The sequence below is a fragment of the Falco punctatus genome (genome assembly GCF_963210335.1).
Source record: "Falco punctatus genome assembly, chromosome: 7".
NCBI classification, from domain to species: domain Eukaryota; kingdom Metazoa; phylum Chordata; class Aves; order Falconiformes; family Falconidae; genus Falco; species Falco punctatus.
This window is the reverse complement of record NC_137587.1, coordinates 32996257-33284614: the sequence shown is the minus strand read 5'-3', so window position 1 is coordinate 33284614 and position 288358 is coordinate 32996257. Positions and strand designations below refer to the sequence as shown.

General features: G+C 38.7%; 6 protein-coding genes across 19 annotated transcripts; 1 reads left to right on the top strand and 5 right to left on the bottom strand.

The window, feature by feature from the left end:
* Positions 1-66584: 66584 nt before the first annotated feature.
* PAPOLA (poly(A) polymerase alpha) lies at positions 66585-111259 on the bottom strand. Of its 4 annotated transcripts, none has more exons than XM_080397742.1 (22): positions 110869-111254; positions 102109-102279; positions 101445-101511; positions 99962-100043; positions 99295-99404; positions 97258-97311; positions 94131-94242; positions 92832-92921; positions 92603-92741; positions 90841-90913; positions 89290-89410; positions 88308-88392; positions 83624-83677; positions 82740-82859; positions 80917-81026; positions 78131-78252; positions 76349-76491; positions 74868-74965; positions 73062-73282; positions 72591-72656; positions 70877-70951; positions 66585-68758 (listed from the first exon to the last, which is right to left on the bottom strand). In XM_080397742.1, the coding sequence occupies exons 1-22, from the start codon at positions 110874-110876 to the stop codon at positions 68663-68665; spliced, it is 2217 nt and encodes a 738-aa protein (XP_080253868.1). In that variant the 5' UTR covers positions 110877-111254; the 3' UTR covers positions 66585-68662. The 4 variants fall into 4 exon arrangements, with proteins under 4 accessions (XP_080253868.1, XP_080253867.1, XP_080253869.1 ...); XM_080397741.1 differs by having other exon boundaries at positions 74868-74968; positions 110869-111249; XM_080397743.1 differs by lacking the exons at positions 66585-68758; positions 70877-70951; positions 72591-72656; ... (5 more) ...; positions 82740-82859; positions 83624-83677 and adding an exon at positions 87533-87911 and having other exon boundaries at positions 110869-111259.
* Positions 111260-114596: 3337 nt separating this feature from the next.
* Positions 114597-140738, bottom strand: AK7 (adenylate kinase 7). Its single transcript, XM_080397745.1, has 15 exons — positions 139848-140738; positions 139098-139280; positions 137885-137993; positions 136813-136907; positions 135955-136065; positions 131455-131543; positions 130829-130919; positions 128059-128136; positions 127196-127345; positions 125571-125699; positions 125124-125265; positions 123485-123613; positions 122404-122472; positions 120316-120513; positions 114597-116988 (listed from the first exon to the last, which is right to left on the bottom strand). Exons 1-15 carry the CDS (start codon positions 139923-139925, stop codon positions 116759-116761), a joined length of 1881 nt encoding a protein of 626 aa, XP_080253871.1. The 5' UTR covers positions 139926-140738; the 3' UTR covers positions 114597-116758.
* Positions 140739-140826: 88 nt separating this feature from the next.
* GSKIP (GSK3B interacting protein) lies at positions 140827-144902 on the bottom strand. Of its 3 annotated transcripts, none has more exons than XM_080397754.1 (3): positions 144549-144902; positions 143368-143626; positions 140827-142731 (listed from the first exon to the last, which is right to left on the bottom strand). In XM_080397754.1, exons 2-3 carry the CDS (start codon positions 143623-143625, stop codon positions 142570-142572), a joined length of 420 nt encoding a protein of 139 aa, XP_080253880.1. In that variant the 5' UTR covers position 143626; positions 144549-144902; the 3' UTR covers positions 140827-142569. The 3 variants fall into 3 exon arrangements, with proteins under 3 accessions (XP_080253880.1, XP_080253881.1, XP_080253879.1); XM_080397755.1 differs by having other exon boundaries at positions 144665-144899; XM_080397753.1 differs by having other exon boundaries at positions 144460-144673.
* A 335-nt stretch (positions 144903-145237) lies between these two features.
* ATG2B (autophagy related 2B) lies at positions 145238-193423 on the top strand. 4 transcript variants are annotated; one of them, XM_080397738.1, is made up of 42 exons: positions 145238-145616; positions 149200-149362; positions 151187-151339; positions 152326-152428; positions 153430-153592; positions 154080-154259; positions 156686-156782; positions 157855-158037; positions 158712-158866; positions 159606-159717; positions 159872-160133; positions 161002-161152; positions 161656-161748; positions 161919-162107; positions 163404-163677; positions 164289-164391; positions 165419-165611; positions 165761-165903; positions 167057-167214; positions 167458-167630; positions 167930-168077; positions 168929-169128; positions 170024-170104; positions 171801-171907; positions 172168-172260; positions 173065-173135; positions 174143-174219; positions 174464-174634; positions 175093-175234; positions 176223-176425; positions 177401-177627; positions 178332-178440; positions 180223-180408; positions 180996-181097; positions 182804-182882; positions 183760-183964; positions 184940-185009; positions 185988-186070; positions 186552-186673; positions 186866-187020; positions 188024-188173; positions 188983-193423. In XM_080397738.1, the coding sequence occupies exons 1-42, from the start codon at positions 145455-145457 to the stop codon at positions 189211-189213; spliced, it is 6222 nt and encodes a 2073-aa protein (XP_080253864.1). In that variant the 5' UTR covers positions 145238-145454; the 3' UTR covers positions 189214-193423. The 4 variants fall into 4 exon arrangements, with proteins under 4 accessions (XP_080253864.1, XP_080253865.1, XP_080253863.1 ...); XM_080397739.1 differs by having other exon boundaries at positions 167927-168077; positions 178335-178440; XM_080397737.1 differs by having other exon boundaries at positions 167927-168077.
* A 27943-nt stretch (positions 193424-221366) lies between these two features.
* BDKRB1 (bradykinin receptor B1) lies at positions 221367-228552 on the bottom strand. Of its 4 annotated transcripts, none has more exons than XM_080397751.1 (3): positions 225983-228552; positions 223798-224866; positions 221367-223347 (listed from the first exon to the last, which is right to left on the bottom strand). In XM_080397751.1, exon 3 carries the CDS (start codon positions 223289-223291, stop codon positions 222206-222208), a length of 1086 nt encoding a protein of 361 aa, XP_080253877.1. In that variant the 5' UTR covers positions 223292-223347; positions 223798-224866; positions 225983-228552; the 3' UTR covers positions 221367-222205. The 4 variants fall into 4 exon arrangements, with proteins under 4 accessions (XP_080253877.1, XP_080253876.1, XP_080253875.1 ...); XM_080397750.1 differs by having other exon boundaries at positions 224739-224866; XM_080397749.1 differs by having other exon boundaries at positions 221367-224866.
* Positions 228553-228592: 40 nt separating this feature from the next.
* BDKRB2 (bradykinin receptor B2) lies at positions 228593-261371 on the bottom strand. Of its 3 annotated transcripts, none has more exons than XM_080396272.1 (2): positions 233318-261371; positions 228593-233028 (listed from the first exon to the last, which is right to left on the bottom strand). In XM_080396272.1, exon 2 carries the CDS (start codon positions 233024-233026, stop codon positions 231881-231883), a length of 1146 nt encoding a protein of 381 aa, XP_080252398.1. In that variant the 5' UTR covers positions 233027-233028; positions 233318-261371; the 3' UTR covers positions 228593-231880. The 3 variants fall into 3 exon arrangements, with proteins under 3 accessions (XP_080252398.1, XP_080252397.1, XP_080252399.1); XM_080396271.1 differs by having other exon boundaries at positions 228593-233521; positions 256303-261371; XM_080396273.1 differs by having other exon boundaries at positions 256303-261371.
* Between the last annotated feature and the right edge of the window lie 26987 nt (positions 261372-288358).

Here is a 288358-nt window from a genome sequence, read left to right as displayed (position 1 = left end):
CTGGAGTTTTCACTGTCTTTCATCTTCAGCTACCGAATGAACTGATCCGAGTTGAAAACACTGTTTTCAATCAACTACAGCTGAGGAGGTGGTTCATGGGAGGTGGGGTGGGGTGGGGCGTTGTGGACCAAGCAGCTGGAAGCACACACCTGCTAGTGCAGGAGGGGGTTTGCTGAGTCATGGTCACACTATGGCAAGCATGTGGGCTCTGTTCCCAGGAGGAATTGTGGTATAGAATTATAAAGTGGTTTGGGTTGGAAATGACTTTTAAAGGTCATCTAGTCCACTCCTCCTGCTATGGGTAGGGACATCTTTCATTAGATCATGTTGCTCAAAGCCCCATCCAATCCAATCTTGGACATTTCCAATGATGGGGCATCCATGACTTCTCTGGGCAACCTGTTCCTGTGTCTCGCCATCCTTATTGACAAAAATTTCTTCCTTATATGCAGTCTAAATCTTCCCTCTTTCAGTTTAAAACCATTGTCCCTCATCCCTTACAGGTACTGGTAAAAAGCCTTTCTCTCTCTCTTGTAAGCCCTCTTCAAGTCCTGAAAGGTCACAATAAGTTCGCCATAGAGCCTTCTCTTCACCAGGCTGAACAACTCCAACTCTCTCAGCCTTTCTTCACAGAAGAGGTGTTCCAGGCCCTCTGACAATTTTTGTAGCCCTCCTCTGGACCTGCTTTGACAGGTCTATGTCTGTCTTGTACTGGCAACCCCAGAGCTGGCTGCAATACTCTAGGTGGGGGTCTTCCATGAATGGAGTAGAGGGGGAGAATCACCTCCTTCAACGTGCAGGCCATGCTTCTTTACATGCAGCCCAGGATACATTGGCTTTCTGGGCTGCAAACGCACATTGCCAGATCATGCGTGTACCCTAAGTCCTTTTCTGCAGGACTGCTCACATTCCATTCATCTCCCAGTCTGTATCGATATCGGGAATTACCACGAGCGAGGTGCAGGACCTTGCACTTGGCCTTGTTGAACTTCGTGAGGTCCAATCACATGGGCCCACTTCTTAAGTTTCCTTTGGATGGCATCCATTCTCTCAAGCAAATCAGCTGCACCACTCAGCTTGGTGTCATCCATAAATCTGCTGAGGGTACACTCAATCCCACTGTCTATGTCATTGATGAAGATATAAAATAGTAATTGTCACAGTATGGACCCTTGAAGGACACCACTTGTTATTGTTTTCCATTTGGACATTGAGCTACTGACTATAACTCTTTGGATTCTGCCATCCAGCCAATTTCTCATCCATCTAATCATCCATTCATCAAATCTGTATCTCTCAAATTTAGAGGCAAGGATATTGTGGGGGACCATATCAAAGGCCCTGCAGAAGCCCAAGTAGATGGCGCCAGTAGCTCCTCCCTTGCTCACTGATGCAGTCACTTCATTCCTATGCAAGGCAGAGGAAGAATGAACTCCAACACACCCCAAGTTCTTCATCTTTGTGAACATTTGTATTTACAGAGATGTGGGGGAAGTTTTATATCTTGTTCAGGGTTTCTTGGACACTCTTACTGAGTTTGAGGGATTTTTTTTCCATTTATCCAAAAATTCCCATGGGCAGGCCAGAGATATACTTGCCAGATGTGCACTAAAAAAGTACACCACCTCTCAGAAACATTAGACTTAATGATGTGGCATGGGCACTTTTTTGTTCCTAAGAAACTTTTGATGTAAATAAGGAGGCCTTAGCACATGCATGTTTCTAGAAGCAATCATCATGTTTTTTCCAGGTAACCGAGCAGTTCAAAGTGACAGTCTAAGCCTCTTCCCCAGTGACCCAATTAGCACACAGGACCACAGTAATCCTACAACTAAATACAGGCACCACTTGTATACACAAGTTTTAATCCTCTCAAAATTAGCAATAATAATACCTGGCTCCTAGGCAGCACATTTCATCAGATCTCTGAACGCTTTACAAAGGATCAGCATCCATCTCACAGCTTTATGGATGGCGAAACAGAGGCACCACAGGGCAAGATGACTTGCCCCAGTTCACCCTCAAGGCCAGCAGCAGAGCTGGGAACAATTCAAGTCTTTCTGGTGCTAAATTTCCCACCTTCTCAAATAAACCAAATGACCTCATTGTCATTTGTGATGAATAACCCATTTATCGTAAACAATGAATGAAGCATTATAACAGCACAAATCCGTCATTTTCATCTGTAGTAGATTCTTCTTAGGCTGTCATGAAGAGTCCCTTGAAAATGTCCTTTTTTTATCCAAATGTGTACCCAGGGTTAAAATTCTGTGTATGCAGATGTTTATTTTTAGATATCATCTCTATTGGTTGTTAGTGAATGCTTAACTTTCACAGAGGGTCAGAAAAGGTCATCACTATAGAAAAGCTTTATCGCTATAGAAAAGCTTTGTATAAACTAACAACTCCACCTTGGTCTCTTATTTAAAGGGAATAATATATTGCATGGGAAAAAAAATGCCTCAAGTGTTCTATTGCAAAAAGAGATGACAAATCTATTTTTATTCAAGCCTGAAGCATGCCATAAAAATTTTATTTTTTGAATATGCTGAATGACATACACCCATAGACATATCAGATAATTTACACAGTATGTAATGGGAGTGATAATGATCTTACATCCTCAGAAAAAAAAGCTTTGTTAAAGCAAAGTTAAGCTCATGCATATATCACAATTAAACTAAAAAAAACCCACTTTGGTTCTAAAAAGAAAACATTGGCATGCATGGAAAGTCCCTGTTAATGCTGAATTCAAATTTTTAAAATATGAGGGTCAGGAAGTTCATTCTTTAGGTTCTGCAGTCAATGACAATCCCTTCCTATCCAGCATCAATCTCCACCCGCCATTTAGCTCACAGCAGACAAAGGACATAACTTGGATTTGCAGATCTAGGGTATCACAATGTTGTGGTTTAACCCCGGCAAGCACCACGCAGCTGCTCACTCACTCCCCTCCCAGTGGGGTGTGGGGGAGATGATTGGAAGGGTAAAAGTGAGAAAACTTGTGGGCTGAGATAAAGACAGTTTAATAGGTGGTAAAGCAAAAGCTGCACACACAAGCAAAGCAAAACAAGGCATTCATTCACCACTTCCCATGGACAGGCAGGTGTTCGGCCATCTCCAGGGAAGCAGGGCTCCATCACACATAACGGTTACTTGGGAAGACAAACACCGTAACACTGAATGTCTCCCCCTTCCTTCTTCTTCCCCCGGCTTATATACTCAACGTGATGATCTATGCCATGGAATATCTCTTTGCCTAGTTTAGGTCAGCTGTCCGGGCTGTGTCCCCTCCCAGTTTCCCATGTCCCTCCAACCCTCTGGCTGGCAGGGCCTGAGAATCTGAAAAGTCCTTGACCCAGTACAAACATCACCCAGCAACAACTGAAAACATCAGTGTGCTATCAACATTGTTCTCACACCAAATCCAAAACACAGCACTGCACCAGCCACTAAGAAGAAAATTAACTCTATCCCAGCTGAAACCAGGACACACAATCATGCAAGAACTTGATTCCCAGTATCTGCCTACTTGTTTTGTGTTATCTGATACTCCTAGAATCCCACCAAGAGGGTGTCTTAAACTGCTGGTGGCATGGAAAGCTATTTTTTAGCATATCCTCTTCCAACACATTTGAAGAAGGTGTTTTTAACTACCTTTAGAAGAGAGGTGGAAATGCCATTTGTGAATCAAGCTCGTTTGCTTCTGTCACGAAAGCAACTAAGATATGAATACACTTATTTGGTGCCCATGTAATGTGAAGCAGAAGAGAATCTGGCTCTGTGATATGTATGAGGATTGTTTGGAGTAAGTGGAAAAAAAATGTGCTGGTTCAGGATTAGGCAATCCCAGGAGTTCAGAGTCTTTATATTCACAGGTTTAATACTGTTTTGCTTGTCCGATGCATTGCTTTTGAAGAGGCTTGAATGATTAACAACTTCAGCTTATGAGACATTTGACTGAGCAGCACTACGTCAGCTTGGAAAGAGTGGGGACAAAGGCACTGAAAGTCAAACCAAGGAGGGTATTTGGCATAGGGTGTTATTTGCATTAGTTACTTGGAGAGAAGGAACTTCTGGAGTTATATCCAGTCCTATTCTAGTCCCTCAGATTTCCCCACTGAAGAGTGTTTGGTACTGCTGCAGCTGTGTGCTTTTCAGAGTAATCAGACAATTCTGGATATGGTTGGACCAAGTCATTTTCTGTTTTTTCTGTTTCTGCGCTGGAGTGTATGAAGTGTATATGATTTAGAAGAAAGCGTGTTGTACAGAGTTACCTTGGGGGGGAGGCAGGGTGGGAGAAGAAAAGAACAAACAAACCTTGTCAGTGCCAAGGATTTTGAAACAGATTTAATTGACAAGAAAGAAGTTATTTTTAAATATTGCCTTTTGTAAAATCTCTAGTTTTCCTTCAAGCTGCATCAAGTGGCATAATAAAGTTGCCACAGACATGAGAGGTTGTAGCAATTTCCCCCAGCTTTTCTTTTCCTTTGTATAGCAGCCCTGGGCACTGTTAGTTGTGCTCATTTTGTAGCAAAGCTTCTTGCAGTGGGAGGGAAATGGTGGGAGAGCACTTGTGGAACGAGAAAATTAAAATAACAATGGAGTCCTGTCGTGAAGTGCAACCTTCTGCCACTGACTCAGCCTCAGCGTGTTCATGTACATGTGGGCGATGGTCCGTATGACTTATACTGACCTAGCTGACTCAATCAAAGAATCTGAAATAAAATGTTACTACCAACTTTGGGACTTCAAGGGGTATCCAAAGTCTTTACAAAGATCTTGTGCACATTGAGCTGGAAAAGGAAGGAAATAAATGTAGAAGCAGGATGTGAAAGAGAGATTCAAGAGAGAATTGCGGAATAATCAGGAATGCTGTTTAGTGTTTCTAATTTAATATACAGGCACATTTGTTCTAGACAAAACTGGATAGAACTCATAATTTTAGCATAGTTCAGTGTGTGAAATTTTTCACCAAAGAGTAAGTTCTTCAGTTGCCTTAAACTTTAACAGAAAACACAATACCTCTTGTTCATATCAATTAGCAGCAGAAAAAATTGGGGGGGGGGGGGGAGGCAGTATCTGGGATGCTGGGACGCTCAAGAGGGGACACAGTATTTACAAAAGACAATGAGATGAGTACATGGTATAAGAAAAATCCTCTGACAGTTTGAACACACGTTGAAGGAAAGCAGCAGGAGACTAGGGCTTTTGGGGAGTCTTCTGAACCTGCCTCCCTTAGCATCCTTGTTTTGTCCCTTTCAGATCCTGTCTCACTCTTCTCTGCCTCTTTCTGTTCTTCCTACATCAGTGCACTATGCTGGGTCTGACCTTAGCAGGAAGCACCAAGAAGTGAGGAAGGGAGTTTGTCCTGTTCTCTGAAACCAGACATCCATCTGTCCCCTGCAGTCTAGGGAAACCCGCAGCCCAATGCACTACAACAAACCTAAGCTGGGTTGGGAAAAAAGATGGAAATAACGCTGTCCCAAGTGTCCCAAAATAACTGTGGGCTAGCCTGGCCATGCCTCATAATGCTGACAGGGCGGTGCTCACCCACTCTGCCATATGTGCATGTTTGGAGCAGTGAGATAGAGGGAAGAAGGCAGGAGGAGGGGGCATAGCAAGAACTGCAGGCTTTCCATCAACTCTTGCTCCTATACAGCCATACCCGTGGTGGGCAGGAAGGCCGGGCCATAGCTGGAGGCATGCAGGTAACTAGGCACTTCAGCTCTGCTGAGTGCTGCCACACCGAGACCGGTCCTTCACAGCCTCTGCTAGCAGCCTGCTTCCCTTCCTCACCTTCATGAGCATTGGCCAGCCAAGTCCTGCCGGGTGATGGCACACCAGTGGGGGAGCACAGAAAAATTGTCTGTAGAAGCATTCATAGAATATACCTGCCTGTCTCCTTGTTCAGAGAGGGTGTGTCAGGGATGTGTGGGAAAGGGGAAGGAAAAGAAAAACATCAATATGACTTTATCAGCATGAGTTTAAAGGGAACAAATACAAAAGTGTTTCTGGCAAGGGAGAAATGAACATTTCATCGAACTTGGACTCTTTAGCTGCACTTAGACTCAGTTCTGAGCTTTGGCTTGGACACCTGAAAGCATAGAGAGATAGGTTTGTACTGAGTTGTATTTGTAAGGTTTTTATTGCAGCTACCAGGATTAGATGTTTTTGTTGTTGTTGTTGTTGTTTTAAAGGAAAAGAGAAACATTGTGGAAATTACTAGGCTTCTAGGAAGTGCAGCTAGTGGAGTACAGTTATCAGCAGATTGCATGCTTTGATTTGGTCTGAATATGTTGGGTGCATGAAAAAATTAAAAAACAACATTGCGATTTACAGATTTCTCGACAGTTTGCCCGTTTTATAAGGTTGACTCATGCACAGCAGATTAGATTGGTATGGAATAATCACCCTGGAAAGAACATGTTGCATCTTTAAATGGTCTCCCTTTGAAGCAACACTGTACAATGCATAAGTTGGAGCTGAACTAACTGTTTGTTCTGAGTATGTCTTGATTCAAGTGTATCCTTCAGTTCTGTTGATGAATTTCTCTTCATACTAATTATTGTTAAGCTTTCCCTTTTCTGCAAGTATATTTCAGTCTTGATTTTGCTTCACTGAGATGAGTGCTGTGAGGGAGCATTTCATATTTACCACTCTAAACTGGGCTATCAGAAGCTCAGGCTATTGTTTTTTTTCTCTGAGTCTGAAACAACACATTTAAAATTGACCTAGTATTCTGTAACTTTCATAACCTTTTCTCTTCTGCTTCCCTGTATAAAAGGATTATTACTACATACATGTACTTCAGACTTTTAAATATCCTGTGATCCTTTTCCTGGCTTCCATTCTCACCTAGATTTTTCCCCTCTATGTTGGGCAGCCAAACAATTGCATTTCTTTTCCAATTTTCCTGTTGCAATGTCTGATTCCTGAACAGACACCCCAGAGACTAAACAGAGCCCTCCAGGACTAAATGAACTGGTTTAGCATACGGCTGAGAGCTCAAACCTTGCCAGTTACCATCCCTACAGATATCAGCAGGGCTTTCAAGTCACCAGCAAGTTCTGTTCTTTCTCATCCCACTTTTAATAATGTTATTCTTGGAGATACCTTCATTGACTCTGAAAACGCACATGAAGCCTTCCACCAGGTATCCTCTGTACTTGTGTGGTGGGTTGGCCCTGGCAGGATGCCAGGTGCCCACCAAAACTGCTTTATCACTCCCCTCCTTAGCTGGACAGGGGAGAGAAAATATAACAGAAGGCTTGTGGGTCAAGATAAGGACAGGGAGAGATCACTTACCAGTTACTGTCACTGGCAAAACAGACCTAACTTGGGGAAATTAGTTTAATTTATTACCAATCAAATCAGAGTAGGATAATGACAAAATAAAAACTAAATTTCAAAACCACTTTCCCCCCCACCCCTCCCTTCTTGCCAGGCTTACCTTCAGTCCCAATTTTCTTTACCTACCTACAAGGGTATGGGAAATAGGGGTTGCAGTTAGCTCATCACACGTTGTTTCTGCTGCTCCTTCCTCCTCAGAGCTTCTCACACTCTTCCACTGCTCCAGCATGGGGTCCCTACCACTAGAGACAGTCTTCCATGAACTTCTCCAACATGAACCCTTCCTACAGACTGAAGTTCTTCAGGAACTGCTCCAGTGTGGGTCCCTTCCATGGGATACAGTCCTTCAGGAACAGCACAGGTCCCCAACAAGGTCACAAGTCCTGCCAGAAAGCCCGCTCCAGCCTGGATTTCTCTCTGCACAGGGCCACAGGTCCTGCCAGGAGCCTGCTGCAGTGTGGGCTTCCCACAAGGGTCACAGCCTCCTTCAGGTATATCCATCTGCTCTAGCATAGGGTCTTCCAGAGGCTTCCAATAGATATCTGCTCCACCATTAACCTCCACGAGCTGAAAGGGGATAGCCTGCCTTACCATGATCTTCACCACAGTTTGCAGAGGAATCTCTGCTCTGGCACCTGGAGCATCTCCTCCCTGCCTTCCTCACTGACCCTAGTATCTATACAGTTGTTGCTCTCACATAGTCTTACTCCTCTCTCTGGCTGCATTTGTAGTTGTGCAGCAGCTTATTTTCCCTCTTAACTATGTTATCCCAGAGGTGCTACCACCATCACTGGTGGGTGCGACCTTAGCTGGTAGTGGGTCCAGCTTGGGGATGGCTGGCATTGACTGCATTGGACATGCGGGAAGCTTCTAGCAACATCTCACAGAAGCCACCCCTGTAGCCCCCACCACTACTAAAACCTTGCCATGATAACCCAATACAATTTGGCATTACAGAAATGTAAAGAGGCATTTGGGGCTTGAATTTGGCAGAACAGTTAACGAGGTTTTTTCCCCCATTGTATATCATAGAAAAAAATACATCCCTCTTACTGCTGCATACAAACTGGCTTTCCATTAAAATCAGAGACACGCTGACTCGAGAAGACCAAGGAATTCAGAGAAGAGCAGTTGTATTGAGACAGTCTTAAAAGAGAGAAAGAATACTGCTTGGAATCCAAAACATTTGGCAAAGTTAGGGCCTGGAGGTGGAAGCAGCACATGCTTACAGTCTAAATCCCGAGTATGACAGAGTCATAGTGACAAATTCAAATCCTCCATTCAAGGGATTTCTCAGAAAACAGGGCAAACTTGCCTGGACCGGATAACGTTTGCCCCCTACACCATGGTGACTTTTAATCTAAATATTCAAGGAGACCCATAATAACACCAGCCTAAAATCTTAAAAATCTACGGGGCCAGATGGGATTCACCCAGGAGTACTGAGGGAGCTGGTGGAAGTGCTCACCAAGCCACTTTCCGTCATTTATCAGCAGCCCTGGTAACCGGTGACATCCCAGAAGACTAGAAATTAGGAAACATGATGCCCATCTACAAGAAGGGCCAGAAGGACAACCTGGGGAACTACAGGCCTGTCACCCTGACCTCAATGCCAGGGAAGGTTATAGAGCAGATCATCCTGAGTGCCATCGCATGGCCTGTACAGGACAACCAGGTGATCAGGCCCAGTCACTATGGGTTTACGAAAGGCAGGTCCTGCTTGATGAACCTGATCTTCTTTGATGACATCGTGACCTGCTTAGTGGATGAGGGAAAGGCTGTGGATGTTGTCTACCTGGACCTTAGCCAAGCCTTTGATGCTGTTTCTCACAGCATTCTTCTGGAGAAAGAGGCTGCTCAAGGCTTGGACAGGTCTACTCTTCAGTGGGTAAAAAAACTGGCTGGACAGCTGAGCCCAAAGGGATGTGGTGAATGGAGTTAAACCCAGTTGGCAGCCACTCACAAGTGGTGTTCCTCTGGGCTCAGTACCGGGGCCAGTCCTGTTCAATATCTTTATCAATGATCTGGATGTAGGGGATCTTGTGCACCCTCAGGAATTTTACAGATGACACCAAGCTGGGCAGGAGTGTTGATCTGCTGGAGGGCAGGCAGGCTCTGCAAGGGGATCTGGACAGGCTGGACCCATGGGCCAAGGCCAGTTGTATGAAGTTCAACAAGGCTCCGTGCCGGGTCCTGTATGTGGGCCACAACAGCTCCACACAGTGCTACAGGCTGGGGCAGAGTGTCTGGAGAGCTGCCTGGTGGGAAAGGGACCTGGGGGTGCTGGTTGACAGCCGGCTGAACATGAACCAGCAGTGTGCCCAGGTGGCCAAGGCAGCCAACAGCATCCGGGCTTGTACCCAAAACAGCGTGGCCAGCAGGACCAGGGCAGTGATCGTCCCCCTGTACTGGGCACTGGTGAGGCCGCACCTCGAGTCCTGTGTCCAGTTTGGGCCCCTCACTACAAGAGGGATGCAGAGGTGCTGGAGCGTGTCCAGGGAAGGGCAATGAAGACGGTGAAGGGTCTGGAGCACAAGTCTTACGAGGAGGGAGGTTGAGGGAACTGGGGTTGTTTAGCCTGAGGAAGAGGAGGCTCAGGGGAGACCTTATCGCTCTCTACAACTACCTGGAAGGAGGTTGCAGCGACGTGGGTGTTGGTCTCTTTTCCCAAGTAACAAGTGCTAGGACAAGAGGAAATGGCCTCAAGCTGTGCCAGGGCAGGTTTAGATTGAATATTAGGAAAACTTCCTTCACTGAAAGGGTGTTCAAGCACTGGAGCAGGCTGTCCAGGGAAGTGGTTGAGTCACCATTCCCGTAGGTATTTAAAAGAAATGTAGATGTGGCACTTAGGGGCATGGTTTAGTGGTGGACTTGGCAGTGCTAGGTTAATGGTTGGACTTGGTGATCTTAAAGGTCTTTTCCAATCTAAATGATTCTGTGATTCTATTCTATTCGTTGATTGTATGATATCCTGATTGTCTCTTAAAGGAAGAAACTGATGAGACATTTTTCTACAAGAAGACTCACCCTTTGTGCCAGAAGGTGAGAGCTGACCTCTGGATGCTAGAAACTTCGCCCGCAGATAACATGCATATTGTATTTGCCCACAAACAGGTTTTCCCTATTTGGAAAAAAAAATATCTTTTCTGTCTCAGTATTTTCTGCATTTATAAAGTTCTTTTGTTAATGAAAAATCTTCAGCAGGGGTTCACATACTCTTAGAGTAAACACTCAGTGCAAGTGAGGACCAGAGGTGTACGCTTCTATGAAGCTGCCCTCTTCAGTTTTCACTTTATCAAATAAATTAAAGGTGCTTCATCTATACTTATAAGTACATCATTACTTCTAAGTGCTATATTATTATTATCGAAGTGTTCTTACACTGTCACAGAAAGACCTTGACATGCTGTAAATAACTTTGCCTCTCGCTTTGATATTACATAGACTCCTGCAATTGTGTTTATTGTCTGGATGCCTAATATGAAAGAACTGGAGAGCTCACACTCAAAATGAATGGATATACATTCTTTTTCTATTTAAGCCGAATCTCTACCTCAGGGAATATTTGATACATCATCTTGGGCTTTGGGACTGAACAGGCTGAAAGGGAAAGAAAAAAAAACCCCATACACTGACTCTTTCAGAGATTATTTTTCTTCACCACCCTTCGGTAATTGAAGGAGAGATAAAGCATTATGGAGGTAGCCGTGGCTGAACTTCAACAGCTTCTTAGGTACAGGGTGGATGCTTAATTGTCAGCTCATGTGAAATCTTCTCATCACTAATCTTGTACTAAACATTCATATGATTCCTGGTAACTGCTGTCTGGAGCTGTCCAAGGTAGCCTGCAAAAAGAACTTGAAATATCACAGTAATTTAGTATTTCAATATCCAGTTCCAGAGGGAACCACAAACAAACAAACACCACATAAATGACCCAACAGTGGGTCAAACTGCCAAGATACATTAAAGACCAAATTTTAACCCATGAATTGAGTGTCTATAACTCTAGCAAGATAAAGTCTGTAACAGCAGAAGGGAGAATGCTCATAAGCATGAATATCTAGCTTGGGAACAAAATAAAGAGCAGACAAATCCATAACCTCATCATCTTTCAGAAAGAATTGAAAATTTTACTTGGCCAAAGAGCCTTTTCCAAACACTGAAACTTTCATCTGTTCACAGACCAGCAGCCAGAGACTTTTCGGAGACTGTAAGAGCCTTTATTGTATTGCATGTTGTTTGCAAATCATTCAGGTATGGGGGAGAACAATGACATAAAATCCTTACAAAGAGAGTTCGTGTTATTTCCAGCAACAAGAAAAGTTTTTACAAGACATTCTATAATAATCTGTAAATACAATGGAACCACTTTCCATCTATTGAAAAATCAGACTTATCTACAAGGTGACAAAAAATTCTTGCATCTCTTTCTTTCACCAAATTCTGTATCTATCTTTTCCTAGTAATGGCTGATTTTCAGTAACTATCCCCATGTCTGTAGCTTCATATAGTCCAGCCACTGACAAAGAAAAAAGACTGAAAATATCAACAGCATTAGATGTAAAAGAAATATCCGTCCTGGCTTTATATATAAAGCCATCTTCCTTGTTATATCAAAAAAAAAATAATCTAGATTTACAGCTGCAAAGATGAAAAAACCCCACACCAAATATATATAGAGAGAATATGAACGAAATTGCTTATAGTGACTTCTAGCTACCAGCTCTAGAATAACTTTCCAGTATAAGAATCATGGGCAAAACCTCCAGGCAATTAGTTTTCTAATGAAGCTTGATACATACAAGAAGAGGATTATACAGCTTCACTGCTTGTGACTGGGGGCCTGCTGATGACCTGCAGGGTCCCTTCCAGTGCTGTATCTTAATTTGCAACTAGGTTTGTTTCTGCTCAGATAGCAGAGCCAACCCAGGGCTCGAAAAGTTGGCTGGTTCAGATCTGCTTTCCTTTATCAAACAGTGGTTGCAGTATCTTTGTTATTGCTGAGATGTAAGCCAGAAATAAATCCCCTTAGGAAGAAGAAAAAGGCTACTGTGCTTTCACTTCTGTTTTACTTACTGTCTCTGTGGGTCAGAGCTACTCCTAGATTCCCCGCTATTGAAATATATTGATTTATTAGATTATGTATGGGACTGAAATGTAACTAACATAATTAATTTAATCCCTGTGTATCTGTCTTTAAATGCTGTGCCCATCACAAGGGAATGTGCACACTTTGGTAGCTGAGTTGCAAGCTAGAAACAAAAATGCTGACTTTCAACTGTCACTTCAAAAGGTGCCAGCAGTTTATTAGGATGTTTGCCAGAAAAATCTGAGTGACATCATTAGAACTTGGTGGCTTTTCTAGTGATTAATGTAGAGAACAAAATTGTATTTTCATGTGAATAGGAAACCATTTGCTTTCAAAAGTAAATACGCCTGAGTTGCACTGAGAGTAGCCGGAGTTTACAGTTACATCAGAGGGAAAAAATTTATTTTACTCAAAAGCATATTGATCACATTAAGTAAATATCTAAAATACTGCCTTTTTCAGAGCCAGAAGTTTAATTCTGTACATTAATGAAGTACAAATCCATGTTCCAGAAGACTGTAATAGCTTCCTACGTAATGCCTGCTAGGGTTGTGGGTTTTTTCAAGGGACTGCATGGGGTAGAGCGCAACCCTTTGCATGGCCTTCATAGGGTTATAGAAAATAACTTTAAATTTCAATGGCAATGCGTGTTATATGATCACCACCACCTAGGCAATGACATTAGTTGCCATAGTAACCTCAGGTTGCATCATTATGAATTTTAAATGTTGACAGTTGGGAAGCATAGCTTGAAACTCTGGGAGAAGAGCAGGAAAGAGGCAGGCTTGAGAGAAGTGTAGAAAGCAATCAGAGGGCTGAGTGCTGTCTGTTGTGCCAAGACTGGCTGGGGGAACAATGGAAGAAACCGATGGCATGGATATATCAAGCAGCTTTTCTGTTTTTCTCCTGGATCATTGAAATAGAGGGGAGGGAAACTTCTTCAGCTTTCTTATTCCTCCTTTTTTACAATCAAAAAGAAAGGCAACATGTCATTTGAAACTGGTTACTGATGATCTCCTTTTGCATTTTAGACAAACCAGAAGTGCATGTGGCTGGCTGGGGAACCGTGTCTGGCTTCTCTGGAAATGGTGGTGTTTCTAGGAACGTGGTTATTCTGAGTTCCAGTTTGTTTGCACTGCTGTTGCTGTGCTGGTACTGATTACTAATGCATTATACCCTATGTTAACCAGGACATTTACACCACTGTCTTTGCCACAGCATAAGGTGTCCTTGTAAGTGTCAAGAATATCCATCATTTGTAATAGGCCTTGTCTTCATCAAATCCCTCTTTAGCCACTGAACTGAATATTCACATGGGCAACACAGCTTTTAGAAGTACTTTCCATCTAAATTAAAAATAAATAAACCCAAATTTTATCCCACGAATGAGTGATTTCTATTCAGATATATTCCTGCTTGATCCCCCCTTCTGTAACCCTGCTTTTCCCAGTGGATTTGTGGTGAAAATAATGGAAGGCTGAGGTGAGAGCCAGAGGGACCTGAATGAGGTGCTTCGGTTGCAGTGTTCAGACCTTTATGCCACCTAGTCTCTCCTGGCTTTTTTGCCTTAAAACTCAGTAGCTGTTGCTAACAGGCTGGCTTTGGAAAAGGATGCTGGAATTTGAGTATTTGTCTGGGAAACTACTCTGGAAAATCTTGAAGGAAGTCAAGTGTGGCAGGGAAGTTGTTTTCAGTGTTCGGTTATTTTACAAACTTGAATGCAGTTATATTTGAATGCTATAAACACATGAAGGAAAATTCAGTTTCCAAACACAATTTCTGGATGAAGTATGAACAGTTCTCAGAGTTTCCCAGGGCATGTCATGCAGGACCTACTTTCATTCTTCCTTTCTTCTTTTTTTTTTTTTTTTTTTTTTTTTTTGGGGGGGGGGGGGGGGGAGGGCGCTGTTTCTGCATCTTTCTTTCTATCCATGTTCCAAATATCTGGCTATAGTGCATTCTTAGGAGTAGGAACCTCTCACCTAACCAACCTCTAAAAATTTCCAGGCAACAAGAAAAGGACAGCAAGGTAAATAAGTTAAAAAACCTAGGCTCCACAACTGCATTGGCTATAATTAAATATCTAGAACCCAAAATGTATCAAGACAGACCCTCTCCTGAGATGTCAGCACAGGTGTTTCCTGTAACCAGCACTAGTCATTTCTAGTCATACACAGCTGAAGTCACACTTTATTTTGATGCTTTAGGAATATAAAATACAAATTTCCACCCATGATTTATCACTAATTTGGGATATAAGAATCTAAACGGGACATTAGACAAGCATATTAGTGCAAAGCCTAGCTGCTATGAAATGGCTATTAGGGATTACCTTTAAAAATATATTTTACAGCAGATATGCTCATCTTGTGGTTGAATAATCAATGGCTGCACCTCTGTGTTAAATTTATTAGCATATCTACAAGGTGCAAGTGCATTTTCATTATAGAAAAATGTACTGGATGGCTATTTTCAAATTAAGAATAAACACATGGTGAGATATATTAAGCAAAATGGAACTGATAGCAGCACTGATGTGTCACACACACTGCTATTGGGTTTTGCATTAGAAAGTATATTTCTTTGCTGTCGTTTTTTTTTTAAACACACTAAATTGTCTCACAAGCATATACATTTCTGAGTCCTAATAGAAGAAAAAAAAGTCTTCCCTAGTCAGAAGTAATTCTTGGCTTTGGGGTGTTTGTAAATAAACTAAACACAATTGAATCAGAAAATTGGGAATTTCATGCTATTCCTACCAGACAAACATGTATTGTGACTAAGTCAACATGTTCTACCATAGGCACAAATGTACAAGTTCACTTTAATAATTGAAGACTTAGATGAAATTGTTCAGATTAAAGGCTAAAGAATGAAACAATCCTATCAATTGCCTGTTGTTGAAATTTACCATGGAAATGTAACACACTGAATGAAGATGTGTTTCTCCTCATATTCTGCTTCAAAATTCTGGTAGTGAAGTGGCTATGAAGAATGGCCACATCAGCTTGTCTCATGTCCCTCTCCAGCAACCCCCTACTCTATGCACAGCATCTCTCTGTGACATCTCCAAGCCTCTCATGTCCAGGAAATGGACAGCGTGATTCACATGCTGGCACCATAAAATGATTATCACAACATTTTTTACAGTGGTGTCAAGCTGATCTTTTAGGTACCATGAAAAATTCTTGAGCCAGCTGGGAGCATTCAAAGGACACCATGAGGGAGCTGAGAATGCAACTAACTCCTTGTGGACGCTGTGGTTACTGAGATAATGCTGGGTTTCAGTAGGAGGCAAGCACTACTGGCAATGTTTATTTGTACAAATACAAATACAAATACAAATACAAAACATGTAGTTTGTCAGGCCCATGGATGTCAGTGTCACCGAGTGGGAGAAGAGTAAGCCCATATTTCAAGGAACAGAGACACTGCAGAAGACAGAATTCTCATGCTCACACATCTACCATTGGCTGACATGAGTGCCAGGACCCTGGGGAGTGACAAGTGAGAGCAAGGAGTGTGAGTCGTGGCCCATGCGCTTAGGCTGAAACCCAGGAAGCTCTTGTAGGGGAGAATCGTGTGAAGCTGTGCCCCATCAGTGCTGTGGCAGAGGAGGCATCATTGGACACAATGTTCTGAAATCTGAGATAATATTTGGTGTCATGTGAATGATGCAGGAGAATGATGGCCTCCCAGATCTTTTTTGCCAGTGCCAAACTGATAGTGTGGATGTTCTTGCAAGAGGCGATCATTAGGAGTGATCTAACAGAGAAGTATAGAGATGCCAGTAACAACTGACTCCTCTAAACAGACTCAGTGTTGGGCCCTGACACGACAGCTGGAGAACTGGTTCAGCGTTTTATTGCAGGGGGCAGGAGAAAAACGGCGGCTGGTGGGAGACTAGATGCCATCTGAGGTGTATGGTTGACCCTGTTAGATACAGACATTCCTGAAACCATCTCAAGCTGTTCCAGGCAGGAGAGCTCTTGTACTTGGCTCTTCCTTGGGAAGACAGTTCAGTTCTCACACTATTTTTTTTTAGTCCGTTAATGAAAGTGCTTTCCTAGGGTGCAAAAAGTACAAGGCAACAGGACATAATAACATGTATTAGCAGTCTCTGGTATTAATAGTACAGATTGTCACATGATATGACAGTGATTAAAGTGGGCATGGGTGGAGGTCTCCCTTTCTCCTGGGAGGCACTGTTCCCCTTTGCAAACAGAAAATAAACACAGCCCTTCCAGAGCATAAATGCCAATAACAGTGAAATTTTGATTAAATAATAGATATGTGTTCAGAAGCACTTTTTATAGTATGTGATTAAGAAAGATAACTAGACATCCTTACAGCTATAATGATAATAATTACCACAACACATAAAGTGTAGAATATGACACTGGAAAGGCCACTATTAACCTTTCCAAGAGTTATTTTATGGTGTGTTTTTGACACTACGGACAGCAGTGTTCAGAGAACTAAATAAAACTATGGCTGTGACAGTTCTTTCCAGCCATTCTCTGCTATATTAAAGAGGAGTTGCAAAGGGGAGTGAAATATTTTCTATTCAAAACAGATGTTTGTTTAATATCAAACATCTGGGTAGTCTTAGAAAGACTGTTTTGCTAAGATTTCTGCAACTCTCGGTAATTCAGGAAACAGACAACAGTGCTTCCCTGTTTAAATTAGGCAATAAATATCAGCTCCATGCCCCAGACCAAAGGCTTTTTTACTGCTAGCAAGCAAATTTCATGTCTCTAAAGTGTGATGCCACGTTGTCCGGCAGATCACATACATTATCAGATAACTCTAATCTGTGAATTCCACGTTATGACATCTCTGTGCCTTGCAGCTCTAGTGGAGAATTACAGGCCATACACGATTGATCATAAATACTGAACCGCTATTTTAGATCTTACCAGAATTACTTGGTGTAGAAGGTCTGGGTAATTAGGTTGGGGAAGGCAGAAAGGATTGGCTGTGATGGCATCAGCTTTCCTAGTAAAAGAAGCAAGAATGGGTAAATTCCAGGAGTCTAAACATGAGACAAAGCAGAACATGTGAGTACAGTGAATAGATAATATTGGTACAAATCACCTTAAAGGTTCCTGTGACTGAAAAAAGGAGAGCTGGCTCTGGAGCTTTGTAATCCACCTGTAATAGAGGCTGGCTTCTGTAAATCAGTCAAGCTTGCAAACATGCCACTGACGTTCAGTTCTGCTTTTTATATGATAAAAACGTCCCTATTAGTCAGAGTCTTCACAGCTGCAAAAATGATTTTGTATGAAGGCGAGAAGATGCCATTATTTTAAATGATGGCGTTGCAATGTAATAGATGGTGTGAAAGAAGGCTGTAAATTCTGGGTCAGTCCTCTCTGCAGTGTCCTGCAAATAGCACAAGCAATCCAGTAGTCCAAGCTTCTCAGGATGGAGTTTTTTAAACACATTAATTAAAACAAATTGAAGTAAATGCAGCTAAGCCAAGATTTCTTCAACACTTTATTATTGAAAACACAATTAGCTTGAGGCATTTGGAGGAGTTTTGTGAAATCAAAGGCTGTACTGCAACTGAGAGTTAAGTTTTCAAGCCGTCAACTCATTAATAGCAGAAAATGGATGTGCTGCTGCAAGGCACCAGATCAGAAGTAAAAATATGGAACTTGTTACTGTGAGTTCAAGAACAAATTCTAAATAGACTATTTCCAAGCTGCTGTCACCAATGCCCTAACTTCATTCTTTAAGTTGAAACTCAGACCATTTACACCCAAAACTGCCAGTCTTTGGGCAGATCAAGCAGCTAATGGGTACAGCTATTGGGTTCAAACCTCTTTTGACAAGAGTTTTCCTGATTTTTCACTGTTTTCCCAACTCTTATTTCTCCCAGTTTCACTATCATATCTCAAGTTACTCACTTTCTGCATTGCATACAGAGATGCATCAAAAATAACTGTTCCTGGAATAAGGGCCTGTTAGCCAAACGCAGGGCATAAGAAAGAAACCTGCTGCTTTCATCCGTGCCACCCTGGGAACCATGTACTTTGGCATCACAACTTCTCTGTGAAAGGAGCTGAGAGTTCAGTCCACAATAGCTGCTGAAAGGAGCAAATAGCAGAGGCAGCAAAATGTTCTTTAACTAGCAGAGCAGGGCCTGACACTCTCTGCAGGAGAGAGTAGCTGCGTAGGCACAAAGGAAAAGCAATTTTGCATTAAGTGTCTGCGGGTAGAGAGGACTGAAACCACCATTCCCATGTTCAGTTTGTAAGAGTGCCCCAAATATCCATGGTCCCATAAAACTTTTGTCCTAATAGGAAGAAAATTTAAACCCAGCTGACACATTAGTATCTGAACCTCACTGTGCAGAAGCATAGCAGGAGTCCATCCCTGTCAGCCTCAAGATTCATATTAATGTACTTCACGTGTTTCACTGACTTGATGTCAAAAGCCATTTGAAGTGAATGCTGTCACAAGCTTGAAGCAGATTTCACCTGGATGTTCAGAACTGTCTTAGGGGTAAAGAATCGTCTTCCTTCAGCTCATAAACAATCCCTGTTGATGTGGGCTGTTTGTAAACTGAAAGTAAAAGTTCACTTTGTGTTCTGTCTGCAGAAAAAGCTGCCTTTCCATTAAATTTTGGTTCACACATCTGAGTTTGTTCAAAGAGAGGACTTAGGATCCTCTGATTCAGCCAGAAGCATGTAGACAGGCTAGACTTCATCCTTCCCAGTCCAAGCTGTCAAATATAAGCCAAAGTCCACATGGACCAAATAGTGTGTATGACACAGTGTCCAGACTAGTAAACTCACCTGAGCATTAAGCTGACAGGAACAGCTTATTTTTCCCTTGAGCATGCTGACTTAGGAAGAGAGCTATGCAATTTCTGAACCATAGGGGGTTTTACATCCATAGAGCTGAGAATGCAAAGCAAAGCTCCTTTGTGTAGACATGAATCCTACTTCATTTAAAGTTATGAATTGTCCTCCATGCTGCATCCTCTTCTGTATTACATTGAAAGCAAAGGTATCAGGATTAAGGAATTTTGCCTTCCTACCCTCAGATGCATTTAAATGAATCAATGCAGAAGAGAAAATGTTCATTGCTTTGTTTTTAATTCCTACTGACTTCCACTGTTCCTTGCTTTCGGAGTAGATTTAGAAAAGCTATTGTAATTCAAGGAAATTGCGTGACTGCCTCTAATGACTTTGAGTAGGAAGTACTAGAAATCTCAGGCAGGCCCTGATAAGGCTACATTTATTTTGTGATATTTTTTTTTTTTTTTTTTTTTTGATGCACTAAGTTCTTAAACCCCAGTTTAGCTCCAGCTCTGGGGTCACAGCATTGCAGGTTTTATCTTAGTCTGATTTGCCAAGGAAATTAGAGTTGTGGTGTTCTCCAAATTTGTGCGTGTGTGCTCATTTCTCTTTGTAACGCTGGAACTCAGTGCCCAGTTTCAAGCAAAATTACCTAAGAGATCCTACCAAATATACTAACTTTTGGTCAGTTTTGTGGAAGTAGTTGATCAGATGGAGGAGTGAAACTCACATTAGTGTCCTGCTATGGAAAGGGATGCAAACTGATCTCACCAGCATCATTTGACACAAGAAAAAACAAATTGGTTAGCAACATTTCAAATGTCATTGGAAGAGAAGCTACAATCAAAGCTTATTTCTCATCAGCTTGGGACAACCCAAGTTGAAGACACAGGGCCAGGGCAGCAGCATTCAACTTCTGCTGCTCTCTGGACTGCTCGGCATTTGTCAACCAGAAGTTTCTAGGTTTCTTGAGTTTAGAAGGAAATTTTCAGAATTATAAGTAGTCATTAGAGGTGGCTGGCAACTGCTGAGGTTCAACACTTAAAGTTGGACACACTCTGCTTGTAAAGCACCACAGCCATGCAAAGAAATTGTGTGAATTTTCTGGGTATCCTCTTTTTTTTACAGATTTAAGTTAAAGATGCATATACCTTAAGGCACAGAGGGAAACTCAGGTAAAAACAATCTTGACTTATGAAAACAGGGCTATAGCCTACCTTTTAAAAAACTGAAACAGAGGAAAACATGGGGAAAACAAAAAATGAAAAAATGGCACAAGATTTGGCAACCAGTGTTTGTGGTGAAAAGTTAAGGAATTTGACCTTGCTTAGAGAGTGGAAGGGAGATAGAAGAGCAGTTTCTAGACATGAGAAGAGATAGTGAAAAGACCAGTAATCCATGAAGTCACAACAAAATATAACCAAGTACAAGCAAATGATACCTTGCTTTGAACACAATGTAATCATACCTTGCACAAATCCCTTTGTGTCATGCTTCACTGGCAACTCTGAAAACAGTAAAAACAAACAAAACAAAACAACAACAACAACAAAAATGATGAAGCTTTTGTCCCAAGCTTACTTCTCCAGCCTAGTCCCTTGCTTACTTGCCCAACAGCCACAGTCCAGCCCCATATATATCCCAATAGGACACAATAGTATACTCGTCCCACCAAAGGACAGATAATTTCTACTGCCGTGTACTTTTGAGTTCCCCTCACTGGTTTGGGTTACTCCATGGTGCCATGTGGGAGTCTCTAACACACTCAATTCTCAGGTTAGGTGAGTGGTCTCATTAAATCAGCTCGCTGCTACTGCCCAGGGCCTTAGACACTTCCCTGTAATTTATACATGAAATGAGGATGAAGCAGGTAAAAATAGCAAGATCTGAAAATGCAGAGATGACTATAGATTGGAACAGTCATTTGGATGAGTGGGTTAGTAAATCATTAAATTAATGCTATTACAATGCAGGGGAGAGGACTATATTAACCTTTAAAGGTCCCGCAGAAACAAGGGGTGCTATAGGATTCATCATGGTTGAGGAAAATGATGAATAACATAGTTTATCAAACACACATACATATAATTTTTTTTTCAAATACACAATGATGGTGAGGATCATATTATGTACTTATGAACTGCCCCTCACCAAATCATTACTGCCTGTTTCCAGAGGTGTTTCACACATAGCTTTCAGACAATACAAATTGCATTCAGGAGCCAACTGAAGTAAGCTGAGCAAACTGGATATATGGCAAGGATTAATTACAGAGCTTTTCTGAATTTCACTGCTCATGCACCCATGAGATGTCTGACAAAGCATTTTTTCATATTTGACAAAGAACACATTGCTTTTCACTGATACCATAAGCACACAGAAGCTGCTTTGATCTCCAAGAGTGAAACATCCAATATGCAGTTAAGAAACTTCTAAGAGCACGTATAGAAACTTTAGGCAGCTGCATAAAAAGCAAAGCCTGAGCAACAAAGAGTAGAAATTAGTCTGGAATTATTTTCATGTTCTCACTGGTCTGAATTCTGACCCCCTGGAAGCTGCTAGAAATACTGTCACTGCCGGTACTGAAACATGAGAAGACCTCAAGCTGCTCTTGAAATATTACCACTGATTTCCTGATGTGAACTCCCTGACTTCACAGATATGGATGGAATTTGGCCATGTGTGTTTAAGCTGCTTTTTGAAATTTCTAAATCTGAGACATATTTGAAAAACGATACATATACATGTAGATATGGGTATATATCTCAATTAGTAATGTAAAATTTTGCTTTTTTGGCACAGGTTCAACATGGTGAGACTTTTCTGTCTCCGTCCTCAAATGCTAAAATGTCCATATAAAATATATCAGTTTATGTCAGGATGTGGCATTTCCAAGAAAATGTAGAGGTGTTTTCCCTGGGCAGGAAATGGAATGGAACAGCAGCCTTCCCTATTCTTCGCTACCCCTCAGGTCGAATTTCAACCCCTAAAAGTATGTGGCGTGGACATTATTCTTGGAAAGACAGCTGTAACGTAGGATTTCCACTCTTAGTGGAAAAGTTTTGTGTTGTTCAATGCCAAAAGTTTAATACCTGGAGATTCAAATAACCACATGGGCACTTTTATTTTTGAAGCATGTACCTGACACATAAAATAATTTGGGCAGTATTTTCTTGCTAGCAAAGTGTCATGGTGTAACTCCAGCCAGCAGCTATGCACCACCCAGCCACTCGCTCACTCCCCCCCACACCAGGATGGGGAAGAGAACTGGAAGGTTAAAAGTAAGAAAGTTTGTGGGTTGAGATAAGAATAGTTGAATAATCTGAATAATAGTAATAATAATAATAATAATAGTAGTAGTAGTATTAGTAACGGTAATAATAGTAATGTAATTGAATTAAAATAACGAAGAGGAGAAATAAAACCCAAGAAAGACAAATGATGCAAGTGAAAACTATTGCTCACCACCAACCCACTGATGCCCCGAGAGACCTCAAGCAGCTGCCCTCCTGCCAGCTTTCCCCTAGTTTTATTGCTAAGCATGACATCATATGATATGGAATGTCCCTTTGGTCAGCTGGGGTCAGCTGTCCCAGCTCTGTCCCCTCCCAACATCTTGTGCACCCCCAGCCTGCTCACTGCTGGGGTGCTGTGAGAAGCAGAAAAGGCCTTGGCTCTGGGTAAGCACTGCTCAGTGGTAACAAAAACATCCCTGCCACTATGAAGAAAATTAATGCTACCGCAGACAAAGCCAGCACAAAAAGCAAGCCTAATTTTTACAACTTCCTTCTGTGAACTCCAACGAATTTTTTAAAAAAATTGTACTGTTGCAAAAACCAGTATAATTGCTCATGACTGTTGAGCTTGCCAACGTTAAGGCCAGACGTCACTGCTAAGACAACTGACCTCCAGCCCAGCAGAAATCCCGACACCCCAGGCTGCACAGCTGTTCCAGTGCCCATAACCTGTTTTCACACCCAACACACTCTTAACAGGACACCTTGGACATGTGTTCAGCAGTCAGATGTTGTGATATTAGACAGGATTTTGCAAATCTATATAGGAGATATATTTGCTAATATATAGTGGAGAGTATAAATGCTCTCCTTTATGTTAACGATTTGCATTTCTGATAACAGCCTATAAGTACTGCCTGGGTCATTTGAGGTAGCTTTCTAACAAAGCTAGAGCTGAAAGCCTTCTGACCTGAATTACAGTTTTGGAGAAACCATGGGGTTAGTCAGGATAGACAGACTCCCAAGGGACTTGCGTATTTGCTAACAGTCCTGGACACTTAACTGTGTGAGATTCCAAAAATATCATGTAGCATCAAACTGACTTAAAATTTCCATTGGGTACCTACTGCTCCCTTGGCTAAGATATTTGTAACAAAACAACATCATCAACAACAACAAAACCCTACCCAAAAAAAGTCCTGCAGGGATGACTAAGTTGCATCAGTTCTCCCAGAGGTATAACGTATACAAATCAAATCAAAATATAAATCATTCCACCCTGTTGTGGGGTTTATACACAGTTTCTTTTAATAAAATATGCAAATATTTTGCAGTAAATTGATTTCCCAGTTTCAGTTCTCTTATCTCCATATTTATTATTCATGATTCTTCTACTCCCCCACTTGAGTGATGAAAAAAAAAGAGGGAAAAAAGCTGTGTAGAGTTCACTTGCTTTTAGGAACTAGCTTTATTATTGTTATTATTAGCACAATTTTATACTCCTAGGAGTGAAAGATAAATGTAGATATTACTTCTAATCTCAACCAAAGCTAAGAGGTAATACAATGACACTCTCTTTAATGCAAATCACTGCAATAAATGACTACATAGCCCAAGTGCTCTACTGCATTACAAATTGTAATGAAAGTTTGAATTGCTGAGCAAAATGACTGTTGTTTAACCTGTGACCAAGCTGGATGGTATCAGTTGTGTTGTTAAAGGTGTACACACTATGACTGCACAGGAAATAAACCCAAATGTTTCAGATATCTAAAACTGTTGGTAATAGGGTTTCTGGTTAAAAGGGAAAAAATATATAAATATTTTTCTTTTTTTTCCTACGGGAAAGCAAGCAGCTAAAATTGTTGGCCAGTTTTACGTTGCATTAGCCAATGTATGTAATTACTTTTTTTCTGTCACTATGTGGTTAATAAATTCTGCAGCAGAGAATCAAGACTGATCACACCTGGGTGCACTGTTCTGGTTGCTGTTGCTGGAGATCTCTGTTGGAATAAAAGACAGAAAAATGAGGGAGATGCAACATCAGGGCAGCAGAGCAGGCACAGGTCATCACATGGCAGGAGAAGGTCAAAGACAAAGAAAAGGCAAGGGAGAATAAGATTCTGAAAAGAATTAAATGTTAGGTTTCAGTCCTATATAGAGAAGACTCTAGCACACCACAGGTAGTTTAAATATAACTTATTACAAGCATATGCTCCAAATAAGCTCCATTTTTGCCAGCTTTACACAAATGGAGCTACTTTCAATTTAATTAGGCATAATGATTTCTTCCCATTAAGAACCTCAGTGGATTACAGGTCTTGTTTTTAAAAATGTGTCTGTGATTTAGCAATTCAATTGCCTTTTGAAGGATTCAAAAGTTTTATTCCTTTACGAATAAAGAGCTAGGCCTGCAAATATTCCAATAGGAATACCAGTTGAGTAACAAACCCTAGAGGAAAAGAAGGATTTTTACAGATATTCTAGGTTTGTTGGACTGGCTCAAGGGTTAAACTACATTTTCTTCTGATAGTGAACTGCCTTATAGGAGAGCAGGTGACTGTAACCATGAATTTTGATCTTTGCAGAAACAACATTTTCATCTAAAAGTTCCTCTGAAGAAAAATTCCCAACAAGACCCTAAGGTGGGCTATTTGTGAGAAGAGGGCCTCTGCAAGGTTTGGCCCAAAGCGCTGAAGATCAAATTCTCTCTCAAGTCAAAGAAATTGCATCAGCATAGAATCTGGCCTTAGGTATCAGTGGTGAAAAGAGACTGCATGGCAACCACATTGGCATTGCAAATCAGGTGGGGAAAGAAGGAAAACTCCACAGAAAGACCTTAGATTTCTTTCTGATCATTTCATGTCTTCTCTGCCAAGAAACTGATTGGGTTTGTCTCTGCACTCCAGCATCAGCTTTCACCCAGCATAAATCCCCTCCTTTAAACGGAATGGCATCATTAAATTAACAGGATGACGTAGAAAGTCACACTTTTCTCTCTGGAAAAGACTGGCACGTTTATTCAACAGTAGAATAATCCTCTCTGTAGCCTGACAAGTTATTTACCGTAGGCAGGGTTTTTTTTAATGTTTATTGTTCTGACACACAAATAAGATAGGTTTTCATCAGAGAACCTGACACGTTACTAGAAATTATGACTGGCCATCTGCTTTTCTCTACGATCTTACTCAAAGAGCTGTTAAGGTTTACCTTCTCTGCAGTGGTGCACACTGGGTCCTAAAGCAAAGGTCAGGCATGGCAGTGGGTCAGGGAGGAATAGGTTCCAGACTGCTGGATTTCTTACTGCAGTCAGATATTGCTCACTGATGCTTGGCTATATCCAGTACAGAACTTTTATTATTATTATTTTATTAAGATGTAAATTAAATTTAAAAAACTCTGTGAAAGAAAAGTCTGCTTGAAAAAGTTTGTTCTTGTTGCAGAGTATTATCTGTAAGTCCTCCAGCTAGGCTAAAAGCCTATCCCACTGCTCCTTGGGATTTCTAGTGAATTAATAATGTCACTGATGAATATTCAAAAGTAGGCAGCTATTGTGCCTCCAAGCACATAATTAATTATTCATTACACATTTTTATTCACTGAATTAAAAAACACAGGGTGCTCTGGGAAATGAAGTGTAGTTCACTGCAGGGGCATGAAATTCTACACTGCCCCTTTAAGGATTATTACTCTGTATTTATAGTTGCCAGGGCAACATAAATGCTGGGCAATTAGATCATGGGTTGTCCCTGAAGACTGATGGGATAATAAGCAGTAGTCAAGTATTAAGTTGACCCAGTAAATGTCCCACATGAATAAACCTGGGCTAGGACCACAGCTGGCATCTTTCAAATAAAACTTTTACATTAATATAGTTTAAAAGGTGCATTTATCCGGGAATTGAGCATGCATCCACAGTGGGAAGGCTGCGGAAAGGGCTAATACCACTTCCCGGTGGTGGTCCTCAGGCTTTGTTCCTCAGGCTGGGCTTTGTGCAAAGTTAGGAGCATATTGAGCCTCTAAAAAGCTGAGAAGAAGCAGGGGGAGCCCCACGTTTCCCTCCAATGTTCTGTGTCAGTGGAATGTTTTTTTTTTTTCTCCTAATTATTCTGGAAAACTCACCAGCAGGGGAGAAAATCAGTTCTGTTCTGAGTTTAAAGAAAACAGGTATTAACATTTGTAAAAAAAGATAACTATTTAACTGGGTATGCTTGTGCTTTAAAATCCGTTTAACAGAAAAACAGCACTAAAAGAACCCCTGCAAATTATTACCTGTGAAAGAGTTGTGTTACTGAGGGCATTTTTCCAGACAGTGAAGAGTCATCTAAAAATATGAAATGAAAAGGACCAGAGAGATTCCCCTAAACGACTTTTTTTTTTTTCAGTTTTGTTGCAGTATCAACTTCAAATTGTTGCCAACTACTGACCATCCCTTTTTCCATTGAATTAATTTTCTGCAAATCCTTCCACATAATTTCAGAAATTTATCTTTCTCTCAAAACTATTTTCAAGTTTAAAAAAAAAACATGGAGAACCCCCCCACAAACACATTATTCAATTTTTTTCCCCATTAATACTTGTTATATTATTATTGTGTTAACTTAATGCTTTCCACCATCCGCACTGGTGACACAAGGTGATGGTTTTATTGTGCTTTTAGATCACTAATTTTGTAGAGGAAAATGGGAAATCATAGCTTATCTCTGCCTGCAGACACTTGGCTATGCCAGAGCATGAAACAGTTCTCAGTTAGAGATACAGTAATGCTTTCCATAGTTTTGTAATACAGGGGAAGAAATACAATTCCCAGGAAGTATTATACATCCCTCAGTGTAAGAGAAAAGACACATTTTATCAGTGAGTGTGTGTGCACACAGATTTATCCAAACATATAGATACACATCACATTGCCCCAGACAGTTGAATGCATCTGCTCATTCATTAAAATTATGTTTATATATAATGAAATGACTAGCTTTGTAGTGAAAATATTTTCAGGAAGAAAGCAAGTGCTTAGACACAATTTTTCTGTGATAGTATTATTTGTCAAGATGTCCCTAGCTTTCAATAGACTACAGTTTTAATCCTTTGGGGCATAATTCTAGCTGGCAAGCAGAGAGATGTACTTTTCTCCTAAGGGAGAAAAGGAGGGGCACCGTAAATTACTGAGGGGGCAAGCTTGCCCAGACCACTTGGTCAGACACTGGGCAATGTGGCTTTGAAACAATGACTTATGTGCTTACAGTTAAACGTGTTTTAATTATTTTTTACAGAATCAGATCCTGAGAGCTGAACAGCTTGTCAGACTGAATTCTAAGTCTAGTTATGGGATTTGGGTCATGTTTGCCGTGTAGGATGGGAACAGCATCCTCACGTGCTCACACAGGAATTTGGTCAGGAAACGGAGCAGGAATACCCCTTAGTGTAGGCAAAAACCCTGAGCTGCAATATTCAAGGACATTCAGCCTGTCAGGGCTCTTTTCCACCACATAACGAATCTGCGGGGATAGCAAACCTTAGGATATCACCTCTGATGCTTTTATTACTTACTGTTGGGTCCTGTGTGTATTTCCCAATGACAAGCCAAGAGGTACATGGGAATATTTCTAGGTACAAAATATATTCATTTTCATACTTATAAATATGGATGTGGTTATATTTTATATATGTGTATACAGACACTAAAATGGAAAATGTCTAGAGCAAATTAATTTGGTTGCATTTGTGGATTTGAAATATCAGCAAAATACCATTTCTAGCAATTATTTTTAGCTACAGGTAAATGATAGAGGACTGACTGCTTCAGCAGCTTGTATCTATTTATTAATTACAAGAATGCAAAAATTTGACAAAGACAATTGAGATTTCTTTCATGGCATTGTGAATCTCAGGACAATCTCCTGCAGAATTGGCCATTAATTCTCCACTTGGACATAGTCCACAAGAAACCCGACAAAAATCAGCTGCAATGGATGCATCTGCAGCGTTCTGTTCTGGTTTGTCATTGCAGGAAGACACAAAATAACAGGCTGATGGGGAATCTCTGTCTTGCTTAATGGTTAGAAAAATCAGGAACTGTCCTACTCTGCAAGGCCTAGCAAGAAAAATTGCCTGATGAAATAGAGCTGTTGATTTTGCTGGAAGAAGCGCGCGATCCAAAGTTCAAAGTTGGCTTATATGGAGATAATCAGTTGCTGTACTCAGAGCAATACTGAAGAGATGGGATTTACCAGGCTATAGCTTTGGCCAGAGAAGTTATATCCAGTGATTTCCCAAAAGTTACACCTTAGCTTCATGACATGGTAGCTCTCACTCCAAAGTCCCAACAAGTTCAGCCCAAGGCAAGGAGCCATTTTCACCAGTATTTCTAGGTCTCCTTGAAGAAAGGATGGGCTTTGGTGGTAATACACTACCCTTGGACTGTACAGATGGGCACTGAGTTCCCTTATTGACATTCAGCTCAAGACAGGTTAGAGTCTACACAGCATATGAGAGGACTTGAGGGGAACTGGGAGTATCAGAATATTGATATGTGGGAGAGTAAATGCTAACTAAGGGGTCACCCAAGCATGGCATCAGCAAGGTCCATCTTGGCAGTTTCCCAGACAAGGCAGCAAAAAAATCTCATGCTATTATCCAAGTTTTAAATTAAGAGAAAGACACACACAGCCGTTATGGTGACTTCAGCATGCATTTTACTAGGTCCACGGCAGTGAGATTTTTGGGATTGGTGGTTGTTTTTTTTTCTTGATTTAACCATTACTGAACACCCAAAATAGAAGCCTTGCATTTGTAGAACAGGAAGACCTCCAACATTCCATAGGAGCTGAAGTACCTGCCTTTAGCAGGTAATTGCTAAAGCTCAAACAAAATAATTGTCTGTGCTGGGAAAGTCACTGAAAGAAAACGTGAGTGGTTTTGCTTTCATTAGAAACGTGGAACTGGTCCCCACAATAGGAAGCTCTGCCTCAAGGGCCAGAGCACAGTGACAAAGACATTTGGACAACAACTTGTGTTGCTAAAAACTGCTTTAAAATTCCTTTTACAATTAATTACACTGCATTGAACCTTCTGTAGGAAAGGCAGAAGGTGGAGGTTGGTGGAAGTGCAAGGTGCACAGACTGCATCTGAAGGAAATTTTCTGCTGCAGGATGGCAAGTCATGGTGTCAGGCATGATACATCATGCATCCATGATTTCATCTCTCTTTGGCAAGTAATAGTAAAGCCAGGCACCCAGCTTCCTGCATTTAGGGTCCGGTTAAAGAGTTGTTCAAATACATATAAAACTAACTATTTTTGTAGGCTCAGTTTCAGTCTTTATTTTTAACTGCTTGGAACCAGCAAAGCCTCCACATCACAAGTTCTCACTGCCTGGGCATTACTGCAGTGACTGACAACTATGCAGAGGCACTGCTGTCACATTTATCCAGCCCGTCCTTTACAAATTCATTTCTTTCACCACTTCTTCTCCCATTCATGCCCATTCCTTGACATTCACACATTCTGCATCAGAAAGAAAATCCTCTTCCAAGGCTCATATGTCCTGTCTGCTGTCCTCCTCCCACAGCAGTATGACAAAGTAAATGTTAGTAAACCTAAAAATGTGGCAAACTTATTGAGGAAACAAGAAGCCTTGTTTGTTTTAAGTCTCTGGCCTGTCTGGTGTTTTGTTACTAAGTGTTGTCAGCTCTTTGACACCTATAACAAAAGCTCCTTAGGACAGCCAGGTTGTCTTTGGTGTGTCTAGGAAGTGCTGGGCACACACGAAGAGTCTGTTTCAGGGCTAAAAGGACAGCAACAACACTCCAATGAACACAGTATTTAAATATCTAGCACTCACTTTTTTTCCTAGAAGAGGACAATTATTTTTGTATATATATAATGTACTGAAAGTCCAAAGTCCACACTAAGTGGAAGTGTCTGTGTCTAAAACATCAGGTCTTAAAAGCAGCGAAGTGACAGGCTTTTTAGCCACAAATGGCATAAGAAACCCATCGTACTTTTTTTACACTGACAGCGGTCACAGTGGAGATGTACCTACACCAGTTGTGACTCTTGCTCACTCAGTGATCAGAAGCTACACATCGATGGCATCAGCACCTGAACTAATTAGCTCTCAGTGGCACAGTGCTGATAGACCTAGACTTTTGCAAGGCACTGCACTTCATAAAGTAGATACAGGAGCATGCCTGGAGATACCAGCACCATGTGCCATTGCACAGCATTAAAATGACTCAAAGGATTAATCCAAGGTCATGGAGGATAAAAGTGACAAAGCCAGGATGGGAGACATAGATTTCCTAAATTCTCATCCTGTGTTTAATCCCTCTGTCCCTCCAAGGAGTTCAAGAATTTAATGGGACAGGTTAATGTGGGGTGATGTTCATGCAGATTTGCTCCATTGAAGTCATTCTTGATTTACAAAGGAGGAGCTAACACTGAGAAGATCACATCCCACAGCCACTGTGTTATAAGGGTTAAAGGAAGAGAGTTTTTGAAGGGGCACATTTGCTTTCCAGGGCATCCACAGTGCAGCAACAGGGAGGAGAGGACAGAAAGAACAGAAGGAAAGACTGGAGTTAGAGAAGAAGGGTAAATTGTACTCTATTAAACAGCATTACTAAAATTATCATGAAGGAATATCTACATCCCAGGCAACCCAGGCCAGTCAACCTAAATCTTATAGCTGATCAGGAGCATATGATGAAATCTTCTGTTGAATGAGTCTGTTACATGACTTAACAGATCCAGTTATGTATAATCTTATGGCTGAATATGTAGAGATATATGTGTGCATGTACATCTTTATGTATATTGGGAGAATAACAAAAGACATTTTTAACTGCCTATTTCAAGCAGTGCACTTTAACTAGACACTAAAATGAAGGGGAGAGAGAAAAAGAATGGGAAAAGGAATTTGTCTCTCCTGCAACTCCCAATTCTTAATTACAATACACAAATAAATAAGGAGACAGGCAGACAGGTAGGCAGAAGGGCACAGATAAAAGGGCATGTATGTTCAAAGAAAACATAATTACCTGCTATTCCCTTGCTCTATGGAAAAAAGTTCAGACTTTCAATACTGACAGAAGCTAAAAATTGATCCATAGAAAAATGTTCACTTCACTAGAGGCTGCAAAAGAGCCTCAGCAACTGACACAGAGGAAAGTTGTTCTGAATTCCTTCAGGCAGGTTGGAAGGCAGCTCTGACTTGAATAACGCAAGAGGCCTTTGAGGCATACAGATGCCCTCCTTTCTAAAAAGTTTTTCTTGGAAAGCAAACTTCCTCCTCTCAGCTCATGCTTGGCAGAGGGGATTGCAGTCCAGGCTTGCTGTGCAAATTATTTCAATCCAGTATCAGTGGACACAGCTCAACAAAAGTTAATAGCCTCTTTCCTGCTTACAGTTTTCTATATCAAACACAAACAAACACCCAACCTACCCCTTCCCTCTTTCCTCTTCCCTACCCATCCTAGCTAAGTTCTGCTTCTCCCCTCTGCTTTCAGACAAACCCAGCCTGGGGAAATGCAATATTTGGTCCTTTCCAAGCCCTGTGCCCTTGTAAACATAAAGGATTCAAGCACATCTGGAGGTGAACAGATTACAGACTTTCATCTCTCCAGTGTAACACGTGGTATTAATCCCCCTGCCCACCTTCCCCCAGATCTCTCCATGGGCCAGGGAATAGCTCTTTTGCCATGTTTCAACAACACCCAGCAAGGTGAAATCCTGACTGAGCCTTTGGACGTATGCATACTTAGCAGTAACACTGATTTTGAAAACTTCGTTGGCTGGACTGGAGTATCTGAGGCTGAGACTGAGCGTGCAGCCAGCAGGGCTCTGCTGGCCCTGCATGCGCCCCTGCTGCTCCTCCTCTGCTCCAGCTCAGCACCAAGCTTCTCCTACTACTTTTATATGAACAAGGACAACTTCTGTAAGGCAGTATTAGAGGTTCTTCTCTGCCATCATCTTCAGTCATGTCCATATTTTCTTTAGAGCAATAATTAAAACAACATATTCACCAGCTGGGTTATTTTTTTCCCTAGATTTAATCTGTTCAGGCTCTGATTTACATATTAAAAGCACTAATTAGCCCCTCTGAGTGTCTGAGCACGGATAGTGCAATAACTGGTCATGTAGTCACTGGAGACCACTCCCTAGTGCTTTTGGTAAGATCTCATGTATACAGCCTCAGTCTCTGGATGGCAGGAATGGCCATGTGTAGAGGGTTGTCTGCTTTGTTTCATAGCATTGAGGGACTGTAGTGCCGGATTGCTTCATTCTTGCATTTTTTCTTCTCTTTGAAGTGTTGTGTTTGATCTGTCTGCTTGTCTGTCAGGTTTTTCCCCCTCCCCCATTCCCCATTGCGTCACGTGTGAGAGCCTGCGAGAGGATGGACTGACTGCCTTTGGCCAATGCTGGTGCAGAAAATTCCAATCCAATCAAAGACACAATGGCCTTTTCTCTCAGCTTTGATGCAGCATTCAAATAAACAAGAACTGTGCACTCAAAAAGAAAAAAAAATTCAATAACCCTCTAAGCTGTTCTTCTGGCTAAGGATATTCAAAGGAATTGTTTAATTTTCTTTGCATGTTTAGAAGTCACCTACAAAATGGCTCATTGGTCTGGAAGCAATGTTGCATAGCCCCAGGTGAGAGGCCTGAGTCTGAATCCTGATTGAGCTTGTTTCCAAAGCTGCCAGGAGCTGTGAAACCTCCAGGGTGGGAAGAAACACTCTCTAAGCCCAACTAGCAGGGGTTTGATACTCAGCTGCTTCCTGGAAATATGTAAAAGCAAGACAAGCACCCCTTCCCCAGCAATCACTGTGAATACTCCCTGATTTTAGAAGACGCAGAAGGTCCAGGCTTGGAAAAGGTACAGGGCTTGTTTCCTCACATGCAATGCTGCCACATGAACATGACACTTTTTGCTTGGGCAATGGGAGCTGGTATCACCACATGGGATTGAGCTGCATTGCCTCGTGGCACCAGCCCCCTTGGAGGGATATTTGCACCATATTTCATCAGTATGTTCCTTTGGAAAACACAACAGAGCAACTGGGCACCAGGCAGCAACACTTCCCCCTCTTCTGAAGAAGCTGTGCCATGAGGCAAAGGAGGTTTTTAAGGGGTTTTGAGCCAAAGCTAGGGAGAAAGCAAGAACAAACCATCAAAATTAGTGCCAAGGGCCTCAAGAGCAAATAAAGTTCTCCCCATCGCTCCACTCATGCATCTTAAATAATCTTGCGTGAATATCCTAACTCTATCACCTGCCAGGCAAATGGTTTTCAGAGTGGGAACTTGTCTTGAACATCAGTTTGAGTAAGTCCTAACACTAGGAAAATGATTACTGAGTAGTATTCTCCTTGCTCTAATTGCTACCTGGCCAAGGAAAACTACCCTTAATGTTGTGATTAACCCCTAAAACAGTGTATGACTGGGACTCCTGGGCACCAAAGTAATGCAAGTACTCAGCACAGCAATATTACAAGCCAGGGAAACGTGGCATTTAGGTAGATAAAAACAAGCCTGGGTAAAAGAGAGAAGGAAAAATGAGTATTTCTTGAAGTTGTTGAGCTGAGTGAAACGTAGCATTTTGATTTAAATAACGATTTTTGGTGCAATTATGTTTCTTTGCCTAGAGGAGCCCTAAAGCCTATGAGGAGTTGCAATACCATAGAGGAAAGAGCAGATGGCACCTACGTAAGCACCAGAGGGTTTGGCCAAAAACCAAGGGGAAATTGTCTTGGCTGTGCCACCATCTTTGCTTGCTATTTTCTTCATAACAGCACTATACTTTTCCAAGAGTCCCATTTCAGAATAGGTTTTTTTTAAAAAGCTTGGATTCCGGTGTTACCAGGAGCCAAAGCTGCAAGACAGCCCAAGAGACTGTATAAACCATAGCTTCTAAAACTGTTGACTTCTCTTCAAGTGAAAGTGAGGAAATCATATAGTGGGATGTAGGACTGGTGACACAACTGTGTAAACCACCCTCTGCTTCCAACAGAGGCAGATACCTCTGACATATTTAAAAACTTCACGCAAAGAAAATATGTCAACAAAATCCATTTGATTTAAACTATAGGCTCCCTGAGGCTATCAGAACAGACCCTCTGTCTACCGAGGGAGCTGTTTGACTAATGCCAGCTCTTGTGAGATGCCTCTCCAACCTTTAAATGGGTCGGGAATGCTCAACAGACATATTATTCTGACTGGTGCCTTTGAAGTTGCAGCTGAGGCTTGACTACGCAAACACCATCATCCACAGTGTGTGTGTCAGTGATTTCAGTAAGAAAGTCCCAGCATCGCTAGCCAGATCCCACAAAAAGGAAGAGAATGACTGTATTTAGGAACTCCTCCTTCAAGACAGGGCAAAACTTGTCTTGAATTGATGAAAGCTGATGAAGATTTTCCAAGAAAAACCTACAGTTTTTCTGTCAATTTTTTGTAAAGCATTATCTCAGAGACCTCCAGAGGAGAGAAGACCTTCAGTTCTCAAATAAAGGGCATCATTTCCTATACAAATTTCCTTTTAAAGAGTGTGTCTCAAGACTTGTTTGTCAAATCCTGTGATAATCCAGGTAGCTAATTTCCCCCAAAATTCCCAATAACCAAAACCATATGTTTTGTTTTGATACAGGTTCTATTGAATTAAAAGATTTGGGAGGAAACATAATTGTAGCCAGTATTTACTACTAAATAAAGAATAGCAAAAAGTTAAGAGTTTTTAATACGAGCTTTTGGTTTGGGATGACCTACTAGAGAAGTAGGTTGGAGGGCTCCATATAACCGATGTTATTAGCTGGTGCAAAACCTCCAGGAAACAAAACACCTTTGTGCTTGCCGACGTGCCTGCCTTAGAAGCACATGGCTTCATGCTTCTTCCTTCCTCTCTTCCTCTTTGTGCCTTATCACCTTCAGATGTCAAATTAGGGATCTCCTCTATTCTTACCCACTCAAATAACTTCTCCCCTTCCTTTCTGCTCTTTAAATCTTTCTGCTGTCACTCTACCAATGTCTTCTCTTCTTCTCTCTCATTTCCCAGATAGAATATATCTGGACATCCTCTTGTTCCTGTATTTCAGGGCTCTGCAACCTCAGTGCTATTTTCAGTGTCCAGTCACCTTAGTGATACGCAGCAGTTTAGGCCCAGCCTTTTATCGCAATCATCATAAAAGCTGAAATTTAGGAGATGATAGACTAAGAGCTTAACAGAAAAGCATGTTCTATTTCCCACTACCAATGTGTCACAGCAAGCTCTCCTTGCATGCTGGGGCAGCAAGTCATCATACTCAGTACTGTTGTCTGTAAGCACATTTGGAGTGTGTAACTTTGAGAGGGGCACGGGACAAACGCTTATTAAAAGCTTCCGTGATGCCCAGTGCAGAAGTAGCAGTCATCAAGTTTCATTTTATAGCCATCCCTTCAGTCTCCTTAAAATGGCAAAGCAAAACTCAGTTGCCACCAGCAAAGCCACACAATAATGCAAATTCTCAGTTGACTCACGAACTGTACCGATCAGTCTCACTGCAAATTGTCTACATCAGCCACCACTGCCTTGGCAGAGCTGGCATGACTGTGAAGTTTGTGGTCAAATAAGACAAGCCGAGCAGCCTGTGATGCGAGCTATGCTGGGAATATTTCCCCAACAAATCAGCTCTACGGTCTCACATCCTGCTTTAGAACTATTTCTCCCTGAAACTTTCTCTTTACTGTATGAATGGCAGTCCATGTGCATCCACAGTTAGGGTAACTAAGACATTAACTCCCATCACCTGTTTGCATTCTCATCCTGAAGAATCCAAGGCTTTCCTTCAACTGCCTACTGCACGTTACACCCAGCATACGTGTGACCAGCCTAAAAAAACCCTCAGGCTTAACCACTGCAGCTGCTAATTGCTGGTTAAGACAAAGCCTTGTGCTGATGACCAGGCTATCCTTTTCTCCATGCTGTGCAGGCTCATTTTGAGGTCTGCAGTCTGGATTGTGCTCATCAGTGAGCTAGCAGGGTAGCTCTTACCAAGCAGGCCAAAGTCCACAGTGCCACATTTTGGTAACAGAAAGACGTTGCTGAAAATAATTGGGCCTGGCAGCACTCGGTTGGTTTCCAAAACCAGTCCATTAGTTCCAAGGCTCACTGAGTGTTTGGTTGCTCTGTAAACCAGCCACATGCCTAGATATTGTGCCCAGTTAATCTGGAATGAGTTTGATTTAATAATGTAGATTTGCAACAAGCTGCTTCTGTTAAAAAAAAAAAAAAAAAGAAAGAAAACAGGGGGAAAAATTCTTTGTCTTATCCCAGTTATACCTTTTTCCCTTTCATCAGCTGTGTGGCTGCCAGTGCCCACAGGTATTCCTCAGGGATGTGGTAGGAGACAACAGAACAACTGGCTTCTTGACAAGGGAGGGGTGGCCTGCCAACTGCTACCCATTGACTGGAGTGTGTGCTTGGCTCTGGGAGGCAAACACTGCTGCAATATGCTCTCCCTTGAGAAATCCATCCTCAGAAATCATGACTAGTGCTGAAATGTTCCCAGATCTCACTGCACTTTTAAAGCATGGAAGTTGCACATCAGGGAAACCAGTTGAAAAATATGCATTTAACTTGCTGGAAATAGTAACGCTGTGCTTCCTCCCAACACCATTTCTGCAGTTTTTTGAGTTGTTTTTCACTGCATCGACTCCCCATCAGCAGTAACCACACAGACAAGGTGGAACCAGGCTCCAGAGGAATGCTATCTCCTGTCTGGGTTTAAGACACACTCTCCTTGGAGGAATGAAGATTCTCCATTCAAACAAGTTTGCAGACATGCAGCAATGCAACCGTTTTACTGTTGCTTTGCTGGATACTTCCCTCCCCTGCGTTGACACCTATAAACCAGTTCTGTCAGCATTACACGGACTCATAACGTGCAAGAATGCCCATCCTCTCTAGCTTGGAAAATAGAATTTATATTGTTAGAGGTGTATGATTTAGTCTAGTGACCACAGTCACTAAACTGTGGGTAACACAGTTACCCTGATGCAACTCCACAGAAAGCAGAGAAATCAAGCTAGTTACTAACTTCAGTGATATTTCAAAGAGCAGCATACGGTTACAATGATTTCTAATAGTCTCCAACGTTGGAAGAGACAGAATTTACCTACGTGAATGGCATTGGAGAATACCTGAACACGAACACTGGGAAGCATTCTTCCACCTCAAGCATACTACGTTTCAGCAGCAGGGATGCTCAGGTTTCAGTGATGGCCTCTATGACATTGAGAACATAATAGAAGAAACTAGATTTAGCTTCTTACTCAAGAGGACCCTAAATTCAGCTTCCATTTTTCCCCAGCCTACTTCACCTTGCACTATTAGATACAAGCATTAGTCTGAAAATGCAAAAATCTCACATTAGTGATAGAGCCTAAAAGAATTAAATTACTTAATGCATTATGCCCATTGGGATATCAGCAACTTTTAATCAGTCCGTGAAATACTTCTTCGCACTAGCTAACCAGTCTGGGAGGAAGGAAGCTGGATTTAAATACAACTGCCCAAGTTCAGTCAGCCCAGCCTCAACTTCTGAGCAGTGTTATCCACCCTCCCATTCAATGCTCAAAGAGTTTTGTTAGATTGTCTACTTCCAAATCCTACATCCTACGGCCCCCCACTTTCCTTCCAGCAGACAAAGCCTGGAGTGGGGAGTTAGTTTCCATCTTTTGGCTTACACGGTAGCCAAAAGAGACAGTACAGAGCACATACCACCTCTGGGCACCAGAAGTCCCTGTCCCTACGCAGCATAGGACTGGAGCAGGAAGGCACTGGCTTTTGCATGATTTCCAGACCAAATTTTCCTTGTGAGGGAGGGGGGCAACAGTGCTGGCACAGGTTTATCCTCTTGGAGCATTTTACCCTTTCGCAAAGCCCTCCCCAAGCTGTGCATGATCCAGCCCTCCAGGACAGCTCACATTTCTGACCAGATTGTGTACGAGGTTCCAGCAGCCGCCTGGAAAGTCACTCCAGCAATTAAGTGTTGGTAGATTTTTTTTATTTTTTTTTTAAATACGAAGGATATGGCCCACTGTGCAGGGTATTGCAGCCACCCTCCCTGTCAGGCCGTTTCACAGTAGTATTGTGGCGCCATGGAGAGGAGCTAATTGGATTTGTTGTCACCTCCCGAAGCTGCCAGGAGCTCACGTCTGCTCTGGTTACAGATGAAGACATCACGGTGACAGGCTTAGAGATGGCTCAGCTGGCATCCTAGGGCCACTAATAGAGCCATGTTGATTTAATGTCCGAGTGGAGAGGTGCAGACAAGCTGTTCAAGTTTTCTATTCCAAACAAAGCAGAGATCTGTTATCAGTTGTCTGTGGATCAGTAAATAAACTTCCATGTGGCTCTCACAGCACCTAACCATCACTACAGAAGAATGACAAAGTATTTTAACATTGAGATGGTACTTTTAAATGAGAGCACTGTCTCTATGGTTTATATTGCCCTCAGGGAAATCAGTTAATTCTTTCATACATAAATTTTACTTAACTATGTAATTATGGATGAATCCTATTAGTCTTTAAATTGCTCACTAGTTAAAAGGTGTGTGTGTGTTTTCTACATCTCTTTTTTGTGGAATGAACAGATCATCTGCACTTATGAAGATTAAAAGCCTATTTGGGGATTTTTGTCTGTTTGTTTGTTTTTTCCGCTTTTCTTTTAAGTGAAAGCATAGAATTTATTTGAAGAATACAGAATGATTTTTTTGCCTTTCCTGTATAGTACTGTTTACTCAGAGCACAAAATTGGGCTTAGGCTGCATCTCCCTTATCCTCAACACTCTTGACATCTCTGTCAGCACTACCCTGGCCCCTGGCTGCATTCACGTGGTATCACCCACCTCTCCCTTGTGCTGCATGTTAAATGATCACTCATGCCAGCATCATGGGCGTGTGAAAGACAGCTCAGACAGGACAGTGTCCTTTGATACCCATTTTCACAGCTCTGAGCCAAAGCTGAAGTACAGCTCTGAGTCACATTTTTGAGGTCTCGGCACCCAATACCACATCAGACTTCCCTTCAGCAGCGCTCAGGTCCAACTCACACACTTCAGGCTGTGGTTTCTGAGAGCACCGCAACCATGTTTGCAGCCAGAGTTTCAAAGAAGCTCAGTGACTCCCATCGTAGTGTCAAAACGAGAACTTTCCTGGGTGATTCAAGGCAAGTGGAGTGCTTTGAAGAATCCAGTCATGCCTAAATCTACAGGCATTTATGAAACAGTCCTGTGGTTGTTAACATCTCCAGTACTTCCACTGGTCCTGTTCTTTAGGAAACCCCAAATTCAGTCACATCTTGAATCTCTGAAAGGCAAGAGCACAGCCAGGACAGCAAGGTGCTTCCACAGTGCCACCAAGAAACACACTGAGGCCTTGCCAGCTGCCACCACCATCACTTCCAGCCAAGGAAAGCAGCGACTCACCAGTTTGCCTGATGCCTTTGGCTTAGAGGATAAGTCAAGCTGGCAGAGGGACCTCAGGAGGGCTATAGCTCAAGCCCGTCCTCAAAGCAAGGTCAGTCTTGAGCCCAGACCAGGTTGCTCAGGGCTTTCTCCAGCTGGAAACTTCCAAGGTAGGGCTGTGGCTGTCCATTGCCTGTCCTGAGGCATGCCTGGTGGCAGGGCAGCCTAACCCCTGAAACGCTCAGGCAGGGAAGTCACAGGGAAGTAATCTGGTGTGCTCCACAGACCCCAGGTGGATTGCAGAGCCAGTGGGTGGTGGTGGGACTAGAGCAGCTCTGAGAAGCAAACACTGGGGAGCTAAATGGTCACCAGAGGAGGGCATGCGCCTGCTGGCAGTGAGGTTCTGCTCTGCAGAGACAGCCAGGCCATTACTTCTCTCATAGACATGTGGAGGTAATGGAGGAAGAGGCCCACTGTAAGGCCATTCTGAAAATCTACAGCTGAACTTAAAACATGTTGTCCTCTGAGGTGTGGATGGAGCCTTCACACAGCACAATGAAAACAAAGAAAAGCCTCTGACAAACTGCATGCAAGTCCAAGCCAGAAGCCATTTTAAGAATGGTCCAGGGACATGAGCAACAGTGGATTTTGGTGGCTTCCAAAACTCAGTTGCTGTCCTTTTCTCAGGAATGCAGGTCAGGATTTTCTGTGGTACTGTACGGAAGAACACTAAATGGTTGGGCAATGAGGACAGGACAAGCTTAGACCAAGTCCTCCTCACCCAGTGGTGCAACTACTGTCTGAAATCCTATGGAAAGTCACCCCCTCATACAAGCTGACCTCTCACACCTCCAAACTGCCTTTTTCAAGAGTCATTAGGGGCACCTTTTTCTTGCCAAGCGATAAATTTTCATCTTTAACACATCATTTTTCTGGCACAGCAGGAACTGTACTTGGAAGAATGGCCCAAAGAAGGGACACCACTTCTCAACCCTTCTTTTCCAAAAGGAAACCTCCTATCTGGTTACCATTGTCAGTAATCTCCACTGACAGTTATAGTCTGGAGAACTTGGACAGATTTCCCCTCTCTTCTCTCCAGGCTGCAGTTCTAGCTCCTTTCAATACTCTTCCTCAAAGCTGTTAGGACAAATGATTCCAGCTTCATCTACATTCCCTCGTATTAAATGAGCTAATTTGTGTGTTGTAGAGTCAACTGAGTAGATTAAACAAAGCCACCCAGCTGGAGATACAGTCCAGTACTCCAGATCTTTCAGGGTAAACATTTCTTCTGAAAAATAATTCAAAAGGATATGGATTGAGATCTGGATTAACTGAATTAAGATAATTCTGTCTCCCAGAGGCTGGCTGGGACTTTTCCTTTTCTCTTCAGGTATAAGAAAAAGAGTGTGTTAGAAATAAGATGTAAGAAAATTATGACCCCAGATATAGTACACAGAGGGAAAAGCAACACAGGGCAGGCAAGAGGAGTATTTTAGCTTCTACCTGCTGGTCTTTACACCAACTTCATACTTAGCTGGGAGTACAGTTAGCAGCATAAACCTTGGCTAAGGGAGTGATACACTCCACAGTGCTCAGTAAGTAGCAGATTTCAAATTCCACCTTTCTAATGGTCAGGAGCAGCAATGACCCTTTCCAGGGCTGCAGTACACATCCCAGGTCTGTTTGTTTGCTGTAACTCTTTCCTGGGGCTGACCCCATACTTCCAGTGTTACCTCACTAATTCACCTGGCTGTGTCCAACCATTCTCTGTCTTGGCCAAATGACCAGCACAGTCCCTCACTACAGAGCACATGTTGCTCTTCTTTCACTTGTGTTCACAGAGCCCCGCAAATCTTAACAGGGAGGAATTAGTATCTAGGTAGTAGCTGCTTGTAAGTGTGTCAGCACCGGCTGCCCTGGCTGTGTTTGGAATTTGGTTTAAAGTCAGGTAACCAGAAGCAGACTTCATCAGTAAGAACGCAGGACATGAGGAACAGTATCTGAACAAAATTCTAAGTTGCTAAGGCAATTGAACCCAGCTCATTTTCAGCTTCCTACCTTTCATTCCATTAATAAAGTCGTGAAACAGAAGACCATGTGGCCTTCTTTCTCAGCTACACTGACTATTTCATGCTTTTCTAGAGGAATTTGTTTAATTCGGTTTGATTTTATTTCCACTGATGGCTGGTTCCAGAGCTCAGCTACATAATGCTGCACTCTCAGCTCTCCCTCTCATCTGGGGCTTTATCACTTAGGGCTCTAGATTTCTGTTTCCTACAATCACAAAGGCTAGGCATCCTTCACCAAGACTAGGACAAGTCTAAAAAGAGACCATTTCTTTTCTACACAGGTAGTTCAAACAAGTGGATTTAATCACAGCAGTAAACAAGTATATTTATGTATTTATACTGCAAGTTTACTCTAGAGCCAGAAGCAACAAAGCAGCTCCTTCCCATCAATAAAAATGAATTCATTTTCACCTCTGCCAAATGCTTTTTTCTCAGATTCAGCAATTAATTCCATGTTCACTTGGACAAGGTCCCAGCTGATCCAGTAGCCACTGGCTCATCACTATCAAGCTGCCTCTTCAGACAAGTCATACCTATCTGCAAGTAAGCATAAATGTAGCAACCAAAAGCTTGCTATAGCAGCCAGCATTCACAGTGTGCAAGAAGCAGGCTAGGGCAGCTGATCAAAGTACATCACTAGCAAAAGTGATCATATCCTGAAGTCTTGAATGACAATGACTAGTAATGTGAGCATCATGGGAAAGGAATCCAAGCAGGATCTAAAAGAAACGTCAGAATGCAGCGTTGTGCTACTTGCCCCATTATGTTTTCCAAGTGTATGTGGGGTTTTTTACAGTAACAGATGACATAAAAATTGCACCTTTAGCCACAGATCCCAAACCATGTTTAGTAAACTGATGTTTAATTTTAAATATCTATGATTCACCCATCACTGAAATGGAGTGAAATGCCATCAAAGATCCGCAACAAAGAAAGCAAATTAACATGATATAGCAACATACCACAGAAGACAAGGAATACGACATGCAGTTAGGAAAATAGGACACTTTTTAAGATATGCTGAACGCAATTATCTAAATTGGTGGTTAGTAGGAGAACACAACAAATGCCCTCATTCTTACAAGTAATACCATAAGAGGTCAGTGCTAAAGACACTGAAGCCAGCCAAAGAATCTGTTCTGTGATGGGGGAGAATTAGCAGTTCTGGATGGGAAGAATGCCTTTGTTAAGCACCAAAACCAGTGTGTGTTTTCTCTGGGAGCCTCCTTCTGTCTGGCTATAGGGATGTGACCAGGTCACAGCCTGAGGCAGTGTTATGGCACCAGACAATTCCAGCTCAGATTTTCTGTGCTACAAATGCTCTACTCTGCCTTCGTTGATTATAATCTTTGTATCATGGATGAAGTATGCATACATTCTTCATATTTGGAGGCATTAATTCTAAAATAAGTCATCAAATACCTTATGGGCAAAAGGAAAATGTTCAGAGCCAGCAACCCAGAAGGTGTAAAAGAAACCCCAATGCTACTCTTGTTATGATTTATTTTTAGAGACTACTTTTGAGTAAAGTTCACTCATGACATTTCATAGCCTAGACCTCTTTGCCAGCATTCACACTCCTGCCCCAAGCCAGAAGGTCCTAGATTCATCTTGCATCAGATGTCGGCTCACACCCAGCACTGACACTGCAGTAAAATATTAGAGAAAAGCTGTACTCACCTTCACAGGGACAACCTGAGGGCACACTAAACCTCCCCCAAACATCAGAAACAATGACTTTTTCTCTGCAGGAAAGGACACCTAACTCCAAGTCCTGCTGCTCTGAGGGCACCTTAATAACTTTGGGTAGAACAGAGCAAGGCTCTTTGTGGCTAGTAGAGATCCAGGTATAGCAGCTCCAGATAAGTTAATTTTTTTCCTTCATCACTGCCCACTTAGTGGAGGAGAACAGCACTGGGGAAAGGCAACAATAAGCCTGGCTTTCCCTCCCTGCTGACCAGCTGCTCACATGGGGACCCGTGCCTGAAGGCCAGCTAGCTCCCTTCCCTTGAAGCCCAGCTCCCAGTGAGGCAGAGCAGCACCTGGGGCCTTTTATCTCCCAAGCTTCATGGTGACCAGCACAGACCTGCCCTGGGCCCTGGTGCTTCCCACCCAGCCTGTGCACTGCTGGGAGAAGCAGGACAGGTGCCCACATGCCTTTGGCTGTGCCAAGGACACAGAAGCACCAGCACAGACCTCAGCACACCTCCTTCCCTCCTCACTTTGGTGAAGCTTGCAGAGACTCGAAGGATATCACAATTAAACTCTGTTTCCCAGTCAAAAGGTGAATTTCATCTCTCTGCCTCACAACCTCTCCCCCTTCACCCAACTATCCTGCACCTCTAGAATGCGTAACTAACGTACCCTAACACAAGCTAAGTTAAATTGATAAGGAGACCCTAAGGAACTGCTCGAATCAGTCCTGGCCAGTGTGAGGCTGTTCTTGACATGCAGGCTTTAACTCAAAGTCCTTTTATTCGACGTGTGTCCTAAGTCTCCACTTAAATGTGACTACGACAGTGTTATTTCCATGATGTCAGTGCCCTGAGCCTTCTGATAGTTATTCTTCAGAAAGTGCCTTCTTATACTCTTGCAAATATATATATATATATGTATACATATAATATGTCCATTTTGTCCCATCACAAAACAGAAACTTTTGAAACACAGCTGAAGTGACACGACCATACAAGGCACAAAAGAAATCAGACCCTGGATTCACACACTAACATTTGTATCTGACACTACAGCCACCTAGAAGTGACAACCCACCCACCCAGTACCATGCTGGTTTTTCATGTCAGTAAAGGCTCCCAGTAACCTCATTTACATTGTGTTTTCTTTTACTACCCCTCTCAACCCTCCTCAGTATCCACATGTGACCTTGCACCATGCTATTCAGATGCACTCATTTCCCTCCCATAACGTTGTGCCATCTAGAGCAATCGCTAGAAACCTTTAAGTTGTGCAAACAAAAAGAAGTCCACTGCAGAAAGCTTTCTTGTGCCTTTACTCTTCAGTGGGTTTCCCTTAGCTCAAGAAAGTGAGTTTGCAGTAGTACATATATTCCTGGCAAAGCTCTGTTTTCTGTGCTTTGCTGAACTCCTGAACACAGATGTCCCATTTGTGTTTCATTAGTACATCAGCCTCTCTGAGGCTTTCGACCTCTGCACTAGGCAATAATTACCTGGCGCAGACCCATTCCCTCGCCAGCTGGCCTGGGAGCTGCTCTGCTCAGACCAGGGCTCTCTCTGCTGTCAGCCCTTTCCAGTCAACTGGACAGCTCAATCAGCAGAAAATATCAAATATGGTTGTTGTTTAGCTCAGCCAGCATTATTTCTGCTTGATCTGACAACACCTCTCCAAAGAAAGATTATGCTTCCTAGGATCTAGACATGAGACAGAAGAGTTAAGATGTATGACAGGGTTTGTTGAATTTAGAAGCTCTTTTGCAAGCAGTTTGGGCTGATCATGTTCTTCCCTTACAGCAAGCAGTGTTGCAGACACTGCCCTCTCTCAGGCCCAATGAATGTTTAATTATTTGTACAAAGTGTAACGACTCTGAGGAGTGAGAGGGTGGCCAAGACTGACCACGGTCCTGGGCTGAGGATGCTCGCCCAGGATCTAAGTAGACAGTTTACCTCTGATCCTTCCAAATTTGTGTCCTCTCCCACATGTGCATTCAGGGTGGTGGGAATTATTTTGCTTCTACAGATACTGAGACACACACAGATTTGCCTCAACACAGAAATTAAAATCTTGGAGTTGCTCCTGAACAATCCTTGTCTGGTGCACCAGAAACCACACACCGCAGCAAAGGGAAACCCTGTGCCCGAACCAGAGCATCTCTGGCCTCCCTGCCACGTTTACAGTAGGGCAGCCCTCCCTTTAGGTGTTCTATACCAAGGGAAGCTGTAGGAATCAAGGCTGAAGATCATTTTTTATGCAACAGTCCTCATGTTTTCTGAAACAGAATAGTGTAAACAGAGACAGGAACAGATTAAAAGATGGACTAAGTGACACAGAGTCCCAGGCAGATCTACATTCCCGAGATATCTTTTCAGTAGGTTTTAGAGAACAGGAGACTGAGCAGCATCCAAAGACAGAATATGAACCATGGGTGAAAGGGGAAAAGATAAACAAGGAAAAAAGCAGTGATGCTGACTGATGACTCAGCTCAAAGAGTACAGTCAGGCACATCTCCAGTTTGGTTGAAAGAAGTAACAAGGCATGGTACTTCCAAATTTCACTACAGCAGCACTGCACAAAGAGTTTCTGGATGAGTTGGAGAGTTCTGGGGAATTCCAACTTCTTGTTTTACTCAGCAGATCCACTGCAATCCATAGGAGCAAAGGAAGGTTTCACAAACTCAAAGATAACTGCTAAAAGAAGGCAAAAAAAAATACAGTTCACAATGATAATCCAACAGGAGAGAGGTATTGGAGACCAGTTGGTTATATGATTTCCTACAGACTTTCTTCTGGGGATACTGTTTTCAGTAGATAAAGCAACAGACTTTAAACGATATTTTACTTCAGGTAAAGGAGCAGGACTTTAGTCAGAGTCCACTGCGGACTCTAATTTTTAATATGAAAAAAAAGATGGGAACATTCTGAAACAAAAGGTGAATCTTTTATTTACAGGAACATATGATCATTATGTGTCTATTCTCAAAAGCACAAAGGTAGAAATAAACCAGAGGAGCAAGAAGGTAGAGAGGGTGATGGATAATGTGATCTAGTGGGCCTAATTGAAAAATGGTAGGGTGAGATTTATAATTGAAATACTGATATTGATGAGTTCAATCTATACAGGATAAGAATAACAATAATATTTAGCAATGATGCAGCACTTTTCATCTTTAGAGCTCATTAACTAATTAATCTTCACAACACCCCTGAGAGGCAGGTAAGTATTATTATTATTAGCCCATAAGAAAGATAAATCCACAATAGAAGCAGAGGAAGGTGTAATTAAGAGCCAGAAGTGACTTTATAATAGGGATGAGGGTGGAAAATAACTCCCTTGTCCAGTCACAGCAAGGGGCAATTCCTTTACCAGAGGAAGATGCCCTGGCACAGGAAATATTCTTATAGGATATCCATCCTTTCTTCCACACCAGAGTAAAAAGCACAAAAGATGAGACAGGAACTCAGTCAGTGGAGTAAAATCCATAAAAGGAAAATAAGGTGAGTCAAAAGGCAGCAGAATGAATTAATGCAAGCCAAGAATGGCAAAGGGCAACAAGATAATGAAACTTTGAAACCTAATGTCAAAGCAGTGCTTTTTCATGCTAGAACTGAACTGTTGGACTGCATTTGAGTAGGAAAAGTAATAATAAGGACTGTGTTTGTAGACGGTAAAGAATTAGCAAAGGCCTTGTTGATAAAGCTAGCAATAAAACACAGGAACTTGGCTATGCTGATGGTAGACTGGCAGCAAGCTGAAATCACAGAAATCCCACCTATTTAAATGAGATAATTCTTGACATTTAATTCTCTTATTCTCTTACATGTGGGAGAAAACAGAAATATTGAAGGGGAAAATATAGGAAGCAGGCATAACAGTAATCTTCCAAAGAAGGTAGAAACTCATGTGAGCAAGACTGGGAGGAAGAGCCGTAGATCAAACTGCTTGAGAGCTGGCTTGATTTCTGTGTATTGCACGGAGGGTCTTGTATTTTAGAAGTCAGAGCATGCACAGATTTAGCTGGCATAATGACACTGTGCAACACACAGAAATTTTGCCTGAGATCTGTCTAAATTTAGCAGTTAAAAAAGAAGTCACAAAATTGTTGAGTCAATTTGAAGAGGTTGTCCATCTTATTTTCTGCACTTCCCCATCTCCAGTAAAGTGGAGATAGTTCCAATTTTAACATGAAATTTAACTTTATGTGTAACTACAGTGTTACTGTATGCCTGCAAAATTGCCAGTCATGTTATTTTTTTTTAAATACAGAGATTCTCAAACTTACAAATGAGCGTTTGCCAGGATTTCTATTATGAATAACAAACCAGAGGGCTTAAAGATTGACAGATGACCATAAGGATGAGAGGAAATCTAAAGAGATAGTAACTGCCCTCTGCAAAGCTTGGCAGTGTTTAGTCTGTAAGTCAAAAGAAACTATGTTATTCCTGAAGTTTTTCTACCAATGCAGGAAAAAAGACTGGCCATGGTGAGGAAAGCTGGGAGGGTCACTTTCTGCCCCACACAGACATCAGGACTTGACTTTTCTACATCCTTTTGATGTGTTTCCCATTTTAAACCTAGCTAAAGCCTTATATTTGCTTTTGTGAGAGCATGGTTGAAACAAGAAAAAAAAATCCTTTCTTTTTCCCCCCAAGAAAATCTTCTGCAAATGTAATTGGCATTCAAAAATTATTTCTCACCACACTTCTTCCTGCACACAGACCTGACCTAAGAATTAGGGAGAAAGCAAACCCCTCCCTGGTATCCCAGAGCAAAAGGCCAGTTTCGGACCAAAGGCACATACAGCCAACCAGCAGTCTGCTGCTAAAGGGAAGGAAGCCCAGTGATTTTTTCCTTTAGATCTTAGACTTCAGCTCTTGCACTCCTTTAGCTTCTCCTAATTTTATGAACAGAAAAAAAAGAAAGATACTGTTTTGTTTGGAAATGGCAGGTGAGAAACTTTCTTCCCTTCATCCTTGTACATGAGAAGTACCACAGCTAGGGCCTAAAATTAGAGGCTTGCACGAAAGCTGGAGCTTTTGGCACCTTGAAGATGTGCCACCAAGATGCACACAGCGTTTTCTCCAATCCACATATTTTCATGGCTGTATCAGAGATGCTACAAACTTTGACACATGCCTTATGCAGTGACACCACAACTTCACACTGAGTCTGGTCATCCAGGGTGAGAAGCAGCACTTCTGCCCTAGAAATTGTGCTGTTTTAAAGGTTTATGAAGCACTCACCACTGGCTGCTTCCCCTGGGGTGGGCCACAGTTCTGCCCTTGTTTCTTTGAAAAAAGAAAAAAGTTTAAAATAACTTTTGTATTGTTCCTTGTACGAGCTGAACTCGGGAAATGAATCCATCACGAAGGCTGATCCCAGGAGTGTGCACAGTTGTCTCTTTGGTCACACACTGTATCGTGACACCTGCATAGCATCTGGAATGGGTTACTGATACAGAAACTACCCACACAGGAGTAGTACATGCAGAATATGTAATTTCCACAAAACACACTTTTAAGGCTGGGCGGCGGGGGGAGGAAGGCAAAATACACTATCCTGTATGCATTAGGTATTGGCCCTCAGTGGGGTGTAGTTCGTTCATTCCTGTACCAAGGATGGGAAAAAAAAAAATCTTTCTGCCTTATTCTAGAATTTCCATGGTGCTTACTCATTATGAGAAAGACTTTTGATTTAATAAGCTATTTCCCCTCTGCAGAAGAAATCACTCTTTCTCCTAAAGAAGGAGGAGTGGGGGGGAGGCATTTTCTGTGCTTTTTATTGAGTGAGCCACATGTAGGAAGATCTGAATAATCTTTGGAGAAAAAAAAAACAACCACCAAGACATGAAATTCAGAGCATGTGCTTTTGTGTTATTCAATAGGACTGATAGGGAAGGATAAGGTTGAAGTTCAAGGCAAGTATGGAAGTGTAATTTCTCTCTGCACAGTCACAAATAAAATGAGTCTCAGCTCTACAGGATTAAATTAATTAAAGATGGATCTTGTGCTTGATGCTAGTTTGATAGAACTAGAGTTTGTAGTGGTTGTATCATGAACATAAGTGGATATCTCTAGTGGCTAGCTAGTATTTTCTTTATACTCATGAGTGTTTGCTATGGCACACAAATGCTAACCGGTTTTATCACATAGTCATTATCATATCTTCTTCTCTTTCTCTCTACTATTCAGGTGTTGCTGCTACAAAATGATTTCATATCAATTAGGAATTCCATTTCCTTCAAGGGGCTACTGAAGGAACAGCCACCTGTAATGCATGCTGTTAAACTTCAGCTGCTCTGTGTCTTCACAACAAGATCAGGGTTTTTTTAAAATCCACGTCCAAAATTGCAAGCTTTACCTAGGTATTTTTTCCTATTAAAAATAATAATAAGAAGAAATCTACACTGTACCTGGTTGCATTCTGGAAAATTTAGTTCTTATGACACACAATGTATGTTGTGAGAAAAATCTTCCAAAGGTGACTTTAAAGATAAAAATAAAAGTTGAAAATATATCAGATTTTTCAGCCAGCTTAAAAGTCAAACAATAGCAAACAAATACTGCAAAGTTTCTGTGTTGCTGTTGAAAGCAAATGCATTTCATTAAGCACTCTCTAAAGATGCCAACTTCTTATCTAAGGGACAGCAATAAGAAACTCAACAGACAACTTTTAATGTTTTTTTAGAGAGGGAGCTCTAGTTTCTGTGGAATTTTATGGAAGAAAATATATTCTTTTTTCTTACATACAAGAAATAATCCATTTGAGAACAAGAGTTCCACTCGTACCTTCACACTGGTTTGTAAGTAACATTAAGGGGAACTGTCTGGCATTTGGAAGGTTAATTTTCTTATCAAAACTATACAAAATCCTAATTTTGCAGAGTAGCAATTTGGAAAAAAAAACAGCAATGGGAAAATGTTGGTTATGCTGCACTAGACATTCAGTACTCAGGGGATCAATTATAAAAACACTCATTCAGCTATTTCTATTCAAATGAACACCTGAAGAGGAGGTCTCAATGGTTTTAAAAGTGTGTGGATATTACTGGATAAATGTTAGTCCAATAAAAGAGATCATCATCTGCTATTTGTGTGCATTTAAGTTGACACTAAAAAGATCTTTGTGGAATATTGCTGCTTCTTTTTCTTTTTGTGTGTGTGCATCTTTTATCTCATATTCCCTTAACACTTTGTGAACTGAAGAAAATAGACCAAATGAGCTGTTCTTTAAGATTAAAGGGGCAGCATTTAGTTGAACACACCTGAATGTGGAAGGAGTGTATTTTCCTCACACTTATGAATATGTAATGATGTGCTTGGAGGCACAGTCACGAACCCCTAATAAGAATTCACGAGTCTGTGTTTGAAAACAGACATTTGCATTTGCCCTCTGGTCACAGTACATGGGTCATTCTTATTCAAAAATTTATTTGCTTTATTTTTCTATTCCCCCTCCCTTTCCTGCCCACCTCAAAATATTTTCTCATTTCTAGGTTTTGTTTTGAGAAAAATTAAAAAGGGAGGGCTAAATCCCTCCAGAACGTTCAGGATTCAATTAGAGTGAGCTTATTCTGGGATATATACATTTATTTGTGCAAGTGAAAAACTCCATTGTCTGATTTGAGGAAAGTATTTTTCGATCTCACAAACACACTTGCTCTACCAAAAGCATTTGGCAGGATTTGAGAAGAAACAAAAAAAAATCCTATATAGATGCATAACACAACATTTTAAACAGTGAAAATTGAGAATAACGTAATAGAAATAATATGCTCTAGATTAGGGATATACTTCATAGAATTGCATGAATACTTAGGAAAAGATACCGCCAAGAAAAAAAACAACAAAGCCTCATAAACATTAATATAGTGAGCTAATCGGTGTCATGTGTCAGACTACCAGCTTTGAAGGCATGGTATCCAGGTGGGGAAGAACAGGCAGTGGAAATTGATACTTACTGAAAATATTGCATATCCCTTAAAATTTCTTGTTTAAAAAGCTGTTGGGGAGCTACTCCAAAATATACTCAGAATCATACTTTTGTTCGTTTTCTAAACAGGATGTTTTAGTTTCAAATTAGGCACAGGGGAAGATTTTGCTGAGATTTTTTAAATCCCCTTTTTAAAGTTCTTTCTCATTCCCTTTTTTTCTTCAAAAAAGAGCAAAGGCGGGGGGAGGGGGGGGGAAGAAAGAGGAAAGAAAAAAGTGAAAGAGAGAGTAAACTTGCAGCGCTTTATTCATTATCTGAATAATAAGCATGGAAGAATCAAGCCTATTTACCCAAAAAGCCAGAGACTATTTAAAACAAACAAACAAACCAAAAAAAAAAATAACCACAAATAAATGCAAGCAAATTCATTTGCAGATAACAGAATTACTGAGCTACTGCAAATCACCGTAAACAATTTCAGATGCCCGCTAACAAATCCATGTGTTAACAGTGACACATCGTACAGCTGTATTCAAGATTTCATCATCCCTTTGCTAAGGGTCAGCGGAAGTTAACTTACCCATCCCAAAGCACGGGAGGATTTCAAAACACTCAGACTAAAAGTTGTAAGTCTAATTTGTAGAGATGTTTAGGCTTACTGTAAAGATGCTGAGATAGCTCTTGGTGGGCTGCATATGTGCACAGATATACACCTAAAGTATAGGTATGCCCCCAGTACACATACAAGCGCATGTATGCACAAAGACACACTCACACAGAGCTTGAATAGATTACGGTTTACTACACGTTTTCTAGATTTTACATTGCTATTATCACAAGTGTGACTTTGGTAGGAAAAGAAGAGTCTATTGTGACAGCAGGAGTCGAAGAGGAAACCATTATTCCAGATCTAACAGTGACACCTGCAGTTGAGCCCTGCACACTCACACGCAAACATCTCATTTAGAAAAATATATCCATATTTTTGATTCGTACATATCTCCTGCTTAATTATCCTCGTGTACCTCAAATTTGCCTCTCCCGTTGGCAGCAGAACCAGCTTCCACACCAGCATGAATCAGCTTTTCCTCTTATAAAGCAAACAGCCTTCCATAAAGTATATAAATAGCCCAGAAAAGCTTCCTTGAGCTGCTTGGTGGGAGTAGAGCTGCCCATGCATATACATACACACAGATCTCTCCTCCACAAGCAGGCATTTCAGAAGAACCACCTGCATGTCTGAAAGGCTCATCTCCATGTTTCAAAGATTTAATCACATTTCTGTTAATTGCGATATAAAGTGTTACATTTGGCATGAATAAAGAGTAGATAACCTGATGAATCCCCTCCGTTGTCACTGCTCCCTTTTTGGTTTTGGTTACCAGCTGGGGAGTGTCAGTAACGTGGTCATTTTGTTCCCCTTCTCTCCCAGATGGTCCAGGAGTTTTCACTGGTTCCTCATTATTTAAAGCGCTCAGGTTTTTAGGTTTGGTTGTGTGGGTTTTGCTGGTTGTTTAGTTTTTTTAAAATAAAAAACCAATGCTGTGCTTTGATTACTGCTCTGAAGGCTACTTCAGAGAGGCCTGACTTTCCAATTAAAGCAAATAATATGTGAAAGTCTGTATTTCATTTTTTGTACCTTACTGTTCATTCAGCTTCGTCCCATATACCAGAAAACAAGCTTCTCTTTCCCTCTTCAAAGCAGAAACTGAAACAAAAATGTAAATCTTACTTTGCTGTAAGGTGATTTTTTTTATCACCAATTCTTTTGACCCATTTCAACTGCAACAGTTTCTAACCGAGATCGGTTCTTGTATTTCAACCAAGAATCTGGATTTAATTTACAGCTCTTGGAGCTACTTCTTTCTTCATGTAAGCATCTAGAGCCTCACATATAAACGTGTGTTCACATGAACAAAAAGATTTCTTTATAACTTTTGTCAATATTCTACTGATTGCTAGTTCAGTAGCAGATGTGCTATGCTTAATGGTGCATATACAAGAAGCATTCTCTAATCCCTAAATGAACTTCTTATCTCTAAATATATACAGGATAAGCTATCTAAACTCAATTTAGCAACTATGCTATTAAATCTACCAGAACCAGTGAAAGAATATTGTTAAAGCCAAGCACCTGTTAGCAAAAACCAAAGAATCCTACTAAAACAAAACACTGCTAACCACAGATCAAAATAAATCAGATAATAGTTCTACACAGATTAATTTCTATTATCAGTGCATCTTGAACCCCCACGTCTTCATTTCACAAGCACATACACGCAGTTTTAAACTCCTCTGGTTTTGTTAGTGCCACACTCTGTCAGTCACAATTCGCCACAGAAAAATGAGTTGTCATCAGATCAGACTTTTTAACTGCATATAAATGCAGATGGATCCATTATGAGATTTAAGAGAAGTGCAAAAAAAAAAAAAAAAAAAGAAGGTAGTGTCATCTGCTGGTTGGATTACAGAACCTGGAAGCACACCTTGTGGTGCGGAGGTTCCTGCTGCATCACCAGTTCCTTTGTGACCCCAGCATGCAGTTTGATGCAGCACCTGGATACCTTCATCTATGAGATGAGAGCACTCTCACCTTCATCCACAGCCAGAGCCTCAAGCCTGGCCCGTCAGCTCCTCAGCAATGATCCCTCCTGTCCCTGGACCATGCAGAGGAGAAGGCAGAGGATGCTTGGGGCAATCCAGAGGCAGGCCTCGCCATCCCTCAGCTGTCCCCGGTGCAGGTCCCTGAGAGAGTCTCAGCTGCAGGCCACTGCCTTCCCATCCGCCCCCCTGGACTGGAGCAGTCTGCCAGGTGAATCCTTTGAGCTAGATTAGATGCAAGATTTTGCAGTCCTGAAACTGTAACTCCCACAGCAGGGCTGGGCAGCAGAGACCCAAATTTGCTCTACAAATGACCTCTGGCATTTTAATCTATGGGTTTAATCTATAGGCAAACTCCTACAGCCTAGGGAGTAGATTTCCTTCCCCATATTCCTCCTTTCACCTTTTTTCACGTGCACCGGAGCAGAGTGCCACAGGGCCAGAGCAATGAGAAGCTGATTTCATTTTTTCTTTGGAAAAAGCACTGAAATTTGGTGCAAGGAAAAGCTTGGAACATCTCACAACCACACATCACCTACAACTACTAGAAAATAAACATTGGCTTCACTGCAGCCACCAGATGCATCTTGCATTTAATAATTACCTGATCAAAAAAACCTGGATGCATCTTTTTTATTTCCACACAGGTATTTCTTAAAATAGTGGACTATCTGTGAAGGCAGTAAAAGCAAGTATACAAGGATCAAGACGAGGCAAGTTACAGGCTCACAAAACCAGTGACTCCTCATGTTATCTGCATGGTGGATGTTACCTGCTGTGGTGGATAACTCCACTGTAGCCCAGAGGGTTCTCTTCTACTTTCCCTGCACTCCCCTGCCCCCTCTTATTTCTCTTCCCCTCAGCATGAAGAAGATCACATAGTGCAAGATGAATACCAGAGACCCTAAAAATCCATTTTTTTCAGCCTCTAGGATTTAAAAGTAGCATTAAAAAACTTTTAGCTTTGCAGAGTTTGGTCTAAAGTATAACAAAATCCCAAGCAAAATCGTTGACCGCCTTCTCAGAAACAGTTGCATATGGAAGAAGAGAATCCCAGCTCAATACAAGAGGAGGGCTCCAGTCTGGGACCCAGAGAAGAGGATGGAAAGTTGCCACAGAGGTGCATTTTCAAAATGCATTTTGTGGCATCTGCCTATGTTTTCCTCAGCCTGTGCTTGTGTTATTGTCTTATTACCTTGGGAGAAGTGTTGTAAAATCACCACATTTAAAAAAAAAAAAAAAGAAAAAAGAGAAAAGAAAAAATAAAAAACCCAAGGAAAAATATAATTTTAAAAGAAAAGGCTATGCATATGCAAAGTTGATTCAAATGCGTTCAGATTGCGCCATAGAAAAGCTGTGGCCTAGTTTTTGAAATACATATTTCACTTTATTTTGCACACAGCTGGGTTTATATTGGCACTCACACTAATATGCAAAATGCAGTATCTTATATTCATGAATGACTCTTTATAAAATGCCAGGAGGGCACCTGCTTTCTTTTCTTTAAGTCTATATCATGACAAAGAAGCAGCCTGTATTAATGGCCAACTTCCAGCTCTGACCACAGCCTGGAGGGATTTATGCCAGCTGTACACAGGTTTGGAAGTAAACAACATGCCCTGGTCAAAAGGAGTTTCTTACACTCCACAGAAAGAGACTGCTAATGAGATGCAACGTACTGAAGGAGGGAGTGCACATCAGCACTAACTGCACGGAGCTGTTACAACGTACGTGTGCTCTCAGATGCACTGCAGACATCCTGGTACCATCTAGTAAGTAAGTCCAGTATATTATGTACATCTTCCAGTCCTCCTAGCATTGCTATAGACACAATAGCCAAACATCTTCCCACTGCTGGTGGTTCTCCGGGCTCAGGATCAGCAGCTGCCAGGGCACTGGGTAAACTAATTAAAGGTACCCTGGGCAGTTGTAGGTGGTGTGATTTCTTTTTTTTTTTTTTTTTTAAAAAAAAAAAAAAAAAAAAAGAAAAAAGGATGCATTGTATCTCAGTGGTTTAGAAGGCAAGCTACTGAAACGGTTCCTCATCTTGAGAAGCTGCTTTGTCTACCATTCAAATGTGACAGGATCTGTGCCCGTTGAACTTCAGATCATGATGCAAGACTCATCTCTCTCTCACGATTTCCCCCCCAAAGATCAGAACAACATACATGAAACAGCTTGAAAGAGAAAGATTTTTCTTTAACATAGAGTTGATTAAACATGTACTTAAGAAAAAACTGTTTCTAAATGAGATATGGACAACAAACATCAGATTAATTTCATGGACATTTGTGCAGATGCTTGGAACTTCAAATAGAAATTTTTAAAACTCGACTGATGTATACTTATTATGTGGGCATGTGGACATTCAGGTCTAGCCTATGAACTGGAGTTGATAAAAAATGTATTACTATCTTCCTATACTAAATTTATTCAACTTTTCTACACTCTGCAAGACTGTTCCTGCAACGTGCTTTCCAGTTCTGATTTGGATTAATTCTTTTCCCTGACTAAACAAGTGTGCAATTCTGAAGTAAGCAAGGTACTGTAAGGTCAGATCAGCCTGAGTTTGATCAGAAAGTTACTGAGCTGGTAGCTTTCTATCATTACAGCACTGCATTTCATGTGCCGTTTGCTTGCCAGACTAGAAATGGCTGTATTTCAGTGGTTATCAACCTACATATTTTGCCAAATGTAAAAAGAATGTCCAGTAATGGACGTGACATAGAAATAATAGAACAAGCATATGCACAATGTTACATCAAATCCCCTAACCAAACCTTCAAGAAAGTTAAAATACATGGAAACAGAATTTTATTTGTGATCAGTTCTTCAAAAAGCAATAATCTTTCTTCCATTTCCCAACTCCAGACTTAAGCGAAGTCCTTATTCCTGCATCAGGAATAGGCAGAACCAAAAAAACAAGAGAACCATCAACTGGAAAACAAAACAGTTGTTAAACTAAACTGTGTTCATGCATTTACCTTTGTTTCCCAACTCCCTGCAGCAGCTTACAAGATGCTTACCACCAAATGCTTTGCCACTTCCATCAAGTACCAGAAAAATTAGAGGTGTTAATTCCTGGACAAATATACTGCATATAAAGTATATGTCTTCCTGCAGGAGTTAATTTGTAACTTCTTGGAGATGTCCCACTGAAAGATGCAGTTTGCACTGCAAGATTCAAGTTTAGCAACACAGCACCTGCAGCAGTCTGAAGCTCAGAAACACAGCAGGAGATTAAGTAGTTCTTAGCTTAATAAAGACATTTGATGCAAAAAGCAAAAATTTATTTATTGATTGATTGATTATCATTGAACTAACTTGCAGCATCAACTATTTTACTAGTAGCAAGAAGAATCAACACCAGGGGCAATGGGTTTCACACAGTCACAGCCTAAAAGCCCTCCAAAAATTTTTCATGGCCTAAAAGAACTCAGAAATGAAGTCACCCTGCTTAAGGCAAGACCAATGTCCTACATGAAGGTAAAGCTCTCACATGATGTACCATTTTTCACATACACACTTTTCACATACCGTAAGCAGGAAGCCAGATTTCTCCATTTTTCAACCTAACAGCAGGAGTAGGTATGTGCCTTCTGTATTCAGGTGACAGGATAGATCCAATAAAGTTCTAACGAGAAACAAAATCCTATCATGAATACTAAGCTTAAGGTGCTCGGACATCTATCTCCACTCTTCTTTACCCCCTCATCCTTAGTCCCATTAATCCCATTCCTCATACGCAATATTTTTAAAATACTGGATAGCCTCTTCTTGGATGCAGGTAAGTAAACCATGAAGAAACATGGTTCACACATCTTAAATATTAAACAGAACTACAGGTTTGAGTCATTACTTTTTTTTTTTTTTTTTTTAATTATTTCTTTCACTGGGCCGGTTGCATGAAGCAGATAATTATTTTTGCAAAGACAATTCAGGAATGTAGAAAAGCTCTGGTCATTGTCAGAACACAAACTGCAATTATTTGCTGTATCCATCTTTCACAGCATTAAAAGTTTCGTTGTCATCTGTAGTTATCTGGGAGAATCCGATTTAAACCTAGCGATTAGAACAGGGAGTCAGGCAGCTAGTTTTCTACCTGTTAGCTCCACTGCTGAATTACTAGGTGACCTTGGGCAAGACAACTACTCTGTATCTTCATTCACCCATCTAAACTGCTCCTATTGTATTTCTTTAGCTCACAGGGGCATCAAGAGGCTTAATTAATGTTTGCAAAAAGCTTTGAGATCATCAGATGAAAAGTGCTTATGTAAGTCCAAAATAATATAAAGTCAATGAGGAAAAAATGGATAGGTGCCAAGAGAGTCAATCGGACAAATGGCTTCTCCTATCAGTATTGCCCAGATTTCAGTTTCTAGTTTATTAGTGGAAATATACACGGCTGTTTAAATAAAGTCTCATGTGTCTTCCACTGTGTACAGAACCAGTCACCACAGTTTGTAGATCTGAAAACAGAAAGATGTAAAAGAACTCTTAGGAAGACACATAATCTGACTTCAACACAAAACAAGTCTTCTCCAGAGTGATTCTATACTCTATAGAAAAATTCCCAGTAGCAGTTAGCAGCACATACACGGAATTTGATTCAACTTTTTTATATACTGGAAGTTTTTGATCAATGGACACCAGGAAGCATCTTCACATCTTCCCTCGACTGTTTTATGAGGAAGAGCTTGAATTTAGTATTTGCAAGTGCACAACCACTGCCTAAATAAAAAGATTCCCCACGTCCCAGGGATCCCAATACTATAGCATCTAGGTCACCGCTATTAAACTCTTCCTTAAGGAATTAGAAATAACTCCAAGATCCCAAGGAAACTCCTATTCCTTGGCTGACTGAATCCCCATCATCAGAAAGCACCATTTTCATAATTTTCCTCATAACCTGTGATAAGTAGTCTTGGCTTAAAATTGCTCACAGAAGTGATCTAAGATACTGCAACACTGTCCTACCTCAGGCAGGACCAGGCCAGCCGAAGATGGATTTGCTTGGTCCCATGGCACAGCCCCTCCACCCACCCCAAAGTCTAGATCAGGGGTCCTCAAACTACGGCCTGCAGGCCGGACACGGCCCCCCAGGGTCCTCAATCCGGCCCCCGGTATTTACAGACTCCCCCTGCCCACCCCCGCCGGGGTTGGGGGGGAAACCAAGCAGCCGCAGAGGGCTGCCTGCCACTGCATCCGCGCGCCGGCCCCCTGGTTACAAAGTCTGAGGACCCCCGGCCTAGATAATCCACACCTTTTTGATTCACGGTTTTTAATTGCAACCTGTCTCCCAAAAACAAAGGGTTTAAACATGCTTGTGTGGGAAGGGAAAGCGCTGCATTGATCTCTCCAACAAAAGTACACCTAAAGCAACAGACATGAAGACACTTTAGATACTTTGAGAGGCCTTTGATAGAGACAGGCTCAGGTAACGGGATAAGACGTGGATAGCAAGCAAAGCATTATCAGTAAGCGTTCAGCGTAGCAGACTTTAACATAACTCCCAAATAGGTTTAGGTTTTGCTGCCTCAGTTCAGTCCTCCAGGTAGAATGAAGTAGGAGGAGTTATTTCAAAATACTAGGACTACTTAGACTACTGGAAGTAAACAACAAAAAAATTGGAAGGTGTTGAGAAGATCTGAGGGAAAAGGGGATCACCATGGGGCACGTCCTATTCCCCAGAACAGGGGTGCAGACACTTGCTTTTTGAATTAAGTCTGCCAGCCTGGTAGCAGTTGTCAAAATGACCATTACACAGTCCATGTTACTTCCAGTTTTTATTCTGCAGTGTTGCACAGGCTGGTCCTCAAAAGGTGGCGAACTTGAACTGCCACTGTGTGCTAAAACTGACTTCTACATAAGCCAAGGCAGTGCTGCTGTGCAATGCCATGTGCACCGGAGTAACAATGCTTTGTAAAACCATCGCGCTTTTCTTTCGTCTAGACCTGTCAGACATACTACATTAAAAAGGACTTTAAAAAAAAAAAAATCACTAGAAAAAGAAGCAGTAGGGTTTTTTTGCATTTACTATGTAAATTGTACTTCAAAAATAAATTTAAAAATTAAAACCCTTAAAATTAAACCTTAAAATTAAACCCTAAAATTAAACCCCTCCACACTTACCATTCTGAAGAACCTAAATGCAACCCATGAGCAGACTCGTACAAAAGTGTCTTCCCCCATTTTCAGATAAGCTTCCATATGAAAGCAACTGGAGCCTGGACAACTAGAAAATGTCATAAATTGTAAACAGAGGAAAAGCCAGTCTTCCAACAAGGTCCTCAGCACCTCCATTGTTTTTGTTTACAGGGTGAGAGAGACCGCAGATCTACATCATTCATTTGTACTGTCAGAAGCTGAAGAGTGGTGTAGCCAAATTTTATTTTCACGTTATACGTAATAGACATTGTAGCAATGTATTAGTGAGCTACAAAGCCTGCAGACTACACACAAGCAAACAGAAAGAAGACAGGATTAAACAGCTGAAGATCAGAATAGCAAACAGGTATACAGCTTTCAGGACCTAAACCCCTCTGTATTTTTCCTGGGGAAAAACTACCACACGCAGGTCTGTGTGTTTATATAAAAATATTTTTTTTTAAAAAAAGGCAAAATAGGACAGCAAATAAAAAGTACCAAGTTGGCCAATTTTGTAGTTTTCCTCTACCAGAAGACTGTCTTAATAACATGTTCAGCAACCTTTCCTTTTTCCATGTGATGCCCTTAGAACTAATTTACAGCAGGATATAAAGATGATGTATCTGATATAAAACAAAACACAGACTGGAAAACTAGTGTATGAGTTTCAAGTGGAGTATGATTCATGTTTACAGTAGAATCCAATGGAATAATTTTAAAGCATCTTCTATATGAAAATTCCAAGACAGTATTTGTGAAATATTTGATAACCACTAATCTCATTTCATATACGAGGCTGAAGCAAAGAGTCAATAGCCCTGTCAAGGTCACATGTACACAAGTCAGGAATGGAATGCAGGTTTGGCTTTGCTGTGAGCCAGTCTTTCTAACAAACTGCTTCATATGATAGTGATGAGTTATAGCTGGGGTTTGTTTGTTTACTTACACATTATATATTATTTCTCCTCTTATAGCCACATAAAAGCACCTTTGAAATAATACGACTATGACGCCTTTCATTTTGAAGAAACTAAAACACTAGAATTCTAACAGGAAAGATCCTACAACACCAAAACGAGCTGTTACAGCTGAAGGCGGCACTGATGATATGTGACTGTGGAATGCAGAGGAATGGACAATTCATTCCCACAATTCTTTGAAAACTTTTGTCTGTTGTCAGGTAAGGCATGCTGCGTTCAGTTTGATTCATAACAGCGGGGGCTGGAAATAAAAACTAATAATTTGAGGTAATAAATAATTTAACATACTAGAACATTAAATAGTGATAAGTAATAAAAAGCAAAAATCTCTCTATTTTAAACAAAACTAGAAACCTACTTCTGTAACGGATGTTCAGATTATCCTTGAAAAACTAATGGGCCAGAAAGGAAAAATCAACACTGTGGTGATTGCAACAACTCAAAAGCGTGACTTCCATGCATTTTTAAAAATACAGCATATAGTAAATGAAATGTAGAAGTATTCCTTAAGCTAAAAAAAGAGTCCTAATGGTACTAGATCAAACTTGCCATTTTTATCTGCCAAGACAGAACATCTGGCGTACTTCTGGCTCAGACAGGTCCTATTCAGAGCAACACTAGTGAGGCTATGAACCAATGCCCACACCTTCAAAACAAGTAGTGAGTTAGCTTATATCCCTACATTTAAAAAAGAAAAAAAAAATCTTCTTAGGTTACTGTACTCACAAGTCAAGTAATTGACAGACTTGAGATTCTCCAGAATTAAACCTACATTTTTATAAAACAAAGTTTGAATGTTTTAAGCCAGTCAAGATGCAAAATTTAAAAACTGAAAAGAAATGCCTTCCACCTGTATCAACTACTGGAAAAATGTTTCTACAATTCAACATTTATTTTTTTTTTTTTATTCACAGCAACTACTACAAAACAAGATTTCCTCCCTATCCAGGTCAAAGGCACATAGAACAGAAGACCGTTTTGTAGTATTTTACTGTTTTTTTAAGTATATGTAAAAATGCATTAATATATTGGTGAACTACTACATATTTCAATCCAATTAAGAAACACCTAAGAAACCATGTCCTGTGGGAAATAACGCAGGAAAAAGTCTATACTAGCATTTGTACAATTTGTCTACAGAAAATGATCTACCACTACTTACTGTGATGAGACCAAAAAGACTGATCTTCCTCGTGTAAATATATTCAAAAGCAAAACACTGAAGCGTGAGCTATTGAAACTGCTTTTTAAGTCACTGGTCTCAATTGTGGTTGCACGGATCTTTTTTATCTCTCTACCTATGAGGACTAGATGCAACAAGAGAAAAAAAAAAACAAACCAAACCTTCTCCTAGAGGAGATACTGCATTTAGTGGTCACTGATCCTTAGTGTATAGAAAATCCACACACTGTTCTGGATGAAAATAAGAAACAGTAGGAATAATCACTGATAATTCTAATATGCTGCTTGAGCAGATGGCCTAAACTATCAAATGTTTTATCAGTCTTACTGTTTTTTACATCGTGATGGGTAAAAATTATACATGATAAGCCATGGCTGAGACAAAGAATACTTCCATCCATCATTTTGGGCTTCTCTTATTCCAACGATGTGACTGAGTTGAATCAAGTTTATGACATCTTGGCAGGGAAATTCCTACAGAAGCTAATATCTCGACTGAGTACATGAATAATGCATTTATTCCCCATAAAAGCAAAAAATGTTAATTTTAAGAACAAGGGATCTCTATTTCATTTCATTGAGCCAGACCACAATAAAATGCTTTAAAAGTCCTAGCATAGCGTTCACAAAGATTTCAGAATGTATCTACGGTAGCCTCTACATTGCTGCTGAAACTGCATTTGTATTCAAGAGGCCATAAAGTTTTTCAGAAATTTTATGACAATCCTAAATAAAGGATATCTCACTTTAAGAACACAAGCTAAAAATCTAACAGAAATCCTTCCTATAAGCTGCAGACTCCTCTCCCCACGCACTGAACAGTCTTGGCACAGCGTCCAGGCATGGCCAGCTCTCTGCTGGGGGCAACGTTCTTGGCTGTGAAGGCAGAGCATGCCCTCTGTCACTCATGGCGAGCAGTCCTGTCCAACTGTCTCTTTTCAACAACTTTATCATCAATCTCTTTATTAACAGCTCCACTGCAGACTGAGAACGCAAACAAGGACAGTGCGCATGCCAGATTTCTGGAAACACACAGCCTCAGACACCGTCCAGGGCAAGGCTTCCGTAAAGCTGAAGCAGAAGCTGCAGCACAAAAATCTTACATGCCCTTTTAAGAACTATCATGTTTATTATGTTTACTTAGAATCAAACTTCTACCTGGGGAGAGGCAGGGGAGGGGGAAGAGGAGTCGTTTCTCAAATATCCCCCCTGCCTCTAGTTTTATTTTAACATTTGAAATGCCTGATCAATAAAGGATATGTGACCTAGCACTCCATTCACTTCTAATAATTTTATCTGCTTTAGGTTAACGTATTTCCCTAACTGAAGCAAACACCACAGAAATAATCGTAGATTAACTGAAAAGTTTGAACCGATACGTAGATATTAAGCATGCAAAACATTCACTTAAGAAGCCTTATTGAGGAAATCTACTTCTAAAAATACAAACATAAAATGCGTCCATAAAGGAGATGTGCTAGGTTGCAAATAAGATGGACAAAAAGACATTTACACTTGTAAGCTGTCCGGTATCTGTGCGGGCCACAGTTATTATGGGGCAGTTTAAATGCATTGGCTATTTTCTTAAGTTAAATAAATAAAGGCAGCTTTCCCTACCCAACAAGTTGTAGTTTTTATCACCTTACATCAATAGTAATTTTCCTCTTTATCCTTTCCTATTACTTGCCTGGGTTCTGGCTCTCACTTAGAGACTAATTTACTACCAAAAAAATCAAGCTTGGTAATATCTGCATATACCATTAAGTAGGTTTTTTTCCAACTATTAGTATGCTGTTAAATTTGACTTTTTCTAAATTCAGTATCTTTGGAGTTAATAAGGTAAAAATTTAATAAAGTCTGTACGACATTGTCATTCTTTATTTTAAACATTCTACTAGAATACAGAGGTCATAAAAATACTTAGGTCATTAAAAAAACAGACATGCTGAATAGGAAGTGTGATTTGGTTAATGCATTAAGCATAGGAGGAAGAAAAAAAGTTACCTAAAGATAGCATTCAAGAATTTAGTCAGAACAATACAAATATGCCTAAACTTTATTAAAAAACCATTATATCCAAAAAGCAGATGGGACATCCAGCAGTGGTTCATCATATTATCTTTTTCATAATAAAACATGCCCTCTGAAGTTTGATATCAAAGTTTGCATTCTTTTGGTGATAATAGCAGCAGATGTCTGATGTTTGTAGATATTTCAAATTATTAGTTTGAACTTTGTAGGCGTATCAAACTGCATCTGCCTCTATCAACAAATCCAAGATGGTTTGTTTCTATGGAACAGATCCTTAATTTTACCAAGATTATTAAAGTAAATTAAAAATGGTTTACTGCTGCTGTTTTCCTAATACAAACACTGGATCTTTGAAAAAGTGACTCTACCCAGTACTTGGCTAATCTACGTGCATACAGATATTTGTGAGTGCACTATTAAGACCTGTGCATTTTTAAGCGACAAAATTTTGGTAAGTATGGCTCAGCCACAACTATGTCAAAGAGAGACTAAGCATAGCAAAGCTATGTAACTGGTGTGTTTATAGTTACATAAATGATGCACTTCAAAACGTCAAATGCCTTCTGTACAAATGCACCCAACTTCCAAAAAAATATGTAATATGAGAAAATAAACACATTTACTTCCTCAGTAACTACCACAGCATTCATTTCAGTACAGATCCTGGCTCAGTAATATCTAGTGTGTTCTTGGTATACTGAATTATTTTTTGCTATTCTACAAACTGAAGAACTGAGTTTAACTTTTATTGTTCGATTAAAATCAGTTGTTTAAGGTAAATTTACTATCAACTGGTATTTGTTGCTACCTACTACTACTTGTAGCTACAAGTGTAAAGATTCTGCAGTTAAGAAAAAAGAAAGAAACCAAGAAATGGCATGTACACATACTACCTACAGCAAGGAAGCACAACTTTAGCGAGAAGTCATCAACTCAAATGTCTGATTCAAATCAGTACATCTAAAGCCATCTGTTAGAACCATGGCTTATTAGTGTTAATTATTTTGGCTACAACAGTAATTTTCAGCTTCTTGTTTGCAGATCCTTTTGAGTCCATGAACTTACTTCTGGAGGTTCATGACTGGTAACTTGGAAAAACAAGCCTATTGCCAGTAGATTGAGAAGCACTGAACAGAAATTTGTGTATCTACTAGCAGATTTTTATTGGTCAGCGAAAATAAAAGAGGAATTAAAGCCATAAATAACATCAGCTGTGATGAAAGGGAGACGGGTTGGGCAAGATATAAAGATGATGAATCTTTTCTAGACAAGACATGCAATTGCATGCTGTGAAAAATATATACAACACAAAGGTTTATTGTTTTAGGCAGGGTAATTATAATATGAAGACCGTAATCATCAGTGGTTTTAGCAGTTAAAGAAATTTTAGTCAAAAGGAGACTACTTATTAAAGTTACTCACATCAAGCATTTGGAGGATTGGGTTCATGCTGATAAAAAGTAAAAATTACAAGTAACTGTGCATCATTGATCTTTGTATTTCAGGGCAAGCTTAAACTATGACAAGAAGAGAAATAGTGCCATCTGCTGACATAAGAAATAGTCCCTTGCAAGAAAAGCAAGTGCAAGATGCCAAAACTGTTACAGCTGAAAGTTTTCAAAAAATGGAATTCCAACTTTCAAGAAACTAGTACAGCCCCAAATTGTTTATGCACACATTTCTTCTAGTTTTATCAGCTTTTAAGAATTCAAGACTTTGAGACAGACTCCTGATCAGGAAACAAGGAATGGATGCTCTTAAAATGGATTTGGTTTTTTTCTGGCAATACACTCTGCCCCTGCCAAGTCACTGCACAATCCACAACCTTTCCCTTTAACAGACTAGAACTCAACATCCTCCCTGAATGCTACTTCCACTTCCTATATCCACCATGATGCTTATGTAGAGAACATTCACGTCTTTTAGGCCACATCATATTTTGTCTTCGCAGAAAATTTAAGAGCCAAGCATGAATTAAGAGAGTAAAATCCATTTTATGCATTCAGAAAAATCAGACAACTATGGGATTGTGCTGTTTTTTATTGTGTTTTCAATGGAGAAATACATCATCTGTTTACAAAATAGCTCTTGAAAAATACAAGGAGTACAGATACTATAAAACAAAGCAAACTCCAGTCATGAGACACTACGTACATCATGCGAAAGCAACAGTCTGATCTCCAGGTTATGAAAACTAGAATTAAAAAGTCACTATACAGAAAAGTTCCAAGTTTCCAGCTTGGCAAAACTTGGGTGCAGTTACATGAAACGTTTAATAAAATGAAAAAGATTTTCTGATGTGTAAACAAAATGACAAGACTAAATTTGTGCCTGGCAATTTCGATCTAAACTCCATAGCTACACAAAATACACAGACACCTTGTACACTTCAACTGTTAATATAACCTTCTTTGGGGGTGGACGACAGCAGGCTGCACAGGGCAAGGAAAAGAAATATTGTATACTAGACATCTTAGACAAATGGCAAAAAAAAACCCCTTCAGTTACTGCACAGCCTAAGTAAAAGATAAGCTACACTCTGACTTTGGAGAATTAATTTAGAAGGATAAGGGGAAGAGTGTAAGTAATTTAATTTTAACATGAAAGATGCACGTGTAATAGGATGGAGCACAACGGGAGAAGGGAGTTCATAAAACATGCTAATCAAAGTATGGGAAGTATGATTTGACATCCCACATATTTCAGACTTAAGTAATAGTAACATGAAGTTTCTTATCTACATCTGGTATTACTGTTGGTATTCCTCATGTTCCTCAAATACTGATGTCCTTTGCCACAAGAGATTCAGTTCTTTCAAAAGAAAAAGTTGTTACTTTTTTGATAGGACTACAAGAACAAAAAATAAGAGAGCTTACTAGATGTCAAGTGCTTACTAGAAATATGATTTTTAAAAATTCAGTGTTGTTCAGTATGTAAAACTATTTCTGATGAGCCATCTAAAAATAAAAAGGTTAAAATACTTAGGGAAAAATCTTTTTGCCTTTATTTAAAATTTGAAGCTTTTAAATGCATACAGGACTTTTATGGAGTGTACAAAAATCATCTCATATTTAGCAATTCAAAGGCCATCAAGACAGGTGTTTTATTTCACAGGCACGCAATATTTACTTAAACACTTTAGTCATGGGACAAAATTCTGAATTTGTGCCTACAGGCCAGAAGGTATTACAATTAGGTAAGTGGCAGGGGGAAATCCAAATGAGTACATAGCTTGTTCTTATTTTGTATAAATAACTATTGTCCTATATGGTGCATACAAGCTGGAAAAAAACACCAAAAAAAAACCCCCCACCAACCCCCCCACCAACATAAAATGCAAAGCCTTTCCCAAGAAGTAAAGGGATCAAAAAGGGAATAAGGAGTTTCATTAGCTCAAAGGAAAGTTTATTTGCTGTTTGACTGCTGATCTGTATGCACCTTAAAACAATCCTATAAATAAAAAGTAGACCACATCTTAATCATGTCCCATCAACACCAAAACTTCCCAATTACTTCCTCAAACTTGTCTTATAACCTCAAGATCTGACATTTCACTTTAAATTTTACTGCTGCTTGATGGCAGTTGAACTAGATATGCTATACACTTTGGTTTCAATGTATAGTACATCATAGAACATCACCCAATTTGCAGATTACTACTATTGAAGAGATCCTTCAATAAAACGAAAATGTATCAGCTGACAATCTAAAATTAGTCATACTCCAATAAAAAAGTACATAAAAGTGCATTTAAGGGATTCTTATGCCAGTTTTATCTCAATTTTGAAACAATGCAAAGAAATTCAATCAGAATGTCAAATATGGCTACAAATAGTGTTCATGTTTTTAAAGGCAGTAATCCTTCGAAATATTTAATGCAACTGTTGCTAACACATTAATTGTACTCCTGGCTTCACATACTAACCTGGACTTCCAATCAAGTGGTGATTTTAGCCCAGAAAGGGAAGTGCACAAAATATACCTAAATCCATTTGCAATTATGTTCTAGTCTTGCACCCTCCGTTCTCCTTTTTTTTTCTAGCATTAGAAGACAACAGGTTGAGTTGGCAGATACTGTTTATGGACCCCTGAGGTTGTTTTTACCGGTTCAATCTCAATTTTATTGAATTCTTGATAACAGGAATAGGATTTGCAGGGAGAGCAGGGATATCTGAAAGGTCTGTACTGGGTGTTTTCTGAAAAGAAAAGAAGAAGTTTGGTTGTATTTTAACTTTGTAAATATCAGAAGAAAAATATTATAGTAACTGGCACTAACTTTCAAAACCAAGATCTTTAGAAGAGTTTTTAGGAATACACCAAGATAAGGATAATTATAAATATAGAAGCAGGTATTTCCTTTGCCTACACAGTCATTAAGAAAAATCTGTACAAGAGTCTTTCATGATGTACATTTCCTTTTTCAACAACTGAAAGAAATTAGGAAGATAAATCTGCAGATAAAGCTGAGCCTACTAGTAACCTGTAATACAATAAAACATAATATTCATATAATAAGGGTGCTTGATCAGTGACATCTACTACCTGACCTAGATGCTTAGTATTTAGAAATTCCTTTGAACAGTTCAGTGTTAAGCCTCAGCCCCTTACAGATGAATGATGATAAACTGTCCCCAGTGCAAAGTATGTGTCTTCACACATTCACATTTCAGACTGTTTAAAAGCTCTGTACAGACAAATTTTCAACTTTTGATATTGGTTTAGATTTATATGGAAAAGGTAAGACAAACTCTGAAACAGTGCCCACTTAAAAGACTTAAATCCTATTCAGTAAAATTGTATCTGAAGCCAAATAAAGGAAAACACAGAAAAGGAATACTCAAGATTCAGTGCGATTCATTAATTTCTCACAGGCTTAACAAGCCTTTATTGTTGGGTTGAGTTGGTTTTTGGCGGGGGGGTGGGTGCATGTGCGTTTTAAACTTCGAAGGGTTTCTTTTCTCCTGCACCAGATTATTTGCTATCCCAGTAACCCAGTTATTATGCATTACTTCCCATGATTTATCATCAAATGTTTTCTTGTGTTATAAACATTCAAAATTAATATAAGGTACATTTGATACATGGGAAAAGCTGCATTAAAATGACTGCTCTTAATTGTTGTTTTATTAAAAAGTCAATTGAGTTAGCACTGACTGACAGTAGCAAAGCACAGTGCAAGAAGGACTCAGGGCACAAAAGCTCTGCCTGCCTGCCTCCCCCCTGCCCCCAGCAGCCCCCTCTGCTTGGTGCTGACCTGCCATTTAGCATGTTTCTATTTTCTACAACACAAGCAGTGTTTTAAACAAAGCCTGCCAGAATACTGAAAAATGACAGAAGAGGCCCACCATTCTTCTGCAGTTTCCAGATTACTTTTCCTAAAGTAACAACTACATAATTTTGTAAAAGCTACAAAGCTTCATATAATCCTCCCTCAACAAAAGGTAAAATAAACTTAGTGTACTAAATGATCTAAAATTTTCCCTGAAGCAGTTTAGAGTGCCCAATTAACATCTGGAGTTTTGGCCAAACAATTTTGGTACCTTTATTCATACTGCTCATATAGCTCAAAAAGTCTGATAACAAATACTATTAATACTATTGTAATATATCTCCATTTTCAATCAATACATTTACTACACATTTAATGAGTGAAGTGTGCATAAAATACTTTGTGATAGTGAAACTTTAATCAGTAGAGCATGAAGAGTAACTTAAAAATGCTAGTAAGGACAAAGACGTGTTCTCTACAAGTTGTTACAGTATTAGGAACAAAAATTTGAGTGAATGCCAGAAAATTCTTAACTTTGTCTATTTTTCCAATGCTCCTCACACTTCTAGTACCTTCAGGGAAGCAACACAGCTGGCTAAGAAATTATAAGATTACAATTTATCTCTCTGTCACACCAAACAGCAGAATCTGGTTACATTTCAGACATTCTCAACCTCTACCAGGGTATCTTTGAGCAGCAGCTATTTAAAGCATTTGTTTCCTTGTTAGAAAGGATTATTCTGTGATGTGCAAAGCACAAAGGAATAAACTGAGCCCCTTACTTTGAAGGCACAATTCAGAAGAGCGAATCCAGCTTCGGTCAGTTTGTATGGCAAGCCATACATGTTTAGCTACAATGCACATTCAATAAGATCAATGACCATCTAAAACACAAAAATTGCAACAGTAACAACAAGCAGCTTTCCACACAATGGATTTATATTAAAAAAATACACATTTATTTTTAACGTCTGGACTCATTTTAATGTCAGTGTTTTCACCACAGATTAGCACACACGCATGGAGGTGTTCTTAAAAACAGTACCTGAGGAGCTTGCAGAGAAGTTGTCTGAAGAGTTTCTGTTTGAGAATTAACATTCACTTCTGTCTCAAGTTGCTCCTAAAGACACAAAAACATCGACACAGTTATACCACTTCCAATTATAAAAGCAATATCAAACTCCATTAAACCGAATGCCTTTAAGTTAAGCATATACAGCAAAAGAAAAGAGGCAAATATTGGTACTTGCTGCATTGATACCCATCCTTTTGTTCTCTAGTGTGGGATTTCTGTATTATGTTTTGCTGATTAGAAATCTGACATCAATACAAGCTAAATCACTTATCAACTGTCACTTGTTTAACCACTTAACACCTTTTATACAGAATCCTATATGAAAACATTACATGTCATTCAACTCACGAAAGACAAAAAGTATAGTATCAAGAAAGACCATGTGAAAAGCTATTGAATTTGTTGCAAATTCAACTGCTTTTCCACTGCTTTCACCATTCCAGCAGAAAAAGTTTTCCTACTACTTCAATAGGTTGTTGAATCAGCTTTGTGGATGAACAGATTTAACATCAAAGCCAGTTTTTCAGGTACAACAGTGGGACTGCACAGCTAAAGCAGGGTAGTAGCACATTCATTTTAATGAAGACAGCCTGTTAGTTAAAACTATCACTTAGTAAACCATACCCTAACAAAAAGGCATTCATTTCAATGGAAAAATGCTTATGTTTATGTTAAAGCTCATTCCACCATTTCCTTCTGTGCCTATTAAGGATATAAGATTTAGAGGAGACTAACAATAAAAGCTAACAGGAGTACCTTTGTCTTTTACAATGATCTGCACCCAGAGGATCTATTTTCAACATTAGAATTAAATGCTTACTTGCATTTCTGACTTCACCTGTCTTGAATTCAAAGAGATTTCAATGTGACTACATAACAAGATACAATTCCTCACTTACGGGTGTGTAAACTATAAACCAAAGCACTTAAAGCATTTTATTAGCTATTTTAATTTCTTGATATGTTTTCCAGAGATTCCAAAGACAACAGAACATGCCCTACAAAAACTGTATGGACCCAAGTGGAGAGCTGCTATCATATGGCTTAAGATAGACTGTCACCCTTTCTGGCCAATCAGTAAGCAGAAAAATTGTCTGCTAAATTACAAGATACAGGAGAGGCGTGCTTGAATCTTTGGAAGTCCCCAAAAGGTATGCTGCAACTTCTTAGAATAATTTCACTATCAGAAAGGATTTATTTACCATCATTTGAAACTTTTTTTTATCTCAACAGTGAACAAGGTAGCACCTGGCTTCAGGATTCTCAGCCCAACATGAAAAAATCCCAAAGGAATACATAGGACAACTGTTCTTTAAGTAATATACATCAAGTTTGGCATGCCAGCAAAGCAAGGCATATAGACACATGCCTGATCTGATGCAATATAAATATTATCATTAATTTTTTTCGCCATGCATAACACTGTGAATGACCAGCAAAGAAATCGCTGTCCTATGCGACCATGGACTCAGGCTCAGCTTAGCCTGGCAACAGATAATGTACTGCAATTCATTAATCTTGACATATACATTGATAAAATAATGTATCATTTTGCTATCTTTACTGGAGAGTCTATATTGTATCTATGAACACTCTCAGTCATTCCTAGAGGCAAACACAGTAATTTTCACAAGGAAGAGTCCTGATTAATATACACAAAATTCTATGGTGTAGGCATAGATACCTTAGTTTCCATTTTTTCATGCTCATTCAAATCTATACAGCTAGTATCGTCACTTATTTCATCCTGCTGAAAATGAAAACAAACCCAGAAACTATTAATAATCATAAAAACATTTTTTAAAAAATCAACAAGAAAATAAGGTCATAAAGCGGTTTTGAAAACAGAATTACTTCTGAGACTTAACATGTTGTACTCAAACAAAAAAACGTGCTTTTAAGACAAGAATTTAGAATCTAAGCATTTCTGAGAATTCTCAGAAATGCAGCACGTGTCATGTGACAAACATCAGCCTAAGAAAAAAAAACACTAACACCTAAGCAAGCTGAATACATAAAGCAGCAATGCAATCAGAATAGGAAATATACACCCCGTTTAACAAAATATTTGAAACACAAGAATCAGCACTCTGCAGCTGAAATTAATATTCAAAGTTTCAGACATTGCTATGTATGACCCCAAAATCCAAAATACCTCCTCGATTTTCATTTTCTTGGGAGACTCTTCTTTATGGGGAGAAGATGTCCTTTTCACTGCTGTGACAGGGCTAGGCATTTTTGTTGCAACATTTCCTGAAGTTCTTGGTGATGGATTTAATAGATATGCTGAGGAAACAATTCTAGAGATGGTAGGCTTTGGTGGTGGAGAAATGGCTGGTTGTGTGGCAGTTTGAGGAATGCTTTCATTTGAAGTACCTATGGATAAATAAAAAAAAAAAAAAGCTTCAACAAGATGAGATGACACCACCATTTCAGTTCACTCACTGGTATTTTTGGTCTCTACTCAAACCCACAGAAACCAAGCAGGCACGACAGCAGTGGTACAGTTAGTGTTATAAGCATCATGTTTGGAATGACACAGCACAGTTTAGTTTCAGGCTCGTTCCAAGAGAGAATTCCTGTACCAGATAGAGGGTAGCCATGTCAGTGACACTGCCTGGTCTAAATAACCCTGCTTAACAGCTAGGTACACTAACCCAGACAACTCTGTGCTAATACAGCTATTATTTTTGGTACCCAAAAGAAGTTTTACTGTTTCTGTACTCAGCCATATAAATGCATTGCCAAAGACTGCCTGAAATAAAATTCAAGACCAATTTGATACCACCTTTGTCACTCAAACATGAAATTTACCACTTCTCAGGCTCAGAGTACACAATGACAGATATGAAGTCATCACAGAGCATCAAAAAAAGATCTGACATTCCAAACGTCTTTTTGAAAAATGCTCCATTTGAAAAAGCTCTACCTCATCAATTGCCTACCTCAAACCAACAAGCGCACACAGGGAGATGCTCCAGGATAAGAAAAATTACATTGAGGAAATTTTTCATTAATAACTATCAGGTGACTGCTTTTTGATTAACTAAAATACAAGAACAAACAACTTCTGATATGTCTACAAATCCAAAAACCAGTCATTCCATTTAAGCTCCATTTAGTGCTCATGGACTAACTCACTCACATTGATGCACCTGTGACTCACAATAAAAATCAGAGAACAGTTAAGACTCCACCGTGCCACATGTGAAGGAGTGAAATAATAGAGCTCTCATCTTGAAAGGCTAACCAGTTGGTCCCCTTTTCAATCTATTTCTGACTTGCTCCTTGTATATAGCAAAAGTGCCATCAAAAAGAGCAGCAGCTGACGCTGCCAAGTGAATATTTTCACCAGGTGCTTTTGTTCTTGCACTAAAAAGTCAATTTTTCTTAAGTATTAAGTGAAGCGTAGTTTTTATTGTAGAAAATATGGAGGGTAACGTCAGCACACACAGTAGGACATATCTGAAAAGATGTAAGCAGAACACATGCTCCTTATTGACACCTGAGTCTTTTTCATTATTAGAAACAATTTCATGAACGACAGGAACAGTAACATGGAAGCACAGATTACAGACAGTACAGAATCATCTCTTGGGTTTAACTACAAAATGGATTAGGAATAAATACAAAAATTGCTCTTCCATCTTTAGATAGTTTTTCCTTATTTGATCAACTGAACTACAGACCTACATAAAGCCACTGGAAAACTATGGCTGTTGTGAATGTAAAATATAAATCTCTAAGAGTAAAAGAATAAACAAACATCACGGCACAAAGTATTCTGCCATGGTTTCTTGAGTCCTAAAGAAATTAGTTAAATCTGTACATCAAGGAGAACATGTTAGAGCATGTGTTAAGTAAAGACCTCAAACTGGAAGAAAAACTGTTTCACAGACATCACAAACAACAAACAAACAAAAAAATCAATAGAAACGATATACTGTGCCACTTTCCTTACCCCCTGAGCTTTCACTGGAATTTATTTGTGGCACAGTGACTTCAGAAGCCTGTATGTTGGTCACAGATGCTGCTGTTACAGCTGGCGCAGGACTGCTTCTGCTAAAAGGGAAAAATGACGAAATGCTGAACATTAGTAAAGCTATGGTGCTGTATGTCCCGCCTTTCATCACATCACATGCATGGCCAGTAACCATAGATGATAGATTTTACCTACATTACAGAGCAGAACTTACAATACTATGTCACAGCAGCAAGACAGAAATGAGCATTGGTGATCTACTGTCAAACTTGAGCAATGGAAGCTATTTCAAATATTTAATCTGAATCACTTCAGAGACAGTTTTTTAGACCAGTAAGGAGTTGCATTAAAAAAGGGCAACAATTGAAGCAATATCTGCCCAAATAAGGTGCAGGGGAAAATGCAGCAACTACTTCCCTGAAGAACGGAACAAAACCAGTACAGAAGGACCAAAATAGAATAGAAAGTTTGTTTTCCATTTACACACACCGTTATGACTATGCCCAAAAATCATAATGGGGCAATTTCCACTACAAGTGTGACTTCCTAGATATCATAGACTTGTTTTAATATCACGGTTAGCGGCATCAACTATTGGAAATCATTTACCACAGAAGACCAACTTAAAGAATACTTGTCAAAAGGAGTAAGTTTAGTGAACTTAAGTATTTTATCCTATACAACATCCTGTAATATACATCTAATCCTGCACAACTGTAGGTAAGTGATGTTAACTTCTCTCTGCATCAAACAGACAAACACGGGACTCTTGAAAGAAGAAAGAACAGAATCCCATCTACTTGGGCAAACTGAAATTTAGATAGGCCAGGTCAGATGTGGCTTTGAGCAACCAGGTCTGGTGGAAGGTGTCCCTGCCCATGGCAGGGGTTGGAACTTGGTGATCTTTAAGGTCATTTCCAACCCAAACCATTCTGTGATTCTATGAAAAGACAATACAGAAAGACAGGCTTAAGATAAACATTAATATGTACACTTTGAAAATACAATAGAAAATTATGTTCATAAACTTAATTTGCATGGATATCATCAGTAATAGCAGTAGCACTACTGATTTCCCAGACAGAAAGCCTAAACTCCTGTACTGTCTCTCATTTTGACCAAAACTCACACAACCCTTATTCTCACACCTCAATTTCCTGCTTACGACCTCTCACAGCCTCCTACTGCAGTGTCCCCAAGTTTTTACATCACCTTGTTGTTCTAAGGATTTCTACCCAACTTTATAATTCCTTATCTGAAGTCCAATGCCATGCTCCCTATCCCCCAAATTTAGCCCTGCTCTAGTGCTCAAACTGGAAATAAAGAGTGTCTGCAAGTTCCAGTTTGGAACAGTCACACCTTGATAACCGTAGTATCTCATGGATGCAGTATCTGCTATGCTTTTAAATGCAAGTAATTCATGAACAGAGAGCAGCCACAAGACTGAAAGTCTTCATTACCCCTGAGAACTTCCAGAACTGTTCAATGGACTCGTCTTCATAGCACTAGTAGGCGAAGGCACAGACGTGCTGTTATCACTGTCCATAGACAAGTCTAGGCTGCTGTCATTCAGAGCTGTCAACCGGATTCCTTCTGTTGAATGCTGCAATCCACAAGACAAAAAGACAATTATATTAGTCTTAAAGGCTTAAAAATCAATGAAGATTCAAATGATGTAATATTTCAGTTATGCAAAATGTTAGCTGTTACATTTGTGAAGAAAAAACAAGAGATGATTTAACAGCAATGAGCTTCCACCACAAACGAAGCAAGTATGCATGCCTTAAATGCAGGTAAATTTAAGCATGTTTTCAGAAAAAAACAACCTGGAAGTAGAAGCATTTAAAAATGCAAAACATTAATGGACGATTAATCCTTTTACATGTAAATAAACCACTATTCTGTCACTACAAGCATTTACATTTTCACATTCGCAATTCAGGTACAGATTTGTCTGAACCAACGATGTTCAAAAACATAAGATAAAGATGAAAATACAATCGCTAAATATAGTAACAGTTTATTTGAAATGTCTTTGATTTTGTGGGCTTATAGATACTGCTTTCATTAACTTCCAAGTAATACCAATGTACACCAAACCCACAATTAATACAAAGAATTTAGAGACTGATTAGAATTTAAAACAGTCAGTGGAGAAGAAACACCCTCCTCTGACACATTACTACTTAGGAGATGCATCACTTAATATTTACATTGTCGTCTGAAATGTATTACAAACAGATTTACACTTAGTATCAATACAAGATTTCCTGTTCATTAAAAAAGCAGTTAACATAAAACAGCTATAGTAACAAAGCATGTTATTTAGATATACCTGAGTATATAACAGTGGTGTAGTTATTCACAAATACAAGCAAACTCGTATTGCTCTCAGATTAAGCTAACACAAAGAAACAGGAATTTTGAAATACAGCCTAAATTGTTAAATTCCATGTTCCACTTCCTTTGTTTTGCCTCCACTGAAAGTAAATCACATCCAACACAATTAAAAGTGTTACCATTCTCATGTATGGCCACACATGTAAACTATACACTGAGGGAGAAAATACCTACCCTGGCTAGGCAATGGGCAACTTTCTGGTGTCAAAACTGTCATTTAAATCTTTTCATTAAGAACATACAATATCAAAAGCTGCCAAGTTGCAGGCTGAATAATACTTCCCTGAAAAGTATCCTCAAAGTATTCAATCTCAGTTACAGCAACTGACTACCATTAGATACAAAAAACCAGCAACAAGTTCAACATTCTACTCTCCTTCTATGTGAAGAGTTGCAATTTTATGTTTAGGTGACTTACAGGAAAGTCTAAGTAATAACAACTTTAAGAGGGAAAAGCTGGCAGTAGCAAGAATTGCTTGACTGATTGTTTTATTGGTATTGTTAATGATGCTTCCTTTAAGTGACCTGCACATTAGAGTACTAAGAGAGCTTTAAAATCTTAGATTACGCTTTTTTAAATCTGTTTAGTTTAGGAAGGCCAAAACAACGTGGTATTTCAGCCAGACCCAAAGATACTATTCCTGTTCTTGATGTTCAGAGAATCTAGAATTGTATTTCATGCATGTAGTAATACTGCTAGTGTCAGATGAGATCACATTGTTTATACAGGTAAAACTAAGCATTCAAAATGTGATTCTATTTCTTTGATTACTAAATCTAAAAACCTGAGGTATCATTTCTCAATAGCATTTTTATTGCTCTCAAATATTAGTCCAGTTTACCTTTTTCTTTTTCTGAAGCACATGATTAGGTAGCAGTTGGTGAAGTTGCTTACGTTTCACATGCCTTGCAGCAATCTTCATATCCATCTCAAACATCTTGCTATTTATTGCTTGCCTATAAACTACACAATTAGAATAACATTAAGATACACTGAAGTATTTTGCAAAGTCCACTTACTTGCCCAGGCAGAAACAATTTGCATTTCAGAACATTTATTACCCTCAAGAACAAATACAGTATTCCCTTTTCTGGAGGAAGAAAGTAAACCGCCGACTATGCCAGCACTGACAGTACAAACACTAAAATGTTACTTTGGTAGGGGACCTGTTGTCCAAGAACAATATCTTGCAAGCATGCAGTTCTCTAAACTATATTGCTTACAAGTTTTAATAGTAACAGCACTAAAGTGAATTCTTCATTCAGCTCAAATGAACTAAAGATAGAAATAAGATTTCCTACATAAGAATTACAGTATTTACATAAAACTATTCTCTTCAATTGATCCAGCTTTTATTTATGCAGCTCCTACAAACAGGTTCTAATTCTGGAGTTTAATGCTTGTGTGTCAGCTATTATATTACAAATCATTCTGGCAACACCAGATACCACCACATTTTTATACAGAAGTGGTTAGTGTTTGGTTTTTTTCTGCTATGTTTTGGGGGTTTTTTTGTTGGTTTGCTTTGGGCTTTTTTTGTTGTTGGCTTTGTTTCTTTTTGTAATTATGTCTACTATAATGAGCTGTTTCTCTTCACCTCAGAACATTTACTTCTGGTGATTCAACACAGTTAGTGCTAGTAAAGGAACTACACCGCAACCCAACATCTTGGGTTCAAGTAAAGCCAGATAAAAATGAAAAATCTGTTGTTCTTTCACATCAGCTTTCTATAAAATGTTGAATAAAGCTGTGGCAGACGAATGAATAAAAAAATCGTTCTGTAGATCTTAAATACAAAACTTAGGAGGTATCTCCCTTATTCACTGTCTATTCTCATTGAATAGGCTGTGAACATGTAATAAAAAAAAGCTGTTAAGAGACAGACACACAAAAAGCTCAATGACTACTGCATATTAAAGTGCCTACTAGACTAATTCTTGGTATTGAAGAAGCTCATAAAACCTCTGTGTGAGGCTTATACAAGTTATAGTTAAGGTAGGGTAGGGGCATGCTCAAGAAAGCTAGACATGGTTAAAGCATTCCATATTCCTGACATTAGGTGTTACCAAAGTCTCAATGGAAAATTTTGAAGGAAAACCTAGGCCACTCTTAATGGCTCTCCTCCTCCCCCTGCTCCTACTATAAAGCAAGCTATTCCCTAATTTCATTCTTGAAAATACTTCAGTAGTTTCAATAAAATCTTAGGATCTATTCCAAAATATAGGGCAAACAGAGGTTTTCGGGATGGATTAAAAATGATGGAGACAGACTCACATTGATTTGAGATGACAAAAACTCACAAACGAAACAAATTTTTGTTAGTTGACTACCTTGGAAAGTGTATTTAGAAACTGAACAGAAAACTGCGCATCACAGTCTCTAAATTTTGATTAAATGCTACTTCATTTAAAGGTCCACGTATTTAGCCAAATTTCAGATTTGAATGTAGTGCAAGTACACCAGATTCAAAATCCTATGTGCAACTTTTAGTATTTTCATATAGAAAAAAACCTGATAAGTACACTATTGAAATTCATTTTTTATAAACAACAAAAGACCTAAGACACTAATTCATTAATTCCTTCACTCCTTCAAAGCAGCAACCAAGGTTTTCCAAGTTCTCAAAAATTAGAATGATGCGTCTATAGTTTCACCTTCACCACTTATTATCAAAGGGAATGATACCCCTCTCAAGAAAACAGAAATCCCTTCGACTGACACAGACACACACACAGAGACCCCTCACCGCAGCTATAAATGACAATAAAGAACTTTCAAGCCTTGGCATAATTTACTTATAAATATACATTATTATTTTATTATATTCACTCATACGTCCACACCAGGGGGTGGAGGTGTACTATTTCCTCGCTTCCAGTCTTACCGAGTCTTAGAAATCCAAAGACCAGCATTGCATTAACTAGCATTTGAACCTATTCCTTTAACTCTGTAAACATGTAATACTTGAGCCTTAACTGTCATTTGTTTAAAACAAGAACAGCAATTTTTTTAGTTAATCTTCTCAAAGGTATTGTTCCTTTCTTAGGCTTAGACTAAAGAGTCACACTCTGCAGCTGTTATCAATTCTTTCCTTAAAATTTCTCATTCATGAATCAAAAAAGAGAACATTGGAAAGTCAAACAGGTTTCTTGCATCAAGTGTTGGACATGAAAGTAAAAGTTACTGAATCAACTAGCTACTACGTAACACCATGGAATAAAAAGCATTTTGTTCTAGAGTCTACTATATAATCCGCTTTAATCCAACGATGAATTCAGTTTCACAAGTAATAAGAATATTTAAACTATACACATATTGTCAAAAAGAGGTTAGGTTGCATCATGGTTACATGATAACCAATTTTCTTCAGTAAAGATCACAATGTAATGTACCATTTTTAGTGACATTAAAAGATGTGTGCATCATTTCATTCAGTTTTAATGAAAACAAACTGAAAACGTCTGAAGCGTCTAGAAGCATTAAAACTCATTAAAACTGTATTTCATTAAACACCCTAACTCCTTAGCCTAAGTCTAGATTCTACTACTGAAACAGACTACCTAATGAACAGAAACAGTAACTTCAACAAGTTCATAAATACCAGAACATCTGGAAAGCAACACTCACCTGTGTCTGTAAAAGACTGAATGTCGTAGGTAAGATCAACACTTAAATTTTCAGAATTTTCTGTTTTCTTAAACACCAACCCAATCACCCACATTGTACGGTATTCTTCCCTGGAAAAATTTGCATAAAAGAGTCATATAATACTGACAGAAGAACTGAATAATTTACTAAGTTATCTGCTGCAATAGACAACAGTTGAACATTTTAGTGGAGCTAGCCATACAAAGACCAAAACCAAAGCTGACTTAATGACATTCCCTTTGCACCCACAATACCAAAAAAAAAAAAAAAAAAAAAAGTGTCACGAAACACTGACCCATCTACCTCCAGCAAACTTCATGAACTAAGATCATGAGTAGATTAATTCATTCACCTGTGCTTCTATATATGATTGTCTCATTTTTAGGAGTTATAACTAGCCATCACAACTGTAAAGGACAGATTTGAAAGGAGATGACAGATTTTCAGCACCTGATGCTTGAAGTAGTTAGAATCTACTCCTTGATTAGACAGCTTCCATTTTGCTAAACGTCTTCCAACTCTCAAATTTCTTAGCTGTAACTGACCTCAAAGGGCAGTTTTCAGGTAAGATGAGCCTCCCCTTTGACAGCTCACCTTCACATAATATACATGAAAGAGGAACTATTATAGTCTAGCACAGAATATAGCGTAACACTTCTACAGCAGCTCAAGAAATTTAATGTTTTAATTCAAATGTCTTTTCCCTGCAAGACTATTTCAGAAAAACACTGCTTTCCAATCAATCAATGAAAAAAAATTGGGCAGGCAGGTGAAAGAACACACATAGTTTACATTGGGAAAATAACCTTGCCTAGAAAAGTTGCCCACATCAAGTCCTCTGAAATAAGAACTAATGAGAGCCTGTGATTATGCAGGCAGTTGTAGCTGTATTTACCCACTTAAATGGTGCTGAAGAGGTACTGCCTGCTTTTGTCCAATTTCACCTGGAACATGCACGTAATTTGCATATATAAGTTTTTAAAAAGGGAGCACCATACTGTCACTTGAAGCACTTAAGTCTGGAAAAGGCTGGGTGGAAGGTAAACAAGGCTTTTCATATACTCCCAGTGAAAACCACAGTTTCTTCCCCATTTTCACACTTCATTCACTTTTTCGCTTCACAAAAAAAATAAGATTCCTTACAAATTAATCACAACACTGCCTAGAAATAAAGTCTTAAAAAGCGTTTTGAGCCTACACACTTGCAATCATTTTTTGAGTGGCAGAGGAAAGGGTGGAAGGAGCTGAAAAATCGATAATCCTAAACAATTTGAAGTGCTTGGTATTTTCTCCACTGTTGCCACATATTGAGGAATTCTAACATCAGCCATCACCAAGTTTAAATGACATGCATCTCAACTGCTAAATTTAATAACTTTAATGTACTTAATTACTCAAGATTTTGGTTCTACTGTGCCTGATGTTCTACCCAATGCTCATGATGCTTCATAATTAAAACTGTCTGACCAAGTGATGCTAGATGCTCAAACAACAGCAGCAGCTAAGGAGCAGTAGCTGACACGGATTAGTGGCAAGAAATTATGCAATTAATATAGTTATTAGCAAAAATATATTATTTCCTTGAAGTTATTTTCTGGCTCAGAAACATTCTTATACAGAATAAAGAATATCTAGTTTTACAAATAGTACTTGAGAAGAGCTTAAAACTGTTTGCCTTTAGATGCTGTCATTAAAAATTAAGCCATTTAAGACTCTATAAAAATGCTAGTTTATTTGTTAATGAACCGGTATTTTAGCTAAGTTAGTTCCTGACTATCACATGAAAGAACACTTTTGCTTACTTGTCAGGATTCTCCTTGGGTGCTGGGAATGACTGTGGATTCACATGAGCCAGTGTAATGAATTCATTCTTCTCCAGGTTTCCAACTAGAATACGGATTTTTGATTCCACCAAGCCCACCCTGCATAAATGTCATTTATTAACAAGTTCTCATTAATATGAAATAACAGAATTATCTATCATCACATACCAGGACAAAATCCTCAACATTCTCCTTATACTAATACTTGACACTACAGATGTAACTAGTGCACTATACATGACATTAATTTAGATCAATGAACCAAGTGAATGCGTTGCAAAAACTAATGCAAGGGAAGCGTAAGAATGCCCTGAAGCTCTCATTATAACCCAATTTTACAAATGGAATTAAATAGCAAGACATTACACATCAATTAAAAGGCAGTCAGCAAGAAACTAGTACGTATTTCTCCAATATGCTTCTGGCTTCAGATGATGAATTTTAAAAATTGAAGAAAAACCCAATATCTGACAATCTTAAAACTTCTCTAACAAAAGAGAGCAAAAACAAGGGAGAGGCATTTTTCTTTTGAGAATTTCAAGAGATTGAAAACATACCTCCTCACACTGCTTATTAGAAAAGCACAAAAGGCTTAAAAAAATAAATTTGTAAAGTTAACCTCAAAGTGTTGTAAAGTAGCAAAATTCAAGCAACAGTCTTCACTCCCTGGTTCTTCATTTTTACTGGTTTTTTTTTTCAGAAGTGTAACATCTTCATCCATTTATTTTTGAAACACTGAAACTCTATTTCATTAAAGAGATACTATACATATCAGATATTCCCTTGTGTCCAAGGTTGTAAGGTTTTTGGTTTTGTTGTTTGGTGATTTTTGTTTTTCTTTAAATACCAAGCATTATACTCACCATTCTAGTCGCTGTTTTTCTGTCGGTGCGCTTGCTAGAAGTACAATATAATGCCTTTGGAGATAAAGACAATATGCTATTCTATTTATACTTCTAAAACTAGACATTCAAACCTTAATATTAAAACTTTGCAGTAAATTCCACATTGCAACTACAGATTATTAGCTTAAGTATATACCCTATAATAAAATTAAGTATTGTTCATTAGACAAAGGGGATATGTTCCCCAAGCATGTGACTAATGGACTTATCAAAACATTTTGGATTTTAGGGACATTTGCAACTATACTTCCATACCAGTAACCTTAATAAAAGGCTAGGAACATAGCACTAGTTCAAAAACAGTACAGGTATTTCAATACCTAATAAGATGAAGGATTTAACTGACTACTAAATATTCCTTGCAAGTAAAACCAGTTGTTCACAACCATCTATAAATTTGTCAGTTGTGTCACATTATTTCTGACTAGTTAAGTGGTTATCACATATATGTTTGTTCAAAGTCAAAAATAACACCATCAAGTGTGGTTTAAAAAAAAAAATTGTATCTGCATTTTAGAATTGTCTGAAGACACTTATCTGAAACTTCACAAGGAATGTTTCCTCTGATGATAATTCTTAAGCTCTCAATTATATTCCAGGATAATCAGTGTATACCCACTGTAAGTAAATTTCAAAGAAACAGTATACAAAGCAAAGATGTATTTTAAACAAGCCCAAAGACAGTGGAACAGGAGAAGATTACTTTCAACTTGAGTTCATAAAGGTGGTAGGGGAACCTGACATGTCTACCATCAGGTTTTTCAGAATTTTAGCTGGGAAGTCTACTTTAACATCCCAAGTCGTTCAACTTGGCATTACTTTATACTGATATGGTATTCTTGGGTATCTTCAGAGCAGGATTTAAACAACAGTAATAACATGAAGGATTAGACCCTAGTACATGTACCTCATAGAAAGCAATGCAAGGTCAATGATGGTGGAAAAACTATGGCGTAAAAAAAAAAAAAAAGTCCTCTGATGCTATAAGGCCTTCAAATCACAAACTTAAACCAAAAGAAACAGATTAAATCGGTAACTTCATGTCTCTACTTATCTTTAGGTGACAGAGGGGAAAAAAAATAGGTAAATACTAGAATCTTCTGAATTCAGTCAGAGAACGTCAATGAAGTGAGAAAACTAGAACAGATATTTGGAAAAAATTCTTCCCCCTTCTGAACAGGGCATTTACTTATTTTTTGCATTTTGGCAGTAATAACTGCTTCGTACAAAATATAATGGTGTTTTTCCTGTGATCTTATTGAAATACTCGTTTTAGATACTTGCAGGATACCATGACTCAATCGTTTATATTACAAAAAAAAAAAAAAAAAAAAAAAAAAAAAAAAAAGGGTTCTTTACTCAAATTCTGCATGCGAAGTTACCAATTTCGGATATGAACTTCTACCAGGGAGCACCATTGCCCTTAATACCCCTACATCATACATATCACACACACTTGCAGAATGGTTCATTTAGTAGGGAAGACAATTCAAGCTTTTTGTTGTTTTTAACCGTATAAAACTGAAAGAGACAAATCTCAAATCTGGAAGTATTTGGAGAAATGAATTTTCCAGCTACTTATTAAAAACAGCTCTTTGAAACAAGCTTCTAAAGAACAACTGAAAAAGATAATTAATTTGGTTATGTCTAGAAGTCTCAACTAGCTGGTGGGCACACAGAAGAAAACCCTAAGCCTTATTTATGAAAATAAGTATAATGATTAGCTATTTTTGCTCAGATAGCACTAGCTGAAAGAAAAGGGAAAGGTGCAATTTCTCCCACCACCCCCAACTGTTAAACAGTGTGGAGAGGGAATTAATCACTGGAAATCTGTTATTGCCATGTTCAGTAAAAATTTTTAACAGCTTGTGCTATTTTAAGACATTAACTTAGAGTCTAAGGTCTCGCTGCTAAATTTTACAAAGATTTGTTATCAGTTCTTCATTCATAATTCTACCACAAAGAACACAACTAATTCAGAAGTATCCATTACTTCATGATAAAAAAAAAAAATCTGAAGTTAAGCTTCTATTTCTCAATGGTGATTTTTTGATGCAGGGTGTTTGGGGGTTTTTTGTTTTGGTTTGGTTTTTTTTGGGGGGGGAGGGGGGTGGTTCAGTTTTTGGTGGTTTGGTTTTTTTTCTTTTAGAAACTGGTGCTGTTTCTCTCCCACTGTCTCCCTGTCTGTCATCACTACGTTTTTCATAAAAATAACCTAATGTAGATATTATGGAATTGTCTTACACCATCAACATCTTTACCTACAAAAAACCTAATTATTTTTAAGAGTCATACTAATTTCTGAAAAAACTGAGAACACCTGAACATGTGCCTTTCAGGTTTTCTCTATTAAGTTGTCCAGGATTTACACTTCAAATTGTCCAGTGATTTCGATAAAGAACTACCAAAGCCAAGAGTTCAAAGTACCTTTTTAAAAAGGTATGTTTAAATTCTACTTATTTAGCAGGATATTTATAACAGAGAACCAAAATCCTAAAAAGTCATTAAATGAGTGTTATTTCCCGCATCACCATACTTCTCCTTTGGTTTTAAGCTCTAGTAATTTCATTCTCATCTAACAATTCATATTCATGTTATATCCATTTGAAATTATTCTTGTCATTTCCCTGTAAAACGCCATATCCAGCAAGTGTATGTTCTTTGTTGCTGTTTTCCCCCAATCTGAAAAAATTAAACCTATATGAAGGGCAGGTAACACAACTCCCTAACTCCAAGTAATTGTTGACATTGTAAAAATAACGAAAATAAATAAAAAGATTTCTCCATTCTCCCAATTTCTAACCTACTCCTGCCACGCAGGAATGCAGTAGTCTCAAGATTTCCTTAGTCACACATCACTAAAGTTTATTTTAAACATTGCTTACAAGTCAAAAGTGTTTACAATCAACACAGATGTTTAGAAACTAATTGCCACTGAGAGCAATACAGATTACCAAAAGCTATGCTTTCAGAAAAGAAAACTTTTTAAAAGTATGTCTCATAGCCAGGATTAGATCTTCTCTTAACCGGCAGAGAACTACACATTGCTTTGATTTTCAGCAGGAACAAGTCAAGGCATCTACAATTTAAAGGACAGTGCAGGGAGGGGGGGGGAATCCAAAACATCTAGCTTTCAGATGATCTGACCAAGAGGCACATTTATTGCATACTGATGACTGCAATACAATGATTTTATTTTGTAGAGGTTACTAACCAAAGCTTTAAATTAACTTACTAACCTAAAACATAGAAAACCTTGGGTAATTTAAAGCAGGCTCCATAATATTATACCATAGTTTTAAAAAAATAATTCAAGCAAAGACATTTTGTGCAAAACATACAAAATCTGGATATTTAATGTTGGCAAGAGAAGCTTTTATTATTAAAACTGATAAAATGGCTAAAGCTGATAACACAAAAGGCTGTATTAAAATGGAGATTATTTCAAATGACATTTAGTGTTTCCTATATTTTCCTAGTTTTTAAAGAAACAAAGGAAATGTACTAGGGAACTTATTAGCAACCTCTTGAGCAGAAACTGATTTGTCTGCCACCCATTTTTAACTTCAAAAAACCATAACTTTACAGTGCTCTTACGTGTTTTCAAACTTAACCTCCAAGGTACAACATAAAAGCCATCCAAATGTTTTAAAGCTTTTATCATGCAAAAGGTATAGAAACAAAACACAGACACATTATGAAGGTCATCAGTCTCTTTTAATGGGGGAACTGTATATTTCAGTCTTGTTTAGATTAGTACATAACCAACCAACCACCCAACACAGAAACAAGTGTAAAATATATTTGATCTTGATTCAAGAAAAATGGGTCTCCAATTTCAACTGAGGGCAAAGAAGATGTAGTCCGTATTTTAATAATCCATATTTATTGTAAAAATACAACTTTCAGCAAGTTCATATACATTTAACAAGCTTCTGCCCCACAAGCATATTACTAGAAACCCTAAATATGTGAAGTGTGAACTTCAGTATTTCCCTTAGAGACATCACAAAATTAGAGAAGCTCAGTGTGAAAGAGTATTAATAAAGAGCCAAAAGCCTTAAGCTTTAATGGAAAAAGATCTAGTAATAACTAGTACATCTGGCAGTTAGTCAACACAAATGCAAAAATATCTTTTATTATCAGTGAACTGTTGACTATATTGACAGAAGAAAACATACAGTTTCAAGTACGTATTCATCTTAAATGTTGACCTTCAGAACTGGTTCTTTTAATATCTTGTTTCCTGGGAGGCAAGACCCATTTTTAGAATGCTTACTGACACCACTAAAGAACATATCAGCTGGTTTGACCAACAGAAATGTCTTCAATTTTACTAGTAGCATACTAATTGTGACATTAGCATACTAACTGGTGACATTCTAAGTATATGGTCTGGGACTAAAAGGTTTCTGAAATGCATGCTAAAGACAAAAAAAAAAAAAAAGGTATCTGACAAAATTATTAATTCTCTAAGAGAAAGGACAATAGTGCATTTACTCCCCCTCTATATTAAAAGATCCTAACAAAACACTTCCAAGAAGTTCAACGTATGCATATTTAAGATCCTGTGCTACAGAGCATCATTAGATATTTTAACTGATAAAACTTAAAATATTCTGCCATGCTATAAAATACATACTTGTACTTTTGAAAGAAGTTTGGAGCTTCAAAAAGTTTGGACCACTCTGCCTTACTCAGCAAAATTTCATCTGTGATAGCAAGACCTAAATTATAAAAAAAATTTAAACTTTTTTTTTAAAAAAATACAGTTTAATACCCAGAGTAAAAACAGCTTATTAACTTAGCAAAGGTTACTACAAATTATTTCCCCCCTTTAAAGGAATTTATCAACAAGCTTTATATTCCAGTCATACCAAATCATATTATTAAAAAGCACATCAATAAAACACATTTAGAAATATATGTTAAACGATCAGACTAATGGTATTTTTGCTTTGCAGTGTAACATAGCTCGATTTAATCTTTTGTGTATGCCACAGTAACTACTCAGTGCGAAGATAAGAGAACTACTTCTTTACAGTAATTGAATCATCTCTTGTGCAAGGCATTGTACAAGGCAAAGAAACAGGGAGACAATAAGCTACTGCTCTGTCCGAGTGCTACTGGCAGTGGCTCTCCGTGTCAAGTCTACTCCTTGCTTTGATAACATCATCTCTTATCTACTATAATTACCTAAGTAGATTACTAGGATAAATCTAGAGGACTTATCTCTGAGCAAGTATATTGTTTTATATTAGGCCTAGAAATGGCCGTACAGTGGGACTACTACGCTATTCTTCCACGTGGCATGACACTATCTAAAACCACTAAAATAAACAAAAAAGATATTGTACCATTAGTTCTCATTTTCAGAGCACAAGGCATTCTTATTAATTACCCCCAGTTTCCAGGAGTGAAGGACAGACCTCCAGAAGTTTCTACTTAATATAGAACTTTAAGCCACATAAGCTAACAGGCCAAGTTCCACCTCCCTCAGAAGACCGTCATGTCAAGAAGCTATTTAACACCCTCCCACCTCCCCCTCACAAAGCATACCCATGATGGAACTATTTTAAATCTGTTTGCAAACATTTAGAGAGAGAGCATAAGATAATACTTACCTTGTTTAAATTCCTCAACCATGACCATCCGTGTAGAAACGGACACATTGTAGGTAGAGTTCTGCTGTGGGTATGCTGGTGTAATTATAGGCATAAGATGGTACCTATCACTGGGGTTTACCTATATATAACAACAGCCAATCAGTTTTCTTCAAGCATACACATGAGTTAACAAATTTGGATTTCTCCCTTTACTACAACAGTTAAGTTCTAAGAGACCTTAGATATCAGGCCAAATAAATTACCAACAGTTCAGACAAAGTTTAGAAAACAAGGATAACGCCTTCACAAAGGACACCATTCTGAACCACAGTGATGTGGGAGGGCTGTAACCTGTCAGCACATCATGGTCAAGTTGCAGGCATTTCTAAGTCCAGAAATACCAACTGAATAGAACAATTTCTCTCTTCAATAGAAATTAGCTTGTGATTACATCACACCACATGAGCACCTTCAGAAGAATGACTGTCTTCAGACCTTGCAAAAAATATTTTATACTTTATTTCTGTAACACTACTGAAAATAAAGAGCCAGCTTAAGACAAGAGGCTCTAAACCACCTGACAGAAGCATCACTTGCATTAATGTATCTTTTATTAAACCACACACAGGGAAACAAAAGAGAAGGGACAAAACACACATGCGCAAAAATACATTTAAAATAGGATCAGCGTAAAAAACTTGTAGACTGTAAATTAAAGATAAAACCCTTACCCCACTTTGTTTGGCTACTACAACAGACAGTTCCCATCACACACTGACCTCAAATGCCCTACCCCACGAGTAACAGTTAAGACTCGAGAACACTTTTTCAACTGTCTCACATTATTTAAATGTGGACTTTTGCCCAAAACCAGATTTTAAGTACAAAAGCAGGTACAACTCAACCTCTGGTGCTTACATTATTCACAAAAAAAAGGTTAGTTGAACACCAACTATTCTAATCGACAGAGCAGCATCGAACATCTTCACCTTACGCCCTACTGAAACCTCAGAATGAGAGTTGTGCAAGCTGCTTTACTGACTGCCTGAAGGGCAATGATGTTCAGTGTCCTTAATTTAATTGCTACAAAGGTGGAGATCAAATATTATAAAAAGAACGTAAAGACTTCAAGTTACGATCTTCTTTTATCCAAGACGAAAACACAACTACAACTATATGGACCCAAACCCATCCAGCTCTGACTGTTGCACCGAATTGAATTTAATATACTTGCAAAAGTAACCCGTCTTAAGTCAGATGCAAACCATTTTAAGATAAGCAGTTTTTTAAAAAGGCACTGCTTTACTGTCTATATCTAATTATGCTGAATATTTATTAAGATCATGTATTGCAAAACTTGGGAGAAAAAGTACATTGTTCAGCAAGTGTGCTTCAAGCAGTCAGTTTAGAAAATGAAACTTTGTTCCACACCTAAAGGTTACTTATAAAGAAGACATAATACCAAAATATTAAGTTTAATAAACCCAAAATGAAGCTCACCTAGGATTCTTTAGAGCAACTGAATTTATCGTACAAAGTGACTTATAGGGGAAAAAATAATACACTAACCCTTGGGTCCCATACAGGCAAATTAAGATTGCATTCTTCTGGCTGTTTCAATAGCACTGGATTTGGCCATTCCCTGTTCAAAAAGATTGTAGCACTGAATAAGACTATTGGATACAACCATGTACGTTCAACAAACAATACTTCTGAATGCGATCCTTAACTCTGCTCTCAAGGTAAAGCATCATTACCTCAAGATTAAGCTGGTCTAACTGGGGTTGTTTAAATAAGCTGTATTGCTGAACTACAACACAGCTGTAATTAGCTCCTCCAGAGCATCAGAACAATGAATTTTCTGTAGTCTTGAAGCTTTATAACCACTGGTTTAGATTACTAATCTCCTCTAAATTCTTCTTAAAATATACCTATCAAACAGAAATTCTTCTATGAAGATTGACACTGGGTCCATCTTCAAGCTAGCCGTTTCATGGACAAACTAAAGAAACAGCCAGCATGATTACAACATTATAGCATCACTAAAAGCGTATGTATTAAAAAAAAATCCAAATCAAGATTAAATAAATCCATGAATGAAACACTAAAAAAAAGTAACACTTCTGTTCGTCAAGCCGTCTCTACTTCCATGAATAAAGTTATCTTCCTACAAAGAGTAAAAGTCAGTTAATCTCTTTGTATTTGCAGATTAATGCTCCTGTACTATGCACGTATAAAATGGACAGCAGTATGAGGAACACATTAAACAGAGCTTGCAACCAGTTTTCCTCAATTAGCTTAGCATGGTAAAATATTACTAAACACTAGGTACCTCAGAGGCTATAACACAGGGGTCCTCAAACTTTGTAACCAGGGGGCCGGTGCACGGATGCAGTGGCAGGCAGCCATCTGCGGCTGCTTGGTTTCCCCCCAAACCCCCGGCGGGGGGGGGGGGGGGGGGGGGGGGGGGGGGGGGCAGGGGGGGTTCTGCAAATACTGGGGGCCGGATTGAGGACCCTGGGGGGCTGTATCTGGCCCGCCAGCCGTAGTTTGAGGACCCCTGCTATAAAGCCTACAGATTCAAGAGAGTGAAACTGTGGAAGTTACCTTCATGTTAAGGCGGCCCTACACTGGAAGTAAAGCAACAGCTTGGTAAAATTACTCTTAAAACCTGTCAATGTTTCATGAAGACTACAGGTACCCAGATATGCTTTCTTTCAAGAAAAACAGTATTCACTTGTAATCTGCAAAATACGCTTTTGTCCCATTCATTCTAAGTTTACTTGGAATGCTCCCGTTGTTCTCATCAGTTTTATTCAAACCACCTTTCTGAGGTAACCAGCTCAGGAATATGAAATCATATTTAATCTGAAAACACCTATCTCTCCACACTGACAAGATTAAAACTCCCACTTTTGTCACTGATTCTCCTAAACTGCATTTAGGCTATGTGCCTCAACCACATACTGACATACCTCCTTTTCCCATTATCTCAGTATTTGAAGGTTCACAGACTAAGTTTTGGGGTGTCTGCTCTTATTTTGCGCTATATAAGTATTTTAACTGACAAGTAATGTTGAGTTACAACAAATACTTAAGACAATTTTGAATAAAACATGGGTGGTTTTGTTTTGGATACTTCAAGAGCAAGATATGTTGGATGACTTACTGGAAACCTCAAGGTAACAATTTTCTGGCAGCAAAAACAAAGCCCGTAACTACCATCTTAATCTGGTAACAGCTGAAAACGATACCATAAAAACAGGACTAAAATTCAGTGTCTACAAACAATTTTATTTTAGTGTAATCTAAATTTAAAAAAACCACATACCATTTAGAAAATACCAAGAAAAATTTATGTACAAGAGTTGATGCTATTGCATTTGGATAAAGCTGGCAAGTTCTTGCTACTAGCATAGCCCAGGAAACACCGCCAAGGAAACCTAGTATATTGGAATAGATGTTGTGGCCTGTGGATTGAGAAGGAAAGAGACAAAAGAGTTATCAGTAAACATGTGAGTTAATGAAAACTTCACAAATTTTGGAATAAAACTGCTTACGTTTTGCCCACAGTTTGATAGCTCTCAGTGTTAACCTGAAGTTGTCAATGTTTGGTACTAGATGCAGAATTTCATCGGTTACCCGGCAACCTGCCAAAGAAAAGAAAAAAAAAGAGTCCATTACACTTGCTGCCTCCAAAGTTTTTCTGCTTGCTTACCCTCCCCCAGCTTCAAAGCCACCAGGCTTTTTAGATGAGCACGCTAGAAACTAATTCCTTATTTTGATCACTTGTTTTGGATTAGAAAGCTTAACATTCCCCCCCCCTCTTTTTACTGTTTTACAGCAGCACTCAGGCAGACAACTCATGCATGCTGTTTAAGAAACAAGTTTTAAGTTCTGCTGTTACAGGACAGAACACACAGAAAAATTAAAAAAAGGAGCCTTCATGGAACTACAAACTAAAAACCCTGAAAATTTTATGTAAAAGCTTTGATTGAATTTACGAGAACAGGCTAGAAAGAACAGTTTTTAAACACAAAGTTGTATCATTACTTTGATGGGGTATTTTCAGGCTTAAGAATGACATTACAAATGACAATATTAACTGCTTTTTTTTTTTAATCAAGAATAAGTAGTTGTTCATTGTCACTGAATTGTTTGAGAGAGCTGGTTGCAAGACAATCATTATCTAAGACCAGGAGTTCTTTTCAAAGCAAGTAAGAGACAAGTATGAATTTGAGACTACACAAATCTGAGTTTCACAAAACAGTGCAAGTCATTGTGGCAATCTCAAGTTATCACATTTTCAGCTCATAACCAAAATTGGTGATATCTCGTATGTTCTCTTCCCTGCTAAGTTACATACAGGCAGCTAAATCCCCTACCATCCTGTACTTAAATAACAATTTTTTAAGCTGTGGTATTATAGAAAAGTTAAGGCTTACACAAGCTACTGAAGACCTAACCTCAAACTGACAGTATTTTAACATCCCGATTTTATCACTGAAGCAATTTTGTGTACATTTATAGATATTAGAACACAAACAAATTGAAAAACACGCACACATTTTATTTATAGAAACAGATAGTGCTCAATACAAAAGTCTTGCAAGTCCCATTAATTTCTAGACAGCACCGTTTACAATCCAAAGAAAAGAAAAAATTTTACAGAACTTTGGCTAACAAGAAACAACCCTTCCCTCTAAACAAGGTATATAAAACTGGCTATGACTCCGTTTCCAGATATGGAGTTGCTGTATTTTCAGTCAAGTCCACAACCAAACTACTGTATCAAACAATTAAAAATATTTATTGAAAGATTAGACAAGAACTTCATATGCAAGCCTGTATATACATACCATTAAGACTTCGTATGCATCTAATGTCTAAATTTTTAAGTAGGCTATCATCTCGTAGGTCTAAGTCCTCAGGAATAGTTTGCAGTGCTAATCTTGCAAACAAAATGTCAATCTTAAAAAAAAAAAAAACAGAGAGGCATGGTATTAGAAAATTGTTCTTGCTTCTGTACAGTTAAGTCCGCAACCCATTTTCATCACATTTACTAATAAAAACAGTAGTCTTTCTAGCACAAAGACTATCTTTAAACAGTACATAATAACACCCTGCACAGACATTAAAAGAGGTTTTCTTTCAGATGCTTCATCAATCTTATGGCTCCTATTCCAAGAGGATAAAACACACATTACGATCAATACCAGCACACACATAAAAGCTATTGTCAATTGTCAGTGTAAATAAAAATCATTTGGGAACGAGCACCACTTCTAGGTCTGGAATACACAATTTTATTATGTCAGGGGAAGTGGTCAAAACGTAATCTAGTTTTAACCTAAGCAGTCTCAAAATTATCACTGAATTACACAAAAAGTAGGAGACCTTTCCCATCTAGCAATGTAATGCACACATGCAACTAGCTGCATCAGTATAGGACCAGTATTTATGAAAAGTCTACGTATCTGATCACAGAAAACAGGAAGCTACAAAATTCAGCAAGCTACTGAGCAAGTGTACGAACTTACCTAAATTTTGAAATCATGTCAAATTTCTTTGCTATTACTTCTGCAATAATTTGTTGTCATAGTTTTTCTAGGTCAAGAACATCTCAGATACTACTCAACACTGAACTAGAATTTTACATTGTCCCACCCACAGCAAGGACATTACACAGAGCAGAGAAGTCAGTTTGCCTTTCTAGTCTTAGATTAGGCATCAGTCAGTCATGATGAGAATATCAAGTGCACATCCACAGCTGGGCTGCACAACAAGCCCCCTTTATGAGATGAGACTTTTAATCATGACAAACTAATAAATGCTTCACATACAAGACTATGAAATACCTGGTGGTATTGCACCAATAACAAAACAGGTTTGGTTACATTAAAATTCTCTTGCAGATAAAACAATGCTGAAGGTATCTTAAAATGAAGAACTATTTGTAGGTGCTCAAAACTTAAAACATCTGTTTTAAACTATGAAGCACTTCTCCAAAAAAAAAAAAGTAATTTCTGAAGTATCCAATGGACTTTTGATTTTAAAGTCTTTAATAACTGGTCTTAACAACATTTTGTCCAACAAGCTTCTACTTAAGATAGAAGTGCTACTCTTCAATGTTCAGTGTAAAACAAGTTCAAAATTAACTTCAGCTTGCAGTTCTATTCTGATCTCCAGAAACTCTAGCACCTCTAAAGATTCAAAGTTCATTGACAATAAAAGGATTTTTCAAATCAAGAAATGAATAGCCTGTGCTATATCACATATATACTTTTTCTAGGGGGGAAGGGGGGAGGGAAGAACAAAAGCAGTATCAAGAAGGTTCTTGTTTATTTTAAGCAAGAACATAAAACACATATGAAAAAACTGGTTTTGGCAGAAACTTCTGAAGTTTAACTGACAGGATCACCACAAAACTAAAGTCCTCTTCCTCAGTTCTAAGGTTTTCTTTACAGAGGGAATAACTTCTGACACCTCTTGCCTGGATTAGGAAAAGAAATATTAAAGTCTTCTGATGCTCACATACTTGGCACAATCAGAGTCATCAGAGATTGTGGCCTAACAACACTTGTATATATAAAAAGAGTGCTTAAAGTAAGTTAGTGTTCCAGACAAGAGAACTCTCATGTACTGCCAACAACATGGGTCAGGTCTTGCTCATAAACCTAAACCACCAGTACCCATCATAAATTACTGTATTAGAGCAAGAAAATACTATCCCTTCAGCAGAGAATCATTTTATTTCCCTATTTAGACTTGCATTTTGAATTTCATTTTAAAAAAAGGAGAGACAACACTGGCTTGAATGTAAACAATTGAGAAAAACATACAAAACCCAGACTAACCAGAGGATGCCTATGGCAAGTTTTAGTATTTGCAATGAATACCTAAGCTATGTGAACAGACTCTCAAGAGAAACGTTCCTAGTGTCAACTGACACAAATGTCAGTGAAACTACAAATAAGTAAAACTGGATGGATGACAGCAAAGTGTGTGGTTCATTTTCCTGAGACTCAAAAACTGCCAGTACCCTAACAAATGACCATTATAATTGCAAGGCAGAGATTTAACTCAAACTGGGAAAGAAGGAACTGTCCAGTCTCGTGTACAATACTATAGCTCTTCAAATCATGTCATATGTCAAAAGATTAGCATGGGAACTCTTCCCCCACTGCAGGTACCCTTCTTATACCCACCAGTTACTGGCTGACATAATCCAGCTACATGTCTGTTAAACTTTGTGTATGAACAGTTCCTATGTTTTTGTCTTGTCACTAAGAAAACATGACAGGTTGACTGTAGAACAGTCCAAGGAAGATTGTAAGAGTATCTTTTGAAAGCAGTGTTCCTGTTTTCTCAGCAACTTTTCACAAAATGGTCAATATCAAGTTAAGCCAGTTCATCACTCCAAGGCAGCCGATCGAGCCATCAGGCTACAGGCACTCAAGCCACTGTTTTAGTCAAGTGTTTACAGACATCTGAAGAGATGAGGACAAAGGGGATACCCAGTTTGCCTTCCACAATGCCTTTTTGAGAACAGATCAAAGATGGCAAAACTTCCTATAGTATAAGATACTGAAGCAAATATGAATTTAAGGTTTGGACAGTTAACCATAAGCAGCCAAAAAATTACTGAAGCCACATTACTTATGAATTTCTATTAAATGTTAAGTCTTAATAATGCCAATACTGGCACTCTACAGGTCAGTGAGCTAATCAACACCAGTGGGTAGCAGCGCCTAAAGAAAAACAGGAAGGTATTCTACACACAGCTTTTAAGTACATCAAGAAAGACGTGGTTCAGTCTTAAAGGCCTACTTTAAATTACACAACTGAGGACTGTTCTCAAAGACTTGGGTGTGAACTTAGGAGTCACTTTAATAGCATTCATGTTAATGGATACTACAAAAGATATGGAGATCTTAAACTGTTTTAATCATGTTCTACCAAAACAAAACAAAACATGATCTTTACCTCTATTCCATCAAAACAAAGTTTAATAACGGGGACAAAAGCTTCTTCAACAGCCTGGGGGAAAAAAATAATATTTTTTCAGTACAGAGAAGAACATTTACAAGCAATAGCTAGCAGGTCTAAACAATCATGATGAAACACTATTTATGCAGAGATGATTTTCTGTTTTCAGTTCGATTTTTGTCAGTGATGTCTTTCTCCACCATTGAGAATTTATGCAGTAAGCACTGATCCACCAAGTGCTAGAGCTGTCTAGATGTTAACTAGAACCCAAATACATACCAGCCAGCTCTGATATTACCTCCATGTCCAACTCTTTCTCTCAATACAAGCAGAACATGACCCAGCATCTTTTACTCCCCACAGCATCTCAGTATTTTAAGGTCAGCCTATGGATATTCTTACTCCAAGAGGTCTCTTCTACTGTTTCTGCAGTGAGTATTTTTATGAGAAATTACAATATGACAACTGTGCACCTATGCAGTCTGACTTCATCTAAACCAGTTGCAAGTCACCAGTCTCCAGAGCTCAAGCATCTTTTCTAAATGTGGTTATTATTAAGGTACTTTGACAAATAACATCCACAACAAAACCACGAAACTTGATGTCTACTATGCAATCAGCTAGGAATACCACCTTCCTGAACTGGCATCTGAACTAAATGCAGATTTGCAGAGCACTTCTTTCACAGAAGCAAAGACGACTGCATACCTCTCAATAAGAAACAGGAACTGCCACAAGCCAAACACTGTTCTAAGAATATTCTAGTTCTTAAGAGGAGGAGACAACACCACTACTTCGTGCACTTAACCTTAGTTAAGGTTACCTTAATGTTATGGGTTGGTAGGATGGATCCTAAGCAAAATCAGAACCTCACAAATCTCTCAGAGTCACTCACTAAAGCCAACCTAGGTTCCCTAAACATGGGAGAAGTACAAATTTCCTTAGATCTAGCTGGAATGAAGTGTTATGACACCCTGATCTAAAGGTTGTTTGCACCACTGCAGAGCTACACCAAACAGCGTATATTTATCTACCTTGCTGCGAAATGAACTACATTAGCTTGAGTTAGCTACAGTTTACATCAAAGTTAACTGGAAATCTGAAAATCAGAATGCTCACAATTATAGCATGTGGATATAAACATTACTAAAAGTGTTCAGATAATAAAGCATTCAAAACAGTTGTTTCAGTACATACAGTATTACCACCAGATGTTTGCACTACACTGGTAGTTACCAACTACAAGGATGCACAGAGTGGAAGAGTTGCAGTTGTATTTTTTTTATGGGAGCAGGACCAGACTAAACAAAGTTTAAGTTTTGCCAGCCAACTATCTTAATCTAAAAAAGACTTGCAGCAGAAAAAATTTACTCTGAGCCAACAGCGAGAAGATTAAAGCTCCCAGCAGCTGACCTAGTGAGCTTGTCATTTAGGTATGATATCATTCAGGTATAAAAAAAATAGAAACAAAATACTGTATACCAGTGTGTCTTCTATTCCTACAAGGGAAATCTTCACGTCTACATACTAAAAATCTTGCACAAGCATCTAACACTGAGACATACTAAAAACAACTTCCATTGAAAATGCACAGTTGACAGCCAATATATAAAGTTTAGTTAATATCAACCACTAACTGTTTCTATAAACATGAAATTATAAAAATAGCAACATAACAGTATACTTTAAAGTCTTCATTAGGAACACATAAGTTCAGTCCTGATCTTTTTCAAGCTAACACATTTGCATCTGCCTGCTGCTAGACAGCAAGCAGAAATTTTGCAATACTAACATACATGCTAGGAGATCATTCTGCCATCCAGGTACTTAAACTACTGTCTCAAGAGGAAACAGTGAAAACTTGGAAGAATCTCTATTTATTTCAGCTATGGTGATAGGTTTTGCTGCAGGTTAACTGAAAATCCACTGCAAGCTTTAACAGTAAAATTATATTTACTTGTTTGATGCATCATCTTTCCCTATTGATTTTTCAGCATTATCAGTTCAGCTAGCTGTATCAGGTAGTTCACATACCCTCAGATCTTTGACTTCTTCTTGTTGTTTCAGTTTTTCATAGAATGATGTGAAAAAATCACTTCTTTCCACATGTCTTGGTGCAACACAGAGGGCATCAATATCAGCACCTGAAATTGTTTATTAACAGAAGTTACACTTCACAAGCGTGAAATGCCAGCAATAGCTAGATTTTTTTTTGAAACCGAACAGGAAAATTTAATTTCTCTTCCCATAGAATGACTTTTCTTTGGGAATACTAAGTCAACCCAAATACAAAAAAAACGTTAATGGCCATTAAGCATACTGAATACATACATCCTTCTTTCAATTGTGGAAGACTTGTAGTAATATTCAAAGAACAAACCATCAGAATCCAAGTATACAACTTTCTCTATTTTTCAGTATTTTACAACTTTTTTGTTTGTTTCCCAACCCATGACAAAAACGTAATATAGGAACATATTTCTTATTTATAATGAAGACTGGAGATGGCCAACCAAAACAACTAAGAAAAAAAAAAATTAAATAAACCACAATACCCAAACAAAAAACAAAACCAACCCCAAAATCAAACACATAAAATCCTAACATCACCTCAAAAGTCAGGAATGTTTTGTTATTTAAGTGTGACATTTACAGATACATCACTAGCTCAAACACATGAGTTTTATAATAAAAGTGTTACCTTTTGTATGAACCCCTAATCTATAGGATCCAAATGTAAAAATTTTTCCTCCAACATTTTCTATTACAGACTGTGGAAGATTCTAAATGGAGCAAATAAGATTGGTTATTTTACTTTTCAAAGTTATAACAGCACAAAATTTATTTTAAAACAAACGGAAAAGTATTCCACAAAATTGTTGTTGTTTAAGATGTAGTTACTACTGAAATAATAATCTTAGTATTTACAGAAAAGAGAGGTACGTTTGCCACTTGAGAACTATTTGCAACATTTCAACTACATTATACATTACTGCCTCAAACCTGGTAATTGTTCCAGCAGTTCTACGCTTCTGGTGCAACAGCTTTAAAATATTACAGACATTAAAAATGTGTTGCTTTATCAGACTGACTTAGAAATCAATGATGGATTCCAATTTAGAACCACAGAATAATACTATTTACAGTGTTTATCAGTGTTTATTAAATTACTTACAGAGACACCCATACTACATTATTTAAATAAATACCTCTCCCAAACCCAGTCTTTTCTTTTATGTTAAAACTGTTGAGGAACATCTGTCAAAGTTCCTAGACTTGTACCTTCAAAAAACTCTTGAATCCACAGTACCATGGGCAAAGACAGTTACCCTTTCATAATGGGATGCAATGTTAAAACCTGAAGCCCTACATTCATGGTTACACAACAAAAGATAAAAACAAATTGAAAATTAATTATATGTATATTGAATTAACCTAAGCAGTTTCCACTCTTACACTAGTCAAGATACCATTACTATTTTGTTTTCAAATATAAATATTCAAATGACAGTAGGGTCACCCCTGCATAGAATCTTGGTCACATATAAATTCCCATTTCAAAAGAGAAGTGTACAGAAGAAATACAATCCTAAACATACTCCAAGCAAAACAGCTTAAAAAAAAAATATCAGGGATTTACCCCTAAAAAAACCCACTTATAGCTTTACATTTATACAAGTCTACAATCATTCAGAAAAAGGTGTGTGTAGGGGTGGGGAGGACTACAACCTCGCAAAACCACTACTATTATTATTACGAGTCTACAAAACTAACATAGAGAGAAAAAAGCCACAGATCATAAAGCTACAAAAAGTCCATTTTAAGATCTAGCACTGCTTCAAAAAGCTAAACGATATAAGTATATAGTTAACATAGTACTATACAAATGTATTTTGACAGGAAGTCAAGCTGTATTCTACCTAGGGAGAAACAGGAACAATTGAAAATTAATATTACTACCATGACTTTTTCCATTATTTATGAGTTTCCTTCTTTGACACAGTTTTACTTTGAAGTGGTAATGCTGCCTGGAAACAAAAGCAGCTATACAAAGGTACTTATTTGTTTTTTCAAATTTGATCCCCAAATTAAAAATTCACTCTGTTTAGGCTGGGAGTATATTTTGGAATTTTCTTCCTACAGAAGTCTTAGTATGAGCAGTTCCATGTAAAATATAACCATACCTTGCTTTCACTGATTTCCCGTATCCACTCCTTTACCAGGTTATTTAATTTTCCCAATATTAGAATCCTATTGATAAAACAGCAGAATCACAGGTCATGAACTCAGATCAAACTAGTATTTTTTAAGACCCTGAACATGATTACACAGTAAGTCAGCTACAGTAACATTGCCGATCTAATTACAGATTTCGTTATATATATACACACTGAAATAAAGCCACTCTTACAACACTCCCACTATTTTTCTCCATTAATTCAAGTGATTTAAGCACAGAAAAAATGCAAGCAAGCCAGCCCTGTATATATTTCAGGTATATGAATTCTACTCTTCCAAAATACAGCCTCAATTCATAAAACACACGCACCTAGAAATAATGAGAAAAAAACTCTAGAAAGCTTAATTAAAAAAAAAAAGTATAGGCCACTACAACAAAACAGTTATGAAGGGAAAAAAAAGATATGTAAGCCTGCCTTCAAAATTTAAAGATATTTTTTATTCCTTTATGTGTTCCGAGATATTTCTCTTAAGGTGAGAAAAATCAAGCTTAATATTCCACTAGGCTTTTAAGAAAGCATCTGAAAGAACATAAACATGCTTGGGGTTCAATAGTCAACTACATGAACCTCGAAACAGGAGAAAACCACTGCTAGAGTGTTTACTCACCTGCGTTGCAGTTCTTCTTCCTCTTCAAATACACCGTAAGGTTTTAGGGTTTCAATTAATTTCTGGGTAAGCATGCAGTCAGACTCCTTGGGGGCAGCTAAACTGATAGGTGAGGTAATGCCATAATGCTTCTGTAGTTGCTGTGTTTGTGATCCCTGGGTTGTAACGGGACTAATAAAGGCAATTAGATAAAGTTACTGACAGAAACAACACAAAAAATACTAAAATACTTTTTCTCATCAGAGTAGCAGACAAGAGAGATGTATCAAGAAAATGAAAAGTTAAGCTTCCTGTTAGCACTTTACATCCCAGATCAATCTGTGTTATTAAGGACAACAACAGAATTACCTTGCAGGGTTACAAGTTGCTATGATGCAAGACCTTTTACATCAGCTGACTTCACACACTCAAAATGCTCACATAAGTAAGGAGGCTTTAGTATATTTTGAGCCCATCAGCAGCATAACAGTTACTTTTAAGCTGATTTCTGTGCTGGCTAGCATAACAGGACGGTTAGATGAACAGTACCAGCTCAGTCTATGTTGGCAATATTACATGTCATCTTGCTGCATGAGGGGGGAGAATACCAGGTTTGTGCTAGACTCTGCCTAGCACAAGTACCAAGGATGTAAGCAGTAATCTCTCCAGACCCGTGTTTCCTTAACATGACATTTTACTTTAAGTATTTCTCTAAATAGGAAAGCAAGCCTAAAGTAAACCTAACCTACCACAGTGGGTTAAATGTACAAGGACCTAGTTCATTAGTAAACTGCTCCATTACAAGCCCTCATCGCATCCTTGCCTTGCACTTTTCAAGATACACAGACAGGTATGGAGCAAAACCTCAAGTACAAGGATGATATTCTTAAAGTCAATCCCCCATATTTAAATGTTGCAAGAAGGGAGAAGAGACGATACAGAAGAACTTCAGCAGAAACACAACAGCAAAGTTATCATTATGTTGTGAAAACTAACAGCTTTCCTAGATGAGCATTCTGGATGAAAAGCACCTATGCAGTTTTTCATAACAGGCATATATTTGATTGTGACATTCTCATTTAAACACATCCTTACTTTCAGAACAGTTTGAGCTTTAAGGCTAGTTTTGAAACACTTTGAATTACTAAACTTGGTCCTGCATAACATACAGCTGTTTGGATTCAGTGATTACTGCATGCTATACCACATAGTTAAAACTTTTTTGAACGGATGCTATCAACAGGCAGCCATTAAAAAAAAAATCTTAAATATATTCAGTATTGTAGAATTATATACTAAAGATTTAAGATAGCCAAATTCTAAGCTTAAAAACACTTAAGTCTTGAACATTATCACAAGTTTAAAAAACAATACACTACTTAAATCTGTATTTAAAAAGATCTAAGTGTTACTTGCAGCATTAAATACTAGTTTTACATTGACACATAGGTAACTTTCCTCTAAGCCATAAGCATTACTCCACCACCTTTGATTTTTGTAAAGTGACAAATCATTGTTTTTAAGCATACTGAAAAGCTTTTCTGAAGCCAACTTGCGACTTAGTCAACCCTTCAGAGATCTAACAGAAACATTATGATCTCTCATCAAAATACACGTTTCAGAAAATTTAGCTATTGCATCAACAGATGTTCAAAAAGCCTTACCAACAATTAAAGCAATTATGTAGAAGAGTTACATCTGCATTACTTAATTTATACTCATACTATATAAGATTACTCCCTTTCAAAGGTATAAAATAATGTTTTGCTTAATACAAAATGTATAACTAATATTTTTAATTCAGATTATGCATTAGCTTCCCCCCCCGAAATTCACTTATTCACTCTACTTGGGCAAAAGTTTTATCATCAGTTTGGTCTCCTTCAACTTTCAGAGAGATAAAGTCTAAAGAAAAGAGAATCCTCTGTGGGGAAAAAATAAAAAGTGTACAACATTCCCCTGTATATTGCTTCATGTTTAGACATGTTATATACTATTTCTGTAATACAAAACAAGAAACAATTTTTCAGGCTAACTACGTATTCTGGGTGGGAAAGCTACAGAACAATTTCATTTTTATTTACATGCTGTTGTCATCATCTCAGGGTTTCATTCTTCATTTCCATCAAGACTAAGTGTTAAAAAGAACATCTTAACTTAAAATTGATGGGAATCAACAAAACTTAATATTTTTCCACAAGTTAAACCCATTTTAGAACTATTTTAAGTACCATAATTTTTGAATGTTTGAAATCAGTCACAATGCAAAGCAGTCAGAAAACAAAAGGTCTCAATACATAAACATCCTTTGTATATTATGAACATTTTTACTTATACCACAAAGCAATTAGTTAAATTTGAACTACAATTTCTCCCCTTTTACCAACTATTAATTTGAAAAAAATAATTTGCTTTTTAATTTAAAATTTTACAGTTCATTTTTACAGGTTTTTAAAGCAGTAATATAAAGCAGTCAATATTTTAGTTTTGTGTAACTTAAATGTCCTGATCCTAATTTCCACCCATCCAGAAATAGAAACTTTATTCAATTCAACAGTTATTAAGACTTCATTGACAGGACGGGCAAAACACAGCCTGTCAGACACTTACTAGGTTTCAAAAAAAAAAAAAAAAAACAAAAAAACACCACTCAATGTCACTCAGGCCCAGATTCTGTGAAGCAGACTCCCAAGCCAGTAACGCTGATGGAACCCCCCCGTCTTCCACCTGCTTGTATAAGGGCCACGCTTCACCAATCTGAGAACTAGTACATTAAAAATAATCCTTCACCTTGCTCCCAAAATTACAACACATAAAAGACAACCAAACGTCTGATCACTTCCCATATCTGGTTTACAGCATAATCCTGCCAGTGCCCCGTGCAGGTCTGTCTTCACAGAACACCACATTGACATGACTTCAGCCCCTGTAGGACCATCAGAGCATGGTCACAGGGCACAAAATAAGCTCTGAAATCGTTCACTAAAACAACAGTTTTAAAGTATCTATTGAATCAATCACCTAATATACACCTTTAGGAATTGTTACAGCTACTGCTTGAATATTCATGTATTTTATAAGAATGAAAACAGCACAGGACCTTACTGCATTTGTGTTGTGCCTCTGTTTGAAGGTTGAGGAGTTAACAACACTTTCACTGGGATGGTACCTAATGATTCTAAGCACAGCTGCCTTCTAGATTTTACAACTCCAAAAGATACAATGAAGCTTACATTTTAACATGTATTAGTGTTGAAGAGACTATAGGTTATTTCCAGTTAAAACCATTTAAAATGAAGCTCAACTGTTTACACCTGCTATTCTAAGGTTTTTGTAGCATACCAACAGATATCATAGAAGTGCCTTTGTAAAGTGGCAGAAAAAATGACATTTGGGAAGAAAGTTAAATCCATTCAAGAATGCAATAAACTAACTAGTGCTAGGCAACCCATGTTCATTCATTTAAATAAGGGCAAGTCACCAAAGTTACTATAAAACAAACAAGTAAAGGTGTATCCTCTCCCCACCCTCTACCTACCACAAAGCCAAGAAACTTCAAGTAAAGCATTTGCCAGCTGCTTTTTAAATGAAGTTATCACTGAGAAAAACCTTAACATTACATGCTCATTTTTCCAGCTTTAATGTTGCATTTACATGTAACATTTTAGCCAGCCCTGAGATTCTAAGCACTTCTTCCTCTTCACTTCCAGTATTCTACCTCAGTTCTACTAGTAATATTTTTATCATGTTAAGGTTTTAGAATTCTTATCAACAAACAAAATACAGCTGCAATCAGCACCGCATTATGTAAACATCGTACTCCAGAAATCTGGGATGCTTCACGGAAATAAAAGACAATACGAACAATTGAAATCTTTAAAACACATGCCATAGTATTTAACAAATGGCAACAGTTTTGATTCCCACATAAATTTGAAACTTGTCTCCGATCCACCCTGAAAAAGATCTTAACTACCCAAGATCTAACTGATCTAAATGCATGTTCAGTGCATGCAAAAATCCCTTCCTGCCTTGCTTTTGCTACAAGTCATACAAGCCCTTTCACCTATCACTAAACCTCAGCTGGGGATTAAGTCTGTCCAGACAGGCGTGCACACTAAGGCCAGCAATGGTGAAGTAAGGCAAACCGTGGGCTGTGCACAGTGTCCTAAAACAGTGCCAACAACCCACTAAATGTTAACTTTAAACTTCTGTCAGGACCTTTGGCTCATTCAGTCTTATCTCCAGATACCAAGACAAAAAACACAGCTTAAGGAATCTCAATGACTATCCTCACTTCTCCATTTGGCTCTACTGATTACCTCAGCAATATTCAGTCTTATTTACTGTTGTTAGCCACCCAAGTCAGATACTTGAAGCAATAATGGTCATCACATCATCTGGTCGATCAGCTGGAGTTAAACTCAAAATTCAAGCTCCAGCTGTGATAGATTTCAGAGGAAGTGTTTTGAGGAGTCTCATTTGCTTGTTTCAAAGCCTCCTCCAGCAAGGACTGACTGGCAATTTCAGATTAAAGTTTCTGGCTTCATGCTAACACCATCATTCCACACTGAATTTCAGAAATCTAAGCAGGAAATCTTAATGAAATCTGTGCATATCATTTACCAGGGACAGTACATTTCAAATGGTTAAGACAATCCAGCTGTCCTTCCTGACCAGAAGTTTTAAGGTCTAGCAGAAAACTGCTGGATCATTTAGACCATTAATTAAGTTTTCAACTGTCAGTATGAGATGTTCAAGATTCCCAAAAGAGATATGAACATGGGTATTGGAGCAATGACAGGCAATGGACCTATGGAAAAAGAGACTCACCTATGGCAAAAGAAAAACATTCATACACACTCAGCTAACCTTTGACTCAATCCTGAGTTCTCACTGGCTCTTGCATTTGCACGGAAAAATAGTGAAGGCACAAATGCACACCCATCCACAACATTCTTGCCAACAAGAGTCTCGTAAGTTTCTCAAGTTCAAACAAAAGAAATTTCTACTGAAGTCTGCAGGCAGCACTTGAACCACAAATGAGGTTTACAGCTATTCTAGAGACAAAAAACTCCAGATGCAGCAATTTAAGAAATTCAGTAAGGATGGATCAAAAGATTATCAGGGAGTATCAAACCAAGAACTAGGAATACCAAGAAGCATTTGTCTCAGCAGTGAGATCTGCTCAGCCCAAAAATAATTAGGTTTCCAAGTTCTGTGCAGTACAACTCCATGATAATGGGTATAAGCTCAGTCTTTTTTGGCATGACATTAGAAGACTGAAAGCTGTTGCAAAACTACATATACTTGCCACCCAGTTCTTCTGTACTGCATCTAACAGTGTAACCCTCAGTACAGACTTTTATATTAATTTCTTCTTGATTAATAAAGCTATCACTTTAAGGCAACTGTTTGTCTGAAGTAGGTCCTGTGCTTTAAAAGATCAGAAAAAATTTAATTCCTTCCATAACAGTTTATAAAAACCTGAGCACTGTGTTCAAAAACAGATTTATCGACTCCCAAACAGTACAAGCCATTTTAAATATGCTGCTGTACATCACCTGGCATACAAGTTGACAGACACTAATTAAAAGTCAAAAAAACAATGACTTTGCATATGTCTAAAGCTAAGTTCAGTGAAAGAAAACATACAAAAAGTCTTACTTCAGAAGTGAGAATAAGCTTGACTGTCTACAATAAAGATAAAAAAAAAAAAAAGGCATTCCAAAACTCTAATATGGAAGTTACCAATACCAACAATAGTTAAAACTTACAGTGATTATGGCACTTTTAAGTATTCAGATGTATGACTCAATGCACTTCTCCACTTCTGGTTAAAAAACAAACAAAAAAAGGATTTTTCAATGATTTTAGCAGACACAGAAGTTCAGCAGAGATGCTGGAAGTGCAATAATATCTATAGCTTAACAGGAAACAAATTCATGGTCCTGTTTCTCTATTTGGAGGGTCAGAAAGGCCCAGGTTACACAAAAAGACTAGATCATCAATTCACATAAACATAGCTGCTGCTTCACCGAGTCAGTAGCCCTTCCGTGTAAAATCTAGCCTGCCTTAACTGAAACATACGAACAGCTTAAAGAGCTTCATTTCTCCCTGACTTCTTATGTTTCTGATAAGGCACGGGAACATTCCACATCTAACAGTTCACTAAAATGTAGCTTCATAATAGCAGAAATATCTTTGACCTAATCAGTTCTGAATAATTGAAAATTAAAGAGATATCCCTTATAGGGCTGCTATCTCTTCACACAACACATTAATGAAAACCGTAACAAGAAGTCATATAAGTTTCCAGGAAAAAAGATCTGGGTTTTTTCAATATTAAAAAGGCTTTTGCAAATGCCATCTATCAGCATCAGCAGAACAGCAGTTTACTCTTGTAACAGCTGTGTTTGTATATAAATAATTTTCTTGTTTTCATAGTTTTGTACCATACTGCAGAATCAACAGTGCTGTACACCTCTTGAGAACTCTGAACTAACACTTTTCAAGTAAAGAATGGCAACGTCTGGTTGTATGGGAGATCAGCTCTGACTAGGCCTGTCAGTTATAACCACCACCCTAAAAAATGAAGTTTAAAGGATGTATTGAAAGGGAAGGGGGGTGGGGTGCGTGTGTGTGTGTATTTTGTTGGTCATCTTGAAAACCTGGCAGTGACATAGGGCTGTTCTAGTCTCACTCAAAAATATTATCATTCAAAAGTATGAAAGCATCAACTGGAAATAATTATACAGGAAAGCATTATACAGAAAAGGAACTTCCTAAGCTCGCCTTTTTCTCTAAACTTGTCAGAGATAGGTATCACTTCATAACTCAAGAATTAACATTAAAAGCATTGCAACTTACTAGCGTTAAAATGTTCACTTTGTATTATTTAGTCGACTTAAAAGTCAATCATTCCAAAATCGCAAATAACAGAACAAATGCAGAATCTGAGAAAGCTTTGATTTTCCCAAATAAACCTCCTGTATTAGTGAAGTTGCCAGTAACGTTTATACTGAAAATAGCAATATATTACTGCAAATATAACTATGCAATGTTATTTAAGAGTTTCTAGTTCAAGTACCATAAACACCTACATTAAGAAAAACGACCAAGTCATTCCAAACTTGTCCAAGTTGAAGATCAGTATTACTACAACTCATTGAAGTAGCCCAAACTTTCAAATGCTGTTATTAAGCATTTGGAATTTATGTAGTCACAACAAAATAAACTAAGAATAAAAGCAGTCAGAATACGCACCCTCCCATTTTCTGGAGGCCAAAAGCCTAGCCAACTTCAAAGCTGGTTTCTGGTAGTTTTTCATTGCCTTAATGAACATGTGCAAAACTTAACTATAAAGACATCGCAGTCTCACTATACAAGCGTTAAAAACTGCCTGGCATAACCATTTTCCTTTCTGCACTCACCCACTGTGTTTTTCCTGCCATAAACTCTTTCAGTTAGGTTTGCCTGGTATTATCTACCACACAACTAACTTAGCAGCATTTTAGACTGAATAAAACAAGCACAACAGGCAAGCGTAGTTATTCTTAACATAAAGTATACACATTTAAAACAACAGTGAATAACCTCAAATAATAACAGTGAAACAATAATGAATAATATCTAATTCTTTACATTTCTCCTTCATTGGAAAAAAAAATCCCCAAGCAACAAAAAACAAACAGAAGCCTGCATATAAACATGCCTTATTCTTAAAAGCCTCTTGAACACCTACTCATCCACTGGTTCCGTGAACTTAGATAGGACAGTAATATAACAACAATATGGGCTACGGAACTGACGAGCAGGAAGTTTTGTCGTCTCAACCCGGAGCCGTCAAAATGTCAACGAGGGGAAAGAAAACAAAAAAAAAACCAAAAACAACAACAAAAAAATAACAGGGGGTGGGGTGAAGGAAACGGCGAAGAAATTGGGATGAATTTATGCCCCACTTCGTTCTTCACGGCCACCAGCAGGGTTACAGCGCGGCAGGTCCAAAGCACAAGGCCTGCTGTTTCAGTGAGAGCCCCCGGCTTCCCGGCAGCGGAATGGCGCGGGGGGGCGCGGGGCCGCCGCCCGCCACTGCCGTCAGGGGGCGCTGCCCGCACGGCCGGCAGCCAGCTCCCCTCAGCGGCTCGGCACCTCGGGGCCACCGAGGCCCCAGTGAATTTCGCAAGGACCGCGGGCTCCGCTCGGGTCCCCTGCTAGAACCAGGGCCTGCGTCCCTCCGGCCCCCGCAACGAGGCAAAACCCTTCGCGCGGCCTCTGGGGGAGAGGCACTACCCGGACTCCTGAGAGAAAAAGAGCTTCATCTTTGGCGGCCGGGGCCAGAAAGGGACAAACGCGCGGCACTGTGCCACTTCGTGCGGCCTCTCAACAGTGGGTCGAGGGGGGCCACGGCAGGCGTTCGCCTCGTGGCCGCCCGGTGCCTCGCACTTGCCGCTGTGAAATCGCGAAGGAGAAGACGACAACAACAACAACGTAAAAGCCACATCAGCATCGCTTAGGGACTCACGGCGATGGGGGGCGGGGAAGCGGCTACACGAGCAAGCAGCTCCTCGCGGTCTGGGCGGAGAGCAGCGGATCCACAGCCCCGCACACTGCGGCACCGGAAGAGCCCGGCACCGGCGGGGGGACAGCGAGAGGGGGAAGGGCGAGAGCCAGCAGGAAGGGCCCGAGCGGACAGGGAGCACGGGGCGCTACGGGGACAGCGCTGAGTAAGGGCCGGCAAAACACAGGCCTTTCAGACACTCCGCGAGCTTTCCAACTTACAACGGCATCGTCTCTCCGGCCCCTCCTCCTCCTCCTCCGCCGCCGCCGCCGCCACCACCACCGCGTCGTCCCCTTCTCCCTCCTCCTCTTCTTCTTCGTCCTCCCCCACCACTGCCGCCTCCGGACCGGTCACTCGTCCCGCCAGGAAGCGGGAATCGTGACCATCGCACGGGCCGGGGTCAGGCCGCAGAGGGAGGAGAAAGCCACTCGCTAGGCCCGGCCGCCGCCGCTTCACTTTCCTCTTCCCCTCCGGCCTTCTAACATGGCGCCCAGACGCTACCACAGCAACGTTCTAGAGCGGGGGGGGCCTGACGCAGCGCCGCGGCCACCCCCGCACGCGGCGCACGCTGGCTGGCCCCCGCGTGCCCGGCGGGCGGGCGGCCGAGGGGCACCCTGGGGGCTGTAGTTCCGGCGCGGCCGCCAGCCCCGGTTTGAAAACAAAGCGCTAACGGCTGCGAGGCGGCGCGTGCGCGCAGCGCGGCGCGGCGCGGGTTCGCGCCGGGCGAGGCCGGAGGCGACCGGGACGTCCCGGCCGGGGAGGGAGTGCGGGGGGGGCGGCCGCACCGCCGGGAAGGGTTGGGCGCAGCTGGCGGCGTGCCCGCGCCGCGGCGGGCTCCGGGCGAGGGGGGGACGCGGGCTTTCCTTGCGGTGGGAACTGAGGCGGTGAGACCGCGCGGCCGTCACCCAACACGCCGCCCCAAGGGTCCTGAGGCGGGCCCCGCTGCGGCCGGCTGGCGGCCCGGGGCCAACGGCTGGCTGCCTGCGGCGAGGCGCCGGGAAGCGGGGCGGCCGCGGCCGGCGCTGCCCCGGCCCCCACCGGCGGCGCCCCGCGGGGGCACGGCGGGACTGTCGTCACCGGCTCACAGGGGCCGAGCGCGGCCCGACTGCGTCCCTGTCTGCGGCTCTGGGACACGGAGGCTGTGCGCTCGAAGCCATCTCTGTGCTTGCCTCGCTCCCTGCGTCGGGCTTATCGTGGTTTTCATTCCTCACACAGAGCAAGAAGAACCTTTTCTGTTACTGGTTTTTGGAAGCTCTGCCTCTAATCGACTGCCTAAGTTTCACAAAAAGCACTCTTTGCAGATCAGCTTAAAACTTTATTCTTAGAAAAGTAAACGTATTACAGCAACTAAAAAGAACAAAACCCACCCTGTTTTTATAGTGTCCTAGTTTCATCTTTAGTCTGAAATATAGGCCTCTCAAACTAAGAATTCATCTAAAATTAGCGATTATTTCATCTTTAACTGCCTTACGTGATAAACAGTAACTTGGACAGGCAGCATATAGGAAGCCTAGATCCCATAGAAATCTGTTTCTTAGAGCAGATGATGGTTCTGAACTCTGCTCCTGGCTATCATCACTGACTCAGCTGTGTGACTCTGTGAGAAAAGATGAAATAAGACTGTTTCTCTAAAAGTATATTAATGTATCTGAATAAGAACATTGAGCTTAACACATCTAAAATTCTACTATTAAAAGTAATAGATGAAATAATTGTGAAATGCTTATATTAACATTCTTTCAGTTCTTTCTCTTCCCCCCCCGCCCCTTCTCACAAATGGCCCTTGCTTTCTGTTTTGACAAAATCCAGTATTTTTTTTACACCAAATATGCTATCAGTTTCAGCTCGGTAAGCATAAATCTTGACAGTTTCTGTGAGAGGTATATGAAGTCAATAAAAAAAAAAGGGAATGACAGCCACATGCTGGAAAGTATAGGTTCTTCAAGAATCTGGGAAAAACGTATCAAATATTGAATGGTGAAGAGAATTAAATGAGAACTACACCCATTTGTTTGACAGCAAAGAAAAAAACAGATTTTATGACATACCTATGCTGGAAAACTTTATTAGTTAGTCTTCAGTGCAGCACAAGAAGACTATGTTGCATGACTTTCTGCATCTCGGTAGCTGGGAGGGGAAATAAGAGAGCTTGCTGCTTCTATTTATTTCCATTTTCAGTTAACACACTTTAAAAAAAAAAATTCTCAGGCTAGCTGCCTACATCTGCTACGGATCAGAACAAGAGTATATTGCTTAAATAGAAAGTGTAACTGAAAAAAAATCCAGGAAGAAAATTTTGGAGAGAGAAGATTCCTATGGTTCACAGTTTCAAAAAGACATATGAAATACAGATGTGTAAATGTATTAATCTGTGCAGTAAATGTTACTTTTGTAGAAGGATAATTAAAACCCCAATACAACATAGTAATGAAGTATGAGAAATAAAAATGGAGATTACATAATAATTCTAAACAAAAATAATTTCAGAAACCTAAGTATTTTGTTTAAAAATAACATTAGGAATGAATGTTCTCCCTTTCCATTTCACAATTTCTACAGCTATTATGATTTAATGTTTATCCTATTCGATATCAGGACTGTTCTTGAAGAGATATTCTGCCTATAAATAGAAAGTTTCAGAGTTAGTTATTTTCAAGTCTCCCGTTTTAAAATTTATACAAAATAACAAAAATACAGTGGATAATTTTGCTTTAAACTAAATTGCAGAAACTAAGTGGATCTAAAATGTAATTTCTGACAGGTATGTCAGAGAAACCTCTTCCACACAAATACATCCAAATACCATCCACATCATTCTCCCTCTTGGTAGCAGTCACCCCATCTCTGTGTTGTGGCAAGAGAAGGAAGTGAGCCATTTATGAAAGTATTTGTCACTCCATGGAAAATTGTAGACGATATGCTAGGGCCTGATTTCTGGACCCAGAAAAGTAGATAATGCCGATCTTTAAAAATTAGGCAGTTAGTAGGGAAGATCTCATGCTCCTGCAGCTACAGGTAGTTGTCACACATCAGTAAGCAAAAAGGTTAAAACAATTAAACGTTCCTTAGTGCCTAAAGTGGGACCCAATACTGATGCTATTATTTTAAGCTTTTTCTTGGCTATAAAATATTTCTTTTCATTAAAACTGTGGTAGCTTGTTAATTTTCTTAGGATGTGCAGGAAGAACAGTGGTACAACAATAACTTCACAGCATCTGAATCCTTGTCTGAATGCAATGCTGTCCCTGCTTTCAGCCAAAAGTTGAAGTAGATAACTTTTTGAGGTCCTTTGCAACTGTAATTGCCCTATGAATATCTTACAGGATTTACTCAATGTATCTGTGTATTGTGAGGGGGATTACCAAAGAGCTTGCTTTCATTCATTGTTACAAAAATGTGTTCTGCTGTGCCTAGAGGGGCATAAGCAGGGTGGAGAGTGATGTCCCCCCTTTCTGCAGGCTTCTGTGTCACAGCAGAATTGGTAGGGTCGGTAAGATGTGCAGGGTGCATGTACCAGAGAGAAACAGATTCTACGACTGATTTTTTGTCCTATTACTGTTTAGCAAAGCTGGATTATGCCCTTACTTGATACACAGTATCAATTGATCTTGAAGAGTACTCAGTAGGTTTTTAATTTTCACATTCATTAATGCTCACTAGAATTGCAGATCTAACCATTAATTAATTGTTACCATGACAGTGACAAAAAAGAATTTAAATCCTTATGTTAACAGAGATTCCTTGGGTGTACATGAATATTCAAATATATTTAAGAAGAAAAAAATTGTAATCACCTTACCAGAAAATCAACTGGATCATCTGGCCTGATCCTACAGCATTCAGTTATCCCTTGCATAAGTGTTGGCATGACATTCTTCATTAAATAGTTTCGTAGTGGCATGGACTGAGCCTCCAATAACTCTTGTTCTTGTCTTTTCACTTCCTCCATATGTTTATTCTATAAATAATGAACAAAATCAAAAAGAATAAGGTTTATAATGTCTACCAAATAGCACATGACTAAATAATAATGGTACCCTGAATTAAAAAAAAAATAGTGTTAGAAGCTGTGGACAGAACTTTAAAACTCACAACTCTGCAGGAAAAACTATGTACTATTTATTACATTTCAAGCACACGACACACTGAGGACAAAGAATTGAACACGATCACAACTGAAATAATCTCCTTAGTAAAAAAAAAGATTTCTGTTTATCTCCTAAAAGGGGGCTTATTCTGAAGTGTTCTGGGGCTCCTGCTTCCACAAGATACTTGGTGAAATGCTTGGAATACACTGTATTACTTAAAAAATTAGTACTATTGCAAATGCAGACAGTTTCTTGAGAGTTCTTCGAACTGGGGAGTGAGGAGAATATTTTTACTCAGAAGACAAACCCAAGTTTCTAAATAACTAAATTGTGTTGCGGTTTTTTTTGTTTATTTGTTTTGGATTTGGTTTCTTTGCTGTGTTTTGTTTCTATTTCATGTATGCTACTTTTTGAGGGGGATGAGAGTTAAATAGACAAAAACCACCGTAAATAAAATCTCTATACACCATCTAAATTTATTCCTGGATTCAGGTTAAATCAATTACAATGATTACACTCAAAAAGTAGGAGGGGTAGGGAAATAAAACTGCTGCACGTTTTTCTTTCTTCCAGTTAATAGCACTTAATAGCATGCATATTTTCAGTAGTTTTAGCCAGACCTTACTCAAAACCATTTTTATTGTCCTCTCTTCTCTCATTTTATTCATCAGTAGCATGAGTCATATATAGATACAGAAAGCCAGTGATAGTCTGAGACTGGTTTTCTAAACTCAACACAAAAACAATGTTCAGGTAAAAACAACATACCAAAATCTGGAAAATATACTTACCTTATTCACTTAATTCAGGAGTGCTAATAAATCCTGCAAGTAAGTGGTCTTTGGTCACTACTCAGAGACAGCAGCTAATCTACAGTCTCAAGGGCAAATGAATAGTTGCTTAGATTTCCTACATGTCTGCTTATTTAAAAGGATAAACTTAAGTACACATTTTATTTAAACACCTTCTTTAGCTTTAAATAATGCAATTTGCTCTTGGAAGTTAGATGGTCTTGGATTGAATATAGCTAAAAATGTGTTAACTACCCTTACTGATATTTTAGACAAGCTTACTGTGAGTACAAAATGCTATTTAACGTTGAATGAGGCTGTAAATAAGCATAGAGATAACAAAACATATTTACGATCCAACATCAGAGCAATGCAAATGCTTCATTAAAAGTCAGTAATTTCTGTGTATTATTTCCCCAAAGATGTTTATGGGCCTTCAAATGTAAGAAAAGAATTTCACTGTGAAACGATTAGTTTGGGTTTAAATAGCTCTACAGACAATGGAACTGCCTTCTGGTGAAACAACCTGACTTTGGGTGTGAACAAGAACATTATTACAGTATGCATTTCACGTTCTTTCCTTAAAATGTTCTTAGGTGTGGCAAAGTAAATAGGGAAAAAGCAACTTGTGCAAATCCTGTGATGTCGAGTAGCCTAAATACCAAGTACTTATTCGAGTATTAGCACTAAAAAAGCATCCTTCAGACTGCATCAAATAGTTCTCTGCAGTGAGGACTCAGCTCTCAAAGGTGTTTCTCTTGCAGGCTCAGAAACTTTTCTGCGATGCATACTGGAATATTGACCAGTGTTGAGTTAAAAATCTTGTTTGAAAGGCATGATAATTAAGACTTGGTGAGCTGCTTAGAAGTAAAGTGAGCAAAATGCAAAAGTCCTAGAAAAATGGTTATGGAAAATCACCATTGATCATAGTACATATTTAGGAATGGTAAAATAAAAGAGCTATGGTACAGCAAGAACAAGAAGAGTATCATGAAAGTATTTGAAAGACATAGTGATACCAACATAAAAAAAAAAGAAAAGTTATGTCTGTAATCAAATAGAGACTATTCTTTAGGTTCAGCCTCAAAAAGCACTGTGAAGATACTCTAAATAAGATCTAAATAGGATATAAGGAACTAGAGAATTTATGCCGCACTTTCCAAGTGTATTTACATAGCAGATTGCTGGAAGACATATAAAACACATAAATAATGGATTCCCAAAACTATGTATTAACCTACCCACTCTTCCCAATTTGCCATCCTTTCAGCCCTCTCCTCAGCTTCTTTACGCTTTCGTTCAGCTTTTTCTTGAGCTTCTCTGACAAGGCATTCTTCAGCTGCTTTGCGTTCCAATTTCTCCTTTTCTGCATCTGTTAAACCATAATTCCGAGGTTCCCCAATTTCTTTGATGATCTCTTTTATGATAAATCTGTTCTCAGGATCTTCAAATTTTCCTACATCTTTTAAACAATACAAGAGAGAACTTTGCATGACTTTTATCAGTTATCAATGGACATTAGTAAATAACTGCAAGACCTAAAAAATATATAGTGTTCATGTTGTTTACATTTTCAAGTATAAAATGTTGTTTTCAGTTGCTTATAGATGCTAACTTTTTGCTACACGAAATTAAGCTTTATATATCTGATTTTCTTTACTAGTTTCAGCTAAAATAGTCTTGTCTTTTTAAGATGATGTAAGGGAGAAAATTATTAAAATAATTTTTACAATGATTCTGTTTATCCATTTCAGCTTGCCTGGATTTCAAAACTTTAAAATTAGGTCATTCAGCTATCAGAGATGTTCCTGCCACCAATGTAATCAACTTGTCAACTTATCCAGGTGCATAAACCCATCAGCTTTTGACCCCATCTCCCCTGCAGGTTACACAATAAGTTGCTAGGATTTGGCAACAAACTGCAGTTTTCACTTACACGCATTTACAAATACCCAGACCTATCTAGTTGAACTCTTACTGTGTTATATCTACAGGATCATAAAGACTGAGCAAGAACTTCTCTTTCATTCCTTCTCCATTTTAATTGCTGGAGGCTAGTTGGGTATTAAAATTGCAAAAAAGGCAGGAAAAGAAAAAACACAGAACAATGGGGACTGTCCTCAGGGCTTTCTGGGCTTTATATGCATTCAGTGTGGGGAGGCATCTGGCAGAAAGGGTATAGAAATATACACAGAAAAGAGTAAAAGTGAATATTTCAGGTATTCAGAAAATACAGGGGTAAAGGGCTTGTTCAGTGGTAAGGGACTGGAAATTTAAAGGTACAGAAATGGATAAGGAGACCAAGCAGAGGAAGGGGAAAACCCAGAACAACTAGAACAGAGAATCTGGATGAGACTCCAATAGTCCTGACTCCACAGTCCTCTGCTTTATGGAGTTATTTTGAAAGCCATTGGCAAAGCATGCTTCCCATTTCTTTCTAATCACTAATTCAGACAGAAGACAGCTGTCCAATACTAACACCATTACTGCAAGAGTTTAAATGTTTGTGACTTGGTCTTGAAGTCCAAACTCTGCTAATAAATTGAGGAGAAACCTACCATAATTCTACATGATAAAGTTCCTTTTACAGCTTCTCCTTCAAAAAAAAAAATCAGGTATTCCATATTAAAGGAATAATACATTTTCTACTTCAAGGAGTCCTTTGTTTCTGCAATTTTAGCTGCACCTATATATACAAAATACAGGGCAAACCCACTTCTCTAGTCATTTAAAGTACTGCTAAGAACTCTAACAACCCTGAATTTGAGGTCTCAAAGACTGTATTTTTTTCTGATGGCCAAGGGAGATTACAGTGCAAATATTAAGGAAATCATAATTATCTACATTTATCCTCAAAAATAAATAAATTTTAAATATAAAATTAGGTTATCACTGTTGCTAATTGAAAGGAAAGATCACCAGAAAAGGAGTTCATAAATTAAGGTCTTTGAAGGAAATTGCTGTTATCACTTTAACATGCCTTTTTGTGGATGATCTAATATGCCTGTGTCACCACTCCCAATTTGCAGATGAGAAAAACAAGACACAATATAACTGACTTGCAGACTTCATGCAGTGAGTCATTGTAGCAAAGTAGGGTTTCCAGAATCTTGAAGCCCACTCCTTTGTACTGATCGTACTTCAGACTCAGAAAAAATAATTATCATAAAAGCAATCCATAAGGCCATATGTTACAATTTTCTAAATTTAAGGTGGAAGATAGGATTAATTTCAGTCAATATTTAACAAATCAAGCACAATTTTTTAACCATTCCCCACTAAATTCCTTCAGAATGTGACTGAGAAAGCAGTTGGCACTCTGCTTAAATCTGACATTATTTAATTCTATGGATCTGATAAACCAATTGGAACATCAACTAGAATGAAGGGGTATTGGCAGAGCTGAAGGTTGCTCACAGAAGTTATCTTTTTAATCTGTCCTTGCCATTTTACAACAGAAAGAGGTATGGTTGCATACTTTGGTGGGTAACAATCAGCGATGTGAATATAGGTAAAGAGACTGTTCCTGAGATAAACAGGACATAAAGACAAAGCTCCTCTGAAAATGAAAATCAACACTATAAACGGAATGTTAAAATCATCTGGATGTCACTGAAGGTCATAGTTGTGATACCTCAATAATTAAAATTACTAGGCCAGTGAATTTCCTTATTTGGAATGTACTAGAGTTTAAGAGTAATCTTTGGGAATAATTCCTAGCAATATTCTATCAAGCAGTAAACACTTCATAGTCCCCAACAAAATAAAACTTGTTCTTGCACGGTGCTACTACTTGTGTATCCAGAAGTGTGCAAGGTAAGAAAATAACCAATTGATGGCATAAGATCTTAATACTTAATGTTTCTTACATTTACATCCTGTAGCAGAATTACCTCAATTCTAAAATGATTATACTAAAACACTGTTTTTTCCACTGCTACACTTACTAACAAACTTGGGTGGTATTATTCTCAAGATAATCTCCATGACTGATATTAAATAAAAAACCCCAACAACTTAGGAAATCAGTTACAACTGAGACTGTTTAACAATTAACTTCTCATAACTCATCTCAAATGGACATTCCAAATATCAGCAATTTGATTTTAGCTGCAGGGTTTTCCCTTTGATCTGCCTTTTCTCCCCCTCCCTAAGAAGATACACCCTCCCTCATTTTTCTTAGGAATGCTGTCAACTTGATCTCACTGTTTTTGAATAATCAGATTACTATAATCTTCTCAAGATTTTCCAGTGATCACAGTTTTCTAGATAGTAAGGGCAGACAAATTTTCTCACATACAGGTATACAGCAAAACAGATTCAGTCCTAGCCTTCCACCTTTAAGATCTAATAATTTTCTTTCATGCTTCATCATTTACAGATGACCTATATATTATCATGGTATCTGAGGATAAGTCTGAAGAAAAAATATAAGCAAATCTAATATTGAAAGTCCATGAAAATATACTATTACACCAATCTGGAAGGATGCCAGTGCAGAGGTCTGTAACCTGAATCAGAAAATTGTTTCGAACATTTAGCCTATACAAATGAACAATTAACCCCCCTGTTTTTTAAAAACAGCTAACTGTATGACAATTCAGAATCCTCATGACTGTACAGGTATTTTTGCAGGTATACAATTAAATGTTTGTTGTATATGTGTCCTTCAACATGAATTAAAAATATTTATATATGTACACTTACTATATGATATTCTCAAACGTTACATTTGTAATAACAACAATTTTTAATTCATATTTTATATACTAATGTTATTATTTCATACCAATAAACTGAGGATGTATTTCAAGCTCATCAAAATAGTTGAGAACTGTCTTATCATCTGTGTTTAACTCTCTGAAGAGATTCAGAGATTGCAGGAACCGGTCCTGGGTATAATGAGTTCCAGCAACAATTCTCTCTGGCAGATTTATTATTCTGTTTATAAGGAATTCATCAGATGCAGTCAATGAAATAATAAATTCTGTGAAGAAGAACACATTATCAGCACTGATCTATTGTTTTTCCTCTTTCTTACCTATTTTGCATTAATAATAACTTTTAAACCACAACTGAACATAAATAGATGTGAATTGTGTATATCTTCACAGCGAATTTAATTAGCAAATGCTTATATTCAACTTCTCCAGATGGAGCAGTCCAATAATATTGAGACATATCTGTAAAGAAGCTACATATTCAAATTTTGCCAAATTCTTCATAGCGCTATCAACAAGACTATTCCTGCAATAAGCAGTACAAAAATCCTAACAGCAGCAATGCAGCATAGTCCAAATTTTCTGACAAAGCTATCGTACAACCATCACATGTAATAAGTATAGGAGGAAAAAAAAAATCTTATGAATGCAGCCAAAGCAGCAAGTAACGCTGAAAAATTTAACAACTCACTTGTTTGTCAAATCATCAAATGCTATCACTCTGTATTGTGATTTTTAATCTCACAAAGGTGTATCTGCTGATTTATTTTTTTTTAAATAATCAAATAGTACATTAAAAACACTATGTCACCACATGCCACAAAAATTAGTGCCAATGTTATTTTAGTGCTATCGATACACAGTAACACCAGAAATCTTTCAAAAATCCATAAAAAACCCATCTCCTTTCTTTGCATCAAAAATCTCACATGTGTATTTTCATTAAGTTGAATCTTGCAGTATTTTATTAATTCAGCAATCAATTTGTATTTATTATATATGATTTTATACAATTTATCACAATATATGCTGATATTTCTACTAATAACATTACTCAGTACTACTGAAACCCATTAATTTAACAAAGCCAGGAAGCAAATTTCCAGACAGAGAAATCTGTAGAATCAAGCACAGACACCACCACTCCCCACCCAACAAACCTCAAAATAACCCAAAACAAACACAAGAAAGCCTTCCCAAATTAACATAAATCCTTCCTGTACCATTCTGTTTTCTAAAACAAGTTTTCTCCAAGGTTGAGAAGGTATTTTAAAAGGGATCCCATGCCTGAAGTCCTTGTTATGGGAGAAAAAGTGGTACTTCTCCAGCCCATCATAATAATTCATTCACATTTCCTCTTTTGACATGGTGGGTAAAAGTGGTTTTGTTTATGAATAACAGAAATTATTTACTTCAGAAATCATCATAAGTGGTTACAAACTTGTAGAAGCCTGCTTTTTAAATCAAACATCTGTCCCCTTCACGTAAGTGCAAGGACTGAGGAATTTTTCAGAAAGTTCTGAATTTTCTTCACTTCCACTGAAGCCAGCAAATTATAATTTACTGAAACACTAATTGTTTGAGATAGTCAACCTTTATACTATCTAACCGTACACATCTGGTAATGCAAAATATGCCAAATATATTGTTTGAATGTAATCAAAACTTCCAAAGAAATCAAAATAGTGAAAACACCAGGTTGAGGCCATTTCTGCACGGAGGGAAACCAATCTATTTTAATTCCCAACTTAACTGATGTATTAAAGTGAGTTTGGTAAGATCTTTCAAGAGATCATGCTAGGATAAACTTATGGGGTTTTAATATGCCAAGTTCAAGAGGTCATTTTTATTCCATTAATAGCTGCTGTAATCACAACAAAGGCAGCCACTACTATTGTTATTAGCCAGCAATTGATGGCATTTTCACAAAAATAAAAAAAAAGAGATAGAATAAAATACCCACAAACCAACCCAAAACCTTCCTTTTGATTAACTGCTCACTTTAAAATAAGAAGGCAGCAGCATTATGTGAATTAGATATTTATTTTATGTTAAATTAAATATGAACAGATGGAATGATATTTTCAACTTCTCGTTGGTGGTAGCAGTACTTGAAAACTCCCCAGTTTATATAAAGAGAAATCTATCAAACTTACCAGGTGTGATTAATTTATCACATTTATTTATTTTGCCTTTTACTTCTTCCTCTTCATCTTCACTTTCCACTACAAAAAAATATTATTGACATTTTCATTTGAAGCAACAATATAATTATATTTGCCAAAAATGTGCCCAGTACAAACACAGGTTTATCTATTCCAATTATACTAGTTGTTGGAAATTAATCTAACCTGGACACAATTTAGAGAATTCAGTAAGTAATTCATGCTGCCAGCCATCACAGAATTCTGCCTTGGGACACTAATAGTTGTTAGCCTATACAGCAGAAGTATGCGCATGCACACACAATTTTAAGATGTGTCCAATTCTAAAACTGCTGTCCTGACCCTGGCCTCTCCTCCTGCCAAGTACATCATTCTACCAAAAACAGAGGCAAGGCTTGGAACACTGAGTAGAAATTTTTTACAGTATTACGGTTAAAATGGTTTCTGCTGCTAAGTGTCTGCTGTTCTGAATAGTCAGTAAAACTGCCTGAAGAGCACCAACTGAGCATGATTAATTTACAGCTCAGTTTATTAAACTGAAGAAGACTGTTTTACTTCAAAACTCATGATGTAATTTACATTTGGAGATGGTCTTAATGCATTGATAGTCCTTGCTCACAATTTGAAATGTATGTCACAGAGTTCCTCTGGAGTCATAGCTAATGTAGCTGATCTAATATACCCACTCCAATCTGGCTCATAAAACGTGTTGGTGCACTGGGTGGATCCCCTTATTAAGCAGCCCTTAAATATTATGAAGAAATTCTTAGAGCTTTCTTGGGTAGAGTTGACTGACACAGAACAAGCATCCTCCATATTTTTGCATTTACTCAGTACTTTGCCAGGAAAGGTAGTCTGAAAACTGTCTTGTGCTTAAATTAAATAAGGTGCATTATAATGCTTCTTACATTTTAAGCATCATGTGAAAACATCTTTGTTTCACTCCTGCACTGCAGTCATTACAGTGCTGATGCACTTCAACTAATACGGTGCTGAGAATAGTAATGATAATGACAGTATTAGCAGCGATAAAAACAAAAGCAGCAATAAAAACAGAGGCAGCGGTACTTACAATTATAAAGATCTTCTGCCTGGTCATATGTCTCTGGGAACCCATCTAAAACATATCCCTGGTTTCTACAAGGCATAGATTTGAGCTTATCCTTCACAAATTTAACAACATACTGATCATCTAGATGGCCTAAGACACAGAGAAGGTTAATAGGTACCTAGTTTATGGAAAATAGACACTTGAAATTATTTTACTAACATCTTCATTCATTTATCAGTGAAACTTCTTTTAGACTCTAAAAAGCTTATGTATTTTGAGTTACTATTTGTACAATTACATGTTGTTGGTGATCTATGGAATATAAATGTGTAGCCATAAAATAAGATGACATTTGCGCTTACAAGGATATAAATATTAGAACTTCAAAGATAGTAAACATGAAATTAGTTGTTGGTTTTTTTTTTTAAATGCAATCGGGTGTTAATAGAAGCAGCAAAGAAATATTTATAGAAAAAACATGAGACAAAGCAATCATTTTCTATTTACAACTAACAGTAAGACTTAAAGATAGTCTGGCAGAACAAACATGAGATAGGTTTTACTAGTTTCATTTTAAGATTAATAGATTGAGATATGAAGTGGTTTATTATATTGTCCAACATTGTTGAGCAAACATGTGAGAATAAAACGTTTGGTTTGACCTGATTTTTTATCCTTTTGCCAGGCCAAACCATTGACTCCAGTTTCCTACTTTAGTTTGCTTTGGCTTTTAAAAGTCTTGAATATTTATAAACTGTTGTAATCATAAAGGTATGTTACTAATTTAAAAGGCTTTATTATTTAAAACAACAAATCAAGGCATGCAGAAGAGATGCTGCTATAGATCTCATTACGGAAGCTTCTGGCTGCGTTACAAGTCCATTGCTTTGTAGATCACAAGATCCAAATTAGGTAAATATTTAGTGACAGAATGCAGTTTAAAAGGGGTTCATACAGCATGGAAAATTTTAAGCACTAAGTCAAAACCGACATGACTTTAATCATATATAGATGATAATTAGTACTTTTCAGTAACAGCAATTTATTGGACCTTTTTCAATCTCCAAACTTTAAAATTCTTTACAGGCTTCAGTAAATACTATTCACTTTTTAGCGATGGCCAAAATGAGGTATAAAGTACTTTAAAAAAAACCACAATCTCATATGACAATGCACTAATTCTTTTTCTTACTAGAATGCTTTTCTGCTTTGCAAATTTGATAAAGATATGCTTCACCCGCTTTTTACTTTATATTAGATAAATCATGCTCCCTGTTCTGAGAAGAAAACATGTTGTTTTTAAAAAAATCTGGCCAAGATTCTTATGCTTCTGAGTATATCGTTGCTATTTAAATATCAACTTAATTCACTAAAAAGAATTATAGAAAATGTATGAAGAAGTAGGAAGATGGAACTTCTACAACTAAAAAAGTATCACAATATTTAAAAAACAGATCACACTTAATATGCAAGGTATATAATGTATATTGTAAAACATTGTATTCGATTTTTAAATAAGGTATATACAAATGGACAGGGCATGATTCTTGCTTTTAATAGGAAGTAAAAGTTCTAAAGCACAGATTTATTTCTTGATTTTCCATTTGCATAGGGTCACACTAGTTACCTAAATCCCATCATAGTACTTTGTATTTCCTACCTGCATTCTGCTCCATGCTTTCTTTTATTCCAGCTAATAACTTGTGTGCTGCTTCTACATTTTTACCCTGGTCCTCTTTGTTGTCTTCTCCCTCTTCTTCCATACTGTCAGAGTCCTGTTCTTTAGGAGCCACAATTTTCTCCTGACCACAACAACCAAAATATAAACAGGCTCAGAAATTCCATAGCCAAATTTCTTTTATACACAGATGTAATAAAAAAAATAGTAATTCAACAACTCATTTTACATATGCTCCTGGACAGTGAGATACTGAGCAACCATCTTTAATCTCTAAAATCAGTTCAGTGCATCCCCCAGAGGTGATCAGTAAGTCAAAAGATATTTCCGTTCTAAAATAATGGAATTCAGACTAATTTTTAAATTGTGCCAAACATTATAAACCCACAGAAATTAAAATAATAGCAATATTAGAAAACAGCAACACACCAGATTTGCTATTGTTTCAGAAATCACATCATTTATCTTAATGTGATGTAGCTTGTAGTATTTGCAGAGCTGTTCAGCAATGGTAGATTTGCCAACCCCAGGAGGACCATGAATACAAACTTTGAGAGGCTAGGGGAATAAAAAAAAAAAGATAAAAATGTAACATCATTCAAATAATACAGATGGTTTTATGTAAAAGGAACAATCTTTTTACCGTAACTAACAGGAAATAACAAAAATAATTAAAACTGAAAATATATTTTTGTTTTATTCATTTAATTCTCACTGAATATTTCCTATATCATCCACAAGCTTTGAGTAACACAGTTACTTAATTTAAATGTACAACTTCACCACTGGAGAAAAAGCACGCTTCTATTTAATAGACCTGCAAACCAACTTATAGCGGCACTATTAGTGTTTGAATGATCAAAAGAGATGAAACACAATCCTATAGATAGGACACAGTGAATTTTGGAATGAGGTGGTAGATATTCTACTATACACATGCCAAAGCTCGATTTCCCGACTGAGGTAGAGTTGCTATCATCACAATGGTTATTTTGACCTAAAAAATTTCAGCTCCATTACAATTGCAAGATATTAGCCATTTCTCATTTCAGCCTACTTAGCCTGTGGGTGAGTAAATGTAATTAATATTCCAGTATATGCTTATTAAATATGTTATACAACAAACTCGAAATCATACATCATTAAATGCCTATCTTAATTCAGTAAATCTGATGATGCAAACTGCAAATTTAATAGTGACAGGGACAGAGTTCTAGCCAGCCTTCACTCTCCTTGCCACATGGTATGTCTATATTTTGTACCAAATTTTTTGAACTAGATGCATATGTACTCAGACGCAGGAGTTTAACCCAAACACAGATATGATAAACCTTTCAGAGGTACACAGGGACTTTTAACAAACAATCTTGAATGATAGTAGTTGTATTTTGTTTTATACCTCCTGAACTCTTGTTCAAAGTCTGAACAAGATTTAAACATGCTGAACAGCTTTATCATGCCAATAAATACTTCAATGTGTGCAACCATTTTTCTGCACCTTTCACTAACCTTGCTCATACATTTGAATACAGAAGTTCTAAATATTAAACTAACGTAGGAAACAGCAAAGTTACTCACTTCATTACAAAACAGAGCAGGGTAAAATGAAATCTACGTTGCAACTGAACATCCTGGCTCACTAAATATAATGAAGGACACAAAATACTTGCCTAACTAGCGACTATTATAAAAAAGCTTAAACAAAAGATACACTTACTGTGTTCTTGCAGCAAAATATACCAGGAATGCTGTATCTGGTATACAGAAATTACTTTCAGAACAGCAGCTTCTCCATCAGGAAGCTTATTTGCATTTACAGGGTTTCAGGTTTATGTATAAAACAAATACAATTTAATGATTTTTGTTTTAATTAATATCCCCTCTTTTTTAACTTCTTCATTTTGATTTTCAGGTTTCGTGTTCATTTATTTTGCATCTATATCAGTCTTTCATGTATTTTTACTCAAAGAAATTAAAGCTTATGTTTATATAACCATTTCTATTGGGAAAAGAAAGAAAGGTGCACTTTAAAATAGCGTAGACCAAACCATTACCAGTAATCCTCGACTTTGCTTGTATTCCTTGATGATTTGTTCAATGTTCTCCACCAGTCCTGCCTGAGCGACCCACTTAATGTTGAAAGTCTCTTTCAGAAACATAGATTCCATTCGCAGGTTCACAAACAACATATCCAAATGCATTTGCTGAAGGAGCAAAGGCTTAAGTTATGCATGTGAATATTGTTAGCTTAAACTATAGGCTAGAATGGAGGGATGAGAATAGAAAGAATTAAGGCATAGGGGAAGAAGGTTTGTGCAAAAAGCAAAACAGACATTTTAAGCTTTTTAAAAATATGAGCCTTTTCAATGTGCATTTGTACCTGAGTATTCTCATGATCTATTAGAACATGAAATGTTAAACAGTTATTCTGTACAATGCAAAGGTTTCATATAATTTTGGGGAATAACCTCTTTCATAAATTTATCAAGTACCATCTTACAACTACCTGGTTATAATTTGTTTATTTTTCCTATGAACAGTTTCTCCCAGATAAATAGTTGGATACAACATAATTGTTGTATCCTATGATCATCAGCCTTGGCAGCACCTCGTTATTAAATTTTTTTGTTATTTTTATCGTTTTGTGTAGGTTCTGTTAGAGTGCTCCAGTATGCTAAGTGCAACAGTGACATCAGTGCTTTTCTAAATCAGGCTGTAACTCCTTAAAATAGTCTGTTCTATGATGGTTAAATTTCAGTTTGTTTATTTTCTAAACTTAAACTCACGGTACATATTTTTAGACATGTTTTAGAGCTATAGTTTTCTGATTAAATGAAAAAAAATAATCGTCTATTTAATGATATACTTTTCAGTTTACATTCTTTTCTTAAGTAATAAAAGGAAGAAAAGTACTGACCGTTAATTCTTTGCTCAGGAATGCATTTTCTTTTGGAATCTTCTCAATTTTTCCTGGTCCAATATTTTTACTGATACACTATCAAGAAAAAAATGCACTTACCAAATAAGATACTTAGAAAAAATTGAACAGGATTTCTCTGGATAAAATATATGCTTTACATTTTATGTTACACTACACCTGAAAAATCAGTATTCTGATTTGAAATGGACAGGTCAAAGCACAATATATTAACTTTAATGTTAGTATTCAACGGCTTTGTTTTGCTATATACCACTTCCCCTCTAGCACTTGAAATTAAAAAAAACAAAACACACACACAAAAAACCCCAAGAAACAGACAACCCAAAACCAAAGAAAAGTATTCCAAAGCTCTTAAATGTACATACAGCTTCCTACTGCTCAAGACCTATTTGGAGACCTATTTTATTTGCCAGCACTTTCTCTTCAGGTTCTTGATGTATTTGATTCTGTTAATAATCAGGAAGGGGTTTTAGATCAACACCACCAATAACTCTCCATATAACATTTTCATTTCATTGTTAGACAGAAATTGTTATTTACTCCTATAGCACTTTGAAATAATTAAAACCTCTGCTAGATTCCATAAAATCATAAACGTTTGATATAGAGCATCAGATCAAATCTACATATATTCCAGCATTCTGTCTCCAACAATGTCAATTGGTGGACACCTAAATGAAAGTAAGAATGGGAAAAGCATATGATACTCCTTCAAAATATTTTTCTAATCTTCAACTACTTTCAAGTCAAAGATTTCCTAAACTAGAAATAGCTGCTATATATTTAAGTAACTTTCAAGGTATTTCTCTCCCATGTACCTCTCCAGTCTTCCCCTGGGCTGGTACAGCTCCCTGTAGTGCCCTCTCCAGCACTCCCCCACTGGCAACTTCCCATCTCCCCAAGAGCTGTTCACTTATTCCTGCCCTCTATTTCTCATTTCTAAACAAGAACATACCCACAAAAGGACCCAACCACTTTTCTTAGGGTGCCTAGCTGCTTCTAAACAGCTTTTCATGATCTGCTTCTTTGAAAGCCTCTGGGAAATTCAAGTAGACTACATCAGTTTGTTCAGCCTTATCCACATTGGCTGGTCACATTAAAGAACTTCAGGAGGTTTCCAAAGTATCTGAAAGTACTTTTTTGTAAAGTATTTATTGGGAAAATATTTTACAAAGTCACATTGACTCTTCGCAAATGGACCATATGTATCTGGATGTCCTTTAATGCATGTAATTTATTATAATGTCTAATAATGTACCTAGTTATTAGCCAATGTTATTAGGCATATTGGCCTGTAATTCCCAAAACATTTCAGGAACATCTCTTTTTACATCTGCACCACATCTATCATCCTCCAGTCTTCAAGTGCCAGGACAACGCTAAACAGCAGATTGTGTGTATGAATTTGCAATTCAGAGTTATTTCATCCTTGAGCTATTTCAGTCCTCTTCAGTAAATACTATCAGACTCTGGTGTTTTTTTAGTGTTCATTTGGTCAGTTCATTCTACAATCTTTTCTACAGTAACTTTCGTTTTATACAGATCCTCTAACAAGTTACCCACAGAGAGATCCTGAAGCATAAAGATGCCTCCAAGTTCTTACCCATCCACTAATGCAAAGCATCTCTGCTATGGCCTTGTCTGCTCTGAGTGCTCCTTTTATACCATAATCATCAATTTGACTTAGAGATTTTCTGTCAGTCTTTTTGTTTTTTAATTTCTAGGAAAAAATATATTCATTCTAAGTCTTTCCTAATAGTTGATCTTCAAGTATTTTTCACTGACACTGCCAGATTTCATGATCTTTTCTATTCTATTTTCTTCACCTGGACATAACCATAACTTTTTGAAGTCTCTCATCTTATTTTCCTCAACCTACAGTTTAACCATGCTAATTTTAATTTTCTCTTTCCTAAACTTTTCTTAATAAGTAGCACACAAGGGCCTATATGGCTAAAAATGTAAGTTTCAATAGTTTCTACACTTCTCCTGTAAGTATTTAGTATTTTAAATGTCTTTTGTGTTCATTTTTATATAACGCTCTTTCTTATGGTTGACCATGGCTGCAAAAGTTATTTTGACCTTTGGTTTTTCCATAGGAATGTTGACTAATTGCATTATGGTCACTTACATACAATGGATCTTCAACTATTAACTTTTCAGTGAGACCCTGGATAATTACCTGAACCAAAACAAAGGCTGCATCTTCTTGTGAGCTCCCTAACACACTCTTCCATGAAACACTCTTTGACACAACCAAAAAATATTGGGCTGTTATGTTTGGTCCTTAAGTAACATCTGCTCAATCGACATGAGCAAGTCTCCTATTATATTGCATTTGTTGACTCTCACTACCAGTGTGCAGTTCAACAGTGTCATCCAGACTATTTCTAGACTTAATTTCAAAATGCTTGGAAAAACGAGATACCTTCCTACAAAATGAAGGGAAAAATACCTTTACGATTTTGAGTGTCTAATTACAGTACTCTGAACCCCATAACAATTCACCAGAACCTTCTAAAGTAAAATTTCTAAAGTTAATGGTAATACTGCAAAGGTTCTGCAAAATCAGGTCCAAGTAATGTATTTTGTTCAAAGGACAGGACTCTTGGAGGATTTTAAAAAAAAATTCTATGTAATTTAGCACACAAGACACTTCAGAAAGACCAATGAACTTCTACTTCAGTAAAACTTATAGTTTTTAAAACCTTAAAGATATCTGGAAAAAAAATATCAAATCTCTTACCTTTATTAATTCTTGAAGAGTGTGCATAGATGCATCTACTGCAAGTATGTAGTGAGTCCTTGGCCTATGGTCTGCTACATTTTGTAACACTCTGAAACACGGCAAGTACAGTCAGGGCCAGTAGTTAGATAAACATACTGGGCTTTCATTGTCAAATGCATTTCAGAAACAGTACAGAGTTTGTAAAATCTCGCCGAACTTTTCACACCATGACATTTTCATATATATTTTCCTTAATAAAGAAGCACAGCTAGATGTTTTATTTGGAAAGAAGTTCAAAGGATAAAATGCAACACTTGTAGAAGATACTAACTTAGCCTACTGTAGAGTCCACAATCCATTTCCAGTTCTGTGCAAGTTAACTGGTATCACACTCTAGATTGAGCATTGCTAGGCATTTCTTAAAAGCATAACACCAGTGAAACAGTCAGATAAGGTTTCCAGAAAGCATATCTGGTACTAAAGAAATGGAAGTCTCTGAATCAGTAAAAAGGGTCAAAGAGTGTTCCTAAACCCACCCATCCCCACCCACCCAAATTTAAAAGCCTCAGTACTCGCTAGTAGATATGGATTTGTTATCTAGCTAGGTATATATTATTGTTCAGGGGATATATTTTTTTACTTACGCTGCTAAATCAAGAATATGAATGGTTGGAATAAAATTGTTTCCATCTCCAAAAACAGGTATTGCAGGACTCTCACTAAGCCAACCTATCTGAAAATACAGAGAATAAAGTGAGGAGAAAAAGGTTACTTTTAACTAGATCTAAAAAATGGTGCATTTGTTTACTAGGCAAATTCATATATTCAGTTGCTTGGATGATTAATGGAACTGCAATAAAGGAAACAATTCTTGAGAAATACTGACTGCAGCCTACTAAAAACAAGAAACTTTTTTTTTTAAAAAGAATATTCTTTGATCTTGACAAATGTTATTTTGTATCCCAAACAAAAGAAATGCTTGGGAAAAAAGGGAACATAATGTTGAGAAGACCGACATTTTTCCTGATTCCATTGATATGACAGGTAAGTTCTCACTGTAAAGTACATATGGAAATACTGCTTAAAAAATATTGAAAAAAAAATAAAATACACATAGAGTCAAAAAAGTGGAAAACACTTCCACTGTAGCTAAAACATTTTGAAGGGATCAGATAACCAGTTTTGTTCACAAAAGCATTAAGCTTATGGCACCAAATCTACTAAAAACACATTCGATTTCATGTGGTTTGCCCCTAGAAATGAAATGACCCTTCAAAAATAGTTGGATGTCTACCTTAAAAAAGTAGTGCAAGACTCCTTCCTCAGCTCCATATTGAAGTCCTGAGGCAACAACATAAGTTGAAAATTTATGTTTGCTCTGTGAAGTAAAATCAACAAGAACGTTTTTATAAAACTATGGTACTGCAAATGGCATACTAGCTTACCCTGAAACTTGAGTACTTGTGTACTAAATATACAACATGTGTAAATTATATCACTTCACATTTGTAGTGAGACCAATTGTTGCATATCCTGTAGTTTCATAAGTCATATTGCTAATATTTCCTTCCAAAAAAGCATCGCTCAATCAGAATTACATGTCTACATATGAACTGAAATTCTAAAAAAAAAATTTAAGAGTTAAAAAATTTGGAAGTTATGTAGATCAATTAAATCAACAGGATAACTCATGTGTCTGCGTTCTGTTTTCAAGAAAAATAACTCTGAAATTCATTTAAGCTATCACATTTAATTGCACTATGTTTGCATGTGATTGCCTAAAGAAGTGGGAAATGCTGTGTATAATGATTTTACCGTTGCTTTACTTTCATTTTAATATACAATTAAAAAAATTAAAACTCTGTGAACTATCTAAGTGTTTTCCTAACCACACACCAGGATCAACCCATATTTTTTGCTGACCATTATTGCATAATGCCATAAATTTGCCTGTCCTGCTTGCCTGTTCATGTATAATGTCACTGCTTGTATCAGTGTTGAGGATGGCTATAAAGAGAAAAAAACATTTTTTCAAAAACCATCTTTAAGGAGAAAAACTTTCAAGAAAATCTTTTATATTAGGACCAGTCACTTTGAAAATTTTTAAAGTGAAACAAATATTTGAAATAATTCTTATGTTGTAAAGATCGTAGACATTATATATCTACTAATACTATGTAAATGAGCCTGCATTTAGGGAATAAATGTCCAGATTTGGGATCTACTTTTTTTTTTTTTGGGGGGGGGGAGGGGGGAGGGATGGGGAAGGCATCTTTCGTTATCATCTTTACAATATTTCAGAAACATAAAATGAAGAACACTGTTAGCCAATGATTGTATAATCAAAGCATCATATAAAGGGATGACAAGTTACAACATCAGTGTATTGTATGGCTGTTTACAAAATAAAATTTTGCAATAAAATCTATCGCAACTCAGTTGAATGCAACAACTTGTTAGTAATCACGAGAAACATTAAAATTAGAAGACATTACTGATAGCAGAAAAGCTCCCACACTTAGGCTGACTTGGGAAATACCATGATAAAAAACTGCGTGTACCCTAAAAGCAGCCGGCTCCTGGGATTGTGCTGGACAGACTGCAAACATGCTGCAGGAGAACACATGCTGTAATTTCCATCTCCCAGCAGGAAAAACCCAGCTCTTGTGAAAGCACAGGAGGTGCTATTTCTCTTTTTCCCTAAGAAGAATGTAACAAACAGGATTTTCTTCCATTCACTTTACAATAGCTTCTGCAGTAGCCACTTGGGGAGACAAAGTACAGTTCAGCACTGAGTGCTATACTTCACTGAAATACAAACCTCTGAAACAGGTTCAAGACCTCTAAAAATATCTATTTAGTAAGAAGGTACTACTTGAGACGACTTGGATAGAATTTATTCAAAAAGTAAGGCAAGTATTAGGCCAGCTCCAGTTACACACTGCATATTTAATCACGGGTAAAGACCTTCAAGTTCCTGTGTAATATTCATTAAAGCCACTAGATGTCACGTTCTAGCTGTTGCAGTCAGCTCTAGCCTTCGATTGTTCTGTTTGCTTGCTTCCTTGGGTTTTTTTTTGTTTTGGTTTTTTTTTGTTTTTTTAATTTAATTCTAATAAAATGCTTGAAGTGGGAAACAGGTCTAAATTATTCAGGAATTGTAATGTCACTGACAACAGAGCTGGGAGGTGAAGTCTGTAGTAGGCAGATGTTTCTCCAAGGATTCTGAATTTGGCAGGACCTCAGAGTGAGCAACTTCTGAGAAAAGCTACACAACCCGAATGCCCTGCCACAAAGGTAAAGGTAAAAAACTGCTAGTGGTAAAAAGCAGAGACTTCTAGCTCACAGCTTGTTGAAATTCAAGCAAAATATGGGTGACAGGTACACTAACTTGGAGGTGACATCTTGCTTTAAGCAAGAACAGCCATTAAATTGCACTCTGAACAGTTACCAAGGCTAAGAGACCCTCCTATTCTTGGTGCAAGATCTCTGCGTGACTGACACAGCTGCTGAATCCTAGTATCCCCTGCTGAGCTCTTTGCAGGCAGTGGTGACACTGTCATTTCTTTCACAGATAGCACATTCCCTCGATGCCACTGAATTTAAAAATGAATAAGAACAGTAATCCAGAAGTCTCCAGCCACCACAGGAAGTTAATGTATCTGCTGGGAAGAACAGATGCTTTGCATCCTTCCTGTTCCAAGGTGCTGACAGGAACTAGACAGGGGTAATAATACCTGTTGATGCTGCCCCTGGAGTTCTGGAGGAAAAGGACTCCTTTTGAAAGGCCTTCAAGAGGCGTGTGTTGAAAATACTCAAGTTGTTTTATCATGTACTGCTGGACATTCAAGCCTGGCAAACATTTAGAAGCTAATTATATTAATTCCTTTGTTACATAGTGACTCAGTGCTTTGGACTAGTCAGAAAAATTGAGTCAATAGTTTGTCTGGGTGTTAGTAGTAGCAGAAGTTATTGCAAGGTTTCGTGGACACTGTTTACAGTCTCCATGTTTCTGACATCACAAGTATGAAAGTTATTCCATAGTCTTATAGCTCCATGTTAGTACAGTAAAAGTAAGAAAATTACCACTGATTTTTCAAGCTGTAAACCAAATTTTACTAGCATTCTGTACTATTAAACCGATATTAGAATAGAATGTAATTTCTAGTACTATTTTCTCAGCAAGGCATAAGATGAGAAGTGTAAAGGTTTTTCCCCCTCCATAATTAGCCTGATAAATTTCTGCAATTACACTGTATTTATTATGGGAGACAGCTAATGCACAAAGAATGGCCAAATGACACCTTCATCATACAATGTATTTGTCCTCCAGTTCTCTTTCCTAACCTCCACAGTACCCCATCACTAATGACAAGAGCACCAATCTTCCTGAGCTGTGAAGCACCATCTGAGACGCTGTTGGTATTTATTTAGTAATAGCTCTTAAATACAAAGACAGGCATGGTCTATTCTCTAGTAAATTTAATAGCCTAATCATGTTGAAACAAACAAAGCTGAAGGAAGTGATTTTAAAACACAGATAAAGTGATAACATATTCTAGTTATTCTGGGTCAGCTTTATGGCCAGTTATTCTGGGTCAGCTTTATGGCCATGATTTTAAAGTGGATTATAGTGTGGAATGGAAGTCAATAAGCCCTCTGCTTCAAAAGTACAAACTATCCAGGAACATGCTAGGTGTGGCCAGAACATCTATGTATTTAAAATATTAACATAGCTTGCTATAATTGAAAAATGCTGCTTTACTGTAAAGCTACACTAATATCCCTTTCCCCTACAGGCTTTCATCCTTAAGCTTCTCCCCACACAGGCCCCAGCTTAATCCTCTCTGATACAACCAATGAAACATTATTATTTTTTCAATAAGACAAGCATTTATCTCATTCACTACCTAAGGAAAAAAGATAGATTTTAGGATTTGTATTATGTAGACACTTATGTTTCAAAAGGCATTATAGTCTTCTCTATACTTGATAATTTATTAGTAATTGATATTGTCCCTATCTATCAAGAGAGTAACACACTCCTAAAATTTATTCAGATTGTTGGTAATTTCCATTACTAAGGAGATGCTCTAAGTAAGAAGACCAAACAACCTATGTTTATAAAACAGTTCTTTACATACAGTTTTCCCAAGTTTGAGAATGAGTTTTTCAGCATTTATGTGTTCCACAAAGTTAGGATGAGATTTTCTTCTGCGATAATCTTCATCAGTAAAAGGAATATTAGGATCTTCCTATGAAGGGAAAAATGTGACTGTTATACATATCTTAAAACATAACAATTTTTAAAGGCTTAGGTGATTAAAATAAGTTCTTAAAATATTTTTTAATCTGTTTTAACTTTGTTTTCAGTTGAAATTCTTAAAATTTTTGATGCTGATACTTGAGGTTCAGTATTTTGAAACTGTCAATGTTCAATTTTCACAGTAAAAGACTTTAACTACTTTTTACATTAAAAAACCCATTAGTTTTTATATATAGTATTACAGAATCTTGAAAAACTCTATTTTGTAACACTAAATTTGAGAACTGCAATATCATACACATAGGTACAAAAAGCATCCCACCTGGTTCCTGACAATACCTAACACATATAAAGATCTATTATCTTTCTATACACTGATTTAAATACGTATTTCATTAAATAAGTAGTAAATGTGGATTTTTTTTTGTAACTGAAGAACAGCGCATATTGTGGTTAGCATAGGTCTTCTTGTCCAAGCAGTGCGTACTGTGTGCCTATATCACTGTAACCCAGTGCCTAAACTTCTCTGTCCAGTGGAATAAATTTAACAATATTGGCAGTAAGTAGTGGTCCATGGTGAAAATATCATGAGAAAAACCACACTTCTGACACTAACTTTATTAGCTATTGTTGAAGTATATATGAAGTATGAAATACTTTAACTGAATTTAATGAGTATTTTCCATTAAATGAAAATATTCAGTTAAAAAGAAATTAATGTTTTCGTATTACTTACAGGGTCAGGGGATTTGCTTTTTGCCCAGCTCATTATTGTTGAAATGAGGATGAATATCTTTGGTGTTGCAAAATACTCTATTTCTGTATGTAGAGCTGTTAAATGAAAGCAAAGGATTTGATTGATTCTAAACTGTGTTACTCAAACTGTATTTTTGCTTTTACGTAAAGGTCCTATATAGCCATTTACACCATAATGTTCTATGTGATATGTATTTTTAAGCAAAAGTCTTTATTTAGGTTGCTATAAAATAAAGATAATAAATCAGGAAAGAAAACAAATAGACAAACAATAGTAATAAAGAATCAGATTATTGGGAATCAACAATCTTCACAGAATTACATATCATAGAGGGAAGAAAAGTAACAATCTATACTAGGAAATGATTGATCTTTATTTAGACTGCTGAGATACTGAAAGAAAATAGTGGGGGTTTTTTTCATTATTTAAACAAAATCTATAGCATTGCAGAAAAGCTTCCTTATTTTAATTTAGAGCAAAATAACTAAATGTGGGTTATGTAACTTATGATGTCCAAGTATTTATACTATAAAGTATAATTTGGTTCAACTATCATATAAAGAAAAATATTGCACTGTCAACATAAAAAGATTCCAGATTCCTATTAGAATTTGGATATAACAGGAGAAACTTTCAGAAAGACTGTTGGCAGTACTTTTTATTGGACTTTTTAGTCAAAAGATATTTAAAATAATTATATAAAATATTGAAACATTGTTTGAATATCACAGGAGCAAATTTTCTACCCACTTCCTAATGCAAATAGATAAGACGATGGTTGATAGTTATTTAGGGAAATAACTGCCTACACAGATATGTCATTTAAAGTATTGGACCATTCCATGACAGCTCCTCTACCTTATAAATGCTAAAGTACATTCCATGGTTCCTGGCTAATTAATTGAACAATTCTTGCAACATTTCTCCATTAAATAACCCAGTTTTGTATCATAGTAAATGATAAATCCCATATAATTTCATTATGAATTTATGGTAAATTTTGATGGATGTATAGCAACCACTTTTCAGTCCAGTTGATAGCTATACTAACCAGAAGCAGCCCATGTTGCTTCCTCAATCTGATTTGCATCTTCAGTGATATTATATAAAACTATCTCACACTCAAGCAAGTGACTTAAGAGCTCTTTTCGAGAATAAACCTGAGAAAAAAGAAGTTAGAATCTGTCATTTAAAAAAGAAAAAAGAAGAAAACAAATATCCAAAATTAATTTTAAGATTTAACTTTCTGATAGAATGTAGTTTTCTAACACTAGGATGTTAGAATAATTCATAAGACATATCAAACTTTATCTGTCAGATACAAGTAAGATGATGAAATGTAAATGAAATGCTGAAACTTCTAATTTACAGTACGCATTAATATAGTTCAAAAAGATGTACAATTTTTAGTGGTATTTTAAGATTCATATTTTCAGTGCAATTGTGAGTATCAAAAAATATGACTTTTATAGGTATTTCAAACAAGGATCACTTGGCAGAATGGAGAAAACAAAATAATATCCATTGGCTTGCAAAATAGCATCCTTTTTTTTTTAAATGCAGCTTGTCTGCATCACTTGAGCATGTCCAACAAACACTTTGGGCAAGAGCAGTGGTTAAGATTAAATACCACCAGCCATAATTTTCTGATTGAACAGCTCAGCTGTATAGATGTTTAAATCAAAATTTTCAAATGTTTGAAGACATTCTGGATAATCAATTTGAGACAAAGGTAATTTTAGTTTCAGAAAACTAAATCAAGCAATAAGAAATCACATTCTTAAAAGCAAGCCTCCTTTAGTTAACTGAACTCTGGACTTTATACAAAAAAGTAGGTATTCAGAACAAATGGCTGCTAGCGAAAGCTGTGATTTCAGTAATAGTTGATAAGGGGTACACTGACTTTGATTCCAGCACCACAATCTTTAAAATGCAGATAAAAGACACAGAGGAGACGAGGTTCTTGAGGTGTGTGTTTTGAGAGAAAAACCAAAGCAGTCCTGTGGAACATCAGGATAGATGATGTCCTGTCCATAACCATCCTTTAAAAAAAAACTAGTTTGAGTCTGAGTTCCTTCCTTCTACTCTTTGCTGTATCAGGCCTAGCAGGGTCACAGCAGCGTGCAAGAAGCAGGAGGAATAAAATATACATACACAGCTTCCAGCAGTAAGAAAAGACCACTTAATCAATGCAGGCCATTTTACATGACTTGCAATATTACCAATATTCTCTAATGTCAATCTGAAATAAGACTCTTACTTACTGTATAAGTTTCCTCTGCAAAATATGGTTTAGTACTCCCTGGTTTAGAAAGGCTACCCACTATTTGGTAGACTCCTTCCTTTGGCCTAACAGAAACTTCAGCAGCTGAATTATTTTCATCCTCCTCCTCCTCATTTTCTCCTATGTTTTCAAGCGATGCCCCAACAACACATCCGGATAAATACTGCAATATACAAAGACATACATTTGTATGCAAGTATCTATTGAACGCTACACAGCTTCTCATGATCTTGGGAAGACGCTAACTCTGACTAGCCCTGATCCCGCCATAGGTAATGTAGCTCAGAACACGGCTTTCCGACGGGAAAACGTTAGAGACTCCTCAACCTTAGCTGTAATGTTTTGTCTCGACTTCTGGCCTGTGCCTCAGAGCCGAAGGTGTCGGTGAGTCCCTGAGGCCACCTCGATGTAAGCGGGCCCCTCTCAGGCAGGTGTTACCTCACAGAGACGTTACACCTCCCCACACTCATCACCTGCGGCCCGAGGTCTCCCGACCGGCTTTATCCACACCTCCTGCTCCTCTCATTCTTATTCCGTCTTATCTTAACCCCTTCGTGCCCTCAGTCCGTCTCCTCAGCAGCTAGCTTAGGTCACCTCAGCTACCCGGCTCCCTGCCGCGCTGCCGGCCGCGGGTAGGGCGGGCGGGCGGGCGGGCGGTGGCGCCTCAGGCAGCGACCGCCGAGGAAGAAGCCGCGACCGCGGGCAGCTGCGGGCCGCCCCTCGCAGTCACCTCGCCGATGCCGCGGCCGCAGTAAGAGTCGAGGTGGTTGAGGAAGACCCGGCAGTTCGGCGCCGGTCCCGCCGCCATCGCCACAGCCTGCACCGGGGACGCGGCCCGTTGCTACGCGACGCAGCGGGCGCTGAGGGCGGTGCGGCCTCCCCTCCGCTGGCAGCCGCCGCGGGGCGCTGCGGGCGGGCCGGGGCCGCTCCTCTGCTGCGGGCCGCCGGCGGGGTAAACAGGCACGGCGTGTGTAGCTGTGCCGCTTTTCTAATACCTAAATCAATGTATTCTAGGACAAACAGCGCCAGTCAGCACATAAGGGACTTTCCCTAACTTCTAGACGCCGCACAGTGCAAAATATACGTGGTACTGCCGAGACCAAAAGTAGCTGTAAGGAGGCGGTTGGGCACCGTGTCAGCTAGCGGGCAGGCTTTGAGGCTTTTAGGAAATTCACAGATCAACTGCAACGGTAGGCCAAGCAGCACTTATTCAGGGGTTTGGATAGTGCAAACAGTAACTGAGGGGCGAAGGATTACCCAGAAGTAATCCAGACATAGCTGAATGACATAGCTTTCCCCATTTTTGAGTTCACACTGCAGTACATTGTAAGAAATGACACCAGTTTCTTCTGGTAACACCTACAAAACACCTCTTTTGAAAGTATTTCTCAGCTTAGGTTTATAATAAGCACGCAGAATGACAAAGCATTGTAAAGATGTCCAAGAAAAAAAAACATCCTAGTAATGTAATGTTAAATTTGGCATTTTTCCACTTGTATTACTAATGCTTCTTTTCCAAGTTCCTCTTTGCAATTGCCTACCTTGTTTTTTCACAACAAAGTTTCAGCAGATACAAGATTGCAGGCAAAGGTTTTAAAATACTTGTTAACTATTTGATATTTAAGTTCTTTTCATAGGCATGATAACTTCAATTGTTCACTCCCCCCTTTCCAGCAGGTCCCCCCCCCAAGAAAACTACAACACACTGGTGCATTTATTTAATGCTTTAATCATTGAAATTGAGCAAGTAAACCAGTCGCAAGGAAAAATATTCAAATATAAATTTGGTAAAGTACATTCTCCTCACAGAGGACTAACCACGTGCCACAAACCTGTGTGCAAAAAGAGAGCCTATGAACAATTTTTAGAGCATGGAAGCACACCCTAAGGTAGAAGATTAATATCAGAAGTTTCAACCTAAATAGATAATAACCACAAAATTAAGCTCTGGAAAACAGAAGCAGTAACTACAGTTGTCTTGTCATAGTTGTACATCACTACCCCAAAGCTATTACAAAAGCTCTACTAGGCTTCTCCAATTAATATAACTAACCCTTAGCAGGTAGAAGTCAATATAGCTCTACTGAAGTCACTGGAATCTGTGACTTTATGAGAACTGATGTATTCCTAAGCATGGCCCCCAAAAAGCTACTGCATGTACTTGTCACAAAAGCATGGCAGAATAATGGCAGGATTATTTAAAGAAAGATGCACAATTATTTAATACTCCAAGAATACAAAAAGTATGAACATCACAGAATGTTAGCTCAACAGTACTGGTATTTCTAACCAACTGTAATTTTAAAAAAGTCAGCCATTCAGTATGTACTTGAAAAGTTACAGCACAACAACAGGTGTATAAAGAGATCTGTACCAGGTATTAAGTAGAAAATACAAGTTATATCTTGCAGTTTGTATTAGTCTTAGCAAATTTCATACAGCCTTTGGTTTCAAACCAATACAATGCAATTGACATTGCAGTGCTTGCTTAGTATTCATCAGGAGAGGATGCTGTACAATTGAGGGAGAAAACGTGAAAAACGGGTGTAGCAAAGTACTGTACTATAGAAAGTAAAGGCTGAAGCAAAAATAGTCTTGGGTATATCCTGTACATCATGTAAACACACATTCAGAATAGTAAACAGGCTAAAATGTCTTCCAAGCCTCCCAGTTACAATATAGCATACTTATACATATATATAGCATATATAACATAGTTGTTAGGAAATGTAGCCCATTACATCCTAATTCTGTGCTTAACTCATTTGCGATTCAGACAATACATTCATATATTAGCAGTACCTCTCATTTATTAGTTCGAGTTTGCTGGTTGCCGTAGACAAGGACAGATCAAATAATTCTGAGCCTTGCTTTTAACTCAAATACTGTCACTATGTAAGCAATGCTCAACTGTTCAAGAAACATCTTTCTTGTTACCAAAACTGAGCATTTTCAGATTTATGTATAGCAAATCAAGCTGAAATTCTGTTCTTTGCAAAAAGTATTCTCCCAATTATTCTTCATTAACTGGGTAGAGCAAGTAGCTTCTATTTTAAAAAGCAGGTATGAAAACTACTAGTAAGCACAAAAAAAATCACTACTTGTACATGTAACATTTAGTCTCTATATTTTTTTAGAGTTTTGGATAACAACACTTTGAAAAGAGACCAAATTTTTTGAACATTGTAAGCAGCAACTTACTTGCTCACCTACAACAAAAAAAGAAAGTAAAATTAAGAAACTTTTTTGTTATTTATTGAAGTGGCTTTTAATAGCATTGCAATATACACAAATCTACTGTAGCAAAATATTATAGAGTAGTACTAGCATGAATTAGATACTAATGCAAGAAATTAAGCTTAAAATGTTTATGATTATGTTTGTAAGAAAGATCTCTGTGCCTCATACTAAGAATTCCTTCTAGCATTAAATCTTCCTCACACCCAGGTAAATCATGACTGACTATCTTTCTTCAAAGCTTCTAGTCTTTGCAGTAATGCATTTCCAAAGACCTCTCGATAAGCAGGGCTGAGAGAGTCCAATAACGAGTAGACAGTTTCATGGTACGGAGTTTGCAGTCTGTCATCAGTCTGATCAAAATCATAAGCTACTACCTGCAACAAAGAAATGACCGATTAAATTTCTGTGGTTAGGTCCATGTTTCAATAGGAAAGAGCTATCACAACATTTATCTTTGGCAGTCAGGGAAGTACAGTAATATGAGAATAAAAGGTACTGGATTTAAATTGCAGTCTGTGCTTCCTACTATGGGGCTTAGTGGTAATACAGTATTTAGACAATTTCAAATACCTTTTGTCCAAAACTCAGAATATTAGTAAATATATCATTATGACCTTTGCAATGAAGTCTTACATCTGCATGTTTGCACACACACACAAAAAATACAAATGGTGCAAAAAAAGTGTTGTATATATGCTGTTTTACTGACTTATCTGGGTACCCGAGAAACCCAAAGACTGGCGCACCTGTAACAAATTGCTGCTTCAATCTTCATCATTTTGTGTCTCAAATAAATGCCTGTTTTTTAATCAACTTCCTTTCTTGCTTTGTTGGAAGTAACTAGTTAAAAGTTTCACTTTCTAGGAGAAAACATGTAGGAACAGGCTTTCATAAAAGTACAAGAGGAGTATGTAGTTTTGGTGTCACTGAAGAATTTTTCTAGGTACCTTTTGAAAACAACAATTGTTCAAAACAATGAGGCTTATGAAACGACAAAAAAGTTAGTTTACCCTGAGTCCTGCTTCGGTGAGCTCCAGGCAGTATCTGTTCCTTTCCCTGGTTTCCACATTGATATATGCCACATCCACTGCACAGGGAAGTGTTTTTGAGACAAACATGTTGCTGACAGCAAACAGAACATCATTCACAACAGCTTCAGCTTCTAGTCTCATATCTTTCACATCTGTTCCTTCAAAGTCTCTATAATCAGAATCCTCTTCAAACCCCGCGTTATTGGGCAACTCCATAGGATTGCATTCAGTCTCCATTCTGCATATAGAAACATTTATTTTAGATTTATTATACCATTACACTCCATATATATTAATACCATAAAATTGTAAAATGAGATACATCTCAAGCAGACATATTTAACGTTGTCCAAAAAAAAAAAAGGGAAAATATGAGACCTAGTGACTTCTGTAACTCGTGACAGTTCAGAGAACTCAAACTCAAGATGTCGAGCACAAGTGCCGAAGGAGGTTATGCCAGCACACAGAAGGAGTTATCACTGAAGCTGCTACTTCTTATGCAAGTAACTTGCATTCTGTTGTATAAGACGCTGTTATGATTCAGCAATAATTAAGTCTGCATTTTGCTGATCCTGAATGCAGTAGGAAGACAAGTCACGCCAGGAAAAAGAAAAGGAAAACCTATTGCTGGAAAATTTAAGAAAGACTTAGAAAAGCCTGTGAACTAAATGGTTTACCAGAGACTATAAAGACATATTAACTGCAGCTTTTTGTTTACAGTCAATAAAGAACAATTCTCTTGCTTAGCTTTTATCCACAATTGTCAAAACATTTCAGAGACAGACATCGCTGGCCTTTGTAAGCAACTGTCACCAAAACGGGACGGGCTCTGTGGGGGTTACCACCACAGCGGCTCCAGCAGCTGCCTTTCAGGTACCAGTGTCGCCAGGAGGCCGCAGCTAACGAGCGCCCAAGGGACCCCCCCCCCCCCGGGCCAGCGGGGAGAGCCCCTGGGACACTGCCCCGGGAGCCCAGCACTGCTGCCGAGAGGGGACGCGGGCTGGCAGTCACCGCTCGGCGACGCGCAAGACATTCGCTCGGTCAGATCCATCGCTTCCTAACAAATCCCACCTTGGACCTACAAACAAATTCCAAAGCAGCCGAAGGCGGCAGGGGAGCCGGCTACCGAGCTGCGTAGCCTCCCGTTCGCACTGACTCACTCCGATTTACTGACAGCGAAACAGCCCCGGCGCGCACCCGCTCCACCGGCGGCGCAGCGCGGGGGCAGCAGGGCGCCATCCCCGCCGGCAGCGCCGCGCCATGGCAGCCCACCTACCGGCCCCGGCGGCGGGGGGCCGAGGCCCCGCCGCCCGACCCCCAGCGGCTCCGGACACAACGGCAGCCGCCGCTCCGCCCTGCCGGCGGAGAGCGACCCGCCCCGCTGCTTCCCCCGGGGCCGTTCACTAGAGAGGCGGCCCCACACGCCGCCAGCGGCGCGACGGCCCCCAGCACCCGGCGCCCGGCCCCGGCGCCGCCCGGCAGCGGAGGCCCCTCCGGCGCGACACCGCCCCCTCACCCACCTCCTGCGGCCGCTTCCGCCCCCGCCTCCTCCGCTCGGCGACGCCACTTCCGCGCGGACGTCACGGTGCCGGTGACGGGGTTCGGCGGCGGGGGGCGCGCGGGGAGGAAGGCGACAACCAGCCCGGCTCGGCCCGGCCGCCCTGGCCGGAGAGCTGACGCGGGGGGGCGACACGCCGGTCCCCGGCCCCGTGCCCCGCTCCGCGCACCGTTCTGCTGCGCAGCGCGGCTGCGGCGGCCCCCTCCGCGCTTGCGGGCCGCCGGGAAGATGGCGGCGACGGTGTCCGAGTGAGGATGGGGCTACCTGTCGGCGCCGCTTCGCCCTGAGGGGAGGCAGTGCCACCCCGCCGGCGGTGTGAGGGGCGGGGGCGGCGCCGCCTGGCAGCGGGAAGCCCCTGCGGTCGCCCGCGCTGAGGGGCGAGGCAGGGCCCGGCGGCTCCTCACCTCCCTCTCGCCTCCCTTTCGCCGCCCGCCGGAGGGGTCAGCCCCGGCCCCGGCCCCGGCCCCGTCCCGCCGCCTGGCCCCGCGGCCCCCGTCCCGCAGCCGCCATGCCGTGGCCTTTCTCGGAGTCCATCAAGAAGAGGGCCTGCAGGTACCTGCTGCAGAGGTACCTGGGCCACTTCTTGCAGGAGAAGCTCAGCCTGGAGCAGCTCAGCCTGGATCTCTACCAGGGCACCGGCTCCTTGACGCAAGTCCCTCTGGATAAGTGGGTAAGAGATGCCGGCGCTTCGCCCCCTCGGCTGCTGCCGTGTCTGAGGGACCAGCTGATTCCCTGCCCCCGGCTGCCACCCACTTTGTTTTCAGTACCCAGCCTCCTTTGTGTAGAAAGTTACAGCCATAATTCGCATATTTTCCAGGGAACTCTTTTTCTGGTACGCTAGCACTTAAAAAACCCAACCCAAACTGAGCTTTTATTACAGATACGTTTTTCTAGCTACCCTTCGATTTTGTTATTTTAAACTGTAAGGAAAGAAACAAAGTTTAGAAGAAAGGAATAGCTGCTGATATTTCAGGGAGAAGGAACTAGTGTAGCCCAAACTACTAGAAAATGCTGCTGTAGTTACCGAGGAGCATGTTCACTGGCTGTTACTGGAGATTATAAAAACATGAAGTAATCCGTGTGGTATCTGTGTTTTGTCTTCATCTTGGAGGCATGTGGGTTCTTGTTGACAGCGTTATGCTGAGCTTAGTCCGTGTAGAGCTCTAAAAATTGTCCCCTAGTCTTGCAATAGCGAAGGTACTTGTTGACATTAAATGGCAAGCTGTTTTTAGCTGGGGTTTGCTTAGCAGGTGGAGTGTCACGCTTTGAACCAGCTGGAGCTTTTTCAGTCTTGGTTGTGTCTATACACACACAGGTATGCATACTTGCAGCCTACTGTAGTAATCCAAAGGCCTGTGTCCGTGTTTGTAATGTTTCTTAAATTTTCTTGGGTCAATTACCAACGTTACTGAATTCTACCTGCCAGTCAAGTGACTGTCATGAGGAACCTTAAGCACTGCTGTGAGTCAGTCATTGAATGCCAGGGTAGCGCAGATGGTGACCTAGGTGTGCAGGCTTCTTGCTTTGTAAAGTACTTTCAAAACACATTTTTACTGTACTGCGTTCTGGTATCGGGCCCATGCTGGGTACATTTGAAAATACTTGTGAATATGTGATGTTTTCAAATAATGCTTTTCCAGTTGTTTGTGTGAAAACACGTTTGAAAGTGGCAGGAGACAGACTTTGCAGAAATGTTCAATATTAGAAGTGTTTTAGTGTGAGGGTTTTTGTTGTTTGCATGTTAGTTTTCTTTTCTGGCTGTGCTTGCAGCTTGTTTTCTGCGGCCAGCAGTAAGGCTGGCTCGCTTTAATTTAATTATTATGCCCTCTAGTGGGTATCTCAGCGCTCTTCACTGGTCAAAGTGACATTATTTAAAATGTAAATCAGCAGTTATGGACCAGTACTAAATGAACAGTTAATTACGTATACGTACAGATTACAGGTGTATGCGCTAGTGCTTCAGTTATCGTCCCCATTTGTAGATTGGCATTTTTTTTTTCACTAGTAAACAATGACATGTTTGAGGTTCTCTGCACGTGACTTTCTCATGTATGACAGATTGCAAAAACAGATGCCGCGGAAGTACTACAGGGTTGGGTTTTTTCCCCCTAGTCATTGTAAGCTTGTTCTCTATGAATCACCAGGATGACTGTATTTTTACATATTATCTTACCCGTTTTTGTAGATACTTCTGTTCATCACTGTAGATATTTTAGCCAACATGTGTTTATTGAGATATGTAGGAATACCTGGGGCTGTTTAACCCCTTTGATTCTTGGGACTTGAGCTGTTTAGAAAAATGTAACCCATAGTGTTTGTAGTTGAACTTTAATAAACACAGAATAGTGCTTTTGTTACTAGTATTACTATGACTTCCAGCTGGAGGCTTTCAGTTGATAATGTTGGAACAAGTCCTGATGTCAGTTTCACTTGGAATGGTCTAATTGCTGCTTTCTAGGAACAACTGGCTTGTTTATGAACTAATGTAGCTATAAGAGTACTTGGTTTTGGTGTTTTAGGTTGTTTTTTTTTTGCTTTTAGATAGTAAATGTCTATTTCAAAATAATGAGGAATATACTGCAATACACTCATTTTTATTGCCATGTATGTTGGTAGCAAAAAGATATTTGAGTCAGATTTATTAAAAATATGGTAACTAGCTTACTTCCTGCTGTAGAAAACTATTTTGTAAAGGTTTATGTAATTTAAATGAATCTGTGGTATTTCCAAATATAGCTTTCGTGCCAAATAATTATTTTAGTATATTTATAATCTTACAGTCTTATGCTCTTGCCACATCTATAATTCTTATATTTAGTTCAAAATGAAGTTTCAATGTCACTGAATCTTATTTGATTGTTAATTTCCTGATAAAATTGTTTCAGGCTCTGTTTCTTTAAATTTGGTGTCTTTTTCAGCTGCTTGAGTGGACTTTGGTACAGAAGCTAGAAAAGCCGAACATGCAAACAAACAAAGTTCTAAAAGCAAAGTTATTAAGAGCATAAGCAGAGCAGTAAGTTAACATAATGGAAAAGTCTAGAGACTTAAGGATGAAAAACGTTATTTTCTGAAGACTTTTTTGTTAATTTTTACTTTAAAATTATTCTTTATAATTAGAATAAAATTTTTACTAGAATTAAAAAAAACCACACTTTTAAATTCTTATTGAAAAAAAACCCCTAATTAATTTAATTTATGTATTTTAAAAGCGGTGGCCCTGTTCAATACAGGAAGGTCAAAACCACATTCTTTGTGTTGGAGATTGTGCCCTAGTATTACAACCATGGTCTTTAGTAGGGTCTTTATATTAGAAAGTTGCTCTGACTTAATTTGGTATGTGATTTATATTGTTTTTTCTATTGTTAAAGCAGCCTAAATAGTTCTTGTTCAATAATTGTGGTTTTTAACTAAATTTTTGAACCAAGGCACAAATAGGGATTTGCATGGGTTTTTTTAACATATATGTGAAGAATATGTTTCCTCTGCATGAATGTAATGAAAGCTATATAGTGCAACAAGTGAGTCTTTTCTGAGGATTATGGAAAATGTCAAAATCCTAAATTGCGACTTCAAAGCTGGTGTTCTATTTTCTCATCAGTTTTGTTTACTGTGTGATACTGAAGGCAACTTGACTGTAGTTTTGTTTATGATGTCACTATAAAGGACTGGGTTAGCCAAACAGTTTCTGTAGAATATTGGTCTGTCCATTGAGCTTCAATTTCAAAATTAGTGCTGAACATTGAACACATTAAAATATACTTTAGAAATGGCAAGTTTGTTACTTGTATGTTGCAAGTATGTTACAGCAAGAGGTCATTATTTGGTTCCCTTGTTCCAGTGTCACAAAGAAATGTGACATGAGCATTACACTAAAATTACAGGGTAGTGAAATGCTCTGTACTTTTTGCATTTTTACTGTGAGCCTGTTTTCAGCTTTCTTCAAGTATTGCTGGAGAAAGAATAAATTAACTTGTGTCAGTACTGTAGTATTTGTAACAGTAAAGTAGCAGAATTTTTTTGGTATAGTCCAAAAATACAGGTTATGCAGCTGCTACAGAGAAATCTGTATTATGCTAAAAGCAAAGTAATTAATGTGAAACAAATTACAATAGAAATAAAATACTTGAAAGTGGCCAGTTTATTGTCTCTTTGAATAAAATTAATTTTCTGGTAGCCTCAATTTATTTTATTTATTATATGCAAAATTATGCATGTGTTTTGTTTTGTTTTTTTATAATATTATTTTCTTTTAGTGTCTTAATGAGATCCTGGAGTCTGCAGACGCTCCTCTGGAAGTCACAGATGGATTTATCCAATCAATTTCTTTATCTGTTCCATGGGGGTCATTGCTACAGGATAACTGTGCATTGGAAGTAAAAGGATTAGAGATGGTCTTCAGGCCAAGACCAAGGCTTGGTAGGCTTATTTTTTAATTTTCAGAAAGGAGATTCTTTATATTTTTTTCAGAGGCATAAGGCTACACTTGATTTAGTCAGTTCTTAGCCTTTTTAAAGTGCCATTTAATTTACATACATACTTTGTTATTAATGCAATAAAGAAACTGTCAAGTGTTTATCAGTTGATTGGCAAGTGTTTCTCAGTTGGTTGTTGTTCTGTTAAATAACTTAAAATGTTTATAATGTTTCTACTGTTGTATCTCTTCTTCCAAAGTCTTTGAGATGTATTGAAATGAAAATAATACTCTGCGCAAAGGAGTTTTGGTTAGATTTTTAGGGTGCTGTATGTCAAGTGCTGTTAAGTCAGCGTTAGTAGCTGGCTGTTAGTTGGCAGTAGAGTAGCAATAGTGTAAGACTGTGAGGGGGGATTACAGTGAGGTTCTGGCTTGCTTTGCCAAATTGAGGGTAAAAGATAGATCATCTTGTATATTTGGAGAACAACTAACAATGTAATTGCTATCACAGTCTGAGATAATGAGTTTTGATTATAATGCTGAGAGGGTTGTCTGAGCTCCTCTAGCTTGTCTGTATCCATATGAATCTAACTGATCTAGTTAGACTGTCTCGGTGCTGATTGTCAAACTTCCGTACATTCTGTTAAGATGCGTTGTTATAGTGTGTGTGGGACATCTAGTGCATTTTCAGCATGTGGAAAATTTTGATTGAATGTCTGAAGAATTTTTATTTGTTTTCCTTTTTATAATGTAGAGATTTAGAAGAAAATATTTCTTTAAATGAACCATGAAGAAGAGAAAAAATGCAGAAAACCTATTTTCCACCTTTTGCAAGTCACCTTGAGTAACTTGCTTATCTATGCTCTGCATTTCATTTTTATTTAACTGGCACTAAATTTTGAGCAATCTTGTTATGTAAGATTATTGCTTTGAAAGAATGGTAGTATTAGGAGGAAGCTTTATTTATTTACTTGCATGCATTCAGTTCTTTGATGCACAGTGCTTTATAATACAGTGGAAAACCCCCCACAATGCTGTTTTTATCGCACTTCTGTAGCCACATGGATGTTTCCAGACCTGAATGCTAAACTGGAGTGTTATGCCTGTTTAACATGTTTTTATTTGTGCTAATTTCACTTTTCTTTGCCTATACTAGACTCTTACAGTTTGGTTAACTTCTCTAATCTGGTTTTACAGTATTTGCTTACAAAGGGCTTGGCATTAGCTGATAGGAATGCACTATCAATTAAGTTATTCTGGCTCCTGAAAAACTTGTTCAGCTTAATATGTGCTGTGCTCTTGGATTTCATTATATTCTACTTACTATGTCAGGGCTGTGATAGATATTTAAAATGTGTTCTAGTGTGCTAAAATAACATCTTACACTTTTAGTCGTTCCCTATCTAGGATATGTTTCAAATGGAATAAGAAACCTTAAAATAATTCTTAAAAAAACGAACAACAAACCAAAATTCTTATTTGCTTGATTTCTCTTTGCCAATTATGCCTGTCAAGTCATACCAATATAATTACTTCAGAAATTACTCTCTTAAACCATGCTGCAGATCAGTTACGTTAAATTGTGCTTTCATCTTGTTTATATTGAATTTTAAAATACCAGAATCTTAGCAATGCAATCTAAATAGATTCAAATAATTTTGAAGTAGTGAAGTGTATAGAGAGATTATAACTAAACTTGTTTTTAAATATGACTTCTTACTAAGCTGTTGAAACTCTTCTCTGGATGTGCCAAATATATTATTTTGTTTTGTCTGTATTGTTTCAAAATGTTCGCAGTCAAATTTATTAAGACTTCTTTAACTCCACAGCATCTGGGTGTGAGCCTATGTATTGGTCAAGTTTTATGACCAGTAGTATGCAGCTCGCAAAAGAGTGTCTTAGCCAAAAATTGACAGATGAACAAGGAGAAGGGTCCCAGCCTTTTGAAGGACTTGAGAAATTTGCAGAAACTATTGAAACAGGTATGAATTAATTATTGAGATGTGAATAATCATCTGAGATTAGTTTGTTGTGTCTCAGTTTTACAAAATGGCATCACATTTGTCAAAACTTATTTCACAAAATTTCACTTGTTATCATTACTTGTAAAGTTTAAACAGGAAGGCAGGACAATTGATCTTGTTTTCAAAGGGGGGGGCGGGAGCTCAGTTAATTACTAAAATATATGTTTACTTCCCTTAGTGGACAGAATGAACCCTACTTCAGGGCAAGTTGGAGTTTACACCAGAGCAAATCCAGCTAAATCTGTGCCTGAGTGATTGGTGAGATTCCTTGGTTTTGGAGGTGTTAGTTTAGTTCATCACACAAACTTTAGATTGTTAGTATTAATATTGTTGAAGGAGAAACAGAGAATGGCTTTTGAGCTGTTTTTACACAAAGCTGACCTGTTACGACATACGTGTATCAATAATCACACCATGTTGTTAGAAGTACTTTCGAAACTCTGTTTTTTATTGGTGGTGGGTTTTTTTAAGTGGCAGAAACTAAGGGCTTAGGACCACATTACATGGTGGAGAGCCTAGTGCTAAAATGTACAAGCTAAGGGAAATGTTTAAAATCAGATCTAGAAATAGAAGTATTTAGCCAAAGTAGTGTGATGCTATAGAAATCTTTGGGAGTTCAGACATGGTGCACAGTAAAGCAGGTACTTCCTTTGAGGATCATCCACACTGAGCCATAGAAAACTTGGTTTGAGTTGTCACTTGCTTAAATATCCTTGCGTTAAAGGTCTGTTGCATGGTATGGATGTACATCTTGGACGTTTAATAGGAGTTTACATTGTCACTTGATGTCTTGTTACATTATTAAACTCAGTTGATCATTTCCAGTGAAATAAATACTGACAACTTAAATAAAATGAAAGACCATTTTAAATTGGTTATAAAAGTAATTGTCGAGTAACTTGGCTTAAATGCTTGCATGGTATCTTTTTGTTTTCTCACTTAAGTTCTAAGAAGAGTGAAAGTTACCTTTTTAGATACTGTTTTGAGAATAGAACATGTGCCGGAAAACTCTAAAAGTGGAACTGCACTTGAAATTAGAATTGAAAGGTAAAGATTTTTTTTTTTTTTCCTTAAGTCACTCTTTGCCATTTCCTGTACAATACATTTTACCCAGGCACACACATTCTTAGTATACAGTTACACACTAGATTTTGGGCACCTCTTCTTATAATGCCAGTGAGCATGTTATTCACTTAACATGTTTAAGCTAAAGATATTTAACCATCAAATTAGAAGACTTCTGGATTTCCCAAAGATAAGTGAATCACCACTTCTGCAGTTAATGTACCATTTCTCATGTGTTTACCAGTCAGTGGATATTGTGGGCAAATCAGGCCATCTCTTCGATACACAAAAGGAACTGACCTTTTTGAGTAAGACACTTGTAAATATTTTCGGAAAGGCATAGTCCTGAAAAAAAACAAAACCACAAACAACTGAAGATTTTAGGTCCTCTGTGAGCTTTCGGAAGAGCCCACATGTATTCTCTGACTGTGAACTTGAATACTGTACATGTTATTAAAATATTTGTTTTGACCTTTGGGATAGTGTAATTTTACTTTCTCGCAAAGTATTGAAATCATTACTATGTAAAAAAATTGATTTCACAGAAATTTTGCAGGAAATTTTCAACTTTTCATTTTAACAGAATGTTACTTTCAAGTAATACTTTCAGACAACAGAAAAATACTAGATACCAGATTTTTTTAAAAATGCAGTTTCTAAAGCAAGAATTGCCAGTGACCCAGTGGAAACGTATGTATAGAGGTGTTGGGCAGACTCCTTGGCTTTGTGTTCAGATTAGACATAAGTACTAGGGTAATACACTAGGATATGTTCACACTGGAAGCAGGTAGTCCTGTGGTGTCCTGTAGATAATATTTCTACCCGTTTCCAGAGAGTGGTGGTTTCTCCTTTGATGACAGTCAGTGGCATTGTAAATAGCATAAAGAGAGAGAGAGAGCATGTACAAACTTAAAAAGCTAAATGGCACAAAAAGGGTAACAATTTGCATGCACCTATCATCTTTATTTCCTTTTGCCTCCTAGAACTATGTACTGTGATGAAACTGCAGATGAGTGCTCTGGGATTAATGTACATCAGCCCACAGCTTTTGCTCACAAGTTACTGCAGCTCTCAGGTGTCTCTTTCTTCTGGGATGAGTTTCCTGCATCAGCAAAGTCCTCTCCAGTGTGTTCAGCTACACAGCTGGTAAAATTAAATACATTATATAAGAATGTATATTGACAAAGGATAGACTATATTGTTACACTAATATATTAGATTCCTTCTGAAGGAGATACAAGTTAACTTTTACTTGCATCTGTGTTCAGTAAGTTTCATAATCACTTCCTGTTGATTTTGAGAAGGAGGAAAGAAAGGGAGATTTTAGGACTTGCTAAAATTTAGGATGTATTGTACTGGAATATGGTTGCAACTTGAATGTGTAGAAGTCCTCTGCAATATGCTGTTCTGTGGAAAGTTGCTCCGTTTTTTTTTTTTTGCAAAGGCCTAACATTTCACATTGTACATGCCTTGTTTCTTTCACAGTTATCAATACATGTTTTTAAGGCCATTGTCAAATTTGTATTTGTGTAAAATGATAATTTGTGTGATAACCTTATTTGAAATGCCTTTTTTTTTTTTTTTTTTTGTAAGAAATGGGATACACTCACTCCTTTCTCTGTAATGTTTTAAGGCAACTGAACCAAAGCTTTCACCTAGCTGGAATCCAAAAATCATTTATGAGCCACATCCACAATTAACAAGAAACTTGCCGGAAATTACTCCTTCTGACCCTGTACAGATCAGTAAGCTGATTGGTAGAATGGAGTTAAGCCTAACATTAAAACAAAATGAAGTACTTCCTGGAGCTAAGGTTAGTCATGCTTTTCTGGTCTTTAACTAAATTAATAGTTATGTAGGATTTTATTTTTTTACTGCATGAAAAAAAATGGTGAGATTCTCAAGGAGGAAGAATCCCCTTAGTTTTGTTGTAGATTGTCTGCATGCAAAACCAATTAGACACCTTTACAGTGGCCAGGCAAGCCAATGGCACACTGAAGTCTGTTAAAGAAGAACTCCTGTATGTTAGAGAGACTGAATTTATGTATTGGAGTAACTCCTGAGAAAGTTGTTTTGCTTTCATGAAACTCCTGCTGCAGTTTGTTTATTCTTTTTTTCTTGTAGTACTGTGACTGACTTTGCCTATCTATGTGTGAAATGTTTAACTGGGTGATTAAAATAACTTTGGTTTTAAAAGGGTACAATTTACTTCAACAGCTGCAAGTAAACCTTAAATGATTGATTAGATTGCAGCATTGTAAAACTAGTATCAACTACTGCCAAATTTTTGTAGTAAATTTTACTTTTGTATAGATTTATAGTAAATCAAATAATAATGCCATCTTTAAATGCGACTAGTTAAAATAATAAATTATTTGACATTTACATTAAAATACAGGAAGCAAAGCAGTTGAAATGAAGTTCTGTAAGAAAAGTACTGTAAATACATTCCCCTTGCCTGCAGTTCTAAAGTTGGCTATTGACCTGTCTTGTATAGTCTACTACAGTTGAAAAATTTGCTCAGCAATTTGTAGTCAATCTTTAACTTTTCTTGTTTCTTCAGTTAAGAATAGGCCTTGAAAAGTGAAATAACATATTTTGTTTGGTGTGAAATAGATATGCTGGCTGTTTCAAAAGTATGAATAGTTAATGCAGTTAACAACCTTTAAATTAAGTGATGTCTAGATGTTTCTAAAGATCAAAAATTTCCCACTTTTGTATCATTAGATGTATTTTTAGGGTAGCCAGAAGAAAAATGTCAAGGGCAGAGTTGAGAGTAATTTTTGTTCTATAGGAGATGTTCAGTATAATAGAATGCAGAGTAGTAGTCTTTGCAAGCTGGGCTTGAGTACAGGCAAAACACTTTTTGTATGTTAAGTAACAGCAACATCTGAACTAGTGAATGTTTGCAATATTGCATGACAAAATCAAAGGAGAAGGGTGTTTTTTGGTTTATCAGGTAGAGTTAACGCAGATTGGAAAGACCCTAGGCTAAGCAATGAACTGCATCTGTGTTAAACTTTAAACCCTGGAAACTGAATTACATTAGAACATCTTTGATTAGAATAGGTGTTTCAAGCATGTAAACTACAAAATATACTGTGTAAGTTCACGTCAGGTATAACACGCTTCTATGATTTCATTTTCTTTCAACTCTTTGCAAAAGATGGAAAAAAAATAGTAGGAAACAGTATATAAAACAAATTCATTGTTTATTTTCTCCGCTTAGATAAATATTCCCCTAAGTTCTTTATAAACAAAAGTGTATTTTCATATAAATGTATTCCATTGCATCCACTGGGTCACATTTGCTCCACTCCTTCTTCCCTGACCTTGGTGTTTGTTGGACTGTTCCTTTTGCTGTTTTTATCTCACTGCCAACACAGCATTTTGCACTTTCTTAAATATGTTTTCACAGAGGCACCACCAGCTTTGCTGATGGGCTCAGCTGTGTCCTGAGGTGAGTCCTTACAGGGCTGGCTGGCAGCAGCTCTGCCTAGCACTGGGCAGACCCTGCCTGACCTTTTAGCAGTGAGGCTCCCCCTGCATGTCCAGCTGCCAACACCTTGCCACCTACACCCACTAGAAAGGTATAATCATGAATGGACCAATGTCTGGGAGTACAGGATTCTATAATTGAAAAATATATCTATACAAGTCTTTAAGATAATTTTAGCTTGAGCTTCTGAGTGGCTTGCTTTGTTGTGTACTATCTCAAACCAATTAGACTTCTACAAACTTCCCACTCTTTATGAAGAAATTGACTTTATTCATCTGTATACTAAAGAGAAGTCCTGAAGAGAACCCGTACAGTTTTTAAGGTCTACTTCAGAAGGTGCTGACTTCAGTATTTTATTATCAGTACACAGTACTAACTATATTGTTGATTGTCTCAGGAATTATTAAAGCAGCGAAAAGAAATAGCAGGTTAATAGTATTCTTGAATTTTCCTGTTAGGTGACTGTGTATTTACTTTAAACTACTGAATCGTCAGTGATACACCTGTGTTTGTCCTGCCAGGCTACAGATTGGAAGCAATACACAATTAAATGTCTAGCTGTCATTGTGTAGATGATGACACCGCTAGAGATGTGAAGATGAAGACGCTGCTGGAATGGTTGTATTCCTTACAGCATCAAAATCTATTATCACAATAGATGATTCAAGACTTCGAAAGAAAAATTCCTTAACTGCTCTTGAAAGTGGTTTTTTTTGTTTTTTTTTTGTTTTTCTTTGTAGTTGGATGTAGATGGACAAATAGACTCTGTACATCTATTTCTGTCACCAAGGCAGGTTCATCTTCTGTTGGACATGCTAGCAGCTATTGCTGGACCAGGCAAGTGAACATTCTGTAAATGTTAAATGTGTATTATGGTGGACAAAAAATAAACTTTGCAAGATAAACAAGTCTGCTCAGTGGGAAATAAATATTTGTGATGGTAGAATATTATTAATTTCAATCCGATATTAGCAAAATGTTTTGTAGCTGCCCTGAGTAGGTCGATGATCAATTTATTGGCTTAAGTTGCAAATTGTACATGTAGCTAATGAAAACCTAGGCTTGACAAGTAACTGTGTAATAGAACAAGAGATGGGGAAATGGTAAATGGAGAAAATCAGGAGGCCAAAACAGTTTTGGTTCTTGTAGCTTCTGTTTCATGAGAGGGGCTTAGCAGCCTGGTTCCTTCTCTGTCCTCTGCTTTAGCGGCAGGCACAGAAAATGTAGAACAGACAGTAATTGAGGTCATTTGTCCATAGCTGCTAAGCAATAAACAGCAGTGTTTCCGTTACTGCAGTAGTAGGATGAGGGTGGTTTTGTTTGTGTGTTCCTTCCCAACGCACCTACCTAATGTAACAGCAGTTATTAGGCTAGATATTTAATCTTCTTTTTGAAAAGATTTATCATGTCCTAGGTAGATGCTTAATATTCTTCTAATGATACTGCTACATATGTTGTACTGGACTTGTTCATTGTTTTTGGATTAACTGGAAAAGCATTACATATAGTTTCCCATATGTGTCATCTTCAAACCTGAAATTTTAATAATCCTTAATAGTTAAACTCTTAAGAGGTTGTATCTTTAGTCCCGAAAGCTGACTGAGAAGAGAAACATGTACTGATATTATATGTGAACACATTTATGTATATGAGCTGAAAATATTTTTTTTCAGACTTGAAATTAATGAATGTGAGGGAGGGGGTAATTTTTTTTGGGCAAGTAAAATCTTCAAAACAACAAACTGCATGTATATACATATCTGATATACAACAGATCTGTATATACAGAGATGTACACATATATACAACAACACCAGCTGGCTAATTTTCAGATTAATTTTTGAATTTTCTTTGAGACCCTGGTAATGAAATTACAGTGCACTTTCTGTCCTTTTTCTGAATTTCTCAGAGAGTCTAAGCAGGATAGAATTGTCAAACAAAGATAGGAAGAACCGGCCAATGCAGCAAGAGGATGAGTATCGGATTCAGATGGAGTTGAAACGTTATTTAAGAAAAGAGTCTTTATCTGCAGGAGCATCATCTGAACAAAGCTTCTATGAGACGGAGAGTGCCAGAACGCCTTCTAGTCGTGGCAAGTATAAAAGATGATCCCGCATAGCAAATAACTGTTGTTAAATTATATAAATGGACTGTTTGTCTTTTATCTTACTAACTTTAATATCAAAAGAACTTTGACTAAGAACAATTGTGTACTATTAATTGTACTGTTGAATAAAAAAATAACACCTAGTTTAGCTATCGGGCTAGACTTGATTCAGTATTTCATTAAAACTGTTCAGTAATCTGTCTGTTACTGTGCAACACAGTAAATACACATGCAGTATAACATTTCAATTGCATGTTTGACAAAATTAAAAACAGAATAATAATTGCATTGCCTGCCCTGATATTTATATTTTTATTTGAATAATTTTTTATGATTTTTAAAATGTAAAAATATGAACTTTGAATTTTCAGAAGGAGAGTGTATGAATTTGTAGATATTATGCCAACTAGAATATGAAAATTCAACATTGAACTGTTTTTGTATGTATTCGGGGTTTTGGTTTTTTTTAATAATCCCTGTCCATAGATGATACTAGTCTCAAGAGAACTTGGAACTTCTGTAAATAATATATTTAGCTGGTTATTCTGTCTAGCAGTTAGATTTCTAAACTTAAGAATACATTTCCACTTTAAGTTTGGGTTGGTTTTTTTTTTTCCCCAATTAGAAAATAACTCTTTGCTATCTGTGTTTCTTATTAGAAGAAGAAGTTTTCTTTTCAATGGCTGAAATGGACATGTCTCACAGCCTTTCCTCCCTTCCACCTCTTGGAGACCCTCCAACCATGGATCTAGACTTGTCTTTAACTAGTACATATACAACTACACCAGCAGGATCTCCACTGAGCACAACAGTGGTATAGTATCTAAATCTAAAATATTTTTGAAATTAACACTTCTGTCTAAAACTTGCATATATATTCTTTATAATATCAAGAACTATTGCAAGATTCTAGGACAACTGAAAATGTTTAGAGCTGATAGTATTCCTTTTCTGCTGTGGAACTGGTATTGGAAAGTTTCTCATCTGTTTGGGTACCAAAACAGGAAATTTAATGTATTTTTTTTCAAATGCTGTGTAGCTTATACAGGATGTTTTATGATTTATTTTCTTTTTCAATAACTGCATGTTTGCCATCTGGGTTTTCTTTTAGAAAGAACTACACAGGCAATGACAGTAAAAAGTACAAAATTGTTGTATTACGTTATTACTCAAGCAACATAAAAATTGCAGTGTTGATATCGCCATCTTTCCTGAATCTGTTACATGGCTAATGTTTTGCTTAGTGAAAGCTATGGAACACAGTTGTGCTTTTTACAGAGAAACGGGAGAATATACGCTTATGGATAGAGCAGCTTTAGCTTTAAAATATATGTGGGAGTATGTGATGATAGTATTTAGAAAATGTAGCCTGAAGTAAAGCATATTTAAATTGTTCAGTTGAGCACCAATATGCCATGAAATGGCGTCCTGTTGTTTGTTTATGCATGTATCTTCTTTTTGTTCCTTTACCTTATTATTTGTTTGATCTAATGTCTTACCATCTAATTGTCAAATTTAAGATTTTTTTTTTTGTTTGTTTTGTTTTTTTTAAGCTTCAACCAACTTGGGGTGATTTTCTTGATCGTAACAAACAAGAACTACAACCTCCAAGAAGTTCTACGCTTACAGCCAATGTGGTTCACCAGACTTCCTTAAGAAGGACATGTAAGTAAAATTGTTTTGCATTCTGCTCCCTTGATAATTCTGGAAATCAATTGTTGAGCAGCAACTTGGTAAAAAGAAATGAAAATCAAAAGTAAGATAATTTTATAAATGTGTTATTGCTGAAAAATTACGTGAACTTAATTTTGTATTTCAGCTATTCCATCCAGATCTGTTTCTGTGGATGAATCCAGACCTGAGCTTCTTTTTAGACTGGCAGTTGGAACTTTCTCAGTGTCTGTACTTCATATTGACCCTTTACCCCCACCTGAAAGTTCACTGAACCTTAACCCATTGACACCAATGGCTCGGGATTTCTTTACCCGAATAGAAAAGATTGAGCCAGTTAAGTTTTCAACAGAAGATTTTCTGTCCTTCCGAGAAGTGTTTGCAGAAGCTTGTTCTCATGATCACCTTAGGTATAACTTTGCTTATTAATAAATATAGATAACAGAAATATCTTTTAAGTAAGTTTGAATAAGTTTATTTCCATAAGAATTGTATTCACTTAATTGTATTCAACTTGGTTGGTTTCAAAATGGCCTCAAATTTTGACATCTGTTGTCTGAGACTTTTTTGTGGGTTTTTTTAAAATAAAAAAAGTGCATAAACATTAGAATCGACCTCTTTTCAACAGTAGATGAATTAAACTAGGTACGATTTCTACCACAGAAATCTAGACAGTCAAGAATCATTAAGTGAATTATTTCTTTAGAAATAGCTGTATTTTACAGGACCACCTTTATTCCAGTATAAGGATTTCTGCTTGAAGAAGCTTAGGGTTTTATTTAGTGTAAAATAGTATATTAACAGGGATAAAAAGTTAGCATGAGCAAAATTGTAAAGTTAGTCAACAGTTGGGTTTTTTGGAAGTTTTTAATGTCCCAGTACAGTGTATGAAGTAAAATATTTAGGGGTGTATATATCTTTTTTTACCTTATGCATGTAACTTAGACTTTTTGAGGCATTTGACTATTTCATTGTTTATATAAGGATGTTAATTCCCAGCTTTGTGAATTGCGTCTTGGGTTAGATGTCAGAAGTGTGCTTTACAAATTTCTCTACACTGACCATTGTTGAATGTTTAATGTAAAAGAGTTTCATTGTCTTTGTTGCTAAAGCTATAATGCATTAGATTTTTTTTCTAATTTTTGATGAAATTATGGCAGTTTTAATAATTTTTTTTTAAAAAGAATTGTAGTGATCCTTTTTTAAATCAAGTCTTGACTTTCTGTAATTTTTATTGTTCTGTGTTACTCATTATAATTAATAATTTTCATAATTCAGATTTATAGGTACTGGCATCAAAGTGTCCTATGAACAAAGGCAAAGGACTGCCTCTCGAAGTTTTAGTACTGATTTATGTATTGGGGATATGGAGTTCCTTGAATGCCTTTTTTCTACTGACTCTCATTCCATTCAACCTCATTATACAGAGGTATGTAAAAAATACAGGTAGTTCCATAGAAAAGAAATTTTAATTGTATAACCGAGAATGCTAGATTTTAAAATGCTTGTAATTTTATTTTTTTATTATTTTTTTAACATGTTATGGTTTTAAGATGCAACTTCTATTTTAATTGTAAGCTCAAACAAGGAACCAGACTGCTGTCGTACCTGACAGGAGTAGAGTTAAATATTTAAATATGCTTAGCACAATATGGGAATTAGAGTAAATGTTTTCCAAAAACTGCTGGAGTTGAACAATGAGAAGGTTTCTCTGGGTGATGATTATTTTTTCAGCTCTTTTAAGGATCAGACATCCGATAAAGTGGTTGAATAAGTGGACTGAGTAAGCATTTGAGTTGAGGCTCTGTTTGCTGATTTAAATGTAGGGTCACCTACGCTTTGTTGTAGGTGAAATGTCATAAACGTGTTTTCCTATGGCAACTCTTTCCTCCTTATCTATTAATTATTTTTAATTCTTGTTTTATTCTAAAGCTGCTGACATTTCATTCTGAAGAAGGAAATGATTCTCATGCTATGCCATGCCTTCAGCTTCATTATAAGCATTCAGATAATAGAGGACCTCAGGTAAGGTGGGAGATTAAAACCCCCAAGTTTCTATATAATAGCCTTTGTCTAATTTTGTTCATTTTAACAGAAAGGTATCTTGTAAAACAGAGGGTCCATGAGTTTGTTGCTGTAATTTGATTCACTATATTGTTTTTAAGGATTTTAGTGCTTTTTCTCTTTATTTTCAGGCTAGTCAAGGGAGACTCAGTTCGGTTCCACAGAAGGCAGAGTTACAAATAAAGTTAAGTCCAGTGTTTTGTGAGCTGGATATTAGTATTGTAGACAGATTAAATTCCTTACTTCAGCCACAGAAACTAACTACGGTGGAGATGATGGCGTCTCACATGTATGCTTCTTACAACAAGCACATAAGTCTGGTAAGTTAAAAGTGAAACTGATTAATAAACTTGCTGATTTTTTGCAGGGAGAAGGCAGGACGGCACTAAGCCTAAGATAGCTAATTCTGATTGATTTGTGGTGGTTTGTTTTTTTGCTTTTTTTTTTTGTTTTGTTTTGGTGTGTGTTTATGTGGTTTTGGTTTGGTTGTTTTTTTTTTTTTACTTCGAATACGAAACAGTAGCCATTTGACATAGGTACTCACTTTAGGTTCAGTGATTGCATGCTTGATAACAAACCTAAAGGCAATGGTAGTTGCTTCACAAATTGTCAGATCCCAGCTTGAAGCAAGCAGAACTGGGCAAAAAAGAGGAATTTTGACTGATTTCTAATCCCTAATCTGTCCGACCATGTTCTCCAGCAGTTGATTAAACTGTTGCTGACAATTCTACTTCTGTATTGAAATCTTTAGGTGTCACAGTCAGTCTAGTTGCCTGTGCTGTGCCTTACCTGTTTTTGGGGTAGGTAATAGAAAGGATGGGGATCATATGCATTACATTCTAGTGACTGAGGACCAACAGAAATTGGAGCTTGTTTGTCTTGGTTCAAGTTGTCAGTAGGATTTCAGTGTTGGTACCTTTAGCACAATAACATTAAAATTGAAGGCTTTTCTTGAAATAACATGAGGAAGGATTAATGCAATTAACTGATTTTCTACACAGCAACGAATACCTTCATGTAATTATATTGCTGCATTGATTTTTTTACTGAAAAATTAGTCTTCAAAAATTAAGAATCCTCATTTTTAAAATTAGTAAGACATCAATAATTTCTATCAATGTGGTCATGTTCTGAAAGTGTGGTTCTTTTCAATGATGGTCAGCAATAAGCTATGCTCAGGGATGTTTTGAATGACACATTAGTGATGGGAACTGGAAGCCATTACTTACTGAAAGGGCCAAATATGCATGATGGTAGTTCTTGGCTTCTCAACAATAGCATTTAAAAACAAATTAAAAAAATAAAATCGGAGACATGATATTTCCTAACTGCAGCTGAGTATTGTTCAGTACTCTCACTCTTAATTTAAAAAAAAATGTAACCTAGCCATTTTTGCAAACATCTGCAAAATACTTGACACTGAACTAAGTAGAATTTTAACACCACCAATAATAGAATAATATCCTAAGAGGCATAATAATTGGTCCTAATATGTGTAATCTATGAAAAACTAACCTTTTTCATTTTTAGGTATTACATCATCAAAATGACCATAGTAATTTTCAGTGCTATTTTCTCTAATTTAGATAATTTATTTCCTTTACTTTGTTTTTTAGCATAAAGCATTTACTGAAGTTTTTCTGGATGATTCACATACTCCTGCAAACTGTAGAGTTTCAGTTCAAGTCACTGCCCCAGCATTAAATCTCTCTGTTCGCTTCCCAATACCTGACCTACGGTCAGATCAGGAAAGAGGACCATGGTTTAAGAAATCACTTCAGAAGGAGATTCTTCATCTTGAATTTACAGATATGGAATTTAAAACTGAGTTTATAGGAGGGTCAACTCCAGAACAAGTTAAATTAGAGCTTACTTTTAAAGAGCTAACTGGTAAGAATGTTAACATTATATTCTTGTTTTTGAGATCTGAGCCAGTATTTCTGTTATTTTCTGTTATATTGTTATACCACTTTGTTTCAACTTAGGTTTTGTCTGGGATTTTTATCTTGGTGTTAGGGTAAGTTTTGTAGATTTGTAGGGGGATACTGCAGCTATGCAAATTAAGAATCTCAAGTATAGTCTAGAAATGGGGTGAATGATGTCCTGAATAACTGTCACTGAGAAAAGTTTAATACTTATATGCCTCTAATATGTTTCAGAATAATGCATCTGTGAGACTGGTTTATATTTGCAACCTTCTTTGCTGATTTGTTGTTCTGTGTACTTTTCAAGGCTGTGACATAATGTAGTGATGCTATAAATGTAAATACAGCTATCTATGCATTAGAAGCATCTGGTTTTCTAACTGCTGCTGGCTAGAAGATAATGTAAAATAGTTTTAGTTTCTAAAAATGTTTGGAGGAAAAGACAACAAAATTTGCAAAATACCTTAGTAATAGCATCAATGAGTTAATCTGTTGGACTCCAACTTGAGGAGTAGGAAACTGAAGTTAGCAGTTGTCATTCCTATATTAATTTTAATTTTTTTTTTTTCTATTCAGGTTCATTTGAAGAAGATAATGCAGAAGCACCAATAAAATTTTTTCAAGTGTCTGGTGGCATAGATGGAGATATAACATCATCAGATAATTTTGACTGGCCTCGGTAAAATAATGTTCTATTTTTTAATGTGGGTGGCTTGGATTTTTATGAAGTGCTGTTTTCTAATCTAAAATTAGACAGGCTGCTTGTGTAGTAAATGCCTGAAAATAATTTGCAAAGAAAGAACATGTAGTTATTGAAAAGAGCCAAAGAATTTATAAAAAAACCCCACCCAGACTTCTTATTTAGATTATATAATGCATTATATGTATTATTTATAATAATGCAAGACTGTTTTAATGTATAGTGGTTTCTGCATAGGCTTGAGTAAATTTCAGTGAGAGTTAGGTGAATGATTAGAAACTTGTAACTTCCCCTCTTTTTGTCCGTTTACCTTTTCTCCTACTTCTACATTGAAGATAGAATACCAAACAAAAAATAAAAACCTCCATCAAATTTTGCCTCAAAATATTAACATAAGCTCATATAAAGCAGTGACAATAGTAAATATAATTGTATTGTGACTGAATTATTGCAGCTTATATCATATATAAGGCATTAAAATACTTCAGAGATATTGAACAGTTTTGAAGAGGATATTTTAGATTTGCTGCAGGATTTGCCATGTGTTTTTTGCCACAAAATTTGTGGCTTTCTGATGGCACATTCGTGTGGACATTTTTTCTGTGTGGTTTTATAATGCTACAAATCAATTTTTCTATAGCAGTGTGTACAAGTAATACATTTTGTTATGTAGCAGAGTGTTTTTTAATAACTGTTGGTGGTCTAATGATACAATTTGGGAGAGCGCTAGGTTTTTAAGTCACCTAATGGTCACACGATGAAGTTGAGAATTTGCCTGATGGTTCTTTTTCCATGTCCCTTTGTGCCTCTAAGTTTGGTGTTTTTCATAATGGTATTGCTTTGTCTAATAAAATGTTATTTAATGAAGGCATGCCTGGTTTTTGAGCTGTTAGTCTGTGTGTATTTAATGGCTAGGCAGTGGAGCTAGGGGACATGTGACTGTGCATCAATATGAAAATTCCAAGCATCTCTAATGGCTTATTCTGCATAACTTTTCCAATGTTAGGATTGTATTGAAAATAAACCCTCTGGCTGTGCACTCTATTCTGGAAAGGATAGCAGCTGAGGAGGAAGAAGGTGATAATAACTTTCAAGAGGAAGAAGAAGGAGGGTCTCATTCTTTGAAGGATGTCTGTGATATTAGAAGACCAGAGCCTTCTCCTTTTTCTTCTCGTAGGGTCATGTTTGAAAATGAAGAGGTACTATAAAATTGTGTTGTTGCTTTGTGCTTGTGGTAGACAGAATTAGTATATTCTTACTACTTTATATGCATCTTCTGACTTGCAGTTTTGGTTTTTTACTTGAGAGTTTACTGTGGGTTTTTGTTTTTGTTTTTTTTTTCTTTCAGATGGTGATGCCAGGAGATGTAGTTGAAATGACTGAGTTTCAGGATAAAGCAATTAGCAATTCTCATTATGTACTGGAACTCATGTTACCAAACATTCACTTAACATTACCAAACAAAAGTTTTTATGAAAAACTTTACAATAGGTAAGTATGATAATTGTTTTGCTTGGCTATCATGACCTGTACTTTTAATTCTGTATTCATTGTTGATAAAAGCAATCGAATGAGCAGCTATAGCAGGAATTCATTTGTATAGCTTTCTAAGAACATAAAATGCTATATAATTATTCTTCCAAGTTATCACCAGAGCTGTCACTATGTTGTATATCTGATCAGTGCTATAGCAGCCATCTGCTAAAAATTGTTTGACAGATTTTGTGAACAAAGGGCAAAGTTAAATAGTCTTTTGCTTTCAGTGAATACTTTGTTCAGATTGATTCTCAATGTTTCATTTTGCTCTAATCTTTCTAAATTCTCCTTTATAATAGATCATTGTAGTTCAAACCCTATTGAATTCCATTTTATTCTTTCCTATTTATTCAGTGATTCTCCATCTAAAAATTAAGAGTCCACAAGGCAAGCAGGGGAAGGAGCCCTAACCACCCAGTCTTGTAAGCCTTACAAAGGCTTATGAAAAATAAAGTGAACCCAAGTTAGAAATATATGTTTAGCATTTATTTCTTAGTGTTCTGTCTGAAAAACAAGAAAAACAACTAGATTAAATCAACTAAAAAAATAGCTAATGTTTAGCATAATACCTACGTAGAGATGCTGATCTGTTTTAGCCTCTGATAGGCGTTACTTTACTTCCAGAGCATTTTTTCACTTGCAAAGTGGTAAAGCTGTACCTTTCATTGAATATTTGGTTGGTGTACTTCTGTACTAAATGTCACACGTGTCTTTACCCTGACAGACAGACTCACTTGAAATCAAAGGAACTAATGTTTCCTGCAACGTGGTTGAAAATTGATGTGATCAAAATAGGGTTTTGTCACCCTGCTTCCAACCTACTGAGCTAACATACACCTACTAATAATAGGCTTTTGTGTCATTGTCAAGTGTTAGACTTTGATATACGCATACCGTAATTACAGAAGAAAGTTACTTTTTGTTATTCATTGCTTTTACTCATGAATATGTTATTCTTTCTTGTGTTCTTGAACTTTTTCCTCTTCTTTGTTTATGAAATCTGAAATTTGTTATTTGAAGTCTGCAAAGAAAATATTGCTTGACTGACCTTATATTAAAGGGGAATATAGTCATATATTTTGTATAATGATAAAGTATTTCTTCCTAGGATCAGCAATGATTTATTATTGTGGGAACCCACTGCTCCATCTCCTGTAGAAACATTTGAAAACCTTTCTTACGGTGTTGGATTATCTGTGGCCAGCCAGCTCATCAACACTTTCAGTAAAGACAGCTTTAGTCAATTTAAATCTGCAGTTCATTATGGTAATACACTTAAACCATCTAGAACTATAGTGATTCAAAAGCATAATTGGCTGAAGTCATTAAGCTGGTAGTGGAGAGAATCTGTAAATTTATAAGAAAGGATTTACTTAAACCAAGAAGAAAAGCATAGATTACTGTTAATTAAATAAGTGTGAAATTGAATCACATTACTGATGGAAAAACAATGAGTTATTGATATGTGTACTAGCCAGAGAGTTATTTATTTTTCATTTTCTCTATTAGATGATGAGAGTGGATCTGAGGAAGAAACGCTACAGTATTATTCCACTGTTGATCCAAACTACCGTTCACGCAGAAGGAAGAAGCTTGACTGTCAGAATAAGAACTCACAAAGCTTTCTGTCTGTTCTGCTAAACGTGACACATGGATTAGTGTCAGTATTCACAGATGTAAAGGTGAGACACAGGGGCTGCAAGTTGTTCTGTTGTTTTGACTGTGAGGTCGCCTTCATGATGTGTGTACGGGTTTTGGAAGGAACAAGTGTTTGTAACAGTAATTCTGTAATCTTCATGCTGTTGTACTATAATTAGACAATAATGCAGCATGGTATTATAGTGATTCTGTTTGCTTTACATGAGAATAACTAAATGCAAGCAGGGAAATATGTATTGGTAGCAAGCGTTATGTTAGCTCAGACTAACTGCAGCAAACTTGGCAAGCAATCATTTTATCATTTCTGTTCTCCCTTCAGCAGGATGATGGAAGTACAGTGGAAGGAAAATATGGCGAGTTCTGGTTTGAGTTCAACAGTGGTTCACTTTTCAGCGTGACTAAATATGAAGGCTTTGAGGACAGACACTATGTTTGTCTCCATTCTAGCAGCCTCAATTTATATCATCAAGGTAGGAGTGGGATTGAGGTAGCTTTTGGGACTCAATTTGAAATGAGAAGCTTGAATCTTTTTAGGAGAAATGCTGTTCTCCTGCCTGACCCCATCATCTGATAGTGTATCACTTGGCACATTAGATTTAGGCCGTGGCTAATGCTCCTAAGTACTACAGTAATGCAACTTCATAATGACTGTATTTAGTTACAATTCAGCTCAAACTTTCCTTGGCAAGTGCTGGTCTTTAAAGATATTACGGCCTTCTGGCAAAGTAGCTGTACAGTGTGGTTTTTATTCTGCAGTGCACACTTCCTACACATGGTTGGTTTTTTTTAGTTTAAAAAGGTACAGGTTACCAGTGGCTGCTGTATCTTTCCTGGGTCAGCAGGTGAAGAATTCTAAGGTGACGGTAGTTTGTATGGGTGGTAACCCCCATATCGTAAAACCTTTTAAGGTTTTCCCCTCAAATGTCTCAGAATCAGTGGTAGTCAAGTGAATGGATTTTCAGTGCAAGGCTTAATTGTTGTGTGTTTAAAGGTTAACGTGGCACCATCTCATAAAATTAAAAGGAGAGACATATTCCTGTCTTTCCACATAACCTATAGATTTCTGTCCTTTATTTCAGCTTTGCCATTTTGTTGGGCAAATAATCAATCAAACCCTATAGTCACATTGAAGATTTTAGCTAGAACCATGGCTTTAAATATTGGGTAATCTCTCCTTCACAATTTTTGGTTGTCAGTGTGCATGAGTAACTTTGTTAATGCCTTTTTAGGGTAATTAAAATAATTTAAAAGGTTTTTCCTTAACTCTTCACTAGTAACAGCTTTGAAGCATGAGGTGACTCATTCTAAAATCTCTTTGCAGGCATGGTAGATGGGGTTGTCCCTTCCTCTGAAGTACGACTGCCCAGCACAATACGTCCCCATTGGTTGGAACCTACTATTTGTTTTTCTGAAGAAGATGGTCTTAGTAGGACTACTTCAGATGGTGTAGGAGTGGATTGTCCAAGTATGCTGACTGTTGCAGTCAAAATCCAATCTGATAAAATGGAGAGCAATACAAAGGTTTGTGGTTTTATATTTGTGGTTTTATAAATTGAGTTATTTGTTTATATGGAAGTATTTAGATGTGGGGTTACAAGGGTTATAGATGAAGAAAACATAAAACTTTGAGTCATTCATCTTCAATTTATAATTTTTTTGTTAGAATCTTTTGGGTGGATTGTAAAATTTAAGTATCAGCATAATATACTAATTCTTGTAATGCTCCCCTCTGCTGATCCCACTGTATTTCTTTACTGAATGTATTTCTTGGCCAGTTGACTCTTTTCCTTCTTTTTCTTTTGTTGAGTTTTAATTTGGTGTGAAACCAAGCAAGAACAAGTATAAAGAGTTAAAAGCCTTTTGCTCAGCTTACTAACAGTGTCGCCTAATAGGCAGACTTGGCTTACCTTTTTGGAGTGTCTCTGGTAAATGAGTGGTATGTTTGGCTTTGACAGTAGCGTTTACTAGCATGGCTAGAAGATGACCTCTTAGCAGGCATAGTTGTTACAAACAGGTTGGTAGAATTATCTAGAGAAGAAGGACTCTGCAGACCAGTGCAATGTCACGGGGGCTCAATTGACTCAAATTTGAACATTGTAAGAAAGCACTACATGTGGTTGATGCTTCTGGCAGTTTCTGGTGAATATCAGAATATATGAACAGGTAGCCTTCCTATCACCACCACAAAATTGTAATTTCTATACTATCCTTTTGCAAAAAGTATTAAGACTGTATTATCTAGGGTTTCTGTAGTAGGAAGCAAGGTTTTTTGAATGTTTAATCCTGGCCCAGTCCTTTCTTCATTTCTAGACAATTGGAGATTCTGGGAGCAGAAGGATGACTGTGTTTAATAATCCAGTTGCCAAATAGTTACATGTATTTCATGTAAACTAACCTGTGCAACTTTCTTTTGCAGGAATTTCTAGTTGCTGTTGGACTAAGAGGAGCCACCCTTCAACACAGAGTACTGCCTTCAGGTTTAAGCTGGCATGAACAGGTCAGGTTGCTACAGTTTTCTCGATTACACCTTCACTTTGAGTCTCATTGCTTTAACAACTGCTTTAAATATTAAACTAAACCTCAATGGAAAATCTTTGCGTTTGGCTGTGTCTTAATATTTTACTCTGCTCTTGAAAGTGTTATTCTTTATTGTGTCTCTTTGAGACCTTGGACAGACTGTAGTCTTCCTCTTAAATCTTATTTGTGTATTCGTTTGCTATAGTTCAGAGGGAAAATCTCAGCAGTCCAATGCTATCCAAGTATTGGATAATCCTTGACTTAAAAAAACCCCCACAAACCTCAAAAAAACCCCCAACATCCTACTTGCTGCACTGAAAGCATTTATGTATTTCTCCCTTCTGCTCACTGCATTCCTCAAGTCCCATCTCTCCCTTGTCAGTTTCCTGTTTTACATTCAATAGCAGTAATGAAGAAGGAGACTTTGGGGAAGTAGTGAGCAGCAGTTTACATAAATGCTTTGAATTCAAACTTCTGAATTAGAAGGGTTGTACTGATATGCATGGATGCAGAGGTATAGCTTAGCAAACAGGACTAGAGACCCTTGATCCAGAAGCTGTGTGTAAACACGCATGAGCTAGGACATGCTGTGTAGCAGTATAGTTGCATGTACTGACACCATACTGGATTACAGATAGTAAAGCCTGACATTGAAGTTTATCCTGCTTATCCTCCAGTATGTATGGGGTTTTAAATTTTTTTTTACTTTCTTTTAATTAATTTCTATTTCTTTTTTATTTTATTTTTATATTTATTTATATATATTTAAATATTTATTGTTTATTTTTATGTGTGTTTTTATTGTATAGCAGCATGGAACTGAACTTGGTGCTTTGGACTCTGCTGTCATTACTTTCTTCTCAGCACGGTGTTCCTGTAGATACATGTGATCATGTAGTCTGCTTTACACCATATTGCTTTTTTGCTCTGTGAAGTTTTGCTCAATTAATATTGCCTGTAATGTACTTGGGAATCTTTTTTGGAGGGGGAAGGGGGAAATAAAAAAAGACAACCAAAGAAGTAGGTAGAGGAGGCTAGCAGTGTTCATATGCTCCAGGCTTGGAATAATTTGAAAAGAACTTTTCTCCCAAATCCGTTACACTATAGAACTATGACGGATCTTAGAGGAGGATAGGATGCAGTGATACATGAGAAAGCAGCATATACAGAGCAGTGCACGTATTTCTGATTCTGAGCATATTTCCCCCCCCCCTTTCCTTGCCCCAAGAGGAAGAAAGATAACTTGAAGATCCTTGTAACAATGTACAGTATTGCAAGAAAAGTTGACTTTTCAGATAGAGAACAAATAAAATACTAACTAGCCCTACAGTAACAACTACAAAGAAAGATGAATGAAACTGTATTTGGGCAATGCTTTAAAAATGGATTGTGAGACATAGTGCACAGAGCCACTTAGGTGTCTGTGGATTGATCTTTTCTGTACCTTTAAGGCAGCAGTTTGGGTGCTTTATATTTTACCCTGTTTATGTTCCATGCTTTTCCATATTCAGGTACTGGTTAAGTACCTTTAAATATCTGAGATTTGTTCACTCTTTTCCTTCTACTAATCAAACATTTTATTGTCATACTTGTTACAGATTTTCTCCTTTCTAATACATAATATCTGTTAAATTAATAAACCATTAAAAGCATTATAATATGTTTGTGATTTTTAGATTTTAAATTTTCTGAATATTTCTGATGAGCCTGTTCTGGGATATAATCCTCCAGCTACAATTACAACTTTTCATGTACATCTGTGGAGTTGTGCTCTTGATTACAGGTAAATAAAATGCAAGTGTATGTCACTTGGTGGCACTGCAGCTATGTATTAATTCTCTAGGAAGGTTGGAGTTTGTGTATTGTTAAGAATTATTTCTTTAGGTTTGTTTGGAAAAAGTACTTAACAGAAATCCCTAAAACCGTAAGCAATATGAAGTAGGCTAAACGCTTGCCTAGGCCTGGGGAGACCTATTTAGGTAACCTATAAGACTTCTAAATAGGTACAGAATATTAATTTTTTTTCCTCCTGTTTCTTGTTAGGCCCTTGTTTTTGCCAGTCAGATCTCTACTTACTGTTGAAACTTTCAGCATTTCCAGCAGTGTTGCGGTAGATAAATCCTCTTCTACTCTCAGGTATAATTTAAGCAATTGTGAAACATGGAAGCTCCTGTAAAAATTTATAGTACCAGTCTGATTTTTTGACCTACAAAGCATTCATGTTGTGTAAATTATCACACTGGTTTACATCTTTTGAAATATACTTCGTTCATGTGTAATTCCTCTGTTGTATTAGGTGAAATATATTTTTTTAGGTTTGCTTTCTTTAACAACTAGAAACTTTCCAATTTTTAATGCAGTTGAAAGATAGCCTGAAGCGAGTCTATTTTGTTAATTAGCAGCACCTTAAGATTTCTTAAAGTTGTGTTATTTGGAGATGGTATATTGAGGAAATATTTAGTGATTACTGAACATCTCTAACTTCTTAATGATTTTTTTTTCTTGCAATTGTAGTTGAATATTCATTCTCTTACACCTGTTCTGATGCAAAACATCTGCCAAGTTACTTGTTTCTATTGATAAAACCTTATAGACAAGTTTGTTTCAAATACTGTTTATTACATTATTAAAAAGAAAAAAGGCAAAAAAGGAAATAAGTGATAAATCTGTATGCCGAAAGCATTGCTTTTTATTCTTGGAAGAATCAAATATATAAATTAAAATGCAGATAAAATAATCAGTGATGGTGAAAATATTTTACAGTGGTTAATTACTAGTGGATCTGGAAACGATGAAAGAATGAAGTGTTTGGATTTAAGATATGCTAGATATATTTATGGTTTTAAATATTTTTTTCTGTAGGAATTTCTTTTGTCTGGTGAATTGCACAGCACTTCTCTGGTATGTTTATTTCATTTCTTTTTTTCCCCCATCTTTTAGGATAATTTTAGATGAAGCTGCCTTGCATTTGTCTGACAAGTGCAACACTGTTACGGTGAACCTTCATAGAGGTAAGGATGTTTCAGAAGTGAGTGAATTACAAGTGTAAAGAAACAAAACTACAGGCATATTCAGCATGTATAAAGGTTATTGAAGATGAGTCTGAGGAGATAAAAAGCAGCAGGTTGAATATGAATGTGTAATACAGTGTTGCTGAAAATCTGAGTGCTCTAGATTTGTGTGTCAGAGAACAGTAACTTGCAAGTTCATAATTTTCGTGTTAGATTTCCATAATGCGTATTTGAAAAAAGAGTATTTGTAAAATTTGGAGTTGGCACAGAAATAAATCCTCATAGAAAAGAGATCTCATTTTATGAGAGAGATACAGTTGAACTTGAAAGACATTACACAGCACAGAGTTCTAGGTTGTGAAAAGAATGTTATCCGCTGGTTTTCTCCCTTTGATATAGTACAACAACCTTTAAGGACTGAGGAACTTGAATCAATATTTAACAGATGAACTGGAGAAACTGAAACCCAGTGCCCAAAAATATGTGTGTTTAGTTTAGGTAAGAGAATATCTACTGAAGGGCAGAGTAAAGATATACCCGTATATATATATAAGAAATATATATATATTTCATATATATAAGAAATAAATTATTAATGGTACTGAAAGATTAGTACAATGTGAAAATGTCCTCTCTCACTTCAACTAAAAAAACTGCTAGGATGCTTAGTCACCCAGCTTCTCTGTGCCCTCTGTTTCTCTAACTCAGCCAGATGGGATGAAGATAAATATCTTAAAAGATTACACTGCACACAGATGGTGGTAGTGGGAGTGATATATTGGATTGAAAAGATTTGAGTTCTTGATTTGAGTGGCTGAAAATTGAACTCTGAGAGTAATCCTCATAAAAGAAGGAGAAACAAGATATAAAAGTTTTAATAAAAAAGATCCCTGCTTATGCTATTTCTAATGGTGTAATAACCAAAAATGCATAGTAAGGATGATGTTTGTTATTAAATCTTATCTCTCTCTCTTACTCTCTCTCTTTTTTAATTAATTGTCATTCAGATTATGTTCGTGTTATGGATATGGGTCTGCTGGAACTAACCATTACAGCAGTAAAATCTGATTCTGATGAGGAAAGAGTAAGTATTTAATCACAAATAAAACATAAAATGTCCATGACAGATTGTGATTGGAAAAGTACTTTACTTTATTATACTTGAGAATCAAGGAAGCTTTTTCAATTTGTGTACTATTTTTAACGTCCTTTTTGACCTGTTAAGTAAGTAAGTAAATTAATTTAAAAGCAACCGTGTATAGATGCTATTTTTATGCACCTTGGGCTAATTTGAAGTGTATTCTTACCTTTCTATTGTTGCTATCTAGACTAAACCACGTTTTGAACTGCACTGTTCCAGTGATGTAATCCATATTCGTACCTGCTCCGATTCATGTGCTGCACTAATGAATCTCATACAATATATTGCAAGCTATGGTGATTTGCATCCACCTGTTAAAACAGAGATTAAACGTGGAGTTAGCAAGCCAAAAATGAAGGTATAAAATGGCAAAATAATATATATTTAACTTTATGCTTCCTGGCAGTATGTTTTAATTTTGATATCCCCATTCTAATTCCAAAGAATGTGAGATTTCCTGCAAAGAAATTAATAGATTGCTTTAAACTTAAATATATTTTAAGAGTAAAACAGTGCCTTTTTTTCTGCTTTTGTCACTTCTTAATATTCTAAAATATTTTGTGCTGCTTACCTATTGTGTTTTATTCTTGTCTAAAGAAGGAAATTCCAGGTACTCTGAGGATCCAAATACCCTGAACCATAATGTTCTAATCTACCTTATGAATCATCGAGCTTGGACTTCCAGCTCACTTGGTTATTTATAAAGTTAAGGTGTTACTTCTTAAAATTTGAGCTGCATATCAAGCCGTTCTAGCAAAATGTTACTCAGCACAATATTGCAATTGCCTATGATGTAAGTGTGTTCCTCTCCTACAGGTAGAGACATTTAGCCAGCCATCTTCCCACGGACCAGGCCTCGCAGAATCAGAGCAACAGATTTTACGGGATTTGATGAGTGATGCAATGGAGGAAATTGAGACTCAACAGACTGCTGCTGCCATGAAGCCAGAGTCTAATGGTGAGAATCCTCTGGAGGCATAAGTACACAAAAAGGACAACTTTTTTGGAGGGAAAATGGGTTTGAAAGTTTTGTGTATGTAGAGATGATGCAACAAGAACGGGTGTGTACCTTTGTCTGAAGTCTTCAAAGTATCAAACAAATTTTGCTTGTATTAACAGTAATGTAAAAGTACATTTGAGCCAAATACATATTACTGAGATACTGAAAACGGCAAGGAAGGAATCTTTGTGGGACTTAATCAAAACCCCAGATTCTCAAGGAGTGTAAGTTAGCATGGGTGTAAGTTTTGTATGGCATGCTGCAGTATGGAGGAATCGGACACCTCTGTTCCGTGTATGAAAGCAGTCCAGAAGGATGGTACAGTTCTGAGTCACAGAAAGAACTTTAGCTGTGAGGAAATCTTTCAGTTAGCAGATAGAGCAAGATAATTGATTTTTATCACAGGACTATGGCTTCTGCATCATGGCTAGAGTTAAATCCCGGTTTTAAATTGGCTAAGGGTTTTTTACTGCAAGTAGAGCATTGCACTATTTCCATGATATCTGGCCCTCTTTTTGATGTTGGAAGGTGAGCAGTCAGTGTAGTACTGAAAGCTATTGATTCTGTGGTCTTACTACCAGAATAAGAAACTTGGACACAAAAAGGTGAGTGTTTCTTCTTTTTTTTTTTTTTTTTTTTTTTTTTTTTTTTTTTTTTTAAATCCGTGGGCTTTTTACAAATAGCTTTTCTGTATTGTGTCAGTTCATGTCTACTAGTAACTAGTTGTGATTGTTGTAATCACTTGCAGTTGTACGGTAGACAAGTTAAAATTTTCAAAAATTTATTTGTGGGAGGAATTGATTCAAGATGTAGTAAACAAATTCCCTTGATGTAATTGAAGTAACAAATTTTAGTTAACTGTTAGGCCATTTTGTTCATATTGTCATATTTTGTAAAGATTGTTCCACTGAAATGTGTTTTTTCTCCACCCTCCTTCAACTCCCAGGAGTTCTGGATGACAGATCTCAAACTCAGGAGCCATCTTGCTCAGATCTCTTCCTGTTTCCAGACGAAAGTGGAAACGTCTCACAAGATCCAAGTCCCACTTATGCTTCATTGACTCATCACCTGATAAATGAGGCCATGGGAGATGTTCCTGCAGAAAGTGATGACTTCTGCATTCTTTTTGCACCCAAAGTTGCTGTTGCTGTAAGATGATTTCAGTGTTAATAAAAAATCCATATATAAACTGAATTAGAGGAAAGCCTATGTAGAATCTGGACAAATTACACTTCATATGTTTTTATGGTATTTTTATCAGTGAGCAGAGCAATAGGAAAATAATCTTTCTGTTGAACTGCACGCATAGTTACTGTTAGGAAGGATTGCAAATATTTTCAAATATGTATGATTTTTCTATATCTCAGCAGTATGTTTTTGGATCTGAATATTACAGTAAACTGTATTGGCAGTTTCCCTACATTTTAGTCATGTTTTATCATTGCCATTTTGACTTACATTAATGGCATAGTCAAAAAAATTTTTTAAGGAAAATACTGTTTTTAGCAAAATAGCAGCTTTGCACATCTTCTAATTATTTATTAATTTCTCTCATAGTCTAAGCTTTCAATGCTTTTATAGGCATATATTCCTTGCAAAACCTCAAAAAAAAAAAAAGCTCATGTGTGTGCCTTTACATCGTTGTGTGTCTACTGCATTAAAAGACTTGGGAAACTGCTGAACTTGCTGAAGACAGCTTGTGTTCATATTTTTCATAGTATCTCTGGTTGTATTCTACTTAATCAACAGAACTAGTTCTGAATCCCTGATTAGAAGCTGTATTTTTCCAGTTATCTTTGAGCTTGTTTGTTTCCAAAAGGGCTAATATGGTAGCTTAGGCTCTTCCAATGCTTTTTGTTTGTTTTCACTTCTTTATTTTGTTTACAGTTTGAGGTTTGTTTTGTTCGGGTTTTTTTTTTTTAAGTACTTCTCAGCTTCTAGTTTATTCTTACATGCTTGTGTCTTTAAGTTACTTGATTAAGAATCATTCCTAAACCCAGCCTTTGTTGTATAAGCTTTTTTTATAGTTTCTTTTCCTTCCATAAGAAAGAATTAAACAAAAATGTCCATAAAGAAAGCAGATTTCACCCTCTCAATGGGATATATTTTTTTTTTTGTAATTAGGAAAAAGAGGAAGAGCCAGTAATAAAAAAAATGGTTGATGATGCAATTATCATAAAAGAAAATCATTTCAGCCAACCTATAAAAAAAACAGATACTAGCAAAGCTCCCCTTCATTTTCCTGTTCCACTGGTACGCTACGTTGTAAAGGAAATTTCTCTTATTTGGCATCTTTATGGTGGAAGGGATTTTGGGACTGCACCACCACCATCTCCAGCAAAAAGTTTTGTGTAAGTGTTTGTGTAAGTGTTGTATGTAATTGTGTAGATTAGAACATTTAAAAATAACCTCAAATCAAAGGAAAATTAAGTAATCTTCCTATGCAATCTCAAGTCTCTGTCACTTGCTTCTTCGCTCCGTGTTACAGGAAATATATCATAGAATGTTATGGGTTGGAAGGAACTTTTAAAGATCGTGTGGAACCTTCTTACTCAGTTTAGCTCTGCACACCAGATTGTGTTTTTTCCTGTGTTTTAATTTAGACAAGCTGTGTTTGGTTCTGGTGGTTTTTTTGGGGATGGCGGGATGGGCTTGGTTTTAAGGGTTGTGTTATAAGTTAGATGTTCCTGAAGAGATTAAGGCTAAAGGAGCATAAGAGACTATCTTACATGACTTCCTAAAAACCAGACTCCAGCTACCATAAGACAAAGAGTCAAAATTAAGGAAATGTTTTATGAATGATAATTTGGTGGGAAGCATACACCTAGCATTTTGCTTAAGTATGCATTCCTTGAACAACAAAAAGAAAATATTTGGTTAACAGTAATACAGCTTCCAGTATATTTTTTTTGTTTTTTCTAGTATGTTTTTCTTTTGTAAACATTAAAATGCTAATAATTTATATATGGTGAAACATATGTGCTTTTAGTGTTAGATTAACAATGAGATAGCTTTAAGTTTGGTCTGTGAGAGTATATTTTTCTTATTTCTCCAGAAGTCCCCATAGTTCTCCTTCTCATACACCAACGAGGCACGGACGGAGTACAGCATGTGGGGGAAGAGGAAGAAACCCAGACTTTCTGATGGAAATACAGTTAAGCAAGGTGAATGACAGAAACATCTTCAGCCGTGACTATCTGTGTGTGACTATCTTTGCATGTTGCATGTATTTGATAACAGCTTTCCATTAGAATTCAGCAGGTTTTCTTCCATTAGTATCTACATCTAAGCAGTCACTTTGAAGGTGATGAATTTAGAATTTGTTTGACAAAAAATATGTTTGTTCTTCTAGCATAGTATTGTTTACTTGCTGAATAAAGATGTTTCTAAAGATAAAGTGTATTATGATATTCCTTAAGTTTTTGTTTATTATAACTATGTTTTGCAGCTGCTGTTATGTTTTTCTGTTTTCAGTTCTCTTAATTGATACACCTATTAGGAAATTAAATTTTCTACCAAAATAGGGATGTAGATGAGTTGAGATGCTCAGTGTATCACTTGATAACTGGATATTAAATAACGTCCTGATATATCATAATATCATTTATTTCTCTCAACGTATTTAGCACTTTCTAGGCATAAGTATGTTTTGGGTTTTTGAGCCTGTGTACACAGAAACTAGGTGGTTGATTCTGGCCCTGTGAAGAATGTTGGCAAGGAATTAACCAAATTTCATGTTAAATGGATAACAAAACCTTTTAAGGTTTTTTCAAACCTTTCCATAAACATGAAAGGCACTATATAAAATCAAATGCCTTTTATAGTCCACATAGTTTCTAAAGCTCAGAAGCTCTGTCAAGCTTGCCAGAAATGTTTGATACTTATTTTAGCCTTTCCTGGAAAAACAATAACATTGCAATAAAAAAGAGGAAAAAAGGAAGCGTTTAATAGTCCACGTAGAAAACGTCTTTATAGAAGTGTAATAATGATTTCTCTCAATTTGCAGGTATTTAGAGTTGGTGTTAGTGCTGAGGCATAAAGCCTGTCTTTCCCTACTTGTACCCTTAACTTGGTTGAATGATTAATAATAATATTTAAACAAGAAATTAAGGAGAAGATGTCGGAAACGTGAATTTTCTGAGCAGTGTTTATGATAAACATCCATTTTTCTTTTCAACATTTCAGATGTTCGTTACCGCATGTACCTTGAGTACAGGGCACTTAGTGTTTCTCAGTATCTGGCCAGTAGAGGGCACTGCTCTCCTTGCCGTGCGTGCTCTGCCGCGTTACGTTGCGGGCACGGATGCTGTGGGGGTTATCGAGGCAGGGAATGACTTGTAGGTAACCACAGTCTTTAAAAATGACGACTCCATCAAGAGATGAGGAAAAGGAGAGAATTCAGAATACTTTAGAATTTGAGAAAGGTAACGGATCAGAATTTATATGGACTAAAGTGAGTAAAGAAAAAAGAACCTGAGATTGGAAGAAGCTACTTGAGAAGCCTGTCAGTAGGGGAGAAACCTTACTTTACTAAGCATAAAAAGTGCAGGATTCAAGAACTGCAAGATTGCCTAGTACAGTCTTCAACATGATGTAGAGAGATGTCAGGATTGAGAGGAAAAAACAGAGCTGATATTAAAATGAAAAGCAAACCTTGTTTGGTTTCACACTGGCTCTGTTTTGGCTTAAATTTTGTGTCCTAAAATATGAACATGTACACAATTAGGAATTGGAAGATTTCTACTGGTAGATATGCAAAAATCTGAATAGCTTTCCGAAATCCTAATATTATTCCTTTAAATTTAAGGTAGTAGATAGGTTTTAAAGTTCTTGTATGGTGGTGTGTTTTGTTTTGTTTTGGTTGGTTGGTTTTATTGAAGTATTCAATTGTTAAAGACTGTTTTTCATTGAAGCTGATTATGCTGGTTTTCTTTCCTGTTTACAAGGTGAAATTCCAGCATGAGGTATACCCTTCGGGAGGTGAATCTAGTCTGTTGGAGCAGCCAGTGTCGCGACAGGTTTTTGTTGTTCAAGACCTGGAGATCAGAGATCGTTTAGCTACATCACAGATGAATAAATTTCTCTATCTCTACTGCAGTAAGGAGATGCCCAGAAAAGCACATTCAAACATGGTATCATTATGAAATATGTTAATTCATTATAATTATAGTGGTTGAACTGTCATTGTGGGGATTGTATACATTTTTTAATCTTGCACAAGGAGGAGTATGAGGTCATGGAACACTGAAGTAATATAACTTGTTTGTAGCTACTTGCTTTGCTCCTTGTGGATATGAAAACTAATTAAAAAATCAGTTTGAATATTAGTATGGCAGGTATTAATGGTTTTGAGATTCTGCCATTTTAAAAAAAGTAGATGTGCAGGACTGCTTTGGTAGCTTTTGCATTTTGTTTTGAGCAACCATCTGCTTGTATGAGTATGATTACACTTCTCACTACACATGCAGACTTGTAGTTTTATGATATACTGTAGTTTTACTGGTTGTATAAAGGATTTATGAATTTGAGCGTTTCCTATTTTACTTTCCTTTTTTATAATATCCGTAGTAGGCTTTTTTTTTTCTTAATACTAGCTTTATAATTGGTAAGTAGAGTCAGATTAGTACAGAGGTTTTGCAGTAAAGGTTTTTGCTAACTCGTGTTCTGAGATGCAATAATTGTGAATGTTATTACTTCTATTTATCCTGCTTTTTTTCAGTTAACAGTTAAAGCATTACATGTCCGCCCAGAGTCTGGCAGATCCCCGCAGGAATGTTGTTTACGTGTTTCACTAATGCCACTTCGCCTCAATATTGACCAGGTTGGTTGTGCCAATGCAAAAACAAAATAATTTTAGGTTTATTTAATGCTACTGGGCTTTTTTACCAGATACTTATACACATTTTATGGGGATGTTTTCTTGGTTTGAAACCTTCTTTTATTTATGAAAAATCACACATACCTTTTGGATCTGTGCCACTCTGTTTATATGCACTTTAGAAATTGCCTTCTGCTCCAGCTTTACAGAGACTAGCCTTTTTTTAGTCTAAAAACTAAGAATATCTGCAGACCTGGCTGTTTACTCAGTAACAGCTTACCTCCTGAGATTTTTGATCATCTGAAATGTTTTGGAATTATGGCTTGTAAAAAGCATATACTTATTCTTGAATGATCTTGCTTTGTTCATGAAGTGACTTTGGTGTTTTTAATTGAAAAAGGTTAATCATTAATCTAGAAGCTGTACACAGCATTTTAGTCAAGGGCACTTGATGCTTAGGGACTACCTCTAGACTCCGAAGGCTTTGGTCTTGCTATCAACTGCAGTGGCATGAAGAACAGAAGTGGGAGAAATTGTTTTACTTTCTTTAGCGAGCCTTTGTGCAAAGTATTTTTCATATACTCAAGAAACAGTTGGGTGTTTTTTCTGCACCAGTAAGGAAGCTACACGTGTTTGTGCATTCCAATTTAAAGTGCAGTTATTCTTTGTTGAGACATTTCTTGCTTAATTTGTCATCTGCGGAGAGATGTGGATTTTGGTTATGGTGTGTTTTTTTTTCTCCCCAAGAGCATAATGAGGAGTTCCATACCTACCTTCTGTTTCCCTCAATACACGTTAGAGACCAGGTTTTCATTTTACTGTTAGAAAAATTGAACACTGTATAGGAAGTGTTCAATAGGAAGGTTGTAATAATTTCATATAGGAAATTTTCATATAGGAAAAAAGCGTAGAAATACTGCCATCTAGTGAGGAAATGCATTCCCTTTTGATTACTTTCCTAAATCTTTTCTCTTTTGTATCATAAACAAAATTCACCTTTACATCTTCTGCACGGTTAACTACAGCTTTCTTGGAAGCACAGGGCTGCATGCAGTAACGTTAGAATTTCTTGTTATTACTACTAAAGTTGTCTGCTTATCAGTTGGAAAAAAAAAAAGGAAAAAAAAAATAGTCCAGATGTCATTAATGATAGGATGAACAAGACACCAGTGTGATGCATCTGTCAAAAGAAGAAAATGGGATGTAATAACTTTTCAGATGTTAACAAGACATTAGCAGCAGAGAGATTAATGACTTATAATGAAGCAGTGGTGAGATCTGATGTGGAATAATTTGTCTGACATTGGCAGACTAATATAAACTATACTTGAATAGCTTTTTATTAGAAATCAGAGAAAAATGTATAGCCATTAAAACACCTGAGTTCTGGAACAGTCTCCAAAATGAGAGTAGAGATGATGAAAACAACCCTGGAATTTTAAGACAGAGCTAGATAGATTATGAAATCATATTGTATGTAGCAGGGGGCAGTAACCAAGGGGATCTTTCTGGTTTCTGTCCTAGATTTCTGTGTGGCTTCTGCACGTGTTAGAGGCTGAAAAGAAGTAGTGTGTTTTGATTCCTATCTGTATAGAAATAAAGAGCTGGCATTGTAGATAATATTTTTTTGAGAATTGGTCTTGTTTTGTGGGGGTTTTGTTGTTGTTTTTTGTTTTTTTAACCTGACTGTATTTTATTTTTGACATTAGGATGCCTTGTTTTTCCTGAAGGATTTTTTCACTAGCCTTTCTACAGAAGTAGAACTCTTAGTTACTCCAGATCCTGAAGGTATACTGTTCAAAAATCTTAAATGAAAGTGCTTCTTCTTTCTCCTTTAATGTGTGTACGTGTCTATAAATTCACATGTGAATTCTGTGTGTGTAAAAACTTATGTTAGTGACCAAACCTCAGCATCAGTAACTAATTTGTTAGAACACGGAAACTTTAGGTATTTTATTATTGTATTTTCTAAATACCAACAAAGAGCTTCAACACCTGGGATCTCCACTGTATGAAAGGTTTCATCAAAATCAGAGCATATTTAATTACAACGTCTGAAAAAATTGAGGACTGTATATATAATATTAGGAATTATTACTGGTAAAACAAATTATTTAATACCTCTATAATATTTACCTCTATTTAATACCTGCATAAAGGAGTATGTCTGTCTAATAGCTTGAAGTTGTGTAAGCCCTAAAGAAAGGAACAGAGTTCAGGATTGTAAATAAGCAGTACAATGTATGTGTACAGTTAAAGCAGCACTTCAACTACACCATCTGATGTAAAAAATCAGTATATGTTGAAAAGTAATTTCCTCTATTAACTATATTTGTGAGTTTGTTAGCAGTTACACTTTCCCTATTTCTGTTGAGATGTCTCACTGAAATGCGTAGATAATGAAATACTTTGCAATACTGCCTGTAAAACTAGATGAATTATTATGCTTATTCATAAACCTCAACTTAGGCTTCTTGTAATAATTTCTATTGATAACTACGATACAATCTTACTAAGAGAAGAGAATCTAAATATTGTCTGGCTAGTAATTCCTATTAATAAGCATTATTGCTTACTAAGGACACAATAATTGTATAAATGCAATCTTTTTGTAATCGCTGTGGAAAATATGAGTCAGTTTACTGTGTATGACTTCTTATCTTAGTTAAAAAGTCTCCTGGTGCTGAAGTTACGTGTAGTTTGCCCAGGCATGTCAGCAGCCTTAAGGACCCAAGTCCAGTCATTTCTTTCTCATCACACAAACAAGCAAATGAAAATGGTAGCATTGATTCTGTGGACGTGGTTAATGGAGATGATCATCATTTCTCACAAGAAGTGACATCGTACAGTGATCAGCCAGTATTTTTCAGGTAAACTTCTGTTACAGAATTTCCAGTGACACAGAGCTGTTCTGCTCAATGTTTTAAGAAAGAGTAATGATAAAGCATTCTGACCTTATGACAAGGTGCTTTTTTTTGTTGTTTGGGGTTTTTTTTTTTGTCTTTTGACTGATTGTGGTAATGAGATTTTTTTTCTATCACTGGAGGGTAACAGGATTTTCTTTATTAACTTTTACACACTGCTGTGCACAAGAAAAAAAATCAAAGCTCTGCCTTCTACAGAACCAGTAATTAGATGTTTTACAAATGAATAAAAACACCAGTGTTTGTACTGTTATGTCTAACAATGTAAATTAGATCTAATATAACCAGAGGTGAGAGTATATAAAGGAAAAGGGTATCATGGGAGAGGTATGAGATTAAAATATCACAAGAGAAACTCTTAATGTAGTCTTGATTGGGAAGTGATTATAAAAATTGTTATGTAGAAGTTTTGTCTTGTGTATTCAGATCATAAGTGCCTCTAACAGATTTGTGCTTTAGGAAGCAGCACAGCGCCCAATTATGAGAGAAGGACTGTGTTCTATTTCATCACATACATCACTAACAGAATTTTTTAATAAGTTCCAGCTGCAGGGCTAAATTGTGTGCACAGAACCATCATTAGCCATACCCTTCTTTTTTTAATAACTGAAATTCATGCTGTGAAAACTGAGGGAAGATGTCATCTGCAGGATTAGTAGCACTTTTGCAGGGCTGTTAAATTTACTATAAATGTTAACCTCAACTAGATCTTAATAAACCAAGAAAAGCCAAATTTGTCACTGTATTTTGTACACTTTGAAGTACTAACACAGTAACTGGAGGATTTATGGTTTATAGAAAAGGGTATGGCATCCTATTCCAGGAGGATAGGAAACCATGGTTTTTTTTTTTTTTTTTTGAAAGATAATTTTCTTTCCTTTTTCATGTTTCTCACTATAAAATTTCCTTTATGTATCCCAGAGAATTTCGTTTTACATCGGAAGTTCCAATACGGCTTGATTACCATGGCAAACATGTATCAATGGATCAGGTTTGTGTATAATGTTGATGATACAGAACAAAAAAATCGATGGTGTTGTCTGTCCATTGTGTTGTTCCTCCCCCCCCCCGCCATGAGTCAGGGTATATTTTTATGCTCCCTGGTCGTTATTGATGTGATCTTGAGAACTGTAGAATTTTTTTTTCTTTTTTTCTTCTCCTTAGTTTCAGTGAAGCTTCACAGTGTTTCACTCTTAATTTGAAAACTAGGGGCTGGATCCTCTGGGTATGATTAACTCGGAATGAGACTTGAAAGTCCCATTAATCAGCTGAGTGGCTGGAGATCTTTGTATACAGTTGTGATGCCCCTCAAAGGATGATACCACTATCTGTTGCCGGAATTGTAAATTTTATTTTCTTCCTCATTAATGCCAGAATAAAGTATTGTCATTTTTTCTCCTTGTGTACTTCCCTTGCAGTCTAATAATAAGGTATGGGTGTCAGTAGCAATGGCAGAATCTAATACAGATTTAAAAAGAAAAAGTTCATAGTTCTTCTAAAAATATGTATTGGTTATCATACTGAGTTTACAGAGCAGACCTCAAAAAATCTGGTTTGTACTCTTGTCATGGCAAGTCAGTAAGAAAACACAAACAAGTAGAAGCAGCAACTTCTTGAATTTGCACTGCTGCCAAAGAAATGCAAACATGAAATAGCAGCTTCAGAATGCCTGGAACATGCCTAATGCCAAACCTATGTTTACATAATTTTTTTTATGTATTAATACTTCTGAAGAAGCCCTTTTGTATCCACGTGTTTTTCTTAGAGTAGGCAGTTAAGCCAGATTCATCTTTTGCAAGTTTTCATGTGGCAATTCATAGCACTGCAACAAGTAGCATTGTGGAGACTGAGGGAGTGTCAGTTTGGACAGAAATACCTGCAATATGAGATGAGATGTTAAAATTATTTCTCACCTACATACTATCCAGAAGGACTAAACTCACGTGATAACAAAATATTTCATTTACAGGGGACACTAGCTGGGATTCTCATTGGGCTTGCTCAGTTAAACTGCTCAGAATTAAAGCTGAAGAGACTTTGTTACAGACATGGGTGAGTTTATTGTATTGGATTAATGTTGATACTGCAATTTGAACAAGTTTGTGGTGAATAACTGATCGTAGCAAGCAAAAAGCAAATTCTCTGATAAGATGCACTTCTAAAATCGAAGACACTCTTTAACTTTACAAATATTTCTCTATTTTAGTTTTTGTCAAATATATAGTGTTCAAGAAAACGTCTATTTTCAGGACAGTGTTTCATATATGTGCTAATCTTGGTGCTAAACTCCTTTAGTTTTAGTTGTATGTTTACTCCCTATTGAACTGGATGTAATTATGCAGTCTTGAACTTCTGTTTTATTAAGCACATATACATGAAACACTTGGGTTAGCCAACAGCAACAAAAGATGACACTTGGGAACAGCTTTACTTTTGTTTAAATGGTATCTGTGTTTACTTCAGTGAATAATGCATTTGTCTTATTAGGAATTGTATGTTAGAAAAATAATAATAACAACTTTATTTATTTTAGTTTATTAGGTGTGGATAAATTGTTCTCCTATGCCATCAGTGAATGGCTTAATGATATAAAGAAAAACCAGCTACCAGGAATTTTGGGAGGAGTAGGGCCTATGCATTCGCTAGTGCAGTTAGGTAAGTTCATTCTTATTTCTATTTAGACACATATGGCATTTATTTGTTTGCTTTTTTAAAGCAAAACCCAACAAGAAAACCCCCCACAACAAGAAAATCCCCGCAATGTTGACACTTGTTTACAGTTCCTCTCAAGGCATTCTACTTATCTTAGAGAACTTTCTAACTAAGGTGTTCTGTCTTCTTTTTCAGTCCAAGGTCTGAAAGACTTGGTGTGGTTACCAATAGAGCAGTACCGAAAGGATGGCCGTATTGTAAGAGGCTTTCAAAGAGGAGCAGCTTCTTTTGGTACTTCCACTGCAATGGCAGCACTGGAGCTAACTAACAGAATGGTTCAGACTATACAGGTATAGTGTATTACTTCTGGAGTCAGACATATAATGAGAAGTGTTGCCAGTAAGTGCTCTATATTAAGCTAATATCTTAATGCTACATATTTAAGGTTGGGAGCATGTCTTAAAAAAAAGACAAAGCAGCTGTTCATATAGGAAAGCGGAGACTAAGCAAAGCTTGTAGCAGTCTGTGAGGTGAGAGCTATGGCATCAATCACAATAGTTAAAAATTGCATTAAAATACTGCTGAGCACCCAAGCTCTTACTGTTTTTAATGTCGTCAGTATATTAGTTTAACACTGAAATACTCAGCTGCACTAAAAAATCACTGATACTAAGAAAGAAGTGGTTTTTGTGCATGCGTATTTTCTAGTATTAGATTATTTTTTTCAAATGTTAGCTTATCAGCATTGATTTAAGAAAAAAACCCCAGAAACACAAAACCAAACAATAAAAATGCATCCAGAACAATACTAATTGTGTTGATGTACATGAAGTCTAAAGCTTTTTTGGATTTAACCCTAAAGTAATCTTGGACTAAACCATTAATAAATTTACGTTCCTTAATGTAAAATACATAATGAAAACACATTTCTGCCCCTGGACTGTATATATGCCTAAACATGAACATATATAGTAATAAAACAGTGGTATTATCCACATAAATTGAATTATGTGTATGCTTGTGTGTTTGCAAGAAAAACATACTGTTGATCAAATGTTTTGGTTTCTATATTTAGCATTTTGTACAGATTAGAGGGTGCCCTTGAAGCAATGCAATCAGAGGGGGGAAAAACCCTGCCAAAAACTACCGCATTTATTATGGAATTTAATGTATAGTTACAGCTGCACCCATTCCAGAAGTTCTTGTACAAAACCTTAATCTGATGTAAGCGAATATTATTTGTGGAATTAGAATTCTTTTCTTTCAGTTATGTCACTCTGTTAGTAGTTTAAATTTGTGATCAGAATACTGTAAGACTTCTGAAGTATTTTTGTATTCACTCCTAATCTTCAGGCAGCTGCAGAAACTGCATATGACATGGTATCGCCAGGGCCTACTTTTATTGAAGCAAAAAAGATCAAACGATTCCCGCGCCATCGTTTAGCTCATCAGCCAGTAGACCTACGGGAAGGTGTAGCTAAAGCTTACAGTGTAGTAAAAGAGGTGAGTGCAAAAGTAATCGTGCTTAACCAAGCTTCAGAATTATTTCCTAAGACAGCAAATAAAATATCAGATGTTTAGTTTAAGAAGACCAAATGAAGAAGGGGGTTTAAATTTTGAACAAGACTGTCTTCAATGGTGATCTTAAACCAACAGAAACGTTGCCTGGAAAAATCAGAGAAGCAGAAATAACGAAGATGTTATGCAGATAAGTGTGAATAGGACTTCAGTGCTCTGCAGTTGTGAGGGTTTACAGTTGTTCTGAGACATGTAAACTTGATTTCCCACCCCAGATCATCTGTTGTGTGTTGTCATCCCCGTCCCCTCCAACGCCCTGTTACTGTCAGTTCTGAGGTGGTTAGAATTTAAGCATAACACTGGATTTAAAAGAAGTGAAAGCTCTTTTTACCATGACAAGGTATCAAAAATTAGAGTGCTAACTTGCTTTTACTGTACTGCTTGTACTTTCCATTAGTTGCACCTGATACCATGTCTAGGAAGTTGGGCCTCAGCTGGCAAGCTTTCAGTGAATTCTGTCATTTTGAATAGCTCACAGTACCACACAGCTTCTTCCTTTAGGCACAAGAAATGCACCGGAAGTTACATGAAATATTTTCATCTTTAAGTTCATTGTAGTGTTATTTTAATCTTCATGAGGAGAACTAAATCGTATTTATATCAGTATAGCTGTACTACAGCTATAATACAAGTCACAAAGATGACAAATGCTGGGCAGTTTAATTTTCCCTTTAAAGTTAGGAGAGGCTGCTTTTTCTTTTTCAGTGTAACTAATTTCTGTTCATTTCTCAAAGGGGATTACGGACACAGCCCAAACCATCTATGAGACTGCTGCTCGTGAGCATGAAAACAGAGGAGTAACGGGAGCAGTAGGAGGCGTCCTCCGCCAAATTCCACCAACTGTGGTGAAACCTTTCATTGTTGCAACAGAGGCAACCTCAAATGTCCTAGGTGGAATGAGAAACCAGATCAGGCCAGATGTGCGTCAAGAAGAGTCTCAGAAGTGGCGCCTTGGGGAGGATTGAGATTATAAATCTGGCTCAGCAGGCAGGTAGCAAGGCTGGAAATGCAGAAGACTGTCCCCTTGTTGGGGGGAGCTCACTTTGTGTTGTCATGCTCATCTCAGGAACAAATGAGATTTGCAACTATAATTAACAAAACATCCAACCAAAAATATTTATGAAGTGAAAAGCAAATTGGTACTTGCTTATACTGTGTGTTACCAATATATTTGGTAGATAGTGCCAAACATAGCGAAGCATGCGCTGCCAACTCAGAGACATGCTTGCTCTGTTCAGTTTACCATATTTTTCTTGGTAGATTTAACACCTGAAGCAGTAGCCTGTATGGTGAAACTAAGTATACTTTAAAGATGTTTTCTGACCATAGTCAAAGAACTGTCTTGAATAAAGGGCTCTGCAGATGCTCTTCACTGACTAAAGGATAAAAGCTTTCATTTTGGACATGAGACATGAAGGCTATGTAATATGGAAACACATAAGATAATATCTTTTAAGTGGTCATAAGCATCGCTTTTAGTGTGGCACTTACAGCAAGGGCAAGCTTGATAACCATTCAGAATTTTGATTCAGTGTTGATACACCTGTGAACAGGATTTGTTCCTAAATATTAAATACCTACTTTTGTGGGTCATTGAAGAACCTGAATGTTGCAGAAATGTTCTGTTGTGTTGCACTTTAAAGGATATGGCCTGTATATTGTGCTTTTTTTATAGTGTGAATAAAATGTAATGTGCATTATCCTTTATGTGGTTTAGAAGCTTACACAAATTATTGAAAAGAGCATCATTTGATGATGATCCTACAGAAAAGTGTCTTAAATTTGTTTAAACTCATATGTACAAACACTTTTGTCTTCTATTACACTAATTACAATGCTAAAAATATTCTTCAGAAAAACAGCAGTTAAATATTATTGTGGCCAACAGTTCTTTGTAAGAGTGATAAATCCTAAGTAAAACCAAATTGCTTCATAATTTTGTAGTTAAAATTCTATACAGACTTTATTTTAATAATCCGCTTTTATTTTAAGTTCATATTGTTGCAGATTTGCTGCTCTCGCAGGGTATTTTTAATTTAAATTGTGTGGCATCAGTTAGTTGACAATGAGTATTTGGGGTCATTTAATTTGAACTGGGGATGGGTGAGAGTATTTAAAAAAAACACTGAAAAATCAAAGTTGGTACTGACATTATTTACAGTTTAATAGGTAACTAGGGTCTCCACAGAGTTTTATTAAGCAACTGGCGTTGTGCCATTTCTGGGCAGTTAAAAGGCTTGGCACTGACTGTGCAGGAATAAACTTTTTTCCCTTGTATTAGCAAGAGCTGGACGATAAAAAGACTACTCTGAATAGGGAAAACACTTATTTTGAATTTCAACACCTTAACACTTTGGATGACTAGCCCGAGCATAAGTTTGTTATAGTCATATGCTTGTTGTAAGTGGAAATCTTGCAAATATGCAACGTGGAGAATCTCCACTGAAAAAGGGACACCAGATGCTATCAGTCAGACTTCAGTCTTTAAGGGTGATGAGGAAGTAGTTTCCCTCTCTTTTATTTAATACCTGCCCCTAGCAAAAACTTTGCTGATGGGCCTTACAGGACAAATAGGAGTGTATGAAGGAAAACAGTTACTGTGTCTTCATCCTGATACTATATTAGCTATTCCTGAACATCAGAGAATCTGACTGAAAGGTAAATTATTTGAAAATGTCCCCTCTGCTGGGAAGACTTATGTCATATCTGCTTTATTTTGTCTAAAACAAAACTCCATTTACAAACAGATTCTTGCATTGGGGACAGGTGATATGACAGTTTTGTTTTCATTCGCTGGAATTTTCTAAGTTTTGGTACGCTTTGAAGACCTGGTTACTTCAGTTAAATGACTTTCTGTAAGCAGAAGAGAGAAGCTTTTGAGAGGACAAATACCTGCAGATTTAATGACATGAATACTTGCTGCAGTTCATACTTGTGTCCAGTAACTGGGGAGCTCTACCTTAGTGAGAGCTCAAAGCTTGAGCATTTTGCACAGGAATGAGTTCCATATTTGTAATTTGGCACCTCCTGAATGCCTTCTCAAGAAGTGGTGGTGAGTCAATGCAAGTAAGTAGCAATGTATTATTTTCATTTGCAATTACCATGCTATGTAATTTCAGCTGGTCCAGTTCCTTCATTTAACTGGAGTATGCTGTAGTAGTATAAATCTACATGTTTTCTTTTTGACATTGGTGAAAAGGAGGAGTGGCATTTCAGTTTTCATTTCACTTTCAGTCCTGTCGTGATCTGGTTGTATTGCAATGCAATTAGAATATATTTTTATATTGAGGGCATGCTGTCAAGGTAAAACACGTTTATAGTGTCTCTCTCACTGTCAGCTATACATGTTGTACAAATTTATTAAAATTCACTTTTCACTATGTAAACCCTTGCGTTTACTGCTTGCACTTTACTGAGCCCTTTCATTGAAATTGATTTAAATTTTTTCCAACATTTTATTTTTACAAGCAGTTTCTTAATTTTTGAATGTATATTCTGCGTTGTTTTTTAGTTGTAATGTGATCTTGTGGTGCTTGAAATGGTTAAAAGAAAAACACAAAAAAACCACCCAAAACAAGCCCCAAACCACAAAACTTGCCAAACTAGTCTTTACATTAGGACATTGTTTTCAAAATGTCTTGTATAGTGTGGCTTGTGTTTTAAATCAAAAAGTATATATTGTCTATGAGAAGCAATTCATCAAATGCTCTGCTCAATACTGTAAGCGTTTTCAAGCACTTAGAAAAGTATACGAAATGAGATTTGACTCTGGATGTATTTCCTGGAAATGGAAGCCTATGGATACATTACTGTATTCTCTGTTAGCACGAGGATATCTGCAAAAAATGTTGTGCTTGAATTTTCCACTGAGATCAGTTGCTGTGGACACTAACACTTACCATAGTTGTAGTGGGTTGAAACTGGCACGGTCCATGTTTAATGTTCAAATTCTTTAACGTTCAACTGACAAACACTGCTACTGTTACCTAGTCCGATACTGTCCTGATAGAACTGTCACCCTGGGTGTTCTTAAGTATCGTAGCACTTCAAATAATACCTTGATGAGTGCCTGGGAAATACCTGACAAAAGACAGCCATCTGTTAAAAAAACCCAACAAACAAAAATCATGCTTCGTAAGAATCTGGGCAGCGACTGAAAGAACAAATCATCACATCCGTGCAAAGGCAGCTTCCATTTTCTTTCCAATATCTGTTGATAGTTCCTTAATATTGCAGCTTTTTAGCAATGTAGCGTACCCTATGCGTACTGGCTAATGATGAGCATTAGGTTAGTCACCAGTGATTTCGTATGTGCTTAAGGGATGTGTCTGTTTTTATTTTCTCATTAAGTGGTCGATTATGAATATCCATTGCTTGCTGTCACTTGCAGTTGCTTGATTGAGTTGCCAAGAAAGGTTTCTACTAAACCAAAAAGCTGTTAAATGGTTATGAACAAGACACTTACTGAACATGATCCATATACCTGCAAATGTGATACTGATTTTACTTTAAATATTGACATGTATGCATTTTGTAAAACAGTGAAATCAAAGAATTTGTTTAGAGTAGTTAAATACTTCTAAATCTCTTAAATATTCGAAATCTCATGGCAATATAAGCATTGTCAGTTTGGTTCCCTAGTGTGCATAGTTCTCTTGGTCTCCAGGCCTCATGACTTAAGCTTTTGACAACTGTTTTAAGTTGCTCTACATGCTGAATCTTGTTTACAGTTAAAAATTTAGATACTACAAATTAAGTACATAAATACAAATCATGCATTTGTACTGGATTTCTTAATAGTAAGTTAGCTCAGACAGAAACACAGCAATTTGTGTATATGTTTGTGTATTTTTTACATTTTTGCATTTATAGTAGGTTTGTGGTAATGTTTGTATATAGTTTGCTAGTGTAAAGAATATAATCTCATGAAATAGAAACCACTGTAAGGGAATTGACTATTTCAACTTGAGTTATTTTGCTTAAAGTTCTTGTCCCCTCAGTATGTCTTTGAGAATTATTTTTGACCATAATTTATATGGCACCAAAAGTGTATATTTTAGCTTATTAAAATGCTGAAAGGCCTGAGTGCAAATAGGTTGTCCTGTTAAATATGTTTAATGGAAAAAACATAAATTTGTAACAATACATAAATAAATATCTTAATTTGTTCCTTGAGTTGGTTTTCTCTACCTATGGATATAACTAACGTAGAAAATAGTCTCCCAAAATAAGAGTTAACTGTTAAAAGATTTTTACCTACCTGGCTATACAGCTGAACCTCAAAAAAAAATAAAATAATAGTAATGAAAAAGAACACTTTAAAATTGCATGAAGGTCAAAAGCTAGCAAATAAATTAACCTGGCTGATAGAACTTTAACCCATCTCTGCTGTGCATCCACAAAGTGTTCCTTTGACTGTATGATGTACTGTCTCCCACAGGCCCATTGCCACGTTTACTGAGTGTGTATGTCTTACCTCCACGTTCAGTGGAGATTTTAAAGCTTTATTAGCTTCCAAAACCTGTGAAGAATGCAAAATGATTAATTCCTTTCAGGATGCTTGTATGATGTCCACCTTCACAGGCACTTAGTTACAAGCATCTGAAAAGAGATCTTGGAAGGCTGAGTACTGAGTGGTATTAAACAGTGGCGGTAGTGCCAGATAAAAATGATACACAATGTGACAGGTGTAAATAATGTTTTACTGTATTTTGTAATGTTCTTATAGCTTAAGGAAAAACAAAAATGTCACTATATAATGCCTGGGTAACTCTTCTGTCAAACAGTAACCCTTCATTCAAGAAAGAAGCTGACTTCCACCCAGTGCAACTCGTCCTCCCTCTTTTTGTAAGCAAGACCTTATGTGGATTAACTTCCAGTGTCAGTATTTTTGTTGAAAACCTCTTTTTTTCTTTTATTTAAGAAAGTTCTGTATAAGCAGAATGAAAGCGAGTGAGACTTTTTTTTTCTTTGCAAGTAAAGTGGACAAGTTTCTTCTCAGGTTTTCTAAACATTGCTTGTAAAAGTGATCATGGATATTTGAACAAATGCTGTGCTGAGGGAAATGGGAATCACAGAGGATAAATAGGGAATAGCTTGGAATTAGTCATTGATCAACCCAAGAAAGTATGAAAAATGAGAGTTTATTTCACTTGTTCCGTGTGTTTTCTTTCATGGATCGAAAGTGATAAAGTTGCAAACTCTGATTTGCTGTCTGTGCTTCCCTGGATTATTGAGTCATCTGTCACTTGTAAGAAAAGTTACATAAAAACTACCATAAGTGTTTGTGGTTCTCTGAATTTGTCTGCTCAAATTTGTAACTCAAGCTTGTATCTGCATGGCTGGAATACCAGGCTTCGTTTTGCTCAGATGAGCCCCAGGGAGAAGATACAGGATGGCACAAGCTGGAATCGCAGCCCAAGCAGTCTGAAAGAAGTTCTGTTTCCCTTTGTGATACTAAGGTGTACCAAGGATACTCCTGACGTTTCCAGGTTAGTCCCAAGAGCAGAGGAGACTAAGATTCCATGGCCTATGACACTCCAACTAATTGGGAATCTATGGAAAGCCACCAGTATGACCTACCAACCCGCAGCAACGTTGGCTGGTGGCCTTGAAATGCATTCGTAATTGAGGATTATTTTTTTTCTTACTTGCTAGTGGTTTTTGTTAACAACCTTTCAAATATTATATATAGTGATGTTTTTTTCCTGCCCATTCATATTTTAGCAAGTGGTGTTTTAAGCCATCTGGTATTATCAGAGATTATGAAAGACTTCATAAAGCTGCCTTTTTGTGGCAGGTGAACTGAGGTTTGGAAGCTGTTTTGTTCTGAAGCAGGGTGGTCAGATGAAAGCAGGATTTACTGAAGGGCAGGCAAGGAAGTATTTAATGGCCCCACAGGCAAGGAAACAGTTTGAGCTCCTTAGATGGTTGTTATGAGGGTTTGTGAGACCGTTCTATGTAGTGTGATTCTGTTCTCAGGCTCTCATTTGCGTATCTAATCATTTGCTTTGTGGTTGACTTCATTCTGTTCTAGGAGCACGAGTGTTAAATTTCATTCTTGCAGGCCGAGAATGGATGGGAGCCTGCAGGGAGGAGTAGAGATGTGTACCTGTATAAGCAGGAGGAAAGTTACTTTGGGTTTGGGAATATGGACTACCTGCGCCTCAGCACAGAACTCCGTAAAATGGGGCTTGGTCCGTTGTAGCTCACAAGCACGAAAGTGGAGCAAGTAACAGCTGTCTCAGAAAGCTTTAACTTTTTAACACCCAGTGGCTGTTCGGTACTGCAGATGTGCTGGTGGCTCTGACGACTCCGTGAATCTCACAGCGCTGCTTTCCTTTCTTCCTTTCAACTCTTCTGTCCGTTTAGTTTGAAAATGCTTCCTGCTGTGTGTACAACACGGTCTGCGGGAGGCTTATGGCTAATTGTAAGCGCGAGGAGTTGTGAGGCTGAGGGTGGTGGCAGCACTTTGCCCTTCATCATTCATCGTTGCGCTGGTGCTTCACCAAACGGTGGGTGCAGGCATGGCGTGCCGAACCACAGCAGGAGAAGCAGCGCGCGGTGTGCTGTGGGAGTGTTAACAGCCGTGCCGCGGTCGTGTAGCTACGTGTGCGTTTTGCTATGACCAGGTTTTTGCTATGACCACGTTATTTTACAGATCAGGATCTGTTGCAGCTGATGGAATGCCAGACAGTGCATGGGCCTAGCAGTGACAGATACGTACGTACACGTGGGTATATGTGCGTGGCAGACGTATGTGCAGGCACTTGGTACTGTGAATGGAAAGGTAATAGAAAAGCCAAGTATGACATGAAAGGATGGAAATAACAGTGCTCAGTTGTATAAACAGGTTTTTCATGCAGGTACAGGTTTTTAGGAAATACAGCTCCTGGTATCATTTATCTCTTTAGTAATATTTAGCAGGTTTGAAAGGCTTCCTGGAATTATTCAATAAAATAAAATGCTTCACTATCACAGGCCTGCCCCTGTGTACTCGGTGCCAAAAGTGTCTTTTAGCACACTAAAGGTACCTATTTTAAGCATGAGGCTTTCAGTGATGTTCTTGAGTTCAGTTTCTCTTGGCCTTTCAGCGCTCTTTAGTACTTGTAATGGCGTTTGATCTTTTTTTTTTTTGATTTTTTTCTTTTCCATGTCGTTTCTGCCTCTGAGTACCTATTTTCCTCAGAACAGTCAGCAGGGCAAACTCAGCAGATGTAAATGAGGGGGAGCAATTATACCCGTTCCACTGGAGGCAAACCCTCTTACTTGAGAGCTGAATCTCATTTACACCAGCCAAGTTTATTGTCCTGGAGCATGGGTCTTTAGTTTTACTTTATTATATTTTTTTTTCCTAAGAGCTGTAGCTTTACACTGTGTAGCCCCTTTTTCCTTTCCCTCGTCAGTGGTGGTGCCCCTCTAGATAAATTTATTAATACAATGGACTTTGACAATTTGTTCAAAAAGAAAAATGACCTCCGGATTTGAGAAGAGCTGTCGATACAGTGTTGTAGCTGGGCCCTGTCTCTTCGCAGTATCCCACAGACACTGCAGAAATGACAGAAGGCAATTACGAAGGAGTGTGACTGTCAGTGTCCCACTACATTAACTATTAATGCCTCTACATCATTGCCCCAAGCCTGTCGTATAACCTAACGCAAAGAGCTGCACTGATGTTGAGAGGTTTTCAAATGCAATTTGCATCATAACCATCTTTCCTCATTATCCTCAGCCTGATTTTTTTATTGATGCTGCTTCCTATTAAGCGTGAAGCCCCAAGAATAGTTTTGATCAGATACTTGTAAAGTTGCAGAACAGGCCAGTAAGGACAATGAATAAAGATGAACAGTGTTTTTATTTCTGCCACCCCTGAGCTTTGCTGATAAGTGTTCCTGTGTCTGAATTACTTGATCAATACCACTCTCCCGGGGGCAATTGCTTGAATTTAAACTTGCCATGCAAACAGAAGAAAGAAAAAGTAGATTTTTCAGATTAATACTGAAGACTAAAAATGTTCGGGGTTTGGTTTTTTCCCACTCGCTACACATTTTAGGAGTAGCTATCCAAACAGGTGCGCTGGACCCCTCTTTATGTTGCTGACCAATAGCTCTTAATACTTGTTGCTTTTGCAATACTCATCTCTGCAGTGAAGTTAATACAGGGAAAAGACAGTAAAGTGAGTTCATCTGCCTGAGCAGAGACTGCAGAGCTGAGGAGGAAGCTATGGGTATAAGCACCCAGCCCTTCTGAGGAAGGATGGGGATGTTTGCTTCCAAAACACAGTGTCTTTTTCTGTTGGTAGGAAAATGGGGCCTTTCTGAGCTTCCCCTGTGGTTCAGGGAACCAGCACTGACCATTCCCTGCAGTGGGTCCTGGGCCAGGGCCATCAGGTGCAGGGACTGATGAGCACACAGGTTCCTTCCTACTTGTAACATTACTAGTATTGCCCTCTTTCCTTTTCTAAGGAAAAATTATTTCAGCCAGTTTGTGATGTGCATCAGGGAAGGTCTAAACTCCCAGAGAAAGCTAAGCAGAACAGCAGCTCAGTATACTTTTTTTTTTTTACTGTAAAATCCCAACTGAAGAAACGTTTTCTCCTGGTTTTGTCCTATTGTTTTTAAAAAGTAATATCTTCTTTTATCTTCTTGCATTTTGTATGCGTGCTGCATTGCATAGGAAAATAAACTCTCTGGGCTTAGCCTACTGCAACATGTGGTGATGCTGGGACTCTTGATTTTGCCCAGCTGTGCCTGGGAGGCAGGTGGCAGGCTGCTCCTACCTTCTCCTGTGTTCTCAGCTGCTGAAAAACTCTAGAAGCTACAGCAGAACTGAAAAAATCAAACTATCCCTGCCTGTTTATAGCAAGGTAAAGTGAAGAGTTTGAGGAGAACTGAAAGGCTCCTTCAAATTTTTTTACTCTTTGAAAATGGAAGGACCTGCTTAGAGTAAGGCAAAGAACTGAAAGTGTTTTGACAATAATTTTGTTTGTTGCCAGGGGAACTTCCACATGACTGAGCCTGCTTTGCTGAAAGCGTTTCCTTCTTCAGCTGAGTTTTCTGTTTAAGATCAAGTCCACTGTGTTAGGTTCAAAGCAGCAAGAATTTACATTCCTCAGACATTTCAAAATCTTGAATTTCTTTACAAAGTGTTTCCAGAAATATCAGCTGTCACTATAATGCAAAAATGTCTTTTCAGGATAGCTCTTGTTTACATAAAAACTGGCAAATGTCTGCTATAAATCAGGCTTCATCCCATGTATTTATTAATTGTGGGACAGGAACGATCTGTGTAGAGGACAGCATGTAAGCTCTACTGGCTCAGGACACGGAAGGGGCTGGACAATCACCATCGAGATCTATGGTTGATGCTGAGGCCAGTCTTAAATGTTATCGTAAATACTTCTAGCTGGGCAAATTTACATCCTTATATAGATTCTAATTGTAGCTATGATAGTTATATTCTAGGAAGTCAAGTGTGAAAGAGCACTAGACATTGCACTTTCTGCAAGGTCTAAAGGAAATGTTTTATGAGGCTTACCAATAATTTCCCCAAACATTCTCATTTTCAGAGAGGAATTTCCTGGTTGTTCCTAATGAAGTGCTGGGGTTAAGCCTTCTGTAGAAACAGATCATACTGATGGGAAATGCTAACAACAAAGTGGCTGCTACAGAAGAAAATTAAGTGTCTCAGTATTAGCCATAGTCATTCACAGAGGCCAGGGAAAGTCACAACATAGTAGTGCTGTTTTCCAAGCCATCCATAACTGATGCATCTTAATATAAACAAGGCCACATTAATCGCTGGCAGTACGTTAGCTCCTGAATGAGCTAAGGATTAGCTCATTTCAGAGAAAATGATTAAATGCTTATTGAGGAAATACATATGTATCTACATGGGCTCTCAAAGAATAGTGATAATTGCTTTGTATTGCAATGTTAAAAATGGTTATATGCATAGTTTAGAACGATAAAACTCTGAAAACAGCGTTAAGAATATTTGAAAATTAAAAAATCATATTACAGTCAAATAACTTGAATCATGACAGTGTAGAGCCATGTTAACTTTATGAGACCTTATTCTTTCTGTTAGTGGAAGGCATCAACACGGTGCATTTTAGCTGCATGACTCCCACTCGTATGGTCTGATGCTGCTAAAAAGTTTGTGTGCCATTTGGACAGTTCAGGACATGATTTCCCTTAAGAAATTCAATTCCCTGCAGAGAATACTCAGGGAGGGAGGATGGTGGAAATGGGATGAGGAAATATCTCTCCTGCTTACCAGGTTTCAGTCTAGCCAAATAACAGTCTGGTGTGGCCTTGCTGTCAAAGTTGAGTCCAGCACTGAAATGCTTTCCCTAAAAAGACAACATTGCAGCGAGTTTGTGGTTTCTCTGGACATTTTTCCATTCTTAATTTGGAAAATACTGTAATTTACTTTTACCCAGCAACTGAAGAAATGGTGGGGATTTTTTTGACAAATGTAATGTTTTTGTTGGAATGCTGTTCTGCTAGAATCAAGTGGTGTTCTCCATGTCTACAACTTGCAAAACCCTGTTAATAATGTCAATGAGGTATTAAAATACTTGGAATTGATGACAGAGTGGTTATCTCCAGAAAAATATAATCTCTGCTGAACAGCCGGGAGTCATGGTTTTACCTAGGAAAAAGAATCCTTGAATCTATGTATTTTCTATGAAATTATACTGGTGGTTGGTTTGGTGCTTTTGTATGCATTTACATTTTGGTCACAGGAGTGGCTTAAACTGTCCTTGGCCCTTCTTTCCAGCAGCTACATAGTCAATTAGAACAGGATCTGGATAATTAATGGTTTACTGTTTTTTAATCTGGATCACTTTTCTGATTCAGTTCATCACACCTCTACAGATCCAGCTTTCCTGACTCGGCTAAAGGAGAAAGAACAAAGGAGTGGAGAAGTCCAGCTGGGGCAGGACAAACCAGCATAGTCCTTGAAAGAAATACATGTGGGAAACTGGCCTCAGCAAAGATCAGTTACCCTTACCTCTTCATTTGCTCTCTGGGAGAAATTAAAGAGAATTCACCAACTCCTAAGTATAATGCCTATGAGCACTTGTAACTGTTGTTACCTGTCATAGTAAGATATGACCTATTACTGCTTTTGGAAATATAGTTTTATATTTGCTTATCAAACTCACTCTCAAAGGTGTGTTCTCTGCTAACCAAAGCACAATTAAGAAATCTCTCTTCTTTATTTTCTTCTTCTCTTTTTAAGTAACGGAAGAGCTCTCATTATCTCACTTTTTTTTTTTTTTTGTTAACTTTTTGAGACCTTATTCTTTCTGTTAGTGGAAGGCATCAACACGGTGCATTTTAGCTGCATGACTCCCACTCGTATGGTCTGATGCTGCTAAAAAGTTTGTGTGCCATTTGGACAAATTCAGGACATGATTTCCCTTAAGAAATTAAATTCCCTGCAGAGGATACTCAGAGGGAGGAGTTTGTGTTTAAACTCCTTTGTGTTTGTGTAAAAACATAAACCACAAAAAATTGTGAGGTTTACTAAGTCAACACTGATATGCATAATGTGTTAACTTACCGTGTGTTACACTAGGTGAGCGGGCCTTGACAAAAATGTTGCAAGATTTGATCTCTAGGTTTTTTTCAGCATTAATTTAGTAGAAAAAACCCCTTGATAGTCAGCATCTTGAAATAATGCTTTATATTCTGCCTACATCTCCATTTCTGCTGGGATAAATAATACTGTACTGTCTCAGGGAGATAATACCAGTGCAGTTTTTATGCCAATTGTGATACGAGTTTAATTGGTGTAAATGTCAGATTCTTCCAGTAGCTCAGAGGATAGTGTGGAACCTGGGAAAGACTCAATAACATTAAAATATGTACAGAGCTGGCCTTAACTTGCTTTACCTACACTGCAGGTAACTTAAAAAGTGCATTTTTATATGCTATGTTTATTTCTGCGTGGTTAAAAAAAATCAAACTTTTAAGTGTCCACAAGGCTTGACTTGCATGACAAATTCAGTAGAACAATTAAACAGAAGTCAAAGTAATACACATGCTTAAGTGTTTTTTCTTAAGAATGGAAAACGTCCTTAAGTGTTTGCTTGAAAAGGGATTCTAAATTCTATACAAACAGCTAATGATTCACAGAAGTGTGTGGAGTGGTGGCACATAGGTCATGAACTGTTTCAAGCTATGGGATAATTCATTTTCTCGGGGAAAAACACTCTTGGATCTTAACTGTCATTTAACTTACCAGATGATTTGCTAGAGCCCGTTTGTAAATCATTCAGATTTTCACCAGCAGTATGGTGAAGTGATAGAGAAAAACTGCTGCAGGGACTGTAGCTGAAATGAAACACTTTGAACCCTAATTCTTCAGGAAAAGCAGTAATCAGTTTCTACCAGGAGAGGCTGCTCAGCAACTGTTTGTTGGCCGTAACAGCCATGCCAAGAAATAAAACCTAGCTGGGCTGCAGCTCTGCCTAGGTCAGATGTTCACGTGCCCCCCTAATTTCAGAGAGCTTGTTGGAAAGGTTCCTTCCCCGTGTGCGTGTGCGTGCACCCGCGCTGGGCCTTTTACGACACCCTGAAACATCAGTCACAGGGCAGAGTCTTTCACTCAGTACTGGCAGTGGGCCTGAGGAGCTTGAAGGATTTAGTTCTTCATGTGTTTGTGCCCCAGCTTCCTTTAAACTAAATAATAATATTAAATAGTAAAGTAATATTTTACATTATAATAATAAATAATAATATGGCAGTAATAAAAAAAACTTTTCATACCATTAAGTAAGGCTCTCCTTACTACACTGAGTGACTTCCAGTTTCGGCAGATAAGAGAATGTGAGACTCTAAAGGATTGCAGTCCTTCAGAAAAATCCCGTGCTGTTTTCCCCCTACCCAAGCACCGGACCTTGCATTACTATTGAAACTATGAAGGCAAAACTGCCTGGGACAACCATGACAGTGATCTTTGAAATGTTGCTGGGCTTCTTGGCTTTCTTAGGTTTGCTCACAGCCTCTGCTCTGATGTTTTTTTTGAGCTCCCAAGCAGCCTGAGCCTCCTCGACCGCTAGCCATGCTAGACCCTGGACCGCAGCAGCTGAGCTCACTGCATGGGCATTTGCCCTCTAAAGCTGCTGAAGGTACCTACAGCCAGCTCCAAGTGAGGCATGCACCTTCCTCAGCCACTGAGAAGCAGATTCCCTAGTACATGGGTGGAGTTGAGCATCATCTTTATCCAGGAACTTCTCTGGTAAAGAGTTTCTAGCTGTGCTTTTCAAGGCAGAATAATTTGACTATTCCTGCACAATTGTCTTGGATGGTGTCTTTGTTAGGTACTCTTTGGCCATGGCTCTCTTTGATGTGTCTGGTCAGCTGGAGAAGGACACATAGCTTTTGGGGGGCTAATGGAGATGGGGAAAGCTGGTCCCTGGGCACGCCATGGGCATATCTGATCCATACTCAAAGACTAGGTGAATGGAAGAGAGGTGGTGGTGTTTCATGGGGGAGCTAGGAGGAGGGAATGCATGTCAACAGTGATTTTTGGCATCTGCTGAACAAAGCCTGTGTCACTTGGTGACCTGTGTCTTCACTTGCAGCTCAGAGTAGGGCCATAGTTCTCCAGTTTGTCCTACTCTGCTGCGGCTGTGCCCAGCACAAATCACTCCTCAGCCACTCTTGCCTCTTGCATCCTTGAATGACTCTCAGGTCTGTGGATCTCTGCTGGAGCCTTAGGCTCCCACCAAGGGAGGCCCTTCATCAAGCAGCAGAGATGGGAAGTGTCTGTGCCCAGGCTCTGGAGCGCAGGAGAGGAGGCATCCTGCTGTGAGCGGACTGGTCCAGAGGGGATTATGACAGCCGTTTTGAGGCTGATAGTCTTGTCAAGGCTACAGACGAGATTTGTGACTGAGGATTGGATCCTGCTTGTTGGAGTCAGAGGTGCTAAAACATCAGAAAAAAAAATAGTAGTAACAACCCCAAACTGAGTATGTGAAGGTTTAGTGGTTTGCAGCAGGAAGGAGTCTGACTGCCCAAAGTATTAAACTGATGAACATGCTCTTGAGAGGAGATGATTTTGATTTACACTGACAAAGCATATAAGGTAGAGGAGTCCTGGGTGTCCACATGCTGCAAGTTATAAATGAGACAGTTCTGTTCATTCACTGTCTTTAATGAATGCAAGACAGAAGAACACAGTAGTGAAAAAACTGCTTTTTGTGCCACCAGGGATCTGGGCCTGGCTCGTTTCAAAACTCCTGAGCATAAAATGTACATCACTCTGGCTCAATAGAAGAATGGTGCGGCTTTCATCCTTTCCTATTCTCTTTTTTTAGCTATGGTCTCTGTTACGACTTTTTGGGTTTTGGTTCCCCCCCACCATCCCCCTCCGGACCTTTTCTTTCCAGGCCATATTGTTCTGTTTATCGCTCTCTGATTGCCCCCACTTGAGTCAAGGCTAAGCACATAATAAAGAAGTCTAAGCTTCAAATTTTTACTCTCAAACATTTTCCACAGAAAATCAGTGCTTTTGTTTATGAGCTCACATTTCGTTAGTGTGTTAAAGATGAGCATCTTCACCAGCCCAAGACCTCTCATTTCCCTTCAGGTGCAAAGATGAGGCGAAGGCTCTGCCTACACAACAGTTTTGCTCTCCAATTCCAAATGGTGCCTTGATCTCTAAGTCACCTGTAAGAACTTCAAACTTTCTTAAAGTGTGAGTCCAATACTCAGCTTCTGGTCACCCAAGAGTACCAGGTCAGTGTTGAGATCAGGGCTTGCAATCCATACATTGTGTGGATGTGAAAATTAGCCAGGATGCTGGTCTGGGAGCATCTCCTGAGCACACTTGATTCACACAAAAATCAGTCAAATAGCTACCAGCATCCTCCATCTCGCAGACAGAGTGAAAATGCTTGTTGAGAGCAGTTTCACACCAAGTAAATTAATGTTTTGCATCCATCTTGTAGCTCTGAGCTTTACATACATGATTAATTTGCGATCATTGACATGTATTTGCATATGTATTTCTATTTGGGCGACTTTGCCAGCAACATGCAGTGGAAATGGAAGGAAAATAAGTTGTTAGTGTTGTACTGCCCCTGTTTCATGGTGTTTAACTCCAGAGCTCTTAATCCATGCTTTATGTATCTATTCATGTAAACACAGGCAATTCTGAAGGCATAACTGGTCCTTCCTCATCAGACACACTCTGGAATAATTCTGGGGCAGTTTTAGGTACAATACAGTAATCTCTGCCACGAGACTGTTCTTGCATAGGAGAAACAGCAGCTAAGGGCTTGGGGAGTGATGAGCAGATCAGTGAGTTCTGCATGGTGTTTAAAGCAGCCATCATCCAGCTCTGCGTTGCCAAGCAGTGCTCCCTTGATTGCTTCTTTTTGAGTAGAGACTGCATAGGCAAGGCAGTTAATGTGTCTTTAAAAACCATGTTGGAAGTTTTGAGAGTGACGGTGCAACAGAGGTTACATGTATTAAAAATATGTTATACAAAAAGACAAGGCAGCAAGAATTCTTCCACTAATATTCAAGTTATAGGATTCATTCCGTGCACCCTCACAGAAGTGTAAATCCAAACTAGCCTCATTGCAGATAGAGGATCTGTGGTGTTGGAGACTGCCTCTGTAGCCTTGTAGTCCTCCATGGTCACATATTGCAGTGTCTGTAGTTAGAGATGAGTCTGTATGAGATCGTCCCTTGGAGAAGACAGTTAATGGACAAGGGTGCTTTCCAAGAAGTGTTTTTGTGATACTGTACTGCTATTTGAAGGATCTGTGCTTCTGCCAAGAGAACTTTAAAAATGGCATGATATTCAGCCCCAGGGTCTTCCTATAACTGAATAAAAACTCCTGCAAAGGTGCAATCCACATTCCAGTTAAGTAACATAAGCAAAGGTGTTTGCCATCACCTGAGGTCTGGTCCAGTTGTCTTAAATGCACTATTTACCATTGAGAGGGAAAAGACGTACAAGATTAAAGCAACTGTATTGGCTAGAGAACAGACTAACGATGGGGATAATTTGGCATTTATGTTCATGACATCACTGTACATTCACCACTGTCATTGATAGTGCTCTGCTATCTAATTGTGCAGGTTCTTAAATTTCTGTTGTTAAAAATCACATGGACATCTGCAACCCTGTCAGTGAACTGGCAGCATCACACATCCCTTGGCAGAGCCAAACTTTTGGGTAGATATCTCAATCCTAAATTCTGCTGGGGGTCACAGGCCCGGAGTCCCCCACCTGGACTGCCCAGGGTAACGTGTTCGTATCACAGAGATCTCCCCAGAGACAGAGAAACCCGGGTGGAAGAGTGCAAGAAAAGGGCCCTGCTACCTGCTGGCTCTCAAGTTAGGTGTGGCACATGTTCACATGTCTTCTCCTTCACCTGAGATACAGTGGAGACCTAAACACACTTCTCCAGGTTCCAGGAGAGCACCCTAACGAAAAGCTGTGCTCTCGTTTGGCGGCGTGCCTTTCTCCGCCTTGGAGCTGTTGTTTCGTGTATGGTAACTAAAATCTCTGAGGACTGTTGGTGCTCTGCTCCCCTGTTACAATGCCATATCTATTGATTTATATTTTTTTTCCTTTTTCTTCTCTATTTGTGACCAAGTACACGTATAAAGATGGTTTAAATTCTTAGGCTAAGGCAAGTGATCCTTCCTTTCTTCTCAGCACTGATGAGGCCACACCTGGAGTGCTGCAGCCAGCTCTGGACTCACTCTAGTACAAGAAAGTACGGACGAACTAGAGTGAGTCCAGCACACGTTTTCTAAGAGGATTAAGGGACTGGAGCATCTCTTCCATGAGGGAAGGCTGAGAGAGCTGAGACTGTTCAGCCTGCAGAAGAGCAGGCGCAAGGGGGATCTTATCAACGTGTATAAGCACCTAACAGCAGGTAATAAAGAAGAGAGTGACAGACCCTTCTCGGTGGTGCCCAGTGACAGGACAAGAAGCAAGGAACACAAATTAAAACACATGGAATTCCATCTGAATGTAATAAAACATATTTTTTTTTTTTACTGTGAGGATGTTGGGATTTAACCCCAGCGGCAACTAAGCACCACACAGCTGCTCTCTTGCTCTGCCCCTCCCCTGGTAGGACGGGGAAGAGAATCAGGGAAAAAGATAAAACTCATGTGTTGAGATAAGAACAATTTAATAATTGAAATATAATAAAATATAATAATAATAACATCACTAATAATAATTTTAATAAAAACGAGAGAGGGAGAGAGGGATAAGACCCAAAAGGAAAAAAACTGAAACCAAGTGATGCACAGTAAAATTGCTCACCACCTGCTGCCCGATGCCCAGCCAGACCCTGAGCAGCAATCGCAAGGCCCTGGCCAGTTCCCACCAGTTTATGTACTGACCATGACTTTTTATGCTACGGAATATCCCTTTGGCTGTGACTTCTCCCAATTTCTCATGCCCCTCCAGCCTCGCTGGCAGGGTCTTAGGATCTGAAAAGTCCTTGACTTAGTACAAACATTACTTAACAAGAACTAAACCCATCAATGTTATCAATATTGTTCTTATACTAAATCCAAAACACAGCATTGTGCAAGCTACTGAAAAGAAAACTAACTCTGTCTCAGCTGAAACCAGGACAGAGGGTGATCAAGCACTGGCACAGGTTGCCCAGAAAGGTTTTGGGGTCTCCATCTCTGGAGCTATTAAAACATGATGACATGGCCTTGGGAAAATTGCTGTGGCTGACTCTGAGCTGTGGGGGTTGGACTAGGTGATTTCAAGGAGGTTCCTTCTGGTATAAATGATTCTGTGATTCTGTAATGTGAACTTTAGTCCTAGGTGCACACTGCTTGGAAGCAATCTGCCTCCAGTTACAGAATATTTATAAAGCGGGCTGCTGAGATCTCAGAAGATAACTAACATTGCATTTGGCAGTGTAATTTCCTCATCTTTTATCTGTGAACAGGGAGAGAATACTTTGAAATATTTAAACTAAACAATTGGAAGTATTTGCTTCATACAAATTATGCACTTAGCGGAAGTCATGCAAAACAGTTTAGGTTACTGCAAAATTCTGCAGTAAGTATCCTTAGGGTTTCTTCAGCTGTTGACACATCCTCCTACCTCTCTCTCCTGGCAACAGCATTTCTCAATGTGTTCCTGCAGGATGGACGTTAATCCTTTCCTGTTAGCATGTAAACTAGCATATATTCTTAGCAGTTCTCAGTCCCCTGGCTTCTCTCATGTATGCTCATGCACTCAGTCTTTCTACTCCCCTCTGTCCCATCTCTTGAGACCTCAGGTGCACACTTCATATAAAAGACAGGCTTTCTGCTGTGGTTCGTTTCTGGTACACTGATGTCCCTGAAGCAGCTCGAATGTTGCTGATGACTGATACATATTCCTCCTTTTCTGAGGAGCTGACAACGTTGCCGCTTCACCCTTGGGAAGGCAATAATATCCTCAGTTACGTGGAGTTCATTCAAGTCATCTTGCACTAGTTGTTCGAATTTCAGCACAATGTGGCACAATACCTTGTTGGCATAGATCAATGTGATATTCCACTTCATCGGTGGAAATAGGCATGCTGAGGATCTCTTGACATCCACAAGTCTTAGGTAAGTGTTTACTAGACAGTATGTGATAGGTAAAACACTAACATGCCTTTGAAAGGGCTAGGGCTGGTAAATGAGTACCTGTGAGATAGCACACCTTGCTTTGAATCACAAGCTCTTGCTTTGAATTTTAATTTCTCTGTTTTAACCGAGCTCTGCTTTCCATTTGTGGACCTAAGTAATGATGCCAGAAGTTTTCCAGGAAGTAGAGAGAGAGTTATAGGGGGCAATTTTCAGAGGACAGAGATGTAGTGCAGGTTTTCACTGCCTGGCTACTAAGTTAAGTCCTCCAGAATAATTAAAGCAACCAAAGTAGATTGTAACTGGAAAGGGATTACAATATCTGAGAAAAGGAGGAGTACAAATTTTCATCTAATTTTAAAGAAAAATATGAACTTTGTACTTCCCAGTATGTTTATACCCATCCCCAACAACTGCCTCTGTACTTTAACTCTTACATTTCAGGAAAGCTTCTTTATCTTGCCCTTCAATCCTCCTTTAATCCAAAGTAGGGATGGGTGAGCAAGCAGGTCTGTTGGTCTCTCAGACAAGGGCCATCTAACAAAGCAGGTCACGTTGGGACCTCTCTGATGCTTCAGTGTTTTTCCCTAATACAGGTCATCAAAGAGAGCAAAGCAGTTTAATGGTTTAGATGGGTCAGGGAGTTTCAGCTTTGTCTGGCCGTTACTGAAACCCATTTCTGGTCCCTCCATTTTGCTGTTCAAGTGCAATTTCCCTTCACTTTTCTTTCAGGTGCATTAACTCTAATGGTATGCTCCATATATAATCTGTTGGCGGTTTCACTGCTGAGTTAGGCAGTTCTGGTGATGGTTTCATCAGTGCGTATGTATCCAGGGACCTGGCTTGCCCTGTGGTGTTATCATACGTTATATCAGTAGCAGCTAATCTAAGCTGGCAGAGCTGCTGTGGTGACAGCCTGTGTGTGTTGTGATTTGTATGAAGGTGTGCAAAAGAACCGGGATTGGACAAGCCGGTTATGTCAGCATTGCTGCACCCTTTCATTCAGTGAACACGTGCTACACTAGGCAGTGCTAATGTGTGGGACTGGGCAGGAGGGAGAGGCATGATACGGCTCGTATAGACTTCCCAGTAAGAGCATGCACGCAGTGGTGACGCACACAGTAAGTCTCTATCTTGTCAGTTCACACATGTCAAAAATTGATAAGAATCAGTGCTCCTTGCACAGAGTTCTGCAGCAATGATCTAGGCTCCATCACAAGAGACCTGCTGTGATATATTTAAAACGCTGTTATATGTGTTATAAATTGTGATTGTATAATTGTAATCATATAAGTTACAACTGCAATTTTAAAAGGTGTAGAGAAATTAGCCGTTCATGAAGCTCTATATGGCTTCACCAATCATTTTCACTAGTAAGTATTTCTTTTCCTGCTCAGAGAAGGCCATCTCACAGGGTGGTCTGAATTCTTGACGTGATTATCATGAAAATACTGTGTCCAAATATGTATGAAGCGCTATAAACATCATTAGTCTTTCTGAGACACACTTGGCAAACAGCACTGTAAGCTGCATATAGCAGCAAGCAGAATATGAGGCACGACCTTTCCTTGAGACTGGAGAGAGATGCATTTCAACAAGAGCCCCTAATCAATGTCGGTGTTCTAACAGCTCAGCTAGCAGCTGCTGGTGAAAATATGCTGAAGGTGCTGTGGGATACAGTGCTGCACCACGTGTGCAGCTTGCCACTTTCTTTACCATTCTGTTGGGAAGGTCTCCAGCTTGGTAAGTGCTGCTGCAAAACCAGACTTAGACTCTGAATTCATTTCCATGTCTGTAGCCCCAGTGGAGATAGAGAAGGTCTTTGAATGAGGTCAAGCAGAAGTGTCCAGCTGAACCATGCTGGCAGAGCAGCTTCAGGCTGCTACTAATCCATCAATTAAAATTAAAATCCATCAGTGATGGAAAGGAGACACCTTTTCTTTCCCATATTCCTCCCCCCAACTCCCCAACAGTTCCGGCAGCAAAACTTTGATCGCAAACCAGTTTGAAAGAAGTGACCTGATTACTCGCTCCTGTGAGAAGCTGCTCTTGTCAAAAGAGTACATGAGGTCTTAGTGGGTCTGAAAGTATCCCGAGTGACGGACGATAAGTGAAAGCAGGAGCCTTGGATGGCAATCCACATTGAAAATCAGCAACTGAAACTGCTGGAAGCAAGATTAAAGGGTTAATCATTCTTTAGTATGCTGCAATATATACCATCTGCTGCATAATTCAAACAATGAGCATTTGAAACACATAAAACACATTAATTCTGTAGATATTTGATAAGGAAAAACAGAGGCTGTATTTTTCAAATAAAATGCCTGTCCAGAAACAGTTTACCAACTCTAATCAAACCCATCAATCTTGCTATAACTCAGGATCAGACAATAATTGCGGTCAGTTATGTTAGAAGTTACTACAAATAAATTTGCTGAAAGAGAAATTTAGTGTATTTATTGTAACGTGTATGTGGAGGGAGGAAGAGTTAATGTCTTAGAATATTGCAAATGGTAGTTTAATGTTTTTCAGACCTCATGAATTAGAAAATATTTGCCTTGCAGAGAACTGTAGCTTTTCCCCATTTTCCTTTAGAAAAATAGATGGATTATTAAGTACTAAAAGTTATTTTAGTCTTAGTTCCATATGTATACATGTATACAGAAACTATTTATAGCAAAATAATGGAAATAACACTGAAATATCAGATGGCAGAAAGCAACCAAATGCAACAACCTCTATTGTTTGCCCTACCTCCATTTACCTCCCTTAACGGGTTTGTGTTGTGAGGATAATTTCTGATTACATGACTGTATAGAATTATTGCTACACAGTCTTTTTCCTGCTGCCTCTTTCAGTGCTTAGAATGACAAGAGGGGAGAACTCCTAATTTTCTGGCTCTTGCTGTTTACTTCCCTAGCTTGTTTCACCAAGGAAACACAGTCATTGATCCAACGTCAGACGGAGTAGCCCATACTGACAGGAGTAATTTGCCCACCACCAACAGCCCCTGGTCTCACAGGCAAGCTATGACTCCTTTAACCTTCCTTTATATGATACACATCATTTCCCAAACATCGAACTGTTTTGTTGTCCTTCACCTTTGATGACATTGCCAAATATGACCTTCCCAAGTGCTTTACTTACAAGAAACACCATTTTTGGATCACATGTGTGGTAGCAGCATAGGATAGAGAATTTCATTAATATGTTCCGTACCTTTACTGCTGCTTTTTGGATGTAGCTGGTTGTCTAAATTCTATGCTGTGCCAGAGTTTTTCTTATGCCACAACTTTTTCTATCACCTAAGAAGTATAGAAGTGTACTGAATAAGCTGAATACTAAAAAGTATCTCTCAGAAATAACCTTTATGTTAATAATACTTAAAATGTACAAATAAGAGAATGTCTAGGAAAAGGATAACAATTATTTGACTCTTTATAGAGTGCATTATTAAGGTATAGCATGTAACTCAGTAAAAACTTACGGGAGAAGACAGTAAAAAATAATGATTCTGTGAAACCATGTGTCTATATTTTAAAATTGTCACACCAGAATTTTTTCGTGAGTACAAAACTGCTTTCAGTTAGAGTGACTAAGACATTCTTATATTTCTATTGCTGGTTTTCTAAGACAAACTGGTTCTTTTGCCAACAGCTTCTGATAACATACACTCATATTTCTCAAAATAGAAGATATTTTTCCTGTAAAATAGTGTTGTGGGATGAGTTCATTGCTAATGCTCAGTAAGTGTTATTAACCTTACTCTAAGTTGGACTAATAGCATCAGAGCTGTTCTTTCTCCTCATAACACAGGAGAATGTTCAAGGAACTGGGTGCATCTCAGTTCAGAGACCTGAGTGCACCTTGCTGTCTTGTTTGCTCCTGAAAGATGTACTGCAGTTGTCACTTCATATAGCAATAACCTTGGGCAAAGAAAGCTATTTCCCAATTGGCTTCGGTGACAAAAAAAAGATATTTTGGGCATCTAGGAAGATACTGCTGGTGTTTCCTTGAATGGAAGATGACGTGACTAGTCCATCACTTTTGTCTTGTACTGTGGGCTCCTGCTTCCTGGTTCTGTGCCACTAGACTAGTACCTTACTGCGGAGTTGCAGGGACTTTCCTGCTTCAGGCCAGCATGTGCTAACACGGCTGGCTGTGCCTGGTGCTCCTGATGGTGGGGTAGAAGAGAGGCTGTGGGGCTGGAGCTTTGCTAAAGGGCATCATCTGCCATTATCTGCTACTGCAGGCTTTCTCCACCGGTGACCAGGGACTTCAGATAGGTCTCCCACAGCATGACTGGATATGGCATTGTCCAGCCCATCAGAGAATGATATACTGAACTGGAAAAGGAAGCCTTTCCCTAAAATCAGGCCACTAATATTAGTCTGAATAGCGAGAATTTGAAAAAAGAGCAGACAAAGAATCCAGTGCATGAAGGGAGCTGTGTTTCACATCAGTATCCCCAAAGTCTGGGACAGTATCCCAAAATAACTCTTCCAGACTCTTCACAGCTCATCTGAATAAACAGGATGGGTCCTGTAGAATGCCTGGAAGTGAAGCAGAGCAGGGCGGGAAGAACAATACAGGTCTAACATCACACATCTAATTTTATTCTACTGAAACCATGCCCTTTGTCTACAGGCTTTCTCTGTGGAGCACTCCTTTTAAAGTGATCAATCAGTGGTGCTTCTGTGTAGTTTCTCAGGGACATCTTGTATTCTTTTGCAGACTGTACTGTTTGGATAATGTGCAGTGTACTTGAAGCATATTTGAGTTTTGCCATAGCACGAAAGATGAGATGTGAATAATTGGAATGAAGCTAGTTTTTTGTCCTGCTTTTCTAAATAAATGGTTAATTTCATGATAAAACAAACAAAAATGCTTTTATTTGGCTAATATTTCACTAGGGAATATAAGGATATTAGTTGGGCTTTAAATCCCACCAGATGTATCGTCACCCATTGTCTGACTACCACTTGCTACGTCAGAGAGATTTTATGTTCTGGCTGTGTATGATTTGGCTTAAGAATTACTGGCATCCACGCCGGGAAGCTGGCACGCAATCAGCAGATAAGAGTTAAGCAATGCTGGCAAGAGGCCTCACTCAGAAGCTTAGTGCTTCTCGTGGTTCTTGAGGACTGACTGAAGTTTTGCGGAATAGGCAAACTGATCTTCAATTTTTCTTGGGTTTATCCTTTTTGAAAATTTATTAAATTTAGTGTCAAGTTTTGACTGACTTTTGCAGTTTACCAGTCTTTATCCAAAACTGAGCTTAGTGAGTGTCTCACATTATCACTAGAGGCTGATGACAGGTTCTGTCTCTTTGTTTTGTCCTGCAAAAGAGCAAATCCCCACCACCCCCAATAACTTTTACAGTGTGCGCCAGCAGTTTTGTCATGTGACAAAAGCTTTGTAGCTGAAAAGCATAGCAGAAAAAAAAAAACAGCTAAAGAGATGAAGGCTCTTGCTTATTACACTAGCTATACACTGATGGTTATATACACTTTGGACTCTGAAAAAACTGTAATAACTTTAAAATGGTGTAATGACAGGCACTCAGAGTCACTATCTCTGTTCAGGACTAGCCCTTTGGCTGGTGCAGATAGGTATAGCTCCATTAATTTCAATGTACTGTGATGTATATGAGGTGAGGTTTTGGCCTCTAACCTGTTTTTCATAGAACGGTTCTGTCACTCAGATGAGTGCTTGAGACTGCAGATTAAATATTTTTACTTATCCTGCCTCCCAGTGTTGAATGATGAGCCTATCTTATTCTGTAGCTACCTGACACGTGCATTTGTCCATACACCAAAAAATACTGGGAAAATTTGAAAAGTTTTTTTCAGTATTTGGACCTGGTAATTTATCTGTTGAGTTAGTCTTGTGTGATGGAAATGGTGGTGGCTAGTTTCATTCCTGATGTGTGGCTGGGGATTTGCCATGCAAGAGTTGAACTAGATAAATATCAATGCATGAAACCAAATGTGAACTTTCCTGTGTGTGAATTACTTCCCAGAGGAGAACGCGTCTTCCAGCTGTAGCTGTAGATTAGAGCGATGATGGAGAATAAGCCTCAGCTCCTGAAAGAAAATATCACTAGCAGACAGTAGAGATTTTGCAGAAACAAACCTGCAGTGCACAACAGTAAGATGGCAGAGCCCTGTTTTCTTGAGCAATTGCTTCCTAAGGCATTTTCCTGTACAATGCACTGCAGCCAGCCACATGTATGCTTTAGAAGTAGGAAGTTTTGAGTTAATTGATCCCTTTTTACTGTGTCATGTCATTTAGTAACCCCCCCCCCCCCATGATCACCGCTTGATGTCACAAAAGACTTACTGTATTTGTGGCAACAGCATGACCTAAGTAGGTTGTGTGGACAAGGTTCTCCTGCCAGAAACTGAGGAGCAGAATGCTAAAGTAGGATTTTCCCGTCTTACCATTCAGATGAGGTGCTACGATGCATTGTTGCCCATGGATTGACCCTGAGAGGCAGCTGGATCTGTTCAAGCCATGCTTAATAATCAAGGTGGAACTGAAGAATGGGTCAAGTCCTGCTTCTTTGTGGGCAGCTGCAGAGTGAACTCGTCCAGCAAGACTGTCCCTGTTTTGCAACAACAACAAAGAAGGAAAGAAAGGAGAGGGTGTCCACTCTTCCTTTGGAGTAAAGCTTTGCTAACATTTTCTCTTGCTCAGTCAGATGGGTACTTGCAATGTGGTGTGTGCTGGAGAATTAAAGTAGGGCATGATACCTGTGACTAAATGGGTCCACGACCATTCTCCGCCAGGGAGGAACATGCTAGTCACTAGGGCTCTTTATTGTTTGGGGCTTTGTTAGGGAAAGAAGGGGCAGGTCTCTCATCTAGTTCAGTAGGCTGGTAAAGATACTCAGGATTTTACTTTCACTCACGTGTGAAATAACAGGCTTGGCAATAAACAGCAACTGCTGAAAACCTGAAGAAAACAGAAAAACACCAGAGTAACTAAGATAAGCTGGCATGCTCTTCACTTGGGCTTGTTTTGCTTTTGAGCTTCAACTTGCCTTAGAAAAATTAAAAAAAAAAAACTGTTCTTGTATGGTCCAGCCAGGGGATCTGTGTTTCCAGCTATTCTCTGTGCCCTGAGCTGACACAGTAGTATATTTTTGAATCCCCAGTTCTGTCCTCCTCCTGCCCTCCTGATAGACCCAAAGCCCTGCCTTATTCTTCTACCATGAAGTTGTTTTGACGACTCCTTTCCAGTGACCAAAGGTGGTGTCTGCTGTTTGTCAGGCAGCCTGCTGTGCTACAAGGAAAGGGGAATGTTCCTTCCTACATTTGTGCTGATGACAACGTTCTTCATAATTGCTCTTACTTTAGAATCTTTTCAGATATGATTAGTAGACTCGTTTGCGTCTATATAATCTCACTGCAGCAAATTTTTCAGTTTAATTCTACGTTGTTTCAAAGATTTCTTTTTGTAAAAATCAAGGCAGGATGTGTATTATCTATACTGTTGTTTTTATTTAACATGCAGGATGGACGATTTAGTTTCTTGAGGGTACTGTTTGGTTTATGTGTGTCTATCTCCCACATAAGGCAGAATGACACAAAGCTAAATCAGAAGTGGTTAGGTTGCGGTGCTGGAAATTCAAAGTTTAGTCAGATAAGACTGCATCACAACTCATACACTGAAGGAGGACACACTGAGATTCCAGGGACAGTATTAGATCAAACATTTCCGGGCCCTTGCATGCCTAATTTGGTAAACTCAAATTTCTTTTGATGTTTTTAATTTTGGCAAACTTTAGTTTTAGGTGAACAAAATATTCCAAGTCCCATCCTGAGGTGTCTGCTACTTCTTCCTTTTTTTATCCTTTGCTCTGACCTCATTGCACAGCAGGTCCCAGCTCTTTCCCGGTTCCTTGTCAAAGCCTTTTCCCCTTCACATGCACACTGGTTCCTGCTGTGTCTCCTGATATCGCCAGGGCCTGTCTCCTCTCCTCCCTCAGTGCTTTCCTTTGGTCAGTGTGACCTCCCTGCTCCTCCACACACTGCTGCATTGGGAAGTGGCTGGCAGAGACACGGGCAATTGCTTTCTTCTCTCCCCTCACCCTTGTCCTGCATTTCTCGACTCCTGGTCTCCAGCCAGATCTTTCTCTGTTCACCATTAACCTCCAGCCACAGCCCTGTTTCCCCAGTCTAATTCGGGTCCTGTGGTCTAGCAGGTCTTTTGTCACTTGTTCCTTTCCTGATGCTGGGAGTGCGCCAACAGGCTCGCTAGGACCATGAGCAAGCAGCTTCCTTAACACCCACTGCCCTTGGCCCACAGCACCTGCAGGCAGTGAAATGGGTCCTGTTGCTCTGTGACCTGGTAGGTCTCTCTGGAACCCTGTCACAGGCAGCTGCAGAGGGTTTAAGCATCTCTGTGAGAATGGGATCTAGCTGTTGAAAGCTCCAGCACATCCGTACTGTATGCAGACTGCTTTCTTCCACCTAAGAGTCAACATTTTTACTTGGTTCGGTATGATTTTCACAGGGATGACAAACAGCGCTCTTCCCAGGAAGATGAATCCTGGCAAGCTAGAAGCCCATGTGGCTCTAAAGCTCTGAAAATGCATCTGTCTTTATTTTTAGTGATCAATGTCTTCTCTTCTAGCTTCAGTTATAGAAATGGATCAGCCAGTTTTGGTGTGGGTAGTTTGTTGGGGTTTTTTTGTTTGTTTGGTTTTTTTTGTTTTTTTTTTGGGGGGGGGGTGTTATCTTGTTACAGGCAGAATCTGATATGACAACTGTCTACATTTACAGTTAAAGCTTGTAAAACTGAAACAGCTTGTCAAAATGTTTTGATAGTGCCAATGCAACTCCAGGCTGTATTATTCCTTCAGATAGGTTTCAGTGAATCCTAAATGTCACTTCACTGCACTAGTGCTAGCAGAGCCATATTGTAAACAGACTATGCTAGCCTAAACAGATAACAAAAAGGTAGTCCTTGCCCTATGGAACTTATGATTAAAAAATAAAATATACTATTTCAATGTAGATGGATGGGGTGAACAAGTTAAATTATACTTGCAGGCTTTTAGGGTCTTGCCTATAAAAGATTAGCATTGCAGCACAGAAATTTTTTAATTATTAACGCTTGACAATATTTATTGGGACTGTGAGAAGTAACATCAGAGAAGGGGAAAAGAGAGTTTATTCAAAAGAGCAGCCCATGGGCAGTGGAGTCTGGCAGTATTGTTTAACTGGCTGTCAGACGTGACATTTCAGTATTAATTGAAAGGTAATAGGTGAAGAGCCCTCAAAATGCAAACAAGGAAACTTTATTTATTAAGCACAAGACAAAGAGTCAGTGGAGAGATACACATCATTAAAAATACTCCCTGTGCTGGGGCAGAACTAATTCATATTGTCCCCAACAATGTCTGTCTAAAGTGGTCTTGGATGCTTCCCTTGCTGCTGTGGTGGATTCTCTCCAAGGCAGCTTATCACTACCTTTACTAGGAGAAGGTTTTATTAATGCTTATCCTGAGCCTCCCTTACTACAATTTAAGTTCATTACATGCTGTCATAGACACCTTTGAGGCAAAACCAGCATGGCACTCCTGGATCATGTTCGATTTTCAGTCTATGGATCCTTTTCTGCTAAACTGATGTTAGTCTCTCACTTTTCACCTTGTATCTGTGCAGTGGATTATTTCTGATTAAATATAGAATTTTGCATTTGCTGTGGAGTAAATTGCATTTACTCTTCATATTTTTCTACGTTAGTATAGGTCACAGAATCATTAATGAGAGAAGCTGATCAATTTTTACTTTATGGATGAAAAATAATTTCATTTACATACATTTGTATAGGAGAGTAAAGCAATTGATTCGCAAGACCTTGTTAAATGGTTTAAAGCAGTATTTAACCTACAGATGCTTTTTCCTTTTTTTACTTCACCACCCTGATATCTGCTGGAAAAGACAAAACAGCTAGGCACACGCAGTCCAGGAGAGTCCTGCAGAGCATTGATGGTAACTTTTTGATGCAGGTTGTGGAGAAGCCAACAAGGCAAGTTGTACTGGACCTTGTACTCACAAAAATGACTGGTTAGAGATGTGAAGGCTGGGGGCAACCTTGAATGCAGTGACCATGGGATAGTGGATTTCAGGACCCTGCATGGAGGGAGCAGAGCAATAAGTAGGACTGCAACCCTGGACTTCAGGAGAACTAACTTTGGCTTCTTCAATTTTCTACTTGGAGGAATCCCATGGGTTAGGGCTCTGGAAGGTGGGGTGGGTCCAAGAGAGCTGGCTAATATTCAAGCATCAATTTCTCTGAGCTTAAGGCAGGTTCATCTCGATGAGTAAGAAATCAAGAAAAGGAGGCAGGCAACCTGCCTGGATGAGCAAGGAGCTTCTGACAAAACTCAGACTGAAGAAGGTAGTTTATGGGATGTGGAAAAAGGGACAGGCCACTTGGGAGTGATATAGGGATGTTGTCAGAACATGCAGGGAGGAGATAAGGAAAGCTAAGGTCTGTTTGGAATTAAATCAGGTGAGGGACATTGAGAACAAGGAGGGCTTCTTCAAGTACATCAGTAGGAAAAGCATGACTAGGGAAAATGTGGACCCACTACTGAATGAGGTGGGTGCCCTGGTGACGAAGGTCACAGAGAAGGTGGAGTTACTGAATGCCTTCTATGCTTCAGTCTTTACTGCCAAGGCCACCCTTCAGGTTTTCCAGACCCTGGAGGCAAGAGAGAGTCTGGAGAAAGGCAGACTTTCAATTGGTTGAGGAGGGTCATGTTAGAGATCACTTAAGCAAACTTGACACCCACAAATCCATGGGCCCCAATGAGATGCACCTCTGAGTGCTGAGGGAGCTGGCAGATGTTATTGCCAAGCCACTCTCCATCATCTTTGAAACAGGACTATGGAGGACAGGCGAGGTGCCTGAGGACTGGAGAAAAGACAATGTCCCTCCAGTCTTCAGAAAGGGCAAGAAGGAGGACCCAGGCAACTGCAGGCCAGTCAACTCCACCTCCATCCCTGGAAAGGTTATGGAACAGCTCATCCTGGTCATCTCTAAGCATGTGGAGGAAAAGGCAGCTATCAAGAGTTGTCAACATGGATTCACCAAGGGGAAATCACTCCTGCCCAACCTGATAGCCTTCTATGATGGAATAGCTAGCCAGGTAGATGAGGGGAGAGCAATGGATGTTGTCTACCTTGACCTCAGCAAGGTTTTTGACACTGTCTCCCAATAACATCCTCATAAGTAAGCTCAGAAAGCGAGTTAGATGAGTTGACAGTGAGGTGGACTGAGAACTGGCCGAATGGTGGAGCTCAGAGGGTTGTGGTCAGTGGCGCAGAGCCCGGCTGGAGGCCTGTAGCTCGTGGTGTTCCCCAGGGGTCAGTGCTGGGTCCAGTCCTGTTCAACTTATCCATCGGTGACCTGGATTAAGGGACTGGGGGTACCCTCAGCCAGTTTGCTGATGACACAAAACTGGGAGGAGTGGCTGATTCACCAGCAGGCTGTGCTGCCATTCAGCGGGACCTGGGCAGGCCAGAGGCTGGGTGGAGAGGAACATAATGAAGTTCAGCAGAGGGAAGTGTAAGGTCCTGCACCTGGGGAGGAACAACCCCAGCACCAGCACAGGCTGGCCTGCTGGGAGGCAGCTCTGCGGGGAAGGGGTTCTGGTGGCCAGCAAGTTGCCCATGAGCCAGCAGTGTGCCCTGGTGGCCAAGAAGGCCAGTGGGATCCTGGGGGGCATTGGGAGGAGCGTGGCCAGCAGGTCAAGGGAGGTGATCCTCCCCCCTCTATTCTGCCCCACTGAGGCAGCATCTGGAGTGCTGTGTCCAGTTCTGGGGTCCTTAGTTCCAAAGAGACAGGGAACTACTGGGGAGGGTCCAGCGGAGGGCTACAAAGATGATGAGGGGACTGGAGCATCTCCCTTGTGAGGAAAGGCTGAGATCTGGGACTGTCCAGCCTGGAGAAGAGATGACTGAGAGGGGGCCTCATGAATGTCTACCAATATCGTAAAGGTGACTGTCAAGAGGATGGGGCTGGGCACTTTTCAGTGGTCAGTGCCAGGTCAAGGGGCAACAGGCACAATCTGAAACAGAAGAAGTTCCTTCTGAATATGAGGAATAACTTCATTACCTTGAGGGTGCCAGAGCACTGGAACAGGGTGCCCAGAGAGGCTGTGGAGCCTTCTATGGTGGAGATATTAAAAACCCACCTGGATGTGACTGTGCAACCTGCCTGAGGTGAACCTGCTCTAGCAGGGGGTTAGTCTAGATGATCTCCAGAGGTCTCTTCTAACCCTGACCATTCTGTGATTCCTGAGAATTGTGCACATGTGAAATAGAAGCACTTTCATGAAAGCCCTGGTCACTTGCCCATTGAGATAAACAGGAGGCTTTCCATCGATTTTGGATTTCAGACCGATTTTCAACCTATTAACTCATACCCTAAATATGCCACAGTGCTCAAGAAGTGTTTTTCCCTTTATTTGTGTATGCTACAAAACATGGACAAGCATTAGTCAGACAAAATATTTTTCCCTTTTAAGGTCCCCATGTGTAGTGGGAAAATGGCGGTTCTGTTTATACATTTTTTATCATGATTTCAATTTTTTTTTTCCCCCCAGGAAATATCTCTGCTTGGAAGTTTTTTGAATTAAGGATTCAGCCGAGTATGTATTAAATAAATGCTGTGTGTGTTACTATAGACTGGAATTGAGTGTTTGATCTCAGATGACTCAGTGGGTTTCACATGCTGTTACTGCTAATGTCGAACCCTGACATTTATTTTAAAAAAGCCTGTCACAGAAGGAGTGTCACTAATAAAGCTATGACTGATTCCTGCTCCCTTAATCCACGCCTAATTCTTAAAGCATCATGGTACCAAGATTTTTAACTCTTCAAAAGGCTTCTACCGTTAAGATTCAAAAAGTTTGGGGAAATCGTTAAAAATGAACACTACACTTATTGCAATGAAGTTGAATGGGCAGATTTCTATAATTAAGATATTAATTCCATATTCAAAGTGGTGACACTAAGAACTGTGGACAACACAGGGAGTACAAGACCAAACAGCTGTATAATAACTGATTAAACAAACGATGCGCTTCTATGTCCCTTTCTGCACTCGGTATCCTTCTGGCTGAACAGGCTGCACTCTATCTCCTGTCTTCTTCCATACCCATACATACACATGCTGTTAGAGCTATGGGAACAGGTATCTCGGTTGTCTTAAGTCTATTGTGCAATTATGGCTGTGATGGAAAAGAAGTTTCCTTCTTCTTGTCTCCTGTCTGGTGTTTTATTGTTATATCATTATTATCATTATTATTTTTATTATTACTACTGCTGCTACTGCTACCACTACTACCACTAGAGTTTATATTCTGGTAACAGCAAGGATTTTTAATTACAAAACTATATATTTGCTTTTCCCCAAAGGAACACAGAGAGAGACAAAATGCAAAATAAATACAAGAAGGAACAAGACTATGGTGTAAAATGGGACACTCTCTGCACTTTATTAGTTTTGATTCATAAAAATATAAATATGTATCTAAGGATTAGCTTCAGATGAAAGACATTCCAAGATAATAGAGTCTCAATGGCCATCACTGATATTTTCATATATAAAAAAATAAAAAGAATCTTTATGTACTTGAGAAATAATTGTGTAACATTTTACTGGACAAAAAAAAAGTCAGATTTTGTGGAGGGTGCCAGGTCGCTTCACTTTTTTTACAACTTACGTACACTTTCTTTGTGGTACATTGTTTTGTACAATATTAATGCCCTGAATATATTTGAAGTGCACAAAAAATATTCAGAGTTTCCATATGTTACTGTGAAAATGCAAACCATTTAAAATATTGTTAAAAATAACCGGAGATATTCTATAATTGCTCAAATGCAGCTATCACCTGAAGATTATACTCATATTTGCTCTGTAATACACATTTTAATTTTATGTATAGTGTTATTGGTGGTATAGTAGTTGTCATCACAGGTATAATGCAGTAGAATGTTCCTCCAGCTTATGGCTTTCTGTAAAGAAACCAGACTTCTGATATCTTGTCAAAGAGGTTTTCTTCAAGTCACTGACAATTGTTAAGACAGTTTAAATAATTTGGTATAAAATTCTGATATCACGTTAGGTGTTTGGATGGATAACACAAAGAAAAGCAAACCTGAGGGCAAATAAGCAGTCAAGTGATTTACTTGAATAAATAATTTGCTTAGTCTGTGAATGCTAGATCAGTGCAATTCATATTCATTTTTAATGCCATTTGAATTAAGTTGTAATATCAAAATGAAGATGGGACCTAGAACAATCAGGTTAAACTACTTCTAATTGGAAACATGTTGAAATATGAAGACTTTTCTTTGAACGATACCCAGCTCGAAGGAAATCCACAGGGAATAAACTGTGAAAAAACTTCTAAAGCCTTTTGCCTGAAGTATTTCCCAGCAAAGACATAAATCACAGGGTTAATGCAACTGCTGGTGGTAGCCAGAGTATAACTGAACTGCTCACCAAAGTTGACTAGTTCCCCCCAGAAGCAGCCTTTGATCACTTCTGTCTGGTATAATGTATCAAGGAATACAAAAAAATGGTAAGGAGTCCAACACAAGAGAAACATCAGTACCACTGTGAAGATCAACCTGGTGGCCTTTGTGCCTTTGTGCTCCTTGCAACTCTTTGTTCTGAGTGCTCTTCCTTCTCTTGCTTTTTTTTGTAGGGAGCGAAAGGTAGACAAATTAAGGAAGATGATTGCTGTAGATGGCAACCCAAACCCCACTAAGTTGAATACCAGGTTTTCAGCTGTTATCCACATTGGGGTGGGGAAGTCTAAAGCGCATGCTGAAATATTCCACAGAGGAAAGTATTTCACAGTCCGAAACATAAAGGTTGGGATGCTGAGAAGGATGCTGAAGAACCAGGTGAGCAAGCAGATCCCTTTGGCCATAGCTTTCCTCCGTATCCCTCTGTGGTTCAAGGTATGAACAAAACTCAAATAGCGATCCACGCTGACTGCCACTAGCAAATAGATGCTGGTGTACATGTTTAGGGTGATGGACATGCTGGTGCTGCGACAAAGGAACTTGCCAAATGGCCAGTCAAATTCATTCCTGATGTTCTCTGCCCAGAAAGGAAGGCATGTGAGGAAGATAAGATCAGCAACAGCTAAGTTTGTAAGGTAGATTTCAGCTGTCTTCAGGGACCCCTTGTGCAGTAAGTATGTGAAGAGAACAAACAAATTTCCAAGCATTCCAATAAGGCAGATGGTGTTGATATAATTGGGTACTATATAGTACACAATTTCCCACCATTCCTCCAAGTCCGGGCAAATAGTTTCATTGCTCTTGTTTTCACTCCGGTTTGAGGAGAGAACATTCAGTAGAGGAGTTTCAGTCATTTTTTAAAAATTCTGAAGTAGTGAACAGGAGACGTCTTTGAAATGAGAGAAAGGGGCTGTGAAAAAGAAGCATAAAATTCCAACAGTTGTCTCCCATCAGAGGTGTAACAAACATTTAACTGGTGGAAATCCTTTATTAGTGCTCACTGATTATTATAGGCCAGATCAATCCATGCTTCATATGTGCAATGGTGAGAAATGTTCCCAGAATTGGCAAGGATGGAACTTCCTCTACATTCTATGAAATTTCCTCTCTTTGCTGTCATTGTTTGAAGTAGCACAGAGGAAGGGAAGTGCCCATTTTGTCTAAGTAGTTCTGTATGACTCCTCCAGACTAATGACAGAAACATATATAGCTGAATTCTAGCTCTCTGAGAGTAGCGGGAGTCATGCTGGTGACACAAAGCTAGCTTTGCACCCTTCCCTGCCCTCGGTCTTATTTTCCATGCTATGTATAACTTTAGCAGGGTAATGCCCGTTTCCCCAGAGCTGGAAATGCTACTCACCCTCTGTGTGCATCACTTGTTTGCTTAACTTTGCATTCTTTTGTTCCCTCTCAGTTCCTCCCGTCCTGAACTTAGGGTTCAAAATCACCGTTAGATTAGACAGCTTATTGCCCTTAAATGTCAGCGGTTGTAATAATAAAACACTGAATCATCCAAAGTCTTATGCTCAAGATCTTGCCTGGAGGGAAGGCCTCTGCAGCTGCAAATTCACAGCACTCTCCTCCAGTTCCAAAATTTCAGCTGAGTTCAGCTGCAGAGAGGCAGCCCCAGCGTCCAAAACGTTTAGGCACGTATAGCATTGCCAATACCTTTATTTCTCTCTGGTAACTCTGTGCGAGACACTGCAGGAATGAGAGCACAGATAAAACATTATCCTCCCACGAAAATCCACTGGGTTGTGACCTGCCTCCTGTGGTGACTTTATTCTCCTCGTGTTGTCATGCTTGACCATAGTGCCTGGATCTTGGTTTTTTACAGGTATTCAGTCTCAGAATCATTATGGTAGGCAAGGCATTACTGAGCCTATGGTGACATCTAACATTTCAGTATTTCATATCCAAGTGGAGCTTGTCAATCATAAAAAAGAATATATTTTTTAAAAAATCAGTGTTTTGCAGTCAGCCACCCTGAATGTTAACTTTCTTCTACAGCTGTTTTACTCTGCTCTTTCAGCTTCTGTATTTCTACACCAAGGGGATAGCTAAGGATGGAGTTTCTGAAGAAAGCATTTAGAACTATCGTTTAGCTCTTTTACATATATGTACAGCTTTAGTGATGTCTGTATCTGAGCAGCTTGCAATACCTGTTTCTGTGATGCCTCTAGCAATTAGTTAAGTACTAATATTCCACATCACGCAATTTGGTACTTGATGCACCCAACATTTTTCATCATTGCAGAATTAAGTGAGCAGCAAAGTTTAATCTTGAGTTCATAAACTCACTCAGGCTGGCAGTCTTGGCAGGGGAACTGGGCTCTCTGGCTTTGAACATCTTCCCTCACAACAGTCTGAATGTCATCTATTTCACTGACAGTCTCATGCAAACTAAGATAACTTGAGAGGATCTAAAGCTGGAGAGAAGATATATAGAGCAAATAAATGGCTGATTAACATCAAAGAGTCTATTTCTGAGACAGCAAGAAGCTCTTTGTGAGACAGCAGGAATCTAACCTTTTTATAGCAGGAGGCTGGCTAAGATGTGAGAGTAATGGAAGAAAATCTGTAACATTATATGTCAAAAATAACAGAAATAAGATAACTGTTAAACATTTCCTTTTGTAAACAAAATTATTATTTTTACTAAATATAGAGGAAAAAGTTCTTTTTTTCCTTGCTTGCTCATTTTCTGAGTCATTTTGCACACTTTGGATGTGATCTCTGGGCTGGAGACACAAATCTTATATTCATGGTGGGCTAAACTAGAAACTTCAGAAACATTTAGTTTCCATTGCAACTTAGATTTGAGCCACAGCTCAATCTTACTTCTTGTTCAGCTAGCAATTGTACATGAAGTTTTTGCAGAGTTTGTCATCAGGAGAATTTCTTCAGAGGCTACTAGCCAATGCCTGAGCGCTACCATAAGCCAGAATCCTTTTGTAACTTACAGCTCCAGAGGTCTTGATAGAAAATGTAATTAATTTTCAGTTGCTTAATTTAATTTCTTCTTCAAAGACAAATTTTAAGACTGTATTTTTAAGTATTTGGTGCTAATGGACAAGTAGCCACATGAATGTTTTTTTAATTTATGTATGTAACACATTCCAGTCATCTTTTATGCAAATGATGACATATTTTTCCTACTTTGAACTCATTTCAAATTAATTTCCATGTAGTGAATCTATCACCATTATTACTATTAATACATATTACCCAGCTAGGATCATGTGCTCTGAAAACACTAAATAGATACAACCTGAGCTTTAGGAAGAATCTTAAAAGTAAAGATTATTTTGAAAGAGAAAATTCTGCAAACATCTAAGCATTTCAGCTATAAAGAAATCGAATAAAATGAATCACATTTTTACACATAAAGAGAACTAGACCTGACCTTCAAAGTTAGTTTCATGGTAAAACAGAAAGGGAAACCCTTACTAGAACTGAGAGCACAAAATATTTTTTTTTTTAAATATAAAAGGTATGTGAAATAATTTTAATAAAGGTAAGACATTAAAACCATATAGACATACCTACTCCTTGTCTTTCCTGGCAGTTTAGGCAAAGTTTCACATTAAAAAACAGTTGGTACAGATGTTATTGAGAGAATTCAAAGATGCATCTTGAGGCACGACTGAGCAACTGAGTGCTGTCTGAGTGCTTTGCTGGCCATGTACAATGTGTGTGATGTTACATTTTGGAAGAAAGCCCCAGGATACTTTTTTTTTTTTTTTTTTTAACTTCTCCAAATGTCAGCAGTAGTAATTTTCAAGGCATGTGAAATATTTCGTTCTCATTGTGAAATCATACAAGCCATATGGCGTGACTCCTGTCCTCCTGTGACAGCTAAATAAAGCTCTCAAGTACAGGTCCTGTGCAGTTAAAAGTTCCTTTGTATGATTAACGAGGTCTGTAACAATAGCAATTTTACAACAGCTCTGAAGTGCCCTCTCAGTGCCAATGCACACAAAGACAAACTTTGAACTAGGTTTTTGTTGTGGTGGGAGCTCCTTCCTCTGCCAGCCTGGGGGAGGACCATGCCAAGGAGCTGGGGTTAAAGCAGAATAGACATATGGGCAGGGCTGCTGAAGCGTGGACCCACTAAACTTCGTTTCCACCGTTTGTGGAAAGCACAGTCTTTTGCATCCCACGATAGACATCTAGGACATGAGTCTCTGTGAACATTACTTCTCAGTAGCTCATGATGACTGCTGTGCTTTCTCAGGCTTACATCCATAAATAATCCCCTTTTTACTTCATTACCTCCTGGGACCTTGTAGCCCGAGACTGTTTGTTTATGAATTATTTTTCTCTTTTTCTAACAATCGTCTTTTGATTAGAGCAATATTAAAAATAAAATCATATCTGATGCAGCTCAGATTTTAAATACAAATCTCTCTTAAATATACCTGTGTAAACAATAGGGGGTTTCAACTTTTGAAAACACAGCGAAAAATTGTCAAGGGACTGGAATGTTATTTACGTATATGAAAAAATTCTTCCCGTTGGCTACCTACCGAACACATGCACCATCTCTCTGAATTCTTATTTGACCATGTCCATTCCTGTTTGGAAAGTGCGTTAATGAAAAGCCATGTGGGGCTGCACAGTGGTATTTTATTATGAACTTCCCTATCATAATGATAAATACTTTTATTCCAACTTTTTATTCATTAAAAAGATACTAAGTTAGAGTTATGCAAACACTAGTAAAATAGGCAAATTAAAAAATTGTTCCAGTTAACACCATCACACTGGAGAATTCTTGAAAGAACACAATATTTAATTTGAAGATTTAAAATGTATAAATACTTCTTTTATTTAAACAGCATCCCATTTAAACATATACTTATTTTATTAAATAAATGAAACAGCATTTAAAAATACATCTCAAATGAAGCTATATGCTTCACTTCTGTCAAAATGATTTTTATTTAATATCTTGATCAAAACTTTTATTTTGGTGAAGACCTGTTACACAACATTTTTTGAATTATGTGTTACCTAAGGAATCCTAGTAACCTACAGGAGGTCAATCTTGGAACAACACATCCCACACTGACTCATTAAGGTAATTGCAATACAACCAGAGATGATCGTCACAGACTTTCTAAAACTTGCCCTTTGCTTACGCTAGTGAATTTTTGTGTTTAAGTTATTTTTTCCATAAAGAAGAACATTTGAGCAATAACCAGAAGTTTGGAATTCATCATTGCTTGGACATGAACCTCTAGAAGCCGCCAGCATTCACATTTACTCACAGACTTTGAACAGAAAACTGCAGCTGTACCTAAAATTTGTATGATAAATAACATAGTCTTAGAAAATCCATCTCTTCAAAATGGGATCAAAATATTGGTTTGCAAATCCAACTCCTCTTTGCAAATCTAGTTTCTTATTTTCTGTTGGTTTTCACTTCCATCATTAGAACTTTTTTTCAGTAGAGGAGAGAGATGCAGAATTGGGAGTGTATACATTTGGTGGAAATAGTGAAATGAATAGGCACTGCTGTAGCTCCAGCTCTTAAACAATTGAGAACAAGTCCACATAAGAAGCTGTAACTTTATACGAAAAGGAGTTTTAATTTATTACTTCTTTGTAACTTGGGTCTTCATTTCAACCTGTAGAAAGCATATAATGATTTGGTAACATTTTACAGATTGCACAGATGTGATGGACCACAAATTAAAGAAGGACTAGTTAAAAAGATCTGTGTAAGAGTCAACAGTTGAAAAGTTTTTGCTGTGTATACACAATTGAAACGTATCTGTCTGTTGGTGCCTTCAGCTCAGGATACTCACAGCGCATTAGTATGTTTTAAGCTTAGATGATCTTCAGCCACCCTGTCTATGTTGATTTCCCTGCAAAAAGTGCATTCTCTAGAGCTGGATAGGAATGCTAACCGGGCCTCTCTGATCAGAAAGACTAAACAAATATGTTGATGAAGGCAGAGGTATTTTTGCTCAATTATTACACACATTACATGGTAGACAAATGGCACAAATTCAGGGTTCTTTCTCTTGGTCCAACAGTTCAGCCATTAAAAGTCTTCCTCTTAACATAGGTGGAGCGTGAATGAATTATCTTTTTGGAACAGTATGATTTAACATACTGTTTAACATATGATTTAACATAAATTTGATTTTCTTTATTGAAATGATTTGCAAATCAACACAGTTATTGGCTATAACTGTTCACCTATTCTGGAAGAGAAGAAAAATTTTTTGATGCAGCCTTGTGATGCAAAGTTGTTCATTCAGCTTAGGTAGATTTCTTTACATATACCATAGATGGTATTTCTAAGGAGAGCTCAAACTCTGGTACAATGATTTGCAATTCCTAATAAATGACCCTGGTAGCATCACAGTGCAGTAATAATCAAGCTCCATTTACTACAGTTTACAGAGACTGAAACAACAAAATATGGAAGGAGCCAATATAGGCTGGAATCCCACAATGCGCTGATAGAAAAACAGCATGACAGGGTTATTTAGGGGCTAAAGTATTGCTTGGGGATTTGAGAGACCTGAACCAAGACCCCAACTTCTCCACAGAAACCCTACCTAAAAAAAATCTACCTTGTCCTGTCTGCAGCAAGCACCAGCTGTTTGTGCTAACAGCTTTTAAGATCATTAATTTTGCCTTTCAGGTGAAGCCAATAATCAACCTGAAAGAACAAACAGTGAAAAGACAAGAATTATTCCTGCCCATTTCTAATGTGGGCCAGAGATATCAACGGACTGTTGATACACTTGCTGTTTCTCTGCTGATGGTTCCCCAGTTGTCTCTGTTTAGCTGGATGTGGAGTCACCCCTTTGTGCGGCCAAAGCTTCTGTAAAGATGCAGTAGCCTCAGGTAAAAGGGAGGGTGGGACCGTCTGTGGGAGGGGGGCAGGATAAAGAGGAATAAACAGCTGATGTGATTACATGTTAACTTCTCCAGCTCTGAGGTCCTCAGGACAAAGTCTGCTCTGATTTTACCAAGAACCTTTCTCACGTTTTGCCTTGTTTCTGTGAGAACAGGACAGAGCCAAGCACCTGAGTGTGACTAAGCTGCCAGTAGGGAAGACGTAACTTGGATGTGGCACCTTATTTCCTGGTTTTTTTTGTTACCTACAGAAACAGTACATGTGAGTACTTCACACTGTGTGATTGTGCTGGAAAGTGGGCAAGAATGTGGATTAAACAGGCTGTAAACAGCCAACATTGTGCGTTCTGTGGTCTGCTGAGGCTTTCCATTGCTGCTGGTGTCTGCGTGCTTTTGGAGAAGAGTAAAGGCTTTAGGCAGAGTGTCCGTCCTGCAAACACCTATAGCTCTTGTGTACCTGGGTCCTCACAAAGAAAAGTTGTGTTTGCTGTATCATGGGTCCTTGAGCTACCAGCAGGCAGAGAAAAGCTACTGACAAGATTGCAGTATCCCCAGCTACCTTAATTCAGATTTTAACTTCCAAAGGGTGGTCAATGCCACAGCAAAATGGGCCCTGAAAAGAAAGCTGACCCAAAGCTTTGAAAATGGCTAAAATCCTGTGGTTTCAGCTCACTTTCCTTTGCTTTGATGGGAAGTGGAAGAAAGTACCTGCAACAATTGCACTTCTGACAAGTCATTCCTGAGTAATAGGCTAGAGAAGAAAACACCACCAAATCTCACTTCTTAAAGTAGTTTATTTTCTGTTGTACATGCTTACTGCATAGCAAAATAATGTCTATATATTTACATTATTTAAATTAATGTCATATTAATATAATAATATTTTAATGTTTTTTACTTCTCAGTACCAAATACTCAAAAATCTCTTCCATTGCCTCAATAACCTCTGTATGGGTTTCCTTTTTTTTAACAGTTACTTGAACAGCATGCTTGTGAACAAGACAGTGTTGATAACACGGCCATAACAGAAAGCCTTGCAGTGTTTCATCATAGGTATCTTGGACAATATAAAGAATGAACAATAGAAGTTTTAATAACATTAGGATTATATGGTGTTATTGAAGAAAACCTATGGAAAACTGTCTACAAATCATCTTCAGTGATTTAAATCCCATAGTTTTTATAGCTCATCTGCACACTTCTAGTGCATTTTTTTGATTTAATTATTTGAAGGTGTAATACAAATTTCCCATCTTAAATGTAACTTTATTGCTCCATTCAAGCACTGATGAATAGAGACCACACAGTTGCAGTATGAGTTTACTTACGTCACCAAACTCCATTTTCCTTGGTGATCTTAAGGCTGTGACCTTAAGTGCTTTGGAAAGAACAAGGGATTTGGTGTTTTCAGAAGATTTTTAGATCATCTCCAACTTGGTTTTCAGTCAAGGTTCCAAGAGGTAAAAGTGCCTACTGACAATTCAGTACACTATGAGTTTATCATCTGTGTAACTCAGATCATAAATCCAGTCCAATTAGGGAAAGCTATCTTTTATTAAAATCACCCATATAAAATCTAAAAAATAGAAAGTAGGTATTATTAGAGTCTGAAAAGGCCATTCTTAATTACTTGGAACTTTCAAGACTCCTATTGGCTTCAATCAGATTTCTAAGGCAGTTAGGTGATGCTCTCCTTCATATTCTCAGTTTCTTCCACTTCTATTTTATTCTATGATTATACCAGTTGTGCGGATCTTTCATATTTCCATTAAATAACATGGAAACTATTAATTATGCTTTGTGAATATTAAAAACTAAGTCTCTGAGCTTCAGTGTAGGTAGGAATGTAAATAACATTCACTCAAAGAGGGTGAATGAATGCTTTTACCCCAATGCAGAAGGAGTAAAGAATCTCTTGCCCCAAAGAAAACTCAGCTTTCATGCAGCTGACTGCAGCCTTCCTTCTGCTACTGCTTCACCTTTTTTGAGTTACTTTCCATACATACACGCTGATATAAACTAGCAGGGGCAGAGCAGTTGCCAAAAGGCACAGCTTGTCAATCAACAAAAATAATTTTGGATGACTAAACAGAAAAAAGTAAAAGCCCAGAAGATGGCCACGCCTAAACCCCCATTTGAATAAGTCTTACAGGATTCATTTACTAGAATTTACTCAAATACAAGCCCCTCCTATCAAAAATCTAGTCTAACAAACTGTATGGGTACCATGAGTAGTTGCACAATCCTGACAGTAGCTTCTGTACTGGGGCTCTATTCAGACAACTGTATGTACAGCTTAGACATGCAAACATTTCAAATGATACAGGCATCAATATTCGTTATTCAGCCATGAAAATGTAAGTATGCTACAAAGTGGGATTCAATAATGAAAAATGTCTGATAACATTAGAAGCATGTCTCTGTAGTTTCCACTAAGATCAGACTGTTGTTTTCCCACAAATAATGAATACTGCCACATGTTTATGCTGTGGACCAGTAGCAGACGGATGTTGGTGGAGACTGGTATGTTAGAGGGTTTTTTTTCCTGTAATGAACAAATTGTGCTACGATGGTAGTGGGAAAACAGACTTTTTCCTTGGGTATTCACTTGAAATGGAAGTTCTTAAAGTGTCCAGGGAGTTTTCCATCTGCACAGACTGTGATTTTCTGCACCTCTTTGGGAATAAGTCATTGTAGAATTCCACAGCCTTCTTCTGGAAATGCTTCCCGACGATTACATATAGGACTGGGTTCAGGCAGCTGTTGCTGAAGGCACAGTACACTGCTACCTGGGTCACTATGTCATTGATTTCTCCCAGGCATTTGGAGGTGGGTGTGAGGTAACGGATTGTGTCGATGAACGTGCTGATCTGGAACGGAAGCCAGCAAACAATGAACAGCAAGAGCACGGCAAGGACCAGCATGGTGGCTTTCCTCTCTGTCTGGACTAACTTCAGTTTTTGTAGCTCACTACTTCGTAAGGCTTTGATGATTTGCGTAGTGCAATAGGTAATTACACAGAGTGGGATCACAAAGCCCACAACATTCAGCAAGCAGTTGTTTGCCGGCTCCCAGTAACTGGCTGGGTAAACAAGAGTGCAGGCTGTGATGTTGTATTCTTTGAAATACTGTAAATTTCTGAACAGCATTGTAGGTGAACATATGAGCAATGCACACACCCAGATCACAAAGCTGTTCCATTTGGCACAGACAGTTCGTCGCATCCGTCCAAGAGACATGGTTTTCACCAAGGCCAGATAGCGGTCGATGCTCACTAGTGTCAGGAAATAAATGCTAGAATAAAGGTTCATGTAACTCATTATGTTGACAGCTTTACAGAGGAACAGGCCAAAAGGCCATTGAAAGTTATTAGAAATATTAATAGCCCAGAAAGGTAAAGCACAGACTAACATTAGGTCCGCAAGTGCCATGTTTGCTAGGTAAACTTCAGCCACTGTGCAGCGACTCTTGTGGAAACACAGGATGATGAGAACAAAGGAATTTTCTATTGCTCCCAGAATAAATATGAACCAGAGGAATCCAGGCTGAAAATCCTGTAGCCACTTCCACACATCTGGATTAATACATGCATATGGATTCAGCTGATGCACTCCTGAATTATTGTAGAAATTTGCCGGACTGACTGTGAGCTCTTCAGTGGCCATGGTGTTGTAAATTTGTGTAACATTTTCAGTTGTGATGGAAACCATTTCTGTACAGAGAAAAAGAAAAGGGTGACATGAGATTGCTACATCTAGCTTATTGCTGCAAAAGACACAATAAAAAAAGCTGGCTCTGCTTTTCCTACTGTCCCAAAAAGTCAGCCCCAAAAGGCTGACAATTCTCTGGGTTGTGTTCTCATAGACACCCCACATGCCTGCACAAAGTTTCACAGACCAAACTGCTATGGACTGTGTGAAACAATTACAAGTGGGTGAAACAGAGGGGATAAAGCAATAGCAGACAGTGTAACCAACAGGTTAACTGAAGAGAACACTTACCAGTATTTATTCACTAGAACCAAGCTGCAGCAAGTTTTTTTAATTCTTTGAGGAGGTTTCCTCAAGAATTATTACTTTGTCTTCTTATCTTTGTGTATCGATAGCCATAGTCTCCTAAAGGACAGATGTACCTTGTGGGTCCTGTGCTGCTTGTTGTTAAGCTGCTAGTTTTGTGGCATGTCCCTCAACATTTTACATCCTTTCCTGTAAAGCAAGAATTGGGTGGAATTCAGTGGTGCTTCCTGCCCAAACACCACTGTATTTTTTCCCCAAATGTTATGACTATCACAGCAGAAATGTAGTTTGCACTGAGAAAGCTGTAAGAGCAAGAATCGGTGCAAGCAGTGTGCCTTTCTCAGCTTCTCACTGGGATCACCTGTCTATTTCTGTCTCTGTGGCACACTCTCTTTCTGCAAACAAGTCACAGAAGAGATAAATGGTACAACCTTTGTGGAGGAACTTGGTTTTAACAGTTCTGCAGTGGGTGGGTTGGCAGGTTGGCAAAGATGGTGGCCATCATGTAAGCCATCAGGCTGCAGTGAGCCAGTTTGGGTGCAAGACCGTGGTCTGAAAAACCAGGTGCTGTACTGTAAACATTCTATGGGTCAAAACAGTTTGGGGGCTTATAGGGAGGTATTTGTGGGCATAAATACCCTTAAATGTTACTAAAACCAAATGGGAGTGTGCAGCATCCACTCAGTACTGCTAAAACGTTAATTGTGTGTTTTATTGTGCTCTCACATAATGAATGCTGAGACATCATTCAAATGCAAGATTGCCTTCCCAGATCTGCACATATAGTTCTCCGGACTGGGTGGCAGAAATACTGTTTGTCTTTTTCCAGGTCTTTAAAATACCACTGTTTACATTATGGTTTGATTGGAAGCTTTTCAGATGTATTTTTAATCAAGGTATTTGTCTAATTCAGCCAGTACTCTGGCAGTAAAAAGGGGATGCATTTGTAATTCCTGAAAGGATGGGGTGTTCATTTGTACTCTGGTTACTGGATATTTTCGGTTGATGAGTGTCAGTGCTCAATATGCATATAAATGTTTGGCTGTTGGATGCAGAATTACTGAAAAATGGTGGTCATATTTTTTTGTACTTAGTTTTAATTAAGCGCTGTAGTACCTGAGAAACAAAAGCAAAGACCGTATTTTAGTAAGTACAGTAAAGGCAGTAACAAAGAAGAGTTTCTAGACCATAAAATTTATAGTACGGGTGGCAGGCAGGACAGGTCAACTGAATAAAACAGGCAAGTGGGACTGAGATCCTTGAAAGACAAGGTAACCTAAATGGATTAATTAGCACAAAACAAAATGTCAGCAACACACATTTCCAATCCTTCGTAACTTGAGCAAAGGACAGTATTTGCATAAACTGGGTAACAGCATAAATATTCTCATTCTCCAAGTTCATCCTTCCAAATCCTCAACTTTTCAAGCCCGTGTCTAACTGCAGGAACATATCTGCATCCTCTGTCCTGCCTGTTCACTAGCCTTGATACTGTGAGAACCACCTTAACCTTGAGACACCTATACCCTTTTGATTTCTGATTGTTTTCGACTAGTGTCTGGAGGATGGGTTGGTGGACCCTCCTTATTACACAGCATTACATGTTTTAGACAACTGTGACCTATGCTTTTGGTGACACTAGTTATCTGGAGCTTTTAGGTCTAGTGGATATGGATTTATTTGTTCCATACTGAAAGCAAACACCATCTGCAATGCCCACTATTCAAAATTGCCAGTATTCTAATTTATGTCCCCTTTGTCTTCCAGGTGCAAGCAGCTACTGCAGGTTGTAAATGCTTTCATTGGAAATCTTATTTTTGTTTGAGCCCTTCCAGACATAGCAAAGCACCTGCACCTATAGTACATTTTTCTGTAACTTTATGTGTTCGTATTTCAGCACAATGGAATAAAGGACAACACTAGAAGCCTTGTTGAAACACATACATGCTTCTGCTTTATCCATTAGGCCAGATTGGATTAGTCCAACACAACTTTATTCTTGACAAGTTTATATTGGCAGCTCCTTATCACTTAGTTATTCTTTATTATCTTCCATATGTGGATAGACTGATTATTTAATATTTTGCTGTCATGTTTTCTGGATATTTAAATGAGAATGACAGGTTTGTAAATCTCTGGGTCCTGCCATCTGTGCCTTTTAAAGGTAGGTGTTAGTTTTGCCCTCTCTTGTCTTCTGGAATATTCCTGTTCTCCTTGGTTTCACAGACGTAAAAGCTGATAGCAAAGATTCCCTCTCCTAACTCCTGGACCATGTCGGGGTGTGTTATATAAGATTCTGCCATTTTGCGTAATACTATATATTCCTTAATTTGTTCTTTCCCAATTCCCATAAATCGAATTGTTCAAATCAATGATCTTACATATCAGATCACAATCTTCATTTCCAAGAGGACTAACACAGAGATATTGAACTTCTTATAATTCTCTGAGTTACTGATTCCTTTCGGTAACAAGCCTAGACTTCCTTCCATTATCCTTTTGCTTTTGATATATTTATAGAAACATTTTATGTTACCTCCTGTGTCCCCTATTAACTGCAACTCATTTTTGTCCTGATATTTTTGGTATCTCCGGTGTTCTAAGTTCTGAAATAACACCTCAGGTAGATAGTCATGTTTTTGTCTAATTAATCTCCCTATAGAGAAGCCTGACATCTAGGTGTTTATATTCATAAGCACTTAAATATCTCAAAGCCCAACTTTGTGGCTGTGAGAGATGCTACTAACAAATTGCAAACAGCAGTTTCAAGTCTCCATTTCTGTGTATGCTGGCACTTTACACTGTAAAAACACATAGAAAGTGAAACACTAATGGATGATCCACAAAAGGTCATCTGAGAAAAGAGAAGTTCTGTTGGGCAATGCAATTAGCAGAAGCTATTTCTTCTGCTGGTAGCAGGCTGTGAACCCACAGAAATAATTGGAAGTGCATTATTTTGTGCTTTGAGGTTGGGTGTGCACACATGTTTAATAAGATGTTCATTAGTAATTCAGAGAGTGGTCATAAAGGCTATGTTGGCAATTTCTGTGTCTTTCCCTCATTGTATGACTAATAGAAAAACTGTGATGCAGCAACAGTGTGCAGGGGCTAGTTAGGATGTGACCAAGTCCCTGACATTTGGCTTCTAGAGACCTGCCTCCTTGGTCCTTAGCTCAAGCCCTTCCATAAAGCATTGGTGGAAATGCGGGAGTGAACAAGGTAAAATATGCTAATGATCAGTTCACAAATCATATTAAAATTATGTGCTTCCTGCTATTTTCCATAGGACAGGAAACTCATTTAAAGTATGTACTTACTGTATAAATTATGACTAACACAGCTACAGTTTAGGACAAGGAGTGATCTGCCATTTGCTATCACAGTGAAAATAAATGTGACCCCTTCACACACTCTACACAAATACTTTCTGTGCAATGCAAGACAGGCCTAATGTCTCAGCTGGAACTCTCAAAACGAGTTTGTTTGACAGTTTTGATTGAAACTGCTCAGCTGAAGCAATCTATCTTTATTGATTATAAGGGATTTCTGTGGGGGCTGAATTTGTCCCTGCTGAAGTTCACCTCTTACTGTTAGCTACCACCTTCTCCTCGACAGTCACTAAAAACATTGTTAGTTATTGTCTCACGTTGTTCTAGAATATTTTTTTCCTATAGCACTGGGCACAAATGGCAAGGTTTCGATAGTGGAGGGGTTGCAGGGTGCCCTCTGTGGGAGGTGGTGATGACCTGCCCAGTACTGGTGGCAGCCAGCCCTGTCGACACTGCCTTGACCGAGGGAGGGGGGCTTTGGGGTCTGCTGGTGCAGGGATGCATTGAGCAACAGCTTGATCCTGCCAATGCTGCAAATGGAGAATTCTTGCAGAGGGACTGGGAAGAAGGGGTTAATCAGCTGTAGTTGCTGGGCTGTTGTATTGTCTTTACAGGCAAGTGGAGAGGGACCCCAAAAAGGTGGTGCTCACTGGTGCCATGACCAGAAAGTTCTGAGGGCTGGTCACAGTCACTAGCACACCTTGGTATCACCTTGTAACCTAGTGGGATGTCCTGCTGGTCAAGGACTGACCTGTATGTGTTGTACTGAGGGCATTATGCCTGAAGACAGATGTGAGATTGTCAGCAAGCCAGGATTAGCGTGTAGAGTCCAGGAGTGCAGTTAATATTGGAGTAAGTGTCCTGTGTGGAGGGAAAGTCTTCATGCTACAGCCATACGTGCTGGGTCCTATGGACGTTCTTGAAAGAAAAGCAGCAGGATATGATGAAGTGGGACAAAAAGCCCTTTAAGGATCAAGAGCTGTGAGCTAAGCATGGAAGGGCAGGGAAAAAATGGTCAGAGCTCAGTTAATGCTGCTACACTGCGAGCAAGCTCCAGGACAGCTAAGCAGTCTGATGCATTGCTTTAATCTCCAAATGGGAAATGCCCATGATACCTCAGTTGAACTTCTTCCGTAACCCATTTTGGATCTGGATGAAGCTCTACAGCTACTGGACTCATGAATCTGTTAGTACCTCCACTAGTGCTGTTAATCTTTGCTTGTACTATGCTAAACATTTGCTTGTATGACAAGATATAGCAGATAAAATATTACGATGGCCTCAGTTATGTGTTTTGCAAGGCCTGAAAAGTGTAATAAATATTCAGATTTTTGCAGTGTTATCTCCAGTAATCTACTCTAAGGGAGCAAGGGAGGGACTTTCTAATGCACATATTCAAGTTGTTGTGACTTTTCTGGTTACCTGTTTTGAAGAAACAAGGTGTGAAATTTGTAATTAGCATATACTGAGATTGCCATAACATTAACTTGTTAATTTAGTCCTCAGGGACAAAAGATGGAGCATATAACAGATAAATGTTCAGGCTGTTACGATGTTAAACCCTATAATGTGGTTTGCTGAAGCAAATGGTGGAATATTAAAAAGTGTAAGTACACAGTCATGATATTAACCTGTATAGTCTAATCTGCAAGGACAAAAGACAGAGCAGGCCCAAGGCCCCACTAGTGTTCTACTCCAAATGAGGGATTTCTGTGGTATATGTCCATTCACGATGAAGGTTGTCTCAAGAGCAGCTTAACTTTCCATTTATTTCAGGGATTTCTTAACAAGGGATGGGCCTTGGAAGAGAGGTATGACACCCAGTCTATAGCATCCTTAACTGTATTTTATAATTATCTGTTTAAGTGTCGACAGTGGCCAAAAGTGTTTTTGGATACATAGAGCTGGCTTGCCATACATACGTACAGCTCCATATACAGCTGAGCTTTGATGGCATTGAGGAGTAGAAAAGCTGGGAGGACAAACATGGTTTTGAGTGAGTGGCTACAAATTGGCAGGGGTACTGGCTCACTTCTGACATGGTGCTTTTTTAGAAGACCGGTCAGCTACAGAAAGCAATAAGAAAACACCCCAGCACTGCCACAGCCTCTCCTCTAAACCTCTGTTTCTATGCAGAGCCGAGCCTGCTGTGATGCTATGTATTTTTTGTGGGGGTTTGTCCTCCTGACCATCTCTGAGCCCAGCTTGGGCAGCTGTGTCCCCCCGTGGTGCCTATTAGTCTGGCAGCCTTGCTTCTTCACGTTAGTGTAAAAGCTACAGTAAATGCAACAGAGGAGCTGTCAGAGCCATTAAGAAGAAAAAAGTTATCTGCCCAACAGATCTGATGTGACTAAAATAAGAAATAGCAGGAGTTTAAAAGCTGCCATAGGTAAGGGCTGTCGTCCACAGCATGCTGCATACAAGGAAGCCTTGTCCTGCTGACTATGTAAGCACTGCTGCTGCTTTCTCAGGAGCTCGGAGTGTAAACCTGACTCACCCAGTAAGTTGCTAAGAGGCTGTAGAACTGCCTCTAAACTGCCCCATTTGTGACCGTCTAACAGGTATTTTCTGGCCAAGGAGGGGTAGGTTTCATTTGAACAGCTTTGGAGGATTTGGTTCCAGGACAATGTCTGTTTGCAAGGAAAAGATTTTTTTATTTAGTAAGAGGTGTAACAAAACTATCTCAATGCATATTTTCTCCTTTAGCTCCACACCTACAAGTCTAGCAGGCCTGAAGCACATGTGATGGGATAGCGTTAGCAGAGGCATGGCTCAGCAAGAGCCCAAAGGTATGCTGGAAGACTGAGGTCATCTGTGATGGGTTTTTATTGTCAGAATTTAGTATCAACAAAAATATAGGCAAGACATCCTCCTTATAAATTCTATACCTTCTCCGTAAGGCTTATTTTCAAAGTTGGTATTTCAGCCTGCTCCTCTTTCAACCTTTACTGCTGCAAAAAAGCATCTATCCCCCAAGAAGTTATCTATCCCCAGTGCACTGTCTCTTGTTTCCATCTAATCCAAACCCAGTGGGACTGCTTGTAGCCCTCTTTGGCCTTAGTAGGAGTTTCATTTGTGTCTCCATTTGACTGAATATCAAAAGGTAATTATGTGGCTTTTGTGGCATCTCTGAAGCGTGCTCTGAAAGTTACTCAATGTCCTTTTATTTCTGTTTTACTGAGGAAGCATTCTTTATTTTGGAGAGGTAGAAGTGTCAGACATGTCTAAAATGTTCTGCTATTACTGACCCCGTGACTAATTTTTAATTTCCAGTCTTTGTATAATGAATCTTTAATGGGCTTTAGCACATGTGAGGTTGTAGGTTAGTGGATGCTTTTTGTGGCAATGTTAGCTTAAACATTTGATGTTCTTCGTTCACCCTTCACTCTCCCTTTCCACCCTGCGGCTGCCCTCACAGTTCATAAGGCTTCATGTTGAACCAGATTGAGGAATTTGACTGGGACAAAAATAACCTTGGGAAAGAAAAAGTTACTTTTAATGCAAACAGACTCCTTAATTGGTCTGAAAATTAAGGCAATAAAGAAAAGATACAGAGGAGCTACCTCTCAAAAGCGGAATTTTTAGAGACCCTTTGGTGTGTAACCTTGAAGCACATGTGGAAGGACAGCCATTGCTCTGCAGTTCTCACTAAGGGTGTTTACATCAATTATGTCAGGGAAAATGGAAACAGAAGTTGTTCTGTTAACGTAGCTATTTCGATACCAATGAGCCTAAGGTGAGAAGATACTATTAATTTTCTCTCCTGGGTGAGAGATTAAACCACTCCCAATACTGTCTATTGCAATCAACTAAAGAAAGATGTGGAAAGAGCACAAGCCCAATCAAGTGCAGTGAAGCACTTTGCATAACATTTTTTTTTCCATGTGGTAATCTTAAATGTGCTCACTTTAGACTCTCCAGTGTTATACTTTTCCTAAAACATCCCATAATTTTAGTCCTAAATAACTTGCGATGTTATTTTTCAATGCTGTTTAGATATCCCATTCAATAACTGTGATGATTCTGACAAAGGTATTATTTATGTGTAAGATAATTATAATGAGATGGAGAGGGACAGAATGGCTGGACTGCTGTGAGTTGAAAGCTGGTAGGAGGAGGAAAATATGAAGTGGTTTGGAGAGAATTACTGAACACAGGGTATTTGTATATGGAAAAAAGGCCAATTTCATTATGAACACTGTTTTGATTTAGTCCAGATTTGGTGATGGTGTTGGAGTCCCAGTCCATATTTGACCTGTGACTTGATGCCCTCAATATTTTAGAAACTTTTCTAACAATGCCCTTCAGAATATTGCAAATGTCACCAAATCTTGATGTTGGTGCCATTCTGAAAGAGCAGTTTTAGTAAAATAATTTTATTTAAACTGAACCAAGAAATAATTGTTTTTAACATTAGAGGCTGTTCCAGGATCAAAAAACCAGGATCTTCAAGCTTCTCCAGCCACTAAATCATTCAATTTCGACCTTGTCAGCCTCAGAAGTTTTAAAGACCCAGCTGGATAAAGGCCAGAGCAGCATGGTCTGATTTCATAGCTGACCCAGCTTTGACAAGGTTGGGCTAGAGACCTTCAAGGTCCCTTCCAATCTGGATTATCCTAATTTACTTAATTTGCGCTTCTTGTTCTAATACTTGAAACTTCCAGTTGTATTCAGGCTGACAAACAACAGCTGAATTTCAGCAGCGCATGCCTGAGCTCACTGGAGTGTCCTGGCTTACCAAGGTGCCCTTGTTCCCTGCAGTTCCTTTGGAGGCTAAGGATGTTCTGTTGAAAGCACTGTGGGAACTGGCTTTTGCTAAAGTTTTTTGGTGTTTTTATTTTGTTTGTTTGCTTGTTTGTTTTCATATATATTGGGACACAAAATTGGCTCATCCAAGTCACAGAAGGAACCAGAGGAAAGCTTTGTTTTGGTGTTGGTAGAGATTCTCAGCCGGGGGCAGGAAGCAGCCCGAGTGCCAAGAAAGCAGAGCCTGCACAGCCAGGAGCTGAGCGACCAACGCTGGTGACAAGCATGCCAAGTTAGTCTTCTGCATCAGGCTGGCTTGTGATGCACCGGGCTGTTGGAGCCATGTTTCAACATGTACCGTTCTGTTTACTTTTCTAATCTTTATGTTGCTTCAGTTATCTCCTTAGGTGGCTAGAAAAGAAAGAAAAGCCTAGAAAAAGAGTGAGTGAGAGACCTGGAAGACTTACCCGGAGGCATTAAGTCAGTGAAACAGGAGGGACGCACAGGAAATTAAAATAGAAATCCATTTTTATTGGCAACTTGGTCTGGCATAGCAATGGAGAGTTTTGCCTCTTTTCAACAGAAAACTTGAGGGACTGTATTCAGTGTGTATGGAGGAGATGAAAAAAATGTTATTTTGAGGGAAAGCAGCAGCCAGGTGTTTGGGAAGCAATTCAGGTGCTTGAATACGGGCATTTTGGAAAGCGCAGGCTGTCTGGGATGTCTGCATGGGACTGGTATGTGATACGGAACCTCCAGGCAGTCTTCTGGAGACAAATAGGACACCCTGGAGTTTCTGAAGCACGCCTAGACCCTGCAGGGGCTCCTTTACCCCTTGATGTTAGCATTAAGATTAGAGGGAGGGAGACATAACTCCACTGTGAAGCCAGCAAATCTTTGGGCTTCACAGAGCATTACATGGACTATAAAATAGAGCATTATAGTTCTAAAATGAAACAGAATTATCACAAAGGAAGATAAGAAAAAGACTCTTCTTCCAGAAGAAATCATTAAAATAAAAGTTTCTGATTTTTAAGTAATTGAAAAATAGAATAAAGGAGGCTTGAGTCTATATCTGAAATGAGTAGGAGTGTGATGTAGTGCTCAATGTACCGGACCTTGGCTTAGTGCTGTTTTTAAGGAAAATTCCTGCTCCTTGTCTTTTGGGAGAATAGGAATGCTGTGTAAAGTTGGTGGTACCTTGGCAACAGCTAAAGCAGATGAGATACAAGCAAAGGTTTTTGTTTTTACTCTTTGGGTTTCTTCTGAAAAAGGTATTATCCATGGGTGAAATAGCAGGGGAAAAAACCAAACCTTCCTCCATATACTAATTTTTGCTGACTTTCTGACCTTTCAAAAATCTGCATGTCCATAACACCTTCCTCATTCCTGAGAACTCTGTATTCCTCAGTTGATTTAAAGCTTATCCATTATTTAGCCTTTGCTAACTATCTCAAAGGCAACATAAGCTAGAAAAGTTCAGCAAGAAATAACTTTGAATTAACCACTTTCCTTGGAGAAATATTTCTTCTTCTTTCTCTGAAGTATGGAAGAGAGAAAATACACATTTAGTCAGAAATGTAATGCCATACAGCTCTGATCATCTGTCATTCCTATTGTGATATCTATAAATACCATGTATTATTTTATTGTTTATTAACAGTAATTTTACTGAGAGTAATTTACAAATGCGAGTGGATTCAGTCACTCAGAAATCCTTTTCCTGTGAAAATTTCTCAGATGAGCTGCTATCAGGCTACATGACTTTATCCCAGTGAGTGGTGAGCACAAGGGCCAGACGGAGAGCTTGGGCACACTTATCAGGCACTTCTTAAAACAAAGTGCAATGAAGATTTAGTTACAGTTCTGTTGCATGTGTTAGCTCACTTAGCCGTTTGGAGTTGTGTAATTTCTCTTGTATGAAAACCTTTCATAGATCCTGGATTTGAGAAAGTATCCCCAAAAAGCATTGCCACTGGTGATACACAGAACATTCCTTTTGCAGAGAAAGGCTGCATCAAAGCTTCATTAAATTAGAAAGGGAAAGGTATAGGCAAGTAAATAATAGAAAATGCCAAATACCTTGAATACTATTCTAGGGTTGTTTTGAGACATATCATAGCAAGGTGCAGGTTGGACAAAGGAGTGAAATAAGAGAGTAAATCCTTCAGCTGTTTTTTTTTACTTTTCTTTTCTTACCCACCCCCCCACCCCACCCCCAATAAACCTTCTGATAATATTTGAAAGCGTTTGGCAATAAGAGTAAATGAGGTCTGTAATCGTGGGACCAACAAGAACTGAAAATTTGATACATACAAGACCTGCACGTAGTGGTGTACTCAGAACAACAATTCCCTAAGTTAAGTTTAGACCTGAATAACTGGTTTAATGTTTTGTTTTCCTGGAGATTTCTATTATGTTAATGCTGTGCAGCTTTTCCCTTTATTTTGTACATGATGGATTAGTAAACGCAGTAGAACTTTCTGTACTTGTTCAGCAACTTTTACCATTGCAGTTCACAATCAGAGAAAGAAGATCAATTAAAAAACTATTAAACTACTCTGAAAACAGAAATCACTGTTTTTCTCTGAGCTCCCAGCACACACTTCAATTTCTGCTGTTCAAACAACTCTGATAAAATTTAAGTTGTTTTGATTTACTGAGTTACCAGCTTTCTCAACATGGTATATGTCTGTGAAGAAATGAAGTATAAGATGCTCTTGAGTCTAAGTGTTAATCAAGCATAAACTGATTTGTTCTTTTTGTGGTCATTGGGCAGGTGAGAGACCTATTTCCAAGTCTCCATTCTTTTAACTTGGAACAAAATCTGGAACTCAGGTGATCCACATGCCTGTATGCTAAAAGGCCACAAGCTTATTGATTAATGTTGATTAAGACTATTTTTCTTCATGAAGATATTTCAAATTAGTATAAATACTTAAATAATTGTTGAAGCAGGGACATGAATGTGATTCTTCCATCTTTGGAAAAATCTAATTTATAATATAAATTTCATTATAATATAAATCTCACAAGTCCTTCTCCCTCTCCTCGTGAATATTAAATTACTCGTGAAAATTAAATTGCTGCTGTTCCCAAGTCTCTCTAACCTTTAATTCTCCAGCAGCTTAATCTTCATGGACTGCCCCCTCCTAACCCCTTAGATTTAGTGTGACTCTGCTCCAATGTGTCTGAAGTCCTCAGAGCTTTGTCTCCCTGAACCAAGCTGGTAAGTTTCTAATTCTTTCCCAGCAAGGCAAATTACTCTTACACAATGCACTCGTCACAGCTGAATCTATACTTTTTCTGTGTATATTGTAGTTTGTTTGCTCCAAACTTTTTGGCAATTGAGAAAAGTAATATTCAAACAGTAGAAAACTGACCACAAACTCACTCTGCAAGGCTGGCAGGATATTTGGTTCTGTTCTTTTTGGCATTTCCCCATATGAGAACAGATGAGGTTAACCATGAGCACTTGTTGTCCAAAGTTCAGCCAACAACCAACATTTAAGTTAGGGTTAGGGTCAGGAGAGAGAGAAATCTAGGAGCTTCAGTAGGAGTGGAACTGCAAAAACACTGCAGAAGTGAACAGTCGCCCAAATGAGTTCTTCCCTGAGAACTTTTTAATGGGAACCATGGCTGGTTGTCATGGCCTGAGACTCAGTCCATGCCGAGGGTTCAGGTTTGGGCTAGGAAACTCACAGACTATGCCTGCTCTTTCAGAGGTAGGGTGAGCCCTATCATGCCTATACATGGGTTTGTCACACTTTTGGCACTGTCTTATCAGTGCTCTGTGTTTTCCTGTGTGTATGACACTGGAGCAGCCTACTTTTGCACACTGGTGTCTTGGGTTTTGTTGACAGCATTTGCTTTCAGAAAGCTGTGAGCGTATCACTGAGCTTAGGGTCCATCTGCTGCCATATCCGACTTTGTTCTTTTGGGGTTTATCTACTTGATCTTCATATTTGGCCCAAAATGATGTTTTGTATTTCAGTCTTGGTAAGGTAAGGGGTAGAGCGTCAAACTTTGCAAACAGCATCAAGCTTTTCTCTTCTTTTTCTCAGGTTCCTTGGTGTCTTTGAGGGCAAGCACTAGTTTACAGCAATAACATAAGCAGGAATGTTGCTACTTCCCTAGTAGCTGCTACTTCCCTAGGAAGGCATTTTAAATAATGCCAGAGTAGGACACATCCCTGAAAGCGCTGGTTTAAGATTCCCACTCAGCTCAGCTTTCAGGCTGAGTGGCTCCCTTTCTCAAAGGCACAGATGGAGGAGGCGCTGAGGAAAATGGAGAAATGAAGATGGCAGATGTAAATCAGGAGAGGGGCCCTGGCAAATTTGCAGGTCACACAGGTGGAGGCAAAGAGAAATGTACCTGATGAAGACAGTGCTCTCTGGGGCCCTGATTATTGCTAGGTAGAAATAAGTAAGGGACAACACACTTGCTTTGTAGTATGGGTGGAAGAAACCCAAAGTTTGGTCTTATTTGCCGAGTCACTAGCTCACTAGCTTCTATCATTAGCCAAAAGGCCTCTGGCCAACAGGTGCAGTGATCAGATAATGTTTTGCTCACATTTTTCATCTTTGTAGGGTTTGCACTCAACATTGGACCTGTTGCTGAGAAGGTGATCATCTATTAACATAATTTATTCCTGATCCTAGCTGGCTTGCTGCCTAGCTTGATAATATCTCCCCCTTTGCACTGTTTTGCAAACAATGATGGATGGGAGCAAGCCTAACTGCACATTTGTAGAGGGAGAAGCAGCAAAAGCACTGCTTGGAGTGAGAGTAACATGCTTTGGCACCAGGAACCATGCAGGGCTCACTGTCGGGTGGCTGTGGCTGCTGGGAAAGACCAAGCCTTGTCCCAGGGCTGAAATTTTGCTTGTCCCTTAACCCTCCTGCGCTCATGGTGTCTGTCTACAAAGCTGAATGATCACAACTCATGCAGTTTAACTGAAGTACAAAGACAAATGAGACACTGTAAACTTCCTGACTTTTATGATATGACACGTAGATTTACTAGGTTGGAATAGGGTCAAAGGAAGTAGTGTCCCCTCCCTTGAGCACTGCAGGCACCACAGGAATTCTCTGTTGTAGACAAGGGACTGCTGTACCCCACCAGCGCTGCAAAATTCAAAGATCTTTAAGCACTAATGATGTGAGGCCAGTTTAATATCCATTGCAGGAATCTGATGTCATGTGAAACAGCAGGTCTGATGGTATCAAACACTACAATGCATCTATCAAGTGGCAGACAACACCTTGAGCCCAGTGAATAGCTAAGGTAACCTGTATCCACTGATAAAGAAATAAAATGCTAGTGATTTTATCAAAACTGGCTTGTGCAGCTAGGTTGTATTTCTTCGTTAAAGAAAGAATTTCCTGCTTTAGAAAACAACCTTTCCTGACACCCAGATAGATCGAAACTACTGCAACTACTATGCTGAAACCAGCTAAGTTAGAAAAGAAATAGGTGAATTTTAAAACAGTGATGACATTTTTTGAGATGTGGGCTGGAGGAACTGTTCTTAGGATAGGTTCTCAGAACAGGTCTTGGGGTTCAACTAATTGGGTAGTTATAAATTACTCTCAGTGTGAAAGACAGATGAGTAGTGATGAAGTGTGCCAGTGACATAAATTGCTTGATATCTTCATTACAGACAACAATGGGAATATTCTGCAGAAAACACTGGACAATAATAGAGCAAAAGAAGTGGAATAATAAGAGGAGAAAACTGTAAAGCACTTCTGTTCCCCAAGATGTAGTAACTGGTGCTCCTTTATTTGCCTTGCTATAGCAGAGGCACAGAATAGCTCTTCAACAGTGCACAAACCTCCACTTAAGGCTCTCTCGCTGATATGCACGTGGATGTCCTCTAAAGCTTTTTTGTTTGTTGCGTTACTCCTAGCAGACCTCTTCAGCTCAGTTTAGCCACTCCTTTCTCTTAGGAACAGAAATACTGCTCTTTTCCCTGGGTAGCAGCTCTAAGTTCTCATGATTAGGCAAAACGTGAGGGTCTAATGGCCAAACTATTTGCCAATATTGCTCCCTTTGCACATTAAATACTTAATGGAGAGATCTGAATTTCAGATGGACTGGCTCTGTGCCCTGAAACCACTTTGCTTCTAACACCTTGAGAACATTGTGGCAGCCATTTAGAAAAAAGGCAGAGATTTGACATCTCCAGTGCCTCCAATTGCTGTTGTCAAGGGTATTTGCAATAATGCAACATTGCCTGTGAATTTTCACCACTGGCTTTCACCAGTATGGCCTTAGAGAAAAGCCTGACTGTCTCCAATAGCAAAGATTGGAAGTTCATAGTATGTGTGGCTGAATGGTTGCTGTTCCAAAATCTAGTAGTTATTTCTTTGACAGCTACTGCTTTCCTCATTTCTCATCATACAGGTAACTGATTATTTTACTCTGGAGTTGATTAAGTCTCTGTTGCGTTTTATGGAACCATAAAAGATGTTCTATACTGTCATATTATGGCTGCAAAACAAATTTGCAAATACAAAGTCACCCCCACCAGCAGCTGGCCATGTTTCAGTCACTATGACTTTTTCTATTGCTGAGCCACATGCTGATGGCTGTGTGCAAGCAGAGGAGTCTGTAGTGCAGAGGACATTGCAGGCAGCATCTCTCCTCTCTATAAATTAGTAATAATGCCTTGTGTTCTCTTAATGCCTTCCACCAAAGGGATGTATGGATGGCTTCACTGAATAATAGTGCAGTTTTCAAATGTCACGTTGGGCTCTGACAACAGAACAGGCTAGAAAGTGTGATTAACTATATAACATTCAAGTGAAATTACAGCTTTAATTTCAAGCAGGTAGAACTGAAAGGAGTTGATATTTATCCAGGTTGTTCAAGTTAGCACCTTTGTCACATGGGCTTCTTAAGACAGTCTCAGTTTAATTTAGAACCTCTGACAACAGCTGTGTATCTCCAAACCTACATGAAACTATAAACTCAGATTTCAATCTCCTGAAAAACTTTTCTCATGGACCATCCCAGTGAATGATCCCCAGCATCACTGGTTTGTGTCAAAGAAGGCAATACAAGCATGACATGATACTCGTTGTGTAAATGGCAGGTTGTCTTCGCTAAAAGAATTGGTGTGGTTTTTGATTTGTTTTGAGTTTTTTGTTTGTTGTTCGTTTTGTTTTGTTTTGTTTTAATTTCATACTTTTAAGAACTTGTAAAAGCAGTGTGCAGCAGTGCAAGCACTGGTGAGCTCCCTTCTCAAGGAGAAGTCTAGTTTGGAAGGTGCTTCACTTCTTAAATGATAAACTTCAGAGAGCCATCTTGCCTTGCCCTTCCTAGGTCACACATGTCCTGCTATGCTGTTGCTTGAGCAGCTGGGACAGTCATTTCATATTATTTTAATGTATCTGCTCCTGACTTAGCCAGTGCACGAAGCATTTGCAATTGGAAAGAGGTCAGTTTCCAGATATCATGGTTAAAAATCACCACAGTTTGTATTTTGCAAAGGAAAGCTCAAAAACCAGATCTACAAATTGGAAACGGGGTATGTGTGTGTGTGTGTGTGTGAGCAACTATAGTGAACTTCAGACTGTATTGCAATTTCCTTGACAGTCACAGCAGATAAAAATCAGATGTACATCCAAATGTAGCCTGTTTTTTCTGCTGAAAACCCAGGGGGACTCTAATGTCAACAGTTCCTAATACACCGTATTTCTATTGGAAGAATTAAGAATTCAGATACATGATGATAGGGATTTGGTGATTGTACAAAAGTGCATGTGGCTTTCAACACTCAGAGGTCTAGGAAGTTCAGGACACTTCTTCAGTTGAGAAGTGGGGTAATGCACAGAACATATTCGCAATAGTCAGTGTTTGGATTACAATTTTATTTTTGCCTTTTCATGCTTTGCCAGTGTTCTGAAATTAACGTGTGTATTAATTTATTGTCTCCTGTTGCTAACAAAGGGATGACATCTGAGCCTTACTGGAATCTGGTGCAGCCAATATGTATTTCACTCTATATACGTGGGTTTTGAGCACCGGTGTTCACCACGATATGCCCATCTGCTCTTTCCAGAATGTCAGAGCCAACAAAAAAAAAAACCCAAACATGGTGAGAATTTAGTTAGATAGACATATTCCCTTAGTATGTGCCACAGCTCCTTCAAAGAACCATTGCTACCAAAACTAACAAAACCCAAAGATCCTTCAAAGATTGGGCAGTCACATGGTGTTGGGTTGTCATCGGGTGGCTCTGCAGGCTGACACAAGATCGGAAACCTTTTCCTGTCTGCACAACGGTAGCAAATGATAGATCACGCTTTCTGGTACCTCACACTCACGTGTTATTACAGCTCTGGAGGAGATATTTTATAAAATGTTGGAGGAGGGGAACTTTCTTTTTGTATTAAAATGACTATCAAACCAGAAAGTGTCTGGAGAAACTGATTTTAAAAGGAAGATTTTTCACAAAAAATCGGGGGAATTTAACAGAAAATATTTTGAAGATGTCATTTCTGATCTTGAACAAAGAAGGAGACATCCTGAATGCTAATAGCTTAGCAGGAGCCCCAGATTCACTCTTGCCCTGTCTGTCCAACCAGCCAGTATATTATTTTTACAAAGTGTAGCAGCTTTGAAAAAGAGCATAAAAGAGCCCAACTTGCCCAGCTTATCTGCCAGGCACTTGCTTAAGAAAGAGGATGCCTTGTTCAAAATCCCTGATCTGCGCTACCCATTCCCAGGCAGCTTTCTCCTGTGCATGTGCATGTGTTCTGTGTTTTGGTTCCTTGCTTTTGTTAAAAATGTCAAGATTCTTTAATTCTGGATGGGAATTTCACTTCTTCCTTCTGCCTTTCCCGATTTTTCAGTGAAACAGATATTTTGTCTTCTCACCAGCTTTGTTAATTTTGAAAAATGTTCTGATTTCAGTTAATCATGTCACCTTTGAACTTCTGTACCATCACTTTTGCAGCTGCTGTAGACCAGAAAGTGCTGTGTAGAATCGCACATGACAGTTTTCTGCAGCAGGCAGCAAAGGCTTGTGGCGGGGTGTCAGGGCAGGAAGAAGTGAAGAGGAAATGAGCAGATGTGAGTTCTGGAAGAAAACATAACACTGCTAAGGAAAACAAACAGAGGAGAAATGCTGCTGCTCAGAAGGAAGCAAGAAGAAATGGAAGGAAGGAAAAAAAGGGGGAAAAAAGGTTTTAATTTCCCAAAAGGGAAAAGGGCTCCAAAACAAATAATGAATAGGGATTCCTGCCTGAGTCAGGTATATACCAAAGTTATGAGAGTTTTATCTGCAATTTTGATTTAGAATGTTATAAAACCTATATAGTTACACAGTTTGGATCCTTATTTTACCTGTCTTCAAAATAGTCCAAAATTTGAAGTGATTTGATTCTTGTATTTATGCTCAAACTTTTCTTTGATTTTTTTAAGGTTATTTGACCAGAGTCCATTTATCCTAAATCAAACCTTATTAAATGTGTTCTATTTAACCCTTTTTTAAAAACAGACACAAATGTGCAGTGGAAACTACTTCTACAGTAAACCTGTCTATAGTGGTACATGACGCAAAGTGTAGCAGAATGGAACTCCAGATGTCTCATACTGTAAAGATATGAGCTGTAATCATGATTTGAGTGCCAATTTGTAGATTATGTCTATTGTGGAAGAAAACAAATTGCAGTCTTCTTACATTGCAAAAAAACCTAATGTTCCAAAGCGTCGCAGGAAACACCTACACAAAACTGACTCCACTTTGTTACTTCTACTTCCTTCTGCTTCTGGAAAATGTCCCTTTTGCTGAGCTGTCTGGCTGCAATTTCTTGGTTATAATGTGACTCTTTTAATGGGGAAAAAAAAGGTTTCTCAGAAGAATGATGTAAGCAGAAGGTGAGAGCCCACAGCTGTCTTATGCAACATGCCTGTACATGCTCTTTATAAAAAAATACCTATGTTATAAATTAAAACTTCTGTGAACAATACCCCAGCCATTCCTGAATTGCATTGATGTCTGATTCATTATGACTACTTTAACCAGGTTGGAATAGTAACAACTTGAAAATTAACTTGCAACTCACAGAGGAAAAAAGAAAAGAACTATTGAGAAAGCTTGGATTCTTATGACTTGGAAATTTTGGCATGAACTAGAAGAAAAAAAGCAAGAGCGAGCCTTGCCCAAGCAAAGAAGAAATAAACAAACACAACGGTCTTCATCCTAATAGATGGACACATCAGAAATGTCTGATGAAAATATTTGTTTAGCATTTTGAACAAAATAAAAATCTGAGAATGAGGAAAAAAGTGGTGGAGACTCCTTGTAGGATTGTCCCCCAGTAATGGGTAGGACAGGGTTGCATGGATAGCATGATTATGCAGAACATGTATTTTACTTCTCTGACAAGATACTAATAAATCTCTGTGTTTGTCTATATAGGTGAATATATCTGTGTCTATATATACATCTATGTATGCAGAGAGAAAGGAGAGAGAATTTCCGCAAAGCAAACATTTCCTGATCACCTTTATTGCCAAAACTAATTTGCCTGCTGTTTTGCTGTTTACTGTGGGAGAAAGTGGTTTGTGAGTTTCCCATGCTGGTCACTGGAAGCACCAGGCACAGCAGAACTTTCTGGGTGATGCCAAGGAGAACAGCCACCTGTGAGCTGGTCTTGAGCAGGTAAAGTGGGATTCTGTACGAGTAGCATGTGGCAGGGCTCTCCAGGGTACAAACACCGTGTGTGGAGGGTTTGATTTAGATGACTCGGTCTAAGGAAATAAAGAAATAAGAAATCCGTCTTTGAGCTCAGACATCATAAACTGAGTGAGACCATCATAACAAAGAACCTGATGACACTAGACAGGTTGTAAGATTCACTGGCAGAAGTTCAGCATCGAGCTCAAGCTGTACAGTTACAAAGGCTGAAATCTGACTTGGAGTGTATTTTGTGTCCCACAGCAAAGTTCACCTGTTGTGATAGATAAAGGAACACCCACTGCACAGGTTTCTTTCTTGTCTCCTGACTTCACAGCCGGGAAACATAAGCATTTCACAGACCTTCCCTCTGGCAAAAAAAGCCAGAAAAAGCACGTGGCTGTGCTATCATGTTTGGTAAGCAGGTTACTGGCGAGGATATCGCTCATCTCTTCTCATAGATCTGTAAGACCTCATCTGCTATAAATTGTCCTCACTCTGCTGATGTGGATGGCACCAGGAGAATTCTATCCAGCTGAGGACCTATCCTGTGTGGCTAGTTGTACCATATTTTATGTCCCTTCATCTGGTTGGTTGCTCGGCGTGCTGTTTGCCCTGGTCTAGCAGGTAGGACCCGGAGCACGGCTCTGAAGATATTGCCATAGTGTCTGTGTTCTGCTGATGACCGGAGGCTTTGGTGATAATCAATGTGCAAAAGCGCGGTGCAAGCACAGGGACAGGCTTTGCCTTAAGGAGCTTGTAATCTAGGCAGAAGCCAGCTATAATACAGAGTGTAGAATATAGCTTGTTACGGGAAAAGGCTGCTGGAGAAGGAGATGAGAGATGCATGCAGACCTGGGCTAAAACCTAGTGACATAGACTGCAATATTTCTGTCTTCCTACTTGCTTGTTTAAGGATCAGGTCCCACCTTTGAATTATAAAGACTTCACAGCTGCTTTTTGTAAAAATGCTCAGAGGACCTGATTAAACACTTCCAGTTTACTGGCTTGCCCACTACCTGCAGGCAGTTTACCCTTCACATTAGGAAAGTGGCTTGGGTTATCGCTCTGCTCTGTGTGTGTGGGCAAGGGGCTCACATGGCCCTTCTGGAGGGGAACCTGCTGCCTTTCCCTCGTACCCCATGACACTTGAGAGCAGCAGCCTTTCAGTCAGTCAGACAGCGCATAGGAAATCATACAGCCACAGCAAAGGGACAGAGCACCTCCAGAGGCACAGGGGTGTGGGTCCCAGCAGCAACGCTGCAGGAGGAAAACCATCTACGGCCAGTTCTGCCTCTGGGCATGCATGTATAAGTCCTGTTAATATTAAAAAGACCTGGACCCCTATCCGTAGCTCACTCTTTTTTTTTTACGTCATTTACCTGTAATCTCAGATAACGTGAGTGGGAGAAATGGATTTCTGCATTTTGACAGCTCCATTCTCTGCAAATCAGCCATAGTCTGAAGTCTGTCTTTGCAGCACTATCAGCACTCTGGTGTACCTTCGTGTGCAAAGCTCAGCACTAGTGGATCTGCAGACCTGGTGATCGGATTTGTTTGCAGGGATCACAAAAACCAGCCCAACCCTGCTGAATCGAGATGAGGAGTTAAACATGTAGGGGAGGTAAATACAGAAAAGCAGCAAAAGTAAGTCAAGTCCACCCCTTCGGGGAACATCAAGAGTCCTGAAGCCACCATGTCTGAATGTGCTGGATTTGCTTATCATTGGACTGAAGGCAGCATGCTTTCAGCAGGTAACTTTGCTCTTCATCGTTTTCTGGTCTGTGTCCCATTTGTGCCTCTCCCCCAATATTTAAATCCTTAGTGGGGTACTCAACCATGACCACGGTCCCTCCGTCCCAATGCACTAGCATTACTCCCAAGTAAATGAAGCATCACTGCTGTGGTGGTCACTAGCAGGTGCAACTTTGTCTGCGTGACGACAGCAGCCTGCAGAGCCCAAGTTTAAAGTGTTGCTGTAGTGCTCTCATCCTCTGCGCCTTCCCATTGTGGCTGAGCCTACCTGCCTTGGGGCTGTCACGGTGCAGAGGTGCTCTCGCCTCCTTCCATCCCTGCGCGGGGGCACCCGGCTGAGGGGTGTAGCTGGTCCAGCACCTGCCTGCCAGCTGCTGGGTCTGTGAGCCAGCACCCAAAGCCTGCACTGCAGGGTGCCATTCCCTCCCCCTGCCCATCCACACGGAGTCCTCCGACTAAGGGGAGCTTCTGGCTCCACTTTAAAGTACCCACAGCTGTGTGTCAGCCAGGCAGAGGCACAACTTCTCAGCTCAATGCATGAAGTGTCATAAACACCAGAAAGAAATATAAACCTTTAGATAAGGGGGGCGGGAGAACAACTGAAACATACGGAATACTGGGAGAGAGTTTAAGAAAATGTCAGTGGCATCAGAAGAAGCCTGGCTTGTGCGTAGCTTTTAGAGAAGTCGAGTTTTTAGCTAATGACATTAATTCTCCGGGTTGTCTTAATTTTATATTGGTTAGCATTGCTAATGAGTTCTGGTGTACTTTTGCTGTTGACTTGATTGCTATGAGGGAATTTGTTTTGAAAGCAAAACACGATTCTCTGCTGAGTTTACCTGGATTTGCAATATTACATTTTTTCCTGCTGTGGCTTTGAAAACAAGTGGGATTTAGGTATCTAAGAGCTTTTTACCCCCTTCTTTTCATGAAAAACAGACTTTCAAACACTGACTTTTCTTAAGTAGTGGATTTTAGGGTCTCCATAATGAATGTGCTAAAATTCTCCCAAATTCCTCATTTTCTCTCTGAGAAAAGACTTCAACTATTACATACCTGTGAGAATTTTTTACAGCTGTGTTCCAGTGCAGTGATGAGATTCTTATTTCAGGAAGCTCTAACCCAGTAGGAAAGGCAGGTTTTTTTGTTGGATTGTTGGTACAAAATGTTCAGGTAACTCTGAGTAACTCAGTTAATCTTGTTCTAGCACGTATGGGGCCCAATGACAAAGATTTTCTGGAGCTGGCTCTGCTCTGGCTGTTCCAAATTCTTTATTAACTTCGGTATGTTTATCTCTTCTCTGTGTTTTCAGTATTCACACTGAAAACACAACAAGTATATTTGGAAATCTGTAAATGATTCTGAAGTGTGAAGATGTTTCTCTTAATTTTTTTCTTAACAATTGCATATTCTCAGAGAACAGTATAGTAACCATATGACTGATATTACTCAATATCCTGATACTTTAATCTTAGAGACTCTGCTGTAAAAATAGATATTTTTTTTTCCTAGATAACTGTCTTCTAGCTTCTTTAAGGAAATATGCACAACTGTTCAAGATAAAAGTATATTTTTATCTTAGGAGATAGCATCTGAAAGATTACATACAGTGTATTAAAATAAGGCTTTTAACGACAAACTATTTGAACTCCTTTGGTTTTATGACTATTTTGTTATTATTATGCTAAGATGGCTGCTTAGGATACCAAGTAAATGGAAAATGAAGAGCTGAAAGTATAGCATATATTTCAACCTTCTGTCTTTTCATTATATGATCATAGTTAGAATCCCAGGTCTAAGATTTTCTTTGTTTTCTTCTTAGTAAGATATGAAAAATCTTTAAAGGTTGAGTCTTTGCCGTTCAATCAGTGAAGACAGGGCAGGTTAGCAGCGTAAGGGACACGCACGCACACACTTCCTGCCCCACAAAGTTTACAATCAAAATAATAAACACAGAGAAAACGATCAGTACGTACAGAAAAGAATTGCCTTTAGTATCTCCCTACTATTTTGTAGGCAATTTCTCAGCTAAAAACAAAGTTAGCTGCTTGCACTTTCTGTTGTTGTTTTTGTGAGATGAAAGAACGCGTGCCCATGGTGTGACTAGAGACGTGGAATGTCTTCTGGAGAGAAAAAATCCTTACCCTCCAGTAGCTCATACACTGAATATTATCTGTGGCAGGTGAAAAGCCCTGTGCCCTTGATATGCTGGGTACTTTGAAATAAAGCATTTTTCTGTAAACGTTACAGCTCTGTAAAACCTGACAAGTTACAAAATCACATTAGGAATAATTACTTTTCTCCTTTGTGTTCCTGGAACACTAATAACATCAGCTCTTTTTCACTGAACCAGAAATATATTAAGAATTCAAGAAGTGGTTTCCAAGAAGCAACAAACAATACCCAATGTAATTAATGAGAACATTTTATATTGAAGTGGGAACACATACCTTGACTGCAAATTCACCACTGAGCAGGTACAAACGAGTGAAGTGCAACACGTCTCTGGGAACAGCCAAGCTCCTTCTGTTGTTTGAATGAGTCTAACTTCTAGTTTTCTGCCCCTCCCTGAACCGAACAGACTCATCCCTCTGTTGATGACATCATATTCCTGGATTTTCTCCCATACTATATTTTAAAAGCAACATTTGTCTAATGTAGCCAGTATGAGACAGCTGATATTTTTGAATATGAGTGGTAAACAACACAAATCCAGGTAAAATCCTGATGTGCCACAGTATGCATGTAAAACAATCATTTGTTTGCACAGCAGCTGCCAGAATCATGTGTGACCACACACACACACACACACAGATCTGATCCTGATTTTGCTGGATGGTGAATGAATTTCTTTTTACTGATGTTGGATTCAATCAAGAGCTAAACAAGTCAGCTCTCTGGAGGATTTGGATCTTTAAAACAGAAAATATCAAATACCTCATTTACAACCTAACATACTTTTTTTTCATGGGAAGAAATTCACTGTTTATGTTTCTGGAAGACACCGTTCTTCCTCAGCAGAAGTAAGTCTCTGGCTACTCGGTCTGCTGAGAATTAATACAGGTTCCAAATAACACTTAAAGATCTACTTTGTACCAAATTGCTTCGAGCTTATTGACTTTTATTCTGGATCTGAGATAATTAACAGAGAACTAATTTTAGAGTGTTTGTAAAAGGCATAGCTGTTTTTCTGCTAATATTTATGCAGTTAAATTGAAATCTGAAATAGGAACCATGGTTGCAGAATTCCACACAAAGAAATGAACAGAGAAAAGAACAGTCCACTCTCCGATTCCCACAAAATACTAATTCTGAAAGATAAGGATTCAGGAAAATGTCTATGCTGTGACCCATGGTATCCACCAGGGGAAATATTTGGCCCTCATAGTTCTAGGGCAATACTCTCACTTGCACTTTTCCCACCAGGAATACCTGCTTTGCTTTCTGATCATTTTCCTTTTCTTTCTTGGAATCTGTCATAATAGCTGCTCAGTACATTTTCTTTCTTTATTGCCACTAGTTGAGTCATGCTTTCCTATCAGCAGTTTCTCCCCCTGGTCTGTCCCTGCTTCCCCTGCATTAGTTCTAGATCCATTGTGTAATCTCAGGACTCAAAATCTCAAAGATCATCATTATGCATTTTTCTTTTGGTTCTTTTAAGTCCTTCTATACCTGAATAAACATTTTAGGATTACCTCTAGATTTTGGTTGGACAGGGATTTAGTATAAAACTTTACATAATTTTGCAAATGCAGCACAGCAAAATTCTGCTTTGATTCTGAGATATCTTTCATGTGTTCATACGAGCAACTTTGCTGGCTTATTTGTAGTAATAAAACCCAGCTACAGCCAGATCTACTCAGTTACACCTGAGGAATGTGGACAACTTCTGGAAGAGCAGGTGAGGAGTGTTCTACCGCCTTTTTAGGAGGCTGAGGCAGGTGTTTCCAGCAACCAGTCTCCTATGGAGACTTGCTGAAAGGGGAAACAAGTGCCTGTAATCATCTCAAAAGTTTCAGAAAGGCAATGCTCAGCAAAGAAGGAAGCATTAGTGGTTCAGGGGTGTGGGGGAGGTAACAAACACATGAGCCAGGCTTCATGTGCTGTTCAGTTAGCCATTTGTAATACTTCAGTTAATATTCACTTCAAATGTATCAAGGAGATAAAATGCGGAATCTTCAATAACTTTGCATAAAGCTAGAACAGTCTGAGCTCAAGTGAGTGAGAGAAATTTCCCCTTTTCTCTCCCCATCATCTTCTGGCTTTGGATAAAATAATGGTCTGGACAGCTGCAAGATGCCACAGCTGAGAGTCATAACCTGTAATTGTGAAAGCTTTAATCACTTCGAACTGGGTTACTTGGGAGCATTCCTGCTCGGTTAGTATTTCTCTATGAAGCTAGGAGAACATACCTGAATTTTGGATTCTCTTAATTCAAGACAACAAAAGTGAGTAAAAAGTAAATGCAATGGGAGTATTGGTTGCCTTGGTGGTTCATCAGGACTGTTGTCAGCACTTTCTGGGGGAGAAAGATCTTACCTCGTGACTTTACTGATTAATTGCTGAACTGTTTCAAGTGTGTTTTACTCTTTCCCACCCTACTTGCAAAGCTATGGCTGACTTTGTGTTCCTGGATTTGGAAGAGTGCAGTAGTCCTTGGCTTTCTGACAGGGACCTACAACGTTGAGTGTTAGTGTTTGAGCAGGAGTCCCCATGTGTACAGGTGACTTGCACTATGGACCATGCGAGTGAGAGGAGCTGTGTTCAGATGAAGACCTGCTCTTAAAGCCTGACTGTGTGTATGTGCGTGCTGGCCAGGTCCTAGAAGAAGCTTTTCTTGCAGCTAAGTCTGTGTATCTACTTCCCCTACAAACTTTGTGTTTTCCCAAGACCCACTGACAAAAATCAGTGACTGAAGAGATTTAGGTACTTTCTTTACATAGGATGTTGATTAATTTTCTTTTCCTTGCCCTGGACTGAGTCTGATCCTCCTATTGTATCTGGACAGTTCTCTGTCATCTGTGAGGTTTTTGTATCATCACAGAGCCCTAGCTGCTTGACATGTGTTGTGGTTTAAACAATCATCTATTTTGGTCAGTTACATTTTTCTGGAATAAGAATAGTGGTTTGTGTTGGTTGGTTTGGTTTTTTTTCTTCTTTTGCCTGTTTCTGGCTATCCAGAACAAAATGAGTTGCATTTATTTCAAAACCTTATATCTCCAATTCATAAAGATGTGCTATTTCCTTCCTACAATTAAAGAATTTTAGTGCTTTCTTTTTCTCATTGTAAGGGGGGTGGAATTAATCAGAATTTAGAAGGTGTGTGAGCTACTGGGGACTGTACAATGGGTTTAGTCCTGAAAACCCTTGAAGGAGACAAAGGTTGACTACAGATGCACAGAGTATCACTAGAGAAGCAAAGGCAATGCTGATGGAAACATCTGCAGCTTACTTACCAGAGCAAAACAAACCCTTTAATTTGAAAACCAGATCCTCTGCACATGGTATCATACGGGTACATGGTCGGAATTGAACTTCTTCAATTCTGTGAAAGGGGCATCATTCATCTTCAGAAGTAGCAGGGTGGATCTCAAGTTATCCCTTTGCAAGCATATACAGAAAACCACAGAAAGCACTGAGTGCAGTGGTGCTGTCTTAGCAGTAAAACCATCTTCAGCTAAGTAGCTAGAAGCTGAATCTGCACTGAACAAGACCAAGGAAATGACACTGGAATGAACAGAGCAGGCAAGGGACCCTGCTTTTCCGCACCTTTTATAGGTCCATTCATACTGTAGCAGGCAATGCTATTGACATGAGGATGTCCCTCTGCAAGACGTGGAAACAGTGATTTTTTTTTAATTTTTTTTTAATCTATGTGTCCAAAAGTATGGGAGGGATTATCATCGTGACTGCAACTCTTGCCCCTCTTCCTTCTCTAAATTAATCACGCCTTAGCCACAGCTCCAAGGTAGGGGTTATGACCTTCGCAAGGAGCTGGCAGTCTAATGTTATATAGGTTTATCCCCACGATAATGTCTGGCATATCTCTGCTACTTCCTGGTAACTCTGTAAATTTTCATTTCATTTACAAACAGCATTAGGATTGTGTGTCTTTCCTGCTTCCTAAACGGCTCCCTCTGACCAAGCTTCTCACCATGGTGCCACTTGCATGCTAGTGCATGGGACTAGGTCTGACATACAGCTCTGCAGGATGTTATGGCTTAGGTTATTGCTTCTCTGCTGTTTTGTGGCAAATGTTTTTCTCTCTTTCCTTTGTAGACATTAGGTGAGAGTGGTTATAACTGCTTAGCACCAGGAAGAAGATCAGAAAAACCAAAACCACATAACAAAAATAACCCTGAACTAAAGTACCGGGTAGCGTACCTATCCTCACAGTTACTGAAATTTTCCTGTAAACAGTGCTACAGATGTGCCTCAAATTAAGCTCTTCCACTCAGGAAGGAAACTTCTGCTTCTCCTCATTAAAATCAGATTCTTTTTCTTGCTCTTATTGGAAATGCTAAGATACAGGGGTTCCTCTGTATCCTGAGAGAACTGCAAAGGATGCATGCTGCTGTCTGTATCCAACACTGCAAGTGTACAAGTTAAAACATATGTTGTACAAGCTAAGCAAATATCCTTTTTCTAATATTCTTTGGGTTGAACACCCCCAAATTAACACTACATCACTTATCAACTAGAGATTAAGGAGACTTTTAATCATCATGCGCTGCCTCAGTTGCACTGGGCTTTGTTGAAAACTGCCGGTGCACACTGCTCTCTTCCTGAGCTCCCCAGGTGAAATTTTGCCAGTTGGTTCGTTTTTTAACTCTTTAGTGCTTGTCTGTTAAGTTCTACTAACAGAGACGTAATGTAAACGCAGGAGCCATGGTCTGCTCAGTGCATCAATATCTGTTTCAGATTGCTGATAAGAATGGCTGTGATAACAGCATGGGTTACTTGTGCCCCAAATATGAGGGCAGGGAGGGTAGCTGTATGATCAGCCCTTTGTTAGGGGAAGGTGAAGGGATGTGGCACAGGAGGGAGTGTCATAATATCTGGCAATTTAGTAGGGGGAGGATGAGAAGAGAGTGATAACCCCTGTGATTCTTTGTAGCCTTCCTTCCCTGCAGGTGGTGATGGATGGACAAGAGTCTTTTTCTCATATACTTAAATGTCAGTGTCGTGCAAGTCCTGCACAAATTAAAAAAAAAAAAAATTGTTGTGAAAATCTGCCAAAACAAAGGCTGCTGTGATTCCCATTGGGATGCTGTAGTGATTAGACTGGTTTTGTTTTATTTTATTTAGTATTTTTATTTTAAAAATTTAATGGGTTTTCAGTCAAAAACCATATACCTCTGGGAACTATATATTCTGTTTATGTCTGGGTTTTGCATTGTTTATATAAAAACTCTGCTGACTTCCCAGATTTGGTGAACTACAGCCTAGTAAGATAATGCAGATTCCCAAGGCAGTCTTTGTAGCCATTCAGGCCCATACATGCTGAACTTAAGGGAAATTAAGGGCTTCTCCTTTATGTTTTTTTCCACAAGGTGATGTGTACTGTTTGTGTTGGTTTTATCTACACACCTACCAAGTATTAATACAACACATGAATTATAGGGGAAGGGAAGGATTTAACTTTTATAACACTTTCAATGCAGTTTGCTTAGTAGAGGATTTTAAAATGGATCCAAAGGGGCTGTCCTGGAAATGACTTACCAAATGGTGCTAAAATCAAGTGTGGAAAATGGGAGATTCGCTTGGGTACTTTCTTGAGCCAGAAAACTGAAAGAGGAGTCTGCTTTTGCCAGTTAGGGTGGTGATGAGCAGTTTGAGGGCTTGAACCACAAGCTGACTTGGGTGCTCTATGCAGGGAACAAAGGAATGAATGATTTAGACGTTTTGTGGGACAATGTGTTAGTAATGAAAGTGCCACATCTGTTACTTTGGATTTTACTAAATGATAATTTATTTAATTCTAAAGATATGGAAGCAAAGGTCTGATGATCATAGTAACTAAATCCAAAAGTAGTAGCTCCTAGTTTTGAAGTTTGAATATGAAAACTCTATAGTTTTTGTAAACTTTATATAGTGACAAATAACTGGCAGGGACTGATCCCAGCTATGGTAATATAATTGAATAATTTTCTGCTTTTTCTGAATACCAATGGTTTCTCGGTGTGCAGTAATAGTCCCTGCAATAACATGCCTGACTTCCTTCATTATAGGCATTTGTTATCTTCTGGGTGAGGGTGGGAAAACGGACACAAGGCCATGGCATTGTAAAAAAAACCCCAAACCAACAACTTTGTGTAAAACCATAGAAGGGGAAGGTTGGTTTTATTTCTAGGTAAAGTAACTCTTTCCTTCCATATTCATGAACTCCTAGATACCTGTGTCTGAATAGTCTGATTTAGATTACTTATGTGTGACATAGAAGATGATGAGCGCTGGCTACTGAGCTTCTGCTACATCATGCAGGTTCCTTCTGACTGACAAAGACAATTTGGTTTTTGAACATGTATTTTTATACCCATAATCGTCAACAGTTATTGTGGAATGTTCTTTCATCTTGGAGTTCTGTTTGTTTTACCTTTCAGAAATCTTAGGCTTGGTCTCCGCCTGTTTTATTTTCTTGTTTTGGGCATCTTTTGGCTACAGAGTGTATTCTTGTTTGAATAACAGGAAGAGAAATGGCTATAAACTTGTTGTCACCACCCTGCTACCAGGGTACAGGTCTTCAGCTAGTGAGTCATCCCTGCCATGATCTTGCTGTGAGCAGCGCATTCTTCAGTGTTGACCAGTTTTATGACTATTAATTTTGCCCTGTCTATTGTTAGATGTCACGCTTAATCCCTGCTCTGTTGTTTCTTGTCCTCCTTTCACAAACATGCCTTTGCATTTATACTGCATTTGTTCCAGCCTTAATATTGCTGTTACAAATATCTCCAGGGCTAGGCTGACTTCAGAATAAGACGGAACCAGTAGAGTAGGACCTTGAAGCCGTGCCCTTCACATACGACTAAAACAAGATGGTGTAGTCCTCTATCCTAAAGATCTGTACTCTAACTGATCTTGAAAAAGTGATTTATCAAATATTCTTTGTAAACAGTTGTAGACAAACATGTTCCCACTCATTACTATAATACCACATTTTTTGTTTGTTTATTTATTTATTTATTTAAGGGAATTAATTGGATACACAAATAGTTGCACTTGTGTATTTTCCCCCACCAAGCGGTAGGTGCTAATAGCAGAGGGAACAGCAAAGAAGTCTGGAAGAAACAGTGCAGTTGTGAGATTAAAGGGATTGTAGGAACAAGAGAAAATAAGCAAATTTACCTTCATACTATTTTTCTGGTTTTCCCCAGTCTATTCATGGTCTGGATGTCACAGCAGCCAAGATAAAACTTGCCCACAGTAAAATGATACATCATGTATTGTCTGTTCCCTTTTTGATTGGTACCCAACATGACTAGAATTGGGAAAATTAAGGGTAGTATTTTTCTTTACCCATCTGGATCTTATGTAAGGCCACAAAACCTGATTAAAATTGTTTATTGTTTCAACATGCTTTTTTAATGCTTCTAGCTAAATGCTTGTTGGGTGTACCAGTTATGTTTACTGTAGCAGAAGAACTGAAAAGGAAAGCCAGAGACTGAGAAATTGCGTGCTGCTTCGCTTCAGTCCTGGGAATACTGCGGAGCAAGTCCAGCCGTTTCCGAGCACATGAAGAATAAGAAGGTGGTTGGGAATACTCAGCACAGATATACCGAGGGTAAATAAGGCCTGATGACCTGAATTGCCTTCTCTTGATGAAATGGCAGCTGGCTGGGTGGACAAGGGAGAGTAGTGGATGTTGCTTAGCTTGACTTTAGCAGAGTATTTGATACAAACTCCTAATTCTTATGACTGAGCTGGGGAGATACAGACTAGATGAGCAGGCTACAGAGTGTATTAAACACTCTATATACAGATTGTATTAAACAGTTAGATCATCACATTGTGAAGGGAGTACTAAATGAATCTGTAAAAGGCCTCTTTTACAGTTCCCCCCAAAATCTTTTTCATCATTAAGGCTATTCAGGAGAGGAGCCGTTATGCGGGCAGAACTTTCTTCCCATTTTTTTTGTTTTACATGTGGCCAATATAAGCTCATAATTTCTTTTTGCCTTGCTTATAACAAAAAAAAAAAATCTAGATAACTTTTGATCCCTTTTCACAAATCTATCAGCAAGAGTTTTTCTTTATTTTCTCTGTCAGTGATCTGAGAGCACGTGAGAAACCTCAGTAGAAGTATAAATGCCCGGTAGAGTTTTCTCATTTACAGCAATCCTGGAGATCTGCCAGCCAGCTTTTAAGCAACTGTAGATGTGACACATTGCTACCTTTTGGTATTGTTTGAGTCAGTTGAAGATGATCTTGCACAAGATCGGATTTAATAGCTTGTAGAACTCTGCTTTTGGATTCCCTCCAGAAATTGATCTAACTCCTTCACCCTCCCCTCCAAGCCTCTTCATTTAGACAGATCAGTTTTCCATAAACCTCTGCTGATAAAGATCATCAGTAAAAACGAGCCATTCCATTATTTGTAAACAGGCTCTTCCATGCTGACGATCCTGTTGGTATAAGCTGTTGTTTTCTTTCAGAGGAATAGAGCACTCCACACTTTTTGGAGGATATTGGCACAAGTCAGAAGAGGGAGAGGTTTCTAAAGTTCAGGGGAAGAAGTAGCCACAGGCTCTCTTTCTGTCCTAACATTTTCCCTTTTCCCAGCTTAGCTCTAGGCCACCCTTTACAATTGAGGAACAATTTTTGGAGGGCCGTGAAAAGAATTCTGGTATATGCAATAAATTCATCACCATCTATTCAGTATAAACTGAAATGATACATACTTTCTGCCAAATTAGGTTTTTAAATGGAAATGCATTTGAAGAAGAAATACAAACCCATTGTTGGAAGACACATACTTGTGTTAAAAATAAAGCTCTCCTTGCTTCATGATTTAATCTGTATAAGTAGCAAAGTGAAAAACTGCTGTTTTAAAAAATCAATCTCGCTATTTTTTCCCTTTTTAAAAACTGGTTATCAGCTTTGCAGCACTTCCACCAGTTCTTTCTGATCACTCCTCCCTTACTTAATGAAATAGGAAAGATTTATTACCTTGGTAATCAGCTACAATGAGAAAAATAAAACTTAAACATGTGCAAGCAAATCACAATCAAACTGTAGAAAGATCAGGTGCCTGCAAAACTAATTTTGCTAATAGCTTAAGGACAAGGATTTGAAGATTAATATATCTGTGTATCTTTTCCCTTTATATGTGTTGTTGGAACAAAAGCTGCTTGAGTTGTTATAATGACACTTGTTCTTGGATTCTACAGAGTTCAAAAGTTGAGGCCTTTCAACTATGGTATGAGATGTACCCTTAGAAGGAATAAGTATGCTGGCTGCAGTCTCTCCCTGGTGTCCTGCTGCATGCTGATATTTATACACCTACACTGCTTTGCCTTATGTCTGTATGGAGGCAGCGCAGGGTCCATTCCTTTTTCTTTTCTCTGCTATAAGGGGACTTTGGCTCTGAAGAGACACATTGACATGTGGATGCAGGAATACTACATGCTGCAAAAGCAATGAGTTGCATCCCTGGGGAGGATGGGCTTTTCCTTAAAATAACATATCTACCCTTTAGATTTTGTGGTCTTCATAGACAAAGACAGCAGCGTCACCCTAATTCTGTGATAACTGAGAATCTTAATGACCTGCTCAACAAATGTATAGAAGATAAAGGACAATTGCTTGAATCTTCTCTGTCCAACAGTAGAGACTCTAAAAAAATTTTACCTATGGGGGAATGTCTGCGGTGTTTTGCTTGTGCTTTTTGCTTTTTACAAGGAACTTGAATGCCTCACGCAAAATCCTTGAATATCTAGTGTGCCTCTATCTGTGCATGTCTGAAGAAACTTTAGCTGATTCTGCACAAGTGTAAAAATGTAATAAAATGCTGGCATGCGTTATCTTCTCAACGTTCTATGACTTTAAATGTTGCAGTTTCTCTACCCATTTTTCTGGCGTTACGCTGATTTTACCAGAGTTGCACTTCCCAAAGCTCCTCTCTGAAATACGATTTCTCTTCAGCCCTGTGTGATGGCATCTCCAGTTCAGCCTTTGCTCTGAGGACTTAGTTTCCCTAATGATTTCCATGTACTTCCTGAATGTATCCCGCTCCCATCTGTTTATTGTGTCCCTGTTTCAGCGTTCAGATAGTTCTATCGAATAAAAGTAAACCCTCAATACTTCCTAAAGATTTCCACAGTAGCCTTCTCTGACCCAGTAAAAAGTCTGCTGGTAACTATGGGATACAGAGATTGCATTGTTTCTCTTGTGAGTGAATTGTGTGTGAACTAAGGGGAGGGGGGGAAACCAAAATGTATTATACTGGATCAGGGAAGTATTGCCTGAGTTGTATCTTTTTCTCTGTGAGTCTAAATCAAGGTAATACCACTGTTATCCATTTCCACTGAGTTGTCTAAGAGTAGTGTCAGCTGAGTGCAGTGCACACAGACATGCCATTTTACTGGGTGATGCTCTGTTTCCCAGCTTGCTTTTTTTTTGGTGTTTGTTTTTAAGTCTGATGTTAAAGTCTAAATTTAAAGGTTAGGTTTATTCCTGGTTGAGAAGTAGCATTCTTTGTTAGGGGCAAGGAAGACAGGCTCAAGTAAAGACCCTCTGGAAGATCAAGAGATCCCCCTTGCCTGTAAATTGGTGTGTCGCTTGCTTAACAGGACCACCTTTTTAACAATCTACTGAAAAGAATGGTCCATGTCAATTTATCAAGAGCAAATTATCCTGAACTGATTTCCCTCTGGCACAACTTGCAGACAGAAGCAATGATGTAGTCCTGTATTTTAACTATGGGGTGTCGGGCAAAGTCTTATATCATAAGCAAGCAAGAAGAGTATGATCTGGCTGAATAAAACTCTTGTAATGTACTTTGAAGCGTTATCAACAGAGCACATTCAGAATGGTTGGATGAGCTGAGTGGGGTTCTCCAGGTCTCTGCTCTACAGTCAGTTCTGATCCGTGTTTTGTAATAACATTGGTGCTGGAAGGCACTATATATATATATATATGCATATATGTTACAAAAAAAAAAAAAAGAACAGGGGAGGACCCCTCAGTATGTTGGAAGTAAGGCAGCTTATTACAACCGAATTGCAGCTCAGCTTCTCACTTCAGCAAGGACAAGAGTAGGGAGCTACAGCTGGTCTGGTCAGCCAATTATTCCCATCTAGCCAGCAGCTCAATGTGAAAAAATAGAAGGCAGGGAGTATAGTGATTTACAAGAGAAACATAAGACAACCGCATTGTATGAAAACATGAACATCCTGGGGTATATTAAAGAAAATGTATCTAGCAAGACATGTACAAAAGAATTGTTCATCATTCAAGCAGTGGTAAAGCTTGAAGCAGAGTATTGTCAAGTTTTGGGTGCTCTGTTTCAAGAAAAATGTGGATCAAATGAATAACTAGCAAGAGGAAAACAGTGACAAGAATCACAGGTCTTAAAAAAAAAAATAAATGAAAGTGGCCTATGCAGGAAAACTGAAGGAATGGGAGTTCTTCAGTTTTAGGAAGAAAAGCCGGAGCTCTCCGATAAGTAAACGGTGTTGCAAAAAGGCAGAGGAGATTCTTCCGATTTTAGGCTATCAATAAGTCATGGATTTAAATTGTGGCTAGGAAGATCCAGGCTGAATGTTAGATAAATCCTTCTAATACTAAAAAGAGTGAAGTGCTGGCATGTTTTTCATAGGAAGCCTTTGTCATTTAGGACCAGCTGTGTCTGGTTGAAAGGAAAGGATTGTCTAGATGGTCTCTGGAGGTTCCCTCCAGTCCTGTGGACATGGCTCTTCAAAGACATTTTGGGTTTTTTTGGCTTTATAACAATGAAGAGGATGTGGGCTACTTGACCTAAAATCAGAACCATCCTCTAAACACTTTGAGCTGATCCTAGAGTGCTATGCCTCCATTACTTTATAATGCTGGAATTAAGGGCAGTGGTAATAAAGCACGTGTTTCATTGTTTGAGGTGACAGGAGGAACGTGTGGAGAATTCACTAGCTAATTTTCAGCCTTTGCTTAAAGGAAAAGAAAATCAGTATTTCTGTTACAATATCTTTTAATCTATATATTGTAAGTGAATTCTTCAGCATTCTCTTTCAAGTAGAAAACAATTTTATTCTGAGACTGCATTTCCCACTTTAGCTCCTGTCTGTTCTAGCAGGGCTGGAGCTATGACTGAGAGATGTGGCCTGACAATTGCTAGGGCTGCAGTACACTCATTCTCAAGCATCTTTCAGTATTGTTAAAATACGAGCATCTCCTCCAACTAGACTAATTTTGTCATCTTGCACAGTAACTTCCCTGTAAGGCAAAAATAGAATCTAGCCTGTTGTACCAGCTTTGGAGGGAAGCACAAGCACTTAGATAAAAGTGTACATAGGGGACACCCGGAAACTTTTTTGTAAGCTGTGAAAAGGACCTGAATATGGGTGGTACATGTTAACCAGACTGTCAGCGTTTTAGTAGGGGTAAGGAAAGCCTTTAGAAATAATGTTTTGCTGTGTTGCTGTTCTTTCCTAGAACACTGTTGTAATTTGTCCAGGTGTATCTTTGTCACTTATGTATGAAATAAGGAATTCTTTCTGCTAAAACTGGAGATCTGACATTTTTCCAGTGATCCTTGGTATTCGCTGAGGATGTGGGAATTCCTGCAAAGGAATAAACTATGAAATCAAATAAAAGTCAGCACTGGGAGGCGGACCTGCTACTGGAATAGCAGTGCTGAACATCTTTAAGAACCAGATCAGACTTCAGCCTCTGAGTTTACATGAAAAGTAATATTTCTGCTCTCAATTTGGAGATCTTTGGTTTGGTGGCAAGTCTAGAGTATAGCTGAGTCTGCAGTTGAATCTGTACTTCCTAACCCAGCTCTCAGCCCAACAGAGATGCTTAAACTGGTTCAAGAAGTGCTACCTTCAGACTGCTGAGTCCTGCTATGATGGTAACTGCATCTGAGTTACTAGTTTGCCTGCGTGTGTCTTCATTAAGCTGAGTGGGCAGGGAGTGTTTGCCTTGGCTTTCTCTGAGAGTAGAGAGTTCTGTTGGCTTCCTTGTAATTTTCTTGAGAAGAGGGTCAGAGGTGGATGAAGATGAATGTTTGAGTGAGGAGGACTGAAAAGGATTTCTTTTGTTTTCATTTATGTTGATCATATTTATACAGATGACGTAACCTTCTCCTGAAATCTAAAGAGAGCATTAATGTAGCTTGTGTATGTGTATAAAGGTTTTAATCTCTCTCCAAACATTAATCCAGTACTGCTGTTCTGGGATAATGAGAATGAGGCTTGGAAGCAATAGGAGCTGGTATCCTTGCTCTACGGAGCAGTAGCTGACCATCAGAGGTTCAAGTCAGAGTCCTGAATGCACAGGGTGGATTTCTAACTGGCTTTTGCATGGTTAGAATGGATGCAACCATTTTCGTCTCTCTCGGACAGTGAATTACAATTAGAGCTTCCCCTTGCCCTTTGGCAGAGGCAGTTAACTCACACTTTCCTTGGAATGAGTTCACAAGTCTCAAAGTGAAAGCAAGTGTTATTTATAATGCTATCTTTTTTTTTTTTTTTTTAAAATTCACAAGATCTGCTCCTGCTGGGAATACATTTTTGTTTCATGTATAGACAACTAGACAATTGTTCTTTCTGGCTTCCATTTGAAAATTATACAATGGGTAAAGAGAACAAATTCAACAGTGAATCAAAATACCTCTTCTTTACCAAGAGATGGGGTTAATGAAAAAGAATATCTGGTATTTTTCATCCTAAGTCTCTGATCGAAAATTGGATTAGTTTGAGTCAGGAACAGGTTGCTGTGTACTGGTTCTGTCCTGCCCATCCCGCAGGAATATTTAAGCTGCTTGTCATTCACAGCTGGAAGTGCTGCAGCTCACAGCTCCAGAGTTTAAGCAAAACAAAATCAGTGGTGGCTTTGTCTGGCAGGATATTGCTGCAAAGGCTGTGTGGCTCGTGCCTGAGCAGCTCATACATCTGTGCAGCATGGGCAGAGCTGATGTGGTAACCTTGTTAATTTTCCCAGACTGTTGCCTTCCACGTTGGTTGTAGCCTGAAGCATAAAAAGAAGTTGTGCATATATTCTACCTAAGGAAAAGTTTTGTGATGTGAATTGCTATTGCAAAACATTTTTGGGAAAAGATAATAATGAGTATGAATGGGCAAAGCTCTAATATCAGGGAAGCGTCAGGGTGGGCATATTCAAAGTGACTTGAATCTAAGCTCTTGAGACGGCTCTAATTTGCTTTGAATCAAAATTAATGTGGAAAATACTGAGTAGAATATTTCACCTCAAATCTAATTATTAAGTTTATTTTTAATTTAGAATTTTGAATGTATTTGTGGCAAAAAATGGCAAGTTCTGCTTTGGAATAAGTGATTGTGGATCCTTTGAATTAGATAAAGAAATGCTAAGGTAGTAATATTTTGATATACTGGCCATTTTAAGCCTAGGTTGTGTCATGTCAGTATATTACTTCTCTAATTTATATTAGTAAATATTCACTGTGAAACTAGATGGAAAAGACTAATTTATCAAAAAAAAAAAAATTAAGCAGTTGCAAGAGAAAAGATTATTGAAATTATTACATCTGTATTACAGAATAAACACAACTAATTGCTCCTAAGTAAGAGTTTTTATGGGTGAGTGAATTATAATATCAAAGCTGCAAGATAGCTCCAGCTCATGGCTGAGCTGTTGTGATCTGTGTCCAAGAAAGGAGGACAGATCATCTTAGGGATATGAAAATTAACTTTTTTTTAAAAAAAAAAGGTATAATCATTAATTGAAAGGAATTAAATATGTCATTAAGAGTTCTGTTAAAGTTATTTTGTTATCCATCAATCTTCTGTGTAAAAACCCAAATCTTTGGGCTGGATGATATATTGTAGAAATATGGGGTGAGTTAGAATGAGCTACTCCTATCTGCTTTCTGACTTTCTGCCTAAAATTTTGCAAGATATATAATGTGAGGGACTAGCACATCAACCTATCTCCGCAGGCATTATTTTAAGGATACATTGCTTATAATACCCAGATGATACGATTTTCTGTAGTTCTCTCTCTCAAACCCTTTGCATCAGTAGCTGGAAAGAGAAAAGCTCTGTTAGTTCTTGGTAACCCTTTTAAAGCTGACAGTAAAAAAAATGCACTAATAATCTACCGACTACTGCATAATTCATTGTGGTCAGATGTTAATTTAACCTTTGCTCCTCCAGTGTTAAAGAAGGTAGAGGCAGACAACAATAATCCATCACCCACTGATGAGCACTCCAAAAGGAAATTGGGGGGTGACTTCTTACACGATTCTACTGTTGGTGCGGTCTCAAATGCTAGATGTGCCACTTGTAATAATGTTAATACTCATAGGACCATCTTTCATGTGTTGAATGGAGTAAGCAACATCCACCAGGTGGATGGACATTTGGACAATTTTACCCCAGTTTTCTGTTGTATGTTCTTGGCAGAAGTTCCACAGTTTTTCTCAGTTCCAGTTGAGGAATTGGATTTTAGTAAACCAATGATGGCTCTGTTGAGAGAGCTCTGCTAAAGTAATTTTTATGTTCACCAGATGTCTGAACAATGCTGGTAGGAAAAGTGCCTTTTAAGGTTCTCTTGCATCTTTCCCATCACAAAAGACAGCTTAGGGTCTCAAGGAATAAAACATGATTATCAGAAGTCCATTAAATTACTACATCCCCTTTTATTTTAGAGAAGAATTTTTTTAAATAACACCTGGGCCTCACTTAAATTTTACATCATATACTTCTTCAGCTAAGAAGCTAAGTGTACCTGACTGTTTCTCATGTGAGGAAAAACTGAGATGGTATGAAGAAAATGCAAGGGCTTAAGAGAAGCCAAAGGGAGGTTGCCCCCCTGTAGAATGAGTTACATGTCCAACACAGGCATAGGTAACGCAGGCTGGAATGTGAACCAGTAACATGTTCTTAATTAAAATCTAATCCCAAATGAAATCTGTGATAGTGCCCATGTTATTTGCTTGTGTTCTGCACTCTTCAAACATGTTGAGGACTTGCCTTTCATCATTTGTCCTTTTCCATCTGACCTCCCTGCAAGTAGTTACAATCTGAAACAAGCCAAAGCAATAAATTCTGTCCCACCGCTGTTGTTTTTCAGGCTAAAACTCTGAGGCACTCAGATATAGCAAAACATTTATCTATCCCAGAAATTATTACTTGTGTATTACAGAATAAACACAAAGTAGATTTTATAAGGGGACGTAATTAGCTCCTTCGTTGCTGAAGCAGTGTTTGCGTGCTTAATGCTAAGTCACAGATGGAAGTGTGTATTAGTCATACACCTGGATATCATTAAACAGTATTGTATAAACTTCTGTCTTCAGAGACATAATGACAATGTCTAGTAATGGAATGTACTAGTCCATTGGCAGGCACTAAATAATGCAAAGTATAGTGGTTGCTGTAGAAAACACATGAGTTTAAGACATCCTTTCTCTCACACTAATGTTCACTCATCAGAAATGAGACTTGTAGGAATATTACTACAAGTAATATTATTACTATTTCACACTGGTAGCATTTAGGGACAGTAGAATTTAAGAGACTTTTATTATACGTATGTGCAATTTTTATGATCCATGTTCAGAGGATTTATAATACACATAAACAGTAGCCAAAAATTTGTAAAAAAAAAATATCTTACTGTCTGCATTTTACAAGTAAGTGAAACAGAATTCCAATTAGGCAATTTGTCCAAGTCTATAAAAGACATCTGTAACATGGCTTAGAGCTGAATGTGATTATGTGACATGCCAGTCGGATAACTGATACAAGTAAAAGTAGAAATTATCTAACTTAAATTAAGAGGATGTGAAGACTTAAAGCAATGCAACAGGAACTACCTTCCTGTTCAACGAATCAAAGTAGCAGCATTTAGATGTGATTGCCTTCCTGGGGCAGTTGTGACTGTTGTGGGGCAGTGCCAAGGTAATGCCCATGTCAGCTTACAGTGACGCCTGGGGCTGCGAATGGCTGCCGTACCTGTACGGCTGTGTCCCTGACTGCTAGATGTCTCCCCTGTGGCAAGGCCTTGAGGAACTGCTTAGTAAGCTAAGGAGAAGGGGAGAGGCGAGAACAGCATTTAAATTCATGAGCACTCCATTGGCAGAGTTTTAGCTGCTTCATTGCTCGCCCTGTTTGCAATTAGTTTTTAGTACTTTGAATGGCAGGTAGTCCTTAACTCGCATGTAGTTGTACAGAGCAGATCAGGAGTCTCTGTTCTGCAACTTCTTAAACTAATTAATACAACTACTGTTTGGGTTTTTTGTTTTGCCTTTCCCCAGAGGGCTTTCCCTGCCGTACTTGAACACTGCGCCCACTGTCAATGTATATATCCTTGCTATAAGTGCTGTTGCTAGAGGAGGTGGGATTGCATGGCTTGTAAATGCAAGCCAGGTGCTGAGGTCCCTCTTTTGTCTGGTTTAGCTTCCGAGAGAAGGGAGGGAAGGAGTGCACAGTGAGACCTGTATAAAAAAAGTGATAATGAAACGTGGAAAGATAATTGCTTTTTATAAATGCGTACTTGTATTTTTGTTCTCTGTTCTTCCAGTGGATATGCACTGCCTTGCACAAGTTCTGTTTGACAGAGGAAAGGAAAACAAACCCGCTTTAAACTTCCCAAAAAATATTAGAGATGAAAGCAACATTTTTAGTGACGCTTCCAGATTAATTTTATTTTACAACTCCATCTGGGGACAAATGTCTTGCATAAGCTAAAAATGTATTAATTTTATTTATTTTTTTTTTTTAAAAAAACAACTTATGGTAGATTTAAAAAGAAGACTTTTTTTCTTAAGTTAGGGTATAACCTAGACTTTGTTATTTTCAGTCTTGGGTCAACGTTATCCCAGCCATCAAGGTTTTTTTGACAAGATTTTTGTCATCTCTTTAGAAATAAGGCAGGCACTCTGAAGTCTCTTTGCAGCTGATTGCAGGCTTTGTGTCCAGTGCTGTCTACTTGCTAGCAAACTCACTCCAGTGGCCCCCTTGGCATGGAGAACAAAAAAACTACAGTCGCTTCACAGTTATCCTTGTAATGTATCTGTGGCAATGTCTTGTTTCTGAAGGGCTGGGTAAGTACCACAGCACTTGGTGCCTCCAGCCCAAAGAACCGAAGGCAGTTCTTTCTTTCACTTTCACAAAACACCTATTGTTTATGCACTTAGTACAAACACACGTGTATAAAAGCAGATAACAGAGTTTAGTGTAAGGTGAATTAGCTTTTTCTCTTCTCCTGCAAATGTAGAGAGTGCAAGCATGTAAAGCAGCTGTCCAAGGTGGCATATGGATGGACCTGAGCTGGGAGAGAGGGAGAAATGTGAAACATTATAATTGTTGTTGTGTTGACAACTCTTTCCTTAGTTTCGTAATTACTAGTGTTTTCCTGAAAACCTCACGTCCTGGAAATAAAACAAAAATATATGCAAACCTTAAATTTCATAAGGAAAAAAGGTTTCTAGCTCCCATGGAGACAGATTATATCTAGGCTGTATTTTATGATTTTAACTTCAAAAGTGAAAAACCTGGTGACAAACAGAAAAGGAGTAGCTATTTAAGCCAGATGTGTGACACACATTTAATAGCACCATTTTTGTGTGGGGATAAGCCACCACAGACACATGGCCTCTGTGCCATAGGGAACAGGACACATCATCAGCATGACCATTTTATATTAATATTGACTCTGCTTCCATTTTGGATGTCTTCATTCTTCTTGCTGCCTTAAACAGCAGTCAGAACAATGCTACCATAAGGAGATCATGCTGATAAGTTCTAAGTCAAATGAATTGGTTCATCAGGATTATGGATTAATGCAGCAGCTCTTTCAAATAAATCTTAGTAAAGCAAGAAAGTACCATAGCTGATTTGAGGATCAGGATACCAAAGCAGAAAGAGCTCAGCATGCCAAGGAAATACAAAGTTAGCTTAGCCTTATATTCATTCAGATCAACAGATAAAGCTTTGAACTGGGGAAAAAATAACCTAGAATGATATAAAATGTCAGCCTACTTTATGGTAAGTTGCTTAACATGACTCATTTAGAGCCCTTAGGGAGGGGGAAAGTGGAATCCCCTATTCAGTTTATGGTGCATAAACAGGCTGGTTGATTTTTTTTTTATTTTTTTTTCCCCTCTCATGTTGGATTTGTTTGCAGTCATATTGGAGAACCACACGGGTTTCCTTATTTAGACTTGTTCATTAGTTTGCTGTCTGTTCTTAAAGTTGCCTGGAGCCTAAGATGTTTGTAGTCGAGACAACAATCTGTCAAATTTTAAAAAAATAAAACCACCCCAACCCACGAAGGATAAAAAATAAAAAAGGGAAAAGGGGCAAAAAAAGGAAAACAATAACAAAAAACCCCTAGTTTAAATGAGTAAGAGTGAGGCTGGGATTTCTTGAATCTGTGTGTTGTTTCATAGGCGGTACAACTATAGTGATGGAATGGCTAAGAGACAGCATATAAACCGGATCCCTAATGCCATCTTAATATTTCTTAGGCGCATCTGGGAGAAGTAAACCTAAGGAATGAGCAAATTGCTCATAGAGAGGTCAAAATACTTCCATCAGCCTAAAGCTGTTTACCAGTGTAGTCTGTTATTTCTTATTTCAGTGGCTGCACAAGCTTCAGGCTAGATGCAGCAAGCTGGGAAGGGGGTACCCTAAGTTTCAACCAGAATTTCAAAGACAGAGTTTACTAGCAACAGCAGTGGGGGGAAAACTCTCTTTTCTACTGTTAGTGCCGTAGTTTCAGGCTTTGTAGAAGTATGTTTTCTTTTTTCAAGCAAGGGCCTTTACCCACGGAACTAATCCACTGTATCTCCACAAAAGAAGTAGATGAAATTCTGAACTCCTGCAGACCAAAAGGATAGACCCCATTCTTTTCCAGTGGCACAATTTTTTACTTAAAAAAATCTGAGCTAACTGGTGCTGGGCAGGAGCCAGGAAACATGGGAGGTGAATGCACTCTCTGCCTTCTGAAATCAGGGCTGAGAAGTGGCATTTTTTGCTTCCATTTCAATTCTGATCTGAATCTCTCTTCTAAACACTCTTTAAAGAAATTTGCTGGTTTTCAGGCCAAGACATCTGATTACACACTGGAAAGTAGGATCTCAGCTCCTGGAAACTTGTGGAAAGTGTTTAATGAAATGAAGGTGCAGAATTGCTCACTAGGTGACGCAGTCAGAACTGCAGTTCTTATTACCTTTAAATGTCTCATGCTCTGTTTTTGTGCTACTGACTTACCTTTTGAGACTGCACAGGAATGAGGGCAGTGAAAGGAGATGCGGGGCAAAGACACACCTTAGGATTTGGGTTGTCCATACCAGTAATAGTGACTAGAAATAAAATGGAAATGAAAAGGGAAAGCTGATGATCTGTTGTTATAGCTAATTGGCCTTACGTACAACTAGAACATCTGCTGTGCAGCTCCTTCATATGAGTTTTCACTTGACTTCTCCCCCCTTACATACCAGTATGCCAGATCAGAAAGGAATGATGACTCTCTATACCATATGTTACTGCAAGTCTTAGTCTAGTGTGATTTTTGTCTGTGAATAAAGTTATAGGCATTCCTGGAAGAGAGATGCAGGGTCTGGAAGGCCTCGCTAATCTAAAAGAAAAACTAACAGTGGATAGTTTGGCTATACAGCAGCCAAATATAGTTCTAGGCAACTTATTCAAAAAGCATAAACACAGAGAAGAAAAGACAATTTAGGATGATCTAAAAAAAAGGTGAAGTAAGGGAGTCACACAGGTATTTTGGATATACACTGTAGAAGTACCAAAACTGAGATTTATTGTGTCGGTAAGCAGTCAAATATTTGATCTGGAGCTATTCTGAAGTAGGGGAAGATAATATTACCAGAATACGCTTAGGGAGAGACAACACAGAGGCTGAGATCATGACATGAGCAAAACCTGCACACTGTAGCTCCTCATCCCACGCTTTTTCACAGAAGGCATCTGAGAGCTTGCAGAGGTTGTCAGTGGTTGACACCAAACACCCATCAGCTGTTTGCAGGAGCAGCTGTGGCCCAGCCTGAACAGCTGAATGCCTTTCTTCCATCAAAGCCCAACTAAAATTTTAAAACTGTCTAAGGGAGATCATTGTAGAGCCTGACCTGGTAGGCTTCCTCTGGGTGTTTTCACATCCTCCCATCCTAAAGACTCCTGGTAAAATACAACTAAGTTAATTTTACTCTTAGAATGATACTACCAGAAGGATACAAGGGAATTTTTAAGAAGGACTTGCCTCTAATGTATTGCCCTAGGAAACAAGCAGGTTTCCAAAGTGTAGTTCTCCCACTCAGAAACTAAAAGCTGTATCTGCCCCTTCCTGGTAGTGTTCCCTGAACATCAGTATTTGGATGCACTTATAGTCCTTCCTGTGAAAGAAGTTTTCACAAATACAAGATCCGTGAAACCAAGACGGAACGTGACCATGCACTCCTGTTAGTGTCTACAGCACTGACTTTGATAAAGTCAATACTATTTTTTAGCTTAATCATAACTTCAATGTAAAATATATAAAATGTTCTAGTGCTGCAAGCAAGAAATCATCATCCAGGTATAGAAAAAAGAATTAAGCTGAGCTGAATTATTTTCTTTCTCACAAACATAGAAGCTCAGGCTCCCAAACCTCTGCTCAGATTGGGCACAATGGCTCATGTATGTTGAAAATACAGTTGTAAGTAACCTTTGCCCCTCAAATGCCTCTCTTGCCTCAGAGCTTTTATGGTGCCACCAGGAAAACAGTTTAAATGCATCCTTTTTCCTTTGAAAATCTGATGGGAAGGCAATAAATTTACATATTCAAATAAACTGCTTTATCTTGCTGTAATAATATTGTTCTATCTGTAGGGTTACACATCTGTTACTCACTGTAGAAAAAAGGGGAGGCTATCTAGCAAGTTAGTGTGAATACCTATCTTATTCACCAATTGAAAAGTTAAGTGAGAAATTAAGAAATCAGGAAGAATGTGAGTAGGAATAGAATTAAGAATTTATGTTAAATCTTCCCACTACAGAGACTTCTGATCCCTCCATAAATCTTGGAGCTTTAAATAATGCTATGGCTATAAACAGCGGACACAACATTAATTAGCTAGACATGCCTACCCAAAGCAAGAAACAAATCACAAACCCCTCAGCTGATATGATGCTGGATCTGGAAGATGTCTGAGACTTGCTAGCAAGCTCTTTGACATCATGTTTACTTGAATTAAAGAGCTGGCAAAATTCTCTTCCATCTACACAGAGCAGATGAAGCAGTAAACAGTCTGTTGTATGCCCCTGGAGGCTACCTGAACTGCCTTTTGTGCCAGCTGCAGCCTGTGGGACTTGTGCTGACCATCCACAGTTGACCTAGAGTCCCTCTTGCAGCCAGTAATTGAATTACTTTCAGATGGGTTTGCTGGTTTTCCAGTGGACAAAGGGACTAAGTTATTTCTATTTAAGTTGACAGTGTTTCTGTGAAGGCAAAAATGGAGATCTGGTTTTGTGTCAGCTGGGAACAGTGGCTTTGGCCATGAATTTATAAATTTTGTCAAGACTAGGGTGACTGAGAAGAATAGGTGTCCAGCCAAACTCAGTATTAACCTTTTAAGATCTTGTAACTACGGCCATTAAATGCTCATTAATACATAACTACATTGCTGCATTAAGATACTGTAGCTACCTAATAGTTCTTAATACCAACTGCCAAAATGACAGTCTTTAACAGGGCTCCTGGGTGGACCCTTAGCAGTCATAAATGGTAACATCGTACGATTAGTTTAACCAGAAAGGCTGTAAGGGTGGCTGTTTGCTGTACTGTGCTGATTGATGTGCTTAGTTCTCTCTGAAGACCAAAGTCATCGAGTAGCTTCTGTGCCCAGGGAAAGCCAGCTGAAGTGTGAAGGTAAAATCCTGCCTCTCCATTTGCCTGTTTCACCCCGTGTGTGGTCAGTAGTTAAATAAGGGAAGCTTCAGATGTCCTATCACATTACAAGTGCTACAGTTGAAAACGCTGTGATGGGCAAAAGATGAGAGTTAGTGCTACTTGGGCATAAGCAAGAAAGATGATTGCAGTTGAACTAGTCAAATTTGAAAGGGCAGTGAATAGTATTAAGCCTAGAGGGTAAAAGAGAGCTGCTCCTAATGGGTCAGTGGAGTGAAATTCTCATCACACTGAGCAGGGATATGGAACTGAAAATGGAGGTTAACAGAGAGCACAAAGCAACTGTGAAATACAATTGCAGTTAATCGGAGCAAAGTGTGTTTAATTAGACTAGCTAACTACTCAGTTTTCCTTGGTGTTCCTTTGAACATAAGACCTAGTACTGGAAATTAAGTGACTAAAATTTCACATTGCATCTTGGGCTTTTGTTATTGTTTTGTTACGGGGAGGAGGGAGAGGAAAGTTGAATGCCTCTCTGAAAATGGGATGAAGGCACAATAGTTAAGCTGACAGTCATTGAGAATAACCGGGTGGAGAAAGGCAGGTGAGTAGAACTTTACAGACTAAAAACAGTTTTGTAAGGAGGCAGTGTTCTGACATCTGATTAAGGGGTGGAGGGGAGATGTTTTAGATTATAGAGCAAGATCATATAGCATCATAGTAGTAAAATAATAGTTGTCTTTGGACTTCTAGTGATTTGAAAGTCACTTGTATAGTGAATATGTCTGTTGTATTTGCTTCACTGGTATGGTGGGGTACAAAAGAAGAGTTTCATCACACCTATGAATTGGGTGTCTGCTTCACACCCAGCATGGTGGTTGGAATTTCTGAAAGGCTTTCAGAGCCTGGCATCTAATGTCTTGATGGAATCATAACAACTTAAAGACCTCCCAAGCCTTGACTTGTAATGATAGTCCTCGGTGGGTCACTAGAAGAAGCAGTTCTGAATGCTGGAGTTCGTGGTGCTGTGCTGGGATTGCTGAGGTTCCTACTGACTTTCCTAAAAGTAAGTGGAAGTGAGGACTATCTAAATATATACATATATATTTAATAAAAGGTAATTATCTTTCTCCAGTGTTTCCAAACAGTATGTGTTAGAGCTGCTAAGTTCTGTGGAGTAGCATCCATGCTTGGTGTAGTGGCATGGAGGATCAAGACAGGCAATTCATTGCAAAGATGTAGCTAACTGTAGAATGAACTGGAAAAGAGAACAGAAGTCCCAAACACATATCTCTTTGGTGATCAGTGAATAAGTATCTCATCAGTTGCTTCTACGTGCTCGAACTTCATCCAAATTGCCACTGTTTCCAAGCTAGAGCTTTAATTAGGGTTTGCTGAGAAACATACTGTTTTATCCAGTACTCGCAAACATGAGTGGCTTGAAATAAATAAATGAAGGAAGCAAGCAAGCTATACTCAACATACACAGCAGGAAACTGCTGTCATAACCGTGCCACAATCTGACAGGGTCTACAGGTAAATGGATAAAAGGAGTGGATCTTCAAGCCTATACCAGCCCTACTTCACATATTGTTCTGTGTCAAGAGAAATGGTCGTGGTCTTTCATCCACAGGACAACTGTTACCACTTGCAGTATGTAGTAGCCATCACCTTTCACAGTGTTATATTTAAGGGGAAATAATATTGGGAAAATATTTGTCCACAGAAAGGTGGGGGTTTGGAAGAAATGGGGACCAGCACGGTTCCCACCCCAAATAGCTCAAGGGCTAGAGATGAGTGAAGTATTGTATAAGAAGAGGCAGGACCTGCAGGCTAGAGTAGCAGTACATTCTACTTTTGTTCTATGTAATCTTGGGATGGGGAGTGGAGCTAGACTATACCCCACTTAAATAATTTGGGAGGTTATGAATGCAAGGTGGGAAGGTAAGAGGGCTGTCTTTCTTAAAACTGGTTTTAGAAGGCAGACTATGAGAGGAGACTGGGAAGTGTGTGTGCATGTGTGCTGGAGGGTGGGTGAATTTTTCCCCGATTGGGATTTTTTTGGTTTGGATTTCTTTTTTATTTTATACCAGATTGCTTGTTTGAAGCATAAGGTGGAACCGGTTCACACAGACTTATCAACTGAATCCAAAATTTCCTCCTACCCAGGACTGCTCAAGGATGTTTGTTACTCAATATTTGTAACTACAGTTTAAGAGTCTGCATGTGGGAGTTCTGACTAAGGCTTGTGTTTTTTTGACTCGGGATTTTCTTTCAGTGAATAATGTAAAACCTGCTCTTGTGTGTGTGTGTGTGTGTCTCTCTCTTTTTCTGGACTTGTGTTTAAAGTTGCAGTAAATAAAGTTGAACTCACATGGCCATATACTAGAAAAGCACGTTTGTTTACATACTGAGCTAGACTCTGTGTGAGTGTGTGTGTTAAGATTTACTACAGGGCTATTTCTCTCTTCTTGTGAAGAGTGAGAGGAAAGAGAAATGCATCAGGGAAACAGATTTCAGACTCTGAACAAAATATGTTCTAAAGTTCTTGGTTAAAAAGCACAAGTCTGGGGTTAATTCTCTGTTCAGACAGGAAACATAGAATGTTTCTTTCTAGAAAGATGGGATCAGATTAATTTAGTGATGCTGAATTCATTGGGAAGGAGGGGAAACAAATTAAGACCATAGTTTACCGGAAAGAAAGGTACTTGTCTGGCTTTGCAGGCATTGTAAATACTGATCAATTGATGCATTTGAAAGTCTGGATTCTTTTATTCCACTCCTTCCTTACGCAACACTTACATTCTCTCAGCCTATAGGCTCTTTGAACAGGGGCTCATTAGTTGACAAAACCTGTACACACGACAGGGGGCTGTCATGACAGACTAGTTTCTCCTTTAGCAGCTAAGTACAGTGTGACTGTAATGCAAAGTAGTACATGATCGGTGGTTCAATTTGCAGATGGGTCAGATAAATATGGTTTTCTAATACTTCGATTAGTGTTGCTGTTTAGCTGTTCTCTGATACATTACAAAAAGGCAGGATTTTCTGCTGAAAACATAAAGTAAGACCTATTTATGTTCTGTTACAGCACAGTTTGCTTGTCAGTTTGGCCACTGAGGAACGTACACCTTGAGTTGTTCGTCAGAGTACTTGTTCCTATAGCAACAGCCAAAGCATTTACATGCACTGTCACAACAATTGCTCTTGTGTTGTGTGCCATGAGGGGTGAGAGAGCTCGCACATGACACTGCTGCTGGAGAGGCGAGGGAAATGCTGATGCTGGTCATGGTCCACCTGCACTGAATGGATTGTCCCAAGCTTGTGTGAGCTCAGGTTCCCAGGGACGCTGTCTCCACCTCCCTCCTTCATACTGTTCATACAGCTTTTAGGGGACAAAGGAAAGTGCAATGATGAGAGCACTTCTCTAAAAAAATCCACTGGATTCTGACATTACTATTGGGACCCTTAGCATGTGGCATCTCCATCTCTTAAAACAATAAATCTGTCACTTCTCTGCTTTTCTACACAAATTTCCTCCTCTGAGGAACAGGAAGAAAGGCATCATTTACTGCACTGATCCATTTGGATTAGTTGTGCTAGTAAACTCAGTCACTTAGGTTCATTCAGGGAGGGTAGAAATGTGGACTAAGAAGGGTGTAACTCTACAGCAACTAGTACACAGGAAGCTGGGCTAGAACTGCTGGTCCATTTGGCCACACAACCTGGGAAGATGCTGCTGAAGTGATGGTCTATGGGTGATTGTAGACCAAGGCCAAGTGGTGGAAACTTTTTTGTGATGGCAGTCACAATTAAAGTCAGTGAAGCTACTTGTGAGAGGACAATTCTCTCCACGTGAAAGAGGGCTTCGCATTGAAATTCTTTTGTCAAGTAATCCAAAATCCATTAAGTACAACTTTCATTTAAGCAAATAACATATTAGATGTGAATGGGGTAGTACTTTACATAAATATGAAGAAACCATGATGAATCACTGATGTCTAAGCAAGTGTCTCACTTGGGCAGACAGAGGAAATAGGCTCTTACAAAACCCCTTTTTCTTTGTTTACATCCCCCCGCAGGCAACCCTGGATTTAAGCCAATGTAACCTGATGGGACACAGTTTAGCCCTGCCTTATTTTCATATCTAAAATAAAAATCCATGTGACATGCTGCTTAAAGTAGCCTGCGTACCAGATTGACCACTAGACAGTGTGAGTGAGTCTTTTAGCCACCTCCTTTCAACATATGATCTTTATTTTTGTGGCTTGTGTTTGAAAATGTGATTTGACCCGATTAATTTATATGACAATGAGGCAAATCATTAAAATGACCTTAAAGAACTGGCTTTTAGCACTATTCTGGTGGTACATGATACTCGGTAAAATATACTACCGTGTATTTATAAGGTAAAGTCCTGATCTGAAATTTAAACAGTGAATATATGGTTGCTTAAGTTTATCTTCCATGTTTCATACCAATGAATTTAGTAGAGTAAATAACTGGATGGTAAGTAATTGAGATGGAATGATCTACAGCAGAAGAGCTTGTAAATTAAAGTTTCATCAGGGCTGCAATCAAACCTTCAGATAAGATGCTGCCTGTAGAACAGTGGAAGCAAAAATGTGACAACTGCATGTGCTAGACTATAACCAGAATGCAAGGCTACCTTGGCTGCTTAAAGCTGAAGTTTGGATAATTGCCATCACTGCGCTTGGCTCTGCCTTTGAGGGAAATGGTGGAAGTAATAGTGTTCAATGCTGTGCAGAACACATAGCTATAGCAATGCAGAAGATAAACTTACTTTAAGTAGGTAGGATGAACTGACATCCAAATAGCTCATACTCTCCAACTAAAGGCTAAAGGACTATTTTTTTTTATTATTATTATTATTGGGTATAAACTGTGAGTAAAGTGTATATATCCCAGGATTACAGTGTAAATGCTTTCAACATATTGGTTGGGTTTGTGTTGTTGGTTTGTTGTTTGTTGGGTTTTGTTTTTTTGTTGTTGTTGTTTTTTTTTTTTTAATAAAAAAGCAAATTGGATAGAAGTGGAAGTGTGTCATATATTTATGCCGTGGTAAGCAGGCTTTTTGGTAATATCAGCAGGTTCTGGAGTTCTCACAAGTCAGGCATAAAGTGCAGGATTTTGTTTACCAAGGGTTACTGTGCATCACCATTCCACAGCTGCTGATGGACCCTTCTTGCCTTGATTTCCCCTACATTGTAGCAGGAACACAGAGTAGGAGAGTTGTGGTTGTTTGGTTGGATTTATGATATTAACTCTTTCTTGCTATCAGATAACTGTCACGTGTGTAGGCTGCTCCATGCAATAAACTCTGAAAGGCTGGAGGAAGGAGAAGAGCAGGAGAACAGCCTATAGATCCTCTGAGATTAGGGCTGCTTTTGCAGTTTATGACCAATGTTATGGGCAAAACAAGCTGAATTTACACATCAAATGTGGAAAGTTCTCTGTGAAGCATTAATTCGAACCAGTATCTGAGGATGGTCTCTCTGGATGCACTGGGAATACTTGACTCATCCAAGCATAACTAGGAAATGGGCCTTATTGTTGCTGACTTGGTGAGAGTAGGTGGTATATGGACTACTCACATTACTAACAACATGAAATATTGTCACAGGCTTTTCATAATTTTCCTGGAAAACCATCACCTTTACAAACACATTGTGGAAAGATGCAGGAGCTGATTAAAATAAGGGGTTATTCTTCTGGTTTATCTCCTGGAAGGTTTTAAGTAATTGTTAATTTAAGTGATCCTAGTAGCTAACAGCACCGTCTAGTATGCTGGCTGGTCTTCCTCCAGATAGCTCACATGGGCTGACCTAGAAGGTAGGTGGGAGAGTTCACTTAATTCTTTCCTTGTATAAGTATCCACTGATGGGTTCTGAGGCTTGGAAAGCTGATTTGCAATTCAGTCTCTCACTGTTTGCATCTAAACTATCAGGATTTTTTTTTAATTGGATATGAAGATCTACTGCAAAATTTCACTTTTTTCATAGAGCACAAGGCTTTGAGGTGTATGAAGGTTTAGGTCGTTGAGGTCAGCTGGAAAGGATTTCAGACTGTTCGCCTTAAGCTCTGAAACGTGAAACCTGCTACAGCTTTGAATAGCAAATATATTTTACTTCCATTAACTTTCCACTAAAAACATGCTTATAATGAACTCTTTTCAAATCCATTCAAAATCTAAACAAATGTTTGCTTATTTCTATTAGAGACGCAAGTTGTTTGCTGAAAGCAAAATGGAAATCCATTTCCCATATAAATATGTGAAAACATCACAAGCTTTTAAATTTGCCAACATTAAAGAGAACACATTGTCCCAATGCTTTCGCACATGGGCCTTGGCCAAGGGGGAAATACAGCAAAAAGGCAAACTGGTTTGAAAATGCTCTAGAGAACAGCAAACAAGAAATTGGTATTAATGGATCTTCTTGGGTTTTTTTACAGTTAATTACTTGACTTATTTATATAAACCACTATAATGGAAGTGTTAGTATATTAGCAGAGAGCATTGAATTTGAGGTATATCACAGGAACGATGGCAAACAGATCCCTAAGGTATGATTCAAAAGTTCCTGAGTTGTTAGAAGGACATCAGCTCTGACCTTTGATTATGGAGAGAAGTGTAGGTTTAAAGGATGCAGCCTTTTTTTCCTTGACTTCTTACACAGAAAAAGAAATAAATATTTCTTAGGCAAATAGTTGCATGCTGTATACTTACCCATGGAAAGCATTTGGCTAAGGAATTATCTTCTCTCTTGAAGACCATAACAATCGTGCCAAAGTCCCCATGCTTTGGAACAGTCGTGCAGTTAACACTTAGCCTGTCTCCTGAATTGGCACTTGGGGTGTTAATCCCAGTCAATTTCTCTGCTCACTGTGAAAACTTAAAAGCTTTTTTTCCCTAGCCCTGGCTAGGGAAACGCGTTCCTGCAGTCACTGCAAACAAGAAGGCTGGGCAAGAGTTCTGTCCACGTGCTGTCTCTGAGTGTACAAGGGTACGTTCCATTTGGGGTAAAGCAACTTGTGAGTTATGCTAATTTTTAGCAGCCTCTTAATCACTGCTTTTAAAGGATTGATTTTATTTTCGTGAGACTGGGTTAACAGGCAGCTCTGCCTCACAGTTCTATAAGTTCCTAGAAGCTTCTTGCTTCCATTTAGACAACCATGAGACCTAGAAACACTTGCTGCTAAGTGACCAAGATAAATAAATGCCCTGACTGTAGTAAATGAGATTTCAGAACAAGTGATAAGTTACTGTACTAATTTTATAGCTATTTTAGTACCATCTAAAGAAAGTGCATAAATAAATAGCAGCTGAATATACTTTATTTTAATATATTAAAACTGTCTGTGTTATTTTTCTAAGTGCCACTTAATGAAACTCAGGAAATTAATAGCAGTAATAAAAATAAAACTTGTTTCAGGAAGCATCTGGATAGTCACCTATTCTTTGTTCCTGAGCCCTGTCTTGCTTTTCACACACAAACGGTTACATCAGAGTCAAGACGGTTACTTCTGCACCTAAATCAGTGACAGTAATTTCCAAACCAGTGCAGACATCTCCTTTTCCTATGCTGTGCAATTCTGAGGTTACCTGACACCGTCATTGCATCTCTGTTCTCAGTACTATATGTAAATATGAAAATATGGGTAAGTCATCCAATCTTCTAGATGTTATACAGTGCCTATATGTTGCTAGATGGAAATGAGCCTTCTCTGACAGCTTGGTTTTTGTTTTTCCTTATCCCTTTCCCTTGCTTGCCTTGGGTTGAGCTAGGTGGGTCGAAGAGCTCCTAAAAGAGAAATGATATACACAATGGTTGTGGATGCACCTCTGAGCAACCTGATTCCAGTTGAAAGTGTCCCTCCTCATTGCAGGGAGGTTGGAATACGTGACTTTTAAAGGTCCCTTCCAACCCAAATCATTTTGTGGCTCTGTGGAGAGTAAAGGAAATTTTATCTCCAGTACCAACCACCACAGGATGATGGCTTGGCAGAGGCTGAATCCTTCAAAGCACAACTCGACAAGAAAAAATGGTTCAGATTCCTGTGAAAACAAAGGGCCCAAGCAGAACTGGGCTTTTGCTCGTATAATAAATTTTACTGGTAGCATCAGTAACTTAATAAATGCTACTGATGATCAGGCTATACTATTTTCTTCTCGTATTACATTTCTTATAGGGGACCATATCAGTCTAGCTGTTGTGTCTGATGAGCTTGTTTTAGGAAAAGTATTATATGATGGATCTACTAGTGACTGAACAAAAGGTCTCAGGAGGTATTTAGGTTCCTGCATTCAGTTTGTTTTTCTTTTTTTCCCTCCATGTGTTTATATGTGGAACAATTGAATCTGCTTGACACTTCAAGTGCCATGGAAGAACGGGAGGTACATCACTGTTCTGAAGGAAAATTTAATTTCTTCAGGTACAGAATCCCTCTCGAGAGGCCTGTAAAGTATGTACATAACTCTCAGAATAAATCTGAGAATGGTAACTATCCCATTTGGTTCAATAAATTATTGATTGAAAGCACCCTGAAGTTTGGATTCTGACTTCTGCTTCACAGCAAGTCATGTCTGGTGAGATGAAGCAACTACTAGAGCAGTATGTTCCCTCACATTCTGGAAATGGTCCTGTTCATATCCAAATTCCAGTGTCTAGTTCTGATGTAAACAAAGATCATAATTAATTTTCTTACGGAAAGCCTGATGTATGCCTTACTAATCTTGTCAAGATTTTCTTGTCAAATAAAGGATCTTGGCAAAGATAATGCTTATTACACATGCTAGACTTTCTGTTCCATCATTTTTGACCTTGATTTGGCAAAGAATTGGGATATTTCTAAACACTGGAACTCCCTTCATGTCTCAATTTTATTACACTGTCTAAAAATTAATGAAGGCTGCTCTTGAGGGAGCATCAGCATATGTTTTACCCACAAGCTATCTGCAAGTTCAGAGGGGATTTTGTTGTTGTTGTTTCTTTTTCACCAGACCTTATTTATTCTGAAAACTGGAGCTTTCTCTGGAAGGCATCAAATATCATTAAAAAAATGAAACCAAACCCTAAACTGAAAAACCACAACTGGATTTCCAGAATGTCATGTCATACCAGAGTAGTAGCTCAGCTACAAATTAAAGGTCTGTGAAGCCATCATGACCTGTGTCATCACTGTCTCTGGGCTCTTAGCAAGCTGGTTTCAGGCACAGACGATTGCGGTGTGTGTGCTCTGCCTTGGATTATGAGCACAGACCCCAGAAGCCTGTGCCATTCTCCAGCTCAGCAGCCCTTGTCTGATGGCCAGACCTTCAAGAGCGTACATACATACATGTGTACATACATACACGTGTGCTTAATCAGGATTTATAAGGTGACCTTAATAGTACATAGACCTCATAGCACAGAGAAGAGCTGGCATGCAACTGGC

What these genes read in the sequence shown, in the direction of transcription:
- PAPOLA (XM_080397741.1), bottom strand. An exon ending in CCCAAGGAGAATCCTGACAA is followed by an intron (nt 81,027 to 82,739) that starts GTAAGCAAAAGT and finishes AAATTTTTCCAG; the next exon opens with GGAAGAATACCGTACAATGT. An exon ending in TGCTTCAGAAAAAGAAAAAG is followed by an intron (nt 76,492 to 78,130) that starts GTAAACTGGACT and finishes TGTGGATTGCAG; the next exon opens with CATTCAACAGAAGGAATCCG.
- AK7 (XM_080397745.1), bottom strand. Translation starts at nt 139,925, where the DNA reads ATGGCGGCGGGACCGGCGCCGAACTGCCGGGTCTTCCTCAACCACCTC. An exon ending in AAGCATGGAGCAGAATGCAG is followed by an intron (nt 123,614 to 125,123) that starts GTAGGAAATACA and finishes TCTGTGTCTTAG; the next exon opens with GCCATCTAGATGATCAGTAT. An exon ending in GGCAGAAGATCTTTATAATT is followed by an intron (nt 122,473 to 123,484) that starts GTAAGTACCGCT and finishes ATTTTTTTGTAG; the next exon opens with TGGAAAGTGAAGATGAAGAG.
- GSKIP (XM_080397754.1), bottom strand. Translation starts at nt 143,625, where the DNA reads ATGGAGACTGAATGCAATCCTATGGAGTTGCCCAATAACGCGGGGTTT. An exon ending in TCACCGAAGCAGGACTCAGG is followed by an intron (nt 142,732 to 143,367) that starts GTAAACTAACTT and finishes TCTTTGTTGCAG; the next exon opens with GTAGTAGCTTATGATTTTGA.
- ATG2B (XM_080397737.1), top strand. Translation starts at nt 145,455, where the DNA reads ATGCCGTGGCCTTTCTCGGAGTCCATCAAGAAGAGGGCCTGCAGGTAC. An exon ending in TGTGTTCAGCTACACAGCTG is followed by an intron (nt 153,593 to 154,079) that starts GTAAAATTAAAT and finishes TAATGTTTTAAG; the next exon opens with GCAACTGAACCAAAGCTTTC. An exon ending in TACGGTGAACCTTCATAGAG is followed by an intron (nt 173,136 to 174,142) that starts GTAAGGATGTTT and finishes ATTGTCATTCAG; the next exon opens with ATTATGTTCGTGTTATGGAT.
- BDKRB1 (XM_080397749.1), bottom strand. Translation starts at nt 223,291, where the DNA reads ATGACTGAAACTCCTCTACTGAATGTTCTCTCCTCAAACCGGAGTGAA.
- BDKRB2 (XM_080396271.1), bottom strand. Translation starts at nt 233,191, where the DNA reads ATGTGGGGTGTCTATGAGAACACAACCCAGAGAATTGTCAGCCTTTTG.